This window comes from Crocodylus siamensis, chromosome 2 (assembly GCF_052110815.1).
Source record: "Crocodylus siamensis isolate JL-2025a chromosome 2, ASM5211081v1, whole genome shotgun sequence".
In the NCBI taxonomy this organism is placed as follows: Eukaryota; Metazoa; Chordata; order Crocodylia; family Crocodylidae; genus Crocodylus; species Crocodylus siamensis.
This window is the reverse complement of record NC_143396.1, coordinates 220,165,022-220,367,759: the sequence shown is the minus strand read 5'-3', so window position 1 is coordinate 220,367,759 and position 202,738 is coordinate 220,165,022. Positions and strand designations below refer to the sequence as shown.

The following is a 202,738-nucleotide window of genomic DNA, read 5'->3' as shown; positions in this document are numbered from 1 at the left end:
TAAGACTCTGGGGTGCCATGAGACCCTTTTAAAAGTCTTGCTATATGAGCAGGATTGGGCATGCAAACCAAGGTGGCCATCACAGAGGACAGTCCAGTTGTCCTCTATTGATATGAAACCGGATGCCTTTATGTCTGTCCTCTGTTTCTCTCTTCAAGAGAAAAATAGAGCACATAAAGGCATCCGGTTTCATATCAATAGAGGACAGAGCAGCAGGAAACAGGCATGTCCTCTACGATGGCCAGCCTAATGCAAACACCTGCACCTGCCTCAGGAGATAAACCCAGTGACTAGATGACCTCCTTCCAACCCTAATCTACGATTTCAACCAGGAACCCACGGGGGCAACACCACCCCGACCTGCACAATTCCTTGCAAGAGAAGTGCTCCCTTCTGTGCCCACCGCCCAAAAAACAGAGGAAGAGGTGGCATTTTCCGAGGAGCGACTTGAGTCTCACGAGGCGGGACCCCCTGCTCCCTGGGAGCGGTCTGGCACTGCCGAAGCGGGGTGAAAGCCCCCTTCGTCCCTGCCCTGGGAAGCGAGCGCTAAAACCCGGCGAAGGGGCGAGGGCAGAGTGGGAGCAGGGGAAACACGAGCCTCCCCCCAGCCCTGCCCTCGGCTGCCAGACTGGCTCCCCGCTGCCGCACGGAGCCGACGCGGGACAGCTCGGCGTGCAGCCGACCTCGGCTCCAGCGCGGCCGCCAGGTGAGCTGCGGGGCCGCCCGGGACCTCGGGCACTAGCTGGGGGCCGCCCCACCTGCAGGCGCCTTCCCCAGCCCTGCCAGACGGCGGGATAATTGGATCAAGGGCTGCGAGGGCGGGGGAAGCCCCGCTGGCAGCCGCCCGCCCAGGCCACGGCGGGACCTGCGGGGCGGGGCGGGAGCCCCCGTGTCCCGCCGCTGAAATAGGGGCAGGGGGTGGAGCCGCCGGCGCCGCGGGGCTCTGGACGCAGCGGCCGCCCGGGGATCCGCAGCTCCCGCCGCTCGGGGGCGGCAGCAGCAACGCAGCAGGCGGCGGTGGCGGCGACGGCGACGCGGTGAGTCACGCAGCCCCTTCCCCCGGCCGAGCTGCCTTTCCTCCTGCCCGCGACCCCCGCAGTTGCGGGGAGGGGGGCGAGGGACAGGCAGCCTTTGTGCGGGCCGGTCCCATGGTGACTGCAACCCGAGCCGCTGCCAAGGGGCCCCCGCCCCCCAGCTGCAAGCCCCTGGGATCCCCCCATCGCTCTTGGTGAGATCCGGGAGCAGTCGGTGGGGGAGCTACGCCTGGCGTCCTCCCTCCCCGGCCCCCGGGGGGATTGAAACTGCCTTCCTGTGGGGCCGGCCCGCTTGCCTCTGGCTTCCTCCGTCCCTGCCACCCCTCTGCTCCACAAGTGTCACCGCCTGCCCCATCACTGCAGGCCCCCGGGGGACAAGCGCCAGCCTTCCTGCCCGGGCTCTTCCCTTGCCTGTCTCCCCTGCCCTTGGGACCTTTGGGTGGGCATGTGGCACTAAGGTGGTGTGGGCTGGCAGTGCCTGTTTTGCAGGAGCAGAAGCTGGCTTCAGCCTACGCAGTTTTGCCATCATGAGAACCTGGGGGAGTGTAACTTGCTTTGGGGGGTGGGGGGGAAGAAAATGGCAGCGACACCGCCCATCTGTTTTGAGCATGGAGGGCACCAAGCGTGGCTTGGGAGAACAGGACATCTGTAGGTTATCCTTCCCTGTGGCAGAACAGATCAGTCTCTTCAGTAGAAATATCACAAGTGCGGCCAGCATGGCTCAAATGTTTTAACCAGTTTGACCGCTTTCTGTGCCAGCAGCATATTTTTTGCTGAGCCCTTGTGGACTGGGAGGGGGGGAGGCGGGAAGGGGGGAAGCCTAGCAAACCACCTCCTTTAACTGGGAACTTACTAGCCAGTATTTTGTAAGCGAGGTCTTTGCTCCACTCGTCTCTCCACCCCCAAGCAGAAGTTTCCTTTCTTTAGACCAGGACATGAGCTAGAGTCTCACCCCATGAATTCCACTGCCGATCTAATTAATGGAAAAGAATCTCAGATACTATGGTGATGCAATACAAAACCCGAACAGAGCCTCCCACCCTGCCCTGGAATTCAAATGCAGCTGAGAAGTAGCTAAGCCTTACAAGGGCTCCGATACTGCTCTGTGTAATAGGAGTAGAACTTGTCACCATCCAGGCGGTTACATGACAAGAGCTCTGGATCCTCCGTTCTCATGTGAGCTGATCTTTGGGTGGAGCCGAAATGGATTCCTCTCTGAGTCTTGCACAGCTGAGTGCATGCTCTATGTTTAGGGGAAGGATTACCTATCTCTGGACTGTACTGGATACTTCACTGCTGGAGAGAGGCTGCCGTGTAGGTGATGCCTAACGGCCTGTTGTGCTTCGACCACACTTGTGCTCCTAGTTGCATACTTCTCATTAAAAGAGGCTTTGCTTTCCTAACGCATCCCCTGGACTTTCTCTCAAGTTTCAGCTTGAGTAGGGGAGGGGGCTGGCTGTTTGCTCTTCCTGCTGAGATTTCTACCTGCCAGCTTTTTCCTGTCTGTGGCTTGTCTGTGCTTGTTCTTGTGGTGACTGTCTCCTCCTAGGCAGAGGCCAGACTTCTCCAACAGTAGGCTGGGGATCTGTTGTCTGTCTGTAACTCCATTATGGAGACTTGGGGAATAAATGGTTTGGAAGTATTTTAAAGTGATCTGGGCTGCATGTGACTGGACTATGCAGCACAGCAGAGAACTCCAGCCAGGTGGCTGGCTTGTGAGTATCCATTATGATTTGGTTACATACCACTCTATGAGCCTGAACACTTTTTTTTTTTTAAGTGCGTGAAATGGCCTCAGAGCAATGATAGATTTGTCGCTCTTTGACTGGAACAGGCTATGGTTGCTACAAGACTCAAACTAACCCCCTATGCTGCATCTAAGTGAATTTTGGAAAAGTCCAAAAATGCACTGTTTCACTCAAGGTTATGGTAAAAGTATTTCTGATGCAATTCTCTCTCAGGAATAAGTGTATTGCAACTGTATATAGAGTAGTGACTGTAAAGCAAGTAAGGACACTAGTGAGCCTGCTCTAACCTTAGTACCACTGAAATCACCATACATCTGGAGCTCATGTCGGCTCCCAAGGGCAGAACAACAGGATTCAGTGTGTATTCTACAATACAAGCACTGGTCTGCCTGGGTTCCTCTGCGAGACTACAAATCATTCAACTGTTGCTTGCCCTACCTGGTGAGTGATGATGATGACTATTTTGGCTGACATGTCAGATATTGAACAGATGTTCTTCAAAGCTAAATTAGGCTTGCCTCTTCAGTTTACACTAAAGAGCCATCAGACAGCAGTAATAGACTGGCTATTTCCATCCTCTCTGGATGAGGCACAGAGGAATGGGTAATGTACACTGAGCAGTGAGTACACACATGCTGCACGTAAGAAACTTCTGGGACCTGTTTAAACAACAATAAAGCTGCATAATCCCAGACAGCAGGAAGGGCAGCATTTTGAAGGACGCTGTCATTTTAAAACAGACCTTTTCTGAACAGGCAAGTTTTTATCATTACTCAGCATGGTGCATGCATGTGGCAGTGTGCAACAGGGAACTGTGGCAAGCAGATAAACACCAGCTTCAAAATCTAAGTCTAAAGGCCTTAGTGGGTAGCATAGAAAATGGAACAAAAAATGACTATTGTATCCGCAAGCTTTTAAGGAGAATGTGGAATTCTGTGGGCCCCTCTGGAGAACCAGGAAGGAGCCTGGTGTGCTTGAGCTGGAATCTGTTGCAAGACATCTAGTTACTGCTCTCCACCCCTCTTTAGCACAGTTGCTGCTATAACATTCCACATGCAGTCTGACTCTGTATGCAAAGTTTCTGCAGCATGAGGCAATGTCCCTTTTTGTAGGTGCAGCCAGCTTGGTGGGTCTGCTGCTGTGATTAGTCAGCTTTGTTTCCGTGAATAGTACTATAGTTTCGAGCTCACTAGAACTGAACTGTGGGCTGAAGCAGGGCACTGGTGTAAGGCAGTATGTGTGACTGGCATCCTAATCCTATTTTTGCCCTTCAGTAGGTTCCTTCTCTTTGACCTGGAGCTAATGGACTGAGTATCCCAGATCCTTGGGGGCCAAAAAATAAAGAAATAACCCCCCCTAAAAAGGCCAGTACTTGGTGCTCTTTTTAAAGTGGTGGGTATCACTGGGACATCCTGATCTGCAAAGAAAGCCTGGCTTGGGAAGTTTAGCATTTGAAACACTGGGCATATCAAGACTGCTTTACCTTGAGCTCTCCTGAGGATATTTGTTTTGTGGCTTTGTACTTGAATTAAAGGTGTATCCTAAAGATCTATTGGGGATCTCTCTTTTGGAAGAAAAGTATTAGTGTTGCAACTGAAACAACCTGGTTCCTTTTCCATTGAACTGAGGATCTGTCAACCTGATGAAAATTATTTTTGTCAAAACTCTAGCTCTTACTCTTGATTCAAGAATTTCACAAGTTCTTCAGTCATTATGGAGTCTTCAGGGTAGATAAGCCAATGCCTAATCCCGATTTTTCTTCCCAAGATTCAGAAAGCACTTTAAATGGGTTTTCTGCACTTATGAGACTAGGTCTGTAAGATCTCCTGCTTGGCTATGGCAGCTCCCCCCCCCCGCACGCCCACCCTCCCTGTTCTCCCCCAGGCCTGTCCTGGATGATTTTGCTAGGAATGTTGTTTTTTTTGTCACAATCTGTCGGTGATTTTTTTTCCAGCCTAGGGGCTTAGAATTGTTACCTGAGTCATTGTAGGCCAATAGTGTTTGTAAGTCTCCAGCTACCTACAAGTTCTCATCCTTTCTCTGGGACCTTGCACAAGTCAAGCCCCTTATCTTCAGAAGGACATGATATATGCTTGCCTCTAAGGGGTACTGTGGACAATGATAAATCTACTTGGCTGTCTGTATATGATGCACAACTGTGCTTATAGCTTCTTTTCACTTTCTCTCCCTCCCCACTAATGCATCTTCTAAAGCTGAATGAATTCTGTTACTGTGTATGCCTGATTGTGTGGGGTTCAGAGCAGCTCTGCCACTGCTGTGTACAGCTGGGGGGAGGGGGGGTTTGCTGTGTCCTTTTGATAAGAGCCTGTGAGTTTTGAGGAGGGTTGTGAGATGTCATTGTGTATTGCAGTTGTTTAGTACTTTTGGCTGCCTTTCCACTTTTTATTTTGCCTTCTAATGGTTCTGCTCTGCCCTTTTCTCCCTTCCCCGTCCCCAGCCAGTGCCTTGTAGTGGTAGCCCTACCAGAGGTACTGGCTCCACAGGCTGGAAACTTGAGCCAAAGCTTGGTGTTGGCTCAGAGCTGGAAGATGCTGTGCCAGTGCCCACAGAGCTTCTTGTATTTACATGTACAGAGTCTGTCTTAAGTTGGCTCTGTGCTCTGTCTTCTTCTAGAGAGGTAGCTAGGAGGGAGGGACACAGGAGGTCCAGGGATGAATAGGATGTCTTTACCCTAAATGCAAACAGGAACCTGGTGCTTCAAGCAGTGGGGTAGGGACTGATTCAATAAACCAAGCAGAAAAGACTGGTTTGTTTAAAAAACATACCCTTGCTATTCCAACAGCATATCAGACTGGGCACTGAAAAGGACAAAGCCCTCTGTGCTGAGGGATGGAGGTAGGGCAGGGGTGGGCAAAATGCGGTCCGTGGGCCGCATGTGGCCCACCAGACCATTCTATCCAGTCTGCAGGGCCCCTAAAAAATCTAGCAAGTTAATATTTATCTGCCCCTAGCTGCCTGTCATGCGGCCCTTGATGCCTTGCCAAAACTCAGTAAGCGGCCCTCTGCCCGAAATAATAATTGCCTGCCCCTGAGTTAGGGGATCAAGCCACAGTCCAGTGATACTGAGCAGCTAAAATATCTTCCTGCAGGGCCTGTTCTTCGGAGCTGACTGTCCCATTCTCTTCAACTGGCTGAACACTTCAAAGGTCAGCGAGCCATCTTCAATACAGAGAGGCTGGTTCTGTGCATTGTAATGCTCCTGTGCCATTCAGGCAACATGATGGTTGTAGAATGGTCTCTTGATTTACACCGGGCTCCATGCAGGGTGCTTACCTCAGAAACAATGAGTGAGTTTTCAGTATAGGCCACTTAGTGGCTACTTCAGTTGAACTCCTCTACTTCTGTGTATGCACTGTATATGTGCTGCTTATCTGGATCTAATGAAACGGTGCATCTGTCTTTCCGCTTTGTGGGATGGGCAGTGTGCTGTGTTCTCCCATCCTGTCTTAAACAAAACTTGCATCATTTTTGCAAGTCTGGTCCCCAGTTACATGGTTCTTGAAGGGACCTTGGTTCTGCAAAATGACTTTGTGTGTAGCTGTTTGCCTTCTGTGAACTCTGTCTTGCCTCTGCAGCCATCCTTCCTGTTTTAGACTTTGCTCTGAGGAAATAATTGGGTAAACCTTTTTTTAGTGACAAAAGTGTGAACAATGAATCTTCCCATCATCAAAGCTGAGGAACTGAATGTAGTGCATAGCAGAGGCAACAGGGGGTGTGACCTTTTGGACCTCTTTCCCCCATGCTTGCTCACATTTCCCCCCCACCCCCCAATCAAGAGTTCCACTCCTCAAACTTGTCTTATCCAGCTTTCTCCAAAGGTGTCACCCTGTGCCCTCCAGCTTTTCTGTAGCCTGCTTGGGGAACATGGGACAGATCAGATGAACTTCAGAAAAACTGTGCTACTTCACCTCTTTCTTTCAGATGCTTGTTTCAGTTGTGCACCTTTCTCCTGAACTTCCACACAAGTGACAAACCTGGCTGGCAAATAATGTGGTGCCAGGCAAAGGCTCTGATGTAACCAGGGGATAGAGGACTCTTGTTCTGAGTCTGTGCCTGTGTCACATGCCAGGCAAATGCAGAGCGCTTTCTTAACAGCAAAGTGGCAACTAAATACTCCGAAACAGACTAGTGAGGAGCTAGTGGAAATGATTACTATTAGAGCATTTACTTGCTTATGTTGAGGTTGGACTGAAATGCAGTTCAACTGCCAAATTGGAAGAATAGGTGGAAAAGATTTTAGTAAGTCCTTTGTGCAGTGTGAAAGCTAGTGAAAGAAGGAAATATTGAATGCCCAGCTCTACTGAGGACTAACTGGGCAGTGGTGTGGAGGATGATTTGAATACTATGTAATGAAAAGCCTTTAGCATGCACAGATGCTGTGGACCTTGCTCCGAGTGGTTAGTGAGGTGACTCCATCACAGAAGGCAAATGTCCCAAGACGATGGACCAAGAAAGGGTTCCTGTGGAAAGAAAAAACGCCACAAACTCTTCCATTCTCATTGGCCCTGAGTAGGCTCAGGCTGTGGGACTTGACTTTTCTGTTTGGGGTACGTTCATACAAAGACAATCAAATTGGAGTCTGGGGAGAAGCAACACAAATATATAAGCTTTTTATTTGCTGCTAGTGAGGCTGGTGAAAGTGAGCAGAGAGTCTGTCTGGTGTTCAGTTGGGACTCCTTTACTACTTGACAGGCAGTTGTTAAAGCATGAGGCCACTGAAGTAACTTCACTATTTCCCTAATATGTAACCAATGTTTTTCTTGCCCGTGGATTCATGTTCAGTGCAGAGTGGGTGTGGAAACAAACTACCCTGGAGGTGTGGGGGCAAGCCTTACCCTGGGGCTGGCGTGATTAGATAACTGCCTCTGGTTTGGGGATGAAATCGTTCCTGCCACAGTACAGGAAGATGGACTTGATAATGCATCTGAGGCATCTTCCAGATGAAAGAAGTCTCTGGGCTGGTATGAATTTGCTGGAAAGCTTGATGCTAGCTCAGGCTGATAGGAAGGGTAGGAAATTCACATAACAAAATCAGATAGCTGGAGTGGGACAGTGGTGACTGCAGTCACTGAGATAATTTGGGAAGAGTGAAGCTCCTGTCCTCAGGGAAGGACAGGGGACAGAAATAGCGAAACTGGTTAGTGTAGGTATTGTAGGGGTAGATATGGTGAAATTCATGGAGTAGTAAGAGAAGGTAGTTGCTCTCCATGGCTTCTGGTGGCTTAATCCTGATTAAGTTAACCTCTGGTTACACATCGGGTACCTGGGTGTAGACGCAGGCTGGATCTATGCTCATAAAATTCCCTTCAGTCCAGGCAGGAGTCATGCGAAATCTTTGGTCCTGCCCTCATGGGTACACTTGTAAACAGGCTGCTTGATACCAGATCTAGAGAATGAGACTCTAAATGATTCCTTCCCCCAAGAAACCTACCTGGCCATCTCTGAGGTCTACCCTCATAGGTCCTATAATTTAGACCTTCATGGAGATGTCACAGGTAAAATGATCATGCAAACATTGCAGAGTAATTTTTTATTTTAACCCATTGCATTTTCCCATGTAAAACATAGGTGGCACTGAACTTGATTTTTAAAATAATCCCTGTATGTACTTTCCTCTGAGTCCTTGCCATGTGCAAATGTTTGTGGGGAGGGGCTTGGTCAGAGCTGCCAGCATTCTGGACTTAACTTTCCATTTTGGGTTTTCTTTTCCTGGTCACAGGCTTTCCTTTGACTCCTGCAACAAGATCCCTTTTACCTTGTTCAAGTCTGACTGGAAAAAGGCTAGAAAACTCAGCATGCACATTCCTTTTTTAAGAGCAGCTTTTTAATACAACTTGCTTCTGTTCTTCCTCTTCGGTTGGGTATTTTTTCCATTGCATCAATACCACTCCTTGCAGACAACCTAGTGAGAGTTGACACCCCCCCTTTTTCCTCTAGGCTGCAATCTAAGTTGCTTAAATGGAAGACTATTTGGCTTAATTCATTACTCCTATTGGTTCCTGTGGTACTTTGCTAGACCTGGTCTTGGGGGTACATAACACAAACCCACAAGCACGTATAGCTTGATTGATATATGGCAAGTTAGTTTGATATTTAATGATGCAGCAACTTGGACTTGTGTTTTTGTGAAAGTCTTACAAAACAATTTGGGAAACTTGGCTATACCTGACAGGCTGCCTTTAGAACAACAGATGCAGCTGTGGAAAGGCAGGAATAAACTGCAAGAACCACCCAAGATCTGCATAAGATTCTATGCAGAAAAGAATAAACTTGGAAAGGTGGGGGGGGATATGCCATGGTCATACTAAATCACTTCAAATTGTTATCTTCTATTGGACCAACTGAATAGGTGACAGAGATGTTGGTCAAATATAAGATGTTACCAGTGAAAAACCTCTCGCTTCTTGCATGCTTCCTGGACCATCATGACTACTACAACCCTACTTCAAAGTGATAATCTAATGATAGAAGAACTGTGTTCGGCTGTGTCTGTGCTAGAAGGGTCTGCTGGTTTAGCATGGCAGCATGCCTATACCTGCTCCTAGTTTGGATACAGCTTCCTCTGGCAGGCTGCACCTCTTTTCAATTGCTTTCTCAATTCCTTTTGCACCCCCAAGTCCATCTAGAGCATAACTGGGATGCATGTACAAAGCTTGTACTGACAGAAGTCTATTGGAGATGTGGCCTCAGGTGAGAGAAGGGAGGGCAGTTGCCTAAAGCTAAAGAAATGTTTAGACATCAAGGAAAAGCTCTTGGCAGTGGCAGCCACTTGCTGGTGGGGCAGGGGGGAGAGATCTCTGCTGTGCTTCAGGATGTGGGCTCTGTCTGAGCTCTGCATGAGACCAACACAGTCAAGTACCCAGACATGGGGAAGCATGAAGCAGCTGCTTGGCCCAGTGCCTTTGTCCCTTCACTTTGAATGAAGCTGCTGCGTTCCTTCTCTCCATCTCGCTACTTCATTGTGATTGTGGAAATCTTCCAGCCATAGTGTTGTCTGATCTGTGGTGAGTCTTTATGTTGCTAGGCATCTTCTATTGCATGTTCCTACTGTTCTGCTAAATCTTTCTCTGTTCTCTCCCCACGCTGGAGAGCACAGCTGAAATTTGTCCCTAAACTACATTGCACAACTCTGACAGGCTTCAAGTCCAAGGAAGCAGCTGAGAAACTCTGGCTCTTCACAACTTTCCCAGCTAGGTGACTCCACCATGGGTGTGACTCTTGGACCGGGGTAAACATCACTTATGAAAGTCTGTATGGGACATCCTTGTTGTGGGGCAGGGGCAGTCATTCCCTTCCCTTCCCCTTCCCTCCATGCACAAAGCAAGTCTTGCATTATCTGATACTTCTACTGGGCATAAAGCTGAGTACATGCCAGTCAGTAAGTGATAGGGGCATACTCTGGGAAGTGGGTATGTATTTTGGCAGCTACAGGAAGTTACTGAATGGTGTTAATAGTGAAGTCTCATTCATCTGCATGCTGGTGTCATGTAGAACCTCCTGGTCCTAGGTTTTTAATTCTAGTGACAAACAGAAGATAAAGGGCTTCCTCATCTGGTGCTATGGGTAAAGTATAAGAGCAGTTGTCTTTTAGACAGGCTGGATAAGAGACTAGAAGGCAAAAATCTCCAAAAAAATCTATCTGTGTAGGTGTAAGCCTGAGCTGCTCTTGCCTGTGGGACTACTGAGATGTCTGGAGGAGGAATACAGCCTTTTACCTCTGTCCTGTGTAGAAGTGAGAAGACTGTGACAATTAGCTTGATGCCTCAAAGGTCCTGTTCTCCCTGAATTGGAAATGAGCTTGCTATAGCTGGATCTGAACAAACCTCAGCTTGGCTTTACAAGAAGAGACCACTCCGTGCTAAAGTGGTCTCATTGGCCAGAGTGGGAGGTAACCGTTTCATGGAAGGATTGTAATACAACTGGTTTGCATCTGGTGATAGCTGCTGGGCGAGGCAGACACTTCTGCAAAACTGCACACACCTGCCCTTCTAGCACTAGGAGAGTTGGGAGATCTGATTTTTCCACCTAGTAATTGTACTCTTCTCTAGAGAATGGAGGAGTCGAGGCATTGCTCACAAGAAGCCTGCAGTCAAGAGACAGACAATGCACCCAGGTAGTGCCCTGGGCATTTAGAGGGTGGAAGTGTTGAAGGCTGGTGTGTAGGAAGGAGGATGCCCATGTCTTGGATAAATGCTCCCAGAGTCACAAAGTGGAGTGGTTGTATTTTAGAGCCCTACTTGTGGACCAGGGCCAGGACCCCATCATTTTAAATTATCTACAAATGCAAAAGGAAGATGGTCCCTAATGTATCTTCCTGGAAGAAAGTGTGTCTGAAGGAAAAGATGATAGCATAGCATAGCATGGTGTTAATGCATCAGGGACTGCAGGCATGAAGAGGAGTGTGAATGGGGGGGGGCAAAAACTGTGGCTGGGTGTGAGCAGGGTGAAGTGGGTGAATGGAGACTTGGCTGCTTGGGGTGTTGACATGTAATCTGCATGGGATTCTAGTTCTCCTCCACTTTGAGGGGAAGGGAACAACTCTTTCCCAGTTCAAGCTAGTGCTGCAGGCAATAGAGGGTTGACCTTGCTTCCCTGACCATGGGGAGCAAGGTTGCTCACCATGCAAAATGAACTTTTTAGTGTCTTGCTCCTGCTACAAGCCCTGATATGGAGTTACTGGATTTTAGAGGATGAAACTGGCTTATCTGATCTAGTAATGATTGCAAGTTTACCAAAAATGAACCAGAAGTGGGCCCCATTGCATTGATAGGGGATATTCCCTGGGGCGAGGAAGGAGCAACAAAGCCACTTAAGACTTATTACATTCTCCTGTGACTACTTCTGTGTGTGTTTGCTTTCTGATTGGCTGCTTATGGTGGTGGCACCTCTGAAGTCAGATCTTTAGTGCTGCGGAGTGCTGATTAATAGGAAATGATCCAAGGCAGTGGCTTTCAACATTTTTTTTCATTTGTGGACCCCTAAACATTTTTGAATGGAGGTTCAGACCCCTTTGAATTATAAGTGTGGGTATTTGCATACTTTTTGATTGATCACGGTCATCTTTTGTGGACCCTTTGGACGTTAGTCTGTGATCCTGCAGGGGTCTGCAGACCACAAGTTGAAAACCAGTGATCTAAGGCAATCTTGAGCCACAGTAACACTTTCTTTGAGGTTTTCCCAAGCATATTTGGCTAACTTAATAGAGTTGGGGATATCAGGAAGGGGGTGGGGGAATGTGTTTCTGGTGCTTACATGTGAGAATACATAGTTCTTCTATGTCTCCTTGATTTACGAGGGTACAGAAATTCCATAGCTTTTTAATTACCTGGTCTTCAGATGCTTGTACCAGAGCTTTTGGTGCCTCTGTATGTACTGGAAATCATCTTGCACTGGAATTAAATGGGCAGAGCTCTAGCCCCTTTTAACTCTCTTCTCCTGCACAAAGATTGTCCAGAAAAGGCAAGAGTTACAATATGATTTTTTTTTTTTTTTTTCTCACCAAGAGAAGGAAACTAAACAAAACCTTAGTTGCTGCCCTCTTTTCCAATCTCCACTGCTTCCCTTGGTTCTGTGTACCCGTTGATCTGGTCTTACTGTATCATCTGCTCAGCTGGTAGTACCAGAAAAAGAGCAGAAGTACTGCTCTGCCTTGGTTCTGAGCTGCATACTTAGACTTTTCTGGTACTATGTCCTTTCCTTCCCTCTCCAGAGCAGCTGCCAACTTTCCTGAATCATGAAGTGGTCTCTGTTATGTTAAGATATCAACAAAGTGCTTCTGCCACTTGCTTAGTAGTTATTGTCCCCTTTCACTGTAAAAACTTGTCATTCAAAACTGTTACAGGGATTTCTGGAATTAATTATCTGGGGGGCTTGTCTTTGCCATTCCCTGTCCAAACTGTTCCTAGAACTTGAAAAACTGATATCAAAACTACCTTTTACATCTAGTTGCTAGTGAATAGTGATGCCATTGCATTCAGTTCTCTGGGTTTGCAGCTCTGGTCAGTTTGATCTGGTGATTGACGTGGGCTCACACTAATTGGGGGAACTCCAAAATAGTAGCATAACTAGAGGTGGATGAGTGGGGCGCCAGCTCCAGGCATCAAACTTGGGAGGAGTGTAAGATTGATGACCACTGGTGCCAGCAGCCTAGCCACAGTGGCTGCTGTTGCTGCCCAGGGCACTAACCCTGATTATTAGGCCTCCACTCTGGAAAGAATGTGGCAGCAAAAGGACCCTTCTCACTCCTGACATGGTGGGCACCTGCAGAACTTGTACACCTACAGCAGTCTTGTGTCTTTGGTAAAATGCCAGAAATAGTCTCTTTCGTAACACCTATCCATTGTGGTGTTCTCCGCGTAAGTAAAAAAGATGGACTGACTGACCACTCCCTTGAAGGAACAGCCATTCTGCATCTAATGCATTAAACAACTGCCCGCCTCCACACTCAAATTCTAACATTGGGTAGTTGGTCAGAGCTAGAGATCTTGTTGGCAAGCACTGATCTTTCCAGATCATGGTGTGTGTGAGAGGTCACCCTGGCCTTTGAAACATATGTCTAGTCAGGAGTTCAGGGGAGTGGAGGCTGCCCAGACCTTCCATCCCAACCCTTTAGGCCACTGAGACAAATCCAAAGACCAGAGTCCAGATGTTTGGTGCCTCCATGGCTGTAGCTGTAATAAGTGTCCAGGAACTGAACCCCAGGATACTACCACTGGACCACAGGGGAGTCCAGCTGGATGTCAGAGGTTGAAAATATGCCTACCTCTGAATCATTTCTCTCTGGATGAGGAAGGAAACAATACTCTGCTTAAGAGTAACCTGAAAAATATTTTCTTAATTGCATTGTCCCTTTTTTTTTCTCCCTGCTTCCTGATGATGAAATCTGGATCAAACATTTACTTATCCCAACATTTGTGTGTTTTTGCTAAGAGTCCCTTCTTAGTTTCCAATGAAGTAAACTGCTGCTTATGAAAGCTCATGTATCTTTGATTTGTACTGCTAGACTAACAAAAATCTACTCTGCCTTTTGCTTGACTGCAGACCAGCACAGCTAACTCACAGCAGTAATTTGATTTTTAACTAATTTTGTAGAGATCTAGGAAGTTTAATTATGGACATTAAACTGCAGTAACCAAGCCGTGCTACTCTCCACTCCAGTCCCAAACAGTATCTTGACTGCTTCAGATTCCTGGCATCTGCTAACTTCCTTGGCTCTTGTGAGGTCTCCACTTTGAGAATTCATAGTCATTGTTAGTCTTCCAGCTTAAACAACTTTCTTCTTCACCACCCTCCCCCAGGATCCAGCATGTCACCTCTTTAAAACCTTAATTTCAGCTTCCTCTGCAGACAGTTGGTGAACACTGTACAGCATAAGGGTGATACAAAGGTTAAAAGGTCCATAGTGTACATACAAGTGCATGTGTTATACACACTCTGTAAAGTATACTATATATATTTAAATAAAACTTAGTTTAAAAATCTGAGCAGTATGAGAAAATTCTGCTTGACATGCAAGATCCTTGGGGCAGGGATTTTCTATGTTCTTGCCTCTTGCCTTGGGGTCCTGGTCTCTGATTGGAGTCCTCTAGCACTACTGCAACAACACTAACTTAATTTCTAAATGTGTGAATCACCATGTGTCTTTTGATTTGTGTGAATCACTTGGCATTTTGGCAGGACAGCCCTTGAAAGGCGTTGCTTGCTGATTCCCCACCCTGACGCCCAGAGGAATCCAGCTGGTTAAGCCTGTGAGTGCCAGTAGGACTGTTTGGAGGCAGTTGGGGGTGGTGAGAACACAAATGTGGGTGCTAAGCCTGGTGCAGGCACTGAGTTTGTTTTAGTCCTTTCTGGCAGCAAGCTGTTCCCTTTGCTCAACTGTTATGATGGTGCCTTTCCCGCACAATGCTGTCATGCCACCCCAGCGCTTCTATTTAAACTCTCTCTGGAGCTGGATCTTGTGACACTCGGATTTGGCATTTCTTCTGCAGGCTGGAATGTGGTACATTTGAGGGCGGAGAGTGGCAGCAGCTGCTGTATCAGGGCGTGCTCCTCTGTATTTGGCAGAAAGGGAGACCTGGCTCCTACCCTGGGACCTTGGCTTGTCAGAGCAGCGATACCTGTATCTCTGGGTTGAAGCAGCAACTTCTAACTGTGCCCCGCCTCTCTCTTCTCCAGTCTACTTCAGGAACTCAGCAGAGTCCAGGAAACAGTCCCCAGGTGTCCTAGACTCCTTGTTCTTTTGGCTTCCAGGTATGTAGTCTATTTGTTTCTGGCCACGAGACTGGAACCAGCTGCCTTGTTAAGCATGCAGGGTTGTCACAAGCTGATTATCAAGGCAGAACAGGGCGTGTCCTTTAAGCATTAGGATTTCTGTACCTGAGTTACTTCTCTAGTGTAATAACTTGCCTCTAACTATGGGTTTCCTGGAAGGCTGTGGGGCTGGGACAGTAGTGGCTCCCCTTTGAAGCCAAGTGAGTTTCCTTATTGTGCCTCTAATACCCTTCATGTTAACAAGCACATCGCTCAGGTAGGGGATGCTTAATCCTCTCCTTGGTTCCCCGTGTTGCATCTCTTATGGAGACTGCCTTCAGGCTCCTATTGTGTGGGTCAATATTTAGAAATCTGTGGGTGGGGCAGGGGGAATGGGATGGGACAGACTGAGACCCAGTCCTTTGAGTTGATTCCTACTGTATAACTTCTGCCTTGGTTGGCAGAATGAACAGAGACCTTTCTGGGGTGTGAGGGAAGCTTTTTATAACCAAGAATGTGCAAGAGGAGATGAGCAGCAATCAATCCTGTTGGTGTTGTATTAACCTCAGTCTTGTCTGGGATTAGCCTGTTTGTGCTGCACACTTAGGCTGTCCTGTTCTCCCACCCCTCTAATCTCTGTGCTAGAGGCATGTGGGAGCCCACGCTTGGGTCAGTCCTGGTGGAGCAGTGGTACCAAGAACTTGGTTGCAACCAAAGTTTCATGTCGGACTGGACAAAGTCCATGTGGGGTGGAGAGGGCTTCCCTTGCCCTCTTGAAGGGATTCTCCATGCCTGACTCAAATGCAGTGACACAGCTTTCAATGTAATATAAGTCATACTTGGGTTGGGGCATCCTTGGATAGCTGGCACTGTATAGTTCTGCCTCCTAGCCCTGCCAGATGTTTGCTTCCTCACTTTTTATAGGCCAGGCCTTTTAGGACATGCTCTCTTGGTGATGACTGGGCCTTGCTTTCTCCAGTTAATTGGAGTAGTCTCTTAATCATGACCCTTTCTATTAGGAATCTGGAGTCTTCTCTCTTGATGCAAGACTTATTTTTAAAGTGCTTCAGGGCTGGATGTATTCAATAGTTTTGTATCTCTCCCTTGAAAGTCTTGGTTTAGAAAAGAGGAGCCTCTCATTAAGTTCTTAGTGCTGGTGAAAGGGGCTGGACTTGCTGACATCTCCAAGATGCATACAATCTGGCCATGCTAGGGCCACCTTTATCCACAACATCCTGCGGCACTGTTCTGGGGGGGATTTCCTGTGGGGTTTTCAATTCCAGGGAGGTCTAGGAGTGAATAAGTCTCAGTTGCTCTGTGCTAATGAGGCTGTTGTCCAGATTTCTGTTTGAGCCTACCCATTTCCCTTCCATAAGCATCTTTGAAGGGATGGTGCAAGGCTCTGCTCCGTGCCTGGTTCCTGTCAGTATCCTGCTACAAACAGCCTTTCTCTCTTCCAGCTTCCTTGAAATCTGCAAAAATTCTCTGCTGCAAGGAAACAAGAGCGATGTCATCAGAAGATGATTCTGGCGGGGAGGCTTCTGGAGGCAGTTTCTGGGAGGTAAACAGGGATACTTATGGGTGGGAGTGGTAGGAATGTCTTCTGCCTCCCACTCATGGGATTAGGAGGCTAAATTTTGGGCTCCTTTGGCAACACAATGCTGTCCTGAAATGGATGGGAGAGACTTTTTGACTTGCTCTTAGGAGTGGCTTTGACTTCCTCGGAAGGATATGCCTTCCCCTGCTACCTGAAGGTATATAAAGTCAGTGCAATAGGACTGAAGTGTTGTCTCTTATTGTAGGCTGGTAACTACAAGCGAACAGTAAAACGTGTGGATGATGGGTACCGGCTCTGCAATGATCTAATCTCCTGCTTCCAAGAACGAGCCAAGATTGAGAAGACCTATGCCCAGCAGCTCACAGAGTGGTCCCGCAAATGGAGGACCAATGTGGAAAAGGGTGAGGCAGGCTGACTGTGCTGGGCACAGGCTCCACAAAACCTTCTTCAACATGTAGCACATGGCTGTGCTGCGAGTCTGTCTGAAGGAGATAAAGTGGATGGAACACCACTTTAGGCAGGCACGAAAGGCTGCTCCTTTTGGTTTTAAGCTTGGAAAGAAAAATAAAAGAGCTGTCAATTCAGTCCAGCCGTGTGAAGGGGATGTTCGCTCCTTGAATTTTCAAGTTCTTCCTCCATCCCCCCCATTACAAAAAAAGGCTTTCCAGAATTCAGTGGGGTCCTAAATCCATGGAGGACTCTGCTTGACAAACTGGCAAGCGTTGTAGCTTGTTTTTCCTTTTTTCCTTCCTGACCCCTCACTTTTTTAAAGGAGAACCGAGGAGAGGGTTAGGACCCTACTGCCAAGAGTATCTAATGATGGGTGATCCATGGGCACTTAATTCCCAAGGTGTTGGTGCCTTAGGGCTTAACTAGAAATGGTGAGGCGCATCTCCTAAGGAGGCTGCCAGCCTGTGGAACAAGCTTTCAAGGAAACTAGGTTTTCACTTCAGTCATGGGATGCTATTAAGCTGGGGGTGGGAGGAAGTGTGTGTGTGCATGTGCGCACACACATTTTGAAGGTTGGTAGGGGAAGGGAACAACCCCCTGTGAGAACCTATAGCCTGTAGGGGGCCATCTCTAGATGAGCAGCAGCTAGAGCTGAGATTAACTGAAACACCCATTCCAGCCACCACCTCGGCTGTCGGTGTAGAGCAGTTGATGCTGGTCACAGCACTTGGAAGATAGGCAGCAAGTATCTGCTTTGGCCACGGTGGGAAGTTCTAATGGGTTATCTTTGTGCTTGCTCCTCCAGGGCCTCAGTATGGTACCCTAGAGAAAGCTTGGCATGCCTTCCTGACAGCTGCAGACAAGTTGAGCGAGATCCATTTGGAAGTGCGAAACCAGCTGGCTGGGGAAGATGCAGAGAAGATCAAGGGCTGGCAAAAGGAAGCCTACCACAAGCAGATGATTGGGGGATTCAAGGAGACAAAGGAAGCAGAGGATGGATTCCGCAAAGCCCAGAAACCCTGGGTGAAGAAGCTGAAGGATGTGAGCAAGGAGTGGTGTCTGGGCAGGAAGGGGCTGGAATGTTGGGCTACTGGGGCTGGGAAGGCAATTGGCTTGGATGTTCTTGCGTGGTGGCATTGCCTATAGCAAAGGTTACAGCACGTGTCCTGAGCAGACTATAAGGGATGGGAAAACTTGGACATGGTGCATGACTCTAGCTTTGTATTCCTGCCTGTGTTAGGTGGAAAATTCTAAGAAAAATTACCATGCAACCCGGAAGGATGAGAAGACAGCACAGACCCGGGAAAACCATGCCAAAGCTGATGCCTCCATCTCGCAGGAACAGCTACACAAGTTGCAGGATCGTGTGGAGAAATGCACGCAGGAAGCTGAGAAGGTGGGTGTAGGCTATGTGGACTTGAGCCAGCGAGTATGTGGGCGTCCCCTTCTGCCTCTCAATACCCCAGTGGAGGAAAGGAGGAGTAGGACTCTATCCTGTGCTGAGCAGTCTTGCTGCCTCTTGGATTCAGTGGCAGTAGAAGGAATGCAGTGTCTTGTGGGGTAGACCTCTATTTAGTTGGGTCTGGGGGGCAGGAACCACAGCTTGGGCAGGACATGATGCACTGTCCATTTATGATTAATAAGGCGGAGAACTTGGGATGGCATTATTCTAGAAAGTAAGAGCTGCAGCCTACTACCATGGCAGACCAGACTAGTGAGACCGGCTGCTACTTTCTCCCTTACCCCCTCTGAGTAGAAGGGAGAGGGGAAAAGTTGCTGTCTTTAGATTGAGAGGAAAGCAACAGAAACAGAGGGGTCACTGGTGCAACAATATGCTCCTGACTCTGGTGAGCTGACTACTTGTTGTACCTCTCACTTTGGTCTGTGTGGGATGAGGGGTTGTGGTAAGGGGAGAATTGCAAGTTTCCCTTGAGGGAAAGGATAGATGGGAGGGATTGTTTTGTGACTCTTCTCATTCTGGGCTGCTGCAGTGTAAGGATCAGTACGAGAAAATGCTAGAAGAGCTGAACCGCTACAATCCCCGCTACATGGAGGACATGGAGCAAGTGTTTGAGGGCTGCCAGGAGGCAGAGCGCAAGAGGCTGTGCTTCTTCAAGGAGATGTTCTTGGATCTACACCAACACCTCAACCTCTCCATCAAAGATGGGTACTGCTATGGGTTGTCTGCCTATCCAGGACCTAGAACACACTGATCCCTGGCAGGGGGGTAGAGACTCTAGAGGTCTTTGAGGAAGGAGATCATCTGCCTGTCGGAGGGGCTGCTGTCCTGTCCCTTCCTGTCTTTAACATTTGGAATTGGAACTAATCTCTCTTTTGGCCAGACTTATCTGGTTGTGAACAAAGTGCTCATCCCCCTTGAAGGTATTCATAGTTTCATAGTAGCTAGAGTCGGAAGGGACCTAGGTAGATCATCTAGTCCGACCCCCTGCCTTAGCAGGAAAGAGCACCGGGGTCAGATGACCCCGGCAAGGTGCTCATCTAACTTCCTTTTAAAAATCCCCAGGCTAGGAGCCTGCACCACTTCCCCTGGAAGCTGGTTCCAGGCCCTAGCCGCCCTGACTGTGAAGTAGCGCCTCCTAATATCTAATCTAAACTTACCCTCCGCCAGTTTGTGACCGTTATTCCTGGTCACTCCTGGCAGCGCACGGGGGAACAGGGACTCCCCCAATACCTGCTGATCCCCCCTGACCAGTTTGTAGCAGGCCACAAGGTCCCCCCTTAACCTTCTCTTGTGGAGGCTAAACAGGTTCAGGTCCCGTAGCCTCTCCTCATAAGGCCTGCCCTGCTGACCCCTGATCATACGAGTGGCCCTCCTCTGAACTCTTTCCATATTGTCCACGTCCCTCTTGAAGTGTGGCGCCCAGAACTGGACGCAGTACTCCAGCTGCGGCCTGACCAGTGCCGCATAGAGGGGGAGGATCACCTCCCTGGACCTGCTCGAGATGCATCTGTGGATGCATGACAGGGTACGGTTGGCCTTCTTGACTGCCTCCCCACACTGCCGGCCCATGTTCATCGTGGAGTCAATGACGACTCCAAGATCCTTTTCCGTCTCCGTGCTGGCAAGAGGGGAGTTCCCCAACCTGTAAGTGTGGTGCCGGTTCTTCCTCCCCATGTGCAACACCTTGCACTTATCAGTGTTAAACCCCATCCTATTCTCATCCGCCCACCGTTGCAACCTGTCAAGGTCAGCTTGTAGCCTATTGCACCCTTCTAGTGCACCCACATCCCCCCACATCTTAGTGTCATCAGCAAACTTGAACAGGGTGCTTTCTACCCCGTCATCCAAGTCACTGATGAAGATGTTGAACAGTGCGGGCCCGAGGACCGAGCCCTGCGGAATCCCACTGCCCACATCCCTCCAGGTCGAGAAGAACCCATCCACTACCACCCTCTGGGTGCGGCCCTCCAACCAGTTGGCGACCCATTTGACCGTGTGGGCATCGACACCACAGTCTCCCAGCTTTTTGATGAGGACAGGGTGAGAGACAGTGTCGAAAGCCTTCCGGAAGTCCAAAAAGACTACATCCACAGCAACCCCTGCGTCTAATGATTTGGTGACCTGATCGTAAAAGGCCACCAGGTTGGTCTGACAAGACCTGCCACTGATGAACCCATGTTGGTTGCCCCTAAGCATGCATTCCCCCGCAAGGCCCTCCTGGATGTGTGCCAGGATAATTTTTTCAAAGAGCTTACCCGGGATTGAGGTAAGACTAACTGGCCTGTAATTTCCCGGGTCCTCTTTTTTTCCCTTTTTGAAGATAGGGACCACATTGGCCCTCTTCCAGTCCTCCGGCACCTCGCCAGAGCACCACGAGTGCTCATAGAGCCGCGCCAGGGGTCCCGCAATGACCTCGGCCAGTTCCTGTAGAACCCTAGGGTGAAGATCGTCCGGACCAGCAGACTTGAACACGTCCAGCCTCTCCAGAAGTACCCTAACTAACTCCTCGCTAACCCCTGGCCCAGGCGTGTCTCTCTTGGGGCCCGAGGGGGGCCCAGCAGGGAGGTGGCTGAACTGGTCCCTACTTAGGAAGACAGAGGCAAAGAAATCGTTAAATATGTTAGCTTTGTCATCTGGCGTGATGACTAAGTTGCCCATCGTGTCCTGCAGGGGCCCCACATTACCCGGGACCCTCTTTTTACCCCCTATGTATTTGAAGAAGGACTTCTTATTGTCCTTAATCCGGGAAGCTAGTCCTATCTCCAACTCTGCCTTGGCCCTCCTGACTGCCCCCCTACATCCTCGGGCGACTGTAACATAGTCCTTGGTGATGACCCCATCTCTCCATTGGGTGTATGCCTCCCTTTTAGCAAGGAGACATTCCCGGATGCTCTTAGTGAGCCATGGGGGTTTATGTGCCCTCCTGCTCCCTTTGACCCTTGTTGGGATTACCTCCCTTTGGGCATGGAGGATCGTCTCCTTAAGGAGCAACCACTCACCTTCGACATCTGATTCCCTTCCCCTCTGGGTCCTCAGCGCTTCCCCAACAATTCTCCTTAGCTTGTTGAAGTCAGCCCTCCTAAAGTCTAGGGCTGTTGCCTTGCTGCAGCCCTTTGCCACCTTACGCTGGGTGGTGAATTCCAGCAAGCGATGATCACTGTCTCCCAGGTGGCCCATCACCCGCAGCCCCCTCACCAGGTCATCACCCGTGGCCAGCACCAGGTCCAACAAGGCGTCTCCCCTGGTGGGACTGTGCACCTCCTGGGTTAGATGGAGGTCCTGCACTCTGGCTAAGAACCGACGTGAGCGATCAGACTTGGCTGACTGCTCCTCCCAGCAGATGTCTGGGAAGTTCAGGTCCCCCATGATGACCACATCCTTAGCCCTCACTGCCTCTGTAAGCTGACCTAAGAATTCCTGGTCGAGCTCTTCTCCCTGGTTGGGAGGTCTATAGTAGACTCCCACCGTTAAGTCTCTCTCCCCTGGACTGCCTTTTACTCTAACCCAGAGCACCTCAGAGTGCCCCCCCTCTACCCCCTTGCTAATTAACGAGGAAGTATATTCCTCCTTGATGTAGAGTGCTACTCCTCCACCTTTCCTTCCTGTCCTGTCCTTCCTGTATAGCCTATAGCCCTTGACACACACCGCCCAGTCATGCGATGAGTCCCACCACGTTTCTGTGATCCCTACTATGTCAGGGCTGGTGACAGCTAGGAGGAGGGCGAGTTCCTCCTGCTTCTTCCCCATAGTTCGAGCATTCGTGTAGAGGCATTTGAGGCCTCCAACGGTTGTGCCCACTGACCCCCTAGTCTCAGCAATGCCCCGTCTGCAGTTCTTCCTAAGAGCCTCCAGGATTCCACCACATAGTCACTACCATTGAACACGCATCTTGTAGGTGTGGGTTCTTGACTTATCTGTTATCCTGACTTAGGCCTTATCTTGACTTACCCATTTTTCAACAAAAGCTATTTGTTTTTAAATGCCTTTGTTCAGAAGGCCTGTCTGGATAATAGCCACCCCTTCTCCTGGCTGTAGTATAAAGCAAGGGATTACATTTCTGAACCTCTTGCATTATTGTGAAGTGGGTACAGAAATGATTCTGCCCTTGCATCAATCCTGAAGGCTACAAGTGCCCTATACCCATGACATTGACTCTTCTTTACCCTGCCCAGGATATAAGATTGAACCAAGTCAGACGGGGCCATTATCCTTCATCTCTATACAGGGAATCTATTTGCTTCTTTCAAGCTTTCTGACATGGGTGATGGGAAGGGGAGGTTTTTACCTTCCTGGGTTGGTGCTGTAGCAGCATCAGCTCCACACCAACAGGCAGCCCAACTCCCTGAGAGCCTGTGCCCTGCTCACTCCCTCCCCTTTACATACATAGTGGGACTAGGGCTGAAATGGGAGGACACCATTCCACTCACTCCACTTGTCCCCTGCCCCCTGATTTTAATGCTTGGTGGGGTGCTTCCCTACCCAGATCATATGGCTAGGCAGAGGAAGTGCAGGGCTGTCACTACTGTGGCAAAGACTCTTGGTGGATCCCAGTGCCCCCCTATAATCGGCAACCGGGGCAGGTGCTCCCTTCACCCTGCCTAGTTGCTAACATTTGGTTCTGTTGCTTATTGCAGCTTTCAAACACTGTACCGAGATCTATATCAAGTGATCATGGCTGCGGATGACCAGGAGGACCTGAAGTGGTGGCGCAACACCCATGGGCCAGGCATGGCTATGAATTGGCCTCAGTTTGAGGTAGTGCATCTGTGGAGAGAGTGTTACCACAGAGCCTTCCTCCCTGCCAACTGACCCTTCTTTTTCCCCCATGAATGTAGTTGTGGATTCCCACCCATGTCTTTGTTGCTCCTTTTGAGGCATTCTCACTGGAAGTGGTTGGCTTCTAATCACCAGGGATCAAGAGGATCCCTGTGAAAAAGGGGATCACTTGTAAGCTGATTCTTCATGGCTATTTGCATGTATGCATGCCATCTGGACTGTGGTCCATCATTCCAGCCCCAGCTGGGGAAGATATACTTTTAGGGGGTTGTGGGTAGGCCCAGGGCCATGCAATGAGCTGTTTTTATCCAAAATGCTGCATCTCTGTCTACTCCCCACCCCTCCCATCCTCAGGAGTCCTTTTAGGTGCCTCCATCAGGGCTCCAACAGGTAGACTACTCCATTACATTGTGCTTAAATAACAAATAAGCTCTGTGATGGTCCTTTCCCTCCGCTCCCCCACATATTGATCTAAAACTCTGGATTTGGGACAAATATGGGTGTCTGCTTTTGTCTCCCCCCTGAATAGGAATGGTCCCTGGAAACACAGCGGCCAATCAGCAAGAAGGAGAAAAGTAGTAAAGGCAGTGAAGATGTGACCCTGACTAGCATCGTGGCCACACGAGATGGTGTGTCTCCTACTCCTCCACAGACAAAGCGAGGGTAAGCCCTTCAGCTTGGGACATGGAGGAGGACAAGGCCTTTCTCAGCCTACAGGTCATGGTTTAACTGAACTGATAGTGACTTCCTTTATTTGCTTTCAGGTGCTTCTGATCTTGGGGAGGGGTGAGAGGGTTATTTTATTTCCATGGCTTAGGGTTGGCTGGTACTAGTACAAAACCTGATAAGCCAGTGGTGACCATTCAGGGAGCTGTCTTTCTGTGACAGTCTGTAGAAACCAGTCCAGAGAACAGCATGTGGATCTCTTGGGTAATTTCTCACTCGGTCCGCACCATTCCTGCCATAGGCCGGTTCTGGTAGCACAAATGGTGCTTGGGGTTGAATACAGGGAAAGGGAAGGAAGGCATTGGTGACGGGGGATGCAGAGCCATCTCCACACTGCTCTCTGTGCTCAGTCTGCTGGATTCAGGGCCATATTTGCCAATCCACAGGTTTTCCTATCAAGAGGAGCAGAACAGCCTCTTCTACAACAATCTGAGGGCATCTGCCCATGTGAAGTTAGTATGGAATGCTGTCCTCACAGGGGTGACTGGGCACAAAACATCTATCTTCTGCTTTCCTTCCCTCCCTTCCACGTGTTCCCCACCCCTTTTTGCTGTGGCTGGGAGGCTGGCATGCCAGCTGAGTCTGCCTTTGATGGGAGATGTAGTTTACCCTCTTTTGTGTGCTTGCCTGGAAATGGACTGTCTTTGGAAGTAGCTGGGTGATGCCTGCCTTTATGGGTTTAAGCTGACAAGCTGTATGTTTCCCTGCCTGAGAGAACAGGAAGGTGCTTTATAGGAACCTGACTTGAGCCTGAATTTCCTGAGCTGCTTCTAGCTCCTCCTGGTCTCTCCTTCTGGGTACCCCACTCTCCTGTTCTGCCTCATGCTCCTTGATCTGTAATCTAACTCTCCATGGGGATCTGGGGCATGATTCAGGAGACTGGGAAAGTACCCCAGAGTCAGTCTGGAGTTTCCCAAGAGCCTTTTTATTCTACTCTGCCCCTTTTTCCACACAGCGGAGGGAAAGAGGATCTTTCAGAGTGGTCAGATGAGGACACTCCCAAGAAGTGTCTAGAGGCCAATGGACATGAAGAAGACCTAAAGGTACCAGGCGTGCGGGTGCGAGCGCTGTATGATTACACAGGACAAGAGGCTGATGAGCTGAGCTTTAAAGCAGGTACAGAAGCACTAATCCTTTTACTAATCCTTTGCCACTACCACTTTGGCTGACTGATTGAAACATTCCACTGAGATCTGGATAGCCCTGTTGGGAACCATACAGTGCCTTTCCCTGCCACCAACCCAGGGAAAGCACTGGGCAGCCCAGAAGCTGCCCCTGCCCCCACTAAGTAGGGAGATCAGCAAGGCACAGGGATGCTAGAAAGGGAATCCTTTGCTTTTGGCCACAGAGGGCAGGGGGAAAAGGCACAGCTGAAATTTGTGAGGCAAGTCTGGAATTTACCTGGTATGTGTCACAGGTGACACCCTGAACAAAGGGAAAAAGGGGAATGCAGGCAAGCTCTTTGGGTGCCTTCAAACTTGATTGTATACTGCTCTCTTAGAATCATAGGGCTGGAGGGGACCTCAGGAAGCTATCTACTCTAGCACCCTGCTCCAGAGAGGATCTTCCCAGAAGAGTATTTAACTTGCTCTAAATAAAACTGAGAATGGAGATAATGAAGTTTCTCTAGGTAATCTGTTCCATTTCTAACAAGGTATTCTCTCACTATGAGAATGGGTAATATCCAATCTACTGTCCTGTATTGCAGTTTATTGCTCATTGTCCTATCCTCTGCAGCCATGAAGTCATCCGTTGCCATCTTCTTTGTAACCACGCTTCAGATGCTAGAAGACAGTTGCCAAATTCCCTTTCAGTCCTCTCTTCCTCACTAAATCCCCCCCATATCTTCTGAGTTTTTTCTTGTAAGTCATTTTTCCTAGATCTCTGGTTTTTTGTTGCTCTCTAAGGGACTCTGAATTTGTTCCTGCATTCTTGAAGTGCAGTGTCCTATACTGGATACATTGTTTTAAATGGGGTTTCTGTGGAAGAATCACTTCCTTTGACTTGTAAGTGATGTTACTATTAATACAACCTAGTGTACTATTGGCTTTTTCCCCAATAAGAGCACACTGATTCATAAACTTGTAATCCACTATCACCCCAAGTCCTTTTAGGTAGTACACTGACCTAGCCAGTTACTCCCCAGTATGCATCTGTGCATACAGAGCCATCCCTTGGAGGGGGGGGGGTGCAAATCGGGGCAATTTTTGCCTCGGGCCCCATACAGGCCTCACTGGTTGCTGCACACTGCTGGCTCCATGCCCTGGGTGCTTGCTGCCCTGGCCCTGCACAGCCTGATATGCCCCGGGTCCTGCATACCCCTAGGGGTGGCTCTGTGTACATGTGACTGTTCTGTCCTTAGTGTGTGTACACTCATTGAATTTTGACCATTTTTTCTAGTTTATTAAGGTAATTCTGAATCCTAATCCAATTCCCCTCTGCCGCCTTCCCCCCCAGTGTCTGCAACTCTACCCAGTTTAGTGTTGCTTGCAGATTTGCTAGCTGTGTACTCAGTTCCACCCTCTGAATCATTAATGGAAATATTAAACAGTATTGGACCCAGGACAGATTCTCGGGGAATCTTACTCAATGCTTCCTTCCAGTTGGACATTGAGCCATTGGCTGTTCTTTCAAATGCAGTGATCTAGTGAATTAGATATCTAATGTATAGCAGTTCCACCTAAATTAAAGGAATGCAGTCTACTAATGAGAATGTCGTGGAAGACCATGTTGAAAGTCTTGCTTAAGTTGAGGTAAATCACAATGACTTGCTGTCAGCCTAGCCATAAAACCTGTCTTCCTGTCATAGAAGGAAATTGGGTTGGTCAATAGGGGTTGTGCTTGATTTTTTTTATTTTTTTTTCAGGGCTGGAAGGGACCTCAGGAGATCATCAAGTCCAGCCCCCTGCCCAAAGGGCAGGAAATCAGCTGGGGTTATAGGATCCCAGCAAGATAAGCATCCAATTTACTCTTGAAGGTGTTCAATGTAGGTGCTTGAACCACCTCTGATGGCAGACTGTTCCAGACCTTGGGGGCTTGGACAGTAAAGAAATTCTTCCTTATGTCCATCTTGTCTGTTCTTTTTAGGTCAGGGGTGCCCACAAGCCAGATCCCATCCCTAGTGCTGTCATTCAGCCTGTGGGGCTCCCTATTGTCGATAAGGCAATGGAGGACCTGGTCTCAGCTAGGTGGGGGTGGCACAAGGCCCCCAGAGCCCAATCCTGGCTGGCTGGGTGGCAGTGGCATGGGGCCCAATTTGGCCCATGAGCGTACATACACTTCATCTAGACCACAGGGCTAAAATCAAAGTACTACTGCTCAGAGGCAAGGATAGGTGCTCCCAATAGAGGGTGAGGGAGAATGCTGGGATCTCTATTTTGAGTTGGTTTCTACCCCACCTGCCTCTCCTCAGTTTTCAAAGGGCTATCTGGATCTCAGGACTGTTTCTAATCTTGCTTGTATTGAATTTTGTGTATGAGGAGTGTGATGCATGTTGCTTTTTTTTCAATGGGTGCTAAAGTCCCTGGGCCTGCACATGAGGCCAGCATCTGTTCTACTGAGTCATCACGTAGACTTTTTAGCACTAACTTGCTTGTTTCTCAGTGCAGCAGCTTTTTTTTAAGCCGTCCCAACAGTACAGGTGGATTGGCATAACTAGCCAAGAGGGCTGGGGATAGAATTTCCCTTCCCTGTACCTTTTGGGGAGCCTTCTACAGGCTAGAAGGCTCTAGGATTTGTTTTTCCCCAGCTGCTTCCCTACCAAGTAGCTTGGACCCAAACTAACCAGTCCCTTCAGTTTCAGACTAGAGTTGTACCACTCAAATCCTAATATAACTACTAAATCCATTAAAGGGGCCTTGACCTCACCCTGGGGGCAGATGACTTTCCAGTCCTCTAGATAAATGGGACTGTACCATAGGAAAACTCAAAAGCTGTATCTGACCATATATACAGGTTTTGCTATCAGTGGGAAAGGTTCCTGTTTCTTCCTTTCATGGTGCAAAGCTGGGGAGGGTAAAGGAGAGTCCCCCCCAGCCTGTCTGGTTGGGAAACCTAGGTCCATTCTATGGCTTGGGCTTTGGCTATTCTGTGTTAAAACCCAAGGTGGTCATTTGTCTAAAGCTGAACATCTTGCAAGTCTGTCCTACCTGTTTCAGAGGAAACATGCAGCAGAGAGGACCTGAAACAAGATTCTATGCAGCTGAAGATCTGGGGACAGTAATGCTCCCTGAGGATGCTCTGACCTTGCAGATGCCAACTTCTGTCTTGGGAAGGGGGGAGGAAGAGAATGCTGATTAGTGACAAGCCAGTTTTTTTTTATAAGCAACCCATTTTTTCCCCCCCTTCAAGAGCTCCCTCTGAAAGACTTCTTGCCTACAGTTGTTGTTCCCTCTTTCCAGTGCACGCTGAGAGATTGTGAAGGATCAGGATTATACTGGTTAGCTACATCTAACTCGTATGGTGTTAGTGCACACGTGTGTGTGTGTGTGTGTGTGTGTGTGTGTGTGTGTGTGTGTGCATTTCTGCCCTAAGCCCCTATGTGAGGTCTTCGGACACTAAGGAAAAGCTGTGGAGGCTCCTGGCTCTTTCCCAAGCTTAAATTGTTGTGCTGCTTCCCTTTAGGTGAAGAACTAATGAAGATCAGTGAGGAGGATGAACAAGGCTGGTGCAAAGGCCGGCTTCTCACAGGCCAGGTTGGACTCTATCCTGCTAACTATGTCCAGAGGGTTGGCTCATGATTGCTGCTCCCCTCCTAAGGCATCTCTTGCACATGCAGCAGCCTACCCCTGCAGAGGTCATCTGATCACTGTTCGCCCCTAACCCACCTCAGCAGGGTGCAAAGCCACATCTGGACTCTGATTCTGAGGACACTTGTTCCTTGTAACCAATGCTTCATTTTAAATTTCTAGAATCATAGGGGTTTTCTAATAAATGAATATGGATGAGTAAAGGCTTATTCTGCCTTTTGAGCACTAGGGGAATTTGGGGGTGGGATGCGGACAGGGGCTAGGGGTTTTGCTTGGGTGGTGCAGTGGCACATACTGTTGCTTGTCTATTAAAGACCACTCTTGCCTGCTTCCTTTGTGCCTATGCATAAAAGCTAGCTGGGATCTTCTGGGTCCACAGGTGGCTGCTGACTGCTCTATCCTTAAGCCCCTCTAAAGGGGGATTGAGAATGTGCTACAGTAGCTTTCAGAATTGGTGGTGGGGATATGGCCCTGAAAAAGCTCTAGAAGTCTTGGCTGCCCTTGGCCAAAAAACAAGCATTCAGTTTATTCTAGATGAATTAGGAAGGCTTCAGTAATGCTGGTAGTACTGGTGTCTGCCCCAGTTTCCTGTGGGAGCATTTTTAGGTTCAAATAAATCTCTTATCTTTGACAAGTCTCATTGCCTCCCCAGCCATCTGGCATAAACTATATAGGTTGACAGTTCACAAAACAGCTGTCTGATAGACCAAGGGTTGTACACTGTCCCTGCTTTCCTGGTTGCGGGAGGGAAGGGCTAACTTGGGTTCCTTTTCCAGTACCAGTAAGACCATCCTTTCCCCAGCCCTTCTGGCTCTTGACTTCTACACTGAGTAATTACACCTTTAGAAAAAATCTTGTCGCCCATTTTAACAGTTATGTGGCATAAAAATGTAACATTCACTAAGGTTTTAGTTCAACTGTAAGAGACCTAACTTCCCAACTGTTTCCAGATGCCACTCAATGGTGGTGGCCTAGAAGTGTCTTGAGGCATGGGTCCTTTCTCTGTCTTGGTGTTCCTCTGGAGCAGCTGAGATCAACCAGGGGCCTGGTCTCTGATTCTAGCCTTCATATGCCAAACAAGATGGACCAAGGAACTGAAGCTTAACAGATGAGCTTTATGATTGAAATGCTTCCTTAAGGTGAGAGCAGAATTTGGTTCCTTGGTATAATAGGTCAGATCTGAGAGTGTGAATTGTGGTAGAGGCTGTAGCCAGACAAAATTTTTTCTGTTTTAAAGTTGGTGGGGGGGGCTTGCCACTGGTGACCGCATATCACCTAAACCACTGTAATGTTTTGTTTTGTCCTGCTGTAAGTGACGCTGGATGAACTTATACTGAAATAAGAGCTGCTAGACTATGACTGCTTCTTTCTGCAGCATTGAATGGGTACATAAAACCATTATGAGGGAACAGCTTGAAACATGGTAACTCCCTCCCCTTCAGCTGGCATAACTATTTCGTATGTCTGTCCTGAGATGCAGACTTCAGGTGGTAAAACAATAATAGTTCACAGAATTTGTCTGAGGAAAGCAACCAGGGCTGTATTGGCATCCATGAGGTGCTTGGCCTGGCCAAAGAGACTCAGAGTAGCTGGAAACAAGTTGAACCAGGCATGAAAGGAATAATGTCACTGGATGGAGGTGTGAGGCACAGAAGGGAGTTGCATGCTGACCTAGATAGGTAGCTGACTTGGAATTCTTTAACTATAGGCTAGTAAAAATATGCCATTATTTATGGGTCAAAGGAAGAGCTGCACAATGTGACATTCAGCAGGGAGTTCAGTTGAGCTGCTTGTAATGTTTGTAGAGTGAAGAGGAGCAGACTCAACTCTACTAACCTGCAGGAATTGGAGCAGTAGCATAGGAAGAGTAACATTTCTGCTGAAATGGCAGAAGCTAAATTCCTTATCAGATTGTATGCATTGGCAGGGTTTGAGCAGATTCCCTTGGGCCCAAAGCTTTGCTTGGCTGTCTCTGGAATACATTTGTCACGTGGCAGTATTTCTTGGTACAACAGTGCAGATGTTGGGTAATCACAGAAGAATGGATGTATGCTGTTGTCTTCTGGGGCAGCTGACCTTCAGGATCAACTACAGAAAGGACTGGAAACTTCAAAAAGAAACTACCTGGAACTGAACATGACCCAGACTAGACATCCATTTTTAAGCTATATTTATTAAGCAGAAAAGTGGATCAAAGGATGGGTGACTCCAAGATTCATGTAAAGGTGAATAGTTGGAGACCCAGAGTTTTTAAATCTCTCTAGTTGGCTATGATCTTGCCAGTCTACTTCTTAGCTTAAGCAGCATTGAGGAAAATGCCTTCCCTAAGAAGCAGAATAGATATCAAGCCCACATTGGAGATCTTATATTTACTGACTAAAGTGTGAGTGCTGTAAGCCCTGTAACATGCTGCAAGAGGACTCTCATGGCAGAGAATCTGCAAATCCTGATATAGTAGGGGTAGTGTACTGTGCCATGGGTTTCTGTGCTTAGTCTTCCAAGCTGTAACAGACCATAATCTGTGACTCCATATACAAAAGGATATGGGAAAGTGCAGCCAAGGATACAGCCAATCTTTAAGTAGCATGATTCCGAATTTTTAGCCAGTGTGTCACTTAAGAAATGGAGTACATGCCATTACTTGTTTTAGGTCAAGAATTGCAACATGTGGAGATAAGCCATTGTGGATTCTCTGTTCCTGGAAGTAAGTGTAAGTGCAGGTCAAACAGAAGTTTGTCTGGGGTGATTTAGATGGGGAGATCTGCCTTGACCATGGGTTGGACTAAATGACCACTTGAGGACCTTTCTACCCCTGTAATTCTATTTAAAAAAACTTATTAGGAATGAGATATGGTAAAGGAAAATAGGCCAAGGATTAAATATAGCATCTACTATAGGTAGTTAACTGATAAGTCTCTTTCTATGCCCTGGGTTTTAAAATAGGCTTTCATGTATAATTCCAAATAGGACAAAAAGGGTAATATGGAAAGATTGCCTCTATGCACTCTTTCCCTGGAAGTTTATCAGTGTTTTTATTCAGGCCAGTATACTGTTGAATGTGTGTAGAACCTGCTATAGAGGCAGAACTGTGCAACAGAAAGCCTGTGATAAGGTATGAACAATTCAAATACCAGAGGCCAAAGTCTAAAATGGGTTGTTTTTTTGTCCTGGGGAAACATGACCAGCTGATCATTATGGACTGTTGGGAAATTTCCTGAAATAACATTTAAGGATACCTCAGTGTGTGATTGAGTCCACTAACAGTATTTGCTCACTGGACACTCTTGGCAAGAGAAGGGAATTACTGCAATTCAGGAATTTATCTAAAGAAAAAAGGGGATTAGCAGGGCAGGGAATCTGAGGAGTAAGAACCTGCTTAAAATGGATTTTTTTAAAGACAGCTCTGAAACAGCAACAGCCTCTTCCTATGCTACAGGACTTGTGTACAAACACCCCTTTCTATGCTTTTCCAAAATAAGACACAACCTTTTTCCCTGGCTGGGGTTTGACAAATCAAACTGGATATAAAACTGTAATAGCAAAAACCTGGTTTATCACAATTAAACTAGTTGCTTGAGCTATTTTTGGGCTGCTTGTCCTAAAATTCTCTCTCAACCTGAAACTTGCTGAGGCAGGCGGACTGAAAAGTGTTAACATTATCCCTAGCCTGTAGTTACTAGAACTTGTCCAGTTCGAGCTAAATGGAGAGAAGCTTCAGGCATGGAGTCAGGTGTTTTCACACGCCCTGCCCCATAATCCACACCACTGCATGTTGCGGTCACATGATTACAAACAACACAGAGACTAGTTGCAGTCAGATTTTGAACCAAGCAAAGCCACTTGCTTCAGCACTGCTACTGTAACTGTCACCTCATGCACTGTGAACTTTTAAGGTTTTATGTCATTACTCTTTGCCACTGAGGATGACCTGACTACCTTCTACAGCACTTCCAAATTACTGACAAAGCAGCCTGTAGAAAACCTGTGGGCCAGCTATTAAATATTCCAACATGTCACGGGATCTTCAAAAAAGGGCTTCTGCCCTGGTGTGGCATGGATTTTCTTGTGCGCACAGGATTTATGAGCCTTGTAGGAGGAAGTTCAAAACCGTTTGGCTCTGTCTAAGGGTAACATCACACAGCCCTCAGAACCTCTACAAAGCAGTTACCCAATAGGAACTGTGAAGCCTGATAACCAGTTTTCCCAGATGGTTTTAATCAACATCCACCATCCTTCATAGCTAATTTGGTAGTGCACTCAGACCCCTTCAGAGAGCTTGGTACTGCTTGTGGTAGCTAGGTTTTAAATTTAATTTCCCCATTTACCTTTGACACCTATTTGTGTTCTTGTTCTTTTACCAGCTGATCATGTAGCACAGCTAAACATATGAGCTGTGGCCTTTGGGCTCAGAACAGCCTTAGCAGGGCCCTCCGCCCTCCCCAGGGCACTTGCTGCAGCAGGTTGGTGTAGCAGAGCAGCTTGGCATGAAGAGTGATATGCTGCAACAGGTGCAAGTGTGTGGAAAGCCTAAGCAGAGCCCTTGGGAACAGTTACAAACTGTCCTGGCATCCCTTCATTTCTGTCCTGTTTACCTAGCCCAAAGCCACAGTGTCTTAGTAGTGGACATTGCCTCTCCCTGACCAAAGGTCAGGCTGTGCACTAAGCAAGACAGCCTTAGCTGCATTCCTAGGGCAGCTGGAATCTTCTCATGTGCAAAGTCCATCAGCAATCCCTTAGACAAAATAATGGACATAAGATGTGCACGTGAACTTCTTTCCCAGGGGCAGAAGCAGCACCTGAAGCCTGGGGGTGGTCTGCAAATGGAAACAGAAATTGAAGGCTGATCATGCAGGCATCTTGCATAAAGAATTATGCCAAATTTGGAACTAGACCACTGCTTTAACCCAGATTAGGATTTTCTAACCAATTGAGAGAGGGTTGCAGAGCTGCAAGGCACAAAGGCAACACAGTATTTTAGGAGAGAGGGGAGGAAATTTGCAAGGCCAGCTCATAGCACCCACGTTTCCCAAACATGATCTGCTTGAGAATAAAGCAAGAACCCCTGATCCTTGGTCAGTGTTTCATGTAGGGAAGAGCTGTGCTACAGGCCTGTGAGTGACTGGGCTCTGAGTGAGAGACAAAGTAGAGGGGAGTGAATGGAGACAAGCTGTGTTGAACAGTGGAAGGCCACAGCTGGAAAGAAAACCGTCCATTTGACCTGATGTGACATCTTCCGAAGCCAGGACTCTGATCAGAGCAAGGTCTCAGATAGGCTTACCAGGATCTGTTTCAAGACCTTTCATCCTTCTTGATCTTCCAGCAGCTTTTGGTTCTGCCAGCTGTGCCCTATTCCAGCTGCTGGAATTCTGTCCTCCCCCATTTGCTTTTCTTCCATGGATTTCTTCCCTCTTGCCCCTGCCACATGGTTTCTGCATTTCCATGTTTACCTGTCTCCTCTAACTAATCCTGTATCTCAACCTGTTGTACCCTCAAGTTGGTATGATTTCCAACTGAACTCCTCCTATCTTCCTTTTCTCACTGCCAAGGCTGCTGCCTCAACAGAGCTGCTCTGTTGCTCAGGGCCAGATTTTGTCACCTTCATTTCCCCTCCTCCCTGCACATTTAAGCTGTGCCCAAACCCTGCTACTCTTTCCTAGAGATGTGTCCATTTCTTTATATCCCATGTATCCAATAATGGATAAAAACTCCTGAAAGACTGCTTCAGGCTCAATTCTAGGAAAAACTCCTTCACAGCCAGGGTGTCTATACTGTGGAACAAACTCCCTCCAGAGGTGCTGCAATCACTTACCGTAGAAATCTTCAAGACGAGACTGGACAGTCACCTCACTGGGATCACCTGACCCCTAGCTGTCTTTCCTGCCCAGTGCAGGGGGGCTGGACCCAATGATCTTGCGAGGTCCCTTCCAGCCCCTAACAATCTATATACTGAGTCTCTTAAACCAGCACTTGTCTTTCTCCCCTGTCTTACTATACCTCCTCCTTTTTGGTGTTTGTGCCATCTCCCTTTCTCCCTATACAGAACACTGACATGGGAAGAATCCCTCCTATTTAAAAAATCTTTTATTAAAACATTTTTACTTAATGTGGCTTTTTATTACATCTGCCTCTCTGCTGTATGCTCTGCTCCTTTCTCCTAAATACCTACCCAGTCCTTTTGGGTGGGAACTCTGCCACCTTATTGCAAGGTGCTGCTTAAATGCATCACAACCACTGTTGTGATAGGGCCAGGGAGTCAGTCTGGGGAAACTGGCAGCTAGAGAATACAGCAACTGGGCCTTTGCCTTTGCTGATGGACTTGGAGGGATCAGGTTTGAAAAGACAGTGGTCCTGCAGCTAGGGCACTGGACAGCACTCAGCCAGGTTTGATCCCCAGCTTTCAGATGGTATGCTATGCTGTAGTTTACTACTTGTGCAGAGATCATTTCATTTCAACCAGTATCAGTGGTATTTGGGGGCAGGCAGCTTTTGGCAGGCATGGCACAAATGAGCTCCACAACCTCTTCAGGCGCTACTCTGACTCCCTGCCCCTGCCCCTGCCCCTGCCCAATCTGCTGCCCTGCTTCCTGCTCCCAGCCCTGTGCTCCCTGTCCTATCTGCTATTTGACTTTCTGCTCCTTGCCCGATTTGCTGCTGTGCTCCCTCCCTCATTTGCTGTGTGCCATACACAAAGGATGCTTGTGCCACTCATGGCATCTGCACTGCAGGTTCACCACTCCTGCAATAGCTAGGTAGTTAGGCCAGGCTGCAGATTGGCATGCTGAGCCCTGGCCTGACTCTTCTGCACCTGAGACTAGGCTTACTCTGCAAAGCAAAGCTTGCTTTCTTTAAGAAGTATTAAACTGCTCCTTGAATCCAAATGTCTGATGGGACCAGGCCCTGTGCCCTGTAGCACTGCCCAGACTCTGCCTGTTGTTTGCAGCATGGGAGTGACTGCCTTGAGTGACTTGTCCAGATTCTGGCCCCTGCACTGCCCCCCACTTCCCTGAATGCAGCTCTAGGAAGTTTCGCACGAGGCCCTGCAAGAGGGTGACGTAGTGATTGGAAACCACCACATTGTTCTCAAAGAGATGATTGTGCAGGGATGGGAAGAGGCCTGACTCCTCGCTCATGTCAGTCAGGATGGCCAACTCCAGTGCTAAGCCCCAGGTCTCAGGCTGCCTGGAGTCCCTGAAGAGCCACATGGAAAGGCCAAGGATCCTCTCTGCTCTACGAATAACTCTTTGCACAGATGCAGCAGGGAGATGCAACCCTCCCCTCTTCTCCAGGAACAGGAGGGCACTACCTGCAGGCTCCACCCCAGAGGAAGACAGCAGAGCAGCTCGACACTTGGCACAGGGCAGAAGTGGCAGCATCTTCTGTACTACAAAGCATGCGATAGAGGTGGTTTTGTCTTCCTCCACCTGAGCAAGAAGGGATGGGGCTAGGTCTATGGCACTGGGGACCTGCCTGGAACCTAGATACCAGTGATCCAGCCAGATTTTCCCCTTTTCCAGAGGCCAAGTAGCCTGCAGCTGGAGACTAGCCCGTCTGTTCAATGACACATCCAGCAGACTGGGGACATTGGTTCCTAGCTTAGTGAGACCCTTCTGCAGGACATGTCTGTACGCAAGCTGGAAAGCCTGCACAGTGGGAGTCCCTCTCTCACTGCAGGCCTGCTGAATGGCCTCCAACCACCACTGCAGAGGGTCTAGACTCCACCAGCCAGGGAGCAGGTATGGCATAGGCCTGTCCTCTGCCTCCAGGTAGGTCCTTGACATCTGCTGCAGACTACGCAGGTTCACTAGGAAGCCCAGGAAGCCCCAGCGGTGTTTGCTCAGTCCCAGCAGCTCCCCAGAAGCATCCCGCAGCTTGCGTAGCAGGTTCTCATATTCATTGCAGAGGCTATTGAGGAAAATGGAGCTGGCAAGGGTCAGTGGCGCCTTGGGCCCTTTGCCATAGACACTCCGACTACTGCAGTTATCAAACACCCTGGCAATCAGCCGGAGGAAATGTGCTGTCACCTCATGGCCCTGAAACTGGGGCAAACCCAGGCTGGCAACAAAGTGCAGGGCCTGGGCTGTGCTCTCGCTGAACAGCTGTGCAGCCCCATTTCCCCACATCTGCTGCCCTGACAGGCCCATGCCGTCCAGTCTGCAGACAACTTCCTCTTGCTGTAGCAGCCCCAGGCGCAGGATGTAATCCCAATAGATGGCCTTGCCACTCACCTGAAGGCTCCCATGTGCCTGCAGTGTATTGTGAACAAGTGTAAGCAGGTGGCAGGGGTCAAAAAAGTAGGTGACCTTGAGCACTGGAGTGGCAGGGTGGAAGAACGTGGATTTCACGGAGACTCCATCGACCACCACCCCCAACCGTCGGGCCGTGTCCACACTGGGGGCTGTGGCATCGGAAGTCACGGAGACCACCTGAATTCCAATGTCATGCAGCTTGAGGATACAGTGGCGCAGAAGCTGAGCCTGAATGTCACCGGTGAGCGTAGCAAGGAGGAAGTAGCCGAGAGGAGCTGTCCAGTGCCCCTGGAATCCTACTGCTATGAACACAACGGCTTCTCTGGCTGCTGGCACCTCATCTGCATCGTAAACCCCAGCCCCAAAGTCTATCAGGCCCTGCATGCACTTGGTGAGCTGGTTATAATGGACTCTCCTCTCCAATGGCATTGCCCCAAAGAGCAGAGAACAGTACTGGAAAACTCTGTCTCCTGCTTGGGATCTCTCTGCCAAGGCACTGAAGGTTTGCTGGCTGAACCCAGGCCCATAGTCCAGGTTGGAGAGCCACCTGCAATGGAAAATTCAGAGGAAGGTGAGCAGGAAAGAGACCTGCAAATGCCACCCTGCAGTGGGTATAAGACATCCATTGCCAGGTGACACAACCTGGCAGAAGGCAGGGGGATACAGCCACCCAATCCAAAGCTGCTCTCTCCATCTGATCTGAGAGGGGAGACAGTCTGTCTTAAGCTCTGTCTGGGCTCTCTCTCTTTCATTCATCCAAGAGAGAGGGCAGGTTCCCTCCCTCCTTTTACTGGTTTCAAGAGAGGGATGTACCCTACTGGCCCTCTCATCTATCTTGTGCTTTAATTCCTAGAGGCGTGTAGGGTTTTGTTTTTCACTCTTTCTTCTCTACCTACCTTCTCAGCTCTGGCGTGCAGAGCTGCGTGTATCGTTCTACTGGGGCACAACAGAACCCCAACAGTATCATGTTTCCCATGCCTCCACTGGCAAACTCACTACTTTCTAATTCACAAGTGCATTCTCTCTACATTTAAAGGGTGCATGTTATTCGGACAATCCTTGTTGTCCGTTTCTCTGTCTTTGCAACTCATGTGGTTTTTTTTCGTTTCTCCTGCACATCCCATCCTCTCTGCTTCAGGGCTGTTAATAAACCCGATCTGTCCCAATACAAGGACTGGCAAAAATGCTAATGGACCCTGCACAGATCCCTCACTCCCTTCCCTGTTGTACAACTGTGGTGATCCCCAGGCAATGCCCGACAACCTTTTCTCCATCATGGGTCAGGATCTCAGTGAACCCTACTCTTAATACTCAGGTAAACAATAGGTTTATTGGCCACCTTGCCCAAATGTCTACACAGTGACAGTCTGATAATCAGCCCAGGCTTAATGCTAGGTAACTGGCTGGCAAGTTTCTGGTTCTGCCTTCTGGTCCTTCTTTGAGATGAACACAATGATTTTCTGGAGCCTTGGCATCCAACCCACTTACTGGGCATGGGCAAAGGTTGCTCTTCATCCCCTGGGCTTTGTCCATGTTGTCTGGTGCCGTTGGCCTGGGCTGATCTAGTTTGGGCCTCTGATCCTGCTCTACATTGAAATAGGGCCCAGTTCCCAGTTCTGCCCTTGTGTTGCTGGGCTGGAACTCCCCCTTGCTCATAAGAGACTATTTTATTCCTTCTTTCTAGCCTGCTCCACGGGTTCAAGATGGGGCTCAGGAGCGAGGCCCCTCAGGCCAATATACTGTTCTGCTGGAGGCTTCCTCACAGCATCTGTATCCAGCAGCTGAGAGTACAGTGCCTGTAGGAGACGCACATGCGCAAGGTAGCAGGCTCTGGCAGCTGGAACGTCCTCCTCACTGACTCATAGGCCTTGGCTGAGAACAGGTGAAGCGAGACAGCAAAGTTACGAGTGGCAGCTGAATAGTTCCCTGGCTGGGTCCCTTCATAGTGCAGGTCGAGCTGCAAGTCTGCAAGAGTAAAGAGATGGGGTTGGGGGCAGCAAGGCAAAATTCCCTGGGACAGGGGCAGGTTACACAGGAAGGCGAGCAGAGGCATTACCCTTCTCAAATGCAGCTTGGGGTCAGAGAACAGGGACAAGGTCTGTCCTTGATGGTGGGGGTATAAGGCCCTCCTCTTAGAGCTCACAAGGAAGGGGTCAGAGAGGGTGCATGGACACCTCCTTGAGGTTCACTGACACAAGTGGAGAAGGGGCACCACCCAAGTCTCTGAGAGGAAAACCCCTGCCCTTTCCTTACCAGCAAACTGGGCTCTCAGCATCTGCATGATGTCCTCACAGAGGAGATTCTGCTCTTTCAGGCCTTCCAACACACTCCGCAGCTCCTGGCGACAGTAGGTGAGGTGCCGCTTGGCTGCGTCCTGCTCCCGCTCATTCCCCAGCATGAGGCTGGGGAGCAGGGATGGTTGTGTTTTGTCCTCCATGCACTCTGTCAGGCTGTACTGGTGCTCAGCCTGGATAAGTTCCACCTGCCAGGACACGAGGGCATGCCTGTCACCACCTGACAGCCCTTCCCTTTTCCTGAGCTCCCTTTTCCCATGTCCCTGGAGCCCCAAATGATAGCCTCCAGGCCAGCAATCTCCCTCCTGTCATTCGTACAGCCCAGGACACTTGCTCATACAATTGTTTTTGAAACCAAAAATTATAATCAACTTCTATTCTCTTCTCCCCTTTGCAACCTTTGGTATTGGGCTGATTTTTCCAGCAGTATGTCTGCATCAGAGACCCTGGGCCCACCCTTCGTCCTAGGATCTAGGACGCAGGGAATCAGAAAACACTTCATTTACTGCCCTCTCCAAGTCACCCCTACAAAAATGCCCCACCCCACCATGCCCTGGGTTGACCTTTTATCTGAAATCCTAGGGGACAGAAGCTGTAGGCTTTAGGCATCACAATAAGCATTGGCTGCCCTGTGTGTTTCTACTCACCGCTTTAGCCTGAGTTGGAGAGACATCTGCTGGTAAAATAGCCTCACCAGGGCCTGCTGCTGGTATATTGGTGCCCATGGCTTTGAGAGACCTTGTTGAACGCTGCCCTCTAGGTGATTTCTGTACAAGGTAAAAGTTTAGATACATATGATCTGCCTCTGAGGAACTGATACTGATCCTGAGTAGGGCAGGTAGAAACAACAGTGCTGGCAGGCCCTATGATGGGGAAAGCCAGTGCAGATGAGATGCACTGGTGCTGCAATCCCACTGCTACCAATAACGCTCTGAACTGTTCAGAATGCACAAGTTAAGCCTCACAACACCCAGGAGGTATGTATTAACCTCCCACTTTAATAAAGGCACGGAAACAGAAGCACAAAGTGGCACCATGACTGGCTCAAGGTCCTGCAGAGGATGTCAGAGCTGAGAACAGAACTCAGATGTCCTGATTCTATGCTTGAAACACAGGACTATCCTTCCTCCTTTAGCCTGTAAGCCCCTGGTCAGCTTCCCTGATCCAAGTTCCAGCTATGCTCCACAGAACCCTCCAGTGGGCTGTGAGCTGCTGAAAGAACTAAAGCAATGCCAGAGGCTTCCATTAGGTTAACAAGGAGACCAGAAATGATTGCTTTGTCCCCTGATCACCTTCCTAACTCCTCCAGTCCCCTCATGAACATTTGTCCCAGGCTGGTCAGGGATCCCAAGAGTAAGGAGCTCTTACTGATATGCTGCTCCTTCTTCCAATATCCAGCTTAAAAATTCCACACATACCCCTCAGAAAAAGCAGCAGCCTGAAGCTACCACCACCAGGCTACTCCTGCTTCCAGCTCAGTTCCTTCCCATATGTTACAAATTTCTCACTCCAAGGCTTTGAGCTATCGCTATTTCTTAATGTCTGTGGTTTCTGTACCTGCCTGTGGCAGGGACATCTTCTTCTACATCTCAACTGTTACAGGTGCCTGATGTCTGCGGTATTAGTCATGCATTGCTGCGTTCTGCTCTGCTGTCCCCACACTTCCATCACAGCCCCTGGGCTCTCTCCCATCTATGGTATTAGAATATCAGTCATTCATATACCCTGCAGCCTCATAGTCCCTGCAGCCCTGGTCTCTCCAGCTTGCTTCTAGATGGTAGATAGAAAGTGGATTCTTTAACTCCATATCCCCATTATAGAGTTAGCTCATTTCCACTTCCTGACACAGCCATTTCCTAAGGATTTTGTGAAGAGGAGCCTAATAAACAGGGATCCAGATTTTCAGTTTCCCATGGAAAAAAATGCTGATTTTCCCTTTTACTGGAGAAAAACACCGATTTTTCATTTTACAAAGAAACATGCAGGTTTTTCCCTTTTGCAAAGAGCTCTCTGCAAGCTGGCAGAGTTCCAGCCTGCAAGAGGCTGGGGGAAGTGGAGGAGGGCACTCAGGCAGGGGGTGCCATGTATATGCACATGGCTGCCAGGCAGCCTGAAGAGCAGCTCCCACAGGTAAGTCTGGGAGTGGGAGAAGCCCCCATAAGGAGGGAGGGAAGGAGTTGGGCAGGACAGGGCAATATGTGGGACTTAGAACTTGAGGCCACAATGTGTTGCATGTGTCCCCACATTCGCCCCAGGAGTGCATACAGTCGTGGGGAGCCAGTCCCCTGAGTCCGCACAGGGCAGCCCACACCTATCCCTTCACTCTGGCCATGCTGCCCATGGCAGGGAGGGGTGAGGAGGGGAGCTGGACTCCCCTTTGCTGCAGCAGCTGCCACCTCCCACAGGCAGCAGCTGGGGCTTGGGTGCTGCTGCAGGAGGCAGGGGGCTGTGGACCTGGGTCCCTTATCCCGTAGCCCTGGCAGCTGGCGGCCCCCTCTGGCAGGGCTGGGGGGAGCCCAAGGGGCTGTGGCTGGAGGGCAAGGGGCACCAGCAAGGCTGTGGGTGGGGAGTGAGCAGTACCAGCAGAGCCAGGGGCCTGTGGGTTGTGCATAAGGGGCCTGGCCCTGCATCCTGGTGAGCTAAGGGAGCAGGGGGAGCTCTAACATTCCATGATAAAAACCCCGAAATCAAATACCAAAATTTATAGGTATTTAGAATTTATTTTACTATAGTGATTGAGGCACTGGTAAGCTTCCAAATTGCTTTAAAATTGGAAATATATCAATAAAGCATTGTGTTCCGTTAATACCTACATAAATAGTGGTGTTTCATTTTAATCTCAGATTCTGGGGGGTTTGTCAGATAATCTGTGTTTTTTTTATCAAGAATTTGCATTTTTTTATCAGGGAAAACCAGGATCCCTGCTAATAAAGGAGGGGACCACGTCTTGAGGAACCTCTAATTGGGGCAAATTGAAAGCAAGACACACACAGAGGGGCCCTTTAATGGATAAACTGCTTCAGTACAAACCCTTGTGATGAAAATATGGTAATGGCTTCCCTTGGGGTGGGCTTCAGTGTTCAGAGGAACTGATGCCATCCTGACAGCCTCCATCAGAGCTAGAAATGGGGATAATTGTTATATCAGGCAGCCAGCATGGCTGGACTTAGGAATTGGGTAAGGCTTACTCCAGAAGAAGGATTTGCTTATAGGCAAGGACTCTTAGGAGCTCTCCAGTGACTATAGAAGAGCTGACTGAAGAGCACCCAGCCAGTCTGGGCAGAGCACTGTAAATGGGGCTGGGAGTTCTTAGTGGCTACTTTAGGGAAACCATTTAGCTGGCTAGTGCCACACCCTGAATGCAAGGGGTCTGATTAATGACATCTCTTTTTCCTGCTCTCTTTTTTGAATGTACCACTTCTGTTCCCAGCCATTCTGTGCTACTGAAGGGCAGACTCCACACCACACCTATGGGCAACATCAGGTGCTGCTTCCTTCTGAATGATTTTTCACAGTAGATTGAACCTGCAGCAGCCACTCCCCTGTCCTCTCTTGGTCCCCTGGTTCAGTGGTGGCACAAGAGGTCAACAGCTCTGCTTGGCAGCCTGCTTCTAATCAGCCCATGACATCTGCTCACTGGGCACTTTCTCCCAAATGGCCCTTGGGTCAGGATTCACTTCTGGGTGAGCTGGTGGTTCCTGCTTTGCCTTGCCATACTCCATGGGACAGATGAAGGTTGCTCTTAGAAGATTTGTAGTTACCACTCTTGGGCTCAGCCCTACAAGTTCAGGGCTAGTCCACTCCAGTCCCCTCCATTCTCTACTCGTGGCTTCTGTCTCTTATGCCCTGCACAGAGTTCTCAGGCTTCCTCTTTACCGCTTGTCCTTCTTACTGTCATCTGAGCTCAAGCACTATTTACAGCAGGACTGTCATGCTGGGAAATGCCCCAGCTATGTGTCAGGCAGCAGGAACAAACCAGATCACTTTCACTCATTTTCCTTCATGCAAGGGATGCTGTTTGAGGCCATTACTTCCTGAGGGGGCTGGAAAACAGCAAGGAGAACTAAGCCTGGGAGGGATAACTGGCTCAAGGCTTGCTTTACTGGCGATTAAGAGGAGCAGGACCAGAGGCCAGATGTGATGTGAAGGGACCTGGAGACTGGGGGCAAGGGACAGGCTGCTAGGTTGGAGCTCAGAATCCTGTCAGTGCTGCCTGAATCATTTAGTCAGGTTGCAAGGCAAAATAAACAGCTGCAGGAAACAAAGAGAGCTGCCCTGTGTTGCTGTGACAGCGATTGCTCTCAGGGAAGAGAGCGCGACAGGAGGTCTTTCCTGTGCCGGCTGAGGGAACAAAAAGAAACTATTTCTACTGCCAGCATCTCTCTATTCCTGCTGCTTTCATGGACAATGGGTACTCGGGATCAGAAGGCCTCATCCTGAGCAGGAAAGTTTTGCCAAGAGCTAGGAGCATCAACAAAAGATTCCCCTGAGCTAGCAATGTTTTTTGGCTCTGTCTGTTACAGCAAACACTCCTTGGTGACTGTGCTGTGCATCCAAGCTAATTGAAAGCGCTACAGAAGGGAGATAAGCCTACAGTGCCTCTTCCCCTACTGCCTTTGCAAATGTGACGAATGCAGCGGCAAACTGTAGAGCTGGTTCAAAGACGTTGGAGGCTACGTACATCACTGGGGAGTTGGTCTGTTGAAGTGAGCTCAGGGCTGGTCAACATAATGTCATTTTACTCCAGGTTAGGAACACATGTTAGATCTGGGGTTTATCTAGTCCCATATCCTGCCTCTGATACTACTTGAAACCAGATGCTCAGAGGAAGGTGCAAGAACCCTGCAGTGAACAGATACATGATCATCTATCCCACATAAGGGCTCACTCAAATCCCTTGGAGACAAAGACTGGCTGAAGTCCTGAAGCATGAGGTTTAGTGTGTCATCCAAAGTTGTGGTGGGGTTTTGGCTATTAATTATGACAACTCTGACTCCCCTCCATCCCATATAAATGATGAAGTCTTGGCCTCAGCTAATTACTGTGGCAACAAGTGCCATACCACAATAATTTCAATGCCCTGTGAGAAAATATTTCCTCTTGCTGGTATCAAATTTCCGACCATTTTGTGCTGATTGAATACAGATGACCCTCACCATTCGTGGGGGATACGAGAGCGTATCCCCCACGAATGGCAAAATGCACAAATAAGGCACTGTGTTCATGAACGCAGTGTCCCTGGTGGCTGGGGTGGGGGGCACAGCTCCGGCGGCAGCCTCAGGAGTCTGGCAGCAGCCTCACAAGCCTGAAAGCAGCAAGCATTGAGCTCTGGTAAGTGTTTAAAGTACATTTAAAATGCAGGTTCAGCATTCGCAAATATTTGAAACCGTGAATCCCGAGGGTTTCCTGTATTGCTTTTCTTGTGTTTAGAGACAGCATGAACAAAAATTCCTGATTAACTCTCTCTCTACCACAGATCTTTTTTATGAAGTTATCAATCTTTAAGGCAGACAATCTCAATCACTCAGTCTCTGCACATCAGGTATTAGATCCCACAGATTTTTCTTGTCACCTTTTAGTTCTGCAATATTTTTTGAGATGGGTTGACCTGTGCAGCACATACTGTGCCAGGTGATGCTGCACCACTGATTCTCATATAAAGCGTTTTAATATTCCTTACTACCTCATTCCTTGTGATTTCTGTATTGTAAACAAATAGCCTTTTGGTCAAATAAATTCCCTTCAGTTTTCAGGACAGTGCCCTAACTCCATCCATTGTGCTCTATCATCAAGTCCAGTACCTAGTTTGGTACGTTTAGGGCTGTGATGGGTGTTCTGTGGTGGCTTCTTCCCACTCTACGGCAAGGTCTAGCAGGATAAAAGCTGTTTTCATGACCATCCACTACTGCAGTGAATCCAGCCAATTATTATCTCAGTTTCAGATATTGCTATGAACTCTAAACAGGGACATCTAGCTATCTCTAGCTAATACAAAATATAACTGCCAGCAGAGCTGGCTCGAGAGAGCACATACCATTCAGTTTCTAGTAGCTGTTTTGACTCCTTGGACTCCTATTTCTTTTCAGGTGTCAGTTGACCTACAATAACTCAGACAGTTTCTCATAGGCACAAGATCTCTTTCTCGCTCTCGCCCTCCCCTGGAATCAGCTGGGGCTTTTGCTTGGGGTGTTTTAATAGACTGGAACACATAGGGATTAGGGCTGGAAGTTCTCTGTGGGACTCCTGACTCTGAGATTTGCTCCCCCTGGTGGTCTGGATGAACCTGGGTGTGTTGACTCCACCATAAAATCTTCCCTGGGGATTTTGCTCCAGGATAAAGTACTTGGAGTTTCCTAGCAGATGAATCTTTCACTGCCAAGAAATATCTCATAGGCATATGTATTACACTTGTACAGGTGCTGTAGTCTGTTCTGGGCTCCTGTTTCAAATAAATGCATGCTGGGTACACAGCGGGGTCCACTGCTTTGTTTTCTTTCTCACTATGCTGCAAAACAGCCATTACCTGTGGGCAATAGCTCCCATTCATGCCATCTATTCTAAAATGAACTCCTTACTGTGATCTGATCTCTAAACTTAGAGCACCCAGGGAATGGAGGACACATCAAAAGGCATGGCACAGAAGACTCCTACAATGATTGCTGAATGCCCACAGAAAGGGGGAGAAAAAAGGGCAAGGGAGGACACATTGCTAAGTGTGAGGTATGCCATCTCAAGCCAGCATAATAACCAGCCCTAGAGGGAATTCAACAAGAAAACATTCTCCTCTGGAGTGCGAGAGAGGACATAACTTGAATAAGATACTGTGCCGAGGAGTGAAAACAAGGGCCTCAAACTCATGGGGTTAATGTCCAGTACCGTACTGTAAGTAGGTCACATAGGACCGACTTGGTGCAGATACACCCAATCCCACATCTGTACTGGAAGAGAGGCCATGAGGAAACTGTAAAGCCAAGCACAAAGGGTCTGAACTAGAGACATCTTTGGCACTGTGCTTTGTCTTTCTCTACCTCAACCAACTGCAAAACTCAGCACCCTTCCTTGGTGTCCCCAGAGGGTGAGGCGGGGCCACTGGCTCTGTGTGACAGAGATGATTATGCTTCAGAGAGGTGGTAGTTGTCCCTGCATCAGGGGAGCAGGCACAGGGTCTGCAGGAGAACCCAGGAGTCCTGCCCTTCAAATAACTTTCTTCTCACCCACTGGGGCAGGCCCCCTGCAGACAACTCCTGTGCCAGCATGGACAGGACAAATGAGAGCATCTTCCTCAACATCACTGCTGGGGACAGGCGCAGCCAGACACAGGGGCGGAGGAGAGGGAGTCTGAGCAGGCTTTCCCCACCCCAAGGAGCTAGTACCCACAGAGTTAGGAGCCACAGCCCTAGTCACACTACCTTGAAGGAGAAGAGAGATGGGATGACGCCGGCTTTGAGCCGCCGCTGCCCGCCATGGAGCTCAAACTCCTCCCGTGCAAAGTGCTGTGAGCAGAGGCAGGCGCCAGCGCCCGGTACCCACAGCCGGCGGGAGCCAGGCTCGACGCGCCGCACCGCCAGCAGCCAGCGCTTTCGCAGCTCATGCGCCTTGGGGAAGCTGCGGGCAGACAGAGGTGTGGGTCAGTGCTGGGCTGGGGCAGGTGCCCTTGACCTCCAGTGCCTGGCCCCACCCTGCCCTTCCCCAAACCCACGTGCCCCGCCCCCTGGCCTCTGGCCCCGCCCACATCCTGGGGATCAGCCAAGCCCTAGAGGCCTCTAGTCTTGCCCAACACACTGTAGCCCCGCCCGCGACCTGGTAGCCCCCGCCCCCTGTGCACTAGCCCCACCCTTAGAATGGTAGCCCCTCCCCCACGGAGTTACCCCGCCCCCAGAATGGCAGCCCTACCCCATGTAATTAGCCCCGCCCCCAGCCAGCAGCCCCGCACGGTCGCCCCACGGCCGGACCTATGGAAGGAGAGTCCCCGGGCGCGGCTCTCGCGGGTGTCGCGGTTGGGGCAGTTGATAGCGGAACAGGCCTTGGGCATGGCGCCGCGCAGGCCCGCAGCAGCAGCCGCCCTCCGCTGTGGCCTGACCCGAGCGGCCCGCCGTCCGTTAGCCCCGCCCCCTGCGTGGATTGGGCCTGGCGGCGCCCCGTCGCCGCGGTGCTGCCTGGGAAGGAGAGATCATGGCGGCCGAGCCGAGTAAGGCGGAAATTCAGACCCTGTTCAAGCGGCTGCGGGCGGCGCCGGCCAACAAGGTACAAGCGCGGCCTGGACCCTCCCGGCGGCCCCTTGTGGTGGGCCCAGGCCCTCCTCCTTCTCCCTCTCCCCACCCCGGGCGCGGGGCGGGGCGGGGCGGGGAGGGTGCGGGACCCCAGCCCCCAGGGTTCGCTCGCGTTTGCGCAAGCGCGCGGGTGAGGGTCCTCCCGCCCGCCCTAACGCTCTGCTCCCTCCAGTGCTGCTTCGACTGCGGCGCCAAGAACCCGAGCTGGGCCAGCGTCACCTACGGCGTCTTCCTCTGCATCGACTGCTCAGGCGCGCACCGCTCGCTGGGCGTGCACCTCAGCTTCATCAGGTGCGTGCGGCTCTGGGGGTAGCCGGGCCCGTGGCACGGGGCGTGCGGTGGGCAGAGGCTTGTGTCGGCCTCGTGCCTAGTGTGACAGAGCCGTCCATGTATGTTATGGGGCAGGTGTCATGTGCGGTGCCTGTGGAAGCGTATTCAGTCTCACGCACTTTGTGCGGCATATGCCAGTGGCTGGGGCTCGTTGCCAGTGGCTGGGGCATGGGTGCCATGTGCAGTGTGCCCCAGGCCTCCTGGCCTGCCTCCTCCTGGCCTTGGCCAAGCTGGCCGTGGGCTTGACCAGGAAGGAGGCTTTGGCTGGTAGCGTCCCTGGCGGCTGCCTTTCGTCACCCCTGTTTCCGAGCAGAGTATCGCTAGGTGGAGTCCACTGGTTCCTTGGACTTGTTTGAGGGCCAGTGGGTGGTGTCTGGTGCACTCTGTTCAGCATCCCCCCCTTGGCACTCTCCTTTTAAACCTAGGGCCAGCACTCCCACCTCTGTTTTTTTAAAATTATTTGTCCTAAGCAATCTGTTGGCACCTTTTCCTGTCTGAGGGAGGCCAATGAGAAACTTGGTGTGCTGGACCCACCAGACTAAAGGTGACAAATAGGCCTGTGCCATGGACCCACCCCATGTAGCATATGGGGCCAGATAGGCCTGTGCACATCCCATGTAGCACAAGGGGTCAGGGCCAGCACATGCCGCATGCAGTAGGTGGGGTTGGTCTGAGATCCGTGGGGCAGAAGGCTGAGGTCCATAGGCTAGATCTGGCCCACGGGGCATATCTTTGATACCTCTGGATTAAAGAAGAAGTTTGTATCAGGCAGGGAGGAGCAGGCCCAAAAGCACTCAGGTTCCCTATGTAGTTTGCTGGATGCAAATAAAAGTCTTCACAAGCTTCTGAGGTGCATTTCATACAAAACTCAGTGAAAACCTTAAAGCACCAACATAAGCTTGGTAATCTCAGAGGAGAAGACTGGACTTTTCTGTGTAAGAGTTGGAGGGAAATGGGTGTGAGGTGCAATGTGAGGGCAACACAAAATCCTTTTGCACAGTAGCCTCAGGGGAGGGATACCTGTAGTTGCTTCTGTTCAGGCTACCAACGAGGAGGGAAGCTAGAGCCTGTTAACATAGCAAAGCACTGGTGCAGAGAGCAGTCAAAAAGAAGACAGGCAGGAAGCTGTACAGAGAATACGAGTGTTGGTTTAGGGAAAGTTAAACCCTGAGCCTTGGACACACATTACATGTACAGCATTTTATTATGCAGCTTGACTTACACTCCTGGTGCAGGTACCACCCCTGCATCAGGAGGTTAGCCTAACTTTGCATGGAGGTTAGCCTAACTCATTTAGTACAGTGAGATCATCTTCTGTAGACTCTAGCATATTCATAATTATTAAGCCAAACTTTCCCATTTATGATGTCTCTGCTGCTCTGTTTACATCCTTTGTATAATTAGACTGGCTTTTTAGTAGCCTCTTAATTGCACTAGGCAGATCTAGCGCTTAATTTTTCCTTAAAACTCAGGGTGTTTCTGCATGACAAAATACAGTACTTTGTGGAGGAGATTTCTAAATTGAGTTGGATACTGGAAACAGTATGGCTGCATTAGCTTAGTGCTTTGCCTGCTTGTTAAAACCTACTTCTCATCCAGGCTAATTAGCCTGGCGCGCTATGCAGCTGAACAGACAGCTACACTGCTTCTGGTAGCAGCCAGCTGAGGTGTTTCTGGATGGCACTGCATTGTGTCCTCAATTTCTTATCCATTGAGTTACTTTTATTGATGTTTTCTGGCATGCTGCCAGGTTCATGCTGGCATTTGAGTGCCAAGCAGAAGGTGATATTCCAGGAGCAGTTGCGGTAGAGCCATGGAAGGAAACTTCCCTCTCTGTGCTGTAACACAAGGCATCTGTCTGGGTTCTAGGATTACATGGGCTCCCTATATGCTGTTGTATTTCTTCATAAACTGCAGCTGAACATGCCAAAAACTTTCTCAAAATATCGACATCCTAGGTTTCTCTCTCCCACTTAGTTCCAGTATATCTTTTTCCTCAGATATATTATTTTCATTTCTGGAGTACAGGATTATTTTATTTCTATGGCTAGACTGTAATCTCTTGGTCTGTTTTTGTTATACCGTATACCACTGAAGAGTGTTTCTCAGGCACAACTTAATGTCAAGGTATTCAGTGAATGTCCACTGCATGCTTTGCCATTGAGGTCTTGTATGATATAGTGACTAGATTCATGCCCTGTTGTAGGATCCATGTGTATGTTCTCTGATTTTCTTCCAGCTGGGGCCCTGGTGGTAGCTGCTGTTTTTTTTTTGTGCAACCTTCTGGTAATTGCGGGTGGGATGACCCTTGAAATGGCTCTTCCTCATGCTGGCTTCAAGGTTTCTGTTGGTATGCAGTGCTCCTTTGAGTTAGGTCTTTCACACAAATAGTGTCTCTGCAAGACTTTAAATGCAGTAGGATGAGATAAATAGATACATCTTTCATACTGTGGTGAGACCGGTTCCAGAATGACAGGATATGCTTCCTGGGGTCTTCTAGCTTGAGCTACAACATGTTAAAAGTATAGTGTTAGTGGAAAGCCTTTCTATTTGGGCATTACGTTATTTCATGTAGCGATCCAGCTGGTGAGATGCTGATCACTAAAACTCTTCTTAATTTGTTACTGTTGGTGTGGGAGGCAGGGAAGCAAGGCTACCGTTAATATCCCATAGTTCCCCTGCAAACTGAGACTGAATAGCAGCAGGATATCAAGCTTTTTTGATTGTTACTAATTTTTATTAATGTAGTTGATTTGTTCTTTTGCAGGTCTACAGAGCTGGATTCAAACTGGAGTTGGTTCCAGCTGAGGTGTATGCAAGTGGGCAGCAATGCCAATGCGGTGAGGACCCTCTGTAGGCATTTATTTGGTTCCCCTTTAAGTAGTAGACACCTGCTTCTTGCTTGTCCAACTCTTCCTGCTATTGCACCATTGTGCTGCTGGTGCCATTCTATTCTCTTGTCCTTTGGAGGCCTACAAGGGAGAGAAGGCCTCTTCATTTTTCATCTGAAATCAAGAGGTCAGAATGGTGACCTTGCTGGAGAGTGCAGCTTCCTGAAAAATAGGCTTGCCACACTCCTTATCTCCCAAATGACAATTTTTTTTTCCCCAATTCAGGGCATTGGAAACTGGTCAGGGGACCTGTTCTTCCCCAACTCTCTCTTGTGATTCAGAACTGTTCTTCTCTGGGGAAGGGTGGGTTGCATTCTCTCATGCTTCTGGGTCCTGGACAGGCAGGATTTAAGTGAAAGACGAGTTGAACAGTGTCTCTCCAGGGAGAAGCTTTTCTCTACCCTCCCCAGCCCCAGGAAGCCCTTACTTCCCATGCTGCTGCTTTTTGTCAAGTTAGTTATAGCCCTGTTCTGTTTATTTGAGTGTGGCTTGGCTGCCAGCAGACTAACAAGTCTCTTCTTTTCAGACTGCCTTCTTCCGCCAACATGGATGTACCACCACAGATGCCAATGCCAAGTATAACAGTCGGGCTGCCCAGATGTACAGAGAGAAGATCAGGCAGTTGGCTAGTGCTACCATGGCCAAGTACGGCACTGATGTAAGTGGTGAGCCTGACTCATTTGATGACCTTGTGGCAAGGCAGCATCACTATTATGGCTGTGGGATGTCTTCTTTTCTTTTCAGCTCCTGATAGATGGGTTGAGTGGAACACCTGGCCATTCTCCTGAAAAGAGTGATGCTGACTTCTTCATGGAGCACACACAGGTGAAAAGAATCAGATAGGGCATTTTGCTTGGCACACGCGCCTCTGGGATGGGGCTGGGGCTGTGGCTGTGCTGCCACAACAAGGATTGGGCCTCTCACAGGCCCCCTGCCATCTGCCCTTGGCATGCCAACATCTTACAGGGCAAGGTTGCAGGTGTTTTTGGCACTCTGCCCAAAAATGTTGCTACCCCCTGCTCTACTGTGAGGAGCCCAGGTTTGTTGAATTTGGGTCATGTCTGGGATTATTCTTTGTAGGGTGCGGAATAAAATGAGAATTAGAGTTAGGGGCTAGGGTGGGGAGTATCAACTGAGATAGTTAGACCTTTCAGAGTCTTTCTTTACCCCTTCTTGGGATGTCAGATAAAGGTTGTTCTCTCAAAAATGGACAGCACAATCCTCAGTGCATCCAGTGCTCGGTCCTTGCTTGTCACTCTAAAGGAGGTGATCCAATCCAACCCCCTTCCTGAGGCAAGTTTATCTCTATCCAAATGTTCCCAAACAAATCCTTTCCTAAACTATTACTAAAACTACATAGTCAACTCTGTCATGCAACTGACAAGGCATAGCAGTCTAATCTGCTATGGGTAAAGCAGGGCGATGAGGGTGGTCATTGTCCTGCTATTACAAATGTTGTTAAAATACTCTCACGCGATTGTTGACTGGTCCCTGGTATCTTCTGTTTCCCCAGAGGAGCTATGATCTGTGCAGCTTAAGTACATTTCATCTGCTTATGCTTTTTGAATTACATTAGGATGCCTGCTTGCTTTGGTTGGAAGAAGGGTGGTTGGACCTCAGCTGGGTCGTTCACGCTTGATACTCATTGTAGCATATGTTTATCTTTAAGCCTTGTGGTATATGGGACATTGCAGAGGCCAGTCAGAATCCTGCACAGTCCTCATTGGAGATGGAGAGAGCAGCCAAGCCATCTGAAGCCAGCACAATGTCACGTGAGTACCCAGGTGACTAACTGCTGTTAAGAACTTGGCTTCTCTTCTAGCAGAGAAGCTGTCTGGACAGGGTTGGAAAAAGCCATGGGTATGGGTGGAGGCTTCATTCAGCATAGTGCAGGAGGACTGATTAAACTAATCCAGACACTTGGGAAAGTCAGTCTACTTCTTAGCTACAGATGATGTGCAGTTCTTTGCTCTCTCTGAAGCATATGTATAGAGACCTAGACTTTGACTTTGGGCTTAAGTGTCTTGTTTGACTGTTGCTCACTTGCAGACCTCATAGTCCTCTCCACAGTAAGCCTCTGCAGTGTATCATAACAGGTTACTCTGCAAGTGGCATTTGTAGAACAGAGGCAGGTGAACATTCCCTCAAAGTTCCTGTTTCCAAATGCATGCTGAAGGGAGAAAAAGGTACTCTGGAGAATCAGGAGGTCCAGAAACAGATTTTGCTTGGAAAAAATGTGCTTCACAGACTTCTATCTAAGATGTTGGCTTAGGTGGTTTCTTGTCATGCTTCTTGAAGTAGCTTACTGTATGGAGAACATAGGTCAGCTACTCTCGGGATATTGTAGCTTTCTGAGAAATGTCTGGGCTCTGTACACTAAGGGATAGGGAGCAGTGAGCACACTGACAAAGGGAGAGGAAGCTTTTTTTATTGTCTGACTGCTGGTTTTCTTTCCTTAGAGTCTAACCAAGGCCCATCTATTGATCTGTTGAGCACATCCCCCAAAGCTCCTGTGGGTAAGTGCAATTTCTTTCCCTACCACCACTCCTTTCCCACTGCCCCATTCACTGACCAGATCAAAAATCACACCTTTTCAACAGCTTGTTACCTTTCTTGAATTTAGAATAGGCACCCAGAACTTGACTACTCAAGCCATATTGATTCTAGGCTTGTGGAAAGTTTATTCATTGTTCCTGGCATGCAGTCAGCTCCTCAGGGAGTTATCGCCTGTAGGAATGATGATCCCACCACACTATCTTCTGTCTGGAGCTGTACTGTATGGCTGGAGTTTGCCACACTGTTTGGCTTCTAGTGTGAAGTTGTCGTCCTTCAGCACCCCTTTCACTCCCCATATTTTGTGTCTTTCTCCCTCAGACGTGTCCATGTGTCTGTCTACACACGGGCCTCCACCTGCCAGAGGTAACTGGCTAACAAATAGCCTGCGCTGGCTGCTTGTGGCACCTCTGCCTGTCCATTCTGTGACTCTGCCTTCAACTCTGTTAGCTGCCACAGAGCCAAGGGCCAAATTCCTAGTGGAACGCATAAGGAAATTATGCTTTGTCACCCACTGAGTTTTGGGGTCTACCAAAGTAGCCAGTGCGCTAATATCCCTTCCAGGTGTGACCCTGGCTGCGGGGAGGCAGCGCTACAGTCTACTATGGTTGGGTTTTTGACTTTTTTTGGATGATGCTCCTACCTCCCTATCTGTCATGTCCCCTAGTGCTGCCTTTCCTTTTGGACTGGCTGCTGGAGCTCTGTCCATGAGGTCACTGGATAAAGACTGGAATTGTCCATCCTTGACCAGATAGGAATCACCCCTGCCTATAATGCATGAAATAGTACTTGGTGTAGCTGCAGGAAGGAGTTGTTTCAGACAGAACACCCTCCCTACCCCCATACCTGCAAAGCTTCAGGGTTTCTCATTTCTCAGAGTGGTCTCAGGGCTTTGTTTTTGGCTGGGTGAAGTCACCCAGGCTGTTGCTGTAAAACTGCATGCTATGTCCTAGACTCTGTTGCGGCTGGGCTGTAGTGGATCTCTGTGGGCTGCCACCAGGTTTATTAAATACTAACTTCAGCTTGTTGAGGCTTTTCTTTCCTTTTTCCTCACTTCTTTCTTCCTGTTGCAGAATTAAAACCTTCCCTAATTGGCAAGAAGAAGCCAGGAACTGCCAAGAAAGGGGTATGTATGTCTTGGCTTCTGTTGTGTAATGGGGCGAGCCCCGCTTCTCATGTGTCCCTGCTTTCTCCCTCCTGGCACTTTACTTGGGCTGCCTCCTGAACCTGAGCAGTGTTAGCCAAACCCTTGCCTTTGCCCTAAGTAAATCAACGCTCCTCTCCATCCATTCTTGCTCCCCCAATGCCTTGCAGAGGTGAAGGTACTTGAGCCTTAGAGCATTATGTGAGCACTGCTGGTAGACTTGCCATGCATGGGGCCAGTCCCAGCTTTCCCTGCACCAGTAATCAAGTTCATTCCCTAGTTGTTCTCCCTGTCCTTGGTGTACCCCCTTCAGGTACTGCTTGCTTTGTGTTGTGGCACACAGAATTGGACAGACTGAAGACCTGATCTAGCCCAGTGAGGAAGTGGGGGTTGTTGTCTGGAAGTGACTCGCTGAGTTTCTAATGGCTGTGAATTGTCTATCTTTGTTTCTGGGTCTTTCCCAGTTGGGTGCGAAAAAGGGTCTTGGAGCCCAGAAAGTAAGCAGCCAGAGCTTTACTGAGATCGAGCGGCAGGCCCAGGTGGCTGAGAAGCTGAGGGAGCAGCAAGCTGTGGAGTCTGGAAAACAAGCTGAGGAATCCATGTGAGTGTCAAGCATGGGAGATACCTTTGTCAGGTGCCAAGTATTTGCTTGCCACAGCAGTGAAACTGGCATGATGAGGCTGACTCTTTTTTTTAAGAAACTTCTCAGCTTTGGGTGCAGGACTAGCAGCAAGGTAAATCTCTGACCTACAGGGGCAGTAGTCTGAAGCAAGAATAGCCCCTACAGCAGGATAAACGCTGCTCTGTCTTGGTTGCTTGAATTAGTGTCTCTGAAAGGGCCTTAGGTCAGCAGAAGTAGTGTTTTCTTACTGCTCTAAGTTCTGGGTGTGTTCTGCTAATGCCATGTAAGGGCCTGCTATAAAACTGGGCTGAGATTTGGGACCTTTTGTTTGAACTTGAAGGCTGTGTCTGCCCAAGGGAAATAAGTTTGTTTTTATAAGCAAGCAAGGTTCTTTGAGCAAGCATTTAACTCATAAATCCTACTCTAGATAGTATGACATTGAGCTGAAATGACACATCTTCTCTACTTACAGGCTTAATGCCACATCTGTGCACACACTGTTGTCAGTGTAGACATGGCCAGAGTTTGGGTTTTGTTTTGTTTTGTTTTTTTTCCCCCCATCCCAAAACACACTCTATCCATTTGGGAGAGGCAAACTGTTGGATTCACAACAGATGTTTCCTTTAGAGTTACCTCAATGCGACTGGCCTATCAGGAATTGCAGCTCGATCGAAAGAAGGAGGAGAAGAAACTTCAGAACTTGGAAGGAAAGAAACGTGAACAAGCTGAGAGACTGGGGATGGGATTGGTGTCCAGAAGGTACCTGATTCTGGGTGGGGTGGGTGTGAGGTACACTCTTGAATGTGTTGCTTTGGCTTAAGATTTCTGTAGGAATTAGCTTGCTGCCATCTTAACAGATGAATGTCTGATGTGTTTGATTGAGTTGCCAATGTGGCAAGTGGCATCTAGAACCACTCTATTTCCTGAAGGGGAATGAAGCCTTAAGTTTTATCTGGAGAATCTGGTCTGCCTTTGACCCTTCCAGAAAACTGAGATGTGGCCCCTTCAGCCTCTGAGTCTTACTGTGGTGGCAGCTGCTCTTGTTATAGACCTTGGGTATATCTGGCTGCATTCTATTCCAGACTCTGCTGTCTCTCGGAGCCTGCATTTTCTCCAAGTTGAGTTGAGAAAGATTGGCACCAGTATTGGGTGGGTGTTCTCAGCCCCATTCTGGGCCTTCTGGAACTAGAACCTTGATCCTCTGCCTTGTTTTCCTAGTTCTGTCTCGCACTCGGTGCTGTCTGAGATGCAAGTAATTGAGCAGGAGACCCCACTGGCAGCAAAATCTTCCCGCTCCAGGTTGGACTTATTTGAAGATGCTGGAGGCTTTACATCTGGACCCCCCAAGTAAGCCTGAGCTTCACTGTGGCCTTTGGTTTAGTTCTAGGTGACATGGTGTGGCCTGGCTGAGTCCCCCTCTGTTTGATCCATAGGTATAAAGATAACCCGTTCTCACTGGGAGATGCCTTCAGTTCACGGTGGGAAACGGACTCCTCCTGGGGTGTTGACAAAGGGGAGGAAGAGGCTGAAGTGACAGTTTCCAGCATCCGGCCCATTGGAGAGAGGTAAAGTATACTCCCTTGCTATTGCCAGAGCTCAGGCCTTAGACCCTAGGGGTATGCCTACCAGGGAGAGTGCTGGTCTGGTGTTCCTGAGGAGCCAATAGCGATGCCAGTGTCCAGCTACTCAAGTCTTGTGCTGTGGAAACCCCCATAGGCAAAACATCTGAACACTAGCACTGAGAATGGAGAATACCAGGTGTCTGTAGTGGCTCCTAGGTAAAAGGAGTGTTAGCCTCTACTGTTCTCACATGGAAGTGGATGGCTTGGGGATACAACAGGAACTTCATGACCACTAGCTATATTTGGTTGTGCTAAACTGTCCTAATGGACAGCAGCTGCTGCATGTGGCTTTGTAGGTTTGTAGGGAGTCTGAGGAGCAGAGCCCATGAACTGCCTTCCTTGCTGCTTCAGTAAGTGCAAAACTTGGAGAGGTCTCTCGTCATCTCCTCAGACCCACCATTCGGAAGGAGGCAGAGAGCAGGGCATCCATAGTGGAATCAAATGAAGCTCGGCAGAAATTTGCAGGGGCCAAAGCCATCTCCTCAGACATGTTCTTTGAGCGGGAAGCTGATGCTGAGGTAAGTGCCACACTTGCCCTGCTGCACCCACTTCCAGATGCTTGGTCTGGTTCTCCACCTTTGGACAGACCCTGCCTTCTGCTCAAACCCTGGGTTTGGCCCTTTGTAGCTGGATCTGAGTCTTGTTCTATTTTTTTGCTCGGTGCAGTACGAAGCCAGGTCCCGATTGCAGCAGCTTTCAGGCAGCAATGCCATCAGCTCCGCGGACCTCTTTGGGGATGCTGAGAACACACATTCAGGTTTGTTAGCACCTAGTGTGGGATGAAGAAGGGAGGTCCTGGAGCTGGGATTCTAGAGTGCCATGTCTGGGGACCAGCATGGAGTTTATTCCCTTGTCTTCTGCAACAAGACCTGTAGGAATGGGGGGGGCCACTGTTCTTGCATTTTGTCTCCAGCCCTCCTGCTGGCTCTTTGCAGGTGGGGTGTCAATTGGGAATGTGCTACCTGCAGCTGACATCGCTCAATTCAAGCAAGGAGTGAAATCTGTTGCTGGGAAAATGGCTGTTCTAGCCAATGGTGTGATGAACTCACTTCAGGTGAGGAAGGGGGGGACTCTGGACTGGGGGTGGATCTGGATATGAGTTTCCTGTCCAACTGTACATCTTCAGGTGAACTGCAGAGCAAATAAGATGAATTTGTAGCCTCTTGTATGTCTCATGCCTCACCTGTGCACATGTACATGCATGTGTGGTTTTGAAGGCAAATTGCTTTGTATGGCTTTCTGCTAGAGTTACTATCTGTGCCCTGGTGATTGAGACCATTCCAGGCTGCTGTAGTAAGTGGTGTGGGGGACCCTTGCTGCTCCAGAAACAATTTGCGTTTTTCTCACTACACCTTTGGGTAGAACCTACCAGGGTTGAGGCTGCTTTTTTTTTTTAAACCTGCCCCTTGGCCAGGTGTCTCTGGGTGCTGTGGTTTTGCTTTGTGCTGCTCCCTGCCTCTTGGGTACCCAAAAATGTTAAGCTCGGGGCTTTTGCATTTGTCCTGTTGTTAGTATATGTGCAATGTGGTGTAGACAGCGGCTAAGAGTGTGTTTCCTTCCCCAGGATCGTTATGGCTCTTACTGATGAACCAGGGACTGCAACTCACAGGGATGCCAGCAGAGGCACTGATTTCACTTTGAATTGCCTGGAGTAAACTGCAGGATTGTGTTTTAATGTGTCTGGGGTGGGGTGGGGGGAAATGGCCATGTCCTGAATCCTTTTTAAATAGCTCTGGACTCTGATCTGTACTGGAATCGGTATGCCCTCAAACATGACCCTACCTGTTTAACCAATGAAGAGGGAGGCCTCTTTCCAGAAACTCACACTGCTCTGAACCGTGGAACAGGAGGTACCAGTTGCGGCCATTATGAATGCTCCAGACCTCTCTGGCCTACATCTTGTTGTCTTAAAAGTGACTGCTATAACCAGGAGCTCTCTAGATGCCATGTGTTCTGCTCAGTGCTGCTAACTGGTGCCCCTTCTCATACAGGCTAGTACAGCAGAGATGACATCACTGGGTGGAAGATGTGTTCAGTTACCATAGGCCAGGAGAAGAGGTGGGGATGGAGGAGCTGCAGTTACCAGTGAAGACAGGATGGGGGTTTCCCAGTGCCTGCATTTTGCAGCATGATGCGATGTCCCTGCTTACTGCTGTAAAATCAAGTCACATGACAGTCTTTGAATTAGGAAAAGTGCTTGGGCATAACAATCTAGTAAAGCAAAAAATTAGCCCCTGTTTCCATTGGGCAGCAGAAACCCTGGATCTGGAGGGAGCTAAGCTTGGCAAAGGTGCCTACCTGCAAGGTGGCTGGAGCAGCCCAGTCTTCTAGTGTTTCCCCAGCTGCTTCTAACTCTGAGGCAAGGGTTTGCTGTACTCAGGCAGAGCATGTCAGAGTCTCTGTAGCATGTGGTGTGGAGAATTGTGTAAGGTTTGCAGTTAAAAGATACCTCCTGGCTGCCTGCTTCCTCATCTCCCTTACATTGGGCCCTTGAGGGCTGGGTGCAGTGTCTTTGGCAATGGAAGAAAGGCATCTCTCTCTCCCTTTTTTTTTTTTTTTTTTAATTACAATTCTTTCAAAAAGGGAGGTAGGGGCCACTTGTTCCACTCGCCCAGCTTCATGTGGAGCCCACCCGTGCCCAGGGGCATGTGCCTGCTCCACTGGGCCTCCCCACTCCTGGTTTGCACTGACTTGTTCTATCTGAATTCCATGCCCTAGCCACCTCCTGTCTGTGTATATGAAGATGGGAATAGCTTTTGTTATTGGCAGAGGCTGGAACCTGTTGTTCTTCCCTTATAGCAACTTTGGACCTTTGCTTCAAGTCATTTTACTTGAATTAACTGTCTCTGTGGGGAGCAGAGGAACTAGAGGAAGCGATGGGCTGATCTTTGTTCTCCCCACAATGCTGCTTTGAGGCCCAGGTAGCAAGGGAATCTTCTCTATTGCAGCCAGCAATGAGCACAGTGCAGAGTATGTGGAGCCTTTGCATGTAGCGCACCTGCCTGGGAGCCTCCCTCATTGTGTCTTAATGCCCTGCCACTGGCAGGTGAAACTGCTTCATGATACTGAGTTCTCTCTTTATTTCACCTGGGGAGCTGCATTATGATTTGATAAAGACTTTAGTACTGCACCAATTGTCGGCAAAGAGGTAGCTTCAGCCAGTGGCTACTATGCCCTGCCCATACCGGTCTGGACTCTCCTGCCAGCCCTTTGCCACTGATGGCCACAGGTTGGGCCTGCTTCCCTTGTAAAAGGGACACAGTCTCTCTTTCCCACATCTGGATGGGTATTAGTAAATCCTATGCTGACGGACCTGTTTGTTGGAGGGAGGGAGGGAAAGGAAGGAGATGGGCGGGCTGTAGCCCCTGCCTTCAAGGCTGAGCAGGGTCTAACCCATCCCCCAGCCTGCTGTTCTTCATCGCACAGTGCAGTAGTCACTGACTTTTTCCTTGCAAACTTGAAAGAGGTGAGTGTCTGCCTTGCTTTTCTGCAAATTTTCTTTCACCCCACCCCTGTGCTCCCTCAGTTTCTGTTCCTTGGGCTCTGAAATATGCACTGATGCTTAGATTTTTAACTATCAAGTTGTCTCGAGTGAAGCACAGGCAGCCTCTCCCGCACCCTGCTTTGGAGAGTGGTGGGTGTTCCTTGGGGCCTGATATTCTCTCTGCTCTTCTCTGGGTTGTTTGTATTATGTAGGAGATAATGGTATTAATGTGCTATGTTTGTGGCAGGGCTCGAGGCTCTGCTGTATAAGGGGGAGTGAAGTGGAACTTTTTCCTCAGCTGAATAAAAGAACCCCCTGTGTGATCTCCAGCTTCTCTCTTTCTGGGTCAGGCATGCAGTGCTGCATGGCATGAGGTAGGAGGAGCGGTAGTGGCTATGATCTGAAATGCACAACTTCTGAGTAAAGATAAAGGGAACTGAATTAAGGCAAGGCCATGTTTATGCTACCTCCTCCCTTACCACTTGCTGTTCTTGTGACAGGAGTTCATGCCTCGTTCCAGTGGCATGCCATGGCTATGATGACAGAATCGGGTGGGGAGGAGAGCTGGAACTGTACAGTACACATATGGTGCAAGTTGACTCAAGTATATTTCGTACTCAGCACGCAATACTGGCCTGAATCTCTTGTCAGATTAGTCCACCCCCTCTGGAAGTTGATGTCTGTAACCATGTTAGGATTCCTATACAAGGGTTCATATTGAGAGAATGTAGCAGTACTTTCAGAATGTAAACCATATGATGAGGGCAGTATAGCTATCCCCAGAGCAAGTTTTAACCATAACTCTGGTTTTCCTGGGTTTAACTTCAAAGGCATCTGACTTTAAGGCACGAAAATATGGAGTTAGATAACATAGTAACCTTTGTTACAGGTTGTTGATAACTGTGATGTGTAGTGTAAGGAAACTACTGCTAGGTCCTCTTGAGTGTTTCAGAAAAATAAAGTTGGTGATTCTCAGTCAAGGTGCCACAATATCCTGGGGTGCCTTGAGATGCTTCCAAAGGTGCTGTGGGATGCCACACAGTGTTAGTACTGTTAGGAGTACAAATATGGTTCACAAGATAATCCTAGAGATTTCAAACAGTGTTTAAAAATTGTTCTGCCCTGTTGAGATCTATCCAAGATATTTGCAACAAGAGAATGGCTTTTATTACATTTCTGTAGTAAACAAAAATGAGTGAAAGCTAAGAGCTAACTTCCTGCGGGGTGTGTCAGATCTGAAAAGATTGAGAACTGTTTGCTTAAGTGGTGGAGTTGGTAAGGCCTTGTCCCCGAGGTGGTAGAATTTTTTTTTTTCTTTTTGTATCCAAAAACCCTGGGGAATATTGTAGGTAGGAATGGGCAGAGCTCAGCTGGTGTCTCAGCGAAACTAGAAAAGAGGAAATTGGCATCTCTGGAGTCCCTGACACTGGTTAGCAGAGTTGACAGCTTGAACCAAATCTACAGGTGATGGTAGCAGAGCTTCTTACAGGCCAATTTGGTACTGGAGATGAACACTGCAAACAGCATAGGTAACAACTTTTTTTTAGATAATTTAAGTAATTTGTTCTATTCAAAAAGTGAAGGAGACTAACAGCAGAGGGTGGGGGATGGATATTGATTCAGAGCTCTTGGCATGTGATGAAGGGGATGCAGCCCTACTGTGGGGAAGAGGGTGTGGGTTGCAGGAAGTCCTAGAATGCAACCCTCCAGTATAACAGCACATGAATGTTAAAACTTGGAGCTGGGGAAAAATGGTACATTTGCCCCAAAAATTATTTTTTAAATGGAATTTATTGCTAAATTCAAGTGTCTAGTCATTGAAGAAGTGAAGTAGTAACTGTTGAGCTGTAAGAGGAAGATTCCCAAGTACCTCTGTCTGTCACTGGGGTCTGGAGCAGCATGCTGGCCTGCTTGGTTAACCCATTGATTCAGTTTTGTCAGAGGAGTGCAAATCTTTGGGCCTGTTCACTTTTTCCTGGCTGTTAAATTCTGACTGCTGCTGGCACCTCCATATGCCATATTTCCACCGCATACACACAACTCCCCGCTTACATAGATAAGGTACAGTGTGAACGTTTGGGATACTGAGTTTAGTACTTTTGCCTTCTGTCTTTCATCATCAGCATCCCTTGCAGTTGAGGATGATTGTCTTCTACCTTCTGTTTTTATAACTCAGATAGGAAGGCCTTTGGGGTTGAACCCCCAGAGTTGATGGACATGCTTCCCTCATTTGAGAAGAATGAGACATTCTTCAGACTGGCAGCCAGGAACAAAGGGATGTTTTTCAAACTGGCAGCACTGGTGTTACAGAGTGCATCGGGGAGCAGCAGTTGCTTTGAAAGAGGCCAGTTTTGAATACTCTGCTGGGGGGTGGGGGGTCATCTAGTCCAGCCCCCAGTGCGTGTCTCCTGAGGGTTAGGACTTTTGCCTCCCTCTGTAACAGTCTCAGGCTCTCGCGCTACATCCACCCACATGCTGTAATGTACAGCTCTACTCTGACTTCGGACTGGCCATAGGGGAGTGGGCAGAGGCAGGGTAGAGCTGTAGGTTACGGTGAGGGGGAGTCACTGTTCCGCACTAAAAGGGTGGTGCATGGGTGCAGGCGCGTGTACACGCTGGCCCTGGTGGCTGTCGCAAGGAGCACAGGGACCCATGCACTGGGGAAAGGGTGGGACTCGGAGGCAACTCCCTGCTTGAGACGATGCAGTGCATGTGCTCAGACCACCTGTGCCTGGCCCAGATTGCGGGAGCTGGGCTCAACTACCAGCCTGGGTGGGTCACGTGGGCAGAGCTGTGCCCTGGCACGTGGGCTGGGGAGGGAGGGGAGCTGGGCTGGCTGCACCAGCCCTGTCTTGGGGAGGGGAGGGCCAGGATGGAGGTAGGGTGGCCATCATAGCGAACATTCTGGTATTCTGCTACTCTGTCCTTTATTGATACAAAACCTGATGCCTTTATGTTCTCTATTTTTCTCTTGAAGAGAAAAATAAAGGCATCTGGTTCGTATCAATAGAGGACAGAGGACAACTGGACTGTCCTCTGGCCACCCTAGCTGGAGGGCTTGCCCCTGTGCTCAGGGTCAGGAGCAGGTTTTACCCCGTGGTCAGGCTGGGGTGGGGGCTTTGCTTTCCTGTGTACCAGGGCTGCGGCCTGCTCTTGGTGCCTCAGGAGCTCCAAGAAGGGACATCACTGCTGGGTCCTGCTTTCCCTGGACAAGAAAAAGAGTTTGGAGCTTGCAGCAATTACTCCAGATGCAGCGTGTATGTGAACCAGAACTTCCCCTTATTATGCATCCCCCCAAGGTTTGCTATGGCAGAAAACAGATTCTGGCTACTGTGCTAGTCAGGAGAGTCTCAATACCAGCATCAATGAGAGCAGCTATTACTGCTATGTACATTCAGGTACTGCTATCCAACACTGTCCTATTCCCAGAGCCGTAAGACTTTCCTAAGGCAGTGGTTCAAATCCAGGGGAATTGTAGGAAACGATCAAAGTCCTGGGATACTTTGATAATTCTTCAGGGGAAAGCGCATTAAGCCCTGGGGTCCTCAGACTGTTTCATAGTGTTTCTCCCAACCCCCCCACAAACAGAGACAAGAATGAATGTTCATCTTTGCTGGGCCAGGTTTCTGATGGAGCACTTGTAAAGCAGTCATGAAGTGTCTGGGGGAGTGGTCTGGCAAGGCCTGTGGAAGGACTGTGGCCAGCAGTTAATGGAGACACTGGTGAATGATCAACACATGATCATGCATTTCCACAGACTCAAACTGATAATGATCCTTTCCTTGGCACTCTCCATAAAGAACAGCCTTAAAAAGAAAGGCAACAATGACCAATCAGATTCATAGTAGGTCTATAGCAAGGATGTAGTCTCCAGAGAAAAAACATTGTTGCCAAGGAGAAGGTAACAGAAATAACATTAATCAGTACCCCTGGGTCAGAGCTAAGGCTGTTGTGATAAAAACCTGTCATTTCTTTATGCTTGCTGAAAACCTGTTTATTGTATGGGAACAGTTAAACCTTTACATGTAAGTGCTTTTAAATGGTATGACAAGTAAGTAAACTGCTGTCTCTCAGCAACCTTAACTTACATTTTTTAAACAAAGTGTTGGTATTTAGAGTTATATTATTGAGCTCTTTCTGCACACGGTGCAGAAGAAAGACATGTTCCCAAGGATTTAGAATCTAGGTTAGACACTGACCAGATGGTCTAGACATTTTCACATTTCAAAGCTAAATAATTTGGGACACCTTCATTTTTTCACCCTATATATGTACTTCCAACTCTACACCCTTGGGAAACAGTTCCTGGTATTATCCCTGAGGCCACTCAATCCCTGGGCTGCAAGTCATCCACCCCATGGGGCTTCCTATGGCTCCAGAAGTTTGGCAGTGGGGGAGCAGTAGCACAACTCTTCTACTACAAAATTTCAGGACCCATGGGGAGCCTCAACCCCTGGGCCCTACAGATTTGATTGGATACCTGATCCTGGGAAGCAGGGGCAGTGGTAAGTCCCAGTTCTGGCACACAAGTGGGAGGGGGTGACACTTGGCCCCTAGAGACCAATCCTGGCACATAGCAGGGAGGCAGTGCTGGGGCAGCCTCCAGTCCTGGAACACAGGGCTTAATCTAGCCCATGGACAGAGACCCTATGCTGTGCATCTGGTCTGCAGGGCCAAAAGGCTGAGCACCATTGCCTTTGGCTATGGGGGTATGCCCACTCCTTCCCCTATTTGGTACCATTTGTACTGCCTTTTGTGGAGCACATTCTGGTGTGTATTCCACCTCCAATACTGTACCAGCCTTTGGGCATGGTTGTGGGCTTAGACGGATGAAGCTGTGAAACATGCTACTGTTTTACCTTAAGGCATATGATGGTGGTGACTCCTTAGGACAGAACAGAGCAGGAGACCCCAGGTTTAGCATTCACCTTCCACAGCATGCTTTATTTGCTTCATGTTATAGTCACTCCCAAACAGATGGGAAAGTTACAGCAGTTTAGAAGCATAATAAATAAAATAAGTTACAATAAATAAATGCCCCCACTCTCATATTCTTCTTGGGTGGGGCAGGGACCTAGGCATGGGAGGATTTGAGTAGAATTCTTCTTAAACCAGATCCCTCAGGCAAACGAGACCATTTGGATGCCAACTCCACACCCTTGGGAAACAGTTCCTGGTATTTGGCACCTTGAAGCTTTCTGTGAGGGAAGAGAAGCAAGGAAGCTCCTTCAGACAGAGTCAGGGGCAGGAGCGAACTGGCCTTTGGGGAAGACTCAAGCAGACTGGGAGATGCCAAGGCTGAGCTCCATCAGCTTCTGGGCTTTGAAGTCCAAGCTGCTGAGCTCTGCAGCAATAACAGGGTGGAGGCTTCATTCTTGCAGTTGTAAGGGCAAAATTCAGGTAGGATTTTGAGTCCTTACCCATTTAGCAGATAACTCAGATTAAGTCAAGATAAGCTCCCTTCAACTCCTGTCATATACCATCCCAGCTAGCACGATAGCTAAAACATTGCAGACCACAAAGTGCATAGCAAGGGGAAATTTATGTGCTACGTCTGCCCTATCACTGCTCTTAAGATAACATTAAATTATATTATGATGGCATTAGAAGGAGCATGTTCCCAGAGAGGTCCCTGTGGCTAACCCAGTACAACAGATGAGCACAGTGCAGTATTTAACTGAGTATCTAGTTTCTGTGTTTGCTTTGGCATCTCTTAGAGACCAAGGAGAAGGCAGAAAAGAGTAGAGAGGGCAACAACTAGATCTTACTTTTCTGGGAATTACAGAACTTTCTTCCACGTTTGCCCTAGGACAAGTGCAGCTTTACCAGGAATAATCTGAGTGAAGCTGTTGGGGATATGGGATTCCATCTGTACTAGCTCGCCCTCTGCTCCTCACACCTAGCAAGCATGGGAAGGTGAGATCAGTGGTGAGAAGAATATTTCCTCCCAGCAGTAGAATGCCATGGGGAGGTCTTCCCAGGGTGAGTTTTGGGTTATTTGTCTTATTTGCCAGCAGGGGGCAGCATAACTCTTCAGCTGGACACGGCCTCAGTTCTGGGCTCTGGATGAAAGAGAGATTCCTCTGTCAAGTCTGGGACAGGAGCTGATGGTGGTTTGCCGGGAGGGGCTTGAGGCACCTGGGAGTGGTGTGGAGGGAGGCACATGCAATGGAGATGCAGGTGGGACCTAACTTCAGCCTCCGGGCAGCGGTGCTCTTCCGTCCTGCATCCCAGTTGCGGGAGAGTCAAGAGGAGTTGGTAACTTCACATCAGTTCTCCGAGGAGTCTGTCTCTTCAGTGGAGATATCACTCTCCGTATCCACTTTCCTACGGTGGTGCAGGGGCTTCCAGGGGGAGTTGATTCTGGGGGAGTTGCGGGAAGGCAAGTTGGCTGGCTCCCCACTGGAGCTGGCAGGAGTGGAGATAGAGAGCCCTGAAACCTGAGCTACCCTGAAAGAAAAGACAAACCCTAGGTGGTCATCACCAACCTTCACCCCATGAGTCGTTCTTCCAGGGGAAAGCCAGAGATGATGGGGGCCACTGCCAAAGATTGCACTCAGTGACCGGGGGGGGAAGTTTACAGCAGACTAGGGAACCCCTGCACTGACAGCCAGCAGGACAGCTTGGGGGTTTGATTCTGTGAATCCTCCCTCATGTGCTGAGGAACTCCCCGTCTCATGCCACAGTCTGTGCTCCACTAGCTCTCCCCCTGGTTTACTCTGCCATAGCAGACTGAGCATGCACATATAAAAAGCTCTTCCCCATGCCCTGGGGGTTCTCTGCTACCGCTGCATCTCACTGCAGACAGCTTTCTGCTCTGCTTCTCAAGCATGTGCCAAGGACTTTTGTCTGTTGCTGCCTAAGCTGAAGGGCTCCTTCATCCATTGTCCTAGGGCTGGATGAGAGGAGAGAGGACAGTTCCTAATCCCAGCGTGCTGTGCTGGATCTGTTACCTTCCTTTCTTCTCTGGGCACTTACAGTTTCTCCAGTTCCTGGTCCATGGGAGGGTCAAGAAGCAAATCTCCCTTATCTGGCAGAGCCCCTGGAAAACAACAGCAAGGCACACTTCAGTGTAGAGCCTGGCCATGTTGCAACAGGCTTCATGCAGAATCCCTGCTCAGGGCTCTGTGCCACAGGGGTATTCAGTATTGGGCTTAAGAGGCTGAAAAGACCCTCCCTGCCACCTCAGAGATAGCTGCCTATACAAACTGAGGGACCACAGGCAAGAACTGGAAGTCCCAGCATACACCTCTTGGCTGAGTTGTCCACTAACACAGCCACGATCGGTCTGAATGTGAGGGATGAGAGAAAAACCCGGGCAAGCAACCTACACAGCCAGGGGTTACAGAAGCCCCTCCACTCTGCAAAACAACAATACAGTGGCCTAGTTACAGAAAGGTGACCATGTCCCCCCAGGCTTTTGCTGACTGCAGCACAGGATTAACAGCATCATTTCCTATTAGAGAGCTAGCCATATGCATGGGCATTAACCATATCTGGAACAAAGTGGGCAATGGACTGGTAACTGGCTGCTGTGTAGACAGGCCTGAATCTGAGAGTCAGAAGCTGTGGTTACAAGAGTGGCCTGAAGGCTGTGGGGACCCATCTATCAGTGTCACTGGGAACTTGTGGTAGCTCTGAGCTCTGGCATGAGGCCCAAGCATTCCCCACTCCAGAGAGTGCTTACAGGAAGGCAGCTAGGCCCAACCCTGCTTGTCCATTAGGCATGAGGAAGACAGGACTGGATAGGCTGCTCTCTGGTAGCAGCCGTTGTCAACATGAGCAAGATATGCTGGTGGGATCAGCCTGTGGTCATCTCTCTTGTCCCTCACTGGAAGGCAAGGGTCCTGATGAGGCAGATAAGGTTCTTTGCGTAAATCCAATATCTTTTATTAGACCAACTCAAATAGTGGGGAAAATTCTTCTTAAGCAAGCTTTTGGGCCCTTTGTCAGGCTGAGGAAGTGTCCTGATGAGGCATGTTAGTGGGGCTGACAGTTACATACAATGTGGGGAGGTGACTGGGCCTGTTGTAGCAGCAGTTTATGTTGCTGCTCTTCTAAATTACACTGGCAAGAAGGGCAGAAGCCTCCTACAAAGCCCCTCCTGTAGTTACCATTCCTTCATGCAGATACAACCAGAACTATTTTGCTGCCTTGGGCAAAACAAATCTTGGCACCTTGTCTCCCATGTTCATGTGTTAACCATGGCACCCAATCAGAAGCCACTGATTACTGATCAGTGCTACAGAGACTGTCCTGGGCCACAGCCCAGTTTGTCTGTAGGATAGGCCAGCCCTGGGCAGAGTGAGTCAGGCAGGCATGCCCAGAGATGGGAGCCTTGGCCAGGCCAGGTCTGTGCCACTATATAACCCCAGGTACAAACAGGCTTCAAAGCGTTAGTAGGAGTGAAACAACAGTTTGGTATCATTCAATGTCCTTGGGATGAGCGTTTTGTATTGCCATGTTCTGTCTGTGGGTTTTGACCCTAGTTTTTTGCTTCTTAGGCAGGCAGGATCTGTGGATTCATACCCCCACCTAGCATGGGGCACTTGGCATAGGTTCTCAAATATGGCAATTTATGGCCACCAAGTCAGTTAGACCCTAAACAGGTAGCAGGCTCCTAGCTGCTTCCATTTCTGGGCCCCCTCCCACAAACACCAGACAAGCCAGGTACTCCAGCATCCCTGGCACCAGGAGATGGGAGCCCAGGAACTGAGCAGTGTTCCAGCCTGCTCTCTGTCACGAGCTCAATTAAAAGAATAACCCAGCTAAATCCTGGGTTTGTTCCTGCATTTGCAGAATGCACAGTGAGGTCTCTGGGGCACGTGAATTACTTGGGCGAGTCAGTAAATAACACTTAAAGGATTCATGAATCAATATTGACACTGGAGTTAGGCTGCAGATTCCAATCTGCCTGACAAACTCATTGGTGCCGCCCCAGCCAGAAGGAGCAGCTCTAATCCCCCCTATTCTACCAGAGGGGCTGCTGGCTTTGTGAGGCCCCAGAGAGACTAGAGAGAACACAGGCCACTGTGGGAAAGCTCCTTTGCTCCTGAAATTTTCCCTTGGAACTGCCCTGGCTGCAGGGCTATGGGGAGCCTGTGATCCTCTGCAGACCAAAGCCTATTGAAATCATCCTGCAGGAAAGATTAAAAGACATCAGGAGAAGAATCTTCCTTTCCTTGCCAAGATGCTAGCACCTGTTAGACTTGCGGCTGCTGCCCCTCCCCTGTGAGAGGCCTCGGCAGGAGGCTGGCAGGGAGCCAGGGGACTGGCCTGTGTTAATGGAAAGAAAAACCCACACACTTTGTACAGGGTACAATGGAAGCTATGGGCAGGGCTTTCTCATCCCATCTGTTTTCTTTGCACCTTGCTGGAAGTGGATTCTGTAGCACTAACAAAAAAGCTTTGCTTGGTACAATCCATGCATCTCCTTCCTCAATGAATCACTGCTCCCTAAGCCTGTTTGCAGAGGGGATTGCTGGGTTGTATTCATGTTCCTTTGATACATAATCTCTGTGTTGCTGGGTAAGCAGCCCTGCCCCAGAGAGACATTAGCAACAGAAATGGACTGTTAAGAGAGGGGCCTCAGCCAGGGAAGGGATGATTCTGCTTCTTTGCTATGACACACCTGTGCAAAGAAGCAGGCCCACAGGGAAGAGAAGTGCAGTTTCCAGTGAGACTCTTCTCTGAGGTGTGGCAGACTATCAGGCAGTCAGGCATGGAGCTATAGGAACAGAAACACTACCCACGCTACCCCTCTGCTTTTCTTGGTATCATGTGGTGGGATAGGCCTCTTGTCCCCTGCTGCAAGGCCAGCATCCTGAGAGATCAGAGCTTCAGGCATCCAAATATTCTTCTTTGGCCCTTGGACAGCCTTGGGGTGCCAAATTCAGCCTTGCCAAACTCAGCTGACAAGTGAGCTCCTCCCTCTCCTCTTCAAGAAAGAAAGGGAGGTCACAAGAAGGAATAAGGGAGCTGGCACAGGACAGTGTGTTTTGAAATCCATGCGAATTAAGTAGAGTTCTTGGCCTTCTAACAAGAAGCCAACGCAGCGCCCCAGCCCTCCTGATCTTGGACAACACTGATCTATGCAACAGATGAATGGGATCAAGTTTTGATGATCCATGTCCTCTGCACTAACCTGGACCCATGCGCTACCATCACTGTTTCCACAGTGGTCTGGTAGAGAACTTTGGGTGGCTACAAGCCTGTGACAATTAAGAGGATTTGACCAGATAATAAATAACCTGAATAATCCAACCAGCTGTGTCTCCTCTCCCTTGGGCCTTATTTTCTGACGTTATATTGATGTATTTTACACTGCGATCAGATTTTCGCTAAATGGCAGATTTTTGTACCAACAACACACAACCACATGGGTACAACTGTCTGAGGAAGCAGGAGGTTCCTGTTGTGGTGTGGGAGATAGAAGGGAAGGTCTGGGACCCCACTAGGATCTTTTGCTGCAAGGGCACAGCAGAATTTTTTAGCACTTGAGATGCATTTCTTCTTCCCTTTTCTCTCGCAGTCATAGACCATAGTCACTTAACACTGGGGGAAAGGAAACTGGAACTCAGTTTCCTACTACTGCAACTGTTGAAAGCAATCAGCCACCTTACCTCCTCCTGACTCCTTCCACCCAGTGTTAACTGAATATATCTGCTCACAATATTGCTATCGTGAGGCATCATGTGATAGAGATAAATGAAGCAATTCATATCTCTCTGTCTTGTTGCTTCATGCACTTCCCCTCTCAGGCAGATATTGCCTGTGCTTTGCAGAATGACAATGAAAAATAGGTGGCACAATTGTGTAGTACATCCCAAAAAAATTTTGACTCAGAAAAATCCAGGCAGACACACAGGGGTTTCAGGAGGGCTCCTTCTTCCCTCACCTAGAGCTCTGTTGATCCCATGATGCTTTGCAAGTGCCATCAGGAATCCATAGAAAGTCAGTCTCTGGACACTGCTCAGTACCTCTTTGACAAGGGCGGGTGGGGGACAGCTACACAAAGACAGGAAGCAAAATTAGCATGACTGGTAGAACATCACCTCCTTTTGTCTCTCAGATGTCTGACCTACTCCAACATAGACCTAGTTGTACTTGATAACTATATCCTCCAGGAATGGACTGAAGGAAGTAAGCCAAGCTATCATGGCAAACTGCAGTTGGCGCATTCATTTAGCTTCCTAACTGCTGTCCTTTTACTAAGGAATGCCTTTGAGTTGAGACAGATTTCCAAGAACAGCCATGATTGCCTCCAGTCCAAGGACAGGGAGACGAGACTAGATCTATGTGGGGACTCAGGCACCACAACTCCAAGCCTTCCCTTTCACAAACCAAACAGTGGCCTGTCTTTGTGATAATGGTGCTGTTACCACCAGCTTCTGCTATCTCAGCTCAGTGGCTAGCACCCTTATACAGGGAAGTAGGTTTCCCTCACACAGGATGTGAGAAACCTACTCTAATAATCAGTTTAAACATTTTACATACAAATTAATTGGAGCAGAGAGTGGTACTCAAGTTTCCTACTGCAATACATGGTGCTGGGTGAGCCTCTCTCTGGAAGGATGCCAAGGCAGAGATGAGAGCTCTATAGGGAAGCAGAGTCCCAACAGAACCCTTCATCTCAAGTATCAGCTCAAGCCCCCATTTCTGACATCTGTGATGTAGTTTCTCTTTTTTTGTGTTAGGGCTATTAGGGTTCTTCCCCTTTATATCCACCCAAGGATGCTTAGAGGGCTTCACAGCTTCTCCGAGGTCCTGTAGTTCCTCAGAGCTCCACCCTTACTAAGACAGTTTTCCAAGTATCAGCTCAGAGTCTTCCTTGCAGTCCCAGTTCTTACCTGTATTTTGACCTATCAAGCAGGGTCTCTAGGCACTGGAAGAACAGAGATGCCTCCACCCCATCAAGTGGGCTGCATTCACTTGAAGCCTGGCGGGAACGGTGCTGCCCAGAGGATGACGTTGGAACAATTACAGTGTTCGGATTCTTACCAGCCAACAGATCTTGATAAATAGCAGCCACACTCTCCAGGAACTCTGCAAAACCAGGGGACAGGTCAGAACTCGGGGCTGTGGCACAACTAGAACATCCACCTGATCTACTAGAGCTGGGACTGAACTGTCATCCCCTGCTTCTACAGCTGGTTATGACACTGAAAGAATGAACCCACCATGAGATATCCTACACATTTAGTTCATACAGGCACATCTTTCCTATTATCTCCTAGCTGACACAGCTGCAAGGCACCCCAAGTTGTTGTAGGCACCCACTCATTCTCATGAGGTTTCTCCAGGGGGGAAAGGAAGCAGCACATAGGTAAAACTGGGGTGGGCAGGCTAGTATCTAATACTACCCTACCCTACCAGGTTTGTTTACACCCCCATAAATCTCCCCTTCCCTTCTGTTCCTATTCAAAGAAATGTCACCCAAGAAGTGGAATGTTTGGAACTGAAGAAGTAGCAGGAATGGGTTAGCCAGGCTCCAGGCTGTATCCTAGCCTGCTTCAGCACTGCTCCAAAGTAAATACAACACGGGACCTAAAGAGAAGGCCAGGGCAGGTCAGGGCTGGACTTGGCAGGAAGCCTCCCTCCAGGCTCCTAGTACTAACCCACTGTTTACTGTAAGAGTCTAATTTTAAACAAGGTTGTTTATGGCTGTGGTCAGCAGTTTACAAATCTAGATTCCACTCGGAGTGGTTTGCATGTGTGTGGGTTGATGGGAAAAAGTGTGAGAGTCTTATGTGAATGTTCTGCCGGCGTGAAGAGAAATGGGGTGTTGTGTTTTGTGCGTGTGCACGCAAGAGGGGGTATGTGTGTAGAGTCCAGTGACGTGGTGCATTATGATGGGGAGCATAATCAAGTGAGCAGGAGGAGGGCAGCAGGATGACTCCTGAGGCTGTGCTGAGGTTCTGTAGCTCACTGTGAAAATATTTGCTATAGCAAGGAAAGATTTTCTGAACACAGGACATTTCTCAGACTCTGTCCCCAGTGCAGACAATTCCAGCCCTAGTTCTGCCTCATTCACAAAACTAGCCCCCTGAGCTGTTTCACTTTCATGCCCCAGTCAGGAATATTGCTTGGATCTGCACAGAGGCTTTACAGTAGGAAGTATGCAGAGAAGAAGTGCTGAAATGCAGATATTTGTACTATGGACGGGGCCTGTCTTCAATTGCTAGAAATATAGAACTTGATCAGACCAACAAACCACCTAATCCATCATCCTGTCTCCAGCAGCATGGTTTCACATTGCATAACAAATAGGCCTCTCTCCAGTAGAGGTCAGTACCAGCTCCTTCAGAGGAAGAAATATGCATGAGGCAGTTGTAAGAAAAGTTGCCACATGGAAAGTTTCTTCGCAAATACTGATAAGTAAGAATTGGCATATATTCCAAGGTGTAAGGGACTGTACTCCTTACAAGGCTCTTCTTAAAAAGTAAATGATATACCATTACAGTTCTCCTGACTCCAGTGGGGTCCTGCAGCAGTAAGTTCCACAAATTATTTGTGTGCTTTGTGTGAAAAAGTATTTCCGTTTCTCAGTTTCAAAAAGAGTGCAAGAGATACAAGGCTGAGAGGTTGTAACAGAAAGACACAAGCTAGCGCAGCAGGCAAGACATTAGCTTCCCAGTGGTCTGGGCTCACCTGAGTAGTAGAACTGGATCTGGAAGGCAAAGAGGAAATCAGAAAAAGACATCAAGCAATCCATGGCATCATCCATCAGCACAATCCTGAGAAAGAGAGAAGAGAAACAACTCAACAAACACAAAAAAGATGATGGTTTCCAAACATCTCCTTCTCCTTAGACCAGGACAGAGGTTCCAGACCTAGGAGGCGGGTGAGCCTTCAAGGGGACTGTATAGGGTGTATAAATGGCAGGACTGAGTCTGATCTCATACTGGGGTAAACCAAGAGCAAATGTGCTGAAGAGAATGGAGCTAAAATAGTGTAAAATTAGCACAATGAAAGAAGAATGAGGCCCTATATCTGTAACAGAGTTTTGCAAATGAGGCAATTTTCTAAATATCTGAGGGTGACCTGTAAAGTAACTCCCACTTTTATTTCAAGCAAATCCCAGGTTATTAGAAAGGAAAATAGTACAACATGCACCTTGCATGAACAAGTAACACCCTAAGTGCTTTGTGTGCAATAATGTCCCACTTAACAAATGAAGTTGTCTCCCCTGCATGCCCTTGTGTCATGTCTCTTGGAGACTGAAAAGCCCTTGGGGGCAGCTCCAAAGCAATGCAGCTTCATTGTCTCTAAAGTACCAGGCACAGCTATGGAACTGCAGTCACCCACAACATAAATATAGATAATATTAGCTAAGGTCACACAGGACATAAAGATATGACAGAGGCAGTAGTGAAGTCTTTTCTGTAATCTTCTGGTGGAACCTCTCAATTTCACAGCCCTGTAAGGACTAAAGCCAGCAGGTTTACAGAAGTGAAACCACAGAAACAATATTCTCACCACCACTACTGTAAGAGGAAGGAGAAACCAGCTAAAGAGGAGACAGTATTAAACAGGAGACAATATAGCTCTGTTCTGACAAAGAGAGAAGGGAAAGAACAGGGAAGGTATAACCTCTGATACCCAAGAAGGGATGGGTGGCAAAGGGCTTTGGGGTTTATGCTCTAGCTCCTGGAAGGCTCTAGGAAGCAGCGTGAGGGGGTGCATTAGAAGGGTGCTAAAGGACCTGTTTGTGCAAAAGACTGCCTTCCCTGCCACTCAGATCAGCTCAGTTCACTGTAGCAAACTCAAGCATGCAGAGCAGCTTGAATTAATTATCTCAAAGAAGAAAGACTGGGGCTAAGAGGGTCCCCAGGAGAAAAGCCACTGTTTAAAACAAAACCCTTTGAAGATGTCAAAGTGCTTCTGATTTATTTATTATGTCCCAGAAACCACCACCTCCTCCTCTTCCTGTCTAGAGCAGCAGCTTCAGTTCTTAATTCTCACTAATAAGTATGTTACTGAGATTGTCAGTGGCCACATCAAGGAGATGGCTTTGAAGCTGGCAGGCAGAGCATCTTCATCTCCTAGGCAATTCAACTTAGCTGCTGGCATTTCAAACTACTCTTGGAGCACTGGAAATGCTACAGGCCACATCACTGAGAAGCTGGGATCCCTTCCTCTGGCTAATGATCTGCACACTCTCAAAGCGCAGTCTCTATAGCTTTGACCAATGCATTTCTCCTTCCCTGAGCAGGATGAGAGTAATGAGAGGGTTATGCTATGCTCCCATTTTATGGACAGGAAGTGCAGTTTTACCATCATGGTAACCAACTAATTTCACTTGTGAAATCTAAAGCTGCAAGGGGTTGCCTTTGCTGCAACAGCAGCAAACCTCTCTTCCACTTATAGAAGAGCAGCAGGGAATTGGTATTAATCTGAGTTTGCTGAGACACTCTCGCTGTTACAGAAAGTCATAAAGCCAGGATGGAGAACTATGCAGCTGTTTATATGAGGGGGAATTGTCTAACTAAAAGCAGGTGCACTCTGGTGCTGGATACCAGCTCCAGTTGGCTAAGGCATCTGCACTCCAGAAAGGCTGAGAAAAGTGTAAATCCAGGGCGGTCACTTAAGAGGAGACTGCCTGCAGCTGGGCTCTTTCTCTCAAACAGCCAGCTGATTGCAGTCAGGGATGCTGGGAAAGCCCCACTTGCAACATGTCTGTGCATCTCTCCTAAAATGCTGGGTGTGAGGAGAATCCTAGCCACAGGGGGTCCATAACCCCAGCAAGCAAAGTCCAAATATCCAGTTCTGACTTCCAGGATCTCTGCTAGGGGATGATATTTTGGAGCATCCTTGACTCTCTCTTTCTGCTTGTCTGAATTAGATTTTATGCACTTTAGGGTACAGATGACATCCTTTTACATGTCTAGAGAATGATGAAAACCAAGAAAACAAACTCTCCAGAAGGAATTAAAAAAGGGGCCTTCCCTTGAGGGGTTGTGTGGCAAGTGTATTGGCCTGGCAGGAATCAAGCAGGCTTGTTTGGCAGAAGGCTGGGATTACTCTGCCAATGAAAGAACTCCATAATCTGCTAACTAGCGAAAATCTCAGGATGGGTTCTAGGTTACAGGTGGGAAGGAGGACTGTTCATGTCTTTTTCACTTATCTGCTTCTATTAAAGATTAAGAGACACTGTGTGTGTCAACATGGGAGGCTTTACTATGCAGTAGCATAGTTTACTGCACAGTAAACATGCACATCTATATGTGCACATGCTTACAAGACAGTAAACTTCACTAATCGTGAGTAAATTTGCTACCTGCAAACTTATTTACTTGCGATTAGTTAATGTGCAGTGCCACTCATGTAGCTGACTGATTGTGAGCAAATCTGCTCCTGGTCAGTCAGCCAGCAGGCAGCGGGAGATTACTTTCTGTCCCCAAGAGCTGTCTACTGCTGGGGTGGGCTCTGCCACAGGAGCCTAGGCAAGGATTATGCTCCCCTGTCCCAGCAGCAGAGAGCTTCAAGCCCCCTGATCCAAGATCACAATCAGGGAGCAGGGACTGGGAGATCCTTATCTCCCAGCTCAAGCCCTGTGGTTGGGAGATAAGGATTAGGGATGTGTGAAACAGCTGTGTTTCGTTTCTGTTTCAGATTCAGCCGTTTTGGAGGGACACTGATTCATTTCTGTATTTTGGATCACTGTTCCAAATCTGTTTCAGAGTTTTGACACTGTTTCAGTGTTGATTTGGGTTGAGCAGGGAGAGGCAGGCACAGCTGGGCAGCTGCAGGTTCTTCCACAGCTCCTCCAGCTGTCTCCTGCCCCAGTTCTCCCTGCCAGCCCCGGGGTTAGCACCCAGTGGGAGTCTAGAGCTCCCTTTGGTGGTGGCAGGGGCCCATTGCAGGGTCCCAGGAAGCGAGAGCAAGTTGCTGCCATTAGCAGCAAATCTGCTCCTGCTTTCCTGGACTTGTAGAAACTTGCCTGGGAGCATTTACTCATGAGTAGTTCACCCTCGCAGGTGGGTCTCTTGGGACTCGGCTTGCTTTCTGCTGTTAACAGCCTACAATAAACAGAGAACTTGAAGACAGCAGGGAGACTCTTTTTTTAAATTCAGTTTACGGCATGCAGAAGTAGGGGCTCAGATACAGGCCCTTGTTTATGGCATCAAACCAGAAAATCCCTCTTCTCCACATCTTTCTCTAAGTAAAAGACTCTGCAAGCCAGACAGCACTTCTGAAGATTAAACTCTTCAAACTTTCTGCATAGCTACTGTCCTACTGAATATCAGGGCTTCCAGGGCCTTAAGGAAATAGCTACTAGTCTGGTTCTCCCTTGGGTGTGGCAAGAAGATCTGCACTTCACCTAGAAGAACTAGGCTCCCTGTGTTTTGGTGCCAATAAAACCTTATATTGTTGTTGCTTCTGTTCTTTTGCCATGACATTTCCTGACCTTGTTCTCTTCCAGTGTTTGTTATCAATGCATAGCAACAACTCCTGGAAGAGTGGATCATGCTATATTGTGAGATCATCTCAGTCATGCAGCTCTGAGGCTACTCAGAAGGCTAGTCTCTTCCTAACACTATGTAAGGCCTGTCCCGAAAAGGGTTCTGGGGGAAGCTAAGCTGGCATCCCGGAGCGGGGGGTCAGCTTTGTGGAACCCAGGAGCCACAGGGTAATGACCTAATGCATCTGGTGTTCTTGTTCTTTGGATAAAGTTAGAAAGAGGAACTGCTCTTGCATGACCCAATGGCTCTGGAAAGAGGAACTGCTCTTGCTTGGACTAACGACTCTGGAAAGAGAACTTCGAAATATTAGCTTTGCAGCATGTCTAAATGACAGCTTTGCAGCATGAAACAATAGATTTGCTCTAATCCCTAAAAAGTAATTGGGCTAGACTCTGCTTTGATTGGAGACCCCAAAGAGATAGGGAGTGGGAGTAAAAGGATAAAAGTCATGAGAACTAGGCCCCTGGTGGAATCACTTTGGGGAAGGACAAGGCTGAGGACCTGATAAAGGAGACCGTCTCACCACCCTGGATGCAGGTTGGGGTTCCCGAGACAAGTCAGGTAATGACTTAGGACAGGGTGGGGAGTGCCTTTCCTCCAGCCCGATGCACTAGTGGTTTTGTAGCGAGTTGCTGCTGTTAGACTATTTTGCTGTTACTCACAATAAAAGGTATACTCGTTGCTTTGACCCTGGTGTGTGACTTGTGGTTACTCACCTTCCCGCCTTGGAAGGGAGGGAGCCCTGACAGTACCTATGATTTCAGGATCCCCAACTTAATCACTGACTGCTGCTACTGATACTCCTGAGTGCATTCTCCTTCCCAAAGCAAAGCAATCACAGCTGTGTGGGGTGCTCAGCCTGTGAAAAGGTTAGCATTCATAATGCCCATACTCTGTGATAGCAGAATTGGTCCATTAAAGCTTGTCTGTTTTAACCTGTGAAACTTATAGGGAAGAGAGAAAGTAGAGAGACAGCATTGGTGGAAAAATGCAGACCAGGATGAGGGACGAAGAAAAGGAGACAGAACTGTGGATGGAAACAAAAAAGGAAGCCAGTTTTGAACAGAAATTGGTTTTATTAACCTTGTTCAACTGGATTAGTGATTAACAAAACAGTATTAATGTGTGTGTAAGTCTAAACAGGCAGGAGTGAGGTCATTCCCACCTGAGCTAGGGTGCCTCAGATGGAGATCTCATTTCTCTTGCACACCTGCTCTGAAACCCGGGCTAGTCTGTCTCTAACACACACAGAGTGGCGCAGTTGTGGGAAGCCTACCCCTGAATAGGGCCTCTAGTTTACAACAGCCTTGTGGATTAAATTCCTTGACACAAACATCATAATATGTGTAGATACTCTGAAGTTTCCCTGTCATGCTGTTTCCCAAATCTTTGCTCAACTCAGCTGGAGCCCTTTACAATACAGGCCCATGTGTGGGATGGTGCTTTTGCATCTCCATGCAAGATTGTAGCAAAAAAAATCTTTGCTACAGCTCTAGTATTTCTTCTTGGTCTAGTGCAGGAGGCTACACTAGGGGAGACAGGAAGTGCAGGATTCCTCACTGATAGGACAGAGCAGAACAGCTCTCTAGTCTTAGTTTTAGCTGGATTTAATAGCATTAAGTGCATTCCAGCTGGGACAGCAGTGCTCAGGGAGGAAGACTTCAAAAAAGAGCGGCGTGGATGTACCAGCAGATGGATTACACATCTCTTTTGCTCTCTTTTGTTCATGTTTCACAGGACTATGATGCTGATGAGAGGTGATAGATTGCTGCCTAGAAACTGAAGGCCTCTTTATCCATAGAACAGGAATGACACAGACAGCAGCCACTGTCTTGCTCAAGTGCCTGACCTGGCCCTGGAAGGACCATATCTGGGGCTAGAGAGAGTCCAGTCTCCACTGCTTATGTTCTGAGCTAGGTAGCCAGTAAGAAGACCACATATATTGTTATCTTGTGGTTGACATGCACTTATGCCTGACAGCATTTGGATCAATGCCCCCACTTCATTTCACCATTACCAACAGAAGTCTAATAGTCAGTAACCAGTGACTGAGAGGCAAAAGCTCCATATGATGTTCCCAGTATCCTGAGCCACTTATCCCCTCTAAGCTCTATCTAAGATAGAAACATAAACTGTATTTTCTAACAGGTTGGCTAACATGTTCTTAATCACCATTATTTTGAATGCTATTGCCGATTGAAGTCTTTAGAAAGTGTTGGCTAGTCATGGTGAATGTTGGGAGGAAAATTAACACATTTTCAGAGATAAACTTGATCTAAAATAGAGTTTAAAATCAGGTTAATTAAAAATGTGCCAGCTAATACTGTTTTAAACATGGCTCATTTTCTGCATCTAGACGAGGTCAATAACAACATTGTGGACCTTAGCATCACTGTGCTATGTCATTCCCTGGCAGACCACTTCTTATGGGTGAAAATGCTATTCAACCTCAAATCATGATGTCTCCACAAATAATTCTGGCCTTTTGGTTAAATGTCCATGCTCACATTTGAATCTATTTAGCTGTAGCGACTAAAGCCATAGCATAGGGTTGATCTAACCCTAGAAAGAGGAGGAGATGAAGACCCACCTTGCTGCTTTCTGAGTGAGTTCCATTGGAAAGTCAGGGCACAGCAGCTGCAGCAAGCAGTGGTAGTCCTTCGCAGTCAGCAAATCTACATCAGAAACAAAGGGGGGAGCATCAGAATCTTTTTTGAGGTTGTCCCTTCCCCTTCCTCCTTCTCTCAAAAAAAGGCCCACTCTTATTTTCTTGAGGGAGTCAAGACTACAATTAATGCAAAATTAGTAATAAACATAGTGGAACTCCCATAATTTTTGGCAAATTTTTGTGCCTTTTAGATGGCAATTCCAACAAAGCAGCCAGAAAAAGACCTGACAAAAGGAGAGTACTGAAGTGAATCCATCAGAGTGAACTGATAGCAGGTAGTGATTTGGGGTAATAAAAGGTAACAAAATTGGAAAGTATCAAGTATCAACCCAGCTTGGTTTAACTTGCGTATAATTATCTGGAAAAAGAAATCATTTCAGAGCTTCTTAAAATTTGCTGAAATTCACTGGCACGGTAACGTTCACCGCAATATGCTTGAAAACCATCTGCAGAACATCTGGCAGCAGTAACAAAGGCAAACAAGGTCTTTGGTTGTATATGGAAAGCTATGGACTAGAAACCCACAGACATTATTACTTTAGCATCCAGTAACGCAGCTGGATGTCCTCTTTTGGAATAATGTGTACAAATCTGGTCACTGTATTATAGGAAGCACAGAACAAAGATCCAAAGTATACAAGCAGGGCAACGAAATGAGTCATGTTTTAGGGAGCTGCTCTGTGAGAGATTGGTCAGGAATGGCCTCTGTGGTTCAGTAGGAGACTAAGAGAGGTGAACTCAGGGAGGTTTATGGAATCCCCAGGGAATGGAAACATACTGATGTCAAAAAGCTTTGTATGATTGTATGTTCACAGTCCAAAAGGTTGTGGAATAGAGTTAAGGAAAGGACCAGCTGAAGAGCAGCAATTTTGCAGTATTTCTATATACATAAGTATGCAAACTATGGAAGAAAGAGCCAGTGGTAGAGTCAGAGCCAAGCAGCAGTCTGGGCGGGAATCCAAAGGGCAAAGGCATCAGAAGTGAAGTGCAGGGCTTGAGCTTTTTTATTACAGTTAGCTATAAGCATGCAGTAGCCCACAAAACTCCTGTTCCAGATATCCAGCTGATGCATTTTCTAGTAAGTATCATTGATGATGGCCCTCAACTCCTGAAAGCCTGACTGCCTCAGAGAGTAAAAGGGGCAGGTATGAGCACCACAGTGGCTCCTGCCAGCCAAATTAGTACTTTGCCATGTTTAATGGTGACTAAAGAAACATTGCAGAAGGACTCTCAGCAACATCAGATCACAGCTTTTTCTTTTTAATCTGTTACTGGAAAAAGGGTGCTCTCCTAGGTGTCCTATTTTTCTCAATTTAAACCTCTTTTTGGTTGAGATAGGTTGACTGATGCCATCAAACTCCTCTGTAACCACTACTGAGGGACACTCAGAGAAGGGGTTGGCAACCACAGAGCCATTTTATCTGGCCTGGAGACAGGGCTTCTGCAGCGTTTTGGGGAAGGCGGACTTTGCCCAACTGGTGGTGAGAAGCAGTGATGGTGGCACTGTGGGGGGGCATGGTGGATCCAGCTCCACAGCTCTGGCCAGGTTGGAAGCAGCCCATGCTCAAGCTAAGCTCAATTGCAGCTGCACCCCCCATACTGCAAAACCTTGCTCCCCTGACTTAGAGGGTTGTATGATAAACAATGACTTGTCCAAGGGACATAGTATGTAGTGGGTTACACATCACCCCACAAGACAGCTATTCTTGGTGTAAAGTACAGTCACTTTCTGTCAAGGACTGGGAAGGCAAACTCTGTACCCATACATCTGCTGTGTAACAAGGAAGGCCCAGACAATGCTGGGACTGAAGCACCATTGTGAAGATTTGTGCAACCACCCCAATGTGCTGATAAACAGGAAAGAACCTGTCTTCTACCACTAATGGTGTGAATGCTGAGCTGAGTGTAATTACTGCAGCAGCGCTGACATTCCTGCAACCTTGGTGGACCCTAAAGCAGGGGCAGGCAAAGTCAGATTGCTGCTTGGCAGCCCCTGCCCAGGTTGAAGCCAGTTTCCATGGAGACCCCAGCACTGGTGGGGCTGTGACAGCACTGTGGAGACTGGCCCCCACAGCTCTGCAAGGGTGCATGGTTGGGCGGGCTGCTGCTCCGGGGTTGGGATCTTGTGGCAGTGACAGCGGATCATGGCACTGGGATCTTCTGAGCGGCAGATAACAGTTCTGCCTTGGCTCCAGACCACACTGTCACTGCCACAAGATCCCAGGCCAGGCCCTGGCACAGCTCCCTGCCCAGCCATACACCCTGCCCACGCTGGTCTTCATGGAAACCTTGGCCACCACTGCCCTTGCTGGGGTATCCATGGAAACCAGCCACAGCGATGTGGGCAGGGGCTGCTGGGAAATGGAGTCTGGCCACTGGCCAGATATGCCATTTTGCCCACCCCTGTCCTAAAGCGTAGGCTCCACGTGAAGCTCCTCTATGACAGATGCTACTTGGTTCTTCAGTGAAAGACTATTTCTGCATGTTAACTATGACATGCAGTGAAGTGCTTTGGATCTTCTACTGAAGTGTTGACTACTCAGTTCCAAGGAAGCAATTCTTGGGAATCAGGTATATTCAGGTATATCTATATATCTATAGATAAATATTCAGATATAGTCTCAAAAATGTCCCTTGGAAAGGTCCCAGTTACTGAAAGATGGGCATATGGTTTAATGTATACACTAATCAGCTCCAGCTCACTGTCACCCAAGAACCAGCAAAGAGAACCAATTCTCTGGCTCACTACTGACTTCTCTGAGTTCATTTACACCAAAAGAAAATTTGGCCTAAGGCTTCTAAGAAATATACCTGGCTCCACCAGGTTCACAAAGCTCAGTGATAATTTTCAGTAGGCTCAGTGTATCTGGCAGGGTACAGATACACCGAGGTTAGAAGTCATCCATGAAAATGCTCTTTTGGAATATTTATTGTATCCTCAGTGACAAGGACAGGATCTTCAGACTGTAGTTTTAAATGACCTTAATCACAGAACTCGTACTCTTTGCCAGGTAACACTTTTCCACAGTCTAAAAAGATGAACCACAAAGCTTTACAAATTACTCTCTCATCCATGGAGAAAGATCATCCTCCAAAGGAGGGAGCTGGACTATCAGATGAGAACTCTTTTGTCAGGGAAAACAAAGAAGGAACTACTATTTCAGTCTAGGAGCAGGTAACCTGCCTAGATCAGGGCTGCAGACCACAAAGGACCAGTGCAGAGAAACCTGGTGGCCTGAGGATAAAAAAGACGGAATTCATTCTCATGTCAGAAGACAGGGTGCCCTTCAAGTAGTCTGTGGGCACCAATGTGGGCAAATCCTTTTGGAATTCAAAGCAAGTCAGAAGTGAGACTGACCAACAAGTTGTATCACTTACTCAGACTAGAGATGGGTACCCACTACATCAGAAAGGATCACCGCAGCCTTTAGGAAGTGTCTGCTCTTTGCGGTGATGATTGTTTTCCTGCTCGCAGGAATGGGGTCACTGAAGACCAGGCAAAAAAATTACCCTTGCCCATGCACCCACCCTGTCTGCCAAGCTTTCCTTGGAATAAACAAGGACAGTTTTGGTGCATGACCACACCACTCCTTCCTGTCTCCAGGGCACTGAGGCTCAAATCCAAGCCACAGCTGAGTAAATAATGTTCACTGCCGTACTATGAGAGAAGAAAGAGAAGATGGAAGGTACCCGTCAGAATGAGTGCAAACTGGAATCCACAAGTGCCACTTTAGCTGCTACCACAAATGACTGTATCTAGAGTTCCAGGAACAAATGAACTACATCACAGAGACTTTCGCCCTGACCCCATAACACAGGGAAGTCATCCATGTGCTCTCTACCATATCCCCCAAACTGAAACAGCTTCTGAAGTCCCAAGTGCTCAGGCACAGACCAAGAGATATTGAAGCTTGAGTGCTCACCATAAACATTTACAATTGAACTGAATAACACTTTGCCCTGCTACCAAAGAGTGACTAATCAAAGCACCTCAGAGTGATCTGAAATAGTAATTCATTCTCATAACACACTAAGAAGTAGATGAAAGAGTTATCCGCATTAGGTTCGGAGAAATTAAGAGGCTTGGCTAAGGTCACAGAGGAAGACCATGGAACAATATGAAAAGCACCTTGTTTTTCTAATTTGTCAGGCTCCTTCCCTAAGCATTTAATCACACTTCCTATCCTCCAATATCTGTCCAGTCCTGAATGCCAGATGTCATCATTCCACAGAGATATTTGCTTGTTTTCCACCTGATCCAACCTACCTGACATGGTTTCATTGTCTACAGTGCATGAATTACACTTTTCTTCACATCTCAGATATTCTGACATGAAGTAAACGTTTGCCCAGATAGTACAGTCCTGGAAAAAATAGGCCAGCTTGTGGCCAAATGTACCATCTTTACAGCTAGAAAGTAAAAAAGGCTGTAGCAAATTTCTAATCCTTCCTTGGATTCTGGCTAAGAAGCTTCTACTTCTCACCACATGTTTTTCCTACTACATGTACCTGACAGACCACATGTGCTCCCTGGTTACTTCACTGATGTGTGCCCTATGAATGACAATGGGGAGTGGCAGATCTGGGGTGGGGGGTGCACTTGCAGCCCCTCTGATTCCTCGTCCCTCCAAAGTTTAAAGCCAATTGCCTTGCAACAGCAGCAGAACTTCTATTCATGCAGCAGTGACAGAGTCAATTGACTTCATGGCTCATTATAATTTGCTTGATTCCTTCTAAACTCTTCATTCCACAAGTGTTAATGACTCTCTTTACCTTTAAATGATATGCAGCAAGAGGCATGGGCAGGCTCATCTGGATGCACCCTAAGAGGGTGCCCAAATTTTTCTAACAGGACCTTTTGGGCTGCTCCTGATGTGCTTAAAACACAGCTCACTGGGTGTATCTATGCATGCCATTAATATGCAACAATAAACTACAAAGCTTATTGCTTTGCAGTTTACTGCTACCAGGAAGCTCCTGGGTACACCTTACACATGCACCTGGACTGTGGCACATTGAGCTAGGGCAGAGCAGCCTTGGCTGGCAGGGGGCCCAGGGAGTCAGCCTGCCAGCCCGAGGCTGCTCTGACCGGGCTCAATACGTTGTGGAGGGGCTGGCTGAGGCATAAGGGTGCTTCTTTGCAGGGTTAGCCAGCAGGCAGCCCCCCCCACTGAAGCACCCTCATGCCCTAGCCAGCTAGGTTGGTGCCTACACATGCACTGCTGTGCATGAAAAAACACCGCAGCAGTTTCCTGCACCCTAATAGGGATGCACATGTAGATGCTGAGACATTTACTGCAGTTAATTAGTCAACTATAGATGTCTCATGTAGACATGTCCATTATGTCCTGCTTTACTTTTAATACTGAATAGCAGCCCAGCCCAGGGAGGATGGTGAAGTGCAGCAGGGACAAAATATTTCTTCAGGCTCTATTTATGTACAATAGAGTCAGTATTGTTAACACCAAATATTCAAGGGTCATGAGACTGTTTTAAATATAGCAAGATAGTGAAAAAATAATAATTTGGGGTGTTCTTTGATTGGCTTCTGTCTGATTTTGTGAGCGTGTTTTATAAGGTCTTTTATAATCAGTTGCCTCAAGGAGCTAGTGTTTTAGGAAAAATGTCACATATCACAACGGAATAAGAACTCGCAGTACTACTAACTGTATGTGTTTTTGCTCATGGGATACACTTTGGGTTCACCTAGTTCACATGAAGCCAACAGCTTGGCCTCCCAGGCAAACATTAAGAATACAACCAATTTGAACAATGGATATTCTAGAAAAAGAGTCCATGCCTCAAACTTAAACACTGATTTTAAAATGTTTAAATGTAAAAAAAAATGTTTATGAATATTTTTCTCTTTCACTTTAGTATTTATAAAATTTTGCCCTGAAAGATTTAATGAACCAGCAGTGGAAAATCCTGTCTTTGTTAGATGGGGGGTTGTTTGCATAAGAACACTGAAGAAAACAAAAACATTAAAGAGTTATTTCTTTGACTAATTTGCTTTTTCCACTGACAAGAACAGCTATAAAATAAATAGAAACCAGAGCCAGGATGTGCATTTGTCTTACTTTAAAATTTGATTTTCTTCATTTTTCCAAACAAAAACAAACCAGCAGCTCACACAATTATTTCCATCATTAAGAATGGCAATTACATAAAGACATGCTAAAAATAGTTGTCCTTTAAAGTATGTGTGAGCATGTATGCACACACACACGCACGCATCCACACACTTGGAACCACTCTGCACTTGGTGCATTTGTGTAATTCCCAAAATGGCTGGAAAACAAACCTAAGAGTCTAGGAAAATCAGAAAGGGAGAAGTAAAGAGAAACTCTGGCTGCTTTTTGCAGTGGCTCATGGAAAAAAGACATTAGCTACCCAAGACTGGTTTCTGCTACATTAGTTCAAAATAGTTTTGTATTTTAAAACAGGGTTTCTTAGGTACACCAGTCAGATTGGGTAAAAATCAGCCCTGTACCAAGAGCTAATGTAAAAGTCTATGCCACACATGGAGCCTTTGTTTTACATGGACTTAAAAGTTCTGGCCATTCAGAGGCAAATTTCATCCATTAAAATAATTACAGTGGCTGAAACATTTAGTTGTAACAATAAGATGCCTTTTTATCTACACTTTCTTAAGGCTCCTCAATCTTCAAACCTGAGAAGAACATTAGCCACAGTCGTATCCCAGCCAGCTACTGTAAAAGGTAAAGGATTCTTCACTTGTGGCTTTTTAGTCGCCATGTGATGGGACCTGATAGAAAGCACCCGGCTACAATGAAGCTGTAGATGGAAGCTATGAAAGGCACGTTAAGATGTTAGAGGAAGCACCAGGGTTCTGGTAAGAGTTACCTGGAGAGACTTCTCTGAGGGAGTAATAGTAGGAGTTATTACAGACAGAAGCTGCTATAGGGGGCTGCTGGAGAATGAGGGAGTTGAAAAGAATTGTTGGAAAAATGCTGAGACTGAGAATTACTGGAGAAAGATGCCCTGTGGCACCTTGCTGTGTAGAAGTCTTAGGTGGAGGCTCCTCAGCAAAGGGGCAGAGCCAGCTCGGTCAGAGCAGGCTGAGGCCAAGTGCAAGAGGGCTGGCTCTAAACTAGAGTTGAGCAGTGGCGTGGTATAATGTATGGAGTTTTTTTTCTCTTTGACGAATACTAAGTTTGATTTTTTTTAAATGCAGCTTCAGTTATTCTGAAAACATCTGTGAACAGAACATTTTCAACTGGAAAAGCTTTATGGAGGGCTAGGATCACAAGGCTGGTGGTGGTGTCCCCAGGCTTACCCAGCAGCTAGTGCACTCTTACTCAGAATGTAGGCTACCTAGGTTCTAGTCCCTTCTGGCTGCGAAGATTCAAGTAGTATCTTGTAACCCCCAAAAGTACCCTAATGATCAGACTATACCTCTTCTGGGGGTGTTTCTACTCTTTAGCCAGGTGGTTAGTGCATTCTTGTGGGAAACAGGCTTGAATCCCCAGGAGCAGAAGAGGGACTAGATGTGGGTGGATGTGCTAATCACAGACCTATTTTCTTTAAGCAAAGAAGAGGCACACTTCTAGTATCTTGTCGATCAAGCCTTTCCTATCCTGTGTGCATGGAAAGGAAATTGGTAAAGGATGCATTTCAAACAAATGCCGCCAAAGAATGAAGCATGTTAGGGGCTTTTTTCCCTCCTTTTTCGTTTGTCTATTTTTTTTTTTTGTGGAAAAGCCTGAAACTTCATGTTCCACTTGATCTGAACTAAAGCTCAAGATATTTTAACTACTCTATTTGAGGGATTTGCAGATGGCTAAGTCTATGTTAATAAATTACACTTGACAGCAGGACTGTATTTCAACTGAGGAATTGCATTCCTTTACTGGGTGGGAATAGGTAACTTTTAATTTGTTCTATGGTGGAGGAAGTGCAGGGGAAAATGAGGCAGGCCTTGGTGATGAAGGACCCTTGTGTGGGTTGCAGACACATATGCTGTAGCAGTCACAGTCTCTGAATTATTATGGTATGAGGAGCAGATCAAAGAGCTGTACAGTAATGGCCCTATTAGTTGCAAGAGCTTAAGTCATTATGAGTAACTATAATAAAACTCTGTTCACTAATTTGGAGCACTGCCTGTTACACACATGTATGTAAAAGATCTCTCAAGTGCATATTGGAGAACAATGGAGGGGCAGGGGGTGGGATTTCCCTTTTAATGTTATGTAAATTAAAGTCAATGAAAGCCAAGAACTTGCAAGCTATGGATGAAGCTGATGCAAGATTCTTAATTCCTACTGTCAAGCTTAAGTGTTATAGTAAAGCAGATAATATGATGATATGGAAGTGTTCTTTACTATTACTCTTTTGTGAAATATATGAAACGTCATAACCAGAAGGAAATGTAATTACATCCTGCTTGCCATCAACCAACTTCGAGGTAAACAGACTATTCCAATTTTTCTCTGAGCCTAACCTGCATAAAATAAGCTGTGCCAAACGGGAGATTTTACCACACTTTTAACTCTCCTATAAAATATGAACTTTCATTTCTACCTGGGAGAACTTTTACAATCTTTTCTCCTGTGTCTGAAGAAGGGTGCTTGTGCCTGAAAGCTTTCAATTTAAAGGTTTTCATTTATTTATTCATGCAAAAATCTAGTTGGTCTAATAAAAGATATAACCTCTACCATGCATTCTGATTCCTTTTGCCTCTAGACCAATATGGCTACAACCTGGATACCTGATCCTTTAGTATCAAGCAGCTGGTTGTCCGTGGTGAGTGGCATTTTCTGAATCTGGCTTATGTGTTTGAGAGAGAGAACATGGGGGGGGGCGGGCGTACTCGACAATTATTTGTCAACATGTGACCTGTATACTTCTTTTTTGGAGGAGTGGGGAAGATAACCATAAGTTCAGTTCAAGGTTCAAACTTGCTTTTACTGCGCTGCATATAGTGACTTGCATTCACTTCTCCCCTTATCTGTTGGCTTGTTTGACCTGTACATTGTGAATTTGGCAGAGTAAAGAAAATCTTCCTTCAAACGCTTTAAAAAGCACCTACTATGTAGTGTGCATTATGACTTTGATCTATGTTGGTTAGTTAGTCCTGAGGCCACTGTAACTGGTGGGGCACCTTAGATGCTGTGCATCATTGGTGATTCTTTGGGCCAAAGTGACCTGGTGGTGCCCATCTCTTCTCTTGCTATAGAAGGCTGTCGGCTTACAGGAAGCAAATCCACCCTTTGACAGGTCTTGTTTTTAGTCCTGCTGGGTGTCCACACATCCTCCTCACCCAGGCTAGCCCAGGTGGGGGTGTTGATTTAATCCCCAACAACTCAACCATGAAACATGCTGTACTGGTTTAATGGTACCAGACAGCAAACCAAGAGAAGCCTGGCCTGACAGTAACTATGTTGGTAGTTGCATAATTTAAGTAATAGGTCAGACCAGTAGTGTTCAACCATAGCTGGTCTGCTGGGCCAAGAGTGGGGCAGGGACAGTCCCTGGACCCATCAAGCCCCTGTGCACTGGGACTGGGACCCAGTATTGCTCCTTCCTGGGACTGGGACCTAGCACTGCCCCCTCATGGGACTGGTCCCTGGGGCCCAGCACTGGCCCTGTGCACTGGGGCTTGGGGCTTCCCATAGGTCTGGAAATTTGGCAGTGAGAGTGTGGTATCACTGCTGTCCTGCCACCAAATTTCTGGACCCATGAGGAGCTTCATGGGCTGGATGACATGGGGATGCGGGTGAGAACTGGTCTGTCGGCTGGGGGTTGAGCACCCGTGGGTTAGAAAAGTATTTGAACAAGGTAGTTTAGATATGGATCTTCTTGCTTTGAGCGTGGGGTTGGACTAGAAGATCTGCTGAGGTCCCTTCTAGCCCTACCTTTCTATGAAGGGGGAAGAAAACCTTGGACTACTTCATTTGTGCAGTTTAAGGCCAGATGAACCATGAGGACACCAACTCTGACTTTCTGTATGTTGCAGGATACTAAGCTTGGTTACCCTGTTGTTTTGAGCCCAATACCTTGTTTGGTTAAAATATACTCCAAAGTCTGTTCTAATACCCACTTCACCTTGCTGTTAAATACCTTTGTCTAATTTGAATGACGAATTTTGTCACTGTCATACTCCGCTAAAGTTTAAAGATCCTTTTAGCACCTGAAATGTTCTCCCCATAAAGATACTTAAGGCACTTCAATTCATCATGAAACATTTGCTATGTGACTTGATTCAAGAAGCTGAACTCTTCATGCCTTGGTGTAAGACACTTTCTCTAGCCATTCTAAACCCTTCCCAATAGGCCTGTGTGAAGCAGTAAGTATTCGATTCGGATTTGTCTGATTTTGGAGGGACAGCAGTTCAATTCAGTGATTTCAATCACTGTCCCAATTCAATTAGGAGATTCAGTCATAGACTATAATGGGAAATCACTAAAATACCTATAACTGTCATTTTTGGCAGATTTGGATGAAAACAGCAGAGATGGCAGCCCCTTCTGAGGTCATGAAGCTTGCCAAGTTTTAGGGAAATAGGTGCAGGGGGTTCTGTGAAAGTGCACCTCAAACTGTTGAAACTCAGAGAAAGGGAGCTCAGAGAAAGATCACAGTTACTATCAGAGCAGTCTTTCTCCCCCCCACTCAGCCTTTTCCATATGTAGAAGATCACCCAAACCCCTCCCTCTTCTCAGCTTCTGTTTGCTGCAAGCCGTCCGAATCTCTCAGAATCGATTCGGAGGCTTCTGATTCGATTTGGACCTTTTAATGGGTCTCCCTATTCGATCTGGAGATTCAGCCACTGAATTGGGCCGAATCTCCTCTGAATCGAATCAGCTACTGAAGCTTCACACCGTCCTACTTTCCAATTCTTTTAACTTTCCCTCTACCACGCACTGGACATTAAAACCTAAGGCATACTTTGGGGAACAATATCTTCTTCCTCTTAACTGTCTCTTGTTTTCACATTTTGAATTGCTTTACATTACATTTCAGCTTGTCCTCTATGAACCAGCAGAGTTCCTGCTTTCAAGGATCTAGTTCCCTATTCCATAGGGATGGCCTGTATTCCTTGTTCCTAGGTGTATACCTCTGCTTAAAAATGGGTTTCCTCAGAACCAAATGCATTTTAAAACTGATCTGTATGACTGCCTTGTTCTTATCATTATTACTTGTCTGTGTCAACTTCATATTTTATCAACAGATTCTAAACTTCAAGCTCTTTGATAAAAATGTTAAAAAGTATCAGGCCTAGTACTGGCTCCTAGGGAACTCTGAAAGAAACAACAGCATTTATAGATGACTTCCACTGGCAGGTTTTTTGAGAGCTATGCATTGACTCATATCTAAAACTAACATACGCTTTTATGATGTTCTTTAGTGCAACTTCCTATTTGGAATATTTTGTCTATACAACTGCAAGTGTAGGAAAAGAAATAGAATGAATGTTTGGAATGGAAAAATGTCATGATATTAACTGGAGACTTACTGCATTTACTATTTTTCAGGATCAAGGACAAAGTTTGAAGGTACAAATGGGGATTAAGTGAGAATCAGTGGAAGGTAGGGGCTTAATTGCCTCTGGGGTTATCCTCTTCTATTCCATCAAAAAACATGTTGCAGGAACAGATCCATTCACTTACATGGTTCATTTCAGAACTATCAGGGAATTAATTCTTCCTAGGAGCCAAAACTGGTTAAAAATATCCTTCTATGTAAAAACTCCGTTAGAAAAAATTGCTTAAATATCCTGAAAACTTAAAGAGTAAATCCTCTCAGTTGTCAGATATTTAGAAATCAAAATGTAAAATTTCTGCATCGATAACTGACTTGCCATGATAACAACAAAACTTCTCCAAATACTGAAAATCCCAATGGTTATAAATCGCCCACTAGTCCCTGTACACCTCTGTAATTATCTTGCATTACAGAACATCTTCAGACATGTGGCAATACTACATCAGCCTGGAGTGAAAGTTACTAAAGGTTAGATCAGAAATGCCAAAGCAGCTGTGTGGTGTACTTCTGTGGCTAGTGTAGACTATCCAAAAAATGCAGAATCTCAGCTTTCATTAAAAGTGAAGGAAGTTTCTAGCCACTGTGGTTGTAACGATAACATTCCAAATGAAAGCAGAGTGTAACTGATGCGGTGTGGTAGTATTCCTGAATCCACAGACAGCTTAAAACAATGACTCACAAATATGAACTCTTTAACTACCTACTTTTGGGGTCTTAATGCTAAAACATAATGACCCATTGAACATCAACACTAACTCTTTAATTGCTTATTTTAATGGCCCAAGGGAAAAGAGACTGGCAATGAGGTTGGAAAGAAATGCAGGCAGAAGAAAAATGACTCAGTCTTAGGGAAAGGGAAGAAAAAGAAATGGTGAAGCATTAAAAGGCTAATTCCTACTGTGTGATTATTGAATAACAGGTACTTAAATGATGATGACCATGATAACTAAGTTTAACCACTATTTTACATGTGCTCTTCATGAAGACATCCTATTGATGGCAATAGTAGATTAAGAAATGCATATATAAAATTTATGCTCCAGCCTACTGAATATGATTTAGAATAACATTCAGCCTTCTCTAGAGGGTAAACTTGAGGGCTGTGTAAAACAGCACCATTTTATTTTGACTTCTGTTTTGCCATGTTGACAAGACAGTGTTTTAGTTCAAGTTTCGTTTAGTTTCAAAAGCACTGTTCCGTTTCATTTAGTTGAAACTGTTTCGCTGTTTTGACATTTCGCCCATAAACTATAATGGGAATCATGAACATGCCTAAAACTTTGTCATTTCTTACCTGATTTGGATGAAATGTGCAAGGATGGTAGCCCCTTCTGAGGGCTTGAAGCCTGCAAAGTTTAAAGGAGATGGGCGCAGAAGTTTCTGGGAAACTACCTCAAACTGTTCGAAGCAAAGCTTGTGACACTTGCCAGCAGTGGCAGCCGCCTGTCATCTGGCACACAGATCTGGGGGTGCAGAACCCCAGGTCTGTGCCAAATAACAGGATACTGCTGGTGCCACCTGGGAAGGGCACTGGGAAGATTGGTGCTGCCGCTGGCTTAAGGCATCAGTGGCAGCCTCCTGTCATCTGGTGCACAGATCCAGGGGCCTGGCACCCCCTGGGAGGAGTCCAGCGCAGCCCTCTCAGGGGTGCGGGCTCCTGGATCTGCATTTGGGATGACAACATGCAGCACCAATCTTCCCAGCGCTTGGCACATGCTATGCCCAGTATCGGTCCCAGCCGGCAGCAGCAGCCTCCTGTCATCCGGCCCACAGATTGAGGGTCTTTCACTCCCAGTGCCCTGGCCCCAGCACTGTGGTACAGGTGGGGCAGGGAGCAGTGTGCAGCCCCGACACCATGCATCCTACAGACAAGTGAGCAGCAGTGGCGGGGAATGAGCTGATGTTCAGCATGGGGGGGGGGAAAGCAGACGCTCCTCCTCCCAGTGGCCAGCGCCCCATGCTGCAGCCACTTGCAGCCTGGGCAGGGCTGTCCTGCCTCTCTGCTACATCACTGGAGAGCAGGCACAGGCAGCCCTGCATGGGCTCTGAGTGGCTGCAACATAGGGTGCTGGCCATGGGGAGGGGGAGCAGCCACTTTTACCAGCTTGTAACCCACCACCACTGCTAACCTGGGCCCTGCGCCGACTCTGGGTTTGCCCATTGGCACTGAGTTGCAGCAGCTGGGCAGAAGCTGCTGCTGCTGCTGCTGTGTGTGGAGGAATGCCTCTCACCCCCACCAGGCAGTCTTTGGTATGGCTGCCAACTGGAGCCTGTGTCATGCTGGGCTGTGGTGTGGCTGCTTCATTGCTACCTCTGTGCTGTGCCAGTGCTGGCCCTGGGGCATGGGTGTGGGCCCACACTCCTGCCCTGGCTGCCGCTGGCTCCCATGTGCACACTCAGTCCCAGTTTCCCCAGCCCTGTGGTACAGGCAAGGACCAGTATGCAGCCCTGACCCTGCATGCGCCTGTGGGGAACAAGCTGGTGCTCAGCATGTGGGAGGAAAAGCAGCCCCCCTTCCCCCTGGCTGGCACCCTGTGCTGCAGCTGCTTGCTGGGCAGCACAGGCAGTAGTGAAGCAGCCATGCCACAGCCTAGTGCAGTGCAGACTCTGGTCAGCAGCAGCACCAAACACTGCCTGGTGAAGGCAAGCGGGGGGCCACTTTCCTCCACACCCAGCAGCAGCTTCTGCCCAGCTGCTGCTGCCACAGCTCAAACCCAAAAAGTGAGCCCAGAGCCTGCACGGGACCCAGGCTAGCAGCAGCAGCAGGTTATGAGCTGGTACTCAGTGTGGGGAAAAGTAGCCACTTCCACTCCCCGTGGCCAGCGCCCTGTGCTGCAGCCGCTTGAAGCCCACATGGGGCTGCCTGTGCCTGCTTTCTGGTGATGCAGTGGAGAGGCAGGACAGCTCTGCTTGGGCTGTGAGAGGCTGCAGCATGGGGCACAGGGTAGAGGAGTGGCTGTGGGCGCTTCCCCCCCATGCTGAGCACCAGCTCGTTCCCCACCACTGCTGCTCACTCCAGTTTGCGGGGCGAGTGGGGTCAGGGCTGTGAGCTGCTCCCTGCCTGTACCATGGAGCTGTACCATGGCAGCTGCCTGTACCATGGCGGCACTTGGAGCGAGCAAGTGTGATGGCCAAAACCAAAAGGATTAATAAGCAATAAATATGTGCTTCTTGGAGGCATTTGGTATTTTGCCTAAACAGGTAATATTAGTTAATATAAAGCTTGTAAGTTTGTAAACTGTAAATGTAACTTGTCTGTCATAAGTTTAACCAAAACAATAAATTAACTGTTCGTGGAATTGACTGGGCCCCATAGGCAAAGCTGTAGCTGCAAGATTAGCAGTTTTTTGCTCAGGGTTCAGCCTTGATGATAAAACTGGATCCAATTGCCCGGCACACCCAACACATTCCAAGAAAGCATATTCAAATGAAACCTAAAAGGGGTTGGAGCTTAGGCAGAGAAATGTCAATTTCAGACCTAAAGGTGCTGCATCATAATTTGCTTATTGGATAAACCCGAGTCTGGGTAGTAATCTTTTATGATAATTTTAACACCTTTCAATCCCATAGGGTAACAGCTGTAGGGTAACATTGTGAGTGGCTCTAACGCCAACATATTCGCATAAAACTAGGTATAAAAAGCGTGTGCATCAGGTGAGCAGCAGGAAGGAGGGAACAGAACGGTCATTTCTGTTCCACGCCTGGACTCCCAGTGTGAGTGAGGATCGGATCCTGATCAAGGGACCTTCCCTGGTAATCCCTCTAACAGTGTCGATTGGGGATGCCTTACTTTGCTGAGATCACTTGACGCATACCTGCCATTGAGGGACTATCAATAAGTTGCCAACCCATGTCTGTCTATCTGTTGTTTTGAACAGCCCAGTGGCTAATACCCTCACAGTGCCCAGTTGGCCTGCAACAGAACTGATCTATCCATCTGTTGCTATTATCTGTTATTTACTATTAGCTCTTTAATACTGTATTATCTGCTTATTGCATTTATCTTTCTGTTAATTGCTGTGTGTGTAAGCTATAATAATATAAAAAATTTGCCTTCATTCCCAACTTTGCCTCCTCGACCCGAAACAGAATCAAACAGTCCAGTTGGCCTGTGATAAAACCAATACACTCACAGTGCCCAGCTGGCCAGTGACAAGCGAGTGAGCATGGGGTTTTCCCGGTGCCGCATGCAGGCTGCGCCCAGCACTGGTCCCAGGTGGCAGTAGCAGCCTCCTGTCATCCTTCATGCAGATCGGGGGCTCACCTGCATCCCCAGGAGGGCTGTGGAATTGTGCTGGACTCCTGCTGCATCACAGCGTCTGCATCAAAGAGGTCAACCTACGGCTCAGGAGTTGGTGCCATCGTGCAGGATTTGGCTTCCTGGACCATGACTCACACTTCCTGGCAAGTGACTTCCTGGGACTTCACCTCTCAGTGAAACGTAAAAGTCTTTTTTTCCAACAGGTTGGCTGATCTCCTATGTTGGGCTTTAAATTAGCTCAGACGGGGGACGGGGAGGCAGAAGGAGGGGAACATCAGGAACCTGCAATCCATGGAACATCTAGCAGTACAGCACAGGTAAGCAATAAGGGGGCCCATCGGGCATCAGAGCCAGGGGGCAACAAAGGCACCAGTCACAGGGCTCAAGTGCCTATATATTAATACTAGGAACATGGGGAACAAGCAGAATGAACTAGCACTCCTGCTTACAGAAAACAATTACAACTTAATGGGGTTAACAGAAACCTGGTGAGACTCTACCCACGACTGGGCGGTACACATTGAGCTATACAGAAAGGATAGAGTAGGAAGGAGAGGGGGAGGGGTTGTGCTCTATGTCAAGGAGCGGTACACATTGACCCATATCAAAATGGAATTGGAGGAGGAAAAAGTAGAAGGGTTGTGGGTTAGGATACATGGAGGTAAAAGGGAAAGGGATTTGGTGGTAGGGGTCTGCTACAGACCCCCACGCCAAGGCGAAGAACTAGATTTGGAACTCCGGAGGCAGCTCTTGGAGACCATAAAGACTAGGGAAGTGGTAGTCATGGGGGACCTAAACTACCCTGACATCTGCTGGGAGAGGCACAGTAAATTCCCATCATTCACACAGGTTCCTATCCTGAGTGCAGGGCCTCCACCTGATGCAGGAGGTACATGGTCCCACTAGGGGGAATGCTTTAGTGGACCTGGTACTGGCAATGAGGGATGACCTGGTAGGGGACCTACAGATCAGTGGTCACCCGGGGGACAGTGACCACCAAATAATAGAATTCACCATAAGACAGAGTGGGAAAGGTAACTAGTAGGGTGGAAGTGCTAAACTTTAGGAAGGCTGACTTCAGCGAGCTCAGGTGTTTAGTCAATGACGCACTGCAGGGTAAGAGATTTTGGAGAGATGGGAGCCCAGGAAGGGTGGCTGTGCCTTAAGGAAGCGATCCTTCAGGCACAGAGGGAGATGATCCTGGTGCAGAGGAAAGGGACCAAGAGGCTTTCTTGGCTAACCAGAGAAATCCAGAGCAGCCTAAGGGCAAAACGGGGGGCATATAAGCAGTGGAAATGGGGAGAAATTACTAAAGAGGCATAATGCCTCCTCAGCTCACAGTTGTAGGGAGGCAGTTAGAAAGGCCAAAGCTACCATAGCGCTGAGGATGGCATCCCAAACTAAGGATAACAAAAAATTGTTTTTCAGATATATAGGGAGTAAAAGGAAGGCCCAGAGCAGTATAGGACCACTACTGAATAGGCAAAAGCAATTGGTGACAGACGGGGGGGACAAGGTTGAGCTCCTCAATGAGTTCTTTGCCTCAGTGTTCCTAAACGAGGGGCAAAACAAGTCTCACAATGGGATCGCAGAGAGACAACAGCAGGGTGCCAGACCACCAAGCACTGATCCTGAGATAAACGCATCCAGTCCTTCCAAGTGACTCTGCACTAAGTTGGCAGGCCTGGAGGACCCCATCTGAGGGTACTGAAGGCACTGGCTAATGTCATTGCACAGCCACTAGCAAGAATATTTGAGCACTCATGGCACATGGGCCAGGTCCCAGAGGACTGGAAAAGGGCCAATGTGGTCCCTATTTTCAAGAAGGGGAGGAAGGAGGATCCAAGCAACTACAAGCCAGTCAGTCTCACCTCCATCCTTGGTAAAGTCTTTGAGAAGATTATTAAGACTCATACATGTGAGAACCCATCAGGAAAAAATATGCTGAGGGGAAACCAGCACAGGTTCGTAGCAGGTAGATCATGCCTGACTAAATCTAGTCTCTTTTTATGTCCAGGTTACAAAACACCTGGATGCAGGAGTAGGGGTAGATATTGTCTACTTAGCCTTCAGGAAGGCCTTCGATACGGTATCCCACCTCATACTGGTGAACAAATTAAGAGGCTGTCACTTGGATGATTACACAGTCCGGTAGGTGGCAAATTGGCTAGAGGGTCATATCCAGAGAGAGGTGGTGGACAGGTCAATATCAACCTGGAAGGATGTGGGCAGTGGCGTCCCACAGGGCTCAGTCCTTGGACTGATACTTTTCAATGTCTTCATCAGTGACTTGGACGAGGGAGTGAAGTGTACCCTGTCCAAGTTTGCAGAAGTGGACACACCAGAGGGCAGGGAACAACTACAGGCAGACCTGGATAGGTTGGACAAATGGGCAGAAAACAATAGAATGTGATTTAACAAGGAGAAATACAAAGTGCTGCACCTAGGGAGGAAAAATGTCCAGCACACCTACTGCCTAGGAAACGACCTGCTCAGCAGCACAGAAGTGGAAAGGGATCTCAGAGTCCTAGTGGACTCCAAGATGAACATGAGTCATTAGTGTGACAAAGACATCAGCAAAGCTAACTGCACTTTATCATGCATCAGCAGATGCATGACAACAGAACCAAGGAGGTGATACTTCCCCTCTATCGGGCACTGGTCAGACCGCAGCTGGAATACTGCGTCCAGTTTTGGGCGCCACACTTTAAGAGGTATGTGGATAACCTGGAGAGGGGCCAGAGAAGGGCAACTCATATAGTTAAGGGCTTGGAGACCAAGCCTTATGACGAAAGACTAGGGCACCTGGACCTGTTCAGCCTCCGCAAGAAAAGACTGAGAGGCAACCTTGTGGGTGCCTATAAATTCATCATGGGGGCGCAGAAGGGAATTGATGAGGCTCTACTCACCAAGGTGCCCCTGGGGGTTACAAGAAATAATGGCTTATAAGCTAGCAGAGAGCAGATTTAGACTGGACATTAAGAAGAACTTATTCACAGTTAGAGTGGCCAAAATCTGAAATGGGCTCTCAAGGGAGGTGGTACTCCGCCCTATCCTGGGGGTCTTCAAGAGGAGGTTAGATAGGCATCTGGCTGTGGTCATCTGAACCCAGCACACTTTCCTGCCTATGCAGGGGGTTGGACTCGATGATCTATTGAGGTCCCTTCCGACCCTAACATCTATGAATCCTGGGGTGCAGGCCCCCCAATCTGTATGCCAGATGATAGCAGGCTGCCGCTGCCACCTGAGGCCAGTGGCAGCACCAATCTTCCTGCACCAGCTGGCATGCAGATCGGAGGGGCCTGCACCCCTAGGAGGAGTCTGGTGCAGCCCTCATGGGGATGCGGGCCCCCAATCTGCACGCTGGATGATAGGAGGCTGCTGCTACCACCTGGGACCAGCGCTGGGCGCAGCCTGTGCCAAGCTCCGGGTAGACAGGTGCTGCCGCTAGCCCTAGGCAGCAGCGACAACATGCTGTCATCCTGTGCATAGATCTGCGAGCCTGCACCCACAGGAGGGCTGCAGGGTTGTGCCAGACTTTTCCCAGGGGCATAACCCTCAGATCTGCATGCAGGATGACAGGATGCTTCTGCTGCTGGCTGGGACTGGTGCTGAAGCCAAGTAAGCCTGGCTTTGAAACTCAAAACATTTAGATTTCCCTTGTTTCATTTCAAAGGCTTTTGTTTCATTTTGATTTCAAGCTCAAAACGCATCGAAACAGCTTTAAAACAAAACACTGGGTAAAATTTTGCACAGGCCTAATAAATTTTGTTACTTTTGGGTTAGAGAAGGATGCCAAGGCAGGTTTGAATGGTTACAGTGTAAGGATTTTCTATCTTCCTTCACCTTTCTGTGATGCCAAACCCAGGTGGGAAATGTTTAAAAAAACTTGCAAACAGAAGCTGTATGTGATTACAGACTCTCTTCCCAGAAAATGGAGATTCTCTGGCTCAGCAGAAATCACGGCTAGTAATCTGGCATTTTACAACTAAACATGGAAAATACATCAGATACTAATGGGCTCTTTAGCCTACTGAACATGCAGGCTAAGTACAGACATTTGAAAAGCCTGAGGTGGAACCAATCCAATCTATGCAGGTTTCATTAAAATCTGCATCTGTTAGATTGGGGGTGAAGGGAACTCATGTTTGCTCTTTGACTGGGGGAGGCAGGCAGATGGCTGCACTGGCCAAGGCCAGAAGGCAGGAGGAATTTCTGCATACCTCCCAGTGTGCCAGAGGGCAGCCAAATGCAACCAAGTGGCTATGTCATCCCTAATTGGCTGTCAGGCACACACACTTCCCCCTCCCTCCTCTGCCCTGTCATCTGTTAGACAGCCAGCAGAGAAAGGTGTGCTCACCGTCACTTTGTGGCATGGAGCTCCCTGGGCTTTGTTTGGGGTGGGGGTCTACCCCAGACAGGACAGAGGTAGGGAGCAGTGCTCATGAGCTGCTGGGGGGAGGCGGTGCCAGCAGCACACCCACATTCTTGGATGGGTTAGCAGGACACGGTGTCCCTCACCTGTCCTGAGCTCCAGGAGCCTCTGTTGAAGCAGCTCTAGGAAAGGGTTGCAGGATTTTCCCCACCAGAGTCAGCACTGAATCCTGGCTAAAGCCACTTATCTGCAGCTGCAAGGGCATGGCTGCCCCCTCCCCAGGGACCAGAGCCTGCGCATCTGCAGAGACATGGCTTCAGCTGGGAATTTTGTGCTGGCATGGGGTGGCGGGGGTGGAGAGGCCTCATAGCACTTCTTTTCCCCCAAAGCCAATGCTGAATTCCTGGCTGAACCTGTTTCTCTGCATATGTGGGCTCCAGTCCCAGGGGGGACAGCCACGTCATTGCAGCTGTGGAGAAGTGACTAGCTGAATTTGGTGCTAGCTCCAGGTAGAAAATCCTGTAACCTCTTCCTGAAGCTGCTCCAATGCAGGGTCGCAGGGCTTAGGACAGGTGAGAGACATTTTGTGCCCCGCTGACCCAGCTGGGAATGTGGAGTGCATCAGTGGCACAGCCTCTCCCCAGCAGTTCTTAAGTCTCACTTCTGCTCCCCACCCTGCTGCCTGTCCTGTCTGCAGCTGACATACGGAGAGATCCAAGGCAGTGCAGGCTAGACATTTGGCTGAAGCAGCTGAGGTGCAGCTCCTTGCAAGGCAGGATTAGGGGACCCCGCATAGGCAACTGGGATGCTGGCAAACGGTGACCTACCTTGATTCATGAGTGGATCTGGTACTGACACTCAATAGACTGGTCTAGCCTAGATTGAGTAAGTTTGATACTACATTGATCCAGGTCTATTTTAGACCAGGATCCACCATTTTAAAGCACTCTGTGCCCTGAACTTCTGTTCTGTTACAGGTTTAGACCAGTTTCCAACCACCTAAACCACAAAAATTGTAATGTCTATACCTGACCACATGTTACCAGATTAAACATCCAACTACTATAAACTAGACTCATTCAAACTAGGTTACAATTTTTTTAAGTGAGAGTAACTAGCCACTGTAGCAGTTCACTGTGGGCTGTGGTAGATTTTTTTTTTTGCATAAAGCTTTAACCCAAGAGTAGGTGCCTTTCTAAGATATGTTCTACCTCTCATTTAGTCTGATAACCTGTGATGAAGAAATTGCTGAATGAAATTCTGTAGTTTGTGTTAGGCAAAAGGTCAGGTAGTAAATAAAAATAGTCCTTCTGACCTCATCCAGTATGAATCTGCACAATATTCTAAGGTGTCTGGGATGGGCAACACTCATTGCTCCAGTGCTGTGAATATGATTTTGAGCAAAAGGGGCTGCTTTTTCTTTACCATAATGGAAGCAAATATCTAATCGGCAGTGCCATTCCAAGTAGTAGGTAACTGGTAACTTTTTAAAAAGCTCCTTACTATGAGGCAGACAAGGTTCTTTGGGTGAATCTGATATCTTTTATTAGACCAACTTAAATAGTTGGAAAACAATTATTAAGCAAGCTTTCGGGTTCAAAAACCTTTAGTCAGGCTAAGGAAGTTGGACACTTATTCCCCGTTGCAGAGATCACAGTGAAATTCTGGAACAAAGTGACACTGTAAATTGGAAGGAACAAACCTATCACTTGATTTCTCAGTGGAAGATCCTGGAAGCTCTGGTGATGTTCTGTTCAACTATCTGGCATTGGACTTGCAACAATTTTTGATTGGCAGAGCACAACCAGGAATGGTAGCAGTTCACTGGATAGGACTACTAAAGTTTCCCTAATCTTGTGGGCAGTGCCAATAATCTTCAAACAAGGTGTAATCCAGTTTCTGCTGAAGAAAACAACTGGATATTAGACTTGAGGTTTTTCAAAATGTTCTGAAGAGACTTAGCCATACTTCTTTAATTACAATTAATGATGAACATTCTGCAGATTATGAATATCTGAACCTAAAATATTCATGGACTTCCATCTGCTTTCTCAATAAAGATCATGGCAAACCAAGTCCAACAGCATATGATAATCCTTAGACTCTCTGGACATTATCCAGGGCTGTTCTAGGCCTCAGCATTACATATAAACAGCTTTAAGTACTGTAAAGGACTGTATGGTAATGATAATAAAAGTGGTGTGTCCGAGACTGCTTAAAATTAGAGAGGATCTTGCAGGCAGCTACTCGGGAATGTTTTATCCCCATCAGCCCTGAAGACATACAAACACTATGGTAATGAGGATGATCACAACTTAGAAGGTGTATTCTGCTCTGGAAATGAAAAGGAATATGCTCTCTAGGGTTCCTTGTTGCTTCTGGAAACCTTTCTAGAGCAAGCAGAGGCTACTTACTGGAGTGCAAGTGTGAGGATGAATCCCCCCCTCAGCTATAGTTGCAAAGTCTGAAAGCTACTCAGTAGTTTAAATTTCTTCTTACCTCACAAAGAGGCAAGGACCTTCAACTTCTCCGGTCAGGAGTAGGGTGGCATTTCAAAGTCCAAAAATATGAAAGGGTTGTGATGTAACAGCACCCTCAACATGTGACTGACAAATACAGTATAGAACTGAGGTCCCAAATGGAGGCCAGTCAGACCTCAGTCAGAAGTATATAGATGGATGATAGTGATGTGTGGTCTCAAGAAGAAAGAGTGAAGTGGGACTAATGAAAAAATAAACATCAAATGGAATGTGGAGACAAAAGAAAATCCACTAAAAGCTCCATTAATTCTATCCTGCTAGCCTGCATGACATCTAAGGAGAGCAATCAGCTGTAGAAATCAGATGTCTTAGCAGAACCTCTGAAACTTCGTTTTGAAGCGTGCCGTCATTCTATTTGCTGATAATCCTGCCTCTGACTTTTTTCTTCTTCTTCTGTGCAACAGGATCATCATTCCTCTTCCTAAACCTGGCAAAAAAATGTCATGGAAATGCCTGTACTTGAAGCATCCTGTCTGGGGGAGAGGACAGGAATTGGACAGTGGAAATTCAAAGTAAAAGCTGTTCTTTAAAAATCTCCAGCAATTAAAGATTTGTAAAACACATGTTCATTGGCCATCTGCTGTTATACTTTGTTTTTATCTTTTCCTCATATGTGGTGGAAGATATTTAGAGAGATTGCAAGTTGGGTGGTACAAACAGCATGTCAAGTTGCTCAGTTATAAAGGCACCAAGATCAATTAGGTACTTTCAGCATTCTTTCCTTGTGACTGGTCACTAAGTAGCTTATGCTGTGAGGGGCTTTCAAAGGAGAACTTAAAAACTGAAGACTTGTCTGTGTCATGAAGTTTTTAAAGACCCATAGGATTGTGCTTTAGGGAATGTGTTTGCCTACTGTACTCCCTCCTGTGGATGGCTGCATTTTTTTCCAGTACTCTGCATGCAGAGCTAGTGAATTGGTTGGTAAAGAAAGATGTTATTTAAATATTACTTGTAATTCCTCCTCTTCCCTCACCTTCATACCATATCTGGTAACTGCCATCCTTCAAACTGTCTCTATCCGAACATTCACATATGTCATCTAACACTTTATCACTTCAAGTCAATAGCCATGCACCAGTATCTTGGTCTCTGAATCTGGCAGCGATGATAGAACATACATGATTAAATAATCCATTAAAGGTTATTAACCATATACTTGGCCTTTAGAAGTAAGGAGAAAATAGTCTTCTACAAAAGCTTGTGAAGAGTTGAATGAATCACCATAACTAGATGACTCCAAAACTATTTTGCTGTTTTAAGAAATACAAAGGGAAGTTTTTTTCTGGGACATCAGTAGGTTAGATGGTCACAGTCTATGTGATCTCACTTTCTGGACCAATGGCATTGATGAAGCAAGAGATCTTAGGCTAGCATGAATAGGGAGCCAAATTCCAGGCTAGTAGGTATCAAACATTGAGGTAGCAGCACATTGAAGTCCTATGCTGTAATCAAGACTGTCAAGTTACTGCACTAAAATGGGATGTATATGGAAAGTCACTTTGTGACATATTTATACGGGAAAAAACAGATTGTCTCATTATTTACTTCTCCTGTTTTAGAAGGATGCTTTCTGGGTTTCGGCAGTAAATAAACAGATAAGAGCTTCACTGGAAAATTGTCTGAAAGCTTGTGTATATACAACTCATTTTCATTTACAGCTCCATAAACACAGCTGTGGTTGCCTTGGATGGGATCAGGGTTGCCTTTTGCTGGGTAAAGGACTTTTCATTCTCTGCCCACTGGCATTGCAAGAGAGAAATGATTCCTGCTCTTTTAGTAGTCAAGGTTCTGAAATAACCACACAGTAAATTATTGTGGATTTTAATGAGCTTTTCATTTTCTTTTTTTGAACTTTCATGTCACAATGGAATAATGAACATTTGACAATTTTAAATGCCCAAAATATCAGATTATAATTTAAATCTCACAAAAGGACTTGTAAAGATGATTAGTTTTGCAACATGACAGGTATATCTATCTGTACAAGGTACCTCACAGCTCTCATCCAGATGGCATTAGAGCATCTCCTAACTATTGCACAGTTTGGTTGCTGACTACCCATACCATTGACCCAGAGAGAAAGTAAATGCAGGGCCTAAGCCCAGACTCATATTTGCTGGGAATCACAGGTATTAGCAGGGAACTGGGAGCCAGGACCCAGCCTGACAGTGATTCCATGCTATTCAAGAGATGATTATAGGTGGGACAGAGTATTCTTAGAGGAATCAGCAGTGGAGTCAGCCTGGTTGACTGTGACCTTGCTTGCTTCCCTCTGTACCTAGCAAACTCTGTGGCCTAATACATAGATTAGAGGAAGAATCTACCCATTTGCTCACAGGATGGGGTGAACTATTGGATGTGCTCTCCCCTCCTTTCCCCCTGACTACACCAGCTAAAACTGAAGTAGTGGAAATCAGAACTTACTTCCCCTAACTCATTTGCCTGGGTCACAAAGTTTTCCCAAATTAAGTTTTACTAAAAAGAATAGGCCTTGGGTCAAGTCCTAGATCTTCAGTGCTCTCCTAAATCATCTCATAGATTCTTATATGGGAATGAACAAAACTCATTGTATGAACTTTCATCACCTGCATGAGAAACGAACATCTCTAGAAACTAGGAGGTTATTTTAGCCACCCTTTATTAAGTAGACTTCATCACCTGTGGAAGACAATCAGTAAGAGAAGTGTTTAGGATTTTAACATGGGAACAAGCACTGATCACGCTACAAAGTTCTTGACTGCCCTTCTTGGGTATAACTGCATGGGATTAGGATTCAGATAACCAGTATTGTAATATTGGATGCTATTCTGCAACACAGATGAAAAGTAACCACAAGCACAGATGTTTAGTGCTTCTAATTAAAAAGGAGTATGCATAAGGCATAACCACAGAGCAGGCAGAGGGCACCTAGGTTATGGACGTGGGCTCAGAATAACGTTGAATCTTTCCCTCATCAATTCACTTGGTTGAATTATCACTGAATGGCTAACAGAGTTACTGCTGACAGAATATATGAACAGCTATACAAGAAAGGAACAGAATCCCACTGAGGAGTTCTAAGAACATCATGAAGAACAGTCAGTCACTGGAGCACTAAACAAAACCTCCTTTTACTATGCTGTTGAATATTCTAATTTTTTAAATATAAAGTCATTAGGGTTTCTATTTCAAGGGTTTTACATTTTTGTTCCAGTGCAGATAATTAACATTCAGTCGAACTGAACCAAATAACAGCTGTATGGGGGGTGGCGGGCTTTAAGAGATAGTGTACGATACTGCAGCTAACAAGGCTGCTGTGCCAGTCTGCATAATGAGTGGTGGATGAAAAGCAATGGTTTTTCTTCATGTAGAGCTCAATGGAGAGTTCCAGGCCTGCCACACAAAACGTCTTTAATAATGCAATCCAATGCCTTTGATTTGAGGAACATGCTGAAGAATAAACAACCTATTAATCTGAGTTCTCTAGTCTGCCTGAAAGTACAAAGTGGCAATGGACAAACCAAAGAACAAATGTACTGAAATGCAAAGCTGTGCCTCTTCCTGCCATGCAGCTAGTCACAGAAGGAGAAGGAAAGGGGAAAAAAAGAAAAAATAGAAATTCTTTTATTGTATGCCGTGAAGACCTCTAAATTAAGATTTCATATGTCTTTATGTGGCAACACTTTGCTACTAGTGGATGAACTTCAAAAGAAAAAAAAGGTGCAATGCTTCTCAGTAGAGAGAAGTTAGCAGACCAGCACTGAATGGCTGGCAGTCAGGGCTGAAGTAGCTGATGGTCATTTCTGACTTGCATTCTCAGTGGTTTTACCATATGTTTTTACATATAACTCACAACTTTTTTCCAAAAACAGGGTTCTGAAAATTTGAATGCATGCTATATGCAAGTAAATACAGTAATGCCAGCCAAGGCAGAATGATGTGAGCAAGGCATGAGCCCTGGGCACTCCCTGAGAAAGTCATACCACAGGGCTGCTGTGTAGGACTGCTGTAGAGAGTCTGATCCCAGGCGGAGTTGCAGACACTTCACAACAGCCTGCTCAGGGACAGACTGCCTGCTGTCTTACCCAAGTTGCTAAGAACCCAGTGCTGGCCAGATGGGGCCTGCTGCATGGCTTAGGCCCCAGTGCACAGCTCCACAGCCCCCCAGTCCTCAGATACTTACCCATACTGTAAGGTAAAAGCTTTTTCCTTCTTAGACCTGTCTCAAAATGGGGTGTGTGTTATATTCAGGGGCATGTTATACAGGAAAAAAATCTAGTATTTGTTCTTGATAGCACTAAAATAAACTGCAGGTGGCTAATATGGTTTGTGTCCTGGCTATCTGAGAGTCTGCTTGTGCTATCCTTTATGCCAATGATTTTGCTGTCAGACAAGGCACCGTAGCCATCAGCCTATGGATCTGAACATCTTTTTAAATCAAACTGTTCTAGAAGAGTTGTGGGCAGCAGAATTTACTTCCCAAACTGGAATGACTCAGCCCAAGTCTGCTACACTTGAACATATGCCCTAAGTACAGACATTCAAAAAGCTTGCACCTGAACTGATTCAATCTTAGCAGATTAGTCTAACCAACTTAGATTGAACCTACAAGCAAGTGAATAGACATTTAGTTTTGAGTCCAGAAATGCAGCCACATGCCTGCAGTGGCTCAGGCTACAAGCTAGGGGTGCTACAGTGAGCCCTTCCTTCCCTTCAGGCTGGAGGGAAGCTAAGCTGAGGGGTGGATATGGCCAGGCCCTGGCAGGCTGAATATGACTGGGGAGGGGTTTAAGCCTCCCTGCCTCTCCTCTCCCATGGCATGGAACCCCAGCCTAGCTCTTCCCAGCTTCTTGTGGTTCAGGACAGCCCAGGACCCCCAGAACCCTTGTCCCAGTATAGTATTGCAGTAACTATAATTGCTTTGATTGCTTATATTGTTATTTTTCTTTTTTATATAATGAAATATTTAACCATTAAGATAAAGTTAATCTTGTTATGATTTACTTTTTATACTAATTTGATCAGTCATTTTTAGTGTTCTGGAATTAACCATCTATTTTACTTTTCTTATTGCTTAGCATAAATATATTGGACCTATTGGTCTCATGACTTTAGAACTTAAATTTAGTATAAGGAAAATGCTTGTTTAAGGGTTTGTGGCATGTGGAAAGTGGTAGCAAGGGTTTGTGGCTTATGTGGAAAGTGGTAACAAAAGAGTGAATAATGTATGTATATGACAATGTAAAGAAAGACAGTTCTCTTGCAGCAGGTGAAAATAGCCTTCTTTGGTTTAAGAGTTAAAGGCTGCAGTGCTGTCAAGTCAGCAGTTAAGGATTACCAAATACTAGATCATGCTTCACCCCGATGGCTGAAGACTGCAAGCAACAACAACCCCCCCCCCCCACGACTGCAGACCGCAAAGCCAGAAGATCATGTCCTACCAATCCCAGCCTGCCAACAGGACAAGGAGGATGACCTTTGCATCTGACTCAGCTGTCCATACAAGCCTATGGATTCCACTATCACTATAAAGAATGAACACAAAGACAAGGCTTTGGGTCTTTTCCACATGCAAGAAGCAGTTTTGAGCGCATCCAACAAGACCTGACTCCATCCCTTGTGGTCAGTCTAGCTGGCCACCAGATTGACCTGAGCAACTTTAAAACTTGGTAACCTTTGTAGAACTGTCTATCTGTGTGTATGCTTGTTTCTTTTGTAAGAATGAATGAATGAATGAGTATGCATGGGAATGAGTGAAGCAAATAACCTTACTGTTCTTTATTCTTTTCATGTTGCATGTTTTATGTTCCAATAAATAAAGCGTTGTGCATTATCCCCTGATAAGATTCCTGCTTGTTTTTAATTCACACTGTATGCCCTGTGCACACAACACCAGCCAAAGGGTGATCCCGCTGCACCTTCCCAGCTGCTGGGGCAGGAGTTTTGCTTGGGGCAGCCGAGGAGCAAAGGCCAGATCATGGGGGAGGGAGGAGAGCAAAATGGCCCCAAGCCTAGGTAGGGAAATACAGAGGGATTGCGGTGGCAGCGGCTCCATCCTGGACATGAGCCCTGCTGAGCAGAGGGACCCAAGCTGGGTGGGGTGAGGAAGTGGCTCAAGTCTGTCTGTGGTGGTCTGGGGCAGAACCAAGCCAAGTTTAGCATGCAGCTGGGGGAACAGCTCCTGCCTGGTGCCCTTGTACTGCACTGGCACACATAGCATGGGCTCACTCCCCTCTGTCCTACCTGCATCCCCCAGGCTACCGGGAGCTGAGCTGGGCATGCCCTGCTCATTCTTCCACTACCCAGCAGCCCCATGAACCATATGCCAGGTGTGGGGTGCTACCTCTACAGCTTCCCTACCACTGCTGTTGGGGGGCCCAACCTGGCCGTACTTGTAGGTGCCACCTACACTGCCAAATTGTGGTTGGACACCGGCTGGGCAGACGCCAGCGGCAGCAGCAGGTAAGCTGTAGGGGTCCCCATGCCTGGCACCTGGTACAATGCTGTTGCAGCCAGATAGGGGAAGAGTGAGCAGAAAGTACCCAGCTCGGTGTCTAGCATCCCAGGGGACACAGGTAGCAGTAGTGCTTGGGGCTGAGGGAATAAGCCTACAGTGTGCATGCCACTGCAGGGGTCAGAGCTGGCCCAGGTGCTGGTCTCTAGTGGGTGAAAGGGGACACTGGGCAGAAGTTGCTCCTCCAGCTGCATTGTTCAACTTGGTTCAGTTCTGCCCCAGGCTAGCACAGACTCACTTAAGCCCCTTCCATCCCTCCAGCCTGGGTCCCTCTGCTTGGCAGGGATCATGTCTAGCATGGAGCTGCCACTGCTTCAGTCCATCTATGCATGTACCCACCTGGGTTTGGAGTCATTTCACTCCCCTTCCTCACCCCAATCTGGCATTCTGCTTCTGGGCTGCCCCAAGCAAAACCCTGGGCCTGGTGGCTGCGAAGTCACAGTGGGCTTGCCCCCTGGCTGGGGGTGGGAGGGAGGGGGCTCTGGGGATCCCCATTCATGCTGAGCCATGGGGGAAGCAGGGGGGAAAAGCCAGGCAGACTCCAGTTAGGGTCCCATGTGGTGGGAGAGGGTAGGCAAGGGGATTTAGTCCCCCTCTACCTGAGCCTGCTGTCTTATGCCCCCACCCCCTCCACTCCACTGGGGAAAAGTCTGGCAGAGGCTGCTCTGCCCCAGCCAGGCAGACCAGGTTACATCCCCAGCACACTGCCCCCCTTGTCAGCCAACCCTCACTGCTCCAGCTAGAGAGCAGAGGGGTGGAGCCTGCCCTGTTCTGCTCCAGCAGGCAGCCCAGCCCAGTCTAGCCCAGGTCTGCAAGGCATGCTGGGATGCCAGAGGACTCTGATTTAACTTGAACTAGGAAGAGATCTGAGACAGAAGTTCCATAAACTGGTTTGACCTAAATCAGTTAAGTCTGATACTATCTATATTCAGCCAGGTTTATCTTTGGCCATTTTGAATCTGGTTCATGTACACTGAACTCCTGTTCTGTTACAGGTTTAAACCAGTTTCTGATCACTTAACTGGTTTATATGTAACTTCTGTTCCTAGCCACAATAAAAGTTCTGTCTCTTTTCACACTTTTGCATGTTAATATATTCAGACATTTGGATAAAAAAACTATGGCTCTTGTTTTTGGGCCCAATGCAGTCCTTTTTCACAGCCTGAGAAGGGCAAGGAGGGTATATAACTGCTTTAAGAAGCAGGTATATCTCAACAGTTCTGGCTTGGTGTAAAATGTGAGTCTTTCAGTCCCCCCTGGCTGTTCAATATATATAAATATACACAGAGTATTTGTGAGAAATGCAATGAGTCTGCCTGCACTTGGTGTAGTATAGTTGTCTCATGGTGGGGGTTAGGGTAAAGAAGAAATCACATTCTGTTGGTTTGGAGAAAAGCAGGGAAACCATAAATGTATGAAAGAATGGAGTTCACAGCATGAAGGATTTCATAATCCTCTGCAAATTAAGCATTGATAATATCTTGGATTATATGTAAAATGTAATCACAGTTTCCATTTTCTGCAATCAGAGTTACTGTAGATTGAAAAGTAGTCCACTGACTTGTTCTGCTTTTTCTCCTATATTCCAGCATGACTGGAACCTAGATGGAACAAATTTAGCCTGAAACATTAAATCTGCTAAACTCGTAGGCATGAAAAATAAGGCTACGTAGCCTTCTGTAGAATGGGAAGTGATCAAATGATTATGGTGGAGGGAAAGAAATGTTCCTTTGGTTAATGTTTATTTCATATCCTCTATATCCAGGCCTTCTAAAATACATAGCAAGTATGACTTTGGTTATGGACTTCACAAGGCCAAAATCTAAATAAATTGATTCTCATGATTCTAATTTGTCTAACCCTCGAGTGAAACTGGCCTGACAGACTCTGCTTCACTACTGACCAAGTCATCTTCCTTGGAAAGGAGGCTTTGAATGCTTCCTGTTGAGAGGCTTGCAAGGAAATAGCTTTAGCGTTGGCTTCTGCCTGTTTCCAAAAGGTTTTAAAGAGATGCCTTTATTTTACAAAGCCGTCAACTCACTCAGACTAGGGTTGTTTTGTGGATTATGTCAAAGATAGAGTACGAGCCAATATTTCTATGGTCCCAACATCTGTGGCACATGTCATAGTTAGAAAAGCAAATGAAATCCAAAAATATTCCTAGCAATGTGTTATGAACCAGTGAAAAATGAGGAAAATAATTTTTGGCAGTCAGTACTGTCTCATTGTGAAATCCTAAATCGATAAAGTAGCAGCATGTGGCAAAGGAATTTAAAGGGTAAATTGCAAGTAACCCATTCATTTAGAATGGGTTAGTGAATTCAAGGTCATCTTAATTAAGGGCAAAATAATTATTTTTGAATCATTTACTTTAATATTCAACAGACTAGGCTTTCTATATCTTTTTGTAGTATTATAATCTGAGTCTTAATGTTTTTATTAAACAAGTTAGGAACATCCCTAGCTCTGGGCAAAACAAAGTCATTAGATCTAGCCAGTTCCACCCTGTCTCTCTGGAGTGTTTAGGTTTCTAACTCTCAGAGGTACGTCTGCTATAAAAGTGCTATGTCTGCCTTAAGGTTTTTCAAATGAGTCATTTTTTTCTTTTTGCCTAGTAGACTATTTATACCTTTTGAAGTGTGTTGTGTGTAGTTGCTCACAATTATCAGGAAGCTGAAAAGTATGCAATAGTTTTGCAATTACCAGATTAAACTCCTTTATATAGAGCTGGTTATTAACAGCCAGAGAGCACCAAAATCCTGAAAACATGCCCATAAATGGATTGAGATAGTAGTACAGACCATGCTTTACATATATGGCCAGTTTCAATTACTATCTATCATCCATAAGATTGAGCAGTAAACCTTTATAGTTATCACCAAACACACAGACTTGAGTAAACTGAGAGGCCTGGTGACACAGTCCATTGAATGTAATGTAGGAGAAGAGAGGAATTAAACATAAGATAAAGAAAACAGCAGGACTTAATCCATTTAGGGATGATAAAGTATACTGTAATCAATGATTATTGCTTTTAGAGTATCACCAAGTGCTCTAAGTAGGGTTTTCTAAGCATTTTCATTACAACTCTTGTTTAGTTTTCACATTTCAAACTGAACTGCCATCTTCCCTGTATATCCAAAGGCATACAAAAAAACCACCAGGATGTGTCCCAAGTTGTTACCTCATTCCATATACATGTTGTAAGGTGGGTGAAGGAGCATTAATTTCATTTTGTGGATTTAGTGGGGTTCATAGAATACTATTGCATTTGGTGTCTAGTCAAATATATCTGGTTATAGCATTTTTTCTCTCAATACCTTCCCCCCACCACAGAAAGCCACTCAAATACGACAGTAAATAACTTTTGTTTGCATGTTTAAGCACTGTAAAAACAAAACAAAACAAAAAATCAGGAAATGTCAAAATTAAGGTTGTTTACATATTCTTAAGTTTCTCTCAAACCTGTAGAAATTATGGGACACTCCTTCATTTCAAGATGATTTAGGATTCCTAAACATTATAATAGCACACAATTTCTTTCTGCAAACTTTCATGCATGTTGGAAAAACCACAAGAATTGTGTATGTTGTACAATTTTTGTATAATTTACACTAACTTAGTTGCTGAGATTAACTTTTTCTGTACTCACTTACTTACATATTTTCTTTTCAACCATTCAGCAGTTTGAGGTCTAAATCAGAGGGTAAGACAAATAAATAGTGTACTTAAGTAGTCTGTCTACAATGGCAATATTTTAACTAGTTTTCTTTGTTGCACTTTCCACAGTAGTTGGTAAACTTGATTCATTGTGTTCTCTTCATATATATATCTCATTTTTGTGGGCTTTCAAGCAACTATAAAAACTAATATAAAAATGGGATGGTAGATGGGATACTAATAGTTCTCAATGTATGTTAATTGCTTGGAATTGGAAAAGACTGGCAAGACAAGCAAAACGGCACAAGAGAACTCAATAACCAGCAGAGTCGAGGACTAAACATAGATCAGGAACAAAGGGAATCCTAACAGTGGTACCAATCAGCTTTCAGAAGAAAATGTGCAAGGCTGTCAGTAATAATTCAGAAAAGGCAAAAGTGATAAATCAATATTTGTTCTATTTTCATTAAAAATACGCCATCCAACTATTTTTCTCATATGAAGATGTACATTTTCCTTTCCAACAATCACAAAGAAAAATGTTAAAAGCAACTACAAAAAATAGAAACTTTCAGCCAAGAGTTTTAAAAATTGCTGGCTGAGGAATTCTTTGGATTGTGAATTCAGATTTTCAACAAGCCTTGGAACATTAAGGAAGTTGTAAAGGACTGAATGAAATCTAATGTGGTGTCAGTATTTTTTAAAAATATAAAAATGTGACCCCAGATAATTACATACCTATCAGCCTGACAACTATTTCAGGGAAGATAATGCAGCAGTTGATAGAATTAAAGGACAAAAAAAAATTAAGGCATTTGGCTTAATTTGAAACTACATGACTTTTGAAGAAACTAAAACAATACAGAATCAACATGGTATGCATTAAAGTGATTACAAACTGGCTAAATGACAGGTCTTGATATCTAATCATTAGAAGGGAATAGTCATTGAGCAGGTGGCCTACTGGAGTCCCCAGGAATCAATCCTTGGCTTTATACTCTAACAAAAATTGTGAAATACTTTTTAAAGACTTAGAAGACCACCACATTATTTGAAAAAAATACCCTGCAAAAAAGCATCAACAAAAACCCAAAGATCAGAAAAAAGGAAGCAATGAAATGGCATGTCATTGCTATAGAGTAATCTTGATAAGCTGAATACAAGAAAAAAAACCACAGCCAAATGTAAAGGCATACATCTCAGAACAAAGAATGCAGGTCATATTTACAAGACTGGGGACTATCCTGCAAAGCAGGCACTTTGTAGAGGACTTGCGTTTCACAGTAGATATGCAGGTGAACATGAGTTTCCAAGGTTACACCCTGACCATTGTGAACCACTGGAACAGATTAAGTGGAGGTTAGGGACTCTCCGTCCTTGAAGTTTTTAAGAGCAAGTTGGACAGATGCTTTCCTAGGATTGTTTAGATGGGATATTCCTGCCTAGTGCAAAGGGTTTGATTAGATAAGCATTTCTCAACCTGTGGACTGCGACCCAAAAGTGGGTCACAAGAATATATGAAAGGGTCGCAAACAAACTTTATAAGTGGATCAACAAACTTTAAAAATGGATTCTCCTGTAAAGGAGAAAAGTGTGGGAAACCATGGGTTTTTCCTTTGCAGGTTGGCACAGCTCCAGCCCCCCCAGTGTGTGTGTGGGGGGGGAGGGGCAAGGAAGGGGGGCACTGGGTTGGGACTGGCCATCAATGTTTACAAATGGGTCCTGGTACAAAAAAGTTTGACAATGACTGGATTAGATGACTTCCCAAGGTCATTTCTGCCTTTTCCTATAATACTTAGATATAGAAATGGGGAAATATTGAGTAGGAGTTGAGCAACTACGTTACCTCAGTGTCTGGCACTGATATTTCATTACTGGAACACTGCATACAGTCCTAGTCCACAATTAGGAAGGATGTTGAAAAGTCTGAGAGGTTTCAGAGATGAGCCAAAGAATGATTTAAAGGATTGGAAAACATACCTTCGAATGAAAAAAAGAAGAGCTCTTTTCTTTTTTACTCAAATGAACGGGAAGGCTGAAGGCTAACTTGATCAGATTGTAAGTACCCAAATGGGGAACAGGGATTTAAAAATGCACTGCTTTTTAATCTAATCTAACAAACAAAGGCATAACTAGATTAAATGACTGGGAACTGAAACTGGATAAATTTAGACTAGAAATAAAACAGAAATTTTACCAGTGAGGGTAATGCATCTTGAATACAGTTACCAAGGGTTGTGCCGAATTTTCCATTGCTAGATATTTAAAAATCAAGATTAGATATATTTTTCTGAAAGATGCTGTAGTCAATGTAAAATTAATTCAGGAAAGTCCTGACTTGCATAAGAAAGGACAGACTAGATTAGTGGTTCTCAATCACTCTGGCTGCAACCCTTCCTGGTCCAGCCTTGCATGGTGTCTCCTGGAAACAGGTGGAACTGTCCCACACACCTCTTTCTGGGGGGAGTTGGGCAGACCAGGAAGGGCTGCAGCAAGAGTGGTTGAGAACCACTAATCTAGTCCATGTCCCCTCTTATGCTAATTAGGACCTTCCTGAATTAACTTTGCTTATTTGATAAGCCTAAAGCAGGCAGGAGTGCATGTTCATGCTGCAGACCTTCCCCATTTAGCTGTGCACAGGGTGCATAGGACACTTTAACCCAGTGGTGGTGGTGATGGCAGGACTAGATCCCTGACTGAGAACCAGTGAGGCAGCACAATAGCGGTTCTCAATTGGGGAACTGCCAAATTAAACAAAAAAGTTATGGAGGGGTGCCCTGAATCTAAAAAAGGATAAAAACCACTGGATTGGTAGTCACAATGGTTCCTCCCAGCTTCAGTCTGCAAACACAAAGTTTTCAGAAAGAGATTAGAGCAGGCTGTGGGAGAGTGGGGCCTAGGAACGGCCGTGAACTCCCTAGCGCCCCCTACCATCACTCAAGGTGGACTCAGCACCCTCGGATTCTCGCCTGCCATGACTTTGATGATAAATAATTTTAGATGGGAGGCTGCCTTTATCCCCCCGGTGAACGGTACGTATGTTCCTGCCCCTACTCTGTATGGGGTACCTCTGTGCACCCCTGCCTTAAGGGCTATGCGTGTCTCCTTCCTTCCCTTTAGCACACCCCAAGCCTCGCAGCTGTTCATGGATGATATCGGGTCCTTGTGTCCCTATGCCCTGTCTGGCACCTCTGGGCCTGTCTCCCCACCAGCGCCCCTAGCCTAGCGCCCCTGGGCTTGCCTCGCCCAGGTACTCTTTCAACGCCTCACTCCCTCAGGGCCTTTTGCCCACCTCTGGGCTTTCTCACCCCTCTCGGGGGTCTCTTGCCGCGCCTCTCGCCCCTCTCGGGGGTCTCAGGGTCTCTTGCCGTGCTCACCGCGCTTGCCGCCCACTCTGGGGTCTCGCCCCCTCTGGGGCCTACCACACTCCTCGTGCTTCACCCCCCTCTGGGGCCTCGCTCACTCTGGGGCCTATACTGCGCCTCTTGCGCCGCGTGTTTCCCGCGCTTGGGGCTCAGGTGGCCGTAGCCGTGCCTGGCCCCTTGACCCTTTCTTGGGTTGTTTGCCCCACTGGGTTATTGGGGAGCTCCCGTGAGGCCTCCTCTCACCCCTACAGCCTCACCCGGTCCTCCGGTTAACTATAACACAAGCTGAGCCCAAACGGCTGTAACGAAACCAACAAAGAGCCTTCTCGCTCGTAATGCAAACTCCGAGCCCCTCTAGGGCTCCCAACCCTACCTCCCTTTAGGGTGTTCTCATCCCTGTCACCATCACAGCTGGTCAGCAAGGTAAGGCTGCCACCACCAACTCAGGCTGTTCAGCTCTGCCGCAGAGCTCCTGCGGCTGCCAGAAGGGAACTGCTGGTCAGGCTCCGGCCTGGGCTATTTATAAAGGCCTGGCCCTGCCCCCTTCTGGCCACCTGACCCACCTGGTCGCCCTGGCAACCGGCACCTGAGCTGCCCTGGTGATTGGCAGCTCTGTCAATCTCAATCCCAGTCACAGGGCACCTACATGACCCCGTGACACAGGCGAAACTCCTTCTCTCATCCCAGGGAAGCAGAAGGGTCCTGGGAACCAGAGTCCCAGGCCCTCCATCAGTGGACATCAAACATCTCTTTGAGTTCAGCCTTTTTCCTAAGTTATTGTTAACCCTAGACTGGGGCATGTTTAGTTGCCCGAAGTTTGGTCTGAAAAACAGGAATTGATTTGGGCAAGATTTGATGGCCAAACAGACCCGACCCCAATCATGGTGGCGCTATTGAGTGAGAAGATATCATCCTGAGGAGGTTTATAAGGAGCCAGGACATTCCAGGCTGTGGATGTGGTAAAAGTGGGGTAGAGGGGAGGTTTGGAGCCCCAAAAAGAAAGACTCTGATCATGAGCCCTCTGGGACTACCGACAGGGAACTGCCTCCACATCTATTAACATCAAAGTCATGGCAGGCAAGTAGGGGCAGCACTCAGAAACATCTAGGTGGCCCCAAAGTGCGGTCTCACCCTGACATCGCTAGGGAGGAAGGCAGCGATCAGAAAGGGGCCGAAGCCTTACAGAGACACTGACCAACCTGATTTCCTCCTATGACAAGCTGACAGGCTCTGTAGTAGGGAAGGTCAATGGATGTGATATACCTTGTTTACAGCAAGGCTTTTGATAGTGTCTCATTCGTAAGTAAAGGAAATAACATTCTCATTCATAAGCAAAGGAAATGCAGTCTAGATGATAGTATTGTAAGGTGGATACAGAAGTGGTTGAATCATTGTGCTCAAATAGTAGTTGTGAATGGCTTGATATCAAATTGGGAGCAAATATTGAGTTGGTTTCCCAAGTGGTCTGCCCTGGGTCTAGTATTGTTTAATATCTTTATTAATGATTTGGAAGATGGGATTGAGTGCACAGTTAGCAAATTTGGAGGGCAGCATTAGGATTTAAAATAACTTTATTCACTGGAGATGTGGTCTGAAATTAGTAAAATTTGGTAAAGATAAAATGCTGCACTTCAGACAGCACCACTGCACATCCAGAAAGAAACAGGAATGACTGACTAAGCTGCAGCTCTGCAGAAAAGGACCTAGATATAGATACCATAAACTGAATATAAACTAACAGTCTGCTTGCTACAAAAAAATAAATTAAATTAAATTAAATCCACCAATAGCATACTGAACTGTATTACTAGGAGCACTTCCAAATGAAGGGAAGTGATTCTCCCACTCAGCACCACCGAGGCCTCACCAGGAGCACTCTGTCCAGTTCTGGGCCCCACACTTCATGAAAGATCCAGACAAATCAGGAAGAGTCCAATTGAGAGCAATAAAAAATATTTGAAATCTGGGAAATATGGCTTATGAGAAAATGCTGAAAGAATTAAGACAGCTTAGTCTAGAGAAGAAAAGACCGAGGAGAATTTGATAAGTTTTCAAATACCTGAATGGTGACTATAAAAAGGATGGAGATAAACTAACCTGTAGTGGCAGGGGGCAGGGCCTTAGGTTAGATATTACAGATAACTTTCTCAGCAGGGTGGTGGTTAAACATTTGAACAGGCTACCCAGAGAAGCTGTGGAATCTCCCTGCTTAGAAGATGAAGAGCAAGTTAGATAAAACACTTGGGCTGGGATGCCTTAGTCAGAAGTAATCCTGCCTGGAGCAGGGAGATGCACAAAATGAACTTGAGATCCCTTCCAGCCCTACTTATCTATCATTTTATGTTCTGTTCATCTCTTAAAGACAGGCAGAGCCACAGGGTACATCATGAAATGCTGGGAATTACCCTGGATATTAGACTACTCTGTGGGAAATACTTCGAACACTCTGCAGCTCTCTTCCACCTGTTGAGACACACCAAGTAATCCGAGGTTTCTGGATTACTCATTGCCAGTACCAAGCCAGTGTCGGGCATCTTCTTTACTGCAGTGTTTCTGGGATTAAATGACAAACATTCCATGGGGCCCTAGAAATAATTCTTGCTATGCAGTAGCAAGGTCTCCAGTAAAGCCATTCTAAGGTGCCATAGCACAGGATGTTACCCAGCCAGTTACAGTTCCCTGAGGAGACTCTTATATTAATGAAATGCCATACTCCACATCATTTAATGTTTATTTACAACCATTCTTCTCATATGCTGATAAGAGCTCTTCAAAGAGAGGGGAAGAACTGGCTTCTTTTGCCAGTACACCCTTGGCAGATATTGTCCCTTTGAAAAATAAGTTTTCATTGAGGGACTGCAGCCAAAAAGTGCAAATGGAAGGAGTGATGTGAAAAGAATGCCTGCAGTTTTACAGGGAGAGGGACCTAGCTGCCAGCTCTTCAGAAGTTACATCTTTGTCTGTGCACACTGAGTTATTTAATCAAAAACAGTAAGGATGCATGCTTACACACTTAATCCTGGCCTATTGTTTGCTTGTATTAGGCCACAATGAAATAATGCAACAGAATATGGGGTTTTTTCCTTTTTCCTTACAACCTTAAATAGACAACATATCTCTACTGAAGCAGACAATACAAATTATTTATTTACAATATAATTTCTCAACCTGGAAGTGGGTCACACAGCATGGATTAAGAAACCAAAAAAGTCCATAAAATCCTCTTGTTGCTAGGATTCAGCAACAGGAAGTAGTTTCCTCTACCCCTAATCAGTGCTGCTGCAGCTCTTTCAACCCTTTCTTTCTCTTTTGAATCATTAGACATTATTTGGAAGCAAATGGGTTGCATAGTCTACTTCTTTCTGGGGCAGATAAGAGTAGTGAATGTGCCACAGAGCTCTTGTAAAGGTATTTATGCACAACTGCATTCATGAGAAATAAAACAATTAATTTTAACATCCTAATGTTCTGGTGACAGGTGTTTCCTAGGGCTCCTGGCACTGAAATGTGAAAGTCTCTTTGTAAGATAGTGGGCTTGATAGAGAGACAATAAGTCCTTTGTAAAAAAATTGCTAAGTTAAATGTTACAGGATAAAATACACCCTAAGGGAAAGCCTGTGTTCAAAGGCATGTCTGGAAATAAAAAAAAATGCAGATATGCTCAAAGAACATGTTTATATGGACACGAGTTAAAAAAAACTGAAAGCATGTAAACAAATACGTTAAAGATCTTTTTCAAAGGTGCAAATAGTACATCTCTTACTGACTGAAGTGAGAACTGAAGAGTTACATGCCTTCAAAATTCAATCCATATGAAGTTTTAGATTAGGGTGGCCAATCTGTGCCATGGGCAGCCTGTGTATGTGGTATGCCGCAGACCAAAGAGGGGACAGGCAGCACTGTGGTAGATAAGACAGGGAGCAGAAAACAGAGCAGCAAACTGGACAGGGAGCAGAGAGCAAAGGAGCTGATCAGGCAGAGGAAGGAGATAGGAGTAGCACTTTGATAGGCTGTTGGACTAATTTGTGGCATGTCTGCAAAAAAGACTGGCCCCCCACTGTTTTAGATAATCCACTTGCCTTGATTTTGCAGAAGATTGTCCCACAGACCTTGACACAACATCTAGGCAAGTCAATGGAATCCAACACAGGAAAAAGGCCATTTAATCAGCAAAATGTATTGCTCAATGGCGCATCTTCCCTTTTTGGATTTATTGATTTTTTTCTTAATTTAGCATTGTAAAGTGAAATTCTCTCAGCTATACCCTATCTACAGAAGCTACTTGTCCACTGTTTACCATAAACATGGCTTATCATGAAAACACTATTTTAAACATCTGAAACCTACTTTTCCTAGATAAATGAGCAAGAAGAACATTGCAAGACTGATTTAATATGTTTACTTAGTAACCAGTAAGGCAAAGAGATATGTTCATTCATACATGATTAACAAATGACAAAATGTGAGTTCTACCCCAATAAGTAATTTGCAAATATCCATCCCATTATTTGAATGAACATGGTGGGATGACACATGTGACTGGGCAGTGAATATTGAGGGCTACAGGCTTTATAGGAAGGATCGAATTGAAAAGAAGGGAGGAGGTGTGGCCCTCTATGTGAAAGAGCAGTACCCCTCACTGCATGTCATGTCTGAGAGCAGGGAAAGGTCTCTTGAGACCCTCTGTGTCAGGCTACAAGGGGCACCAGGAGAGGAAGACCTGATAGTGGGAATCTACTACAGGCCTCCCTCCCAAGAGGAGGAGAGTGATCGGGCATTCTCAGGAAAACTGACAGAGACAGCTAGCACTAGAGACATGATCGTCATGGGTGGCTTCAACTACCCTGACATCTTAGGGGTCTGGGAGCTCAGGTGGTGTTTTCATCAATCCTCCCAGTCTTGGGCTATGGGCTGAGGAGGGAGAGGAGGATCCACGCAGTGAACCAAAGACTGCGGAGCTGGTGTCATCGGGAAGGCTTTGGCTTCCATGACCACAGCCCGCTCTTTGGCGAGAGAGGCAGCGAGCTGCTGGGAAGAGATGGCCTCCACCTCTCTCCCCTGGGGAGGAGGCTCTTCTCAGCCAGGCTGGCTGACCTGCTCCACCGGGCTTTTAACTAAGCCCGCTGGGGAATGGGGGGACTACTGCCACTGCTGGCCCACTGAGCGACCCTTGCAAAGCCAGCAGACCAAGGCACTTAAGGGAGCCCACCCCTGCCCCAGCCCTGGCACAATCTGTGGGCAAGGCAAGAGCCACTAAGGGCACACTTGCCTGCCTGTACACTAATGCCAGGAGCCTGGGTAACAAGCAGGAGGAGCTTGTCCTCCTGCTCAGTGCAAAGAATTATGACGTCATTGGGATAACGGAGACCTGGTGGGACTCCACCCATGACTGGACCACGGGTATAGAGGGCTATACCCTGTACAGGAGGGATCGTGTTGACGAAAGGGGCGGAGGTGTAGCTCTCTATGTGAAGGAAAGCTACATGTCCCTGCAAGCTGATGTTGGCGACCGGCATGGACAGCTAGAGATCCTCTGGGTAAAAATTCATGGGAAAAACAGCACAGGGGACACAATGCTGGGAGTCTACTACAGACCTCCCACTCAAAGTCCTGAGCTTGACCAGGAGTTCTCCTGGGAACTGACTGAGGCCGCTTGCTCCAGGACCTTGGTTGTCATGGGTGACTTCAATTACCCGGACATCTCCTGGGAAGATCACTCAGCAAAATCCAAGCGGTTGCAAAGCTTTCTCTCGTGCGTGGATGACCTCTACCTGACTCAAGAAGTCTATGGGCCAACGAGAGGCAAAGCGCTGCTCGACCTGGTACTGGCTACGGGGGACGACCTAATCGGTGACCTAGTGATCGATGGGAAGCTGGGTGACAGCGACCACGAGCTGATCACCTTCACCATCCGCCATAAAGCTGGCAAGTCAGTCAGCAACACAGAAGTCCTTGATTTCAGAAAAGCCGACTTTGACAAGCTCAAGAGGCTTGTCGGTCAGGCCCTCAGGGACCATGACCCCAGGGAGATAGGAGTTCAAGAAGAGTGGTTGCTTCTCAAGGAAGCGATCCTCAATGCACAAGCTAAATCTATTCCAACACGGAGGAAAGGCAGCAAGAAGGCACAGCAGCCCTCCTGGCTCTCTAGGGACCTAGCGGACCTCCTGCGGCTAAAAAGGAAAGCCTACAAAGGATGGAGGACAGGATTCACCTCCAAGGAGAATTATTCTGCACTGGTCCGGTCCTGCAGGGAGCAAACCAGGAAAGCCAAGGCTGCAACTGAACTCCAACTAGCTTCAAGCATTAAGGACAACACAAAGTCCTTTTTCAGATATGTGGGGAGCCGGAGGAAAAGCAAGGGCAATGTTGGACCCCTGCTAAACCAGATGGGGCAACTGACACTCAGGAAAAAGCCAACCTATTAAATAGGTACTTTGCATCAGTCTTTCATCAGTCCCATGGGGCGCCCATGCCTGCTATGGGACAGGGAGATCCGGGTGATGGGGATCCCCTACCCTCCATCAATGCTGACCTCGTGAAGGAACACCTTGAGAAGCTGGATACCTTCAAGTCAGCCAGCCCTGACAAATCTGCACCCCAGGGTACTCAAGGAGCTGGCGAGTGTCATAGCCCAGCCCCTGGCATGGATCTTTAAAACTCCTGGCGCTCTGGTGTAGTGCCCGAAGACTGGAAGGCGGCCAATGTGGTGCTGATCTTCAAGAAAGGGAGGAGAGTGGATCTGGCTAACTACAGGCCCATTAGCCTGACTTCTATCCTGGGGAAGATCTTAGAAAAGTTTATTAAGGAGGCCATCCTTGATGGACTGGCCCAGGCTAACATTCTAAGGGATAGCCAGCATGGGTTTGTTGCGGGTAGGTCTTGTTTGACCAATCTCATTTCCTTCTATGACCAGGTGACCTATCACCTGGACAGGGGAGAAGAGATTGATGTCATATATCTTGACTTCAAAAAAGCCTTTGATCTGGTATCCCACGATCACCTCTTGGCCAAACTGGCCAGTTGTGGCCTTGGCTCCACCACAATCCGCTGGCTGGGAAACTGGCTCTGTGGTCGGACCCAGAGGGTTGTAATCGATGGCAGTCACTCACGTGGTGCCCTGTGACCAGTGGGGTCCTTCAAGGCTCTGTTCATACTGTTCAACATCTTCATTAACGATGTGGACACTGGAGTCAGGAGTGGACTGGCCAAGTTCGCCGATGACACCAAACTTTGGGGCAAAGCATCCACGCCAGAAGATAGGCAGGTGATCCAGGCTGACCTGGACAAGCTCAGCAAATGGGTGGATGAGAACCTGATGGTGTTTAACACCGAAAAATGCAAGGTTCTCCACCTTATAGGCTCGGCAGTGCTACGTTGGATAGCACTACAGAAGAAAGAGACTTGGGGGTCATCATTGACCACAAGAGGAACATGAGCCTCCAATGCGATGCTGCGGCTAGTAAAGCGACCAAAATGCTGGCTTGCATCCATAGATGCTTCACGAGCAAATCCCGGGACGTCATTCTCCCCTTGTACTCGGCCTTGGTGAGGCCGCAGCTGGAGTACTGCGTCCAGTTTTGGGCTCCGCAATTCAAAAAGGATGTGGAGAAACTTGAGAGAGTCCAGAGGAGAGCCACGCGCATGATCAGAGGTCAGGAAAACAGATCTTACGATGACAGGCTGAGAGCCATGGGACTCTTTAGCCTGGAAAAGCGTAGGCTCAGGGGTGATCTGATGGCCACCTATAAGTTTATCGGGGTGACCACCAGGATCTAGGGGAACATTTGTTCACCAGAGCGCCCCAAGGGATGACGAGGTTGAACGGTCACAAACTCCTGCAAGACCGTTTCAGGCTGGACATAAGGAAGAATTTCTTTACTGTCCGAGCCCCCAAGGTCTGGAACAGTCTGCCAGTGGAGGTGGTTCAAGCGCCTACATTGAACACCTTCAAGAGTAAATTGGATGCTTATCTTGCTGGGATCCTATGAACCCAGCTGACTTCCTGCCCTTTGGGCAGGGGGCTGGACTCGATGATCTCCTGAGGTCCCTTCCAGCTCTAATGTCTATGAAATCTATGAAATCTGTTGGAAAGACCACTTGGCCACCTCCAGCAGGTCAGCCAACTTCCTGGCAACAATAAACGATCTGTTTCTGACACAGGTTGTAGAAGGGCCTACTAGGGGCAAGGCCACTCTGGATTTAGCGCAGACCAAAGAGGAGGACATTATAGGCGACCTGAGGATTGGTGGCACTCTGGGCAACAGTGATCACGACGTGATAAGGGTCACCATCCACCATAAGACTGGGAAGTTAATCACCAGAACAGAAGTCCTAAATTTCAAGAAGGCAGATTTTGGCAAACTCAGGAGGCTTGTTGGAGAGGCCCTCTGTAACTGGCAACCAGACAACTTGGGAGCGCAGGAACGATGGTGCTTCCTTAAGGAGGCAATTTTCACGGCTCAAAAGCAGGCCATCCCCACACAGGCAACAAGCGGGAAAGGAGCCAGGAGAGCTGCTTGGCTTACCAGAGATATTAGGGAGCTATTGAGAAAAGAGAAAAGAAGTATATATATACAATGGAGGAACGGCTCAGCAACCAGGGAGGAATACACCTGTATCGCCAGGGCCTGCAGATGAGACACAGAAAGCTAAGACAGGCATGGAGATCAAGCTGGCAACCAGTATAAAAGACAACAAAAAGTCCTTCTACAAATACATAGGGAGCAAGAAAAAAGAAAAAAAAATCAGGCTCCACTGTGGGACCCTGACTGAATACCCAGGGGCAGCCCACAGTGGATGCCCATGAAAAGGCAGAACTAAATACATACTTTGTGTTGGTATTCCCGAAATCAGGGGGCTGCTCACCTGGCCAGAGGCCCCGGGAACATGGGGGAGGCAGCAGCCTACATAAAACCAGCCCACAACAGGTAAGGGATTTTCTACAACACTTGGATGGTTTCAAGTCTGCTGGGCCAGATGACTTGCACCTGAGAGTCCTGAAAAAACTGGCCGAGCTTATAGCAGTGCCACTCACCAAGCCGTTTGAAGAATTGTGGAACTTGGGAGCGGTCCCAGATGACTAGAAGAGGGCCAATGTGGTGCCCATCTTTAAGAGGGAAGAGGGATGATCCTGCAAACAACAGACCTGTCAGTCTGACCTTGGTCCTGGGTAAAATATTTGAAAAGTTGGGTAAGGAAGCCATCAATTACAAGCTGGTAACTGATGAGGTGCTAAAAAGCAACCAGAACAACTTTGCTGAGGGTAGATCATGCCTGATGAACCTTGTGTCCTTCTATGACCAGGTAACTAACCATCTGGACATCGTCTATGACCAGGTAACTAACCATTTAAGTTGACATCATCTACTTAGACTTCAGTAAAGCCTCTCACTCTGTCTCCCACGGGAGTCTAACAAACTGGAGGGTACTGGGCTGGACCAGTCTACAGTGAGGTGGGTAGACAACTGGCTTAGAGGCCGCTCCCAGAGAGTGGTAATCAATGGGATGGCCTCATCCTGGAGGGCCATCTCCAGTGGTGTCCCCTAGGGATCGGTGCTTGGACTCATGCTATTCAATATATTCATCAACAACTTGGATGAGGGGGTGGAAAGAACAATGATTAAGTTCATGGATGATACCAAGCTATGGGGAAACATAGGCACAGAGGATAGGGCAAAGATCCAGGATGACCTTGACAGACTGGATTTATGGGCAGAACAAAATCAGATAGGGTTTAACAAGGAGAAGTGCAAGGTCCCTTCACCTGGGCAGGAAGAACCCTCACCCACCTCACCAGCCAGTGGGTGGTGGCCCACTGGCTGGCACAGCATCTGAACAAGACCTGGGGGCCACGATTGACTGGAAAATTAATATAAGTCAACAGTGTGACGAGGCTGCCAGAAGGGCAAATAAAACTCTGGTATGCATCAGCCAATGTGTAGCCAATAGATCCAGGGAGGTACTCCTCCCTCTCTATTCAGTGTTGGTGAGGCCTTAGCTACAGTACTGTGCCTAGTTCTGGGCACCACACTTCATAAAGGATGTGGATAAGCCTGAGAGGGTACAAAGAAGGGCCACCTGTATGGTTAAGGGCATGGAGGGTAGGCCTTATGAGGAAAGACTCCAAAAACTGGGCCTGTTCAGTGCGAGTAAGAGAAGGCTGAGAGGTGACTTGATAGCCACCTACAAGTACATCGGGGGCATCAAGAACTAGAAAAGCAACTCTTCAGAAGGGCACCTCAAGAGAGGGTGAGGACCAATGGGCATAGAGGGTAAATTCAGGCTAGGCATGAGGAAAAACGTTTTCTCTATAAGGGTCACCAGAATCTGGAACACACTCCAGGCAGAGGTGGTGCAGTCACCCTTTTTGGAGGTGTTCAGGATGAGGCTGGACAGGCACCTTGTTGAGCTCATCTGAGCCCAATACTTCCTGTCCATGGCAGGGGACCAGATTTGATGATCTTACAGGTCCCTTCCAGTTCTATGTTTCTATGATTCTATAAATCTCTCTCAAGTACTTTTTTCCCCTCCCCAAAATTAGCATAGCTCCCTTTCTTTACCAAAGACAATACCTGTGCCATGTCTGAACTTGGAACAGGAATATGGTTTCAAATTATTGGGACAGTTTTAATTTCAATTGTTGGGGTATGTTCCTATTCTTAAAAAACTTAAACAAGAAGGAGTTTTCTTCAAAATGTTACAAGAATTATCTTTTAAGTGCTTTGCTCTACAGATACAAGTCACTTCAAAACAAGAAAATTAAGCTTTCTTTACATTTAATTCCCTCCCCCATGTGTGTATTTAACACAAGGTTAAATGTTTTCATGGAAGCAAGCCAGATGAACCTTTGCATGGATTTTTACAGAATTAAAGAGTTAGTTACAAGTAACAATGAAACAAGGGTTTACCCTTTTAGGCTTTGGTATATGTAGTCGCAGCTATGGATGCCTCAGCCAAAAATCCCATCTGGTTTAACACAACGGTGGGCTAATACTGTCAGGTTGCATAGGAAAACACAGGCATATCACAGTACAATTACTTACACTGTAGCTTTGGGAATCAGGATTAGAATTCAGGAATCACCAGTTTCTACTCTTATACTCATTCTACCTCTTTCTCAAAGCATTTAATCAACTCATGGCCAAAAAGTAAAATATCTTCCACTTCTCATAAATGAAAATCTGACATGCACACAGGCATCATGTGGGCTGAACCAAATTAATGACATCAGAAACATTGCTCTGAGCATGCAACACCTGCTTAAGCAGACTTTTACTGTTTTATGTGTTCTTGTAATACAATACCATAATGCACTGGGTAAGTCAAGCAGATAACAAATACTATTCTTCCAATAAGTAAAAGCCAAAGGGCAGGAAAGGATGATGAGAACCTTCTATTTTTAAGACAAGTACTATTCCAGAGGTGAGACTAGTTCCCTTGATAATCATGTCTAACTGCTGCATCTGCTGGCAATGTTTATTATTGAAGAAATGGTGTCCTAAGTTGGAATGGACTTTCTTCTATATTCGTTCCGCAGGCTTTCTGCAAGATAGTGTACCTGGACTTCCAGAGAAAATACTTAAGAAATTATAAACATCAGCCTACCAAATCCTTAAACCTACCTATAAACATAAGCTTAGTCTTTTTAAACTGTCTGGAGCAAGGAATCCTCTGCTAAGTTATTGTAGATCCCAAAAGTGGGGAAGATTCAGGAAGAGAAAAAGGCTATTTAACCAGCAATCTTTTGCTCAAGCTATAATCATTAGGGTTATAGAATGGGGAGCACAAAAATGGAGTAATATAACATAACCTGAAAGATTCCTCTGTTTGGGGATCAGTGAATTTGGGGATAAGGGGTATAAGCCCAACTTTCCCAAAAACATTCTCTCTGACTCCCACATAATCTTTTTATCAACTTCCCCTATGCAATGGCAACTGAAATTAGTATCCAGGTTACCCAATTATGTCCACAGCCCCTGGCACAGATATATTTCCTGTAGGTCAGAAGAGGCATCAATAAGTACAATATAACCAACTGCTATTATTTACATTTGAGTTTCATCAGTACTGCTGCTCCTTTTGCCATGAAATAGTCTCTTTATAGTAATCTCCAAAATCCCAGCTTGCCAAGCTTAAGATCCAAAATTTAGCTATAAACTTGCTCTTCCAGCCAAGTTGCATTTCACTGAAGTTCAAACTCCAGGTTACATCACTTGGCTTAAGTAAAAATGATTTGGAAGATGGTTATCCGTGGAACAGACATAAACAGAGAATCTTGAACAGGCCCCATGTTATATGTGACAAAAGTGATCTCTAGCCCTAGGGGAAGGGGAACGCAGTGTTCGTAGTCTCTTGAAAAGATATGGTTCAGTGCGACTGTGGTGAGGCAAGCAGTAAACAACAAAGGAGAGCAAGCATTTTGTAAGAGTAATTATTTTGGCTTTACAATAAAGAAAGAGGGATTAAAAGATAATTAAGCACACATGGTACTGGCCAATTTGGGCTCCTTCAGAAGGGAAAAATGTATCACCAACTTTTGTGTTAGAAGACAGGGAGCTTCCCAATATAAGATACTTCTAGAAAGAGAACTTTGTGTTTTTTTCATATTAGTTAGCAAAGATAACCTTGATGTAAGGTACCTTCAGAAAGGGAAAAGACTTTTATTACTAATCCATTACTACACTTGTATATCTGGGGACTTTTTACAAAGGGGAGGGAGGCATGTCATTAAGCTAGCATTAGCTGACAATGTATTCTATTACAGAGATGGCAAACTGAGTGACATATGTTAGCTATTCTAACTCGCATCTTGCTCAGAATTTAAAGATTCCTAAAGGGCCAACACGGCAGATGGTAATTGGGTTAGAATGTCAAAAGGACTAAAATTAGAACAGGAAAAATGTGAATGATCTTGAGATTAGCTTTCGGTAAGCTTGCTTCTCTGTCAGAGCCAAAGCATGCACGCACGCACACACACACACACGCATGCGCGCGCACGCACAATGGTCTGCAATTCTCAGCAAAACCAGGAGCATTGAAAATCTTTAAGAAGGATAAAAAGGAGTGGGCATTTACAGTTCTTTAGCAACGCTGCAAAGAAACCATCTGAACAGTTGTGTGCATGTGTACATGTGCATGTGCTTTCTCTACTTGCCTGACAGCAATGGAAACCTCTATCAATAAGGAAGCACAGTTGTGCACTTTAAAGCATAAGACTGTGAGTTCAGAAATTATGGTTTTATCTCAGCCTGTATGTGATTTTTTAAAGAATCTTTTCATTTATCCATGAACTTCACTTCCTTAATGTTTTGTAAAATGCTTGAAAGTCCTCAGATGTCAGTGCTAGAAAGGGAAACAAATATGAGTGCTAGGAAGGGAAAAAAGTGTTGCCCAGAATTTGGAAATTAGAAGATGTCATGCACTTAGACTTCTTTTGGTACTGAAACAAGCTCACAAACCTCCTCTCCCACAAACCCAACCTTAAAGACAATTATGTTGGGTCAGTCATTTTGAGAGCAGCAGAAAACTAAATGAATACACACATACACACAAAAAGAAAGACCAGGAAAATGAGATTAGCAAAGGGAAAGCAAGTATTATGATAATTAGCGGCTGAGGATGTAAAAAGAAATAAAGGCATGGTATGCATGTACATAGTGAAAACCTGAAATGGTTGAAACTAAAAAAAATAAAATTAAATTAAAAAAAAAATCAACCAAACTATACAGCTTCCTATTCAGAGACTCCCTGCCTCTTGCCCTCCACAAACATGTGCATACTCATATAGAGCTTTGAGGCACTCCCCATCTTTCCCCATACTTCTGTACTTCTCAACAAAACCAGATGTTCCTCTTCATTCTGTGTACAGACAGAGGGGTGGTGTTTGTGTTATGTTTTGTTTTTGTTTTTAAGTTTATTTCATAATTACTTTTGCCCTAGTGCCTCTGGCTTCTGTTTTAAAGACTTATGCACATTCTTTTATTTTGAGCTTACATGTAAGCCAAGAAGGTGAGATGAGAAAAAAATGTGCCTTAATTAAATAAACCATGCAACCTTGTAACATCAAGATTTTTTTTCAGAGAAGAAAGGAAAGCACTTACCCCTCCTGGGGAGAAAGGTTCCCTAATTACACATTTAATTAGGTAAAAGAATAAAGTGTTTTAGATGTTATAGTTTACAGGTGATTTCTTATTCAGACGGCTAAGATTTTGGCTCATGCTTAGTTCCCATTGCAGGAAACTTAAATCAACCTGCTCCACAGTTCAGTAGGGAGAGAGAGAGAAAGAGGTTTTGCCATGCTAACTAGGAATCCTCCTCTAGCTAATCAAGAACAATGTTATATATACTTTATACTAGTTCAGTAATTTTTGGTTGGTGGCTTTAAGCTTTACTGATGGCAAGATGAGGGTGTGGAGGCAGAGGTCAAAACTGAAGGAAGGGTAAGACGCAGCTGTCCCAGGGTAAGACGCAGCTTTCTGGTGGTAGAGGGAGCGTAAGCATTGAAGTGGGAGGCTTGCAAGGTTTTGAGGGTCCTGAGTGAGTTTGGTATTACTGCTGAGAGCATACTTTGGTTTGTCTTCTTCATTTCACATGCAGATTATCAAATTCCCCGAAAGTCAGGTGAAACATAAAAGATCTGGTATGACCACAAAGCACATGTCAGGTCATACAGTATAGGAGGCCAGGCTCTGGTGTTCATTTCTGTGCAGAAAAATATACTCCAAGCTGTCTAGGATAGACTCTTCAAGGTTGTCAAACAACTAAATGATACAGACTGACTGACCTTTTCAAAATGCTCTTGCCAGCAAAGAATATCACGTAAATATGATGAAGTCATGGTATGACATAGAAGGCTTGGTCTCCAATCTGCATGGGAAGTGGGAAGGAACTGAGAAATACCTCCTAGTGGACCCAATGACAGAAAAGGGACAGTTTTCCCCTGAAATCAGTACCACTCTCTGACAACTTACCCCCTGCTCAGGGAGCAGAGACTAGGCTCAAGAGTCTAATGTCCCCTCAGTTTGAGTCGGGGGCTATGGCTACAGGAAGCAGCATAGCCACCTTATCCTGCTTATTAGTGAGTTAATTAGTCTAGGCTGAGTGCCACCCCATTACGGTAATACCCCTAGCTTTGTGCCACCTAGACATCTCCCTGGAGTCAACAGCACATCATTTCAGGAGGTGGGATTCCCTGAGGCGGATGGGCCTGAATTTAGAAAATGGAGCCCAGAATGGGCTTCTCTTGGGGGCTGGGAGGAAAGCAAAAGGAGATATGTCCCCAGTGCACCTTTATGGTCCAACTTTCCTCACCCACACAACTTGAAACCCTTCCATCCCTCACTTAGCACTTCTTTGTGTTCAGGGAGCCACAGTAAAAGAGAAGCCAAAGACGCAGGTGCTGTTGCTTGGCAGAGTTAGCTTGACTGGGACTCCAGAGACAGGGAAAAGTACAAAGGGGACATATAACAGAAATCTATCATAGAGCTGGGAGAGTCTTCCTGCTTTATGCAGCTAGGCTACTGGGTCATATCTACGTAGGGTGGCATGTTTCCCACTTGGGGTACAAATACGCACAATTGGACTGGACCATGACTTTTAACATCTGAAAAGGTAACCCCTCCAGCTACACAGCATCTAGCACCATGCTCAAAATTTAGCAAAGAGAAATAAACAAACAGAACTTTAAAACTGCTTTCAGTAGCCATGGTATTCTGTGGTGATTTCCCATTTGGGATGTGAAAGTTGAAACGTTTAAAAGTATATTTATACTGGTACTGCATTATTGGTTAATGTTTAGCATACGGTGTAGTCTGGGGGAGAAGGGAAGTGGCACGGTGCCTCCGGAACAAGAAGGTGGCAAGGGAGGGAGAAAGGGTAGGGGACTAGTACCCATAGCCTATGAGGTTAAAGAGGAAAACAGAAGGAGGCCTAATGACTCATCAATTAAGCAATTAGCTGGTGCTGCCCTCCACTGCTTCACATGGGCTGTGTTGTCTCTAGGGGCCCCAGGGAGTGGCTCCCAACAGCAGCCAAGTCGGAGCTGCTGTGTTATCGGTTAAGCACTGATCTCATGTAATTAGAGGAGGTTAAATGGATAATAAAAATGGCAAGGTTCTTTGAGTGGTGTCTTTTATGAGATCAACTGAGTAGCTGGAAAAAGGTTTTAGGCAAGTGTTCAGGTGAAATCACGCTTCTTCAGGCATACGGAGTCTCTGCTGGTCTAAGACTCCAATTTTAAAATGATATTTACATCCCTATTTCCCATCATACTTATCACTCAGTAGGGACCTACCCCCACCTGCCAATTGGTGGGGGGGCCCTGCTCGTGGCTTGCTCCTCATCAGCATGGTGGGAAAAACTATGGTTTTAAATATGGCACCATTTTTGCCTCCCACCACTGACTGGTTGAGGGGCTGCAGACAGCCTTGCTGTTTACTGCTGACTGGTAGGTTAAAACTGTGGTTTAAAACTGTGGTTTTAGCTTCCCTGCTGATCAGAAGGGAGCAGGGGGGTCCTCCACTAAATCAGCAGCGGGTAGAGAGCAAAGGGCAAGGTGCGTGTGGGTGAACATGCAAGATTAGAGGAGGTGATGCACACTCTACTTCCACTGTGAATTTGGTAGGTCCCTACTTATCAGGCCCAACAGTTCTTAGCTGGCAAAGGCTAGCATCACCACAGGCCAGGTACAAATGTAAAGAGAGGAGATACTCTAGATCAGTGGTTCTGAACTGGGGGTACATGTACACCTAGGGGGTACGTGAAGCCTCATCATGGGGTACATGAGGTAACGTCACCTAGAATTAAAATGTTGGTTGATAGTAAGCAGCAGTAGCAGTGTTCACACTAATAAGTTTTGGTATGCTTTGGCATTTGACACTAAGTGGGGGTTTTTTGCACAACTTTTTCTGTGCACAGAATAAATAAAGTTTGTTTAAGATGAAAAAATCTTTGTATGAGTATCTGCCGTTTTTATAATACACGATTACATGTAGTTTGACATAACAATTAATTTCCCATTGAAAGGGGGTATGTGAAGTCTCACTCTAAGACCAAAGGGTATGTCTACTGAAAGAGGTTCAGAACCGCTGCTCTAGATCATCAGTAACAAGAACTTTACAGTCCGATTCAGTTAACTATAATTAGTGGTGCTCAGCAGCACAAGACATCAGGGATTCTGTAGTGAATTGTAAAGAAGCCCCCATGTACTAACTTATTAGGAGGTAGATGCAAGTGTCTGTCGGGAGAAATATTTTTCTGCTCTAGAAAGAGGCTCTTTCCTAATATCAGTTTTAAAAGGTATTCGACAAAGAATCATACAACAGCACAACACAGATTCACTGTCTAACTGCTCCAAACTGGATACAAACTGCTCCAATACACTGCTCCAAAAGGATTAACAAAATGTTGTAACGTCAGACTCTAACCAGCAAAAGTACATATTGCAAGAGGCAGAGGTTGAAGAGCGTGTGATGCATACATTACAGTACTGAGTCATAGAGCCAACAGCAAAAGAGAGAAACTAGGAGGCCTCAGTCTGAGGGTAAACAAGTTTTGAAACTCCAGTGTAAAGAAAAAAAAAAATTATTTCCTCAGCACTAACTGCAAAAAGTGTCAGCATAGCAGAGACTTGTGTTTCACAGGGGGTCCAGCTCTCTTCTAACCTTTTCCAGGAGTTTGCATTAAGATACAACTTCAAGAAAGCACAGGTTTGGGAGTATATATATAAAGGGATCAGATCAGGACATGAAGCAGGAAATCTTCTGGGATACTATGTTGAATTCTGTGCACTGCAGACCCTGAAAGCACTGATAAAGTTCAGGTCTGGATAAATACCGTGAACAGCATATATTCTACACCTCCAGCTTAGCTCACTGAGTTAGAGATCACTGCAATTCAGTTTACCTGGATGCAATGCAGAAGTTCCAGCTTGCATAAAATACAAATATATATTACTTCAATGGGAGGGGCTTTAGCAAATATATAATTTCCTACTCTTTTCCCTCCACCAGCTTCCAGTCTGCTTTAGCTGTCAGTTCAAACCATTTCTGTCCTGATCTTTAAAAGTTATTAGTGGGTCAGGACCAAGTTCCATCAGTGATGACATCTCTAATTATAATTCACCAAAACAGCCATAGTTCTCTTGGACAACACAGCTCAAGTGCATGAGAATCAGAAAGCAAAGGTTCTCAGTTAAGGTTGTCCAACTATAGAATAAGCTTCCAAAGATGACATACTAAAGACAGAGTCTAACCACCTTTAGTGTATGGTGTATTTTTTTTTCTCCCAGGAAAAGCTTCCCCAAAACCAATAACCAAAAGGTTATTAACAGCTCAGGTGTAGACTATAAGCAGATCTTAAAAATCAGAGGAGGAAGAACAATACTTCATGATGCCATGTTTAGTCTTCATTATGTAACTCTTTGTCTTGACTAAGCAACTGTAGATGACATGACAGCCTACAAAGGCTGTAAGCACTAGAGAGAAGAGTAATTTAGTATACAGAGTTATAGCTGGCACTAGCAGGAATGAAACTAAAAAAACAAAAATATTTGCTAAATCTCAGTGTAGTCTTGTCAGCATCTCTGGAATAAGAGATGGGAGTTGGATAGCCCCTAAGTCTTTCCAACCTCTATTTTTTATTAATTATATAGATATGGTATTGCTCTAACTTTTGTAAATATTCCAAGCTTTCCATGGGTCTGGGCAGTTAAACAGAATTGGCCACAGGTGTAGCTGATGTACTGTTCCCTCCAGGGGGTCACAATCTTCAACACAGGTTCATTACAGAGTTGTTATGCTTGGTTTAAGGTGGGTGCAAAGCACCTGATGACACTGATTCCAGAAGGGTTACTCTTCCATCTTGGCAGTTGGGAATGCAGCCATGGTGAAGTAACCTATACACACAATGGGGAATCTGAAATAGTTAGAAGGGGAATATGAAATGATTATCCCCAATAAGACATTGACTATAGAGTGTAGTGCTTATGGGGAGGGCTAGAAAACCCCCACAATGGCCTCTCCATACTTCTTGCAGTTTTCTGCTTCAGTGGTTTTTAGCATCTAAACCTGACACTTAGCTCCTTCTGTATGGAAGGACGGAATCCTGCATCTGGATCAGGTACTCTGTCTTTCTTGGAGGCAAGCATCATACTGAGGTAACAGCAATAGCTGATAAAATGCTCCAAAGAAAAGCAGGGGTCTGGAAGGACAGAGTTTGGCTCTACACCAATTCAAGGCATGCGTGTGCTGATGGCCCTGACTGAGCCTCCCTCCTTCCCCACGTGTTGGGTCTGAAACTCTTAAAGTAAAATGCCTTTAATTGGCTGGAGAATATTTAAAAGAAAGGACAAGGGAGGGGGAAAAAACTTTTTAATTAAAACCAGAGAATCACCCAGACAAGAAAGCCATGGGGGTAGGGAGAGGCACGTGTTGACCTTATGAAACTTTGCAGCAGGTCTTGGTAGGGGCTGTTTACACTGCAAAAGCACAGTTTTAATTAAACAGTCCCAGAAAACAGACAAGCTCAAAGAACAGGTCACCTAGATCTCAAGAGGTCACTTTAAGCATAAGCAGAGTGGAGACAAAACTCCTACTCATCTGACCTTCCTTTGGAAGAGCCTGTTGTTGTTAAGACGCAGTTCATTTGTACAGTATCTCTCAGCATGCAAGCAGATGCCCACCATGGGAGATGTTTTGTGTACTAAATCTGAAGTAATGGGGCTACCATGACCCCACAGCATTCTAGCACGAGACCGCGCAAATCTTGTCGGCAAGAAGGCAGGCCAGGGAGCCTATAAAAACACAGTCCACTTCACTCTCCTGATGGGGGATTATATATCGAAATAAACTCAACTGCATTCCCATCAATGTGTAGAACTCCAGATTTGTGCACACCTACTTAACCAGGCTTATCATTAGATTGGCAGAAAACTGTTTAAAATGAAGTCCCGTACCCAACACATACACTTAGGTGTGCCATATTAGTGTGAAAATAAGGCAGGGTGGCACTTTGGAGACTGATTCAGAGAGACATGAACTTTCATATGCAACAGCTTTTGTCAGATATTATGAATGGACTGACAGAAAGAAAAGACTATATATGAGGGGAAGGGCATGGGGGAAACTGACTCTGCTAAGATCAACTGATACAAACAAGGCAATTAACACACTGTATCACTGTCAAACCCCAGGTTTTTTGATTTGGCTAAAGTTTTACTATCTGAAGAGTTTTTGGTTACTAGCATTTGATGTATCACTTTAAATAAGACCTGACCCACCTGAAAATGACCAGTTCAGGAAGGTGGGATAAAGGGCATGCAATCCAAAAACTGGAGGCCACTGAGAATTTCTATGCTTGGGTTAAGTCATATAAAGTAAAGCTCTCCATGACAGCTAAGACACCATGAAGATAGGGCACAAAATGGGAGGGTGAAACCTGGTAGTAACTTCAAGAGAATCTTTTAATGTTAGTATACTTCTTACTTGATCAATAAATAAAGCAAAACTGTACAAGTGTTCAGAGTTCCAGTATAAATTACTTCTAAAAGGGGAAAGGGGATCCTTTGCTGAAGCTACATGCAGCTCTTTGGACGGGAGTTTCATACGCTTTGTGAGTGAGCTAAGACAGCTCGTAGTGAAGTATGTGCATGCTAAGTCATGGCATGTTTATTACAAGATTGACAGGCAGAAACAACAAATGCCAGTGGAAGGATGTTTTCTTATACAGTGGGAGCAGCTAGCAGGCTGGTTGAACTGGCATTTCTTTCCTTTGCTGAACTGTCAAAGATACAGGTGGAACACCACTTCCAACATGGAGCAGGTTACTCTGAAATCCCATTATAACACCAAAACAATATACCCCTTTCTTATTTCCCAATGTTTGTGCTTGTAGAAGTTTAGAAACTGCATCATTCTGTATTATAACTTTCAGTTCTTCCTTCCCTTACTTCAGTAGGCCGCATGTGTATATTTAGTCTCTTCATATATCCTCATTTGTCATATTATGTTACATATCTCCTCACTGGGCAGGTATTTATTTTACGTAGTTGTTTTCAGGGGGAGGGGAAGAGAGTGCCAAAAAATAGCAGTCATTCATTCCAAACCAGAAATTCTAAATTTGAATAGGGGATAAAAATTGAGAGCTTATGACTGGCAGTGAATTATTTCCTGGCAAACAAGAACCAAGCAATCACACAGGGAAACAGAAAAATGCAACAAATTCAATCCTGAACTGGGGAAGATTAAGAATAGCAGAGGCATCCGATGCTGAGAGACTTAAGGCACTGAACAGAGGGGTGCCTCACCCAGAATAAATTCTTAGAAGCAGGACTGATCCAGAGGATTAAAATCATGAAATCATGATTTTGTACAGAGAGAACATATGTTTCCCTAGTGTTGCATGTGGAAGTAGTATCAAAATCAATATACTGACAAATCCAGTCCCATATTACCCATGTGTAAAGACATGCAATCCTTTATGTACTACTTGTGTTTGTATGAGTTGGTAATTTGTCAGCTGTTTGGCTCTAATGCATAAAATATTGGGTGATGTTCTGATCTCTCTTGTGAAACAGTCTAGAAGTTATTTTACTACAGGTGCATGGAATAGGAATTCAAGTGACCCATCTGAAAACACTGCTTGTTGCTAAGACACATTTCAGCCTTCTTATTTATGGACTAGAAGTTCCTAGTAAATAGGATGGAGATGCATGAAAACAAGATTAGTGTGTAACTTCTGTCTACAGAAAGAAAAAGGGTTTGGAGAACTCTGTATGTAAGTGGTTGGATGAGTTACTGGCAACACACACTCTAATGATGTATTGGTTTCTACTTCTAGAAACAAGACACACATCTGTTCAAAGTCCAAGAAGTGCATTAGTTATCTAGTATTTTTTCCAATTAGGATAAACAAACTGTCTTGAATTCTCCTTTCAGGACCACACCCAGACAGTAGTTATGGACATTTGGACCTTTGCTTCCAGACCCCACAGCTATGAAGGGCTACAAATTCTATTCGCTTCCTTGATCTATTCATTTTTTTCATGCAAATATTAGGAATAAACATGAGACATCTTGAATGTTTCCATCATGCAGACAACATCTCACTGATCTTTGCAAACTACAACATATACTGTCACTGACCTGCTTTGGTGTTTGGATGGGGTCAGTCAATGGCTAAAAAAGAGCCAACTAAGCCAGATAAAATGGAGATTATGCTAGGAGCACAAGTGAAGCACTTGCTACTGCAGAGCTCTCTCCATAATTTGTGGACACATCCTCCACCAGCAACAGACCTGACTTTTTGAGGTGCTCCTATATTGCTCATAGGCACTGGGATCTCTCAAAAATAAGAGTGGGTAGCAACCTATGTCCCATATTTGTTCCCAGTGATCTAGCCTCAAATAGTTCACACCTTCCCTACCTGGACTGATGTCAGACAGTTTACTCCAGAGGCATAAGTAACAATTTTTAAGCCCTGGACAAAACCATGCTGGTAGTGGTTTTGGGGAGAGGGACACAAGACCTACCTACCTACTTTGTGGTCAAAAACCCTGGCTGCTGTTACTGCCTTGCTGTCTGCCCATCTCCAGCTGCTGCAGCAGCAGTTGCTGCACAGGCGGTGTCCCTGCACCCAGCTGCTGCTACCAGGAGTCTCCACTCAGGTGCCCCAGTTAACTCAGGGCTGGTGCCTCATGTCATGCATGTACTTACCCCTGTTATACTGCTGGTTTACCAGAGCTTGAAAGCAGTATCCCATGTTACCCAGATTACAGGTAACCTTGTAAGTAGGCTATTGATAAGCGGCAGAAACAAGTCTACAGTCCAACCTTTTATTTGCTTGCACTTCAAGGCACTAAAACAAACATTAATCCCAAAGTCCATTTGGCTAGGAAGACTCAGGAAGTGGGACGAGGGTGGTGCACAGATTGGCAGGAAGTCTTTTTTAATTTGCTGAGTTCAACAATTTTTCCTCTAGCCTATACCCCATATTTATAGATGGCTGGTTCTAATATTCTAATAAATTATCTCTGATTGGTTTTATTTAAATTTCTTTGTTCCACTGAAACTTTTGGTGCTGGACTGACCCAGATCTCTTGTGGACTTGGAAGGTGTCAATTAGCTGGGATTTATATCCTTGAGAAAGTAAAAGGGAGGGTTTCTCTCCTTTCCTTTCCCACTGCAGGATGCTGTTCAATGCTGTTCTGCTTCTTCTTTACTTTAGTTTATGGTCTTCTCTGACAAGGCTGTTTTGTTTCCAGAAATCATCTAAGCATCTTAAATATATATATCTATTATAACAAAATAGTATCTAATACATTTAGTTACATCAATCACTACTACACTATTTTAAGATAAAGCTATGATATAGTATATTTGGATTATTTAATGAATAGTATTCCCTGATAATGTCTCTTTCCAGGCCTTGTGCTTTGTTCAACTGCATACCATTTCTGGTTCAGTTGGCCATATAAATGACTTTCTTTACTTTGCTAACCAAGCTAGTTGTCACATCTGCAAAAGTTCATGCTATGATCACTCAGAGACAAGCTTTGGGGACTTCTGCTTAGCCACACTTCTGCAGCTTGGCCTAGGCTCCTTGAAAATGGCCAAGGCTGGCAACACATGGTGGTGATGGGTTACTGAGAGCATGTCTGCTGACTATACTGGCTTTTTCTAGATCAAGTCGAGTTTGCCTTTTGGTCCTTATTTTCAAGGATCTAAAAAATAGAAGAGACTGGAATTCAGAATGCCTAATGAAAAATGTTACCTTATTCCCCATTGCCTGCGTAACTCCTAGGAAACAGTAAGAAGCACCAACCTTTAGGGTAAGATATGGCCAACAGATAGAGTTTTGTCTAGGTGTAGCCAAAAGCTCTGATATTCACTGCAGAAGGAACTCAAAACAAGTTATTATAAGCCTTATATTTGCCAGTTCAACACAATTTGACCTTGCTCTTGTATGAAGTAATGCAAAGCATATTTAGTTTAAACAAAAAGGGTGGGATATAAAGAACCTTTCCCCCAAGAGAAAGGAACTAATCTAGAACATCACTTGATACTTCCAGTCTCAAGTTGTTTATTAATCTTGGTGTTGCACATACCAGAGTGTTGGGTACAGAAAGAATTATAGAATAGCATAGAGTAGAGATTACAAATGTTAGAAATCAGAAAATATTTCACTATTAATGCCTATTGCCTGTGTATTGGGCAGTCAACAGATTAGGGTGCAGAGTTATTGAGATAATGATGGATTTCAAGCAGCGGGAATTGGAGAGAGATGGCTGGGGGGGGGGGGGGTTCCCCACAAAAAACCCCAACAAAAAAAAACAACAAAAACACCCCAAACCTAACCCTTACCTCCATTTTTGCCCACTGTTCGGAAACATCTCCAGAACGTCCGTAGAAAGGATGCCCTATTATGAGGGGTGGCTTGGACAAAGCTGAACTCTCGGAACAAAATGTGAGTTCCTTGACGCACGCTGTTAAAACTATAGAGATAAAATCAAAACAGAAAAAATGTTAGAAATCAGAACCCAAAATGGACACCCTCAGACCATCTTGAATGGTTAAAAAATAATAAGAATAAGAATAACAACAACAACAACTTTGGAAAATATACTTTGCAAAACTAATCTCCCAGCTTTTACAGCTTACCTTCATCTCTTTCCTAGGCGGAAGCCTATATGCAAAAGTACACCCTCAATCTCAGGCTTCTATTATACGATTTAGGGGCTCTTGAAAAGCCGAAACACTTATTCTAAAATAACCCAAGGGGTGTCCAAGGACCATTTGAAAGCTTGAGTGACTGAATGATGCATCTTTCTTCCTCCTTAGCTGAAGAAATAGCTGGAGTTCTATTACCCTATTTGTCCATCTGTCCAGAATACATCTGCCTTTTGCGCATTTGAACTGAGCTTCCTTTCCCTCTACAACCCTCCCTGCAACCATGACACACCCATCTTAATAAGGATATTAGGATTTTGCTTCCAGAGAACTGGTACTTTCTTGTATTGCTGGTGCAAATTACCTTTCAGTTTTGGCAAGATCTTAACGGCAATTCAAAGTTAAGCTGACAAATGCCTTTAGTAAGGAATGTCTCTACAGTCTAGTTTCCTATTCAAATAGGAATAGGCTTTGATAGGCAACTAGTTTAAGTTTTATTGCCTCATGCTCAAACACAAGTGATGCAATATTTGAGTTGTAATCAGTACGAAATATCCAATAAAATACTGGTTTAATAAACTCGTAATTAGACTTTCTTCTCTCTCTCAGATTTTGAAGAAGCATTTCTGTTGATTTCATGTGTTGTAAAGGATTAGAAATGCCCTTTTAAGATTAAATGAAAATCAATATGCATGAGACAGAAAGAAATATAAATATTATAAGCCAAAGTTGCTATGATAGGATCTCAGATGAAAAAAGGAACCATATATGCATGTTACTGTGCTTCTTTCAAGTAGGAAGAAAGATGCACTTCAGAGAATCATTAAAAGACTCCCCCAGAACAGCAGCATAGTGGATCTCTTGTAGAAGGGCTAATGAAAAAGACTGGGATTCATTCTTGATTACAGCAGAGCTTCTCCATTAGCAACTTCCTCAAAAGAAATAAAAGCTATTAGTTAGGGGAAATCCCTTGGTTAGCTATTTTTATGAAACAAGATCCTGTATTATAACTTGATAGTCAAATAATTTGATTACAGACATACCCTTCATACTATAGAAAAGGTCTCTTAAACACAATAGCAAGTAGAAGTTAAAAGAATGGTTCCGATGTCATTTAAAAAACAATGAAAAAATTATATTGTTGCATTATGGCTCAAAAAATCATTGGAAAGAGAACAGATTCTACCACCATGCTCCACAGATAATACTTTATTAAAATAATGTATTTCTTATACCATACTAGAACAACTGTAATTAATTCTAGGGATGCCTCAAGAGAGAGCATCATGAGATTTTTTAAATATAAAAATCAGAAGCCCTATAAACAGAAACAAAGTTAATCTGATTTTTTTTCACTAGTTACTTGGCAACACTGCTACAAGTCTCGACTCCTACAAATTTATCACAAGTTTCACAATATTTGGTCTTTTTCCTAATATCCCAGCTCCTGGAGACATGTGACTAGATGAGACTCCGAGTTTTAACTGGACAAAGGGCGTGTGTAGACGAAATGAGGGGCATGCGTGCATGACACTTTAAAGTGGGTTAAATGCTTTTGCACTGCTTTAATGGCATTGGTGTTTGCATGCGTTGGAGGTGTACTGTGCATTAATTCCAGCCACTGTAGTACATTCGGCGGCATAATGCACCTTAAATGACTTTGGGACGCAGCAAACTAAAACACCTCAGAAGAATTTTAGTTTGCTACCCTACAGCCATGGAGCAAAGCACCGGACTCCATGCAGCTCAGGGGCTGTGCGGGCAGCCTGGCAGCAGCCTGGGAAAGCAGGTTCCACCAAAGGAAAAAAAAAAAAGTGGCGAGCCTGATCTTCACCACACCCCTCCCAGAGCCTGCCTGCCTGCATGAGTACCCAGTCCTTCCCTCCGTGGCTGCAGTGCCCCCTGGGACTGCCTGAGTCGGGTGCCTGCAGGTGGGTGCCGCCTGGTGGTGCCACCACTGCCACGGAAGGAAGCACCCCCACAGCCCAGGGACTGATCTGCTTGCCAGCAGTTTGCCTTCTCCTCCCTGCCACCAGAGAGGCAGATAAGACATGACTATACATAACATGAGGGTTTACTTCAAGCTAAATTGAACCAGAGTTTTTAAAAAACTCACCACTTCAATTTAGGGCAAAGTAAACCCTTATTTTGTCTATGCACACCCTTAGTTTCTACTCCCCACAACTGCACAGAAAAAACTTGAGTTGCTTTTTCAAGTTATCTCATGATTTCTAAGACAATACAATTATTTTTGCATTCTTGGGATTGCCAATGCTGTTTCTCTAAAAGTTACAGGCAAGTTTATTAAGCATTGTCACTTGTAGCACTGGAATGTAAGCCAGAGGCACCATGTCCGGGCATAACTAGAATGCAAAGGCTTAAGTATGAATTAAATGTACTCTTATTCCATAGTAGACTGCTCAATTAGTTTGCTGCTCAGTCTCAATAGGTGAGAATGTAAATAACTTCTATTGGCAGCCTGCATCTAAAGTAAACAAGTGTATGCCATCATGTGTTCTTGCTTATATGTGAATGGTTATGTCACCTCCCAAAGATTACAACCTTGATGTGGTGGAGAGGCTTGTGTGCCATTGGTGACCTTGAATGGGAAGTCATCCAGAGATTTCTGATCCTGGTAGGGGTTGCCAGTGGTGGCAAGGATGACAGTGAGGTTTCCAGACTAATAGCAATTCAAAAATAAAAATAAAATTCCTCAGTGGTGGAACAGGTAGATGAAGAAAGAATATTTCACAGTGGCTTCAGAGGCAAATGAAGGCTGCAATGGAATAGAAACCTCCAATCATCTAGGTTTTCCTTGCCATCAGAAAAAGGTCTCCTTCCCCCAAAGTATCACATGGTTGCTGATGCACACTGCACCCACATGTTAAAAGAAGATGCAGGCAGGTATTTTCCATCAATAGTAAATCCTACAGCGATGGGCAAGTAGCGACAGAAAGCCCTTAGACATGGGCCTTCATGGAAGCAATGGTTTTATGATGGTAGTTTTGTATGTTGAACTGAGGTGTGCAATTTGGCAGCTGCAATCTTGACTGAACAGACCTATTTAGGGTTCACTCTACTCACTCCACATGGGGAAGGGGATAGAAAAGGTGCCCTAAGCATAGTCTGTCTCATTTTACCTTACTGGAAAACTGCATCCAGTGGAATCACTCTGTCTGCAGTCCAAATCAAATAATGCAGGGGTTCCCAACTTTTTTATGCTGTGGACCGGCAAACCGCAGACCAGAAGTGACCAGCATACTGCAGGCAAGCAGCCAACCCTTTTTTATACTGAATTGGCTGCCGGACTTCTGGGTCTGCAGCAGAGAGCAAAGGCGGAGGGAACTGTCAGTGGGTGCAGGGCATGGGGCCACAGCTCTTGCTGCTATGTGTGCCCCGGGAGGGCTGGGGGGCTGCGCTGGGCTCTTCTTGCGGAATGTGCGCCCCCCGATCTGTATGCTGGACAAGAGCAGCAGCCTGCTTTCATCTGGCGTGCAGATCTAGGGGCACGCGCCCCCTAGGAAGAGCCCGGCGCAGCCTCCCCAGCTCACAGACCTCCCGGGGTGCATGCAGCAGCAAGAGCCGTGCCCCACGCTCACTTACAGTTCCCTCCACTTTGCTCGCTGCTGCAGCCCCAGGAGCGGCTGACGCCACCTGCCTGCAGTCCCGGATTTTTGAGAATTCCGGATTTTTGAGTGCCGGATTTATGAGGTTATAGTGTACATGCACTGTCTCTCACAGGAAACATTTGCTTTAGTTAAAAAGAAGTAAATAGTGTCCTATTGTACAGAGGAGCTAGGTAAAACTAATTATTAACTTATAAGAATGTTAAGCAGGATCAACAAAGCTACTGGAGAGGCAAGAACAGTTAAGGCTGTCTGGATACTTTCAGACTATGTTATAGAGCAGGGGTAGGCAATTTTTTTGGCTGGAGGGCCACTTAATGAGTTTTGGTGAGCTGTCAAGGCCCACAAAGGTAGCCCCCCTCCTAGACATGTGCTTCACTCTCTGGTCACCATTTTGAGACTGGAAGTTCCACCCCAACCCCTGACCTTTGTCACCAGAAGTCCTTCCCTGGCCCCTGGAAGTACTGTTTGGGGGGGGAGGGTTGCCATCTTTGAACCAGAAAAAAACAAATCATACACTAAAAGTCAAACACCTACTGTAACATATTTTAATTTTATTTAAAAAATATTTTTGTCATGATTTGTATTTGTTAGTATATATAGAGGTGATTGCATAATAGTTAAAAAATTAAGTCTTACTCTTGTACATTGTTTGTGGGAGACTGTGTGGAGTGTGGTTGGGGATGAGTATGTGTATATGGTGTAGGAGAGTGTGTATGTGTAGGGGGGGTTGTGGCTATGTAAGTGGGGAGGCCTGGGGTATGTTCCAGGGTGTGTACATAAGTGGATGGGTTGTGGGAGCAGATTGGGTGTATAAGGGAGGGTCGGCAGGTGCCGGGTCCCTCCCACATACTCCCCACCATGGTACACAGGCCCTCAAGTTACTTGTGCACAGGCACTGCCATCCAGAAGCATACACCTCTGGTTAGAGCTGCACAGAGCAACAAGAAGCACAGCCAGGCCAGCCTGCCTCTATTGCGCACAGCTCCCCGTGACACACGTGCAACTCCTGGCACTCGTGCATCACCAGGGGGAAGCCCTGTGCAATGGAGCCAGCTGCCTTCCATCACATGCAGCTGCCAGGACTCTATCGGAAGTGGTGGGGAGCCCCACCCCCTACTTCCCTGGCCACAGGGAGCAGGGAAGGCAGCTGGCTCCATCAGGCAGGGCTTCTTGTTGTGGTGCACAAGTGCCAGGAGCTGCACATGCATTGAGGGGAGTCCTGTGCAATAGAGGCAGGTTGGCCTGGCTGCACTCCTTGCCACCATGTGCAGCTGTGGCCAGAGCTGCGTGCCACCAGGCAGCAGTGCCTGTGCAAGCCACAAGTGCCCCGATTACCCACCACCTCCTGCTGCTGCCACTGCCAGCGGGGGCTGTGCACCACTGGGGGGGTGTGAGGGTTCCCCCACACCCAACCACCCTCCCTCACACACCATCCTGCCCACCTGAGCTTGATGCTTCCACTGCCCCCCGCAGGCACGGGCTCCATGCTCCTGCCAGCCCCATGCTCCTTGGCTTACCCCCAGCTGCAGCTTCTTGCCTGCAGCTCTCTCTCCCTCCCTTCTCCCCTGGGGGCACTGGAGCTGGGGGGGTGGGGCAGGGCTAGGAGAAAGAGGCTGCAAGTAGGCTCTGCAGCTCGATCAACTCCAAAGTGGAGTTCGACCTCCCCCCCCAACTCCCAACAGGCGAACGTCAGTTGGGTCGGGGGGGCGGGGGGGTCACTAACTCATGGCACTTTATGTAAAACAGCATGAGTTAAAGTAGGGGCCTGCGCATCTGTTAGCACCCATTATTCTGTTCAGCACCAGTAAGAAGATGGTTTGTATACACAACAGAAAGAGCCACTTTTATCCTTAGCTACTTAAGCAACTACTTTTAACAGCTAGACATTTGATGTAACAGCCTGCAGGGATATCCTCTGGAAGGAAAAGAGTTTGGATATATAGATATATATTTTTAACAAGCTCCAAAACTGCTGATTTTAGATCTAGCAAAAACCTAATTTTTTTGCCGTTCTACACAACATCTCAGATGTAGATAAATTTGCACATTAAAGTTCCCAAGAATGAGATCCCTGACTCATCCAGTTGCACTAGAAATTAAACTAAAGCCCTCATTAGTTCACTCTAATATGCTGTTAGCACTTGTGCTATACTCAAAGGTTTTGTTAGGTAGATGGATAATCCCTCCATTAGTAAAAGCTGCCTTTCCCACCAGTGTAGTGAGGGAGAGAGAGAGGGAAAGGAAACACCACATACAGAATCTTGGCTGACTGTGGAAGACGTGAAAGGTTTTTACAGTGGGGACTTCAGCGTGTTTTCTCTCCTTGCCTTTACATGCGCCACAGCCACCAAACCGCAGAAAGTAGTCTCTATAGGATGCCAGCACCGGGAAGGATGTGCCTTGCAACATATTCACTTTGTTTGTGGGATGGGTACAAGCACATTAGAGGAAGAAAGAGGGTTCAGGAGGACACAGTGATAACACAGCCAAAACTCTCAGAAATGGCTATGCTGGGAACTCCAGCACTCAGGTGCTGCTTTGCTGAACAGCAGCAGCTTTCAATGGGTCTTTGTCTTTGGTGTAATTACATTTTGGCACCTTGCCAGAGTTCAGAAACTTTCAAGCACTCTTTTCAAACCTTTGGACTTCTAAATAGATTGTAAAAGTACCAGGATGCTATGGTAACATCCCAATAAAAACCCACCACACTGGTTACCCTCTGCCTGCTGGAATCAGGCAAAGCCAGTAATACTGCAGAATGAACCTCCTGTCCTAGAGAAGGACAGAAGAAGTTGGCAAGACCCTAGTAGCCCCTGGGCAGGTGCCACCTGTGGTTACTAATGTAAAAAAATGACCAAGTCAGAGGACCCCTCCATCAAACAGAAAGCAGGAAAAACTGACTATTGCTCCCTGACTTATAGAGAATGGAATTTTCTTTTGCTGAAAATAAGGGAGAAGGGAGGAGGGCTCCTTTTCAAAGAAAAGCTATAGTGCAAAGGATGAAAAAATAATCACTATACCTATTACAACAGGGAATAAATCATACAGATGTAATGTCTTACGCAGAATGAAGATACTCAAATTTGAAGATGCCACCCTGATGATTTGAGGGTGCAAAATACAGCAGAACTAGCACTGCTAATAGAAAGCACTGAAGTCACAGGGTTTCAAACCTTAAGCAAGTTCTGACCTTTAAAAAAATAAGGTGTACAGTACCATACAGTTGCTAATTAGGCAGCACACACATAACACACACGCTGGGTTCTAAAATGACAGTGCGACTTCTGACAGACTTTGGAGCCTTCCAAATTGTCCAGGTTCTAAAATGTCAAAGCTGGTCTTTTTCAACCCTACCTGGCATCACCAGATAGGGCTACTGCTGCAAAGTATCATACGATGACATACAACAAACTCTAGTTGTTGAACAGTGACTGACAGCCTAAGGCTACTAGAAATTGTATTTACCCATCTTAAGCATCTGAACAAATCAGTGGAGTTTTAGTCACCAATCCTGAAAGATTGAGGTGACATATCAGCAGTCCCTGGTATGTCTACACATGAAATTAATTCAATGCAATAAATTCTGGCACAGCTTGTGCCAGAGTTTTTTGCTCCCAGGCACAGCATTTACACGTGTGCCTGGGACCATAGCATGCTGAGCCAGGGCAGCTCAGCCCTGGCTGGCAGGATGCCTGGGGATCAGCCAGGGGGCTAGCACCATCATGCCCCAGCACCATCATGCCCCTGCACTGTAGCAACATCATGCCCCAGCCAGCCCTAGTCACTATCTACACATGCATTGTGGCAGAGTAAATAACTCCATTGTAAAGTAGCACTTGTGTTGGGCACTACTATCCTATGGCAGAGTTAGTTAGTTTACTCTGGCCTAGTAGCACCGCTCTTATAGAGAGCAGCACTTTACTGTGGAGCTAACTAGGCAACTCCACAGTAAGTGTCTCGTGTAGATGCATCCACTCAGTACAAAACTGCTACATCCAATGCATTTTGTCTTCATCATCCCATAACAATTAAGTCAGTCTCAGGGGGAAAAAAACAACCCTTTTTAATGAAGCTAACCTTGTGTTTATAGAAGCTCTTCTTAAACAAGAGATACTGTTGACTCATTCTAACAATTAGCTTTACAAAAGAGAAGGCCTTATTGAACAAGGAGCAGACGCAAAAGGATCATTAGCCCTCTTTCTAATCTGGGACGGTTAAACCAGATAAACACTACAAATGCAGAAGTCAGAGATCCAGGCTAAGCACAGACAGTCAAAAAGCCTGAGGCTGAATCGATTCAATCTTCACAGGCTAGTCTAAGCTGCATATATTGAACCAATAAGCAAGCGAACACACATTCACTTTTGATTCCAGAAATGCAGCCACATGCCTGCAGAGGTCTAAGCCAGAAGCCAGGAGGTGCTAGAGCATACGTTCCTACTCAGCTGGAGCAGACAGCTTGGGCCAAAGCTAACCTACCTACCCTGCTGATCAGGGGTTTGCAGGGGAGGTGCAAAGTATTCTGGGATGCTGGGGAACTGTGAGTTAACTTGAATCTGGAAGGGACAGAATTTCTGGAACAGAAGTTCAATAAACTGATTTATTTAATAAAAAGTTCAATAAACTAGATAGTACCTTGCCGGGTTGTCTGACCCCAGTATTCTTTCCTGCCATGGCAGGGGGTCGGACATAACGATCTGCTCAGGTCCCTTCCAACTCTACCAACTATGAAACTATGATTTAATCTAAACCAATTAAATCTGATACCACATCCATCTGGCTTTATATTAAAATGGTTTCAGCCATTTTGCAAAGGGTTTGTGTGTGCTGAACTTCTGTTGTGTTACAGATTTGAACCAGTTTCCAATCTCTTATACCGCTTTGTGTGTAATTTCTGTCCCTAGCCCCAAAGATCCTTCTGTGGATCACCTACCCTCAAGTTTATTTCAGCTGAAAAAGGAGATGGGTGGAACATGGCTCAAAAGGTAGATTCCTTTTCATGCTGCTTGGATGGGGCTCCAGAGGGGATTTGATACAGCAGAGTCAGTACAGTTGGTGTGAGGATTATTTGTAAGTACTGTTGAAAAACCAGCAGCACCTGGGGGACAGCTCAGAGTAGGCACTGAACTGGTCTCCTAAAGCCCTCTGAGGTGAGGCTTGGCTTCTTGAGGAGAGGATTAAAAATGTAAATTAAATTGTTTAAGATTTAAATTCTATATAGTATGTTCTGCTTGCTCTTTATTGCCCTGGATTCCTATATCTTTGAAAGTCTCCCTCCCTTGCCTTGCTTGTGCTAGGTCAGTAATTTAACACCCTGAGATCTCAAATCAAAGGCTGCAATGACTTTGCTGTGCTGAATTAGTAGCCCAGGATATAAAAAATGAGAGAGAGAAAACCCTCTAAAACAACAGAGGCCTTTTGATCAGAGCACCATACTGCAGCTCCCCGTAATTCAAGCTGACCATTCTTATATAGCAGGAATTAAGGACTCTCCCCACCAGGCAGGGCCCTATTAAAAGACAATAGTTGTTTGAAAAGGGTAAGCAAGCTGATATATATATAATAGGCCACATATGGGGGGCCCTTTCTGCTCTGAAATAAAGCTTTTTAGAATTATGAGCTAGGAAATCCAGTATTCAGGAAGATGGGAGGGGGTATAACATAAGAGGGTAAGTAGCCAGGCAAAAGTGCTTGATGGTACTTAAGGAAAAAGGAAGGAGCTTTCAGAGATGAGTATCAATCATGAAGTACTACAGCTTTCAAGCTAATCAGGTGCTATTCCAGGTTACACTGAGTTCAAGTGATACAGGCCAGAAGGGAATTACTGGCACAGACACACAGGTTTATTTTTTTTACAGCAAGTCAAAAGAGCAATAAAGTACACAACAGAAAGAAGGCCACATGAGCATTGGTACAGGGTTTTATGTAGGTCATGAATGGTTTCAACTCCCTCCCCGCTCCAAACAAAACCAAAAATTTATCCTCCAATAAACTGTGCATGCATACTCCTGCCTCCCCTTCTATCAGCTTTGCAATTTCTCTCTCCTTTTATACTCTGCTTTCTGCACATCCTGTTACAGCATCTGATGAATGAAGCTTCAGCTCATGAAAGCTCGTGTTATATATATATCTATTCTGGTTAATCTATGAAGTGCAAATCTACCTTGCCTTCTGCTTGACTTCAAATTAACATAGCTAACTACATCTCTAAGTATGATCTAAACAAGGCTCTGGATTCTTATCCTATTACTTGGATTATTTTTTGTGATCTCTTTGTCCCTATGGGTTTGTTAATTATTTGCCTCTCCTAGTACTGCTCCCCCTCCACCCTCTCCCTTCCTTTTCAGTCTTTCATATTCAAATCACTCTTCATTTGATCTACTGTATCATGCATGTCCTTTTATAGCACCGGTGGGCAAAATACAGCCCACAAGCTGGATATGGCCTGCCAAGGGATTCTATCTGGCCTGCAACAAGTCCATTGGCCCTGCCCGGCCCAGGGGAAGAAGCAAAGGCAGCCCAGGCTGTGGTGCTTGCAACCAGTCTTGCTGCCCTCAGGCATGTGGCAGGATGGGGGCGGTGCAGCAGCTGGACTAGGCTTCTAGGTAGTCCTCATGGCAGCTGCTTACTCTGCCTGGCTGCTGCTGCCAGTGTCACTGCTGCCATTGGACCTGGCCCCACTTTCCCGGGCACCCAGGCCCATCCACCCTGCACCTACAGCTGGGGGTGCCAGATGGAGCTGGTTGGTGGGCAAAACAGGTCTTTATGGAAACTGGCCCAGGACCCCCATGGGCTGGGTGCACTCAGCTGGGCAGATGGGATAGGGCTGGAGTCAGATGGGGAATAGCATCTGGAAGTGGGACAGGTGACCAGAATTGCAGGGCAGTGACAGTGCTGGGCCAGGGCCTGGGACAGAGCTGCGACCTGCTCCTCACATGTCCCTGCCCATGGAACCAACACCTGTAGCAGGAACATGCAGGAAGCAGTTCACATCTCTTCCTTTAGACCCCAGCCCTATGCTGTCATCACCCCACGATCCCAGCCTGTTCCTGGATGCCATTTCCTGCCAGCCCATGGCACCATCCCATCCAACTGGCCAAGCACACCCTGCTGGCAGGGGTCCCAGAGACCTCGCCTGCTCCATCCGGTGCCCCCAGAAGGCTGCTATTCATTATGGTAGGCAAACTGTTCTGGTACCTTATCTCAGTGGCTTTTGCAAACTTACAAACTGTTCTTGCAGGCATTTGCTGATGTTGCACCTTCAGCAACATCCACAGTTTGCAGACTCAAGAGAGATTCTATATAACTGGCCCTGGCCACATTGGGATCAGACATAGGTTAGCTAGTCTTTTGAAAAAACAGCACAAAATGTGCCAGGACATTGCAACACACTTCAAGGACAAATATTAAAGAAACAAAACCAAGAAAACCCCTAAGGTCCGTTCCAGCTTCTCCTCATTATTTCATTCTGAGTAATGAGAGCATATTCCTTACACATACCACTTAATTCCAATTTAATATAAAATTTAAAAAGAATGGAAGAGAAATGCCAAGTACTCCTCAAACCAAAGTTGTTGTCTGTGCCCAGTAGACTCTACTCATATTTTGAGACATTTCCCAACTCTATGATCTCTCCAGAGGCTTCATTAAGAATAGTTAGAACCAATGCAAGGAAAATAGAAGAATGTATAGGTAGCTGAATTCAACAATGGCTCTCAAACACCACAAACACTTTAAAGAGGGAAAAAATGTCCTTGTAATGTGTTCCATAACACTGTCTTTCCTGAAAACTAAGGAATCATGCTAAAACCATTCTTTAAAAAACAAACCAAGCCCACAAAATGCCAACTCCCCCCACCCCCAATCAACAAAGAATGTTTGTGAGATTTTGTGTGGCTGCAATTTTACCTGTGCTGTACTATCATTATTTGAATCCACCATTTTTTATTTATTAGCAGTCTTCTTCAGATCACACATACAGTTGCCATACAGTGTTTGCCTGCCAACCATCTATACTATAAGACCCTCAGCTTGACCACAGTAGCAGTCCAGGCCAACCCTGGAACCTTCACTGAATCTGAAGGTATGAGGTCAAGCTTGCCATTGCCCATCTTATTGTCTTTCCTTTTCCACAGGAAATTACCTGGGTATGCAGACATCAAGGGCAGGAAGTCCCACAATTTCTCGTTCCTGGTTTTTGGTCTTTCCACCCTCCATTTTCTCCCTCTACTGCCTAAACCAGAGGCAAGCAGTCGAAAAAACAATTCCTAGAAGGGCTCAATGTCACAAAAAAGAACAACCACATGGATAGATTTGGCTCAGGCTACAAGGTGATACCTATGAGAAATCATAGCTCACTATGACCCAAGAGAGGTGAGGATGACCTCAGGTTCAACCTAAGTCTTGGTGCAGGAACAACCATACTGTAACTGCAGAGAACCCGCACTGTGAGAGCAAGGATAAAGGGAAAAATAATTGTTTTTTATATAGGTGTTTAGAGAGCAGACTCCATATGGAAAAATGGCGAAGAGACCCATTTGTTCTGGTGATGGATGTGTAATTGTCTACTTTTCTGCAGTGTGGTTTTCCTATGCATTCCAGTAGTAAAAAAGATGGAGTTTGAATCTGAGTACAAGTAAATTGCCTCCCAGAGTATGCTAGCAGCTTGGGGGTATGGCGTTGAGCAGTGACTTCAGTATGGAATGACTTTGTTTCAAATTACAGCCAGTTCTTTGCTATGTTTCTTCAATCTCTGACTTAAAAGCTCCTTCACTTCTCCAACACTAAAAACAGAAGAAAAGCAGACATTTCCATTTCCAGTTATAACTGGAAAGGCAGAGGAGGAAATAGCCCTCAAAATATCACTGATATTGAAGACCACCAAAACACTTACAGAAAATAAGACAGAATGGAAAAAAACCCCAATTTTAAACCCAAGATAAACACAGTGATCACTTATGAAATGACTGGGCTCCAAAATAAGTTGCTGTAAAGAAGTGATGACGAATAGTACTGAATATAAGAGGCTCCATAAGGATGCTTTTGAGAAGAGCTGCAGGCCACAAATCCTCCATGTTCCAATGCCAATTATAAACCAGGGGGCATGTATAAAAACATAACATATGAGGGGAGAATAAGAAAGATGAACACCCTAACAGAAGGTTTGGCTATTGTAATCCGGACAATTGTTTTCTTTTGATAGTCAGATAGAAATCTAAGGTTGTTCTTGAACTGAAGCTTCCTACTGGCACCCAACTGTATCCTTTTCAACAGGGGCCACACACACACACACATTAATGATTTGTTCACAATAGTCATAGGTAATAAAACCTTCGAGAAAAATAAACTCCATAAATACATCTGATGAACTCAAATATTGCTGGGTACTGAATGGGACATAGCGCTTAAAAAATAGAGTGTTGTTCTAAAGGCCAGATTAGAGCAATAGCACTAACACAGACAGATGAAGTTATATGACCTTTGTATGCACCAGAGCTCTGGCCAGGAGTCTAGGGAACACAAACAACTACCTTTCTGTTGCATTAATTAAAATCATTTTCTATTTGCTATGGTCCTTAATCATCAGACCCCTCCCCACCACACACGCAAAAGATGCCAGGGGAGAGGTAGGAGGGCAGGTGGAAGAAAGGATCTGCCCCGAAACAGGTTTTTGCCTCATATGAACAGTAGAGAACAGTCGAAACACAGGCACAAACTGATGTCTAGGTTAGTGATTAGCTGCATTTCTACAACTTGGCTTTTCTGCTAGTGGCAACCCACAGTGATCTGCTGCACAAAAATATCAATCTGTTTTCCACTCTGTCTGAGAAAAGCTGGCAGCCACAAATGATGTCTCCATTTTCAACTCTTGCAGTTTTGTTTTTCATCTTATTAAATGGATTTGGCTGACTGCAACAGGACACAGTAGGGCTTGAAACTTGGCCAGGACACAGCCAAAAGAAAAAAAATGGGTTACCAGAATACTGATTTTGTTTCATGAAAGTAATGTTTTTACCATCAGACTAAAACCTATAAAAATAAGTTTATAAAATAAACACAAATAAAAAGACTGGAAGCTATCAAACTTGAGGGTCTTACGGTGACAATCAAAGAGAGAGAGAAAGTCTCTAATGGCTTGATCACCTTTGCACATGTAGGATAAATTAAGGTTGTGCAGACAACCAAGAAATTCTAAGCTTTTTCCTAGAAAATTGCTTGACTGCACCTTTAACAAACAAAAAACAAAATTTAATCATGCAGACCCCCCTATGAATCATTACTATGGTTTGGACTTTTAGATCCATGGACATTCTCATTAACAAGCTAAGGAAACACAGACTAAATGAAAGTCCTGTAAAGTGGATACAGAACAGATTGGATCATAATGCTTGATGATTAGTCATCAACGGCTCAATGTCTAGTGGGGAAGAGTGGGGTTTCCCAGGGGTCTGTCAAGGTCTGGTAGTGTTGAATATCTTCATTAATGATTTGGATGATGGGATTGAGTGTATACTTAGCAAATTTGTGGATAACACGAAGTTAGATGGAGTTGCCCATACTCCAGAGAATAGGCCTAGGATCCAGAATGACCTGAATAGCCTGGAGAAATGGTCCACAATCAAATAAATGAGATTCAGCAAGGACAAGTGTGAAGTCCTGCACTTGGAATAGTCTAATTGCATATATAAATACTACAGAAAAGAACATAGAGGTTACAGTGGACCATAAGCTAAGTATGAACCAACAGTGTGTTCCTGTTGCAACAGTATACTAGGTTGTATTAACTGGTCACTTGCAAATCAAGGGGAGTGATTCTCCCACTCTGTTCCACACTGGTGAGGCTTCACCTGGCCCTCACCTCAGTTTTGGGTCATACACTTCACAAAGGATGTGCAGTTTGGAAAGAGTCCAGGGCAGAGCACAAAAATGATCAGGGATCTGGGAGATGAGACTTATGAAGAAAGGCTGGAAAAAAACAAAACCTGAAGTTATTTAGTCTGGAGAAAAGAGGAGTGAGGGGAGGATATGACAACAGTTTTCAGATGCATGAAAGGTAATTACCATGGGAATGGAGATGGACTTTTCTCTGTAGCCATAGAGGATAGAAATAGGAGGAATAGTCTCAAACTGTAGCAGAGGAAATTTAGGTTGGACATTAGGAGGAACTGTTTATGAGGGTGGTCAGGCATTAGAATAGGCTACCTAAAGAAACTGTGGAAACTTCCAAGAGTGTGTTAGACAGACACTTAACTGGGATGGTTTTATCAGGGATGATCCTGCCTTGAGCAGGGGACTAGATCAGTGCTTCTCAAAGTACCTGATGTGGTGGACAAGCCATTTTTTTTCCAGTGGGCCAGGGACTGATGCCCGGTTCAGCTGGTGGCAGCAACTGCGTGTAACAGCACTAGACAAATGCGCAACCAGCTGCTTCTTTCTCTTTCCTCACCTTGCACGACATGACGTCACCTGGAGTGTTGGAACGTACAAACTGTGGCGCTATGACATATCAGTGTTATGCTTCTGAAAATATATTTCTCTCTTTCCTGGCAACTCGTTGCGGACTGGCGAATATTTCTTTCTTTCCTGGTAACTCACTGCAGACTGGCGACCGGTGGCTTGCGGCAGACTACCACTTTGAGAGGCACTGGACTAGATGACACCCTGAGGTCTTTTTTGGCCCTACGACTGACACCACTTAAGGCTTCTATCACATGAGCTAATGGACAAACTATTTGACGACAGCAACTTATCTATCTAAATCTGCCAGCAGAAAGAAGAGAGTTGCATGCTTTGCAGGCTGAATTAAACAAAAAAATCACACACAAAACCACCACACCATATCTAGCGACCCCACAAATACAGTTTGGAAATTTTCAACCTCAGTAGTTTCACCTAATGCAGAGGCTCCCAACCTCGGGTTGCAACCCAAATGAGGGTTGCATGGGGCAGTACTGGTGGCACCACACACAAAGGATGAGCCGTGCTGTATTTCAGGAGCTCCCGTCCCCAGGCCCCTGCCACTGCCTCACTCTGCTCCCAGCAGCAGGTCATGGCAAAAAAAAGGTTGGGAACCACTGACCTAATGTTATAGTCACCTAAAAAAAAGACACTGAGGGTTGTACAATCTTAACTAGAGGCCCTGTTTCCTGTGTTGTGTGGTGGCCCCATGCCTGCAAAACAGCCCACCCTACCCTGTTGGGCTGTGTTGCACCTAAGCCTATTCACCCATCAGAACTTGTTCCCTGGTTTACCTCTGGAGGTGGTGCTCAGTGGTTCCTTTAGGGGTTCAGGGGCAACTCCAGGACACGTCTTGTATGTGGCTCCTCCTTCCCTACACCCCACCCCTTTCCATTTGGGTGTTACAGTGGATCCAGGTAGCACCTTGGCATGATCATGGGCTTCTTTCTTTTGCGCTGGGACTCAGAACGAAGGCGCTATGCAGGTTCTTGCTGTTGTCCTATTGCTCCCAGAAAATCCCAAAACAACTTAACCAAAAGAGGTCAGCCTGAGTGGTGGGCTGGGCAAGTGCTCACCTCTGAGTGTGGGGGATTGGGTGCCCAATTCACTCCTTGGTCTCTCCCTTTTTTGAGCTTAATTGTCTTCACAGTGAACCAGCTTTCTGCTATCAGTTCTTCCCATCTGGCCACCGGGCCAGGTGTGCCACAGCCCTGTGGAGCTCCATATTGGGCTTGTATGGGGCCTGATGCTCCACCAGTCCCCCATCAGCATGCTCTGGGCTTGTAGCTGCACTAGTGGGGCATGCAGAGTCTGTGGGGCTTCTGCTGGGTTCCCCCCTATTTGGTGCCCAGAGGGCCCACTGGCCCCCCTCTCACAGCCCTACCTGACTTGCAGGTTCTCAGGTGATTCTTGGTTTGTGGTGGTGAGCAGGCTCATGTCTGTGCTGAGCTGCTCATCAGCTGAGTCAGGCGGGCTGGCATCCCTTTTGGTCTTCTGGCCTCCATAGGTGAAGAAGCCCTCTTTCATTCAAATTCCCAGGGAGCATAGTGAGCCTCCAATCAGCCATTAGGAGTGCATCTGGGTTTTCCCCGGTCATCTCCCTTACAAAGCATGTGTGTGCTACTCCCCTGGGCACACCAGCCATCTGGGGAGGTGCCAGGCCTCTTCCAGTAGTGGGAAGGGTGTCCAGCTCCGTTTCTAGCACCCGGATGCATCCCACCCCTGCCGCAGCTCCCAGGCCTATTTTGAGCATGCAGTCTCCCATCTCCAAGCCAACCAGGAGTGTGTTCCCCAGCCGCATGGTGTCAGCTGTTTTGCTTGCAGCCTGGCTACCTGGGATGTAGTGCTGAGTACATGGGGTAGATGTCTGTCACAGCTGGCTATAATAATTCAAGGTTGTGGAAAGCCTCCTTGGAAGTACATAACAGAGTATGCTCATAGAATGATGCAGATCAAGTCAATATTTGGAGACATGGGTTTATCTATACAGGGCAGGCCTGTTTTTATTCCGAGACAGAAGAGGATGTTACTATATTGACAGTTGCAGCTGAAAGGAAGCAACATGTTTATAGCAAGGAAGACTTAAAAAATGAGGCGTGGGAGGAAAATGCTATGCCATCTGTCACGGTCAGCCATTGTCCTTGAAGATACGGGTAAGTTAGTAAGAGAGAGGCCACAGACAGTAAGATTTAGAGAATTAGCCTTAACATTTACATGTGAGCACTTTTACAGTCTAACACTGCCAGTTAAAGATTTTTTTTTTCAATTTCATATGGTTACATATTTGGATTCATCAAGATGTTTGTTCAGGTGTAAGATCTGCAAACAGGTGGGAAGAAGTGGCCCCAGTTGCCAGTGTGTTTTAAAGTGTTTGCAATCCAATTCCTCTGCCTAAGACTGACTTAAAGGTATTTGATTTTTTTGTGTTTACACAAACTGAAATTTAGCTATATAAATACACCTTCTGTGAACATCATACAAAATTTCATTCAAACAAAATGTTTTCAAAGCAAATACAATAGGCGCAGATGGGGTAAAGCGAAAGCAACTGTTTAGATGTAACTAAGTATATGTTGTCCTACTTGCAAGGAAGACAAAGATACAATAACCTCCCCTGACTTTTTGACTGGGAAAGTCTATTGCACATGCCTCATTAACGTAAGACTGTACAAACTGGTATCCTCAGAGAAGCTTTAGCCCTGATGTAACTGTCTCACTACAAGTGTAGCACTGTTTCTACTGATTTTTCTGGGAAAATCTCTCAAATACAAAGTTGCAACTCCTTCTCTATTATCTTCTGAAGAAACAAACAAGCTCAGATTTGAAAGTGCCCTGGCACCAGAGCCGTGGCCAAGAGCAAAGCTCCTTGTCCCAGGGTGAAAGTTTTCAGCCTCTTTCCACTGATAACTGGAGTGTAAGGAGCAGCAGGCTCTTGCCAGTCAGTCAGCACTCTTTCCCAGAATCCCTAGGGAGTTAGGCTTCCCAGCTAACACATCAACAAATCTGTCAGGAATCAGCAGCACATTACCCCAACTGAGATTTCTAACTGAAACAGTCTTTTCACAGCCAGGTCAGAGACAGAAGCAGCTTCACATCTGTCATACGGCTCACTGCAGCCTGGCAGCATCTTGTCATTTCTTCACTAGAGCAGAAGAGATGCAGGGACCTTAGGGGTGTTTGAGAAGCTGAGTGAATGCTGCTTTTGCAATCACTGAAACGAGAGAGAAGAGAAAGAGAGAATGAGGATAGCATTTCTTTGGGGTACCCAGATGTAGAGATCCAGGAAAGAGCTGGGAGTCTCAACCCCTGGAAAAAATCATTCAGATCCAGATTTTAAAGAATGTTTCTAATGTCAACATCAGTTAGTGTCTTCAGCTGTAGTGGTTTTCACTGCCTCCTATTCAGAGTCCCACAGATCAGTCAAAGAGCCCCAAAGAATTCTAATGATTGTAATTTTAAAAAATAAATCAATTAAACCCCCCCGCAATATTTCTACTGTAACAATCAAGCCTTCTCCAAGACTGATGCTCTACTGTGGGAGGTTCTCTCAAATGCACAGGAAGCCCTGAAGGCTAAGCACAGACAGTCAAAAAGCCCGAGGCTAAATCAATTTAGTCTTGACAGGTTAATCTAAGATGCGCCGATTAAACTGAAAAAACAACTGGACACACATTCATGGACACACATTCACTTTTGATTCAGGAAATGCTGCCATATGCCTGCAGTGACTCAGGCCAGAAGCCAGGGAGGTGCTAGAGCATGCCTCTCTGGCATGTAGCCAGCATGGGCTGTGTGTTTGCTTCCTCTTCCGGCTGCCACCGAGGTCTCTAGGATTTCCAGTTCAGCAGGACTCTCCAGGTTTGCTCATCACTTCCTCATGCCTCTGGGATTTGTAGTCCATAGTTGCAGTAAGTTGCAGGGCAGCTCTGTACTGGGCTGCAGGGGGGAAATGGGTTTAACACCCCTTCCTGGCCCAGATCCCAGTTAGGGTTTGTCTGGGGAAGCAGACCCTGCCCCCCCCCCAACCCTCCTCTGCTGGAGCAGATAGCACAGCCCAGCCCAGAGCAGGAAAGCATCCTGGGATACCAGGGGACTATGATTTAATTTGAACCAGGAAGGGATCTGGGACAGAAGTTTCATAAACCAGTTTGAAAACCATGGCCCCTGCAGTCATGGCCCTGCTGCTGCTGGGGTCTCCATCGAAACTGACCACAGCAACACAGGCAGTGGCTGCTGGGAAATGGAGTCTCCTGCAGGCCCAATCCGGCCTGTGGGCCAGACTTTGCCCACCCCTGGTTTACAGTGTATCAGGGCAGAACAAGTCAGTAGGGAACAAGAAAAGCATAAGGGTGACAGAAATTAGATCATATGGTAACTTAGATTTGTGAGACATATATCAACTGATGACTCAGCCTGAACAGTTTTTTTTTTCCCTGTTGTAAGTAAATGGATGAAGTCAGTTGTTCCCAGCTGCCACTCAACCTGGTCCTCAGTGGCTGACTAGTATATCCTAGGCATTCCATTAAAAGTGGTCTATAAGAAGGGTTTGGGTGAGGGGTGGTCTCTTACAGATAACATTAGTTAATTAGTGATCTAGATCTAGAAACAGTCAGAAATATTTATCAGAGAAGAAATGAACAATCAAAGGTGGGCTGACTGTTAGAGCCAGAGGGACCTGGACAACAATACATGAGAAAGTGGCAGATGGGTAGAGAGAGAGAGACTTGTGACAGGTCAACAGGACAACATTTGAAGAAGAATTTGGACAGAGTAACAAGCCAAAAGGATGATGAAAGGACAGCACAACAATTGATGTAATTTCCCCTGCGACCCTATTCCTTCTCCCTCGGATATTTCTGGTGCAGCTAGCACTATGGTACCCACTTGCCCCAAGGGCTGGGCTGAATAAGCTGGCCCTACCCATCTGGAGCCAGACTTAGGGTGGGTCTTCCTCTGTAACGTCTTAATATAACTCTGCACTAGGGTAGCACTTTCTCCCCCAAAGATCTCAAAGCACTTGGCACTAGTAGTTTTGAGATACAATATCCGCTATTAGAACTAGCTCAATAGCCTCAAAAAACAAGTGGTGTCAGCTGTAAAATGGTTCTGCAGCAGTAGTGCAGAGCTGGGGTGCTTCCATTCTGTCAGGAACTGTGGACTGGCTACATCAACTATACCTCACATCTAAAAAAGACATTCAGAAACATGTAGTAGGAGCAATTACTGGATAAGGGTCTGTCCAGCAGTCAGCAAAGAGCACACCAGTGTCCTTCAGAAGAAGCACTCTGAACTGGGCCTGGCCAAAGACAAGCCTATCTGGTCTTACCATAGATATCAGTTTACAGAGCCCACTGGAAGTACGGCTACCTCCAAAAATAAATGCAAGGGAGCTGGGATAGGGGTGCACTCCCGGCTAACTGCTATGCAGAAATGCAAGACAATGGAAAACAAGGAGTCCTAGGAGAAGAACAAAGGAAAGAATTTTCTCTCCTGCTCTTCCAATTCACATTAGTTTGTCACATATAAAGTAAAGATAAGAACTTCCTGCACAACACAGTTGGTTAATATTTCAGGACTTTTTGCAGAGTTATGAGGCAGGTGCTACATATACTGGGCAGCATGATAGAGGGAAAAGTTCCAAGCATAGGTAGGCACCCCAGAAAATATTGCAACTGCAAAAGGCAAGAGGAATCCTTTTTATCAAGAGGATAAATGTTTGCTACAACATAACCATCCAGCAGAAATGAAACAAGCATACAACTTTAAGAGATTTGATAATGCAAATGAAGATACTATGCACATTATTTCTCAATGATTAGAGTGGGAGCCCTGGCTCCCTTCATTACAGGAAAGATCAAGAAATAAGTGATAAATAATGTATAGGAGGAATGTGTCTCTTTAAGACATGTCAGCACAGAAGTCAGACTGAAAGAAGTAATGCAGCATTAACCTGTAATTACATGGAGGCTTTCAGAAAAGAGAATCTGCATTTCATGGAGATTCAAAAGCAGGGGAGAGATTTCTGGGATTTCTAATGAATAAATACCAGTAGCGGTTCAGCAGATCTATAAAATCAAAACTGGTCCCAAGAGAGACAGAGCTGCACTCTTAAAACTAAAAGACTTGTGGAGTAAATTGGCAGAAGGGTGCACAATCCCCATTCCCATAATAGTCAGCAGCACATTGGAGCACGAGCCTCAAGGAACTCCCAAGATTGAAAGCAGATGTCCATGCAACTGGGACAAATGAAACTGTGGAAGAAGGGGAGGGAAAAAATATCCTCAAAGACTACAGCTACCTTTCAAATGTATTCCTGAAAGATGAAGCTCAACCTTCTGCTGTGGGCAATAGTGCTGTTAGGCTGCTTACTCCACAGAAATAACTCCCAAACTACTCATGGCCTGCAGAGCACTTGCTGGTGGTATTTATAGCACTGGCTGGTCATATGGCTTCCAGTTACTACACTGTACTAAAACAACTAAAATACAGTATTGCAACATCCATGTAGACAGTTGCTGTAGCTGGCACAAAGTTTTTTAGGCTAATGTGAATGGGTAAGGGACTAATAAGAACAAAAGGGAATTACTCAGTGCTGAAGAAGAAGGGAAGTGCCCCATGGGTACCCTTCCAATAAAATATAGTGAATGTTGAAAAAAGGTTGGAAACTCCTGTTCTACAAGGAAATCCTATATTGCACATAACTCTGTCACACCAACTCAAGTCTCTTCCTACAAAGATGTACAGACTCAAGGGCAGAGGAAGTAATATTACCATATTTCTCATTATCTCTTACCATACATATTGGATATACTGCTGGTCTTATGACTGTGCTCAGTCTCTCCCTCTCTGGATGATAAAAGAGAAGCCTAATAGCTGAGAAAAGTGAGCACCTATATCTGAGTTTGACTGTCTTGCTTTAAGTGGTTCCAACAAGTTCCAAAGGGAGCTCTTGCCAAACCTTTCACATAGAGAAAGCTACATTGGGAGAATACTGGGGAGAGGAGGGCAAATTCTCTTTATGCCGCAGGACACTTAGCTCCTAAAAAGCAAGCAGACTTGCTTGGCAGAGCTCATCACATATATATAAACTCTTGAGCTGTCCAACTGTGCTATAAAAATGAGAGTGGCTCCCAGATGAGCCCAGGGATCAGAAGGAGTAACTTTCCTATATCATATCTTTCTGGTAGGTTATTCCTCACTTTAAAGGAATAAACTCCTATATTTCATAATTTTAGATCCAGAGTGTCATAGCTCTCAGAACTACTTATCCTATTAATGCTTTGGTACAGGGACACTAGCTACGGTCTGCTGCATTCTGGCTTAGGCATGAGACGCTGACAATGACAAGTCCTACTTAAAATTACCAGAGAGAAAGCAGCAGCAATGCCCAATAATTACTTCATCTTCTGCAGAACATGAACAATAAACCCCTCTGGATTTCATCTCTCATTTTTAAGAGGGTTGTGGAAACATGACCTCAGGGAAATGTGATCTCAGTCTGTTTCAACCTAAGAGCTGCAATAACTTCTATTCTATGTTATGCTCACTACTTATAAGGAAAACAGTTGCAGATTTGTTTGACAACACCAAGAACATCCTACACAAAGTGGGAATGGAGCAGGAAGGGAAAAGGAGAAGTTGGGCAACAGGACTCAGGATGAAAAAAAATATTACAATCTAAGAGTAGTTTCAAGAGTAGGTGCAGAGGGACTCTTACACCATCTCATTTTTATTATCAGAAGATTAAAAAGGCCCAAAGGTACACATTTGAAAGTGGGGGATAACCAGATCTGTTCTGGAGAGGTGCCTGGACAATAGTGCCATCTGCACATGTCAGAGCTTCCTCATATTCACCACTAAACATAGCCTGGTTCCTGGGTAGGGATCAGAGGTACTCTCTCTTCTTTTGAGTACTTGCTTATTGAGGGGGCCTGTTGAAAGCTGATGAGGATGTTTAGAAGGCTCGGCATGACATCTGTGAATCAGACATAGTACAGCCTTTCCCAGATGTTTCAGTAGCACAGGCTGCACCTTCATTTTTTCTCATTATGCTCCTGTAATATCCTGGCCTGGGCCTTCATCATTGCAGCATGTTCAGGACACACAGCTATATCATCAGGTTGTAAGTAACATGCCTTCTTGGGCTACCCATAAAGTGGGATGATGTTTCTAAGGTTAAATAACAAACAAACAAATATCAACATCCTTTGTTTAACTGACATTCAAAGACAAGGTTAGGTCTGCAGATAAGAGGCAGACAATTAAAATATGTCCCTTCCCACTGCCAGACACATTCTAATTTGGGTTGAGTAGTTTTGTTTTGTTTTTGACAATACCGCATAACTAACTGTCTTCTAGCAGAAAGGCCAGTGCCTCAGATTTGTACTGCTTGCTGTCCGTATGCAAATAAGAGACTTTCAGCTGGCCATTAAACACCCACCATCACCCAACAGAGGAACTACATGAGCTATTGCCAGCAAAAAAAAAAAGCTCTCCAGAGCAGCTTCTCCTTCATGACCACCATCATGTACTAATCTAACTCATCTAGATTATGACTTTAATTCCAAAACATAGGGGATGCATAGGGATGGCATGGGAGGGCGCATATCCCTCTGAGAGTGCCCCTTACTGGCCAGGGAGTGGAGAGGGCTGGCCGGTGGCCCCCCGCCCCCCCGAGAAGTGCCAGTTTTGCCGGCAACACTTCTGGGGTCAGCGATTGGCTGCAGGGGGACTCCCAGAGTCAGAAGACACCAGTCACCCATGCCCCAAAATATCACAAAACACATAGAAGGCACAATTTTGTATTCTGTTTTAGAATCAGTACAGACTGAGCACCATTAAAGTTTGTTCTCTACAATGCTGAAGCTCCTAATGCTTCCTGCAAACTGTTTCATTATTTTGCCTGATTTTTAAGCCCCAAACATGTTCCCCATATGGCAGAGGAACAAGGGCCAGACATAATCGTTTCTCAGAAGATGAAGGATGAGGTTCAAGACACAAACAAAAGCTCCTGGCTTTCCTTTGTTTCTGAGGGTTCATTGGCTCTGGTACTAGCCCCCTGTCATGGATCCCACCATAACTCCTTGGACATTTTCCAAAGGCCTGAGTCCTTCTCTCTAGGCAACTCATTTTCTCTTCTATAATATCAAAAAACCTTGATAAAACCTTTCCATGAATATCTTCAGCATTTGCTATTTTGATTCCACATTTATACCTCCAACAACATCTTTTTGTCACTTTAATCTTGCATTTAGGTCTACCGCAGGTAGTTTTACTGAATTTTTAGGGGATGATCTTTAATGGATTTCTTGTTTGTATTCATTTTATGTGTAGTGTGGCTGGATGAGGCACTTTAAGTACACAGTAATCACAGATTATCAATTTATTAGAAGTAACTGTATGTATAATTTGTGGCATTCAGTACTACCAAGTATCAATTATGCAGGAAGTCTACTAGGTTCCAAAGAAAACTGGACCTTTATAAGGATAATAAGATCATCTGTAGTTATGCAAAGGTATCACCCTTACTATAAGGGATATAAATCCTCATGCTTAAGAGGATAATTTGATTAGGAGATGATAAGGATTAGGAAGAAACTTCCTCATGGGCTGGTCATTCTATATAATCCACTTTGTGTTCCTTCTATCTTTTACCTGATGCATCCAGTCTTGTCAGAGACAGGATGGTGGATCAGATGGAGGCCTTAACTGAATTAATTGGACAATGGTGTGTTTACAGAAACCCAGGTTCCTTCTGAAGAGAGAAATTCAGCAACAGTAGGTGAAGGCAAATATTGCCAGGCATCAGTATAATATTGGAACTACTAGTACAAGTCTGAGTGACCAGCTCCACAAGGCTTTAATGGAATCAGAACAGATACTGTCCAAATCAATTAGCTTTTAAAATCAGGTTTCTAAACTGACACTAAATTTGACCTATAGAGGGAGGTTTTTCTGTAGCTGCTATATAACCAATCAAAATTCAGCTAGCACCAAACTTCTACCAGTCAACATCAGAAGGCATGACAATAAGCCACACACATTTACAACATTGGGGAACAGTTTTGAAAAGACAGTTTATACAACAACCTTACTATAGAATAAATGTTACACTTGAAAACTGAATGCTCACGAAATGCAGAGTTTTGGCCTGGCTCCAGCTCTTTCTCTTCCCAGGCTGGGTTCCTGGGACCTCCTCAGAACAATGTTGATCTCCATTTGCACTATGCTGAGCCATATATGATGACTCTGGGGTCTGGAAACAGCATTCAGTGCAAACAAAGGAACTTTATAAGAAGATACAAAACAAAAAGAACAGCTGGGCCAACATTAAACACCAACATGGATAATTCAGAGTATGAGAATAAAACGAAAGCACATTAGCAAAGACACTAATGGGAACCTGAGAGATGAGGTGTCACAAGGAACCAGAGTTGTCCCATCAAGTCTACTTACAAGGGCTACTTTACAAAGGCAATGGATAGATTTACATTTATAGCATTCTGAACACATCTGCACCCCCTAGATGACTACAAAAATGTTCCTGGATGAAATGGAAACTTCTCTGTAGCGCTATATTTTGTGGCACCACATCATGTGTATCCAGTGCACTGTAGTGTTACAGGGGGATCTCTTGCTCCCCCAGCATCTCACACCGCTCTACTCCCCCCTCCCCTAGCCTGAAGGTGGAAAAGAGGGGTAAGCAGTCCTGCAGAGCTGAAGAGCATGCCACTGAATGCCTTCACAGCAACTTTATAGTGCACCAGCCACCAGGTGCTGTACATTGGTTCATGCCTCACAATGCTACATCTCTGTAGCACTTCAAAGTGATGCTGCACTACAAATGCAGGTCCATCCACAGCCAGACAGGCCAGAAGGCCATATAACATCTTGCCTGTTTGGCACCACTGGAAGGAGCCTAGCTGCTCATTAACAGCCACTCTAAAAATTATCAAAATACAGTCTTCCTTCTCCCAAGCCAGTTTACTTTCAGAACATCAGCTGAGTGCTGCTCCTGCTTTTACTGTGCAAAAGGAAAGAGCTTAACTGATTCTGTCCCATGAAAATTGTGGACAGGCTGTATGCATGCCTAGAAATTTTCATGAGATCCCCGTGGCTATTTGGGAATAAGAAGTTACAATAGGCAGTTCAGTCAGCTGTCACTCAGCTTAGCAAACCAGGTGCTTGTCCAGTCTCCAAATGAACTTAAGTGAAAAAACACATTCCTTTGGGATGGAGCCTACTCCATTGTGTCAAGCTCCTCCTCCAACACTATAATCCAGGGAATGGAGCATGAAGCTGTCTGCTTTGACGTGACCCAGGAAAAAGTTAACATGAAAAAGCAAGCAAGCAGAGACTGTCAGATAGGCTTTAAAAAAGGTGACAAAACATATGCTTGGTTCAATTGCTTGATGCACATTCTCAGTATCAAGAAAGAAATTCAACTTGAACACCTGGAAGGTTTTTAAATGTTATGCATCAGTGAGCTGAAGTCTCAAACTGTGCAGTGGCTGGGTTAAGTCAGTATCACCACGTATTTTCCCTCGTATCTTTTCAGCCATTAGCACTATTTGTATCAGTAGCGGAGGTAAGGGGAAAAGGGAGGATCACATATTGTTTAAAAGAGAAATTTACACAGATTCTAGAGAAAAAGGAGATGTCAGAGCAGATGATATGTAAGGATATAGTAACAGGCATGCAGATAGATGCCGGCACCTCCTCAGGGCCAAATTCACTTTTAAAACAAAGCTAGCACACAACTGAGGGTGGAGCCAGTAGGCACTGACCCACTTTTAAATCAAGTTTGAATTTGACCATTAAAGAATAAAATAAGCAGGATTTAGTCCTATAGATATTTTTTGATTGTGCTGTTGTCCCTATTGTTTACCCCATGCAAGTTCTTGTAACAAGGACCTGAACTGCATAAATGTCTTCATCTCTGAAATGTGCTTAGGCAGCCCTTGGCTCACCTACTGAAATCCAAAATAATCAGCATGTTTCCAGTTTCATTCCCCCTTGTACTCTGTTTGTTCCAAGAGCCTCCTCTGGGCTGGCCCTATTGGCAGCATTCTGATGTACTTACTATTCAGTGAAGAATCTGGCAATGCCATACTGACTAATATCTTCTCTGTTCTCTAGTAGCTGGCTCACTGCATCCTCCATGTACGTGAGGACATGTCTCTGAGCTGCAAACAAAAGAGAATAAGACAGAAATTAGAATACAAGGGGCCTTGCAAAGCCCAGAGCCAGACCAAGCTATTCATGTATATCTTTGCACTAGCCAGTCAACATTTGCTTCCCATAGAGAAGAAAAGCAGAGGTTTTCATTTTGCCAAATATGGGTGGTGAAATGTCTGACCTAAATCCTGCTTCCTTCCCTTGGCCGAACAGAGTTAATCACTTATGGATTGGTGACTCTTCTTTTTCCTCTCTAGATTTTGAGAAGGACGCAAAGGAAGGCTGCAGAACTGTCTGCCTTAAAACTATGTATAGTGAAATAGTCAATAGGGCTGTTTAGGACTGAGCCATGTATTTCTTGTCTCTATTCTGTGCTGTAACAGCCTTCCCTGCAGATCCTCAGTGCCATATTGATAGGTTCTTGGTTAGTAGAGATACTACAGGGCTTTGCAAAGTTTCCTCCTCCTCCACCTACCCAAGGTATGTGTACACTGCTTTAAATGATAATGGATATAGATTTTTTTCCCCCTCAAAGATACAAATCAAAGCATTTTATCTCCCTGAAAGCACCAACAAGATGTTCTCACATTGGTTGGTTGCAAATTGGCTAAGACATCTCTACTACTGGGCAAGTTAAACCCAAATGCTCAGCAAAGCAGGACACAAAGAGGCCCTAGGAATTTGGTCAGTCATTACCTCACCAAAAATGCTATCCATCTGTAATACAAGTTTGAGCAGGAACAGCAATACGGCAACAATATGTTAACCATCTCACTCTTTCCACAGAGGGCACAGGCAGCACAACTGAAGCAAATACCAGAGGGGAAATGACAGATCTGCCTGTGAGCTCCTAGGATGGCTAAGAACTGACTCAGAGCAGCAAAGATCAGCCTTGGCTGATGATCTCACTAGCAACCAACAGAGAGTTTCCAAATCCAAGAGTTCAATGATGAGAAAACAAGCCACAACGGACCCAGAAGAATCCTTCCCAACCCTGCACAAGCCTTGTTCCCAACACACACGCAAAACACAACTGTTACAGCACCATTGCAAGTAACATCGTGTCCTGAAAAAGAACAGGAAAATACCTTCAGGGCAGGGAAGGCAAAGCTCCTTGCCAGCTTGCTTCAGTCTCAACAGCATCATACCCTGGCCTCACCAGCAAGCTAACCAGGCTCAGATCCACCTCGGTGTTCAACAGTGTTATGTGCAATTAACAGCTGGACAAGCCTCAAATCTACTCCACCCATAGTTGGTACACGGCATGGAAACCCCTTTCATCTTGGTGTGGGGCAACTGGACTTCAGGAGAGGCCTGGAGAAAATTATCCCCACTGGGTACAGTGGTTGAAAGTTCACACAAGCAGTGATAGCCATCAGCAGATTTTTCTGCCCAGAGAGAAACGATGGCAAAACAAGTTAAGCACACCCTGGAAAATACCTTGCAGCAGAAAGCAAAATGGTGAGCCAAAGGTTCAAAGATATTATCTGGCAATAAAAGATACAGGGTGTAGCTTTATTTAATTATTTTAACGCAAAGGAATATGTTTAATTGATGTGAGTGATTAAAGGAAAAAAACAGTTCTGCACACCTGTGTCCCCTGAGGGAGGAATGAGTCGTACAGCCCAGTCATACTCTTAAGACAACAGCAACTGAGTAAGAGACTTTTTTATCCCATGCTCCCTTTCTTTTCATTATGCATCCCATGCAGGACCAGAAGCCAACCTCCTATGCAACAACCAAGCCAAAGCACACACTAGCAAAAAATCCTCTTCTCTTCCTATATCACAAAAAACTTTGCCCAACTGTAATCAACAGCCTTGCTGGGAATAAGATGTTTCTCCATTACAACATGGCCCAGATCTCCAAACAACAAACATTTTATTACACTTGACCTCTTCCCAAAACCTCATGAGACAGGTAAGTATAGTTAGGCTCACTGTATTCCATGGGACCCACTTCTATAATAGCAACACTCCCAAAAGCTGCGGCAGCAACCCCTAAGTTCTGAATCAAAGTTATTTCAAGCTATTCTACAAACAAGTGCACAGCTACATGCAGATCACATTTGAAAAGTCGCTTATATAATATCATCTTTTTGAAGAAGACATTTTTACTACAGTTTCCTAATGGTGTGGCATGCAAGATGCTGTCCAAACATTCCACCACAGAACATTCCCCCACGTATACCAAAAAAGTGGGTAGGAGGACTAAGGTTTTGGAACTTCTTACCTGATTGAGAAATTCATCTCTGTGGGTCCTCAGTCATTGTATTACCCTCTGGGTAGCCCAACTCAGCAGCCTATGCTCCTAGTTCCCACCACTTTATGGCTGAAAACCAGACTTCAGCTCAAGCTCCTCAGTTTCATTGAACAAGAGAAACTGCAGGCACCATAGTCTAATTCACTCCCTCTTGTGGGGGGAAGCTGAAGAGCAAGATGCAATTTGCAGGTAGGTCTGCAGCATGGACACAAAACAAAATGCCAGATGCCCGGAAGTAGCAAAAACGTGAATTCCCAGGTAAAAATGTTGAACTACCCAGTTTGGGTAATGAGGAGTTCCTATAAACATAAGATTGCAGAGTTCATAGGAATATGTGCAAGGGAGCCAGTGAGCTCACATCTCCTGGGGCTTTTTCAGCTTCTTTGAAACCTCAAGTAGGCAGCTCTGCATTGGTATACTCTCTGCTCATGTTTGACTTTCTCTTTGAGGTTCTCTCTACAGGCTGGTTAGTGGGTTTGGAGTTATTACCATCTCAAATGGTCCCTAAACACAATTCATAAAGAGGGTGAGGGTGATGGGACTCAGTCCTGGGATCTCTTCCCCAACCCTGACACTGAGGTCCTGGCTTCATGCTGTGTCCTCAGTGAAGTCTCCTTTCTTTCTTTCACTAGTTCCCTTCTCCTGGTCTTGGTGATTCTGCTCCCTGCCTTGCAGCCCATGGGTTTTTTGCTGGACCCAGTGAGAGTACCCTGACATGGTTCTTCCCCTGCGGCTAGTTTAACACCTCTCTCCCTCTCTGTGTCACTCTGTTCTCCTTTTCCCAGGAGCCTTTTAGCTTCCTGTGGGCCAGTTAATTATCCTCTGCAGCAGTCCACTTCTCCTAGTCCGCCTACAATCAGTGCCTACTGCCTTCAGCTGGACTGTAGTCCCTGCCAACCTGAAGTCTCCTGCATCTGGGAGTGTGCAGGTTGCTGCAAGCTTCTGCCAACCAACCTGCTAGAGCTGGACATATTTTACTTATTTTACCTTAAGAACAATGTTGAAGCACAGAACAGATTACATAACAATTGTTGTGGCAGGGACTTTGCATTATCCTCCTTCTAGAGAGATTGGGGTCGGGGGACAGGACACCACAGCACACAGAAGCAAAGAGGAAAAATAATTTAACCAATCAGGCAACAAGTTGACAACAGATTCCTTGTTTCAATGCTCAGTCAAGACAAGACTAAGCTAACTTGCTACCAAGACACTGCCCTCCTTTTCTTCCTGCTAGAATTCTAACACCAAGCAGCTTTTCTACAAAAGATTTCATAGATTTCATAGACATCAGGGCTGGAAGGGACCTCGGGAGATCATCGAGTCCAGCCCAAAGGGCAGGAAGTCAGCTGGGGTCATAGGATCCCAGCAAGATAAGCATCCAATTTACTCTTGAAGGTGTTCAATGTAGGTGCTTGAACCACCTCTGCTGGCAGACTGTTCCAGACCTTGGGGGCTCGGACAGTAAAGAAATTCTTCCTTATGTCCAGCCTGAAACGGTCTTGCAGGAGTTTGTGACCGTTCAACCTAGTCATCCCTTGGGGCGCTCTGGTGAACAAAGATATACTAGCTGGTTACAGCTCTCTGTTACAAGGACTCACACAAGCCGTTTGGGGGGAAAAAAACTCTTGGGAGCCCCCTACAACTGCAATTCTGTGAAGAACTGTCCCTATTTTTCCCTTCATCGCTCTCAGCAACCTTCCTTCCAGCCAAGCACAGTCAGATGGGGCTCCCAGATGACAGTGCTGGGCAATGTGAGCCATTCCCTAAATTCCTCCCTGAAACCAAACTATGTTACATCATATGTCTGATCCTGGACAACCAGGAAGAGAGTTTTCTGGTTATACCAGTCATTGTGTGTATAGAGGGCTCTCATCCTTCCTCTTTCAAGATTTTCCATCATACGTGCTCTGGATTCTCATTGTGTTTGTTATTTAGAACCTACATTTCTTTACTCGGGACAGTGTCTGGAATGGCTGCAAACCCACTCTTTTTGGGAATCTACCTTCTTGTGTGTTCTGCTAACTGAACTTAAGAGCCCTCTTAACAAAGAAAAAGTAAATTAAGGCCTAATATTAAACTAGAAATGCACCACTTTGGCAAGGATCAACAAAGAGCATCCGGGAGAGGGAAGTTATGGCAGGATATCATTCCCAGACATATTCCAAAGTACCTGTACTCAAGTCAGAGCTGTGCAACTCAGATTCCCCAGATTTGATGGTTAGTATAACGAGAACCTGTTCAATCCCTTCCTAAGATCCTAGTCAGCCAAAAGTAGCTTCCAGTGTCCATGACTTGTGCCAGCTGTTGCTGTGCACTGTTAGGTTGCTATGCTGCTGAGAAGCTTTGGTAGAAAAAGAAAATATGATGGATAAGGCAATTTAATACTAGGGTCTTCTGGATCCAAGTGTGAAACAGCCAAAGTCTAGATGTAAGGCTGACAGCTTTTCCCAAAGACTCTTACTGAAACCATTAACAACTGTGTATTAATGTGAAAGTGTCACACAGTCTGCACATGTGTAATACTGCTCTCCCAGACTCAAGAACTAGAGCACTTTACACCTTTCTGCTTCCTTTGAAGAGAAATGTTTTTATATACCAAATGTGAACTGGCACCAGTGGTATCAGATATTTAATCCTTATGTATGTTGCAGGGCCCAACAGCAAACCTTAGCATTTAATATCCTTTGGCTAGCAACAAAGTGGGTGCACCTACAAATGTGCTTTGCTGCAAGGATTGACTAAATAGCTCAACAGTAAAACATCACCATCTACATTTATGCCAGTATTAGGGAAGAGAAAATTAATTAACTCTGCCCTAGGATAGTATTCTTGGGGACAGTACTATCCTATGGCAGAGTAATTACATGCACTGAAAAACATATGTAGATGGTGACAGGAGCTGGCTGGGGCATGAGGGTGCTAAGTGCAGGGGCCGTTTGCAGCCTAGTCCCGCACTTTAGCACCTTTGTGCCTCAGCCAGCCCCTCTGTCATCAGTCAGAGCCCAGGGCTAAACCCCCAGGCTCCCTGACAACCCAGGGCTGCTCCACTCCAGCTCAAACTGCTGCAGTCCTGGGCACACATGCAGACGCTGCACTCAGAATCAGTTGACTCTGGTGCAAACTGTGCTGGAGTGTATCATGCTGCCATAATGGCAGATGTAGATGCACCCAGTGACAGTTAACAAAGGCTGCTGAACTCGAGCATATCAAAACCAAATTACAGACACAGTTCAGCTAGGCATTCAGATACAAGGCAAAACTTAATCTGAAACATTATAAAAGGTGTTAGTTCTGATCTCCACTATGCTGTAGATTTTAACCTATAATGATTTGTTCTCCATTATACATTGTGCAACAAACTGAGCTAGATCTATTTAGCCATAACTGCACCTGGTCACCTTGGTCTGCTTGGACAAAATATACAAATCTCTCTCAAAAACACTCAGAGGTCTAATTTTGATGGGTTTTTGGTAGAAGCCAATGATAGCAAGTTTTGTGGAGAGTGTTACCAATATTTCAAAATGAATTTTCATATTTGAAATAAAAGGATAAGAAATACCAAAAAACATATTTGTGAAACAGCACAACTGAGAGCTTAAATGAATGTCAGAAATTCAAAAGAATCCCCATCACTTTCATGAGGCCACACTGCACACACAATGTATTCTGTATAAAAGATGCTCAGGGTATAGTGGAATCAAGGTCATTTAAGTATTATTTTAAACATTGAGTTAAAGTATCTATCCCAGACTACATGGTCAATGTAACCCTTAAGTGCATTTAAAAAAAATTCTGGAAATTCACATGCTAAGCATGCAATCTTAATACTATGTTAACTTCCTGCAGTGGGTTTAAATGGAAATTAAAGAAGGAAAATTGAAATCAGGATACCAATGCATTTCCTATCAGGGAATGTTGCATGTCAGAACTGAGATGTGCTAGTGAACCACCTAAAATATCAATGGATGCTGAATGTCAGGATTGCAGTGCCTTTGAAAAGCTGTGGAAGGAAGGGAAAGAGCGTGGTGGGAATAAATAGGTAAAGGATAGCTCAAAATACAGAAGTCCATTTACTTACCAATGTAGGGTGCCAAGAACTCCCTGGTCTGCTTCTCCTTTTATCAGTCAAATCCTTATCTTCAAACCCTGGACTAACTAAACTTGGAACTACCCACAGCCAACATTATGACCTCCCACATAAAACTCATCTTTGCTCATTTTTACCTCATTAGCAGACGAGTTGAAAATACAGGTTTCCCTCATCAACCACTGGGGTTAAGTTCCTGAAAGTTCCCATGGTTGGCAAGACAAATGGCTTATGGGGAAAATGGCAGATGGCGGGCTGATGCATGGCCATGGAAAATGGTGGTTACTCAAGACTATATACCGTGGTAGCCCAAATGGTATATAGAAAATTAAATGTGGAGATTCGAAACTGTGGTTGGCGATGGAAACCTGTACAAAAATGTAAAGCAATGAATCAGATAATTGGAAACAGGAACTCAGTGAATGTATCAGGAGCTGGATAATAGAATTAACCGCACCTTATTTTGGTGGTACTTAGTTTAAGTGGAAAAGGATGAATAGTCAAAAAAGAGACTGATAGGGTTTATTTAGATAGGAAGGAATACTTTGATAAACCACAATTTTGGACAAACTTTAAGTATAAAACAACAGCTCTATTACACTGTTAGATAGTAGAACCACTGAGCAATGAAAGCATGCAAACTAAGGAAAAAAGATCATGCGTTCATATAAACACCACTTCTCAACATAGAACAAAACCCTGGAAATACAGAATGCTTGGACAGAACTATTTCTGCAGTGGTAGTTTTAAAACTCTTTCAAGAATTCGTTTTAGATCATGCAGAAAGCAGGGTAGAGATGCACTTTACAAACTAACTAAATCAGTGATGCATACACTTTTGCAAGCCCAAGTTCACTTTATCAGACACTGTGATGAAGCATCTGATGAAGTGAGCTCAGACTTACAAAAGCTTCTGCATCACTGATTTAGTCTATAAAATGCATCCCTACCCCATCTTCTGCCTAACTTCTGATTAACCTCTCTCTCAAATCACTTCAGCCATCATTAAGGAGCAGTTTGAGCAGATAGACATGACAAAAAAGTCAAACCAAAGGATGACCTATAGTTTGGTGACAGCTAAAAGACTGAACAGTGTAATTTTCTGTTAACATCAATAGCATTTACTATTTTTATTGAGGAACAGAGCTCCCACAGTATGACAGTGTCAGCTCAGCAGGTCATACCACAGATAACATTACAATGCAAAGTATGTACTGCTGCTCCGTGACATGTGTTGAGTGGTTACCAATCCAACAGCAAAGTATTTTTAATACTCAGGACTTCAAAACCACTTGGGACAAAAAACAATCTAAATCAGGCAACAAAACATTTTTTAATCTTAAACACTACTGAAAACAAGCACTTCTACACTAAGCCAGCACCATGATCACAGAGCACACCATAATCTATGCCAGACTCCACACAGGCTGACCTCAGTGTCCTCTTGGTATAGAGTCCAATGCTTCTCAGCAGACCACCTTCTAAGCGCTTGTAAGACGGCTGCTGGCAGTGGCGAGCCTTCATTGCCACTACAGCCTTGTAATGTCGAAGTACCAATGGTGGCCCAGGCCCTTGAAAAGTTATTCACTGAAGGCCACCCACCTACTATCCGCCACGAAAAAAAGCAAAGAGGGAGATCAAGATAAATATTACTATACCTACTGTTGAGCCCCAATGGGTAAATTAACCCCTGGGATCAGTTATACTTCACAGGAAGTTGATCCTCTCAAACTTGACACAGGAAACATGTCTGTTAACAACACAAAAATTACTGCATGGTTTGACAAGACTGACTGTTTTTGCTTTGAAGAACAAGAACTGCAAAGGGCTGGCAGTAGAGACTGTGGTTTAGAACTTATGAAGAACCTGCCTACGTTGTACATTGAATGTGCAAAAAATGAGAAACTGGGTATCATAACCAGTCACCAATTATACTAAAAGCACCAGTTAAGACCATGGATCAATGTACTGTAGTAGAACTCTCTCATTAGTACCCCATATTATATAAATCTACATCAAGGGGAAGAAATAGATTTGGGGCTCCTGAGGCAACTCTCGGAGACCATAAAAGCTAAAGAGGCGGTGGTCATGGGGGACCTAAACTACCCGGACATCTGTTGGGAGACACAGACAGCAAAGTCCCACTGCTCACGCAGGTTTCTAACCTGTGTACAGGACCTCCACCTGACGCAGGAGGTACATGGTCCCACTAGGGGGAATGCCTTACTGGATCTGGTATTGGCAACGGGGGATGACATAGTAGGGGACCTACAGATCGGTAGCCATCTGGGGGACAGTGATCACCTAAAAATACAATTCAACATAAGGCGTCGAGTGGGTAAGGTAACTAGTAGGGTGAATGTGCTGGACTTTAGGAAAGCTGATTTCAGTGAACTCAGGTGATTAGTGAAGGACGCACTACAGAGTAGTAGTTTTGAAATGATGGGAGCCCAAGAAGGGTGGCTGTGCCTTAAGGAAACTATCCTTCGAGCACAAAGCGAGACGATCCCCATGCAAGGTAAAAGAGGGAAAGGGGCCAGGAGGCTTCCCTGGCTGACCAGAGAAATCCAGGGCAGACTAAGGGCCAAAAGGGGAGCACATAAAAAGTGGAAACAGGGAGAGATCACCAAAGAGGAATATACCTCTTCTGCTCGTGCTTGTAGGGAGGCAGTTAGACAGGCCAAAGCTACCATGGAGCTGAGGATGGCAACCCAAGTAAAAGACAATAAGAAATTGTTTTTTAGATATATAGGGAGTAAAAGGAAGGCCCAGGGAGGAATAGGACCCCTGCTAAATGGGCAGAAACAATTGGTGACGGACAGAGGGGACAAGGCTGAACTCCTCAACGAGTTCTTCGCCTCAGTGTTCCTAAGTGAGAGGCATGACAAGTCTCTCACTGGGAGTGTAGGGAGGCAGCAGCAAGGCACCGGACTTCCATGCGTGGACCCTGAGGTGGTGCAGGGTCACTTGGAGGAACTGGATGCCTTTAAGTCGGCAGGCCCGGATGAGCTCCATCCGAGGGTACTGAAGGCACTGGCCGACATCATTGCAGAGCCACTGGCGGGAATATTTGAACGCTCGTGGCGCACGGGTCAAGTCCCGGAGGACTGGAAAAGGGCCAATGTGGTTCCCATTTTCAAGAAGGGGAGGAAGGAGGACCCGGGCAACTATAGGCCAGTTAGTCTCACCTCCATCCTTGGCAAAGTCTTTGAAAAAATTATCAAGGCTCACATTTGTGAGAGCCCGGCAGGGCAAGTTATGCTGAGGGGAAACCAGCATGGGTTCGTGGCAGGCAGATCGTGCCTGACCAGTCTAGTCTCTTTTTATGACCAGGTTACAAAACGCCTCGACGCAGGAGGAGGGGTGGATGTCGTATACTTGGACTTCAGGAAGGCCTTTGATACGGTATCCCACCCCATACTGGTGAACAAGTTAAGGGGCTGTGACTTGGATGACTGCACAGTCCGGTGGGTGGAGAATTGGCTGGAGGGTCGCACCCAGAGAGTCATGGTGGATGGGTCGGTTTCGACCTGGAGGGGTGTGGGCAGTGGGGTCCCGCAGGGCTTGGTCCTTGGACCGATACTCTTTAATGTCTTCATCAGCGACTTGGATGAGGGGGTGAAATGTACTCTGTCCAAGTTTGCAGATGACACTAAGCTATGGGGCGAAGTGGACACGCCGGAGGGCAGGGAGCAGCTGCAAGCAGACCTGGACAGGTTAGACAAGTGGGCAGAAAACAACAGAATGCAGTTCAACAAGGAGAAATGCAAAGTGCTGCATCTAGGGAGGAAAAATGTCCAGCACACCTACAGCCTAGGAAATGACCTGCTGGGTGGCACGGAAGTGGAAAGGGATCTTGGAGTCCTAGTGGACTCCAAGATGAACATGAGTCGGCAGTGTGACGAAACCATCAGAAAAGCCAATGGCACTTTATCGTGCATCAGCAGATGCATGACAAATAGGTCCAAGGAGGTGATACTTCCCCTCTATAGGGCGCTGGTCAGACCGCAGCTGGAGTACTGCGTGCAATTCTGGGCGCCGCACTTCATGAAGGATGCGGATAATCTGGAGAGGGTCCAGAGAAGGGCCACTCGTATGGTAAAGGGCCTGCAGGCCAAGCCCTACGAGGAGAGACTAGAGAAACTGGACCTTTTCAGCCTCCGCAAGAGAAGGTTGAGAGGCGACCTGGTGGCTGCCTATAAGTTCATCAGGGGGGCACAGAAGGGAATTGGTGAGTATTTATTCACCAAGGCCCCCCCGGGGGTTACAAGAAATAATGGCCACAAGCTAGAAGAGAGCAGATTTAGATTGGATATTAGGAGGAACTTCTTCACAGTTCAAGTGGCCAAGGTCTGGAACAGGCTCCCAAGGGAGGTGGTGCTCTCCCCTACCCTGGGGGTCTTCAAGCGAAGGCTAGATGTGTATCTAGCTGGGGTAATGTAGGCCCAGCACTCTTTCCTGCTTATGCAGGGGGTCGGACTCGATGATCTATTGAGGTCCCTTCCGACCCTAGCATCTATGAATCTATGAATCTATAAGAATGAATTGCCAAGCCTACCTGACCTAACTCAAGGTGGTATGACTGTTTTTAAAAAGGGCATATTCAAAATGAAATCCAGTCATCTGTATTTTCACAGTAACATTTTTTCTTCCATTTCACTGCATTAAAAATATTAGTACTAACAAAAGGAAAAACAATTAATCATACAGAGGAAACAGTACAACTAAATCTACAGAAAATGAACTCAAATAAGTAGTGAAGTAAATAAATGGAGAGAAAATTGAGATCTTCCCCCCAACCCTTTAACTTCTTTCAAAATAACTTGAGGTGTTACAAGTAATAATAAAATGTACTGGTAAGTATTTTTTCATAGGCTATAAATAGAAGTCTTCTTTGAAATGGGATCAGCTGTACTGGGATATGTTCCGGCACAGCTTATCCACCTCACTGGCATCTACAGACAGATGTAGACCCAGAGTCATTGTCCTGAAGAGTTGGGTCCCTGCTGCTCCTGGAGCTTCAGCAGTTGGATCTTGTGGGACAGTGACCCCAGGTATCATGCCCCAAGTCAGCATCTGCAAGAAGAGCATGAGTCAGGGTCCGGTGGCAAAGCCACATGTGCCACTGGAATCTTCTGGAGGATATTCCCACAGCGCACATCTGCAGGCAGGGGAACCCCCATACAGGTTCTCCTGCTTGCAGAGACATGCCCCGGGTTGGGTCACGACCACCTGATACAAGCCCCAAAGGAGCCCTGCTCAGGGAAATTCCCATTGCGCACAATAAGCAAGAAAGCATCCTCCTATTTAAGGTATCACAAAGTGTGACTACCTTTGGTGGTGGCAATATTTTTGGCACTTGGAGCAGGATAGAGGCTCAGATATCTGTTCGCTCACAACTTGTGCTGACATAAAAATGTTTATGGTGCACAAGGGCAATATCTGTCTGATATGGCAGTGTGACGAAACCATCAGAAAAGCCAATGGCACTTTATCGTGCATCAGCAGATGCATGACAAATAGGTCCAAGGAGGTGATACTTCCCCTCTATCGGGCGCTGGTCAGACCGCAGCTGGAGTACTGCGTGCAATTCTGGGCGCCGCACTTCAAGAAGGATGCGGATAACCTGGAGAGGGTCCAGAGAAGGGCCACTCGTATGGTTAAGGGCCTGCAGGCCAAGCCCTACGAGGAGAGATTAGAGAAACTGGACCTTTTCAGCCTCCGCAAGAGAAGGTTGAGAGGCGACCTGGTGGCTGCCTATAAGTTCGTCAGGGGGGCACAGAAGGGAATTGGTGAGTATTTATTCACCAAGGCGCCCCCGGGGGTTACAAGAAATAATGGCCACAAGCTAGAGGAGAGCAGATTTAGATTGGATATTAGGAGGAACTTCTTCACAGTTCGAGTGGCCAAGGTCTGGAACAGGCTCCCAAGGGAGGTGGTGCTCTCCCCTACCCTGGGGGTATTCAAGAGAAGGTTGGATGTGTATCTAGCTGGGGTAATGTAGGCCCAGCACTCTTTCCTGCTTATGCAGGGGGTCGGACTCGATGATCTATTGAGGTCCCTTCCGACCCTAGCATCTATGAATCTATGAATCTATGAATCTATGTACAAGTTAACTGCACTAATCTGATGGTGTTCCCTGAATTAAGGCTGTCCAACTGGCAGCTCCTTCCTTAGACAGCAATTACTTGGACCCACTGACCCAGGGGGTATCGTTCATTCTACTGAGAGTCATACTGTTCATTCTACTGAAGAAAAAGGGGCAAGGATTTGAAACGCAGAGGCCGAAATACATCTAAATATTAACATGACAGCTGCATTAAAAAAAACACAAGTATTTCTCTAATAAAGAAGAATAATTTAATATTTGGGTGTTTTTGCCTTGGTCTGTTCCTGAATTCCTGAAGTAGTGCAAGAAGCAAAAAAGCTAACAGGCTTGTAATAGCACCCAAAAGTGCAGAGACTTGGGACTGCCTTTTTGTTTGGTGGTAAGGAGAGAAAAAGATTTCTCATTTTACTTTATTAAAAACCATCAGCCAAAATGGCTCTTTTATTGGTGTAACCCAGCTGGTACTAACCTCTCCCATTGAAGGGAGTGCTAGTACACTGTGGGAGGGGTAGCCACTTCCCTCCTTTCCCCTATAGAGTAGAGTCAAGACCAGTTGTAACTTAACAGGTTTAATAGGAAAAGGACCAGGTTAAGATAGGACACACGTGGGGAGGGCAATTGGTGCAGGAGGGTGAGAGGGGATTCAGCAAAGGTAAGATACACATATACATCTAGTAGAGGGAAATCAACAACAAGCTTGAGGTGCAGGGTTTCACAAAATATGAGGCGCAGGCACCCTGGAGGGGCGGTAGGGTCGGGGAAAGAGATGAGGAAAACCCTTCTATCCAGTGGCGATTCCCTCTCCCTGGCAACTCAACCTCTGGTGCCTTAGCTAGGGATCAAACTCAGGTCTCCCATGTGGCAGACGAGAACTCTAGCACTGAGCTAGCAATGCCTGGACTGTTGCCTGTGGCTCCAGGCTCTTGTCCCTCTGGAATCCTCCACGTGCCATCTGCACGCTGAGCTGCCCAGCCTCACGCTGTGGGGGCGGGGTTGGAAAACCCAAGCTGCCACCTGTGGCTTGGGGCTGTGGTCCCTGCTGCATGCTGCCTCTGCATGCTGAGTTCCTGGCCTCCCTGCTGGGGGTCGGATGCCCAAGCTGCCACCTGCGGCTCAGGACTTTGGGACTCTGCTGCGTGCCGCTTCTGCGCATTGAGCAGCTAGAGCCTGAGAATGCAGCTATGATCCTCAGCCAAGCCACCTCCTGTGGTTCCCAGGCTACAGGGCTCTTCTGGGGCAACAACATGGCCCCACTGGCCAGCTCTCACCAGCTCTTTGGGACTCCTCTGCCTTCATTCCTCATTGTCCTCTCTTCCCCGTGGGCAGGTGTGCTGCTCCTTTTATCCCCCTCCAGGTGGCTGGTAGGACATGAGAGGTGAGTCTACTCTCTTGTCCAGTATCCCTACCTGGTCCCTGGGTGAGGGGGGCAAGCCTTCTCCTTTTCCGAGGCCTGATTGGTGGGGGGAAAAAAAACTGCCCCCACTGATCATTTTTTACTTTTTCAAAACCTCTGGGCTAAACTGCCACATCGGCTTAATAGGGTATGTAAATACATACAAGCTGATATCCATATGTCCACAAAGATAGCTCCTGATATTTGGCTATTACTTCTTGTTCCTTCCATCTTTATCTGAATTAGTTTACACAGAATGTTAACAACATTGTAAAAGGAATTCTCTGCCCAGTTGATTACATCATAAGAATGCAGTGTTTCTTATTTCAAACATGGAAAGCAAGGTAGGCACCTTATAAACTATTTAAATCAGAGGTGCATAAGCTTTCCTAAATAGTAGCTCTTACTTGAAATCTGCTCCTCCCCTACCTATTCAGATCCAAACTGTAATGCAGCAGCTCTTTTTACACTCCAAAACTCCAGCATAAAAGAAGGGTAACTAAAAAACAGGGCAAAAAAGGTAGTAAAAGGCAACTGCTCACGGAAATGTACATGTCTCTCTCATTTTAAAAAACACTGGAGTCTGGCCCATCCATCTGGACACCAGACTAGTAGCTTTAATCAGGGTGTTCATAACACCTTCAAAAAGACTCCTTTAGCATACCAGCAGCTCTTTGGCCAGGTACAGACATTACACACTTTTACTGCTATAAGTGATAGAAAACAGGTCTATACTCATAATCAAACAGAAGTCCAGTGCACACAAGCTGGTTTAAAATGGTGGATCTCAGTCTAAGATTTGCTCTCCACCAAAGGGCGAATGTGTGTTCTGTTCACAACCGATCTAAGCTATGCTGCTTACAGAAAACCATGCAACTTGGATTGACTGCACCCTGGGGTTTTTGAATGTCTGTACCTAGCTTTTGAGTTGAATCATGGTGTTGTGATGAAGACAACAGATTAGGGCTCAGGAGATGCCAGTTCAAGTCTTAGCTTGCCCACAGACTGAGCAAGTCATTCTCCATGCTTTATTTCCCCATCCAGGAAGCAGAGATAGTACTTCCTTTCTCAAACTCTTTATCTGTCTTTTCAATTTGGACTGTAAGCTTTTTTGGGCAGGGACTATATTTTATAAGCATGTATAGTGCCCTCTAATCTTGTTTGAGGTCTCTAGGCTGGGGATGTACAACATACAACCCACACACAGCCTTCCAGGGGAGCCCCAATGACCCACAATCATTCTTTACATTACTTTATTAAACAGCAAGAGATTTAAAAAGTCAAATGGCAAGTCTTGTGCACTTACTGTGCAGCAATTTGTTAGTCTGAGTGCACCATACATGAAGTCCAGTTTCCCTCTTGCAAACATACTGAATTGAAACCCAGAGTGGTGGCCCTCCACTGGAAGGTACTCCTTGAAAACTGCACTCAAAACTCCAGCTCTAAAGTGTTAGTGTAAAAAAAAAATTAAACATTTTCTTTAAAGAAAACAGTTCCCCCTTATCTCTGCCCACCCCACCGAATACTCCCCATGAGTTTGCAGAAGGAAGGTGAAGCCCTGGCCATTAGGAAGCACTTCGCACAACTGCACTTCTCTCTGGAAACTATTTTTAGTCCTATAAGAATCAGGGGCCTCTCTGGTTGCCAAGAACAGAGTGGTTCTCTCTGCTCATCACTCCTGAGACATCATCTCACAAGAAAAGAGCAGTGAGGAAAGAGAGGACTATTTTCTGGCACTAAATAGTTCCATGTTTTACAAGATGTCTTCCTGGCACCAAAATCATGTTCTCACATGTCTACAGCTGGCAAAGGATAAAGGAAAAGAGTTTCCTACAGGCTGGGAGGAAACTAATCCAAAGAAGGTCAGAAAACAGCTATAAATAATTGAACCTCTTTTAAGACAAAAGAAAGAGTAAACTTTTCCCTATAGCTTGAAAGGAAAGAGGACAATTGCATCAGCAGGACAACACTCTAAATACCTAATTGTCTGCTTCAGACTTTGGGTCATGCTTTATCAGCTGTAAATAAAGAATTAAGCAACCAACACAGAACCATAAAATCAGTAACAGAAAGGAATCCCTGAGATATTTCCTCATTTTAATTACAGTTCCTACCACTGTGACCTTCCAATTTTAGTCACTAACTATTACACATACACAAAGAAAGACATTGCCACACTTAACATCAAATATTTCCAATTACTTCTTACTGACTGAAAAAAAAACCCCACTTCAGAAGATCTAACCTGTTATAAAACTCCTCAGTTTCATTTCTACCTACCCCACAAGTCCCATTTGTGCCTAACCTCATCCTCAGCATTGCTGGGTCAAGAGCCTAATCTTCTGCAACTCCTGCCATTTAAAACTTGCCTCCCACAAACTCTATTTCCAGTTACTCTTCTCTGTAGCAAATAGCTCAATTATTTCACTATTAGCTTCCACTTAATTCACAATAGTTTGTATTTCTCTTCAAAATGTATGTTTAAAGCATAAGCTGGATAACAGAAGGATGTCAAATAGGGAAAAAAATGCAACATCAAAGCAGCAGTTCTGCATAATAATGGTCTGGGCACCCGTTTCACTTGTCTGGCCCCTGCTAATACTGAGGGGGCCTAAAGGAAGCTGGTCCATTCCAGATAAGGGAAAGCAGAGAGCAGGCTGATCTCAGGAGTCTCTTCAAAGAACACCTGATATGATAACCTGAGGCAACACAGACTTTTGAATGCGATTAGAGAAACCAAATCCTGTTTATCGCAATTACCTGTAATCTCATATCAGATAATGGTATTAACAAAACCTCAAGCCATACAATAGGGCAGCTGGAGAAAGCTTCTTATTCTGTACAAAGCGTAAGAGCTTTTACAAAGCCAGGTCAATACAAAAAGAGAAAAAGGCTCAAAGGCTCTCTCTCAAGCATTATTTGCTTTTACTGGCATTCCTCTAGTGAAAGAAAACAGCAAATAGCTTTGTGAAAGCACATCTGTCAATTTAAGAAACCATTGTTTTGGTTTTTAAAAATATATATTTGAGAGAAAATATAACTAATAGGATCAGTAATATAATATATCCAGATGTTTTTGAAGGAAAATTAGCCCTCCTCTAACAGCCATTAAGAGTCTGTTCCAATAAATATGTTTCGACTAGATTACCTCCTGGAGAAAGAGAAGCAAGATTCACTTCCAAGATGGGTGACTGCTGCTGCAACCTGCACTGGGAATGCACAAATATTCCACAGCAAAGCTACTTCTGCCACAGCTTCTCTCAAACTTTTATACCACGGCTTGCTTCTTAGAGGAGAAATCTGTAACTATGCTTTTCTTCCTGGCCTTACTCCCACCATATCTTTATGATACTGTAAGGAATCTTCCCACAGGAAAAATATGAAAAACATTGATTGGGGGGGTTAAGATTTGCAGAAGTCCATTTTAATGCAATTGGTTTTACCTTTCTCTACTTTGCATATCCATCTAAGTGCCTTTTCCTGCATATAAGGTTGTACAGTAAATAAAATAATAAATAATTTCATTCTAGAAGCAGGCACCTATATAAAGCCTGCCACCCCACCTGAACTATTCCTTTTTCTTGAGCTAAACCCTAAGGCTAGGGACAGAAGTTACACATAAACCAGTTTAAGTGATCAGAAACTGGTCTAAACCTGTAACAGAACAAAAAATTCAGTGCACATGAACCAGTTTCAAAATGGCTGAACTGGTTTAAAATAAAACTGGTTGAATGCAGTATCAGACTTTACTGATTTAGGTTGAACCGGTTTATGAAACTGCTGTCCCAGACCCCTTCCTGGTTCAAGTTAAATCAGAGTCCCCCAGCATCCCAGCATGCTCTGCAGCCCTGGACTGGGCTGGCTGTCTGCCCCAGAGAGCAGGGCTGGTCCTGTCCCTCTGCTCCCTACCTGGAACAGTAAGGGCTGGCTCACTGTCCCCCCACAGGCAAACCCTGGCTGGGATCTGGGGCCAGGGAAGGGGATTAAACTCACTCTCTACCCCCCACCCCCAAGGTTGAAAACACTAGCATTACATGCTAAAGTGGCACAAATTAAAGTAACGTATCAGGCATCTAGTGGAAGGGGCACACTGAGCTTCTGTGCGGATATGAATGAGTTCAGTTGCTTCCTTCTAGAACTGAAGCAGCTCCAAATGCCACAGAGATAAAGACCCTAAAGTATAAGGACCTTAAAGACAGGAAGCATCATTTGCCCTCTACTGAACAGACCTGGATTAGAATCAATCTTGATGCAGCGACCTTGCCTCTGAGGAAAATGAAAGATTTTCCCTTACAACCTGATACCTCAGGAAACAGGATAGTTATCTTACAAGTTTTTTTGGTTTTTTTAAAGTCCACTACACACAATTTCAACAAAGGCATGAAAAAGAACAAACTTTCCTGATTATGCTCAAGTAGAAGGCATAACAGTGTGGCATATTATAGACTAACTGGCTCAGAGAGGCATGATTTTTCATAGGCTACAACCTACTACTTCACTAGATGTTATGCTTAGGTGTACTTCACAAAATGACTGAAAGCCATACACAGAGGTCCTAGGCCATAGGTGACATATAAGTGCTAACAGTGTGAGGGAGAGGGGGCACAACCTCATGCTACCACTGCTGCCAGAGGTTGGGTCTGGCCAGGCTGCTGCCCCATGTCCCACCGTTGGTGCAGAAATCATGTTGCCACCCTCACTGCTGCCAGGCCCTGGCTCCAGCCAGGCTGTGGCCCCATGCCCTGCACCTCACTGTCAGTACAGAAATCTGGGGCGGGGGGGGATCATGTGTCCCCCATGCCCTTCCAATGTGTAGCCAATTTCCTAAACCACCTTTTTTTTGATTATTTTCTGCTTAACTGAGAAACGAAGGAGGGTTTTTTGACATACTACCTTACAAATCAGGTTGGTAGGGAGAGATGAGTGCTAATATAATTGCAAGTCTTTGACAATATAAATCCTGAGCAACTATAGAACGGTAAACCTGACATCAGTTCCAGGCACAAATGTAACAGGATTAAATTAATAAAGGATGGAAATATAATTCTTGTCTGTCAACAGGATTTTGTCAAATAAATCCTATTAGTTTATATGGCAAGATTAAAAGTTTACTTGATAAAGGTCTAAGTATATTACATCTATCCAATTACTTTTGTAGGGGATTTGATTTGCTATTGCAAAACATTTTAATTAATAAAATTTATCACTATATCATACATCATGCCTTAATCCATTTAGAACATACAGCCTTCAGGCCACACCCAGTCCAAGGAAGCTAATCATCTGGCCCACAGTGCTACTGCAGGGTCTCAGCCTAGACCCACATGTATTTGCTGCATGTGGTGCAAACCAGATTGGCCCCACATACTGCATGTGGTGCACAGGGCCAGTTTGGGATGCTTGCTGCACACAAAACCCATGCCAGACCAACCCTATACATTGAATCCAGTGCACAGGCCTTGATGCAGCCTCATGGGGCCTGATGATTTTAACACCTCTGATTTAGAACATGCTGTCATTGTCCTCTCTCTTAAAAGTAGTTGTCAATGGAGAATTGTCAATGAGCGGGGATACTTCTTGTGGGGTTTCAGAGGGATAAATGTTTGTTTTAGTGCTATTCAATGTATTCCTCAATAATCTAGAAGTGTTAGGGCACTGCTGATAAAATTAGCATATAACTCAGAATGCAGAGTAGCAAACAATGAGGAGAACCAGGCTTTCACATGATCCCCTTGGCCCACTCAAGCAAAATGCGTTTTGGTGTACCCAATCCAAAGTTATATATCTAGGAACAAGGAATGCAGGCCATATGGATATACAGGTACTCCTCACTTAACACTCTCTTGTCATTATGTCGCTGATCTATTAGAGAGCATACTTGTTTAAAACCATGCAATGTTCGGTTATAACATTGTTTGGCCACTACCTGCTAGTAGGTAACAAACTGTGTCGTAATTGGATTCACTTAACATCATTTCGCTTAAAGTCATATTTTTCCAGAACGTAACTACAATGTTAAGCAAGGAGTAGCTATAATAGAGAACTGTGTTCCGGAGCACAGGAATTCTGAAAAGGATGTAGAGAGTTGTAGTGCACAAACAACTCAGCACAAGCTCCCTGTGCAATATTTTAAGACAAAGCATTAATGGGATTCTTGCATGTAGGAAATAGGGAAGCAATTTTAACTCTACGTTAAGATTGCTACTAGACTACAGTGTTCAGGTCTGGTGTCCACATTATGAAAAGAATGTTGGAAAAAAAATCAGAGAAGGGCCACAAGAATTGAGGGCTGACAGAGACACCTTAAGGGAACAATATATCTGTTTTGGTCATCTACATAACTAACTTTAATTAGTGGTTTTTTCTTCTTGTGAAGATGCTGAAGTACAGGATACTAAAGGCCTCTAGTCTAATGGAGAAAGGCACGCTAGAAGCTGATTGATAACCGATAGCAGAAGGCACATAATACATTTAACAGTAAGGCTGATTAACCATTAGAACAAGAATCAAGAGACGTGATAGCTTCTATTTTTTAATCCTTAAATCAAGACCAGATGCCTTGCAGGAAGATATGCTTTAACCAAACAAAAGTTATTGGTTGTATTTGGGCTTGATATAGGGGAAACTGGATACAGTACTGTTTGGAACTTCAAAATCACATAAGGTAAATGGGTTACATGATGGAAGAAACAACAAAATGCTTGCAAAATGGTAAATGGAGGGAAAGAACTAAAGTGAGTCATTCACCTTACAAGGGTCTAAGTTAACTCCAGCCACTTGGGGAAAAGACTTGCATCTCAGTATAGACAGATCAAAGACCTCCGATTAATGTGCAGCCAAATAAAAGCAAACAAAAAAATCAGGGAAAAAATGAACATGATGGAGTTCATTATGAAAAACAGATCAATAGTGCAGAATCATTCGGAGTTCTGCATTTAGTACTGGTTTCTCGAGTTCAAAAATATGATGCTTTTATATCAGATATTAGTAGTAAGAATGTTTAGGGGATTATTTATTTTAGAAAAGACAAGACAGATGGGATATTATGAAATACGGAAAATTAATAGCTAGTGTTTAGGAAAGTTAATCAGGATCTTCATTCATACTCTCACAATACAAAAACAAAGAGAGAGTCAATTAAATTGAAAAATGACACATTCAAATTGATAGGATCAAGTTTTTTCCTACACAACATAATGTTTGTGTTTGAAACACTCTACCACAAGACATTGTTGAGATTAAGAATTTTGCTGGATTCACTGAAGGATTGGACACTTAAATAGATAAGAAAATAAATCCAGAATTATAGCACTAATTATTAAAATGGGAATTTTGAAAGCAATATGAATTCTCATAGAATAACATCTTTCTTACTATCAAGAAGTATTAAAAAGATATATGTTTTCTCACATATAAAACACTCCTTTATCCCCAAAAAACAGTTGCTGGAAATTGAAGTACATGGTATATGTGAGGAAATGCAGTAACAGCAGTTTATGCTGCTTACGCTTTATCTTAAAGCAAAAGCAAAATCTGCAGCAAGCCAGAGGATGAGGAACAGTAAACAAGCTCAGCTCCTTAGCTGCTGCTACTCAGTTACTTACTACAAGGAAAGATTTTTTTTTCCCATTCTGCCCCTCAAAAACAAGGTGCATATTTTATTCCAGGGTGTCTTGTACAAGATAAAAACACAGCATTTAACCCAGGGGATATTATTTCATATCTGCTTACTGCAGGGTTTCTTGCATCTTCTTCTGAAGCACCTGGTTCTGCTCAGTGTAAATGATAGGATACTGGACTAAATGAACCAAGAATCTGCTCTATTGTGGTAGTTTAGTGTTGCTATGTAGGCAGGGGCATGGCAAGAGATGGTATGACATGATTTTAAGATCTAAGCATTACCACCATACCTCCTCCCCCTACTCACTTATAACACAATTTTAGCAGCTGCTACCTCAAAAACCGCTAAAACTAAAGTTCAATCCTTGCCACAAAAATGTTTGACTTGCTGGTGATTAAAGAGGCCAATTACTAAAATCACGTCTAATTTCAATGGTAAAAAAGTAGCAAGATGGTGATCTTGCATTTCTAATATCTTGTAACTTTGTAACACAACTGGGGCATCAAGTTCATTCTTCTCCTATCACAGTACATAGCATCATACAACACTGTCCATAAACTCATCAAGCTCCATCTTAAAATTACGTTGCTTGCCCGCAACACACTGGAAGGCGCATCCAAAACCTCACCCCGTGATGGTCAGACACTGTCTTTTAATTTTCAGCCTAAATATATTCACGGTCAATTTACGCCCATTTGTTCCTGTGCCAGCAGTGTCATTTAACTTAAATAGCTTCTTCCTCTCCAGTGTTCTTCACCCTGATGTACTTAGATAAAGCATTCACATGTCCTTTTGCCCTTCATTTTCATAAGATGAATAAGGCGAGCTCTTTTAGCCTCTACTTGTAAGAGATGCTGTCTATTGTCCCAATGACACTGCTAGCCTTTCTCTGCACCTAGTTGAGTTTAACTTGCAAGAGGGGTGGGAGGAGATATATGATCCCAGGGGTCAATGGTCACAAACTAAACTGATTCTTGTCTGTGTTCACACAAGAGGAGCCTCTGCAGTGTGGAGAAATTGCCACAACAAACTATTTATACAAAGATAACCCTGACTTTAGAACTGTAACCCTTTGCAGGGCAAAAGGCTAAGGAGGTTGAATATAAAGCCATAACAAGATCAAACACAAGGGAAAGGAGATTAGAAAGCAATTGTCTCTCACAGCCCAGCTAATAATGACGTGAATAAACAAGTGAATACATTGTTTTTATTCCACAATATTTATTTCTGTTCAACAGAAATGTCAGAACACTTCACTCTTTCATTCAGTGAATCATCAAGCAGTAGCTAAGATCCTGTTGGGACAGGTCTCAAGTAGATGGACACTTGCAGCTAGAAAAAAAAAAAAGAACAAGCAGTCCCTTTGAGCACCACTGCAGGAGGTCGATGGATCTCTGCTGAAGTGACACAAAAGGATCACTACACAACATCAGCTGCAGAATCTCATTTTTTGCTAAAAAATTCTTTCAGGCCATTTCTGGGGGGGGGGAAAAAATCGTCTCCAAGTCTCATTCCAAGGTGGTAAAACTAGAGCCAGCAAAATATAAAGCCAATTCTCCAGGAAGGGCAGGGCAGGAATGGACTCCACGGATTTTGCGTGGCTGTGCAAACCTACATTGTGCTTATCACACCATGCAAAGAACTGCGTGCAGCACAGGGCGGTGGCTCTGCTCCACACAGCCACCCCTGGGCTGCAGCCCAGGGCCTGCACGTCTGTGCATCCATCACATAAGCACCCACAGGCAAAGGACGGACGACTTTTTCTTTTTCCCCATTCTCTGGCAAGGTGCTGCTTGCTTTCCCCAGCTCCACCCTCCCGAGGGCATCCCTAGTGCCAGGAGACCCCAGGTCCCGGGTAGAGCGGCCTGTCTCTGCAGCTGCTCGGCGTCCAGGCCCCGGGTAAAGTCACACGCGCCCCCGCCCCCAGCAGACACAAGCGCCCGGGGCAGCCCCGTCCCCGCCGAAGGGGCTTGGTGCGGCCGCGGGCGAGGCGAGGCGAGGCGAGGCGGAGGTCCTGCCTGCCCCGCTCCGCCCGGAGCCGCCGCTGCCCTTACCCAGGTACTCGGGGCCCGGCAGCGAGAAGCGCTCGGCGCTCAGCATCTCGCCAGAAGGTCCACTCCCTCCCAGCTTCCGTCCGTTTCCAGGACGCCGGCCGCCGTCGCGGGGTGGAGATGGGGTACGGATGGCAATGACTTCCGGCAGGGAGCACAACCCCGTGCCACAAAGGTTCCGGGGGCACGCGGAGCAGGGGTGAGGAGAATGGTGTAACACCAGGGAATCCACCCCCCCGCGCGCTCCCTCTCATCCCGCGCAGGCGCGGGCGGGGCCGGTGAGTGACGCAGCTGCCCAAAGCTCTGAGCTGGAGCCAGTGTTACCCGGTGCAGGATGATTACCGTATTTGCACGAAAATTTCACCCCTTATACAGTCAATGATAGTCAAAGCAGTAAAAATGCACGATCACTGTTGATGCAATGTATGCAAAACCCAAGTCAGTCTCAGGGAGTCTATACTGCCTTTTGAGTTTGCTGTTGGCACTTTCTTATGACTGGTTGCCTCAAAATAAAGAAATGCTTGAACTGTGATGACCCAGTTCTCACTCACCCGCAATTTAAGCCAAGCAATATCAAGTAAAAAGGACTTATTTGCTGCTTATTTGCACATTTTAGTGTACAGTACTTTTCCAGCAAATATGATAATTCTGAGCTTCTAATATGATAACTTCATATTTAAGATCTGGCAAAGCTGTGGGGGAGCAACGCAGGCTGCTCTGCTTTCTTCCCTGCCCTGTGCTCCCTGCCCGATCTATCAGTCTGCTTTGTGCTTCTTGCCCTGCGGTCTCTGACCAATCTGCTGCTGTGCTTACAGCTCCCTGCCCAGTCTGCTACTGAGATCTCTGTCCTCTTTTGGATCTGCCACGTGACATACAGTGGCTGCTGTTTCTCTTGTGTTACCTGTGATGCAAGTTTGCCGTGCCTGGTCTAGCAAAAACAGAGGCAGTGAAGAGCTATCGCAGGTTGTGCGAGCATGGGGAAGACTGGGAAAATATAGTACTTAAGCCAAAAAACAGTGTTGGCACAGGAGCAAATGGGTATGCTGGGAGAAGTGGAAGAAGCACTGGTGTTTCGGAAAGAGCTCTCCTATAGGAGCAAACAGCCTACCTGGTTTTTTAAATTAGCTTGCTATCTTTGTGAAAGCAAGTGTATAACATGGCTGCCCACGAATGAAGGTGACTGGGCTTGATGACCTGGGAGGTCACTTCCCACAGTAGGCTACTGTTTTGCTCAGGCCTGGAGGGGCAGCTGCATTGGGACACTCATTTCTTGCTTCCAGGCAGAGAGGGAGAAATGAGGAGAAAGGCCAGCTCCCACTGCTCCCAGGAGGGAAGGGCAGAAAGAAGTTGCCCATAGCTGCCAAGATTTCTGTGCTCCCACTCGCTTTTTCTGACACTGATGTAAGATCCTAAAGACGCGGAAGGAGGAGCCTCCTTTGCTTAGTTTCTTCAGCAGCCCTGATTGGCTGCCATCCCCCAGGAGGTGGAGCAGGGGGAGATGAAATAAGGTACACTGACTGGAACAAAATGAACAGCTCCTATACCTGCTGAGAGTGAAAGCGAACTGCAACCTTTTATGGTGGGTGTAAGTCTCAGGCATCATAGCAGGTAATCCTTCTTTTCAAAGGGTAGCCTCTGTTAACCCCTCCCCCCCAAAATGAACAGTACATCAGAAATTCTTAATCACCTTCCCTTGTAATAAGAAAGAGACGTTCTGAGTAGCCGTGAGGCAGCAAAGTTATTATTATTAAGAAGTCTTATAACAAGACACAGTTAGTTTGTGGAACTTATTGCCACAAAACATTTTTGAAGCGAAGAGCTCAGAAGGATTTTAAAAAGGATTAGATACTTACATGTATAATGAGAGCATACCAAATTACATTAGTATGAGTTAAAGTAAAGAAAGCCAAAGTTTGGATGGAATATAAACCCTCATGTTTTAGGGCAGTAGCCAATTATCTGACAGGACTTTTTTTTTTTTTTTGGTGGGGGGTAGGCAAATTCACTTTAGGGAGATTATTCTGTAACTACCTACTTTGGGGTTTCTGGCATCTTCCTTGAAGCATCTAGTGCTAGCAACTGTTGGAGATTAGATACTGGACTAAATGAACCCTAGAGTGATCACCCCCCAGTAATCATCTGGTCTGGCAATTCCCATGTTCTTCAAGCTAGCATCAAGATTTTTCACAATCAGCTGAAGCATTCTACTAAGAGCCAGGCAATTTAGCTGCCACTGAAAAGCCAACTCTGAAAGCCCTTTTTTCCCCAGACTGCCAAGAAGCTGAGCCAAGAGCAGCCTTCTATAGGCCATACACAGCTCCTTTGGTTCGTTACTCTGTATGAACTACAGTCTCTCCTGTGCCAACATCTGGATCCCTAATTTACAGGAGGCTTTTTAAGCCCAGTTTTAAAATGTTACATTCTAATATTTCTCCAGTTCTCATTCTCTGCAGGATTCTTCTGTTGTTGCTTTTTGGTCTTTGTGGGCTGGACTTTTTTTTTTAACCAGCTAAGAGAATAAATCTTCCTTTTGGACACTAAGCCCATTTGTGGTTGTAATAATGATAAGTTTCAGCACCAGTGGCGCCTGACTGCTAATGACTCAAAGAAAACTAAATAAAAGCAAGATGTCATTGCTGGAGCCATTCACAAGCTTTCCCCTGTTTACTACCATTTGCCCCTTGGACTGCTACAGCCTGAATGTGATGACCTAACAGATCAACTGCAGAACTCACCTGTTCTCCCCAGTTTCTCTCTAGAGGAGGGAGGAATGTGGGTGCAAACTTTGCCTTTCCATATGAACCAGACAGTGCTAGTATATAGTATTTCAGGTTACTAATAAAAACTGCCTTGTTTTGGAAAGACTGTTCCACATCACTGTATGTACCTGCTTGCTGCATGGATCCCAAGGCAGGCAAGTCTTCATTCAAGGGGTCATGCTCTTTCTGACCCTGCTGAGGAAGCCACATTGAGAAACAATGGTACTCAAATGAGTGACCTAATGTTATAATAGTGGAACTGCATCTATCAACCTTGTAAAAATGGAGGCCTAAGGATTAATACTAAAAAGGTACACTCCTAACGGGACTGAATAAAGGTCAAACTATAGCATTCCCTTTGGAACAATGACAGTAATACAGGAATCACTACTTAAAGTGTTATCTGTGTGAAGAACACTCCGGAAAATGAATCCAAATTACCCTTTAAAGGGAATTATTTAAAACTTCTGTGTGGATACTCTCTGGAGGACACTTTGAAAGTAAATTAAGCAAATTAAGGCCATTTTTTTGTTCTATATTAGTTTGTCCACACAGGTTTATTGCAGTTTAACTCATCCTTTTGAAATCGACTCCTGTAGGGACAGACATTCAAAAAGCCTGTGCCTAAATTGATTCAATCTTGGCAGGTTAATCTAACCTGGCTAGGCTGTGCTGGTTTGTAACCATAAAGACATCACTTCTGGACTGAGGAAGTGCAGGCACATGCCTGCAGTGGCTCAGGCTAGAAGCCAGGGGATGCTAGAGAAGCCCTCTCTTACCTTCCAAAGTGCTGAGCTGAGGGGGGAGTGACCAAGCCTGAGCAGGATGCTCTGATTATGGAGGGGTTCCCCCTGCCTTGCTGCTCCTCTGACCAGCAATAGAGCCAGCAGGGAGTTACACAGCATTTACTTACACAGCAGGGAGTTACACAGTGTTTATCAGACCATCAGCCAAACCAAAGCCTTTTTTGTTAGTTCAAGCTCTTCTTAAACAACTTTTTCTATTAAAGGAATGGAGGGACATTACCAGCTACCTGTTGATTAGTTCCAAAACGCCCTAAGTGGACACTGTCCTGTCTGCTTTACACAGATATCTCTCAGCATTAGCTAGCATACCATATGCTGTCTACAGTCTGTGCTCTGGGAGAGGAGAGGAGGGAAATCCCTGCTTGAGCAGCGAGTGGTGAGTGGGGGATGGGGCAGGGGGAAGCCAGGTAGACCCTGCTGTGCCTGCAACTCTCTGCGGGAGCTCCAGCTAGGGAGCAGAGGAGTGGGGCCAGCCCTGCTGTGGAGCTGAGAGCCCTGCCCAGGGCTGCAAAGCATCTGGGATGCTGGGGGACTCTGGTTTAAGTTAAACCAGGAAGGGATCTGGGAAGGACATTGCATAAACTAGTTTGACCCAAATCAATTAAGTCTGATACTACATTCAACCGGGTTTATCTCAAAATGGTTTCAGCCATTTTCAAACTGGTTTATGTGCACTGAATGTCTGTTCTGTTACAGGTTTAAACCAGTTTCTGATCACTTAAACTGGTTCATGTGTAATGTCTGTCCCTACCCCTGTAGTTAAATTAACTCTTGAATGCACCGGAAACCATACACAAACCAGGTACACAAACCATAAGATACAATAGCAGTAAATATACCAGTATTATAAATATGATAGATACATAAGGTAAAGAAGAAACCAAACTCCATTTTGTGTGTAAAAAAATGTTAGCAAATTCATGGTAGAGTTAGATTATGATACCATGCTCTTACCTGTTTCCAAATATTTGTATGCATTGCTGTTTCTTTCTTCACCTGTCCACTATTAAAACATGAACTTAAACACTGACCACAAAAAGAATGGTTATATGACATCTATATCTGGATTTCAAGAAGGCCTTTGACTTGGTCTCCCACGATGTCCTCATGGCTAAGCTGGAGAACTGCAGCCTCAACCATCTCATGGTCCGATTGCTGAGGAACTGGTTCTGGAGTAAGATGGGTTGATGGGAGCAAATCAGCTTGGTGCAAGGTGACCAGTGGTGTTCCTCAGAGCTCAGTACTTGGGCCAGTAGTCTTCAACGTCTTCGTAAATGATCTGGATTCAGGCGTCAGATGTGGACTGGCAAAGTTCGTGGATGACACTAAACTATGGGGGAAGGCGGTCTCACTGGAGGATAGGTTGGGCATACAGGCCGACCTGAACAGGCTTGCAAGGTGGGTGGACCAAATCTTGATGGCATTTAACATACAGAAGTGCAGGAAAAACCTGCATCATACTTATAGGCTTGGCAGTGCTATGCTTGCTAGCACCATGACTGAAAGAGGCTTGGGGGTCTTGATTGACCACAAGATGAACATGAGCCACCGATGTGATGCGATAGCAGCAAACAAAAACCAAACTCTCATATGCATCCACTAATTCATCTCAAAACCAGGGACATCATCCTCCCACTCTACTCAGCATTAGTGAGGCTGCAGCCTGTACTGTGTCCAGTTTTGGGCCCCCCACTTCAGGAGGGATGTGGATAAGTTTGAGAGTCCAAAGGAGAGCTACCCAAATGATCAGAGGCCAAGAGACCAAGCCATATAAGGAGAGGCTGAGGGACATGGGACTCTTCAGCCTGGAGAAGAGAAGGCTCATGGGGGACTTGGTGGCAGCCTATAAGTATATAGGTATATCCTGGGGGTGCACCAGGATCTGATAGAACAGTTGTGCACCAGGGCTCCCCAAGGGATAACTAGGTCTAATGGCCACAAACTTCTGGAAGGACAATTTAGACCGGACTTAAGGAAAAACTTCTTTATAGTCTGAGTGTCCAGGGTCTGGAACAGACTCCCCCCATCGAGGTGGGGCAAGCACCTACTCTGGACTCATTCAAATGGTGTTTGGATACATATCTTGCTGGGATCATTTGACTCCAGCAGACTTCCTGCGTATGGCAGGAGGGCTGGACTGGATGATTTTGCAAGGTCCCTTCTAGCCCCTAATGTCTATGTCTATGAAATCAAGTAACAATGCCAAGGAAAGTATATTGTTTGAAACTGGATCCATTTCAACTGGCTCATCTTCCTTTGGCAGAAAGTGATAGATTTTATTTGTCTAGGACTTTTACTACATAAACCCTAAACATGCTGGAGGAAACAGTTAAATGGACTCCAGAACTTTAATGGAAAGCAATGGAAATGTCATTGTTTAAGGCATTTATAACCACCCTCTTATTTGTTACCTTCTAACCCTCATGCTGGGGAGGGTAGTTAAGGTTCACCTTTTGGAACATTTTAGTTTTTGTTGGAGGCCTCCCATCTAAATATTTACCCAGATCTACTCAACATATGAGAATGAACAAGGTAATAAGCCAAAGTTGTACCAGCACTGGGATAAAGAAGTGGTTATTGCATGTCACCCATCAGCTGAAAGAAATCTGCTACAGGAAAAAGACTTCTGCCTCTAGTCTCCAGTTCTCAGCATTTAACACAACAGGACAAGATACAAAACATTTAGGTTAGTCAAGATTATAAAAGCCTGAGGCATTGCAGAAGATTTAGGTAAATTAGCACTCAGGTCCGAGTTGAACAGAGTAGTTTTAAAGTACATAAGCACAGAATGATGCATGCTAAAAGCACATGCTTATCAGTCTTCCACAAAATTGTGTACAGCATCCATTTGAAACATACCATAGTTTGCATTTCCATTATAAGATTGAGGTTCAGACACAGTTAATGTGATGTACTTCTCTCTTCTTTTGCATTGTTTTAGAATCCCAGCACAAAGGATTGAGGTGCCTCCCTCTTTTCTGGTTGTTCTGAATGACTATGGACCAATGGCTAGTTTCCTAAAAATACAAGGATGAAAGGCCCTATGATGAAAGCGACCTGAAATTCACAGAACTAGGACATCCTTTCTTCTCTGAAATGATTTTACAGGGTCTACTTTTCTGAGCACGTATTTTTTTTACTTTATTAACAAATCCAACTTATTACATAACACATTTAACATTTAAAGGTACATCAAATCCCCTAAAATACATTTAGACAGATATTTAACTTCCATCAACAGTGTTTCCTTAGCACAGTGTCCACAGCCTTGTGTCTATTTCACTTCCTTTCAGCCTCTAACAGTCTCATTATATTTCAATCAGTGTTGGGCTTTCTTCATCTCTGTGTAATAATTCACCCTCACTTTTTTTCCTCAGAGTTATGCATAATACATCTCATTATTTTCTACTCACCTCTGCTTTCACATTTTATTTTTTTCCAAATTTGTTCTTAAATGTAAGCTCATAGAATGTGCACTTTCCTTAATATTAAAAAGTTCTCAAACTTTCTAGTTTGAAGGCAGGAGAAGAGTCCTTCTTTTAGCAAAATCCAAGAAGTTCCACTAAATTTCTAGGCAAGCATCTTTTTCCTTCTTCCATGTTGCACACTGATTTGATAGAAAGACTTTTCTGTTATGAAAACTTCCCCAACTTTTGAAACCAGTCAGTGATTTTAGGGGTGTCACATCTCTTCCAGGGTTTTGCAACACAATTGGTTTTTAATAGCTGTGGTTACTTTTTTTGTATAATTGTCTTGTTGGCCTGAGTAGTTAATCAGGATTTCAGGTTTTCTAAGTTGTTTTGTTAGTAAAATAAATGGATTATAAGAGTCAGGTAGTTCTTTATGGCAGTCCTGTTTATTTGCTAAGAATGTACACAAAGTCCTGTTTCCTGAAACACAGTGGGAGCAAACAACAGACTGTACTTTTTTTGTTCAGAAGTGTATGTCTCTCTTTCTGCCAAGCCCCTTGTCCAATATAAGTTTTGTCTCTTGGCTGCCTCTCACACCCCGACTCTTCATTGATTCTTTGGCATTGTCCTGGCTCCCTAGTTAATTTCTGTCTTGCACATACAGATATACACAGTTGCAACCAATCAACACCCTAGCTCCTGTTTGTGTTCATTCTGCAGGGAAGCTTCTCAGCCCCTATGGTTTGGTACTGCTCAGGCTTTGCTATGCTAATCAGGTTGTGGGTAGTGTCTTCTATGTTTTTTACTAAAATCATGCAAAAGCACAGGTAGCTTTTCTTTCTGGTTGGCCTGACAGAAGGTAGGGCAGAGTGGCACCATGAACGGTGCGTGCCCCTGGTGGCTGGTGCGGCACGGGTGCACCAGCGGCAATGGAAGTGCAGTGTTAGTCGTGGGATCCCTGCGGTGGTGAGCAAGGGAGCTCCCGTAGATGCTGCCAGCACTGGCGGTGTCAGGAGGGTGGCAAGCACCAACCATGGGTCAGTGACCACCCGCAGGCAGCGGCGGTGGCGGCCAGGAGTGATCAGGGACTGCCCGCAGACAGGGTGGCAAGTGGTGACAGTGTTGGCCACACCTTTTGCAGGGGGTGCGCGTGCACCCCTATGCATCACCTGGGGTGGCACCATACAGACTAATCAGATCAGAAAGGCATGAGGTTTTGGAGGCATCAGCCTACTTCATCAGATGCTAAGTGTGACAGAGTACCTCTCCAGGGTGGGTGGTGAAGCTCCTGGAGCCCTTTCAGCTCTGACTTTGTGGGCAATCATCCCTTCAGTCACCCACCACACCTGTTGTTTTTTACTTTTATATGAGGGAGGCTGTCCCAGGGCTCTCTAAAATGACCACCTGGTGCTGGTGGTTGCTGCATTACAGACTAATTGCATGGCTCTGTTCCTTCCCTACACTATGCCCCATGCCTCACAGATGGCATCCTCATTGATGTTCTCTTCCACTTCGCCCCTCCTCTGGGGTTCCTGGACCTTCACTTGTCCCACACTTTCAGTCTCTCAATAGGCTCCTGGACCCTTGGTGGTCCCACACTCTCAGCCCCTCAATCTGGGCTCTGGACCCCTCCCCGGGTCCCTAGGAACCTCTTCTTCCCCTTAGTTCCTCCTCAAACCTCCAGACTGCTTTAGGTGTTACCCTCCATATTGACCTTCTGGAGCTGCAGCTATCCTGCTGAGGTGGTATTCTCTTGGCAGCCTCCAAGATGTTACTGCTGGCTCACCTCAGGGCCTGGACTTATATCCTCCTCCTGGGTCAAATGACTGCAATCAACCCAGGTCTCACCTGCAGGCTGCTTCAGTCCCAGCCTCCCTACTCTTAAGAGGCAGGAGCACCAAGCCTCCTGCCACATTAAGAATGTTGCCTCCAAAACCTTTTGCCTCTCTGAACCAGTTAGTCTCCATGATGCCACCCTGTTCTTCCTTTTGTCTGACTTCAGAGTAACAGATCTTTGTTTGGCCAGAATAAAGAACTGCTTAGTGTACCTCGCAGCTGAGATATTTGTGATTGATTACAGCTATTAATACCTTCCACATAATAGTGTTCTGTAGGACGCACAGGGTGCTAGATGCTGTTTAGTAGCACATCTACATGAGATGCTAACTGTCCAGAAGCCTAATAATATTGCACAATAGCACATCACAGCATAAACAGTGCTAATGCATTACTGCACAGTATTATTAGGCTGCTGTGCAGTAGCATCACTAAAAAGGCATGCACTGACACTACCGTATAGTAACAACGGTTACTGTGCATTACTTTAGTGCTTGGTTACACACGTATTAAACTTAATGCACAGTAACTACAGCACATTAATGAATGTGTGGATGCACCCACTGTCTACTAACTTTTCCCTGTGTAAACATATTACAAGACATGATGCCTTGCCCCAGAGAACTTGTGATTTAAGAAGGTAAAAAGACAAAAAGTGTGAGCAGTAAATTAAACAAACTTCCTTTAATACTTGGCAATTTTGCAAGCACTGCAGTGAAGATATGTCTTGAGGAGAGATTTGAAGGAATAGTGGCTTTATAGACTATTAATTATTTGCCATAGTACCATGCTAGCTGAGAGAGGATATAGTTTTGCCATACATTATAGAAACATGTTCTGGCCAAGGCTGGGGTGATTAATTCATGAAAGGCAGTTGTAAATCCCTTGGAACTCTCACAAAATGACTGATTTAATAACTGACTTAATGATATATGTTTATCAGCCTCTTGAAACATATTAACTAAAAAGTAATATGAAGATGAACAGACTGATTTAATGTCAGTGGAGGAGTCAGCCAAAAATCCAGTGCACTTGCATTTTGAAATCTATACCATGTGATATTAGTCAACTTGTAAGAGCCAAGTTAGCATGAAGGAAAAGCCCAGTACTTTTTATTAACTACTACCACCCAGCTCAGTATGCATCTGTCCAAGCGATAAGAACCATCTAGATCACAACAGACATGTGCAGAGGTTTAACACAGCTATTCCCTCAGTTATTCCTATGCTAGCAACTTGATTCTATTTATTAAACCACCCCTTAAGGCTAGGTACAGACAGTCAAAAAGCCTGAGGCTGAATTGTTTCAGTCTTTGCAGGTTAATCTAAAATGCATAGATAAAAGTGAAACAGAAGTGAACAGACGTTTATCTTTGAATCAGGAAATGCAGCCACATATCTGCAGTGGGTTCACTTCTTCTTCCTACTGCCTCTGAGGTCTCTGGAATTTGCAATCCAGAATTACAGCAACGGGAATCTGTAGAGTCGCTCGTCACTTCCTCTTCCTGCTTCCAGGTACCTCTGGAATTTGTAATCCACAGTTGCAGCCAAAGGTAAATTTGAGCAGGGAAAGGGGTGTTTAACCCCCCTCCCTGGCCCCAGACCCCAACTGGGGTTTGCCTGGAGTTGGGAGGTAGTCCCTCTCCTGTAGGCTGGGCTGCATCCCTAACCAGGCTTGGTCCCCCCCCCCAACCCCTTTGTCAGCCAGCCCTCACTGCTCCAGCTAGGGAGCAGAGGGGTGGAGCCAGCCCTGGTCTCTAGAGCAGACAGCACAGGGCTGTAAAATGCTGGGGGACTCTGATTTAACTTGAACCAGGAAGGAGTCTGGGACAGAAGTTTCATAAACTGATATGACCCAAATCAGTTAAATCTGATACTACATTCAACCAGGTTTATCTTAAACCAGTTTCAACCATTTTG

General features: G+C 45.9%; 3 protein-coding genes across 13 annotated transcripts; 2 read left to right on the top strand and 1 right to left on the bottom strand.

The window, feature by feature from the left end:
- The first annotated feature begins 687 nt into the window (after window positions 1-687).
- On the top strand, window positions 688-28,975 carry PACSIN3 (protein kinase C and casein kinase substrate in neurons 3). Of its 6 annotated transcripts, none has more exons than XM_090033090.1 (12): window positions 870-1,037; window positions 14,978-15,052; window positions 16,513-16,613; window positions 16,855-17,011; window positions 17,866-18,101; window positions 18,301-18,456; window positions 19,052-19,227; window positions 23,157-23,277; window positions 23,828-23,961; window positions 24,411-24,476; window positions 24,980-25,140; window positions 28,648-28,975. In XM_090033090.1, the coding sequence occupies exons 3-12, from the start codon at window positions 16,560-16,562 to the stop codon at window positions 28,761-28,763; spliced, it is 1,377 nt and encodes a 458-aa protein (XP_089889216.1). In that variant the 5' UTR covers window positions 870-1,037; window positions 14,978-15,052; window positions 16,513-16,559; the 3' UTR covers window positions 28,764-28,975. The 6 variants fall into 6 exon arrangements, with proteins under 6 accessions (XP_089889218.1, XP_089889217.1, XP_089889216.1 ...); XM_090033089.1 differs by having other exon boundaries at window positions 14,791-15,052; XM_090033092.1 differs by lacking the exons at window positions 870-1,037; window positions 14,978-15,052 and adding an exon at window positions 688-706.
- Window positions 28,976-47,422: 18,447 nt separating this feature from the next.
- ARFGAP2 (ARF GTPase activating protein 2) lies at window positions 47,423-60,557 on the top strand. 4 transcript variants are annotated; one of them, XM_090033084.1, is made up of 17 exons: window positions 47,423-47,556; window positions 47,755-47,873; window positions 50,680-50,752; window positions 51,330-51,461; window positions 51,548-51,628; window positions 52,473-52,575; window positions 53,263-53,319; window positions 53,678-53,722; window positions 54,430-54,482; window positions 54,965-55,101; window positions 55,750-55,881; window positions 56,341-56,469; window positions 56,556-56,687; window positions 57,136-57,262; window positions 57,411-57,501; window positions 57,680-57,798; window positions 58,309-60,557. In XM_090033084.1, exons 1-17 carry the CDS (start codon window positions 47,485-47,487, stop codon window positions 58,327-58,329), a joined length of 1,623 nt encoding a protein of 540 aa, XP_089889210.1. In that variant the 5' UTR covers window positions 47,423-47,484; the 3' UTR covers window positions 58,330-60,557. The 4 variants fall into 4 exon arrangements, with proteins under 4 accessions (XP_089889210.1, XP_089889209.1, XP_089889212.1 ...); XM_090033083.1 differs by having other exon boundaries at window positions 52,473-52,587; XM_090033086.1 differs by lacking the exon at window positions 53,678-53,722.
- Window positions 60,558-60,706: 149 nt separating this feature from the next.
- On the bottom strand, window positions 60,707-192,230 carry CSTPP1 (centriolar satellite-associated tubulin polyglutamylase complex regulator 1). 3 transcript variants are annotated; one of them, XM_090033093.1, is made up of 9 exons: window positions 192,012-192,230; window positions 168,391-168,493; window positions 140,917-141,047; window positions 80,284-80,368; window positions 73,879-73,964; window positions 72,078-72,273; window positions 71,126-71,235; window positions 67,207-67,270; window positions 60,707-66,678 (listed from the first exon to the last, which is right to left on the bottom strand). In XM_090033093.1, the coding sequence occupies exons 1-9, from the start codon at window positions 192,055-192,057 to the stop codon at window positions 66,498-66,500; spliced, it is 1,002 nt and encodes a 333-aa protein (XP_089889219.1). In that variant the 5' UTR covers window positions 192,058-192,230; the 3' UTR covers window positions 60,707-66,497. The 3 variants fall into 3 exon arrangements, with proteins under 3 accessions (XP_089889219.1, XP_089889220.1, XP_089889221.1); XM_090033094.1 differs by having other exon boundaries at window positions 60,707-66,636; XM_090033095.1 differs by having other exon boundaries at window positions 60,707-65,426.
- Between the last annotated feature and the right edge of the window lie 10,508 nt (window positions 192,231-202,738).

Coding starts and splice junctions, on each gene's coding strand:
- PACSIN3 (XM_090033092.1), top strand. CDS start 16,560: ATGTCATCAGAAGATGATTCTGGCGGGGAGGCTTCTGGAGGCAGTTTC. Junction 17,012..17,865: donor GAGGACCAATGTGGAAAAGG/GTGAGGCAGGCT, acceptor TTGCTCCTCCAG/GGCCTCAGTATGGTACCCTA. Junction 25,141..28,647: donor TGAGCTGAGCTTTAAAGCAG/GTACAGAAGCAC, acceptor GCTTCCCTTTAG/GTGAAGAACTAATGAAGATC.
- ARFGAP2 (XM_090033083.1), top strand. CDS start 47,485: ATGGCGGCCGAGCCGAGTAAGGCGGAAATTCAGACCCTGTTCAAGCGG. Junction 54,483..54,964: donor CAGGAACTGCCAAGAAAGGG/GTATGTATGTCT, acceptor GGTCTTTCCCAG/TTGGGTGCGAAAAAGGGTCT. Junction 56,470..56,555: donor TTTACATCTGGACCCCCCAA/GTAAGCCTGAGC, acceptor TTTGATCCATAG/GTATAAAGATAACCCGTTCT.
- CSTPP1 (XM_090033093.1), bottom strand. CDS start 192,057: ATGCTGAGCGCCGAGCGCTTCTCGCTGCCGGGCCCCGAGTACCTGG. Junction 72,274..73,878: donor GATCCAGTTCTACTACTCAG/GTGAGCCCAGAC, acceptor CTGGTTTTGCAG/AGTTCCTGGAGAGTGTGGCT. Junction 66,679..67,206: donor GACCAGGAACTGGAGAAACT/GTAAGTGCCCAG, acceptor CTTTTCTTTCAG/GGTAGCTCAGGTTTCAGGGC.